Here is a 288,358-nt window from a genome sequence, read left to right as displayed (position 1 = left end):
TCCTGTAACCTAACATGTAAAGAACAAACAATCCTGTATCCTAACATGTAAATTCTACCACAACCATCCCAGCAAGCCCAGGATTCCCACGGAAAGAGACAAAGGAAGGCTGCCATTGATCACACCTGGGTCATTTTTTTGAAGGTACAATCCATTCTTCTTTAATCAAAAACTGTAATTTGGTTCAGAATTGCAAACAGTAACATATTTTCTCTACAGGATTAATATTTTAAGCTAATATACCATTTTGATTGAAAGAAAATTAACTTGAAATGATGTTAGCTTGTAGCCAATAACTCCAGCAGATGTGTATTTGGCATTTTAAAAGGTCTTCTTCACCCTGAAGCAATGTAATCTATGGAAAAACACACTGAAACTGGAGCCAGAAAACCTAGGTTTTAGGTTCTTATATGGGTTCAGACTTGTGTCAACTCTTTGGGTTCACACTTCTCATCTCTAGAATGAGAAAGTCTTTCTGCAAAACTGAATAATCCTTTAAGTCCTTTGGGTTCTAATGTGGAAATACTTACCAGTATGCCTGTAATTCATTTATTTAAAGTGTAATGGAAATTCTGTATACTGTATTCTTATTCATGTTCTAATCCCGAGTTACTTCTTCCTTTTCATACCCGGTGGCTAATTAGGTACAGCATGAAAGGCACTTTTATCTGGAAACTTCCTTTTTTTTTTTTTTCCCCCTTCAAAAGTTAACTTGCTTGTAATACCTGAAAAAAAACAAAAAACAAAAAAACAACCCTAACCTGTCTAACCACTTTCTAGGGATCAACTAGACACTTTTCAAGTCATTATACCTTTGAACCAAAGACATACCACCTAAACTATGTTAACCTGTGTTTGCAATGTAATATTTGAAATTCTCCAGCAATTTGGTTTCTAAGCATAATAAAATACCATGGGTGATATTATCAAATGACCCATATCTAAGTTGTGGGAAATCCCAAACTTCTATAACATGTATCTTCTTCATTGTTCAGATTTTATCAATTAATTTTTCAACATCAGTTATATGGAGATTCCCTAGGTAAGATATCCCATCATGGGTGAACCACACTAAAACCCCACAATCCTAAAGCAAGCTTAGAGCCACAGAGCTACAGGCAAGTTTAGTTTATGTAGAATAAGCAATTTACCAGTTTTGTGACTGTCCTAAAGGAAATACAAGGACTTTTCAGATCACAGACTCATATAACTTAATACTAGGGAGATTAATATATTCAAACTCTTAATTTTTTACAAGGAAAATGGGTTCCAGAGAAATCAAATGATTTGCCCAAGGAATTACTCAGATAATTAGTAGCAGACTTTGAGCTAGAAATCAGGTTTCTTCATTCCCAGTCCAAAGCTCCAAACTGTGCTCTATCTCATTAAAATGATGCAATAAAACGTTCAAGTAAATTGTTCTAATCAATTTTTCTTAATGCCAACAATCATGTTAGAAGTCTATCAGCACGAAAGCATTTGTACTATGTGAGTCACTTAATTTGGAGGATTCACCCCTGGGAATGCCATAGTTGATCACAGAGTTTAGAGACAGTGCTTTTCACAAAGGAAGTGCTCAATAACAACTTGGTAATTAAAAATTGGTGATATCTGATCAATCAATTCAGGAATCCATTCTGCTGACAAATGTCCTTTTGCCTCATGCTTAGCCTTCATGAGTCATCCTAGCAGGCTGGGGTGCTTCTGGTACAAATAGTCGTGCTTTCTATTGACATAGTTCCTCTAACGAAAATAATAAAATTACTGTGTGAAAATTTCTACTGTGAGGTATTCATACTATAATTTTTTAAAAGTACCTTAAAGCTGTACTGTGTTTTCATCTATATTGAAATTCGCAATGATGCTGGGAGGTCCTTTAAAGCAAAACAAGAAAATAACAGCAGCTCTTGAATAGAGCTTCGATGTGGAACCTGGTAATGGTTTTTGGCTATAGAGTTAATCTTTATTTTTCTATCAATTCTCTAACGGCTATCATAAATAAAATGGTTCTATTATTGCTAAGTGAACTTTTAAAATTCCTACTTGTTTTTGAAGATTCCATACTCTACTTATATACCGTTTCTTTGTGAAACATACTTATGCTCGTAAAACATATTTAAGAGCAACAGGGGTGTCAGCTGATGACTTATTATTTTGTTAAACAAGTTGTCATGTGTAAGATTTAAATTTTTGATGATAAGAATTCATAATATTATAATTTTGAAAGCCCACTCTGCTCCAGGCACTGATTTATTTAAATCATCTTCAATTCTCACAACGTCTCTTTTAGATGAGAAAACAGAGGCTTGGAGAGATAAAGTGACATGCCGAAAGCAAAAACGCTTGTAAAGTGACAGAGTTTGAATTCAAACGCTCTGTTTGACTCTTTACAACATGTTGACTAAAGACAAATAGACAAAACTTTACAGACAAAACCCACTGTCAGATGTTTTTGAAAGATACTAAATTGTTTTCTAGTCTTTTCACCTTTCTTCCTCAATGGAAACACTTTATTTTAATTTTCCTTAAAGGACAGAAAACACTGTTGCTTGTCTATATGAAAACTTTTTTTATTTTTAAGTACGTTTTATTTTTACAGAACCAATCCACGTTCATTGTTGAAAATTTAAAAATACAGACTGGTAAAAATAAAATCATTGTATTTCTACTACTCAGAGATTATCACTGTTGAACTGTTAGGGTTCATCTAACTGGATCTTTTTCTGGGCATATGTATGATCATAAGTAAATATATGTGCACACATATATACCTATACACATAGTATTTGTGCTTTTTAGTAAAAATGAGATATGGCACTTACTGGTGGTAACCTGCTTTTTATAGTCTGTAATCTCCATCTTTCCATTTTAGTAAAGTTTCATTTCAAACAATACCCAGTCCATATTTAAATTTCCCCAGTTGACCCCAAATGTTCTTTATAACTGGTTTGTTCCAAACCTGAATCTCACCCAAGATGTTGATATCCGTTTGGCTGTATGTCCCTTAAGTCTTTTAAAATCTAGTATAGCCATGCTCCCCCACCCCTGGCTTGCCTTAATTTTAAGGCCACTGACTAACTGAAAAGATCAGACCAGTTTATCACGTAGAATGTCTCACCCTGTGGATTTGTCTGACTGTTTTCTTGTAGGATCATTTAGCTTGCTTCTCTATCCCCATGTTTCCCACAAGCTGGATGTTATATCTAAGGGTGTGTGGATTCAGGTGAAACATTTTCTATTTTAATGTAACATAGGTGAGGTTCTATGCTTCCTATTCCATCACATCAGAGACATGGTATATGACTGACCGTTAGTGATGCTAAGATCAATTATTAATTTAGAATGATGATAATATTGTAGGGTTACTTTTTTCTCCTTGCACCTAGAAAGTAAGCTGTGTGCTGTTACTATGTAATTATAAGGATATTCAGTTTCACCAATCACTTACCTAAAGGTTATAACACACTTAATAATCTTTGCCTGAATCAATGCTTTGAGTTTATGAAAAGAAGTCTTTCTAATTCTATCACTCCTCCTACATTTATTAGCTGGCATTTTTCTATGAGGTAGAGCTTTTCATTGAGAACTAACGCAATGCGGATACCCTGAAATATAGTTCCTATTGCAAAGGAAGAATAAATGTTTAATTTGTTCTCTGTTATTAAAAAGGTAGATATCTTCAATACCAAAATTTCTTGGTTAGGCATACCTGTTTTTTCTGTTCACTGGATGCTCATATCATAAAATACTGACATATCTAAGTTTCTTTTCTTCAATTATTTTTAGAGAATTTTATTTTAGCTACACTTTTCTCTGTTATCTTTGGTCCTATGACAGTTACAACCAAGACATCCATCCCTTGGTTCTTCAGATCTCTAATCCTTTTTCTTTTTATTGCATATACAAAACCACTTATCAACCCCTAATAATATAACTAAGGCTTCAGTTTCACCTAACAATTTCCATTAATAGTGATTTTCAGTTTTTAGCAAGTGGTTGTTCCTAATGTATAGGGAATAAGTAGAATACAAAGTTAACTGGTTCCTCCATAGTTATGTTGTGTGTCAGCATAGCTTTAGGAAGGGAGTCTAAGATTCCTGACAGGTTTGTGGACTAATTAAACCACATTCCAACCACCTAGTTTGTTCTCTGCACTCCAAGGGTGGTTTTCTTCAGATACGCAAAGCTCTAGGAAGTAAGATGCTACGTTTTTTTTTGTTGTTTTTTTTTTGCGGTACGCGGGCCTCTCACTGCTGTGGCCACTCCCGTTGCGGAGCACAGGCTCTGGACACGCAGGCTCAGCGGCCATGGCTCACGGGCGCAGCCTTTCCGCGGCATGTGGGATCTTCCCGGACCGGGGCACGAACCCGTGTCCCCTGCATCGGCAGGCGGACTCTCAGCCACTGCGCCACCAGGGAAGCCCAGATGCTACGTTTTTATATTTACAAACATGAGCTCCACTTTAATAAACTTTTCTTTTTTAAACATTCAGAATCATCTTATTGAACACAGAGGGAAGGAGGGAAAGACTAAAATATGAAGACAGACAAGAAACCACTTTTTCAATTCTAAAATAAGTATGCCCTCCCCCAATCAAAATAAAACCGAGTCTTAACTCAGTCTTCCTTCTAATTATGTCTTTATTTATCTATTGCACACACTCAGATGAAGAGCACAAAATGCCTAAAGTCCTTCTGGGCAAGTTGACAAATATCTTACACACTGAAATGAGAAGTGGGAAGAAGGCCAGATTGCTTAATTGTTACTTGGGAATCCAAGGAGGTGGACAAGCCAAAATCCTTATGGGGATCCAAAGAGTACAACTTCTTCCTTAGGCAGCAGAAGGAAACAATGGGCCAGATTCTCATTCGCTGTAATTTAATAGGATGATTCCATTGTTTCTTTCATGTACTGCCTGAAGGGGATGTGTACTGCTATCTATGGGAGCGCTTCCATAAGAGAGTTATTACAGAGGATGAGGACATAGCCCCTGGGAGATTAATGAATGATAACCACATTCAGTCTCCTACAGAGCTTTCAGATAAGCATTTTGGGAATTGTGCACCCGAAAGACCTATGCATTGAGGTCAGGAAGTTTTAGTGATCAAGAATTACTGAGAGAAGCAATATGCCAAGCTGATTAAAGGAGCTTTGAAAAGATCATTTGGAAGGGGGGATAAATAGGGGATTGAGAAACCGTATGGTATTCATAGATAATAGAAATGTGAACATGAGATTGTCATTTCTGCAGGAAGTCTTAAAGAACATTTAACCTAAACCCTTTTCATTTATGGTGGGAGAAACCAAGGTACAGACAGGTTAAGTGACTTGCCCAAGGCCTTGCCCAAGATAACAGAGAGTTAGTGACAAAGTCAAAGCTAGAATCCCTGATATCCTAATCACTGAACCCTCTCTCTAATTCCACTAAACCAATATATTTTCAACTGGTCTCCTTACTCTGGGGAGGGATATCCATAGATGTATAGTCTTAAGAAGTCCTAGAAGAAAAGCTTTATAAAAGCTTTTTAAAAACAACTTTATTGAGGTATATTTTATATATCATAAAGTTCATTTCAAGTGTACAATTCAATAAATTTTAGTAAATTTACTGAGTTTTGCAACAATCACCATAAATCAGTTTTAGAACATTTTCATCACCTAATAAGATCTCTCATGCTGATTTACAATCAATCCCAGTTCCCACCTCCCCCAGGCAGCCACTAATCTACTTTATACCTTTACAGATTTGCTTTCATTGGGTATTTTGTATAAATGGAATCATACAATACATGATCTCTTCTGTCTGGATTTTTCACTTAGCATAATGTTTTTGATCCATTTGTAGCATGTATCTGTAGTAAGTTCCTTCTTATTGCTGAATAATCGAGGCCAGGCTGTGTATGAGTATACCATATTTTGTCTATCCATTCAGTTAATGGACATTTAAATTGTTTCAATTTTTTGATTAAAAGTTTTTAATCCTACATTTTCAATTTTTCTTTCATTTTAATGACAGAAAATTTGTAAAAATTCATATTTTAGATTATCTGGATGCTTTTTTTTTTAACTGAATACTTACTATCAGTTCAGTGCCACAGTTTGTATTTACGATTTCATTGGTTCCCAGTACTACTACTTTAGTTGTCCAGGATTAAGGACGGAAGGACAAAGGTAGACTTTTAATATGTAAGTGATTCACTGGAGTTAAGTGAAGGTCAAATGAGACCTATTAATACTGTAGGAAGGACTGTTTCACAGAAGAGTTCAACAAGAGAAAAGTAGAGGGAGAACTTAATCATATACACAGCATTGAGAAGCACAGGGTGTAGAACCCCCAAAAGCATGTGTTATAGCAGTCATTTCCATTTTGGACTGTTAATTTGAATGTTAAGGGGTTTGAAACATGTTATTTAATTTATTTCGGTTGCATATAAGAGCTATAGGCGTAAACAATTTATAATTAGTTTTGAGCAAATTTCAGTTACAAAAGCATGTGTTATAGCAGTCATTTCCATTTTGGACTGTTAATTTGAATGTTAAGGGGTTTTAAACATGTTATTTAATTTATTTCGGTTGCATATAAGAGCTATAGGCGTAAACAATTTATAATTAGTTTTGAGCAAATTTCAGTTACATTATAATAAAAATTATGTGAACACTGAGAATCATAAGAAATGTTTTTCCTTAAAAGAAGTCTGCGCTTTACTCAAGTAGTAATAAGATACAGCTATATAAAATAACTGAACCAAACTTTAAAGAGTTTCTAAGCCTCTCATTTTATAAATAAAGAAAAAAGAGGTGACAGGACTTACGCAAAATTATACAGCTAGTCAGTGACAGAGCTGGGTCTAAAATATAGGCTTTTCACTGCCATGGCTACAAAACATTTATTACAGGTTGTCTATTGTTAATCTCACTGAGCCTTTAGCCATTTTATAAATAAGACATCTACTGAGATTGAGACATGAAACAGATGCATTTTTTATATCATATTTTTCTACTGATGACTAATGATTACAATCCAAACCTTTAATTTAGGGTCTAAGATCTGGTACTCATACAGTTGGCATAAGGGAGAAGGAAAAGATGTTTAGCTAAATTCAAGAGTCAAGAGGCAGAACAGTGTGACTGGAAAAGAACGGAAGACCAGCGTCCAACCTTCAGTTCTGCCACTAACTCCATTTATGAACTTAGCAAGTCACAACGGCTCTGGTCTTAATTCCCCGTTTATAAAGCTGAGACAAGGAAAGGAGAGTAGATTAGATGACTTCTAATATTTTATGTTAACTCTTCCATTCAATGTATTTTAAGGGTTAAGAGCTCATCTATTGTAAACTCTTGTCCCTAATCAGAACCACGCCTAACCGATTATTAACAAGTTAATGGTATTATTGCTACCATCTGCCCATACACCCACCCACTCACTCACCTTATTGTTCACTATTTCCTAACACATATCTTAAGTTCTATTCAAAAGGATGTATCTACTCACTCCTATGTACCTGTGGTATACAGTAGGTGCTCCATAAATGTTGAGCGGCTTTATTAAAGTGCAAATGAATGTGTATATTCCTATTTTCTGTCATCCACCAGGACTTGTTTCTGGCTTCCTGATCTTATGTATGATACAACACTTAATGATATGTTTTTCTTGATAGGCGCAAAGTAAATGCTGTTTGAATGCCAATTCATTAGTTCTTACGCCTAATAACTCATTATACACAGAGTCAAGACCACATAACTTACAGCTAAGTTGTTTCACATGTTTGTTTTATTCCTCCAGGTATTCTGTTAAGTCCTTTGAAAACATTAAGAGGGTATGCCTTTTATTTCATTTATTGTTCTTAATATAGCATTAGAGGTTCAAGACTTGATTGACTGTTAATTCCGAACAGATAGTACACTGTCTTTTCAAAGGCCTTCAGGAAAGTTCCCTACCCCAAACTCATATGTCCCCGAGAAGCTCAGCCCCCTTGTTTTACTTTCAGAAGAGGTTCTAAGAAAGATGGTTATCATTCTTTGAATACTGCCCCTCTACAAACCTAAAGGCCATTCTTCAAACACAGCACTCCTCTTCCTTACTTTCTTTTCCCAGCTGAAGAATCAGTTTCTCGTAATTAGTTCTTTGGACCTGATTCTGTTTTGGAGGACTTAAAAGTTCTAGTATAATTAATTTCTCAAGTTGTACATAGAAAGAGTCTTGGACTATGAAGGAGCCCAGGGTTCTAATCAAGGCTCTACTACTTACCAATGTCTTTGGGCAAATCACTGAGCACTTCTGAGCTTCAATTTCCCCATATGTAAAAGAGGAAGTAATATCTGCCTTGCCTTACGGGGATATTATTAGGATTAAATATGTTACTATATAAAAGAACTTTACACGTTTTAAAGCTCTATGTAAATGTAAGATATTATTTTCCTATTGTTACCAGAATACTAAAAGCATTTTCCGTAAGGTTATAATTTAAGACCCTCATTGAATAAACATTTAAAAATATATATGTGTAAGAAAGTTGAAAGGAACTATGCTATAGTGTTAACATTAGTTACTTCAGGGTGACAGGATTATGAGTACTTATTTTTTGCTTTATATTTTTCTGCATCTTTTTCAATAGTAGCTATTACTCTTAGAATTTAAAAAGTTATTTTAAGTCAAATAATGACACTGTGCAACAATTGAGTATTAAAAAAATAGCTGTCAAATCCTGAGGATTCTTTAAAAGAGAATATCAAAAGCAAGCCTTTTATAGTTGATACAATTACTTTTCTAAGTAGATTATTAAGGTAAATGGCAGAAATGTTTAGCTAAGCTTTTCAAAGAAGATGAAAGTTATCAAGAATAATGTGTTTCTATTTTTCTAAAGAACTATTATCTTCCATCTATTTTTTCCTTTGAAGTCTTCCTACTAGCTACCAGTATCACTGCTCCTCAAAGAATGTCAAGAGATGAGAGACTCAACTTGGAAAACCTCAGACAGGAAGTCTAACGTTGTTGGTGTTGCATAAAAGATACCACAAGCTCCTGACCTGGTTCTTGTCCTCCGCCTTTCCACGCTCCCTAAGAGCAACCAGCATTAATCTGGTGGATCTTGTGATGTTCAGAATGTATTCACAAATCAATTCCTAGCTCAGCTTTCACCTTCTTTACTGAGCATGCTGATCAGCAACCTTTTGGTTTCAGCACTGCCTCAACCTGAAGATCACTGTCCCTTTAATTCGTCCTCATCATTCCCACTCCTTAGCCTTCCTGATTAGTGTCTCAGGGATTCAATAAAATGACCATATATTTAATTGCCCAACCTGGAGCACTTTGAAGAGTGAAACAGGGCAAAAGGCATAAACTGAGACTGTCACTACGACACTGTCACTAGGCCACTACGACATATAATCACTTTAAAATTAAGCAAAGTGAGGAGATTTAAAGAGAGGAGATAGGTTTCATGATGTCTTTGGTCCTGACAACTAAAACCTAGGTCGATGCTGCCATAGTTTTTTTTTTCACATTGTCTTCCACTTCCAATGGTTGCTAGCTCTTAAATGTAGGAATTATATTCACACTTTTATTGGAAATTTATAATTAAATGTGAAGTAAATTTTCTATGTTTCTTTATTCTTCTTTTTTTTCGTGTTAAAGGTTCACACAGGGCAGTTGTTTTGCAAAGGAGGGTGGGAATTGCAAAGGTTTTGCCCCAGGCTGTCTTGCATTAAGAATTGTTGCATCTGGCCACTTTTCAAGGAACCAGATGTGAAGTGAGTAATGCCCATTTGGATTACAAATCTCATTTTAATATCTTTCAACATAAATAACAATAACAGTAGTCAATATATTTATTTCAAGTTTTCCAAGAGATGGACAGACATTACCCACGTAGGAACCACACTCTAGAAAAGCTAGAGGAAACAATGATCCTATTAAAAAATTTTTAAATGCTCAGAAAAGCTTACTTCAATGAAGAGAGTAAAATAAAGTTTGGTTTGATGGCTACAATTAACCAAAGCACCAAAAGTAGCAAAGACCAGAATAACTCAATTCAGTAAATTCTTAGCACTTGGGAAATCTTAATCATAAGATTTAGCTATTGAAATTACTGTACTTGGAGGTTCTCACTAAGTTTGCCAAGGTTCCATAAACACGACCTAAGGCAACACAGGCTTGGATGGTACCAGTCCTAACATATATTTTGGAGAATATACAAAGTTCTAATATAGATTTAAAAAATCTCAATATCACGTTCCTAACAACAAATCCTTTATATCAATCTGAAACTGCAAGTGAATGGATTAAGCTACCTTGAAAGAAAATTAACGGTAATTTCTATTACTCCCAGTTTTTCAGTGTGAGGACCCATTAATCTGATGGACCTTGTGACCCATCAGATAAGGCAGTCTGAGGACAGTTCATTTACATCCACAGTCGTAAATAAGACTAAGATTTGGGAATACCCAAAATAAAGGAGAAAAAGTTTAGAACTACGCTTAGAGCAAATAAAGATGTTAAACTGTAAAGAGCAATATGGTAGGACAAGGGAGATAAAAGCAGATCAAGTGAACAGTTAAATGTTGGGACATGAAGGACCTATTGGAGGAATTCAGGATAGGGCGACTTTCCACCACAAAGTATAATAAATATATAAGGTTTGTATAGTCTTTTAAAGTGCCCAAAGCATTTTTCCATATATTATTTATTTAATCTTGAGAGGCAGGAATTATTTCCATTTTATTGAAAACTGAGGCTCAAGGAAGGTATGTGACTTGGCCAAGATCAGTTGACCAGGAAGTAAAATCTGAACTTAAAAAATTTCATACAAATCAACAAACATTTGTTGGGTGAACCCAGTCAAAAACTTTGCTATTTACAAGACACGGTGGGAAATACAGAGAAGTCTCAGCCTGCCCTTAAGGAATTCATATCTTGTTGGAGAAACAAGCTGCAAACAGGTGAAAAGTTAAGTAATGATTCATGATGTGAATAAGAATTCCAGCCAATGACAGACGAGGTGTCACAAGGTAGCACCTGGTGACTTGCCAAATACATGGGAAAATGACTCAATTTCACAGGGACTCAGAAGAGAGTATCAAGATGGGATGGTTCATGGAAGAAATGGGATTTCAGCTATGGTTTACACATGAGCAAGATGTAGATAAGACGAGACCATGCCTCCTGAAAAACAGCGACCACGTATCTATAGCCTATAAAGCTATGGATATATCTATTCATAGCTATGTCAGAGAACCACAATTATTGTATGGATAAACACGGTTTTTGTCTGACCCACTGATGAATGGAATAATGATGCATGAATGAACACCTGGACAGGAAGTGAGGAGCATTCTAGACAAGGGGAAAGAGCAGAAGTCTGTCTGGGAGAGAGTGAATGCAAACATTATCGTGCTGTACAGGAGTATGGTAAGTGGCTTATCCAAGGTTACATAGTTAGAGTATGTGGCAGGAGCTAGACTATGGGTCTCCTGACTTCCAGGGAGGAGTAGAGGTGTAAATGGAAAGAATACTCGCTTTAAAATGAGATAAACTTCAATTAGAATCGCAGTATCACCACGTACCGGGGTGTAACATTGGGCAAAGTACTTAACTTCTTTAAGTCTCAGTGGCCTCATTTGTAAAACAGAACTGTCGTGGGGATTGAAAGAAATAATGTATGCAAAGCACTTAGAACTGCTTGGCACAGAGTAACCACAGATATTAGTTTCCTTCTCCCCACACCACATTTTAAAGGGTATTTTAATTTATTAAAAGATTCACTTTGGTATTATTACCATTGGAAAGATCCCCTGGGCAGCTGCCTCATGACTTAGTTTACGCAAACCTGATATAGATGTAACTCTTCACATTGCTCTTTACTGCCCGCATATGCGTATCTGTAATGTCAGCAGAATGACTCTGAAATAGCTGCATTACATATGGGGCCAGTGATCAAAGAGTACACATGTTGATGAAATTAACAACGCTGAGGAATGTACTGATATACCTGGTTCTACTAGGTTAGAACTATATAATTAAACATCCACATAAAAATAAATGCAATATAATTTTCATCAACTATCAAAAGCTCTTGAGGTACTGAAAGTTGTTCCTACACCTTTAGAAAAAATGGACAAATGCTAAGAAAAAAAAAGACAGTTAAAAAGTGACTTGTTTTTAAAAGCAGCTTCCAGAGCATTTCTGGAGATAAGCTTCAATATTTTCTATATCTTCGGTAAAATATTATTTGCTATTCAAAATGAAACTAAGACATTAAGAGTTCCTGAATCATCAATTCAGAGTTACCTAAATTCTATTTAAATTTTATTTCATCCCACAATAATTACCAAGACAGAAAAACGGCTTACTGTGTTTAAGAAGGATTTTACATAACCAGAAATGAAAAGGGGTTTCTGGTTGACTGAGTTGACCAGAAACTCAATTTACCGAGAACAATGTACATCCCAGTTCATCAACATTTCACATGCCCACCTTCTGGAAAAAGAACTGGAAAAATGTTTAACTTGACAATTAGTAGCATAGAACTATCTCAGCACGTAAGGTAGGTAGATACTCTGTGGAACTAATCATTTGACTTTTCTATCAGAGAGCAGACCCCTGGGTCCTGGCCCTTCTTCCACTGTTTCTCTTCTTTTTGGCTCCTGAGATACCAAAGGTCCTACCAAGAAAACTGGTTCTCCCTCAAGGCTCTTCATTCTTCCAATTCTCTACGCTCTCCCCTCAGCAATCTCATTACAGAAGGCTTCAAAGATCAAGGATATACTGAGACCAAATCTCTATCTCTGTCCTTGTGGCCTCTTGTGTGCCTCAGGCCTATGTACAAATATCTATTTGATATGTCCATTGAAATATGTCACAGGCAACTCAAACTCAACAGGTCCAAGACTGCATCTATCACCTATCCCCAGAACTGGTCTTCTTCAGTGAGCCTTACCTTCATAAATGGCCCCACCAGTCTCCCAGCTGATCATGCCAAGTCACGAAAGGGAGTCATGACAGCCTGTTCTTACACCCACATCCGGTCGGTCACCACGTCCTTCTGATTCTACCTGGTAAGTACATTCAGCCACTTCTCTCAGCCCTCTCTGCTATCAATCCCAGTCCAAACTACTCTCACCTCTTTCACACGTTGCTTCCCACCTGGTCTCCCTAAATCAGCTCTCATCTCCTCTCCAATCAATTCTGCAACTTTAGCCAGAGTGACCTCTTAAAGTTCAAATCAGATTATGTCACTCCGCTGTTTAAAATCTGTATTGACTCCTGATTGTCTGAAATCCAAGCCGCTTTGAATAATCCCTGTTTACCTCTGAAGCCTCTTCCCAGTCCTTTTCTCGAGTTAAACTATGCTTTTCTCCACTCAGAGCCTTCACACATAATTTCCTCTGTAACATCGTTTTTTCTCTCAGCTGACTCCTTTCTTAAGCGGGCTCCTATTCTCTCTTTGATTATCAGCATAAAAATCACTTCCCCAAACCCTAAGATCAGGCGAAATCACCCTGGAATCATTCCAAACAACTCATTACCCTTTTCCTCCCTCGTAGCACTCATCGTTTTAGTTATTACTTGCTCATTGTCTGCCTTCCCCCTACATTATAAACCCAGTGAAGACATGATCCCTGCAGCATCCCCATATGAGCACAACGAACTGGACTAAAGACTCGAGTTTCGGTATTGGTTGGTCTTATTAACTTGCTGTGTTATTCTGGGAAGTCAGTTAACTTCTCTAGGCCTCCTTTGTAAAAGGCGAGGAGTTGAATTTGATCAGAGTTTCTTAAGCATCACTAATGTGTGGGTCCATTTTAAAGGCAGAAAAAAATTTTACAGACCTGCCAAGGTTGTGTCCTCAGACTCCCCAGAGGTCCTCTATCCCCAAGTTGAGAAAACTAATGTAAGAAACCAGGGAAATGTCCTTGAATTGTGAAATCTGGGCTTTTTTTTTATAAAGACCTTTTAGATTACTGTTGATATAACAATGCAATATTTCTTTTTTACTTTTTTTTTTTAAAGCAATGGGATGCTTTGTGTGTCTGTGTGTGTTTAATAAATTTACTTATTTTTGGCCGTGTTGGGTCTTCGTAGCTGTGTGCAGGCTTTCTCTAGTTGCAGCGAGTGGGGATTACTCTTCGTTGCAATGCGTGGGCTTCTCATTGCAGTGGCTTCTCTTGCTGCGGAGCACGGGCTCTAGGTGCGCGAGCTTCAGTAGTTGTGGCACACGGGCTCAGCAGTTGTGGCTCTTGGGCTCTAGAGTACAGGCTCAGTAGTTGTGGCGCATGGGCTTAGTTGCTCCGCGGCATGTGGGATATTCCTGGACCAGGGCTCGAACCCGTGTCCCCTGCATTGGCAGGCAGATTCATAACCACTGAGCCACCAGGGAAGCCCCCAATGCAATATTTTTAAATTCTGAAATTCTATAAGCCCAAGAATATATTTGTTGATCCCCAAAAATCTGTGGATCCCAGTTTGAGAAAGAGATGGTCTCTTCCAGGTCTAAAATTAAATCATTCTAGGAAAGTAGATGTTTATTTTCCTGAGTACTTCTTAGTGAATCATTCCCTACGTGTGGGCTCATTAAACTGCGATTTGGGAGAGAATACAAGGAATTCCGTAACATCAAATCATGTAGAAAAATTCTTTCATTTTAAGAGAGACAGATTCTCAGGTACTAATTCTGGCAGCAGGATGAGAAGCATTCAACCTTAATTCCACATATGTGGCAATGAAAGGCAGATATAAAGCATTTCTCTGAGCTCAAATGAAATGATCTTTTTGATTACATAAAGAAGTGTGTAAGAAAATAAAAAGTGAGAGAAGAACAATAAAAAGGCAAAAAGCTAACAGCTCAACTAAAAAATGGGCAAAGGACTTTAATAGACCTTTCTCCAAGGACATACCGATGTCCAGTAAGCACCTGAAAAGATGCTCGACATCATTAGTCATCTGGGAAACGCAAATCAAAACCACAATGAGCGATCACTTACACCTACTAGGATGGCGATAATAAAAAAAAAGATGGAATGTAACAAGTGTTAGGGAGGATGTGGAAACTGGGACCCTTGTACATTGCTGGTGAGAATGTAAAAAAGTACAGTAGCTGTGGAAACAGTATGGCAGTTCTTCAAAAGGTTAAATGCAAAATTACCATATATGCCAGCAATTCTACACCTAGGTATATATACCCCAAATAATTGAAAACAGAGATTCAAAAAGATACTTGAACGGTCACTGCAGCATTATTCACAATAGCCAAAAGGTGGAAACAACCCAAGTGTCCATTAACAGATTAATGGATAAACAAAATGTGTTATATACATGCAATGGAGTATTATTCAGCCATAAAACGGAGTTCTTGATACATGTTCTAACATGGATGAACTTTGAAAACACTGTGCTAAGTGAAAAAAGCCATATACCAAAGGATAAATATTGTATGACCCCACATAACTGGAATAGGCAAGTCCATAGGGACAGAAAGTAGAATAGAGAACCATGGGCTGAGGGATGGGTGATGAGGTGTTAATTGTTTAATGGGCAAAGAGTTTCTGTTTGAGGTGATGAAAATGTTTTGGATACAGATAGGGCTGTTGGTCGCACAGCACTGTGAATGTAATTAATGTCGCTGAATTGTATACTTAAAATTGGTTAAAATGTCAAAATCTTGTTACATAGATATTTACCATGATAAATAAAAAGTGAAAGAAGATGGGCAGCTTGTCATTTACTGGGCGGACATCTAAATTGCTAAACTGTTAATGACCTAATAGAGATATGAAATACATAAGATATTGTTTTAATAGGAAAACTTGTTCTACAGTCAAGGACCTCAAGAACTATGAGTAAGAAGTGTATGATTAATCCCCTATTCTACCTGCTTCTTTTGGAATTATGGAGGTCTCCGTAACTGGTTTATACCTATCAAGTAGTACAAACTTTAATTCTATGGCTCAAGTTAATTATTAATCATCCTTAGCAATGAATGTTAAAGGCTTCAAGGATAACTGAAAAACGTTGAACTATAAATCTAAATATTCTGATTTCCTATTACCCTTTTTATCCCCTTCTAGCAGAGGTGATAATAAATGATTAAGTGGCTATCAGAATCCAGGAGAGAAAGGTTAGAGCACAATTGTTCTCCCCTGTAGGTTCTAAGAGCAGAAAATAATACTATTTATTCCTATTTTTACCTTACAGTGTTTTGCAAGAAACAGCAGAGCTTTGCCAGGGCTATTTAGATGCTAAAGAATTATTTTTACTTGTTCAGTTTGTTTTGCTTTGTTTTTAAACTTGATGAGTGATTCTGACGGAAGCAAGTGCCATTCTTGGCTGAAAGACCCCGGGATTTTAACATCTCTTTTATGACATGAATATATGTTTCAAAGGACTTTGCCAAATGTAATTCAACTGTACTGTGAACAGTGACCTCTTACTACCTCTTCGGACTTCGGGTCTGAGACCTTTCTCGACAGAGCCAGAAAAGCATGCACGCCATCTTACGTGCTCTGCTGTGGTTCTTGTCCTTTGATTTGGGCTCCTCACTCTGTTAAAAAACTTGCCAAAAAAAAAAAAAAAAAAAAACTTGCCAAGTAAGTAGAAAGATAAGTATCTTTAGTTTTTCTCAGGCTGTTTGGAATCAAACCCCTGAGTGCAGAAAGGTGACATCTATTCATAATAAATATTCTGTTCTTCGTGGCTTCCCTTCCCTGACTTCTTACTGAATGCCCAGAGGCCAGGTTCTTGAATTGCCTAAATATAAACAAAATGCTTGTTTCCTGACGGAGACCTCATCTGCCAAGATTCCACTCAGTCTACCGATTTATAGGTGGTTCTAACTCTCTAAGTCCAGAAGATTGTAGCAGGAGTGGTGACACTGCCTATGTTCAGGCAAACAGAACGGCTAAAATAAAATCAACAGCAGTCCAAAGAGGAAGAAGCAAATTGGGTTAAAACATCCAGTTTCCTTCTCTTTTACCACTTGATTCTTTTCACTCTACCTCTCATATTTCAAATTACAAGATAACCTCTTTCAACACAACTTGTTCGTATACCACAGTAAATCGGTCACTCAAAATAATAGGGTGAGAGTGCATATTTTGAAAAAAATAAGCAAATACTTAAAGCTGAACAAACTTTTAAGGGGAAATAAAAATCAATCTTCCTTCATGTTCATGTTTTCATAGGATGGCTGATTCTATAATCTATGCTACTTACTATCTTGACTCAAAACCCAAGATAACTGTAAAGCTTCCACTGATCATTCAATTTTTGGATACTTGGTTATCTTGCCCAGTATTCCAGTTTCTATCCAAGAATCAAACAGCCATTTATTAAAGTCAGCATTTTCATGTATCCCATGTAAACAAATAGTCTTAATCTCTACCTCAGGGAAAGGGAAGAGCAACGACAATCTGCAGACTTGAAGCTTGGTAATGAAAGGGAGTCAGATATCTTCAGGTCACCAGATCGCTGAAGACAGAGTCGGCTAACAGTGAAATGTCAGCTCTGGTTTTAATTCCTACCAGAGAGATAAGAATCAGTAATTCCCAAAGTAGTACTAAGTAAAACTGATAATATTCTGGAAAGTAGTATAAAGTCTATAAAAGTATGCATTTGGAAAAAATATTGCTGCAGTCAATCTTCGCATTGAAGTACATTAGCCAGAGATATTTCTGTTGATTTTGTTACAGCTGCAACTTTTCCAATGTATGAAGCATTAAAGTTACAAACTGGCTTGCTGGTTGAGTGGTCTGGAAAAAGTATATTCTGTCTCACTGGACTGCTGTAAATTTAAATCCATTTCTTCTATTTCTCAGCTCATTTTGGCAGAATACTTCTAGCTAAAAGTGTAATAAACTATATTGTCATACTTCAGGGTTTTTACAACTCCATCTACCATATTTGGGAGTGTGTTGGGGGGAGCAAGAACTCATAAGGAAGTAAAGGGTATTATGGTGACATTTTGTAACCTTTAGCTAGCTAGGGACAACTGAAATCATGTGTTTAAGATGGGACGCATTACTAACTTGGGATGATTTCTTGTGGCTTTTTTTTTTTTTTTCTTACACCAGCATCACTACATTTGTTCAGGAATAGATTTCTGTTTTTCTTTAAATCATTTTCCCTCCATAATATAAAACACAATTCCTTTTAATAAAGGCAATATTCTTGGTAAAACTTAAACTGAAAAAAGATGGGAAACTAGATTACTAATTAATTTGGAAGTTTCTACAAAAGATAATTTTGAAAAACGCTAAGACTTCCATTAACTGTCAGTCAAATCACCTAGTTCCCTTTCTACAAAAAACCAACATAGCAACCAAATGAAAAAAACAATTAAAATGATATAGATACATTGAAAAGTGACTATCTTGACATAATTAACACACCCCTGAATTGTCATGGAGGAGAAGGGAGACCAAAGGGGAGAAAAAGCATGGGAAGCCTATATAGTGGCAACACTTTATCTTGTAATTCAACTTTCATTCATTTAATATGTATTTATTGAGTTGTTATTATGTATCAAGCATTATGCTCAATGCTGAGGACATATCAGAGAATAGGATAGAGGTCCTTGCCTTCAAGAGTTTACAGCTGGTAACACACTGACATTCTAATAACTTTTAATAAGGGGGAAAAGGGATACAGGCAGAAATTTTGAATTGAGGACTTAAAATTCCAAGCATTTCCTTTGTATCTCTAATTTTAATTATTCCTACAAGTTCCTTTGATATATAAAGCTATATGATTGCCCTCTCTGTGAACAGATCAAGGCTGTCGCATTCCAAAACGCTTAGAAAATTAAGTATTGGAAGGGTCCTTAGAGACCCATTTGTCTTCTCTATCCTAATCTGTCAACGTATGGGAAAACTGAGGCCAGAAGAGGGGAAGTGATTGATTAAGGTCTCGTATCCACCATGTCTATTTTTATGTGCTTTTTTCCAAGTACGTTATAACTTTGGAGGTATCATTACAACTAGTGCTTTTAAAAAATCTATGTTTTAGAAAACAAACTTAAGGTTACCAAAGAGGAAAGGCGAGGGTAGGAAGCGATAAATTAGGAGTTTGGGATTAACATATACACACTACTATATACAAAACAGATAACCAACAAGGACCCACTGTATAGCACAGGGAACTATACTCAGTATTTTGTAATAACCTATAAGGGAAAAGAATCTGAAAAGGAATATATATATGTATAACTGAATCACTTTGCTGTACACCTGAAACCAACACAACATTGTAAATCAACTACACTTCAATTAAAAATAAATAACTGGGTTTCCCTGGTGGCGCAGTAGTTAAGAATCCGCCTGCCAATGCAGGGGACACAGGTTCAAGCCCTGGTCCAGGAAGATCCCACGTGCCACGGAGCAACCAAGCCCGTGCACCACAACTACTGAGCCTGTGCTCTAGAGCCGGCGAGCCACAGCTACTGAAGCTCATGTGCTTAGAGCCCGTGCTCCGCAACAAGAGAAGCCACGGCAATGAGAAGCCCGTAGGCAGCAACAAAGACCCAACGCGGCCAAAAATAAATAGATAAATTTAATTAAAAAAATATTCTTTAATAAATAAGTAACTAAATAGGGGACTTCCCTGGTGGTCCAGTGGTTAAGACTCTGCACTCCCAACACAGGGGGCCTGGGTTCGATCCCTGATGGGAGAACTAAGATCCCACATGCCGTGTGGCACGGCCAAAAAATTAAATAAATAAATAGGAAAAAATAAGTAAATAAAAAAAAAAATCTTTGTCTGACACCTTTTTCCTTTACCCTTCTTCTGGTCTCCACTGTGACACTAACCTCCAAACTTGGTGGAAGCAGTCTTTTCTCACAGGGTCTGCCTCTTCTTAATGTCTTTTCTGAGGCCTCAGCCCTGTACTACCTCCTCCTTGATTTGCACTCTTCCCTCCCTTCCTTGATTCAGCTTTTCTAGGGCAGCTGTCCTATTGGCTGCCCCAGTCCTCAGTGGCCTAAAATCACTCCCTCCATTCATACACCACCTATTACCTTCTAACCTCCCCAAATACCCATTCCTCCCACTGTACTTAGCCTATAATCTTAAACAATGATCTCCTCCTTGCAGCTGTTAATGGAATTACTCCTTTTTTCATTCTTCTTGACAGTTCACTGTCATTTTACAATATTTCAGTAAAAAAAAATATGTGAGCTTGGGAGTCAGAAGGATCTCAGTTTAAATTATATTCCTCCTGGCACTGGCAGTATGCCCTTAGACACGTTATTTCACCTGCTAAACTTCACTTTATTCATCTGTAAAATGGGGGTAATCATAATTCTTATGCGACAGGGTGGCTCTGAGGAGGAAATAAGATTGTATACCTGAAGTTGCTCACCCAATGCCCGGTCCATAGGAGGCACTAAGGGTTGTGTTCTATTTCCCCTCCTTCAAGCTCTCCTTGCTTGGCAGTGATGACCCGATCTACTCTTGCCACTCTCTCATCTTCCCCTTTTAAACTTGACCTGTGTGCTGCTTCCTGAGACGTATTCTTCACTCTACGCTCATGACACCCAAAGCCACGTGTCTCGTTCTGGCCTCCGAAACGGGGGTCAGTCCCGAATCTTCACCTCTCTCTAGGGCTTACTGAGATATTCCACCTTCGCTTCAAATTTAGCAAGTCTGAAATCAACCTCATCTTTCTTCCCCCAAACAGAGTCCCTCTCCCATATTTCTTCCACCTCTCTATACATCAGCCTGGAGTTCATTTTTGACTCTTCTTTTTCTTTCATCCTCTTTATTTTTTTATTCACTCACCAAATCTTACATTATCAAAATATCTCTTTCACTTGTCCCATCCAAACGGAGCTTCTGTCACACCACTTCCCTCTCCCCAAATCTTCAAGTTCCCCAATGCCTCCTAGACGAAGTCCAAGTTCCTCGCTCTAGCCTTTGTATCCTGCCAAGCTCAGCCCTTTTCCCCTCTTACGTGAACCTCCCACTGACTCTAGAGTACAGTGTGCCCCCGACATCCTGAGATTCCTGCCCCATGATGCTCCTCGTGTTTAAAATTTCCAGCTCTTCCTTCTCATGTTTCCGCATCCACACTTCCGGGGTTCAGCTCAGGTGCAAGCACTTCGTGAAACAACCACTGACTATTCCAGCTCTGCAGATGTGCTTTCTTCTATGAACTTGCACTATATGTTTTCCCTCAAACACACGTCACCCCAGCTCTGTGATTTAATTCTTTCATGTGGTCTGTGTTGGTATTGCCCTTGAAACGAGACTGTGAGGGAGGAAGGGCCTAATTCCACTTTGTCCAGGACAGGGCTGGATATAGAAAAGCAGCTTGGAAATACTTGTTTAATAAACAACATATACAAATAGGAACCGCAACAACAGTAAAACCTCCGTACGAATAACGGTCGTAGCAGCCCCGCTTCAAATGCTATAGAAGATTGAAAGCCCATAACAAGTCTGTGAGCTGAATATTCCTCGTCCCTGAATTACACAGGCAAAAAGTAGCTGATAAGGTATCTATGTGCTTTTATGGACTCATTTTCTACATCTGCAAAAAAAATTAAAAAATGAAAGGCGGAGGAGGAGTTGAGGAAGAAGGAGGAGGAGGGGGAGGGGGGAGACGAGAGGAGAAGCAGCAGCGGCAGTCCCCACCTATGCAGAAGTTAAATCTACAGAATTGTAAAATACATATTATATCACAGAATTTTCTTACTTCAAGTTTCCATCATGTTTTGCATCTCTCATTGGTAAATTTAAAAATAACATTTAGGCAAGAATGCTAATAGCATTATGCTTAATTAGCAGACATAAAAGTACATCTGAATCATTTAATGTTCATTACATTATAATTGTAACACTTGCATAATCCTTGCTAGGGACACCCAGAAGATAGTCTCTGTCTTCAAGAAGCTCACTCCAGGGACTTCCCTGGTCGTGCAGTGGTTAGGAATCCGCCTGCCAATGCAGGGGACACGGGTTCGAGCCCTGGTCTGGGAAGATCCCACACGCCGCAGAGCAACTAAGCCCGTGCACCACAACTACTGAGCCTGCGAGCCACAACGACTGGAGCCCGTGTGCCACAATTAATGAAGCCCGCGTGCCTAGAGCCTGTGCTCCGCGACAAGAGAAGCCACCGCAATGAGAAGCCCATGCACCACAAAGAGCAGCCCCCGCTCACCAGAACTAGAGAAATGCCGCACGCAGCAACGAAGACCCAACACAGCCAAAAATAAATAAATAAAATAAATACGTTTATATAAAAAAAAACAAAATAAGACTAAATTAAGAGAAAGATTTAAAAAAAAAAAAAAGAAGCTCACTCCATAAAACTAACTACAAAACCAACAATAATCCAATACGATAATTGGTACATTCCAGGCATGAACCCAATGCTGTGAGAGGAACACTGATGAGCCATCTGGAGTGGCCGAGCCCTAATATCCATGATGCAAATGGAGGCAGTGAGACCGAGAGGGCAGGTCGAGGTAGACCACGAAGTCTGCAATGCTCCCAGGAAGGGGGGTGAAATGCAAACACAGTGTTTGAGAAAGAACTCTGTCTTCTTGGAGGATGAAACGGAAATGGTGCATTGAGTCGGACAGACAATTTGCAATAACTCAGGTGAGGAATAAGGAAAACCTGAACTAAGACAACATCGATGGAAACTAAAAAGTTGGAAAAACAAACTTATAATAGCAGCAATCAGTAGGTTCACACATAAAGATTTTTTCCCCAATACAGCAGGGAGCAGAAGTGTTCAAAGAATTTATTCTCCTTAGACTCTTACTTGCTGTTGCTATCACTATTATTCCAAAGTCTGATGGATGAAAGGATGAGAATAGTCACTCCACATACTGAGGACACAAGTTGGCAACATTGTTAACTTTCACTCATGACTTAGGGTGAAAGTCAAGTCACCTCATCACATTCCAGCCACCACTCATCCCAGTTCTTAAAAGGATGTGAACTTAAAGGAAGTTAGTCTCCTTTGTGGGACTGCTTCCAATAAGCACTTTTTCTGGTGAATGTGGGATAGGGTGCAGATCTGTTACATTTCACCCTTTTCATGTAGGTGCATAAAATAAAATTTTAAAAATGAATTAGCACAATGAAAGAGCTTAATGCCTTTCCTGAACAAAGATATTACAGAGATATTGAATAGTTGCAGAGATTCTTTGAACATATGCCATATCACACAGATAAGCATTTTATTTCCTCATTTGGAAAAGATGAACACTCAAGGCAATGATTATAGTAATATCTTAAAGATGTACAGTACTATAAAAATTTTCTAAGCACTGTATATATTTAATCTTACTTGGTCCTCACAATCAATATCTTAACAGGTAAGGAAATTGAGGTCCAGAATATTTAAGCGATTGCCAATTAACAGAAAAGGACAGACTACAACCCAGGTGTCCTGATGTTCAGGTGTCAACTTTCAGGTGTCCTGGAAGCAGCAACTCTCTCTAGAATTAGGGTTCTTCCAAAGTATAACGGGAGGTCAGGGCTGGTAAAATCACTTTCTCTGTTTGTATATAATTATTATAATACTTCCTAAATAATACTCCTTATAGTTTCAGTGAAAGTAACAAAAAGCATTTTGTGGTTTATTATTCATGCTAGATTTCTCTGGATATTCAAAATGGATTACTAAAAAAAATTAGGTCTTGTCAATTGTACTCATTCTTCAGTGGTTATTTCTGTACACAAAAGTGCTCTCAATTTTATGATGCTATCTGGAAGAAGTTCAGCAACACATTGTTAATACTCTACTGCTACAAAATAATTTTAAAGCTCCATGGGAATTTAGATTTGCACAAGTTATTAGGATGTGACCTTTCCCTTAGATTTCTTATTTTAGGATCAACTTAACATGGTATTTCCCCAGTGGGAACTGTTGTACTTCCTTCGCAGATAAGAAAAATAGCAATCACAAATTATAGTGAGTAAACTTAGGGAAACGTATATTTCTGTGATGCAGATGAAACTGGAATCATAAAAGGGGGCCACACGACGTATTCCTTGGGTTTGAGAGGAAAGCCAAGTGGCTTGCTAACAAAAGAAAACAAGTCATGCCATTATGGTATTTCCCTGAAATTTATACCTAATTGTTTGTCCCAGCTACCAAGTCTTATGACTTTTAAAGATTATTGAAGATGTTTACGTCACTAAATTTCCTATGTCCTGTCTACTGGGAGTATAAAAGGTTAAAAATATCAAGCTTTTAATAATTTAAATGATTTCAGATCACAGGATCTGGACTGAAGGACAAGGAGTTCATAAGTGTGAAGAAAAAAAAAATCAAAACAACAACTAGAATAACACAGAGATCACAGTTGCTTCACATTATGGTCCATGGAATAATAGTGGCCTCCAATGTTTGAGCTCTTACTATACGATACTGTGGCAGAATTTATGCACATTATTGGTAACATATGAGTTACTGGGAGTATCCAAAGAATCGAGCATACTACAGCTAGGACTGCAGAGCTCATTGTTGGCAATTTTTTTTAAAAAGGTAAACAAAATCATCGAAGGAGAGATTAGGAAGATGTACACTTTTCCTGCCAAAATCAATAATTTTACACACTGTTAGTTCATGAAAACATTAAAATTAAGAAATTACAAAAAGACTAAATTTTTTTTTTCTCTTATGAGAATGAAAGTGCGGTTATAAATGAAAATCAAGTAATCGCCAAAAGTAATTTTTTGTATCCTCTTCTATCAGACATTTGTACAGTAGGTTTTAATAAAATTACTACTTGAGAACAAACACTGCTTTATTGAAATGATTACTCAAGAGTCTCAAATAATCAAACCCCTCCCCCACCATGCATTCTTCAGTTTAACAAACTGTTAATATCACAGAAGTTCTTTTAAGCTTAATTTTTAGGAATTAACCCTCTACATTTTATAACAGTGACTCATGTTTTTAAGTAAAGATAGTACTCATTGTGATCGACTTACATGTTTTTCCAGAAGATATTTATTATACAGTTTAGACACAGCCAGGTTTTAAAATATTGCTTTTGAATGAAAAGATACTTTAGAAATCATTTATCACAATCCCTTAGTTTTATAGACAGTGAGGGTCAGGGATAGCTGTGTATTTACTTTCTCAAATACCACATACACATATTTAAAAATCTATGCATATGTATTAAGAACTGGAAGGCAACTTGTAGAAATTAAAATAGTTTCAATAAGGATGTTAAGATTATAGATAATTTTTTTGTTTAAAATGTTTACTGTTGTCATTACGTTGCTTATTTGATAGCAAAAAATACAATACACTGCATTGTAGTTAAAAGCTGTAATCTCTATTTCATGTCATTAACTGTAACACTTGACCCCCAAATGAAAGTTCAGAATAAAAAGGAAAAACAAACACCCATAATCTTTTTTCTATTCATTGTACATTTTAACCATATGATTTTGCATTTTAAAATTTTCTCTTATCATTGTATCTTTATTCTAAAATTACTATTCCCCTCAAATATTTAAACCACAAATTATAAATATTTGATTGAAATAAATCCTTTAACAAAATTGATTTGTATCCTTCTCTCTGGATGTGCTACTTTGTTAAACCTTCATTTTTGCAAGTAATCATTCCTTTATAACAACTAGCAACATGCAGACTTAAAGGCCATAGGGACCTGCAGCACAGGTTTTAAATTTGATTTAAATTTGCTATAGCCTCAAGAAATAATCTGCAATTTCATTGCAACCAAGTTGTTTTTTTCCTAACCCAAAACATAAACAACACCCCCATCACAATCCAAAAAACCAAAAACTACCCAAAACCCCATATTATGCTAATATCTAAACAACTGGTGAAAACTCCTCACTCTCCACCCTCATTCCGCTGCCAAACACACACAGCCAGAGCTAAATGCTAATAGATTTAAATGAACAGAAATCATTTAAACATACGCTTTGGAAGTATGTTTTCGTTCATTTTGCTACTAATATATCCTCAAAGCAATGTGAAATGCCATAAAAATGAATAATGCAGGAGTAATATAGTTGCTCAAACCCTTTAACATAGAAACTCCTCTTAAAGCAATTTATCTGAAGAAAATGATTTTTTAAAAAGTGAAATACGTGCATGAAGATGTTCACTATATGTAACTGTGTAAGAATAAACAGTAATTGTATAATAATAAAAAATTAGAAGCCACCTGAAAACTGGCTTAGTAAATTCTGTGATATCACTAATATGGACTACTGTGTTGCCAATATGACATCTGAAAGCCAGGTAAAAAGGAACAAAACATGTAATCTAACAGTGAAAGAAGCAGAAATGCTACATATACTGTAACTGTTAGTAACTAAAACATGTATACAGGTCAACCAGAACTGAAACTATACAGAAGTTTAGAATAGTAGTTTATGTGTGATTAAGTGTGGGCTTTTTATTTTAAAAGATATTTTCACAGCTTTTCAGTAACAAAAACGTCTTAAAAGAATTTAATGTAAAATGAAAGAAACCCAAGGGCCCAAATTCAAAGTCATTTAATCTGTCCTAGTTCCTAATCTTATTTCTGTTTGTACCACCTCCCCACCTTTAATATTTTAGAACCCTATCTATGTTCCAGTCCTGCAGCCCTGAATTCATACATAGCAGCATAGCTAAGCAGAGAGCTTATTTACAGAGGGCAGGCCTGAACTCTGCGTGTGAGCACATACAGAAAACGATAAAGATCGTCGTGTCCTATTAGTAATTTACAGAATTGTGATTTGCTCCACCCAGTACACCTATAATTGAATTCCTCAGCCATAAAATCATTGGGACCAAACAAGTTCAGATATCTTTTATCTAAGCCCTTTTTTTCTCCCTTACCATCAGTTAACATATTTCTTATGGGGCTTTTCTTCTTTTTATAGATTCATTTGTCTTAGTTATAAATTAACCCACAAGCGACTCTCCCAGCCACCCAGCTCTACTGTTTCCTGTGTACCAGGTTCCTTTCTACTTGCACTATTTACGATATAGGGGCCATTTAAACTGCCGGTTGGTAAATGATGTCCAGGAAATCATCTCTAGATTTTTAAAAAAGATTCCTCCTAAGGAGAAATGCCCCCAAGCAGAGATTCTCCTCAGAGCTGGGCACCCTGGAAAGAAATGGAATGGAACTGCTGAAGACTTCTATTTCTTTTTCACTTCTTAAAATTGTGGTAAAAGATACATTACATAAAAATTGACCATTTTAAGCATTTAAAAATGTACAGTTCTGTGGCATTAAGTACCTTCAGACTGCTGTGCATCCATCACTACCATCCAGAACTTTTTCATCTTCCCAAACTGAAACTACGTTCCCTTGAAACACTAACTCCCCATCCCCCACTCCTCCCAGCTCCTGGTCACCACCACCCTACTTGCTGTCTCTATGAATCTGACTATTTTAGATGCCACTTCTGTTTTTTCTTGTTTCGCCTAAAGTGTGTGAACTAGTGTAGTTTCCAAAATTGGTTGAACACATAAGAGAGTTGCCGGCAAAAACCCTTAAGACTTAGCATTTTGTTTCTCATGCCCAAACGCTTGAATTCAGACCAAACACTCATTTCCAGACGCCAGAGTACATACTTGCCCCTTACTTGGTCTTTCAAGAGTTTGGTCTTTTGATATATATATATATTTTAAATTTAAACTGATTTTTCAAAGCAAACTTAATACAGATATTGATTTCCTTTAAGAATCAAAGTTCCCTTAGTACTGCTTATATTCACAGAATTCCCAGACATTTTACCTAAAAACAGCATGACCTTCTCTCATCTTCACCATTCAAATACTAAGGCTACTAATTCTAAGTGCCTGTTCAAATGTTGTCCTGGGTAAAGAAGACTTGGTGGACCAAGAGATCATTAATGAAATCTAAAGACTTGCTCTGAACACTGAAATCACACCCTGACCGTCGCCAACTAAAAATTTTGCTCAGAGGTGCTCTGTGAGGACTCAGAGCCTAGTGGGTTTTTTTTTCCCCACTCACAGGTTTTCTGGGGGCTGCAAGTGAGTGGCTGCAGAACTAAGTGGAGAGCAAACCTGTGGAGGTGAGGATGGCTCTGTGTATGGACAGGATTAAGAAACAGCTCAAGGAGTATCCTTCACGAGAAGGATGTTCTAAGGTTGGCAAACAAACAGAAACTCACTCTAAAAATCAGTAAAAGTCTAACGAGAATGATTACTGAGTGACTCCAATGTAACTTTTAAAGAACTCTTCATCTTGAAGTAATTTGAGGTTTACAGAAAAGTTGCAAAGATACTCGAGACAATTCCCACGTCACTTTCACCGGGCTTCCTACTGTTAACATTTTACAACCACAGCCCAATGAGGAAAACTAATAAATGAAAATTGGCACACTACTATAAACGGCTTTATCTGGATTTCACCAGTTTTTCCACTCATGCCCTTTCTCAGTTCCAGGACCCAATCCAGGATCCCACATTGCATTTTGTTGCCATTGTTCCTTATCTCCTCCAGTTCCGCAGTCTTTTCTTTTCCTTTTGTTTTTGTTTTTTTTAAGTGGCTTTATTGAGGTATAGTTGACATACAGAAAAGTGCACGTATTTAATGTATAGTTCCCCAGATTTTTCTTGTCTTCCATGCCCTTGACGCTGTTGAAGAATGCTGGTGAGGTATTTTGTAGAATGTCTCTCTATTTAGATTGGCCTAACATTTTCTCATGATGCAACTGTCGTTATGAATGTTTGGGAAGAATACTGAAGACCTGATGTGCCCTTTTTGGGGGTATATAAGCTCAATATGTCTTAGTACTGTAGATATTAACCTATTAACCTGGATCACTTGGTTAAAGTGGTGTCTGCCAGGATTCTTCTGCTTAAACTTACTACTTTTCTCTTTGTAACTAATACATATTTAAAGGGAGATACTTGGAGGTTCTGTCCATATTCTGCTCCTCCTTTCACCTTCTAATCTGAGTATTCATCAGTGGGTCCTGCCTGTAGCAGTAACTGCTGCTGAGGTTCTCTGATGGCAATTTTCCATTTCCCTTATTCCTTTAACATTTACTAATTTAAATTCTTCTGTAAGGAAAAGTTCTCCTCCTTCAATTTATTCATTCAGTCATTTATTTATATCAGTATGGAATCATGTATATATATTTTTTATTTTGGGGGTTGTAATCCAGTGCTATAGTTTAAAAAAATTTTTTTTATATTTATCAAATATATTTGATATTATATATATTTATATTTATCAAATTATTTATATTTATCAAATTATTCCAGCTTTGGCCATTGGGAGCTGGAATAATTTGAACAATAAAATAAATAACTATAGTACTGGATTTTAATTCCCCAAATAAAGTATATAGGCATGGGCATTGGATAAATTAAGCTACTTTCTCCTTTGTGACCCGGGATCATAGTTGCATGGCCTACAGAGAATCAGGAAAGATATTTTAATTTTTCTCTCAATTCAATTACAAGTAACACATGAACCTAATATAATGTACTTGTACTGGGACTTATTTCTAAGGATTTGTGTTATTTCTCAACCCCTAGGTTTGGTTTGTTTTGTCTATCTTCGTTTTGTCTTAGACAAACACGTTACTGTGCTTTTCTTCCACTGACTGGTAAATTATACAGTAGAAAGTATTCTCATAGTCAAAGTAAAAGCTCTCTAAGAAATGTTACAATAAAATACTATGAAGCATTTGCATGTTCTTTAAAAAAGACCTTTCTAAATACAAATTTAGTACAATAAATTCTGAGTTTACCTACCGTTAAAGGGCAACTCTTGTTTAAGGAAATGGCCTTCTTGTATGTCTGTGGCTTAGAGTTGGCTTCTTTCAAATCTGAACAATTAAAAAGAAAAAAGATTTTTAATATACACACATATTCAAAATTCTCAGACAACCTAGGATACCAAAATGTACAAGCACAGATGAATGTATTTTCTCTGTTGGACTTCATCATGACTGTTTGCTTTCCCTGAGCTAGAATGCTTTGTATTCTCCAGAAGCAACCAACAGACTGACGTGTAAACCATTCAGGGCTGGAGAATCTTCCTAAAGAGACATGGATTAGATTCATTTTGCCTACTCTCCTGTTCTGTCACTGATCATGAGTCAGGGTCCTTTGTCTCACCCATCTTTTATGTCAAATTAATGAAGACACCTACGTTGGGCAGACTTAAGAAAAACTAGATTTTAAAAGGGTTAGTAACGTCAAGAGATAGAGGACTGATAAAATTTATACACAGCAAAGATTACATTTATGAAAATATAAGCTCATTCTAGAGGGCACATGGCTGTTAAGCCTAAGGTAAAAGCGTCACAACCATTTAGGGACAGTAGATACAGCACATTTCACGGGGACCAGATTTTTAAAGGAAGATGCAGAGAGCAGATTATCTGAGTAACTATGTCAAAGGTCTAGGGATGTGTATCCTTGGCTCTTACGAAGGGCTCAGGGATCCTAGAATAGCTGTACATTTCGTAAAGACAAAACAGTACCCAGGGCCAAAGGCTTATCATCAGGGCCTTCAAAGTCCCAACATCCAGACCCAACATTCTGCACAGTCTAACCTACCCAAAATTCTAATTTTTTTTCTTTTTTAATGCTGCACCTTTCCACTTGGAATTTGCAAAACCTATTCTATTACCCAATGCATGGGTAACGTAGTGGATCATGAACATAAAATGTTTTCCCCTTTTCTTATTTCTACTTTGAAAGAATGTAAACTACAGCCAATGTATTTTGTTTGATCCTTTGTTTCACTCACACTGTTTAGTACTGCTGTTTGGAAACTGAAAACCTCCTAATGAACTCAACAATACGGTAACAATTTTGTTTTCATAATGGGGCATATTCTTCTATAGAAAGAGCTAGCTTGTCAGGGTTTTAGACCTGTCTGCTTTGCTTTTTGACTGCTCATCTGTATCACAGCAGTTTACTCTCCATGTGAAACAAACACTCTTTCATTTGTTAGTCAAAAATGAAATGAGTACCCACATCAAACCTGTCCATTACATATAACATGCATAGCGCATGAGAAACAACTTTATAATGGATTACTATTTAGACTTTTTTCACCTTTAAGTCAACAAAAAAGTGCTTAAATATGTGAAAACAAAAGGAAAGAGTATTAATAAAGAAAAATGTGAGCAAAATCTCTATCTGAAAAATTAAATAATGTTGACTACAGGGTAAGATTAAGTCATACTAGCTTTTCTTGACACTCATTCCAATTTCTCTTTGAAATACACATGAATTCACTAAGAAATAGACAGCAAGAAAGAGACAAGATAAAGTTAAGATTTCTGGAAACTGCTATGTATTCCTAGCCTGTAGCCCTAAGAGTTGGATCAAACAGAAAACTGGACCAGTTTCTGTGATTTTCAAAGGCAGACAGAATCTATAACCTTTCCTAAAACCCCCTCCCCCAGTAACATCAGTAATCTTTCTGTACCCATTCAGAACTGCACTGTACCATAGAAGGTACAGTTTGCAGGCATAAAATATAATAAGTAGGGCAGAAACAAGATCCATTCTGGGGGCAGTATACATCAAGTATTACAGTTCTTTCATGTTCCCCATCTGGTCAGTTAAATATAGACTGGTTTATATTCATTAGTTTATAAATCCTTCTACTCATTAATATAAGCCAGAGAACCAGGCTGTGAAGAGAGCAGACAAGCCCCTCACATTTCAACAAAACCCACACTAGACAGGGTCTGTTCTACTCATCCAGCTTTTTAATATCTGAGATAGGCTTTTTACCAGAATCTAAGTAGATAATAATGCAAGCCAAAGGGAAACTTACTATATTTGTCTGAAACGGTATAAATGGTAAAAGCTGACTTAAGAAATAGGAAAATAATTAAAAATGAAAACGACTGAAAACTTATCAAAGACTTGCTTCCCCAAGAAGTTCTGGGGCTAGATAATTTTATAGATACATTTTTTTCAAATGTTCAAGGAAGAAATAAGTTTCTTGCCACATAAACTGTTTCTGAGTAGGAAAAAGAAAGAGTGACCAAATTAATTTTTCAAAACCTAACAAAATAGTTAACAAGGTAACCTAACAAGAAAGATACCTAACAAGAAACAAAAAACCTCACAAGAAAAATACCAACCTCACTTATTAATATTGACTTACAAGTAAAAATAAAATGCTAATGAACAAATGCAATAGTATACTAAAAGAATAAACCACCATAATAAAGTTGGATTTATCTCAGAAAGACAAAGAAGATTTAATATTGGAATATGTATTAAAATAATGTGTTCCAGCACTAGGTTGAATTTTAAAAGAAACCACATGACTATTTCAAAAAATACAAAAGAAAATACTCAATAAAATTCAACATTCATTCTTGAAAATATTTCCTTAAAAAACTAAGAAACTTTAATAACAAGAATATTAATCTCAAACTTACAACCAATATCATCTTAATTGTGAAATATTATAGCAGCATCTCCCCAAATATGTTCTATAGATAACTAGATTCTTTAAGATTTTCCAATGGAAAAGCTTCCACCACAAGATGAATTTGCACATGTTGTTCACATTTGGAGGTTAGTGACGTACATTAGCATTGTATATGCTCAGTAAGCCCCACAATTAGAAAAGAAACAGTATCAACAATAACAATCTGCTTAGCTGTCTAACTCATTAGTTCTCAAACTTATTTGAGCATTTCTTTTCTCACTTTCCGTTATTTCACTCCTTAACCCACTTCACGGTGGCTTTTGCCACCCACCTTTCTACTGAAACTCAAGCAAAAGTGACAAGTGGTCTCCTTCTTGCTAAATCCATTAGACTTTTCTTGATTTTCGTTCTATTTGCCCAGTTGTGTGCTGGTAAGTGTTTAACAACTGGCTCTCCTTGCAGGAAAAGTGCTCTGGTTTGTAGTGTTTGCTAATTTCTGAGGTGTAAATACTCCCACGGTGACTGACTTAGGGCCATCAACATGACAGCAGAGTCGGGCAGAGCCGGGGCAGCGGCAGCATATTACATGGTATCCCCACCTCACAGATGCAATCCACACCAACACCTCATCGATGTAAAATAATCAGGAAGCAATGCAGTTGGTGTGGTTACTACCTCTGTTTTTATCATAACTTGTTTCACTGCTCGTATATACAATCTAACTTTTAACAATGGCTGCGGATAACAGTCGGCTCACAAAAATCCTAAAAATTTAACAATTGACTTTCACAAGCCAGTCTGAGCTGGCTCCAGCACCGCGCCGTCTCTTCCTCAGCATCATTTGATATTCTGTGTATCCTCTACTCTTGAAACTGTCTCCTCCCTTTGCTGCCTAGTGACCAGTTACTTTGAATTCTTATCCCAACCCTATGACTAGTATGTTAGTCCTTTTCCTTGGTACCCCTTCCTCCTGAGTTTTTCGATCCTATGTGTTCTGCAAGTTCCTTCTTGGCCTCACTCTTACCCATAAACATATCTACTTGCTTACAGCTTCCAAATCTTCATCTCTAACCATGTCTTCTCTCAAGACTTCTAAATCTGTATTTCCAATTTTTTGGGAACACCTCTCCCTGAGTTTCTTCAGGAACCTCAAACTCAACAATTCCTAAGCTGGCTACCCATCTCCTCCCTCTGAAGAATTAAAGACACACAGTCCAACACATATTGGACCACTCCTCGCTCCCTGCTAGATGAAAAGGTGTTCGATCCTCTACTCCAGCCTTGCAAAGTACATTCAAGGAAGCTCAGTTCATAACCATAGGCAACACTTCTCACATCCCTTTCCCCCTTCCCTTCGACTTTTTCACACCCCACACTTTCCAAAGTGTCACCTTCAGCAAAAGCCCTCCCAACTCAACACTTTCTCCATTCTCAGCCCAGTAATGTCATAATCTCTCCTTCATCTCTTTCCCAGCACTTTATGACATAGGGCAACTTAAATCTCCTCCAGCTTTTCATGTCCAGACCCTTTCTTATCCTCCAATACTTCAGCACAAAAATCTAGGAACTGACCTTGTAAAATCAACTTTTCTAAGGGTAGGGGAAACGGGTTTTGTGCTGTCAAATGAAAATTCTCTTTGGTGCACTGGGGGAAGGTGAAAGTATATGAACACTCCCAAACGACTGATTTTTATCCCATTGAACTAAATACATGGGTCTCCCACTAACCCCGCAAATTGCTGATTGATTCCCTTAGAAGCCAGAGTCAAGATGAGCCAATCACATCCTTCCCTAGATTTTTACAACATGCATACAAAATTGGCTATTAAATTGACGTCTATATCCTGAGGTGGCAAAATAAAATGACTTTATTTGAATTAAGAGGAATTTAAGAGAAAGAGAAAAATGAAAATAAAGAATCTCCCAAGGGTGGTCGGTTTTAAGTGACAGCGGAGTTACTGAATTGAATATAAGGTAAAGATCTGGTGATCTAACTTACCTCGTCACAAGTAACAAGAATAAGTACTTGCAAGTTGCTTACCACTTACATGACACATAAACGGATTTGCAGTGCACCAGAACAACTAAAAGCTTGGATCTAATCCATGGTTACATCTGAATACGGTTACACTTGTGTAGATATAATTGTTAAGTGTGGAATGGTGCTGGTAGTATGGGGTAGAGTGGAATGGTGCTGGTAGTATGGGGTATAGTTATCTCATTCTCTGGCAAGTTACATACTGGAAAATTAGACTCTTGCTAAAGTGTGCAAGACAGGGTGGCTGGATTCAGGCTGCTTGAGTTCAAATCTTAGTTTTATCACCTGGCAGGTTATTTTTACCTCTCTGTGTTTGTTTCTTCATCTGCAAAACAGAGATAATAGTGTATACCTTTTACAGTTTGTTGGAAGAATAAAACGAGATAATGTACATAATGTGCTTAAAATAGAGCCTGATACAGAATAAGTGCTCAGTAAATATTAACTATGACTATCAATTGCTAGGCTACTTTTTTGGTGCTTAATTAAGAAAGAGTCATTTAGAAGGATGGGTAAATGACAGCTTAGCTGAGGATTTAAACTGTGCAGTAGACTGAAGTGTAAACTGAACTGGAATAAAGCATTCTCTAAGCATGAAATCCTATGGTTACATTTATAAATCAATCATAAACTAAGTTATCCTAATGAGTACTATTACTCCAAAAAGTCATGATACCTATTTAGGGTTAGGAAGTTGAATGAAACGGTAGATTTGAAATTAAAAAGAAACAATTATGGGGCTTCCCTGGTGGTGAAGTGGTTAAGAATCCGCCTGCCAATGCAGGGAACACGGGTTCGAGCCCTGGTCCAGAAAGATCCCACATGCCGCGGAGCAACTAAACCCGTGCACCACAACTACTAAGCCTGCGCTCTAGAGCCCGTGAGCCACAACTACTAAGCCCGCGTGCCACAGCTACTGAAGCCCGCATGCCTAGAGCCCGTGCTCCGCAATGAGAGAAGCCACCGCAATAAGAAGCCCGCTCACTGCAACGAAGTAGCCCCTGCTCGCCGCAATTAGAGAAAGCCTGTGTGCAGCAACGAAGATCCAACGAAGCCAAAAATAAATAAATCCCTGGTGGCGCAGTGGTTGAGGGTCTGCCTGCCGGTGCGGGGGACGCGGGTTCGTGCCCCGGTCCGGGAAGATCCCACATGCCGCGGAGCGGCTGGGCCCGTGAGCCATGGCCGCTGAGCCTGCGCGTCCAGAGCCTGTGCTCTGCAGCGGGAGAGGCCACGGCGGTGAGAGGCCCGCGTACCGCAAAAATAAATAAATAAAATAAATTTATTTTTTAAAAAAGGCAACAATTATTTGTTGAGCTTCTGATATTTGTTAGCAGTGTTCTAAGCACTGGGGATAATGAACAAAACAGACTAATATTCCAGCTCTTGTGTAACTGTGTAAATAAAGATGTAATAAAAAATATTAGATGGTGTTAAAGGATCCATATGCTATATCTGATATATCTACCATGTGGAAAAAAAGAGGAACTAAGGTTGTTAAAGACAATTAGGAATTATTTCAACAAGCTACTGTGCTTTACTAAAGTTTATGAATTAAGGTCTATTGATCCCCTTCTCCAAATCTGAGGATTAGTGATTCACTAATTTTTAAAAAAATCAGTTGAAATCCAGTTATAAGTGATAATCAATTTTATTTTGTCTCTGAAATAGCAGCACAAGCATTTTGCTCATGTTACATTCACAGTAAAAAATCGCTAATGTACAACATAGTGACTATAGTTGATAACACTGTATTGTATAATCAAAATTTGCTAAGGGAGCAGAACTTAAATGTTCTCACCAAAAAAAAAGAGGGAGACAGAGAGAGAGATTTGCAAGGTGATGAATGTTAATTAGCAAATGGAGGGAAGCCTTTCACATTGCATATGTATTTCAAGCCACCACAATGTATATTTTAAATACTTTACAATTTTACGTCAATTATACCTCAATAAAGAAAAAAATCCCTACTTCCGTATTTGATTAGTAGATTAAAATACATTTCATTTCCATACTATAGTTAGAGACCAAACCAAAAAAAGAGATATCAGGAATTGGGAAACTGGAAAAGGAAGAGGGCAATCTGAGGGAGAGAAACAGAGGCAAAAAAGGAAGGAAAACAAAGAGACAGAATATGGGAAACACCAAGAATGAAAAAGGGGAAAAAAAGGTGGGAACAAGAGGGAATAAAAACAGAGCTAGAGCAAGAATTGAGGGGCAGAGGGAGGCAGGAGGCAGCAAGGAGGAAGAAGACGGGAGAGGAGAGGCTCCGAAACCAGAGTCAGAGGAAATGACGTTTCCTGTTTTAGCTCAGCGGCTCACTGTGGATACAAGCGTCAGAAAGTCATCACTGGTGTTTTAAATACTGTGCAGAAATTAAGAAGCCACCATAATTATTGAGCCAAAAAGTGTTCACATCGGTAATTACATAAGGATGTTGCCTTCAGCAAACTGTTTTTCTCTAAACTCACATTTTCCCTACTTCTGTGCCTGTGCTAATAGTAGTTTCCCATGTGAAATGCTTTGTCCACCATCACCCCACGTTCGATGAACAATATTCAATAAATATTTATTGGGAGTTACCTGGTGGCGCAGTGGTTAAGAATCCGCCTGCCAACGCAGAGGATACGGGTTCGAGCCCTGGTCCGGGAAGATCCCACATGCAGCGGAGCAACTAAGCCTGTGCACCGCAACTACTGAGCCTGTGCTCTAGAGCCCGCGAGCCACAACTACTGAGCCCACGTGCCACAACTACTGAAGCCTGCGCTCCTAGAGCCTGTGCTCCACAACGAGAAGCCACCGCGGTGAGAAGCCCGCACACCACAACGAAGAGTAGCCCCCACTCACTGCAACTAGAGAAAGCCCGCATGCAGCAACGAAGACCCAATGCAGCCAAAAATTAAATTAATTAATTTAAAAATATATATTTATTGAGTACCTACTATATGCCAGAGGCACTGTTCTAGGAACAGTTTGAAATGTTACATAGATTATAATGAAAAATATCAGCTCTTTCAATAATACACAACGAAAATGAGCTATTTTAACAAAACTGTCTACTAGGCTTGAGGTGAAATGAATTTTTTCTTCTGCAGCTAACGTTTTTCTCCACCAGATACCACTGGCACTAAACCAATCCTTATGAAAATCATGTCCCTTACTGAAGTTAAAAGCATTCCAGCATTTCCCCCCAAATATGGTAAGGCTATCACTCCTATAGGAGTCTAGTTCTCTGGATCTTCCCAAGTACAATTAATCTGTGATGATTTTAGCTGCTAAAATGTTGAAGCCTGTAATAACTAAGTGAAATAAGTTGAATAATAAAAGTTATTTGAACTTTCACCCACATCAAAATGGAATCCCAAAGACATTCCCCAAATGGGTAGCCATGCCTGGTCTTGTTCAACCTTGGCGTTACATTGAACAAATGATTTAGAATCACGTCAGCAGCCTGTGATTTACGTAACTCACTTCTGCAGAAATTCACGTTGCTTGTGAAAAACATCATATGGAAGAGGAACTTACTCCAAATATGACAATTAGAAATAAATGAACGCTGAGAAGGCATTAGGGAACAGTACTTTCTTTAAAAAGAACTGTGGAACTAACTGCACAGATATGTTTAAAAATCAAATTTGCATTCAAATTTAGGGAAATGTAGTTACCCGTATGATGAAAATGGTAGTACACATTGGTGTTCCAATATGGTCAATTAAGAAAGAAATAGGAATGTAATCTGCAAAAATGCTGAATCACTGCTCTGTACACCTGAAACACACAATACTGTGAATCAACTACACTTTCATTTAAAAAAAGAGAAAGAAATATGTTCTCTAAGTTAATGTTGTAGAACAGGAAATCAGCTTAAAGTTGGAAGGGACTTTATAAGCTCCCTAATTCATTTCTTCTATCAAACAAGACTTCTTAACAGATGGCCGTTCAGATTCTGCATGAATCTCTACTGACAAAAGCACGCACTGCCTCACAAGGCAGCCTTCCCCACCGTTGGACAACTGTAGTCATTAGAATTCTCTCCTTATCCATTCACCTGTCGATAGACACTTAGGTTGCTTCCATGTCCTGGCTATTGTAAATAGCGCTGGAATGAACACTGTGGTACATGTCTCTTTTTTTCTTTACACTGAGCTCATGTACGCCTCCCTTTAATTTCTAGCAATCCTTCGACAACGGCCGTCGACCCTATGACCCTATGACGTCGACCCTATGACCCAGGAGCTCCATAAGGGAAGGGACCAGTCTGCCTTGTCACTGCTCTTGTCCGGAGCCAGCACGACACATGACACAGAGTAAAGTACCATAAAAATGAGCCATAAAAATGAGTAAACGGCTGATGACTGCCCTTACAGGACCCAGTCAGTAAGTCCAGTCCATTCGTCCTTTAGGGGAGTGGAGCTCTACTGGCATGAAGGCATTTGTTTTTTTCAATCTGTTGTGGATACTTTTATAAAATGTAAAACCATGTGCCTAAACGTCATGAGAATATAAACTTTTTTTTCCATTAATGATGTTTTTCATTTCTTTTTTTTTTTAATTGAAGTATAGTTGATTTACAGTGCTGTGTTAGTTTCAGGTGTGTACACCTGAAAAGTGATTCAGTTATACATAAATATATTCTTTTTCAGATCCTTTTCCATTATAGGTTATTACAAGATACTGAATATAGTTCCCTGTGCTATACAGTCGATCCTCGTTGGTTATCTATTTTATATACAGTAGTTTGTATCTAGTAATCCCAAAGTCCTAATTTATCCCCCCCTTTCCCCTTTGGTAACTGTAAGTTTGTTTTCTAATATAAACATTTATAACTGCTTATCCTCAAATCTGCACTTACCTCGTGCCAAGTCAGTAACTAGGAGTGTGTGTGGAGCACATCAGTGCCTAAACTGTCCTCAGGGGCCACTCACTGCTTCGCAACATCCCTCTCACTTTCTCTCTCTCTGTTCCGACAGGCCCTCTTCATGTCATGTCCAGATTTTGCGATAGCCTCCTAGCTGCTTGCCTTGCACACTACTGCCAAATTAATCTTCTGATTAAATCATCTCACTCTTCTCCTCAAGACCTGGAATCTCAACACTCCTTACAAGATAAAACCCACACTCCTTTGCCTACATTCCAGACCCATTCTCATCTGACCTAAAATCTACATCTCCAATCACGTTTCTCACTCCTCACACTGACATACTACCCACTTCCAATGGGACGATCTCTGCAAAATGACCCCCCAACACACGCTTATTCACTAGTCCAGGCTCCGTTTTCTTACACTGGAAATTCTTTCCCCCTCCTCTTAGGCCATCACAAGCCCTGAACTTTTTTTGCCTTTAGGTAAAATTCACATTCTTAAAATTAACTATTTTAAAGTGTGTGATTCAATGATATTTAGTACATTCTTAAAGCTGTGCAACCGTCAACTCTATCAAGTTCAAAAACATTTCTTCACCTCAAAAGGAAATCCTGTACCCATCAAGCAGTCACTCCCCCTGCCCCCTGTCCCCCACACCCTGGCAACCACCAATTTGCTTTCTATCTCTAAGGATCTGCCTAGTCTGGGTATTTCATATTAACAGAATCGTACTTGGATTCCTTTCTGTTTCTTTCCCTGTATATATATATATATATATATATATTTTTTTTTTTTTTTTTGCGGTATGCGGGCCTCTCACTGTTGTGGCCTCTCCCGTTGTGGAGCACAGGCTCCAGACACGCAGGCTCAGCGGCCATGGCTCACAGGCCTAGCCGCTCCGTGGCATGTGGGATCTTCCCGGACCGGGGCACGAACCCGTGTCCCCTGCATCAGCAGGCGGACTCTCAACCACTGCGCCACCAGGGAAGCCCTCCCTGTATATTTTTAAAGCCATTTTTCTTAAGGTTACCCTGTCAATCCCTCAGCTTTTGACGTCTAGTCCAACCCCCATATCCTCTACAGTCTTTCCCTGGATTTACCCTCCACTCCACACTGATCTCGCCATTTTCTGAATTTTCGTAGTGCTTGTTTTCTGCCTTCTTTAGTTTAGTCTTTAATCACATAGTGTTTTGAATTTTTGGTTAACTGCTTCAACGTTACCCCTTTTTGATTCATGTAGATTATAAACTCCTAGTTCTAGGAGCTGTGCTGTCTCCCTTTGTGCCCAGAACCTACTGAAACTGTATGCAACTCACTGTGTCTGGATGTTTATGAATGAGGAGCAAGTTAAGGAAAGTGAAGTCTTGACCATCAGTGAGAGAGAGCTTCAAACCCATGTCAGTTCTTATCCTTCCTTCTATCATGCTCTCCTCCCTGCCATTGTGCTTCTCAGTGTTGTACGTATGGGTACGGGTCACCTCTTTGCTCTGGTAGGAGATGAACAGGTGTGGCTGCAGGAAGATGATGGCAGGGTGCCCAAGGGTGGAGAGGGTGCAAATTCCCTGCGTTGATCTCTTGCTAAGAGACTCCTACCTTCGTTCTACAAGCACAGATGAAGGTCTACTGAGAAAAGTGGGCATGCAGAGATGTCACAAGGCCACATAAAAAAAGGTTCATCTATTTGCTTTGCTTTTATATGTACATCAGTTCCTTTGTCTGGTATTTTTGATTTGAAGTGGCTCATAAATGTGTATCTATCTTGTAAAAGGAGATTAACTGTGAAACAATTACGGTAATAATACTTGTGATTCATACATGAAATCGCTAAGCGTATAATTATTTTATATATTAAAAACAAATGAAAAGGTTAAAACTATGTAGTGTTTTATCTAACAATTGCCAAAATGTTTGAAAGGGAACTGGTTTTATTTTGTGCATGAGTAGTAAGTCTAAGTAACATCTTGTATCACACATCCTTATGAACTTTTCTCCAGCTGTAGTACTAAACAGAATTTGTTACAGTTGCCACTGGAAGCCTCCAAGCAAGAAAATAAAACAGTGCTCTGGCCCTTAGGCCATTTAAAACCTGTTCTTCTGACCAGAACAAGTAAAAGATCCAACCTAGAAGGCTGAAGGCTATAATTAACATTTTTTTCCCTTTCATATCCCATTTTGCCCGCTTTAGGAGAGCAAAATGGAAATTTCTTCTGGCATTAATTTCATATCATTATGTGTTACGAAAAATGTTAAATAAAATAGAAATAAACATTTTAGAGAGTAATTTAGGCAATTCCCTAAACATGTAGAAAACAGTAGCACTGAGAATCCCACATTGAAAAAGCACAAAGTTGTCCTCAATATCCAACCAAGTTTAAAGTACTTATAAAGTACTGATAATGTGCCCAAGTCCCCTGTACTGTAGGCTGTGAATTAGGGAAGGTATGCAGGGCATATATATGTAAGTGGAATAAGAAGAATTACAACATTCATTCCTACTCTCTAGGAATTCACAATTTTGTTTACACAGAACTTGCACATAAAACTTATAAGACCTGACAGCAAACAGGCAGCAAATACAACGTGTGATACAGAATCTGGAGCGCATAAAATTACATTTCAGAGTAGATCTGCCTTCTAATTATGTTTTACTTCAGCTAAGGTTAAAGTTAGTTTGCATTTTCTGAGTTCAAAAGCTGGTGGCCAGGGTAAATATTTCACACACATGTTGTATGACAAAGGAAATCAACCTGAAGTTTAAAGCTTAACATGCATAATAAGAACAAAATAATTGTGTATATGCGCTGTATTTTGTGAGGATTGGAGGTCGTTCTAGCAGGCATGGGCAAATACACATGAACTGGGACTTCCCTGGTGGTCCAGTGGTAAAGAATCTGCCTTCCAACGCAGGGGACGTGGGTTTGACCCCTGGTCAGGGAACTAAGATCCCACATGCCGCGGGGCAACTAAGCCCGTGTGCCACAAACTACAGAGCCCACGCGCCCTGGAGCCTGTGCGTCACAACTATAGAGAGAAAACCTGCACGCCACAACTAGAGAGAAGCCTGCGCACCACAGCAAAGAGCCTGCGCTGCCATGAAAGATCCCGCACACCTTAGCGAAGAGCTTGCGGACCGTAACTAAGACCTGACACAGCCGAAAAAGAAAAAGAAAAAGAAAAGAAATAAATATTTTTTAAAAAGGCATCACCATCTGTTGGGGATGGGCAGAATGGCTGCACTTTATTAAAAAACAAAAAACACAAATACACAGGAGTCGTGATATGGCCTAAAGACACAATGATGTCAATACGCTGTGTTCCCATCACTTAATTATTTTCTCAGCTTTCACTGTGTGGTTATTTGCCTGCCTAGTGCTAGCTGCTGGTCCTCCTACCCGGTCTGAAAGGCACCTGTCCCACCATCTATAAGGCCATGTCACCAGGTGGGCAGATTTTGTTTCCTATATAAGGATATTTGGTGCTGAAAAGCAAGCAGTCATTTGATAAATGTTTATGGATTTTGAATAAACCATGGTCAAATCTGTAAAATCTGAAGGTTTTGGTTACATCTGCATTGAGATGCACTTTAATATTCCATGTCTATATATGAAAAAATTAATTCTTTTTAACTTCATATAAATTCCTTCAAAATCTATTTTCCTTATCATTTTTTCCCAAAAGTTTCATGCTGTTCAGGATTTCTAAGTGGTCAGTAATATATTTTCTGCAAATTTAAAAACAACTGAAATGGTAGTCAGACAACTGGATTGTGAATATAGAAGTTGGAAATAGCTATAATGCTTAAATTGACCAAAGGATGGTCATTTGAAATAAGATCTGGGTCTCCCTTTACTCAAATATTATATTCCAAATATGTAAAAGTTCTAAATATGCTTTTAAAGGTAAGTAGCTAACTTTATTTCCCAGGGAAAAAAAGTTGTGTGTTTTTTCTTTTTCACTTTAATGGGATAGTCCCAGTGAAATTTGTTTTACATTTTTGTTAGGTGTAAATAACTTTTTTTTGTAAATAAAGTTAGGAACTATATTCACTTGGATAGTTAACCATTTAAATATATCCATTTTGAGAATATTATAAAATAAATAACCCTTCTGCAAAGTAAGTACCCTATCATTTGGATTTTCAAGAATAGTTAATAGCTTATTAACAAAAGATGCATTCCTACATCTTTTGCTAATAAACTTTACTACTGAGAGAGAAATAAAGTAATATAGTAAATGCATTATACATTATGTGTGATACATACTACATACATATAACCTAAAATACATAATAATAAGAGATTTAGGAAAAATATTCAAGGACACAGGTTTTTCCCTACTTCACACATAACTGAAAGACAGCCACCTGGCTCCACGCTGGCCTGGCAATGCTGCCGGGTCACAAGGCAGGGATTAGGCTATTGCCTACTCTTAGTCACCATCTCGCCCATTAACATCCTTGTTAAATCTGGATAACAATACTCATGAACGTCAGGAGGGATGTACTTGTCTGTCTTGTTCATTGCTTTATCCTCCTTCTCTGAAACAGCTCTCGGCACAAAGTAGGAGCTCAATAGATTTTTGTTGAAGAAGTTAAGTCTTCATTAAAAAGGAGCTTCTTCTCAGTAGATTTGCTCTGGGGGAGTATCATCGCCAAGTTTGTGTTACCCACAAATTCTGAGAGCCATAAACTGAGTTTTGTTAGCTGAGGTTTGCCTTGGGCTGTATTGAGAATTAAATCATCAGAAATGGTAGGGGCAGGGCGGGGTGGGGGGGAGGCGAAAGAAGAGAGAAATATTACTTAGTATCCCTGATATAAAGTTTCTAAAAAGCTTTTAAAACTTTGTTTTCATTTAGATAAAGACTATTTCAAAGACATCAGACTGATATAAATTTCTCAAAAGAAGTTCCAAAGAAAGTGACAAGAAAAATGTAACCTGTAATCTGGGTCAAAGGCAAAACTACTTAATATTCCCTTTGGGGTTTCTAGAACAATGCAACAGAAAAAAGGAAAAATTAATTAATTCAAAGGATATTGCTCTGTGTATGTGTATTGTATACACACACACACATATATATTGCTGTGTATGTGTGTGTTTGTGTATATATATATATACATACATACATATATATATCTTTTACAGTGTTCACTCAGAGGTCTGACAAGATTTTGGGAAACCTCTACTCATTTGCTATTTTAAAGCTCTTGTTATTTTAAAAATTATTATCACAAATTACATCAAGGTCTCATAATGACCATTTGTAGTAGAAGTTTACCTTCATGTGCTTCTCCATCAGCTATTTATGGTTATAAGTTCAGTATTCTGTCAAGAATTAGAAGACAAATAACTCTATCCTGAGGTTATTTAATTTTAGGGGAAAAAACCCATAATAGATATACATATTTTTTAAAAAAATACTTAAAAGGGGGGGGCTTGAAAATAAAATAGCTCTGGAAACCACTGTAAAAAAAAAGCTTGGTTGTTGGTGTATGCTAAAGATCAAAGAGTGCACAGGCCCAAAGAAATCAGCAAAATCAAACCTTATGTATGGCTGAGAAAATTAAGAGGCTGTGACAAAGATAGGATATTTTTTCCACCCAAATACAGGCTAGTCCAGCAGAGTACAGAGAAGTCCAATATATGAAGTAAAATTATGTATGAAATAAAACTGGGTATAACAGCAATGAATTCATGTAATGTCTCACATTATCGTCGATGGCTTTAAAGGAATAAAAAAGCTAGAGGCGTTCTCAATGTTTAATTTACTTTTTGCTTGATCTTTACTGATCAGCGTCATAGACATACTAAAAAAAAGCAATAAATGTAGGCTTTTAATTATAGACGTAATTTTATATTACTGGCTAAACTCTGGAAAAGAGAAAAATATAAAAACAAAAAGCCCTCCATACCTATTTTTTTTTTTTTTTTGCGGTACGCGGGCCTCTCACTGCTGTGGCCTCTCCCGTTGCGGAGCACAGGCTCCGGACGTGCAGGCTCCGCGGCATGTGGGATCTTCCCGGACCGGGGCACGAACCTGTGTCCCCTGCATCGGCAGGCGGACTCTCAACCACTGCGCCACCAGGGAAGCCCCAATGCCTCACTATTTTAATATAACTGTCATAATTTTTGTATAGTCCCTTCCAGGCTTTATATATACATGTTTATATAAGGTGGCAATCAATGGTGCACATACATTCTTTATGTTACTTTTTAAAAAATATTTTTCAGGTTTGCTCTAGTTTTCTAATTTGTCATTGATAATTACATAACATTCCACCTAGTGATTACAACATAATCTACTTAACCATTCCCCTGCTGTTGAATAGTTATTTCCAAATATTGGTTCCTATAACAATGTTCGCATGAAGGTCTTTGTGTATGTGGCTTGTCCTATGTCCTACATTTCTTTGGAAAAAAATCTCAGAAGTGAGGGTATAGCAGCAGAGGGTGTAATATATTGCCCAATTGCTTTTTTAGCAGGCAGAACTAAGTGACAGTGACATCAGCTACACATAAGAGTACAAGTTTCTTCAATTCCTGAATTATAAAATTTTAGGATTTAAAAAAAACTGTCAACAATCGCTAGGACTGACACATTTTCTACCGTTATTAAACTGGAACTGAAGTTTACAAATCCATATCTTGTAAGTCTGTTTAATGTGGGTCCTCTAGGGCCATATCATCCTCAGAGATTTTATAAAATCCAGTCTTTGAACTTGGAGACTCAGGATTCGTGGCAACCATTCTAAGGTAAGAGGAACCAGTGATGCTTGGACTAAGACGGGAGCCGGGGAGCCTCTACTGACGCAAGCTTATTGAAAACAAGACTGAGCTTCTCTAAGTAATAAAACGCCAAACCAACAGAGGTAATTTTACAGGATGACCTCAAGAGATTCTACCAATAGGATAATATGGCAAGGGACAACTATAGGCAAAAGTAAGGCGTACTAAAAATAATCCAAATTAACTGCGCAGAGCATTGGGCTCTAGGCTCTCAGATGGGATGCAGGGATCACCTGGAGTGAGAAGTTTCCAAACACTACACGTGAGAATCCCCTGAAGGGCTTGTTAAGGGACAGATTACCGGGCCCCATCCCCAGAGTCTCTGATTCAGTAGGTCTGGGGTGGGGCCCGAGAATTTGCATTTCTACCAAGTTCCCAGATGATGCTGATGCTGCTGGGCCAAGGACCACACTTTAGATTATTTCTTTATTCTTTTAAAATCATGTATTAAGTACCTAATAAGTACCATGCTATGTGCTGGAGATACAAAAAGGAATAAAACCAGTTAGTACTTGCTTCAAGAAATTAATACTCTATGTTTTTGTAGACATTGCACTGCTCTAGTCCTAAAAGTCAACAAACTTGGACCTTGTTGAAAACAAAGTTTAAAAATATATTATATTGCCTTTAAATAAAGCCAGGGTATTTCTAATTAGTTCCAAATGCTTTAGGAAAACATGTAGTAATCCTACAATGGCAAATGCCTGAGTGTTTTCTTCACTCTTCTGGATTTCACTCACATATGCAAATAATTTGTTACAGTATCTTCTTCATTTATATATATACCATTCATGTGTTGGTTCTCTTTCAAAACTCCATCCACCATATAAAAAAGAGAAAGATTTTCTATAAGTACTTGTCCGTACACAATCTAAACATTGTTTACAAAACCCAGGTAATTATCAACTGACAGAAAAGAACAACATTGAGTACAGTAAGACTTGGGGATTCTCTGATTTAGATTCAGACTTCAGTAACACCGTGGAAAAGTGAATGACAAGTAAGCAATATGCTTAGTCATACCCGTGAGGGTGGCCTATACTTGTTAAACACTGCCTATCAGCTGATTCACAGAATTAATGAACTTGCTTTTGAGGTGACTGCTAAGCTTCTATTTCTATCAGATACATGTTGGCTTCCCATAACTATTTTTGGCAAAAAAATAAAAGGCAAAATAAACTAGGTATAAAATTTTGCGATCTGTGGATCTGCCAAAGTATTAGGCATTATTTGTATGTCTCTGGCATATTGTTTATGACATGATTGAAAGACTCCTCTCATTTCAATCTATTAGAAAGCTACTTTAAAAGTCTGGAAGAACTCATGAAGAGATTACATAATTTGTTTAACGTCACAGAGAAAAGACATAGCGAGAGGTAATATTCAGATATCTAATTACATTAACCAACAACTAACTCCTGGCCTTAAATCTGATAAGATTTCTTGGATAAACTGACATTTAGGAATGACAATTTGTTTTTCTGAAGGAAAAAAATGGTTCAAGGAAGAATTACAATGCATGTTGATTCCCCCCCACACACACACACAGCTTGTGGGATTTTAGTTCCCCAGCCAGGGATCAAACCTGGGCCCACTGGCAGCGAGAGCACAGAGTGCTAGCCACTGGACCGCCAGGGAATTCTCGTGTGTTGATTTTTAAGAGAAAACCAAATGCATGTGTGGGAGAACATATCCCTTCCTATCACGGCTATTTCAAGTGGCTATTTTCATATTTGGTTTCATGAAGGTTGGTTTATGGAAAACTGGGGACATGAATCACTTTAATTTTATTTTTCCTTCTCCTGATCCCCTCTTTCAAATTCCAAGTGTGTTTACTATTCCTTAAAAGCCTTGTTTGCAGGTAGCAAGCAAACCAGGAGCTAACCTTTCAAATTTTTGCTGAGGATGTCTTAAAGAATTAACCCTGCTGGAAATATTGGCATTTTGCAAGTGGACTCCAAACTTTCAAAGGACACAGATGGTGTTGGCGGCAAAATGAAGGCCAGTGGGGTGGGGTCAAGGTTAAGGAGTTCTTTCCAGCATCTCATCGTTGCCCCTGGCAGCCTGATAGGTATGTTTCCCCATCGCCTTCACTGTAAAGGAATAGTTGTTACTCCTTAAACACACAGGATAAAAATATCCTCTTTGCATTCACTTTCCCAGATCCTCTCCTGAAGCAACTTATAGAGCCCAAGAGAGAAACAGTACTAAGTGGCAACTTTAGAATTTAAAGCTGTCCTAAAAGTCTATGATGTCACCGAGGGGCAGGGTAAATTCTTAGAAACCAACCCTTTCATCCAGGTGTCTGTACAGTTACTGTGCAACCCACACGCAGATCTCTTACACTCCCACTCAGGGTATTTCCCTACTTTTCTCCCTCCTATCTACCTTCTCCTTATCTGCGGTAAACTGTGCAGACTTCTCACCCCAGGTCTGCGCTAATCTGAACTCTTCCCAGAGGGTCAGGAAATCTGTCTCAGAGAGGCTTATCCACACATCACAATTCTCCTAGATAAGTCCACAAATTAACGTGCTCCTTAAAAAATCAGTTAAAACTGGCAATGAATTTATTTTCTAAAAACCAGTGAAGTGGAAGAAAAATGTTTCTTAAACAAGACACTGAAGCAAATTGAACTAAACTATTACAGGATTGAGTATAAATTCTCCCTGTAAGGTTTTAAATCTCTATTGCAAATGATTCATGGTACATGAATTGATGACTTCATTTCTTTCCTTTACATCTGAGAAATCACAGTAGAGCAAACAATCTCATTGTAGCCCGTCCCTCCAAAGATTTTCAAGTTGAGAATGGCCTGGTCGCTGGAATAGCTGAAGGTATAGCAATGGCTGTGAGAAAGCCAAACTAGAATGTGAAGAGAGTGGAAATGAGGGCTGCTCCCCACTCCCCACCCGCACAGGGGAAGCCACTGAAAACATGGAACACTCATCTACAAGCACTGGCCTAAGCCTTTCTTTGACCTCTGCTCCCCCATCCTTTGAGTTAGGTCCCCACTTGGGCTCTGTAGCTGCATACTCAGGGAACAGGGTGAGGGGTTCAGGCCTGGAACCAAGGCCCTTACTTGCTTGCAAAGGAGACAATAAAATGGATTATATAACAATCCATAAGGAGAATTTAAAATTTATTATTTGGATGATGCACAGTTAATTATATGCTTTTCCAGTGAGTCCCTACTAGTAAACTGTTGGGTTCCTAGGAGGCAGATTCACTTTTCAAGCCACTAAAAGTCTATTTTTTGGCTGCAGTTTCTTAGAGAGAGCCCCAAGTTTTATGACGAGCACAGCCACTATGTAGTCTTTAAGCTGTGATACTAAAATGTCTTTTGATCTGAAGGATCATAGGCCTCACTAAAAAACAAACACACATTAAGTATTTACAGGGTGCACCATAAAAATATGTAAAGAATAGAACTTTATCACATAAAAGCACAGCCTGCACCTTCTAAACGCATTAGACATAGAAACTGACACGAAAGGATATACACTGTGTCTACACAGGACTCACAGAGATATTATCAGTAAAACAAAAATGATTCCTAGGCTGATTTTTGTCTGAAGTCACCAGAGAATAGGAAATACAGTTTTAAGCTGAATAATGATGAAATTTCTCATTTCAGAAACGTTTTATAAATCGATCACCACATGGCAAGCATTACCTTCAGTTTATTCTTAACAATAATCTCACAATTAATACTAGGGTGAACTAAATAGTTGGAAAAGTATTAGCTCAATTAAATTCAGGGCCAAGGTCATATCATTTAAGATACACAGGTTTGCTGATAAAGTCTTAAAGTCATACAAAAAAAAGAGCACAGAACAATAATTGCAATACTTTTCCCATTTCATTGATTAGGAAATGGAGATTTAGAATGGATAAGTGACTTGCCTCACTATAATAATTAAAATGGTTAAAAATGTAAACATTCACATTCTGAATTAAATATGTTATTAAAACATAGGTGTGCATTGACTGTTGAAGAAAAATATGAAGAATACATAAACCTGTTTTTTAAAATAAAAAAATAATGTAAGTATATACTATTATCGGGGATAGCTGTTGTCTTAACATCTCCAAAAGTTTTCCCCAAAATACGGTCTATTTTATTTGAGCTGATTTCCTTTCAAGAACCTACTTAAGTACTGTAGGTAAATAAAAATTAAAACATGACATTTTTATTAAATAAGCTTCAAAAGATATGCCATATAACTCCCCCAAGCCTACCTCTGTATTGTGATACAATGCAAATAGTAAACGACAAAGCCGAGGAAGGTTACAAATAATCTTCAATTTGAAAATTGTTATCTAGAAGGCTATGAAGCTAACTGAATGTTGATATACTGGGGCTATCTATGCTAGCAAGGTGGTTATTTACAGATCTTACTGTACTTTTGTGGAGTCAAATTAGATCGGTTTCAAAGGACCTTTGGAATAAGCGTTTTAAATCGCTGCCCTTTTCGTTGCTTTTAGGCCTTAAGAGAGAAAGGGACAGGGCCTTAAGAGAGGTCAGCTACCCTCATGAGGAGATCTGTTAGGAAAAATAAGAAAAGCAAGTTAGAAATTCACTTTAACAATTTTGAAGGTGTCAGGGGGCATATGTTTACGCCTATAGACTGGTGACATAACAAGTTGTCTCGATTAGTGATTAAAAAAAAATCCTCTACAGCTGATATTTATTTAGTGGAATCCTACGAGACCAAAAAGTTCTTCCAGTGTATTTGCCACACCTTATGGCATTATTATGTTTCTAAGTTCGAGTGACAGTGAATTCAGCAGAGCACCCACAAGTTAGAATGACCAACATTTTCTGTCCTACCCATTGGACATATATAAATCCTATGAAAGAAGAGAAAGTAATAGACCAGGATATATAAAACATTTGTAAAGTATTATTTTAATATTGTTTTCATGAAAGTCTCCCGTTATTAAAAACCATTTCACAATTTGAAAACTAAATGAAATGTATTATTAATACCTGTGTATGCTTCCACAGCTGTGCCACTCACACAGCTTTCGAATACAAAATGATCTTGATAATTAGGGTTAGTGGCAAACATCCTTATTTTCAGAGAATCACAGAAGAGAAAAATAAGCATTTGTTTATAGTCATATAACTTACTAAGAGCAATTAGCTGTGATCAGTAATGTATTATTTCTAATGCATAATCCTAAAGTCATACATTTTTTCTCTGTATAAATTTTAATACACAGGAACAATACAACTTTAATGTTACAGGGATTTGGGAATTAATATTGTGATTTTTTTAAAAACTACAATTTAATGGTTTTTAAAATGCAGTTCTGAAAAATATACAAAGAAACGAACAGTAAGGAAACTAGTCCCTTCAAAGAAAATAGTGTGTTGAATTATTAAAAATGCCAATTGCAAAACTATTTTCAAGGTATTCTAAGTTTAATAAAGAATATGACGCTGGTGGATATTTTAGTTTTAATTAAAAAAAGAAATTATATCCTTTTAAATTTAAAAGAATGAAAAAAAAGTGCCCAAAAAACTTAGCCTGGAATTCTCCAAAACTTTATACTTCACTGATGCCATGTTTTCATAGCAGTTATCATAAAAGCAAGAAACAAACTTCTAAACATGAAAAAGTTCTGATTTAAAAATTAAATCACCAGGTTTCTCCCCCCTTCCACTGACTTGCAAAAGATTGAGCAGTCGGTCACTAATTGATTCTAAGATCATCGGCAAGTGAAGTGTCAAATATCATTATAATTTAAGTAAAGGAGAATGATGAGAAGTACACATTAAGACAAAAATGGATGCTTTTGTAACCAACCTCACTTTTTAGCTAACAGCATTCATTTTACAATTTTGTATATTAAAGAATACTATGGTGCCGTACTAACTTCAGAGTGAATCTGATTGAAAACAGACAACACAAAAATTGTTTTCAAACTTGAAAAAGATCTTTGGAAATATCACTGCAAAAGCTAACTGGTAGCATCTCTGAGTATTTTCTACAGAACTTCCATAGGAGTGGAAGGTATTTCTTTAGAAAGAAGCTGCAATGAGTGTCTATGTCAGTCTCTATTCCAAAAGGGTTTTCTAAATCATCTAGACCATCAGGAGGTCCTGTTTTCAGTCAGCGATTGATCACTTAGCTATGAACAAGAAGACTGCCTCCGAATACCTGGGATCTGTCCAAGAACTGCCCAGCTCCTTCTAAAGGGTGTCAGTCACTGCTCTCTCAATAACTCCAGTTACAATTTGTTTCATGAATGATAAAAAGTTAACATGAAAATAATGTACTTTAAAATCAAGTTTTTCATACAACTCAGCCATCTTGCCTGGTTTTGTTTTCAGACGATGATCTATACAAATTAATTTTACATTTTGACCCCAATTTTGAAAGGAAAAGAAGAAAACTTCAGCTTCTTCATGACAGACTAGTTTTTTTTTTTTACTTTATACTTCTTAAAATAATTGACACTATTTTCCCAACCATTATTCTCAGACCCAAGTGAATTAAATTCTCGCGGTAAAACAAGAACACAACAAAATAGTAACGATATAATATCATCACCACGATCATCATGATCATCATCTTGCAAATTTGGGACGCATCACCAACACATTTCAACAAAGTGCAGTTACAGAAGCCGACTCACCTAAGCAACGGGAGTTAAGAATTTAGAAACGCAGCCTTCTGATCACCAGCAGAGGTAAAGGCCCCTTCCTTACCTAACAAGTGACCTTATATAAAACCAGCAGATAGGTTACTCCCAGTCTCTGCCTCCTTACCTCAGGCTCCTCCCCAAATACCGAGACAGAAAGTACCACAAATACACACCCACTTTCCACCCCTTACACGGAGGGACCAGAGACTTCGGTTAAGCTGCCCTACCTCCACCTACCCCAGTCAGGCTCCGAAGAGCAGGAGTCGAGCCTGGCACGTGGAGGAACCAAGGCGCCGGCAGGCCATCTTCCCGACCACTGCGGGGCTGGGAGGGGGCCGCGCTCTCCATCCCCTGCCCTCCGGCAAGCCAGCCCCCATCCCCGGCCCTTCCACTCGGCTCACCGCCAGCAAAGTGCTTAAGGGCACCTAGGCTGGGTGACTCCCAAGTGCGCCCCTAACTTAACTGGCACCACGACCCCGCAATGGTCACTGTCTGGGTGCTGGAGCCGGACTCCGTCGCCGCGGGACGCACCCGCACGGGATCCCGTGCCCGGCCCCGAAGTACCCCGGGAGCAGCTCTCGGACCCTGCGCACTTTCGCCGGGGCTCGGAGACCCAGGTTCTCTCAGACCCCCGGTCAGGCGCGCGCCGAAGGGCCCGTCACGGCCGCGCGGAGCGCACGGGCTAGCGTCGCCGGTGCGGACCGCCGCTCTCCCCCGCGCGCCCCGCGCGCAGCCCGTGCCCTCCGCCGCCTGTGTATTAGCCCTGCGCCGGGACGTCTCCTCAGGGCGCGACCCTCGGCCGGGACCTGTCAGCCCCGGTGCCCTCGGACCACGACCCGTCCGCCCGGGGCCCCTCCGTCCGAGAGCCCGTCGGCCCCTGCTCCCCGGAGCGCGCCTCAGCGCGGGTCCCTCCGGGGCCCCGCGCCCCTCGGCGAACCCCTCCGTCCACGGGCCCTCGCCCGGCGCCGCTGCCCCGACCGCCCCTGGCAGCCCGACCCTGACCTGCGGCGGTGGCCTGGCGGTCCGCTGCGGTGTCCCGGTGGCCGACCCAGCGCCCTAGGCGGCGGCGGCGGCGGCGGCTCCGGCTCGGGCTCCGAGTGCGGTCGGCCCCGCCTGCAGCCGCTGAGCCAGGCCGGGCCGGGGGCGGGCGGGGGCGGGGGCGCGGGGCGGGCGGCGGGGGGGCGTTCGAGGGGGAGGGGAGCGGCCGGGGCGCCGCCGCCCCGCGCACAGTAGGACTCCTGCTCGCCGCGCCCACCTTCCCTGGAGCCCCTACTCTGCGCCCGGCCTTGCTTGTTCCTCACAGCCGCCGCTGGGAGGCGACCCAGAAATGGTCCCATTTTCCCTGAGGAGGGACCGGCCGGAGCCCAGGAAGATGCCCACGGTCACGTCGGGGAGAGCCGAGGTGTGGAGTTCCGGAGCTGCCCTCCCTCTCCAGGCCCGCGGGTCTCGCCTTCGCAGTGGTCTGCGGGTGTTTTGTTTTGTCTTGTTCTTTTCCTCAAGTTCTTTTCGATGACATTCTTAAAAAAAAAAAAAAAAAAAAAGGAAGAGCATATTTAGGAGCACCTGGTTTTTATCCCGTACGCAATGGCGCTGCACACTTTCTGCTCCCCCCGCTTTCGCATTTGTACTTCCCACTGGTATTCATTATTCACTTAGAGCGACAAAGTTTTAATTGCAAAAATTTGAAGTATTCATTAACCTCTGACAATTTTTAAACTTCTTCAGCAGTGTTTTTTACGCTGAGGGACCCGGACACATGGTGCGGGGCTGGGGCAGGACGCGGGGCATGGGAATCTTAAGTTTGCAGTTTGAGGAGCAGTTTGGGGTCGAGCTTCCTCGTGCATGGACCAGATGGACTCTGGGCAGCTTCGTTTCCTGCCGCTCCCTTTATCGTGACCCGTCCAAAGGGGGTTGATAGATGCCCAGCCAGAAAGCCCCCTAGTCTTCTGGACTTGAGGCCTGACTTTCCTTACCTTTTTCCAGTACCATTTACTGAACATCCTGTTCTGGGCCTGGCCGTCCTTGGGGAGCAAAGGTGCATAAAAGCTGTGATTTTAAGAAGCTTATCAATTACTTGCCCAGGATTACTTGCTCCAGTCCTTTAGCGTCTTAATTGGTTGGGGATGGCTTGTTCTTTTTCCTCTAGGGTCCTTGTTTGCAGTTTAAAGTAAAACATTATGAGGATGGTTATCACCTCGGAGAAGGTTCAGAGCTTAATTCAATAGATTCATGCCCTCCACCTGTCCCATAAAATAGGAAGTTAAGAGCCACAGCTGAATAGGGACTTCAAAGAGGACCATTTTATTTATCACTGAAAAACACCATTTCCTTGCCTGCCATTTAGGTAGTCAGATTGACACCGCTCAGCATTCTACACTCCAGCATAGAAGTGCTGCATGCATCCCACTTCTTCTTTTTTAAAAAAAAAATTATTTATTTATTTATTTGTTTATTTTTGGCCATGTTGGGTCTTCATTGCTGCGCGTGGGCTTTCTCTAGTTGCGGTGAGCAGGTGCCACTCTTTCTTGCAATGCGTGAGACTCTCATTGCGGTGGCTTCTCGTTGCGGAGCTCGCGCTCCAGGTGCGTGGGCTCAGTAGCTGTGGCTCGCGGGCTCTAGAGCGCAGGCTCAGTAGTTGTGGCGCACGGCTTTAGCTGCTCCACGGCATGTGGTATTTTCCCAGACCAGGGCTCAAACCCATGTCCCCTGCATTGGCAGCCAGGGAAGTCCCTAAATACCGTACACTTTAAATGTACAATCCAATGATTTTTAGTTTGACAGAGTTTTCTCCTCCACTTTTATTGAGAAATAATTGACATATATCACTGTATAAGTTTAAAGTGTACAGCATGATGGTTTGATTTACATAAATTGTGAAATGATTACCACAATACGTTTAGTTAACATTCATCATCTCTTATAGATACAATAAAAAGAAAAGAAAAACATTTTTTCTCCTTGTGATGAAAACTCTTAGGCTTTAATCCTTAACGCCTTTCCTATATATCATACAGCAGTGTTAACCATAGTTATCATGTTGTTTATTACATCTCTAGTACTAAGTTATTTTTCTTCCAGTTTTATTGAGATATAATTGACATACAGCACTGTATAACTTTAAGGTGTACCGTATAAATGATCTGACTTACATGCATCATGAAATGATTATCACAATAAGTTTAGTGAATATCTATCATCTCTAGTACTAAATTATTTTATAACTGGAAGTTTGTACCTTTTGACCACCCTCCTTTAATTCTCCCTCCTCCCACCTCTGGTGGCCACAAATTTATAGGTCTAGCTCTTACATTTAGGTCTATGATCTACTTTGAGTTAAATTTTGTGTATGGTGTGAGGTAGGGCCAATCTGCTTTTCGTGGAGAAATACTCATAATTCAACAATATTGACTAAGTGGAATCTCACCACAGTGAGCTTATAACTGGTACAACATTTTAGAGTTGATCTGAATAGTTTCTAAACTTTCTTCCAGATTAAAAAAAAAAGCGATTTTCTACTATATATAAAATAGGTAAACAACAAGGACCTACTATATAGCACAGGGAACTATACTCAATATCTTGTAATAACCTATAATGGAAAAGAATCTGAAAAAGAACATATAAATGTATAACCGAGTCACTTTGCTATCCACTTGAAACTAACACAACAGTGTAAACTAACTAACAATAAAAATTGTCATTTTAAAAAGTGATCTATAGTTAGTAAAGCCTAAAAATGTAAGAAGTTAAGCAGTAGAAATAGAAATAGCATAAATCTATTTTTTAAACTACTGGTCTTGATTTATTAGTGGATTATGAAATCAGTTTACTGGGTCATAACCAATTTTTTTTATAAGTCAAATAATACAGAACACAAGAGAACAGAAACTATCAGAATTCTTCCCTTAAAGTGTTGCTTCATAACTTTTGTGTTATGTGTGTGCGTGTGTATGTATTTGTATGTACCAGGAGTTGGTGTAAAACGTATTTCTTACTGTGGGGCCGCATTTTCAAAAGCTGGAGAAACACTGTATAAACTATAATGCAGAATTCTTTCATTCCACAAACATTTACTGAGTGCTTATTTTGTGCCAGGCCCTCTGCTAAGTCCTGGGGACAATATGATAAATAGCACATGGTCTCCACCCTGCAACAGTGCACACATGCAGTTCCATCCACATTTAGCTTCTAGAGATGAAAGATTGTGCCTTGGTTCACTTTTCCCCAACCACAAGGGCTTCTTCCAAATATTGAGGTTTGGTCCTGAGGCACTTATTTTTCTGCAGTTAATGCTCAGCTGTTAATCTCATTTGAGATTTGCAGACATATTTGCTTTTCTTCCAACTAGGGGAACTTTGTTCCCAGGTTCATAATTGCATACTCTGTTTATTATACTGGGAAGGAAGTACAGGTCTAGTAGTGGGAGTTGGCCTTAACTGAATTGATTCCCAGTTTACTCCAACTATACTTAAACTAGCCCTACTGATGGACCGCAGGTATTTTTAAACACTGGTATATTATTTTTAAAGGGAAACATTTTAAATCATGACAAAAATTTTATTTTCAAGGCATTCGGCAAAACAGCATTGGCATCAATAGTGAATGACATGTAACCATTTACCAGATTGAGTTTAGGAAAATTAATGTGCTGTATTTCCAGTCATCCAGTGGGGGCTGGGGGAGGGTCACTTATTTACAGCAGCTGTGCGCAGTCATGGCTCTGACATTTGCTCCTCTAACTGAGATACCATTTCTCAGTCTCTAGACACCATAAATTCTCAGGAGATTTAGATGCTCTTAATTTAAAATTAAAAAAAATATGATAGCCAGTTCAACATGTTGGACAGGTTAAGTGCGCGTGCGCACACACACACACACACACACACATCTACTTTGTGAATGACTCTGTTGTGTTCCCACATACGATTTTTAAGTCTAGTTATGAAATTTTACCTGCAATCTCCCAATTGTACTTTGAATTTTACTAAGGTCCTTTTCTCCTACTCTTGCTTTTCTGTCTTATCTTGCCCTTCACCAAATGACTTGCCCATTTTTATAAGGTCTTAAGTACCAAAGCCAGACTTGTAACCCATTTCTTCTGATTTCCAATTGCCTGATCCTTTCACTATACATCTCTGCTTAACTTACATTCTCTTTCTGTTTTGAGTGGCTGCCTATAAAAAAAAAAAATTTTGCTGGAATATTTTAATAAATACTTGATTATATACAAATCATTAGGTTATGATATGATACAGCTATGTATTGGTTCAAAATAAAAAACATGGAAGATATACGCCAATTCATATTTGATTTTCTCTTAATACCCCAATTTAGAGCTTTCTTTTAGATAATTTGAAAGAACTGAAAGAGACATAATTTTAAGGCCATTTCTTCAGTAATATGCTTTTCTTTAATATTGAATAAGATGACTCCTATTTTCAAAATATTTTATTTCTCATAATCTGTAAGCACCTATGAAATTAATAATAATATCTAATTCCAAGGAAATTCCATTTGGTAATTTCAATAGTTTTGAATTAGACTATTTAAAGTTTTAATGGTTTGAAAATATCTTTTAAAGGTTCAAAAATACTTTTGATATTCAGGAAATTTAAAAAAGAGGTTTTTGCCCTGCTTTATCAGTTTTTCTTCACTTTTTCCCTCAGAAATTTTGCATATCAGATTGGCTTGTAAGTATCAAGAGGTAGGAGGTAGCTATTAGGAAGAAGAGAATGCCTGCCAGAGTTTTCAGTTCAGGAAAATTGTCCTACCTTCTATCTGTCTTTTCTTTTCAAGAGTTTGGTTTTAATTAAGCACTGATAGAATGGAAAGAGCCCTGATTTTTATCTCTGCTTATTGTGACCTTGAGCAGGAGACTCACCCTCTCTTAGGCTTAGTTCTCTCATCTATAAAATGGAAATATATTCTCATAATCTCATCAGTGAGATAACATGAGAAAATGCCAAGTCAGGTTCCTAGTAGGAACTCAATAAATGTTGTTTATCAACTATGTGAAAGCAATGAGAATATTTTTTTTTCTGAAAGTTACTCACTAATGTATTAAAACACAGTTTGGATGCTATATTGAGGGGTTTTTTTCATATATGTGTCATATTTAGTCATCAATCTACATGGATATGCTATTCTCTTTCTTGTAAGTAAAAAGTCACTAGTCAAATAAGTAGATTTTGAAATAGCTATGAACCCCAGATATCTGTATGAGAATGGTTTTCTCATGGTATGCATGTGAACTTATGGGTCCTAGGCTTTGTCACATAAAACTAAAACAAAAACAAAAAACAAAACAAAACCTTTGTGTGATGGAAAACATTAGACAAATATAGAAGTAGAGAGAATAGTGTAATGAATACCCCCTGTACCCATAACCCGGTTTCAGCCTATGGCTATGGCTATGGCTTCAGTCTATGGCTAATACTGTTTCATCTATACCTTCACCTGCCTCCCTCTTCTGTATAATTCTGTAAATCCCCCAAATGAATTTCATCATAAAAAATTCAAACTGGTTTAAAATGTTGTCCTTAAGTCTTCTGTTTAAAAGTTGGTTCAAGCAATTTGCCCTAGATTTTGGATTTATCAGAAAAGTCTCTGCTGAAATTTTCTCAACTCTTAACGTCTATCGTGGGCGAGTTGTAAAACGCGTTCACTGCTCAGAGGACCGCCGTCTGCACACTCCGGAGTTTAGCGACCTAAGGACATAAATGCCGTGTCCAGGCTGAGTAATGAGCAAGGAGCTTGGACCCGGGGAAAGGCAGTTATGGTACTTCAGTTGCTAACAGCAACAAAACCTCCAAAACAAAAAACAAAAAACCCCAACGCTTGTGTGCCCATGTAGTGTCTATCTTCCCTTACTAAGATGTAAGCACCTTGACAGCAGAAGCCATGGCTTATTGATCTTTTTACACCCACGACCTGTTGCCCTACAAGGCCTGAAACCAAATAAGTGGACAATCAATGTTTGTTGAATGATTGATTGCCAAGTGTTTAACTTGCAACCCAAGCCTACTATTAAGTAAATAATTCAAATGTCAGTTCATCAAGAGGTCCTCCATCACTATTGTTCTTTATTCTCTTAACAGTTTTATTTTTCTTCCTACCACTTATCACTACCTGAAATTATATTTTTAAACTTTTATTTATTTACTGTTTCTCTCCCCACACTAGAATGTGAACTCCATGAAGGCAGCATTTTTTTTTAAAAGTCTTTATAATTTTAGAACAGCCTTAGGTTCACAGCAAAATTAAGAGGAAGGTACAGAGATTTCCCATACGGCCCGTAAGGCAGAGATTTTTTTACTTGCTGTTGTAGCCCTGGCTGATGGTATGCCTAACATATGGCGTACATTTTTATTATTGAAGAAATAGTAATGCCATAAATTCAGTCACCTTTAGAGGTTGTATTTTCATCCTTCATGATGTCTACAAAGTTGACGAATATCGTTTATGTAAATTCTCAGGCTCAGCTACTGACCTGAGCCTTACTTACATAGCCACAAGCCTTTCTGTTTTTATGAACATAATTTTATTTTGAATATTTGGACCCATGTGCCAACTTTGCTCTTGATACAAGGAACTGCTACTATTGATACACAATTTCTCTTTTGAGCAGACTGAGGACAGGGAAGTTTGAGCAGAAGACTGAGGAACTGGGCTTTCTATTAGAATGATTTCAGCTATTCTGTTTCCACGGTGATATTCCAGTAATATAATTTCCTTTATTGCTTTTTACAGAAGAGGTCTTCAGGAACGCAGGTGCCTACTTCTGAAATGCCTTAAGGTATAAGGATGCGAACTAAGATAGCAACAGACTTCTTGCTGCCCTGGCCATCCCCACAGCTCTCTCACCAGTCTCTAGCTGGCCAGCCCTGGCACTGACACCTAAAGGAGCATTTTTCTGGGGATGACACTTTGGGCCGGCGTAGACTTCTTCCTTCTGTTTTGCGTTTTTACTGCGTTTTAAATAAGTAACGGGTAGGTTGATCATGAATTGTATTTATATGTTTAGAAACTTTTGTACACTAGTGGGAGGAGGTACGGAGAGAGTTGGGAGATGTGTATGCTTTACCGAAGGGCTTTGCTTATTGACATTATGTCTGGCAGCCACTCTTCCTACCACTGTAACATGATACATGGATATTTTTTCCTCCCCAAAGTATTTTTCTGATTTTGATCTCCTATAATTATCCATTTATTCGCACAGTAAAATTTCAGTAGATCAATTCTTTTAGGTCAATTTCTGCATTCCTTCACCTAGGATGCAGAATTTTTAAAAAATTATTTTATTCCTGTGGTAGTAAGAAGTTGATTCTTCCATGTACAGGGCTTTAAAAAGATAAATTTAGTTGACGTCTTTAACTGTTTTCCTGCCAAACGGAATTGCAGTGACCTAGATGATTTGCATAATTTATTAATGACAGAAATCAAATTATTAGCATTTAGGGCAAAGTTTAGTCTGGTTCTACAGAACAAAAGTCTCACTATAATTTTTCAATTATTATATTTAATCCTAAAATATCACTAGACATTCCCCCCACCCCCAATTTTTAAATCTATGTATCATGTAGCATGTTTAAAGAGGCAATGTTGTATAAAACAAATAAAACATTTACAAACCACAAAATTAATAACAATTGTAATATAGGGGCAACAAAAGTCAGTACAACCAAATAATGGAAGGATACTTAAATTTAAGAGGAAAAACAAAATAGAAAATAAAAAGAAATCACAGGGACTTCCCTGGTGGCGCAGTGGTTGAGAGTCCGCCTGCTGATGCAGGGGACACGGGTTCGTGCCCCGGTCCGGGAAGATCCCACATGCCGCAGAGCCTCTGGTCCCGTGAGCCATGGCCGCTGAGCCTGCGCGTCCGGAGCCTGTGCTCCGCAACACAGTGAGAGGCCCGCATACAGCAAAAAAAAAAAAGAAATCACAGCCTTGGACTTTTATGTAAATTGTGACTTTTTTCTTTTTAATTATTTAAAAAGTTATAGAAGTGATATAAGCTTCTTGTAAAAAGTCAAGCCACTTGTGTACCAATGTTCGTAGGAGTACTGTTCATAGTAGCCAAAAGGTGGAAACCATCCAAACGTCTATCCATTGATGAATGCATAAACAGAATGTGGTCTGTCTATACAATGGAATATTATTAAGCCAGTAAAAGGAATGATGTGCTGATAATACTACAACAAGTATAAGCCTCAAAAGCATTACGCTAAGTGAAAAGTCAGTCACAGAAGACCTCATATTGTATGGTTCCATTTATATGAAACGTCCAGAATAGGCAAATCCATAGTGACAGAAAGATGATTAGAAGTTGCCAGGGGATTGGGGTTGTGGGGAGAAAATCGGGAATGATTATTAATGAGTACAGTTTCTTTGGGGGGTGATGAAATGTTCCTGTTAGACAGTGCTGACAGTTGCACAACTTTGTTAAATATACTAAAACCTACTGAATTGTACATTTAAAAGGGTGAATTTTTACAGTATGTGGATTATATCTCAACTAAAAAATGGAGAAAACGATAATTATTTATATCCTTCCCTTACCAAATAACAACCAGCATGTTTTTTTCTTTTCTCCAGCCACCTACCTCATTTTGTCATTCTCTCATTCCAGGGCTGAAGCAGACTGCTGTGCAGGTTATAACTCTGCCCCGAAGGGCTAGCCAAGTGGACAAAGAGGGTCTGAAGTCCTAGCCATGCACTCATTCTACCTGAAAGAAGAGGTGTCTTTCTTCTAATTCACACAAAGGTGACTTATAGACTAACAGTGGCCTTAACCATTTACCTGGGCTTTTGGAGTAGGGACAGTTGGTAAATATATGTGCTTAGTTTGCTATCTTGGGTTAAAAGTCAAGCACTTCATAAGTCAGAAAAAGAAAGACAAATACCATACGATATCACTTATATGTGGAATCTAAAATATGGCACAAATGAACCTATCTATGAAACAGAAACAGACTCTCAGACATAGAGAACAGACCTGTGGTTGCCAAGGGGGAGGGGGTTGGGGGAGGGTTGCAGTGGGAGGTTGGGATTAGCAGATGTAAGCTTTTATATATAAAATGGATAAACAACAATGTCCTACTGTATAGCACAGAAATCTATATTCAATATCCTATGATAAATCATAATGGAAAAGTATTTTTAAAAGAATGTATATATATGTGTGTAACCAAATCACTTTGCTGTACAGCAGAAATTAATACAACATTGTAAATCAACTATACTTCAATAAAAAAATTGATAAAATTAAAAAAAAAAAAGTCAAGCACTTCATTTTACTCTAATACTATAGTGGATTATTTTCCAGACGAGAACACTCTTTGGCCCTCTCTTTGCACATTGGGTTGAAACTTATCTGATTAAGCTTAAGAAGTACATTTCTAGTTTAAATGTTGTCATACAGTTCCTTTAAACTTGCCTTTTTTGTTTAAAAAGGAATTGGTGTATTGTTCAACTTTACATTATGGTCCTCCAATACAGTTTTTATGTTTGACACCACCACTACTAAGAGGATTTCCTGATACTTACTTGTTCTAACAATGCAACTTTTCTGACGGCATTCTTGTATAGATTTCAAAAGAGCTCAAATAATAGTATTTTCTACACTAAATTTAATCAGTGAGTCAACACACATTTATTGAATTATTATTATGTTCAAAATAACGTTCTATTCCAAACAGGAAGAACCCCCAAATCCTGGTACTTTACATGCAAAGTACTTATGTGCTTGGCATATAGTATGTACTCAATAAATATCAGTAAATGAATCAATGAATAAGAGCAATTTTGTTTATTTGTGATACCTAAAGATTAGACACTCTGACAAATAACCATAGAATTTAATAGGTCCTTAATTCTACCATTAGAGAAAGAAGAGAAGCTGATGTAAAAAATGTGATATAATTAGTGACTACTTCTAAAATAAATCCCACAACTCTGGCAAACTAACAATTATTTTAGTGCTAAGTATTTGTAGCTGCTAATTTTCGTCAGCAATTTTTTATCTACTTTGCCAGTTTGTTTGTTTATGAAAGAGTATTTACTGCTAACTTCCATGATTACTCAAAGTGTTTCCATATAGAAAATAGATAACCAGTGGTTCTCAAATCTGGCTGCGCATCAAACACTTAATGTTTCTGTTTTGTGCTTCTTTGTTTGTTTCCAATCCTAAAAAGGTGGAATCCAAGATTTCACCTGGTTGAGCTCGTGGATGATATTTTAAGTTTTATTTTTATCTACACAAATTGTATGTGAACAAAATTTTCTTAAAAAAAAGTGTAAAGATTTCAGGACTTGCCTGGTGGTGCAGTGGTTAAGAAGCTGCCTGACAATGCAGGGGACATGGGTTCAAGCCCTGGTCCGGGAAGATCCCATATGCGGCAGAGCAACTAAGCCTGTGCACCACAACTACTGAGCCTGCGCTCTAGAGCCCGCGAGCCACAACTACTGAGCCCACGTGCCACAACTACTGAAGCCCGCGCACCCAGAACTCGTGCTCCGCAACAAGAGAAGCCACTGCAATAAGAAGCCTGCACACCGCAACTAAGAGTAGCCCCTGCTCACTGCAAGTGGAGAAAGCCCACAGGCAGCAATGAAGACCCAACGCAGCCAAAAATAAATTAATTAATTAATTTTTTTAAAAGTGGAAAGATTTCAAATAATGCCAAATTCTCATCATCATTCCAGGTCTTGGTTCTTTCTCTCCTTCCCTGACACAGGTGTACTTCTTATGCACATTAAAATTTGGGAACCATTGCTATAATGAACAGGTCAGTAGTAATAAACTGAAAATTGTGTTAGAACTCAAATATGAGGCCAGATTTTTAATGTTTTCTCTGTCATGTGAATTACAGAGTCCAAGTCCCAATCAAGATAGAATTACCTCTTCAAGTATTTGAGGGCCATCATTTAAGATGATTTCTTACCGAAAGAATCTCTTCCATCTTACGAAAATAAAAAAAAAAAATTTCAATTACCCTCAGTAAGAAATGTAAGCAATGGAAATAGTAAACATATTCAGTATATGGGGAAAACAGTTGGTATTCAGTAAACACCAAGTAATTTATTGACTTGGCAAGGCTCCCTTGAACTTTAGTATATAGTTAACTCTTACTTATGTAGGAACAGATTTACTATTTTGTAAGCTGTAATGTCATCGAGCTTCTCCCCATCATTTTGCTAAATTCTAGGCTGTTTTACAGTGTGCCTGAGATAGCAGAAGAATTAACCAAGCTGAACGGGGGCAGGGGGAGGGGAGGCTGGTGTAGGTTCACTGTCAAATACACTGTGTTAGCTGAAAGACAAAAATTCTGCTTTTAGGGAGCTCACCCTCCTGTAGAGGAGGCAGACAAGCTAAAGAAAATTAGAACACAACGGGTAAGTGCAATAAAAGAGGTGTTATATAGTGCTGGGGGTTACATAGAGAGGGGAGGAATCTAACTCAGGTTGGAGAGGGGAGTAGTAAATGGGAAGGCTCCCCATAGATATAATACCTGACCTTAATCTTGAAGGATGAGTATGATGCAGCTGTACAAAAACATTTAGGAGGTAGAGTACAAGACCTTTTAAAAAAAAGATTTGCTCCAACTTGAGCAATTGATGGGGTGCGCTTGGGACATGCTGAGTTTTCGGTGTTTGTTGGTGGGGGCGGGTATCCAAGTGAAGATGTCCATGGACGATAGGCTCCCAACTCCTGTAACTTTGGAAGGGAATCTCAAATGGAAATACAATGTGGAGTTGTCATCGTACACTAGCCAATGAAGCCTTTGATGTGAAAGGACTGCCAGGGAGGACAAGAAGAAGAGGAGGCTGAGGAGAAATCTCTGCAGAACATGAGCTTGTAAGGGATAGAGGGAATCTGAGAAGGAGCAGCTGGTGAGGTGGAAAAAAGAAAAATGAGAACTGCCTGGTACAATGAAGATCAAAGGAAGGAGCAGACAGTACTCAGAGGGCACAGAGATGTCAGTTAAGATGGGCCTGGTGACTTGGGTGAAAGAGGAGAGGGAGGTAGAAGCCCGTGTCGGTCAGGAACATTTACTGAGCAACTACTATGTGCCTGGCATTGTAAGGTATCGTGCTGTTTAACCTTCACCACAGCTCTCTGAGGTATTAATGCATCATCCTCATATTACAGATGAGTAAATGGAGGCACTGAAAGGCCTTGACCAGAGTCATACAACTAGCCTGCAACAGATGAAAGATAGCTCTACCTAACTCCGGGGTCTAGCCTCTCAGCTACTGCTGGTTACCAGTGGTGGTGAAAAAGTGGATATAATGAATGTAGACAGCTCTTTTGAGATGTCTGTGAAGGGAAGAGGGTTGATTTTACAAAGGAGAAGCTGAGTCTAAACAAGGTGGTTTTTATTTCTGTTTTTTAAGATGACAGAGGTTTGCACATGATGAGAAGCTGAGGAGAAAGAGCTAGTGAAAAGAAAGACACGGAAGTCTCCAGAATGAAGGGGTTGATGCATTTCTAGCCAGACTTCTATTTCTGTGGCTAGATCAGAACAGATCTGGGGAAAACAAACAAACAAACAAACATATCTGGAAAGAGGCTCTCAGCTTGAATAACTGAAGCTATTTGGTACTATATCAGTATGTTTTATGAAAGAAATCACCTGCAGTAAGTGTCCATCCAGATTTTTCTCACTTTGGAATCCATTAATATAATTAATATAATTCATGATGAAGTAGACTGAATTTCTTATTTCACTACAATTCGCAACTGTAGTCACTATATCAAACTCGGCCCTATCTATCTAGGTTTAAGATCAATACTAACAGTCAGGGATAGGCCCCATTTACACCTTCCTTCCTATGTTCACACTATAAAATCTAGCATCTTATTTCCTGCCATCAGCTCCTGTGCTCCTGTGGAATGCCCAGAGTTCTTTCTTTCGTAACAGAAAAATTGGTGCCCGTTGTAGAGCTCCTAGGTGATCCTGCTGTGGTACTAGAATTCACTACTTTCATTTCTCCCAGATCTTATTTTCAAAAAAAATATGCCATGTGTGGTTAAACTTTATTTAAACTGAGCTTCTAGTAATTATACTAGAAAGGGCAATAAAATTCAATGTGTTCAGTTTACAAAGGACTTACAGTGAATTGCCTACCGAGACCCACCAGAGCTCTTGGTAGACTCCTCTCCAAAAGATCCTAGTTTTGCTGCGCTGGTGGCTTCTAAATCTTAGAGAATGAACTTATGGTTACCAGGCGGGAATGGTGGTGGGGGAAGGATAGATTGGGAGTTTGCGATTTACATGTACGCACTGCTGTATTTAAAATAGATAACCCACAAGGGCCTACTGCTTAGCACAGGGAACTCTGTTCAATACTCTGTAATCACCTAAACGGGAAAAGAATTTGAAAGAGAACAGATACATGTATATGTATAACTGAATCACTCTGCTGTACACCTGAAACTAACACAACATTTTTAATCAACTATACTCCAATATAAAATAAAAATTTTAAAAACCATAGTCTAGGTCATTATTTTATACATTCAAGACAGGCACACTAGGACTTCCTGTGCAAGGCGCTAGTGCCAGGGCTGTGGGGAAAATGCAAAGTACCATGCATGTATCTCCTCTAGGAGCTTTCAACTTTCTTAGGAGAGATTAGCTGGTTACGGAAGTGACTAGAATTCAGAGCACTGAAGGGCCAGTATAAATGGTGAAAGGATGTTAGGTCACTCTAATTTCTTCCATTTAAAAATAATTACAGCAGTAATGCAGGATTTTTGTTGAAGGGAATACAGAAATATCTAGAATAAACTGTAAAAGTTCCCTCTTACTTCCTCCCCACTTCCACTTCCCTTCCCAGATTGAGGCATTTTTTGCATTTTCATAAATATAGAAGTACATATGGACTTTAGCACACACACTTTTATAGTTGTTTAGCGAAAATTATTTGAAATGCATTGTTCTGTGAATTTTTTACTCAATAAGGCCTTTCGTGTCAGAACATACGGATCTATTCTGTTTAAATTCAATGTAAAATACATTTTAAAATGTATCTTAAGAGAGTGAAACAAAATGCCTAAGTTCTAAAACTTTTGATTGGCAAACATTAGTGATTATATTCAATTACTTCCATGTTTAATTTCATGTTTGAGAAAACTAAACCTCATAGGAATTTCCTCTTAACTTTTCCATCTTTTAAGAACATAGATTTAATGCATTATTTTGATATATAAGACCACACATAAGTATTTTGTTCAAAACAAAGTATTCTTGAAAGGAATACTTAAGTAGAATATACTAGAATACTACATAACAAGCCATAATAAGCTATAATTGAATGCTGTGGATCCCACGATGCAGAAACAGAATGAAATAAAAGAAAAAAATTCTTAAATATCTAATAATAATGGTAATTCTAATGGTACCTAAGGACAATGGGGGTTCTTTTTAAAATTTTCAGTTCTTTTCTCATCATTGTTAAACTGATAACTAAAATCTTTAAAATAAAAACCCAAAATGCTACATACATCTTGTTTAAAAAAATATTTACATACACATGTATAGAAAAATGCCTAGAGAAAAATAAGTGTATGTTTTAACAGTGGTTATGGCTGGGTAGTGGGATGCGTTCAAGGTGATTGTTATTCTTTATCTCTTTCTGAACTTTCCAATTAAAAAAATAATGAATACATATTCATTTCCTTAATTAGAAAAACTATTGAAGCAAAATAAAATGAATTAATAATAAATGAACTGAATGACTATATCTCTAAATTTAAGAAAAAGAACTGTGCCCTCCTTGTATTTCCCCACATTACTTTTACTCAAGTAGATGTTAAACTTTAAAAATTTATAAAGACAAAAGTAGCATTGGACCATTAAGTATAGTGTATAAAATTATAACCTCACGTCAAATAAACTCAGAAATAGACTTGTATAAATAAGCACAGCATCTAAAGTAGCTTATTCTAGTACTGTTAGGCCAGCTCACAAAATACATTTTTATTGACTAATATGTTAAATCTCTTTTGTTAAATAATTACTATTTTTAATTTATAATTTAGCAAAATTCAGTTTTTCAAAAAGCTTATTCTTGTCATTTCCAAAAAAAGACAAGGGGAAAGGAGAGAGGAAGCTGTGTTTACTGGGAAAGTTGCAACATTCAGTTCGTAAGTGCTTTTTGCTTTAGATATTTTTTTCAACTACTTCTCTTACATAAGAGTCCTGTAATATCTCCATAGGGAGAAATAACACTGGGCTACATTATGTCTTTTTAATTTTTCCTCCAGATAGTGTTTACAAATCAACATGTAGCAGTGACTCCATATTCAAAGTTAGCCAATTTGGGTGTCCATTTGCCATTAAGGACAATTGGTAATTTTAACAATCAATGAGAGTTTATTTTAGGAGAAAACTTACTGAAATTTGCAGGAAATAACCTTTTTGTTCCCAAACAGCTGTCATTGAACACCATTATATCTACAACAATTAAAATTATCTCTGGTGACTTTTAGCATTTGGCATTGCTCCATTATTGTTCAGTTAAATATTTTTCAAGTTTGCTAGGACTTTTGCCCACTGTGTGCTTACGGCCCTTTATTGTCAATATGTATCTTAGAATTCACCTTTGTGACATTATTTTTTTGCATTGTGGGAGAGAATGTAATTTCTGAAGCTAATTGCCTGAGAAATCAAGTAATATGTATTAGGAAATTGCAGTACAGATTTATAAGTTACTTATGAAAATATGATTACAATGTATCCCATCATATTTGGCAACAGATAGTCCCCTTGTCTGTGTTTCTGGATCTTTGCAAAAAATTTCCAGTTTAAAGGATTAGCTAATGTTTAGTGAACAAAAAGAGCAAGGGTGACACGTGCTGTCATTTTAATAACTCGAAGTTTGAAAATTGTGATGAAAAATTCTAAGACCAGACCATCAGTGCAGGGAATTGATTGTCAAAAACCAAACTAAACAAACCCCCAAACATTCTATTTTGCATGCCAATGGAAGTCATAAACAAGTTAGCTCAGCACCCACCCTAAATGTACTGTCTTAGAAAGAAATAACAAGCTTCAGGTCACCCAATTTAAATCTTAAACAAGACTTCATGTTTGTTCATTCAAGTTTGAAAGGAAGTAAATGTTTGTCTTCAGAAATGATTAGTTAAATATTGAAACATAATAAATAGCTTATGAACCTAAACACATCATAGGATAAAATATCTTGGACTTTGATCACTATTACTTGGTTACTATATTTTGAGGGAAAGAATTTATTTGCCATGATTTATTCAAACTAAAAAGTTATTTGGAAAATATTTAATAATTATCACTCATTATTTAAACCCAGGATACTGATACCAAAGAACATTTCTTATAACCTAATACTTTACTGAACACTTCCAAGCTCATAAGTAACTGTTCAGACAAAAACAAAAACAAACCCCAAACTGGAAAGGATTAGAAGGGCTCACAGAGTGAAATTTATTTAAGCAACTTCCATCTGCAGGGATTCAAAGCACTGTAAGCTCTGTGTTTATGTATTTAGGGCTCATCAATTTGCATATGTTGTCTTTAGGCTAACTCCCTTTGGTGGTCTTCCCTCTGTTAGGTCACAACAGATATTTTTATTTCTGAACCCTCCTCCCCATTTCACATAATTAAATCCAGGACTTTTATTTATTTATTTTTCTTTCGGTACGCGGGCCTCTCACTGTTGTGGCCTCTCCCGTTGCGGAGCACAGGCTCCGGACACGCAGGCTCAGCGGCCATGGCTCACGGGCCCAGCCGCTCCGCGGCATGTGGGAATCTTCCCGGACCGGGGCATGAACCCGTGTCCCCTGCATCGGCAGGCGGACTCTCAACCACTGCGCCACAAGGGAAGTCCTCCAGGACTTTTTTGAGGAGAAATAGTAGCTAATAAAACTGTTTTCCCATCTTAGAAAGTTGTAAATAAAGGGCATGCAATATATTATTTAAAAAGCAGATGCAAAACTTTCATAAAATTTAAAATCGACTAATAACCTGAAGACAAATACCCCAAATTGTTAAATGGTCTTATCTCTGGGGTATGGAATACTGGTGATTTTTCTTTTCCTGACATTTTCTGAACTTTTCAGAAATTCATGTATTACTTTTATATTTAGCCCAGTATGGAGAAAGAGGTGGAAGAGTATCCCATTGATCATGAAAATGTGAATAAAATATGTAAAACACTGAGTTTTCTAAAGTAAATCGCTTTTTACAAATTACAAAATTACTTTTGTAAAAATAATCCAGGCCCCCAAGCTCTTCCTCTCATTTGTGGAACATAAAGTATATTTTGGATCAAGACATGGAACATTCCAGACAATGTGAAATCTAGAAAGGAACTGCACCTGTATCCCCATGCAGCGCCAAAAAAATGTAGCTACTGAATAAATAGTCTTCCTAAATTAGAGAAAAGAATTAAAGCCCACTTTTCCACTTACTGCTATACACAAAAGTGAAAGTTTTATTCTTGGCATGAATATGATAGAATTTGTGGGATAGTAATTATTAGTAATAAGGTATTTGTTCAGAGTTTTATTATACTGAACAGTTTTTACATGGAAGAATAGATATTGCAGAATATAACTCAGTGCTTAACTGAAAACTTGATGATTTTGAATTAAACTATAGCTATTTACAAGTTTTAAAAGTTACTTGATTAATTATTTTCCTCAAAATTGCTAATTGTACCAAACAGAAAACATTGTGTATTTGAGGATTTGTTTACCTAAACAGATGCTCTTGGTGGGGGTGAACTTAGCTTCGGCAGAATTTTTTGTAAGAAAAATAACATTTATAGAATGGCAATTCTAAAAAAAATGATCTTTTTCATAGGAAAATGTGAAGCAATGTATGTGGAAAGCTGCAGACTGGAGTTACAGGCAGATTAAGCAAGGGACATTTGGTAGTAAAATAAAAAGAATTAAATGATGGCTAAAGGGTTTTCTTTGACAGAAGTAACTAATATATGGAACAAACTATTAATAAAACTTTGGGGGATGAACTATTAGTACAAATGTTTAAAAATAATCAGAAGTTGTAAAAGAATTCCAGTGCAGGAGAGGCATGAGATAAAGAGGGAAGTTGAGAAAGAAGAATAACTATGTGACTAGACATGTGACTTTGTCATATTTTTATTATCTTTGCAGAAAACCTCAGACTAATGAGGAAAGAGGATTGAGGAGAAGACAAGCTAAAACTGAGGTCTCTAGATGAGATCTTTTGCTTGGATTTTATATTCTTCCTTTTTTAAAAAACACATTTTTTGGAGTATATTTCATGGTAGAAAAATCTCTCAAATAGTCTGTAGTTTACAACAAAAATTGAAAAGCAAATGAAATATGTGGAATTCTTCTCAGATATAGATAGAGGAGAGACCCAAAATAAATCTTCACCTTTGCATTTCAAAGTTCAACAGAAGTGTTGTGGTTAGAGTCTGACGTTTCTGCTGCTCTTATTTTTGCAGTCCTTTTTGCCATAATCTTGGCAAATGTTTAAGGAACCTAAATTGCTAAAATCATTTCCAATCCAGTAAAATGATCTGTATTTCTTTCTTCATTGAACCTTTTTATTAATCTTCCATTTATCAGAATTTGAAGCTGCTCTTGAATTTGCACTCTTCCATTTGAAGGTTTGATCAGGCAATCCATTGTTTTATTATATATAAAATATATATACGTGTGTGTGTGTATATATATATATATATGCCAAGCATTGTGCTAGGCACTTGAGACAAAATGCTGAACAATTCAGAAAAGTTTCCCATTCTCACTGTACACCAAGTTCTTTCCCAAAAAAGCTTGTAAAGGTTCTAACCATCTCTACAATGGTATCAAAAATAATCTCTCTTTTCTAGTTTGGATAACCAGAACATTAGCTGTTATTTGTTTCTTAGTGGTTTTGCACATGCCAGTCATCCTATCTTGGAACTCCTCAATCTCAGACCAAACCCCTCTACTAGTGGATGTTTTCCCATGTGACCCTTTAAATAAATTCTAAGATATTTCCCATAATTAATTAATCTCAGAAATCAAAACGAAACATGTCACCAGGGTCTTATTTAAAGCCAAAAAATTTATTGGCTATTGTCCAGGCTTCTTTCTAAATTAAACAACCCCAAAGACTACTCTCACCATCCTTGCTTCTTGATATCAGGCATTTTCTCTTTAGAGAACTAGGGCACATATAAGAAAGAGTTTTGATATGTCTATGCTTTAACCAGGACCACATTTATTTCTGATTTCAGTGATACATAAGGAAATTTTCCTCTAAAATTTCCATATCTGTGTTTTCTTAAAAAGATTGGGCTTCCCTGGTGGCGCAGTGGTTGGGAGTCCGCCTGTCGGTGCAGGGGACACGGGTTCGTGCCCCGGTCCGGGAAGATCCCACGTGCCGCGGAGCGGCTGGGCCCGTGAGCCATGGCCACTGAGCCTGCGCGTCCGGAGCCTGTGCTCCGCAACGGGAGAGGCTACAACAGTGAGAGGCCCGCTTACAGCAAAAAAAAGATTTATGCACCCCATCCTTAGTAATAAAATGCTATTATACCATTTTTCATTCTTTGAATGACCCAAACTATAGCAAGTCAAACTCTTTTCTCAAAGTCTGAGTCTTTAGGCCTGGTAACAACTTAATGTACAGCTAAATCTTTAAGATTTATACATGGATTACTTGAATTATACTTTATCTTTGGTGACTCAGCTCTTTCTCACTTCTGCCACCTGAGCCAGGTTCAAGGATACTGAAAGGAAGCTGAACTGAGTCAGGGTCAAACAAGCAGAATGAAATTGTGAGATGTGTGTGCGTGTGTGTGTGTGTGTGCGTGTGTGTGTGTATCTGTGTGTATGAGACAGAGAGACACACAGAAAGACAGAGACAGATTTAATTCCCAAGTCAAACTCAAGATTGTCCATGTTTTAAAAAAAGGTCTCTCTTTTGCTGAGGTAGACAAAAAAAATTACATAGAGCTAGACGTACCATATGATATCACTTATATGTGGAATCTAAAATATGACACAAATGAACTTATCTATGAAACAGAAACAGACTCACAGACATAGAGAACAGACTTGTGGTTGCCAAGGGGGCTGGGTGGGGGAGGGATGGATTGGAAGTTTGAGATTAGCAGAGGCAAACTATTATAAAGAAAATGGATAAACAACAAGGTCCTACTGTATAACACAGGGAACTATATTCAATAGCCTGTGATAAACCACAGTGGAAAAGAGTATGAAAAAGAATTCATATATATGTATAACTGAATCACTTTGCTGTATAGGAGAAATTAACACGACATTATAAATCAACTATACTTCAATTTTTTAAAAAGTTAAAAAAAAAAAAAGAACTAAGGAGAAAGTTGGGTACCTTTTCTTTCTCCTTCCTTCCATTCCTCCCTCCCCAGGAAGAATTCTTCCTTTTTTCTCCCTTTTCTTCCCCCTCCCTCCCTCTCTCCCTCCCTCCCTCCCTCCTTCCTTCCTTTGCAAAAGTGTTATCTCAGTTGAAAGCACAGGATTCTTTGGCAGCAGGGTAGGGGATACCTACTCATCCAACCTTCAGCTTAATTGCATCTGGTCCTTAGGGAGATGTTGATCCAGCTGTTAGGACCACTGCACCCCAAACATGAAGACTGTGGCCTCTGAACAGTGCTGTGCCTCCACTAATGCACATCTCAGAGCCCACGTGCCTAGCTTCCTGTATTTCCTTCTCCCTCCCCCTTTTGTTCCCTCCTCTGTCTTCCACGTTTGTCTTTTTCTTTCTGTATCTCTCTGCGTGCCTCCCTCTGTCTCTATTCTGCTGTTCTGTTTCTCTTTCATTCACTAAGATTTTCTCTGTTTTTCTCGTAAAAACCTCTACATTATTATTTAAAACATTTTCTTTCTTGAATTTAGATGAGAAAGCCGGTGCCTTGACAAATATATACTTCTGCAAAGATATAGCTGTTGTAACTTCTAATTTTTGTTTCTATGAGTCAGTGATCTTTGACAGAAAGAAAGCATTCTCACTACAGCTTACAGTATTACCATTTAGGAAATGTATGATATATTCTAAGGGGCTCCTGTTAATTTCTTCTAAGTGTTTTAGGATAATTTTAGAAAGAAACTATCATAAACATTGAAAAGCATAATTATCCTTGGGTAGGGTTGCTGGATTTAGTAAATAAAAATACAGGACACTCAGTTAAATTTAAATTTCAGATAAACAGCAAATAATTATTTAGTATAAGTATGTCCCATGCAATTTTTGAGACATATGTATATTAAAAAATGATTTGGCATTTATCTGAAATTTAAATTTAACTGGGTATGTTTAACTGGGTATGTTATGATTGACCTTTTGTGTCTATATGCAATATTTGTAAGCTGGGTGTTTTTAATTTGGGGACTAATTGTATTTAGAGCTCCTTGCTGCTTCTATATTTAGAGTTCCCTGGTGCAGTTTCCCACTGAGATTTTACTACTCCTGTGGCTGGCCACCGGATAAAGATGAGTGATAGTGAAAAAAACTATAATTAAAATTAATTAAATTTTCCTATTTACTTCTAGCATGGGGCTCTGTGAAAGCAAACAGTAAATTTCTCAGTTGTTTGTCCCCCACTAATTCTGAATTCAAAAGAATGTCCTGCCTTTATGTTTTCCCCCTTGGATATATATTTTTTTAATTTCACTTCCTTTCTGTTCCATCTAACACATGCATGGTTTAAGGGAGAAAAATGTACCTACATATTCCATTCCAGATCACCTCCCGCTGAAACAGGCACGTATTTACTTAATGAACACTGGAAAAGGCAGCATTTCTGAACCTCTTATAAAAGTCAGCCTTATAAAATGCACTAGGTCCATTTTTTTTTCTTAATCTCTCTCTCTCATTTTAAAATAAAATATCTGAAAGAAAGCGTGAGTGACTATAGTAATCATAATAGCTAACATTTATCGATCACTTACTATTTGACAGGCACTGTTCAAGCATTGTATATAAAATGGCTTAAATCATTTAAATCCCCCAAACCAATAAGGTGGGTACTGTGATTATCCTCACTTTAGAGATCAGGAAACCGAGGCAAGGGGAAGTTAGGTAACGCCCAGTTTCCTCTGATATTAACATTTTACATTAGCAGGGTACTTTGTCACAAAATATATATTATTATTAAAGTCCATGCTTTATTCATATTCCCTTAGTTTTTCCTAACGTCCTTTTTCTGTTCCAGGATCCTATTACATGTAGTCGTCATGCCTCCTTTGGGTTCTCTTGGCTGTGACAGTTTCTCAGACTTTCCTGGTTTGCAATGACTGACAGTTTTGAGGAGTCCTGGTCAGGTATTCTGTAGAATGTCCCTCAGCTGGGAATTGTGTTTGATGTTTTTCTCCTGTTGAGACTAGGATTATGGATTTTGGGGAGGAAGACCATAGAGGTTTACCTGTTGCCATTCTCATCATATCATGTCAACCCTGATCTCTGGCTGGGTTAGTGTTTGTCAGGTTTCTCCACTGTGAAGTGATTCCTTTTTCCCTCTTTCTACACTGCCCTCTTTGGAAGGAAGTCACTATTCCCCACCCACACATAAGGGGTGGAGAGTTATAACTGAGCTATTATTCTAATAACAGTTTTATTGAGACATAACTCATATACTGTATGATCCATCTATTTAAAGTGTACAGTTCTGTAGGTCTCAGTATATTCACAGAGTTCTGAAAACATCACCACAATCAGTTTTAAAATATTTTCATCACCCCAAAAAGAAACACATACCCATCAACAGTCATTCCCCTTTTCCTCTTGTCCCCCTCCCCGAGTCCATGGCAACCTAATCTACTGTCTCTATGGATTTGCCTGTTCTGGGCATTTCATATATATGGAATCATGGCGTTTTGTGACTGTCTTCTTTCACTAAGCATAATGTTTTGGAGCACGTCTGTGTTGTAGTGTGTATCAGTATACTACGTTGCTCCTGATTGCTGAGTAGTAGTTCTACCGTATGGACACACCACACTTTGTTGCCCATCCATCAGTTGATGGACATTTGGACTGCTTTCCTTTTTAGGCTACTGTGAATAATGTTGGTATGAACATCGTACGCAAGTATTTATGTAGACATATGTTTTCATTTTTCTTGGCTAAACACCTGGGATTGCAGTTGCTGGGTATAACTGAGCTATTTTTACAATAAGAGAAACATGGCTGACTAGGCTGTGGGCTGTCCCTGCTTTCAGCCATCCAGAGGGCTAGGAAAACCTAGCCAAGTGCCCTATAAAGCCAAAACAAGGCCCCACCTCTAATCTGTTGGCAGGTACCCAAACTGCAAGCATGTTGACTAAGATGAACGAAAACAGCTTCATAAAAGCCTGCCTACACATCCTGTTCTATAAACCTATGGCAAATAACACAGTTTATATGCACTGGAAAAAAAACAAATCCCATTTATCACTCATTGCTGCTGAAAAGTTATGATGAGAAAGCTCTGTCTGTCCTAGGTCTAGATGTTCTTCAAGGTGCATAGAGTAAGTTGTTTGCCAAAATCCTCTTTTTGAAACTCTTCTAAGGCTGCCACTATCACTATTAGGACTAAGTATTTTTAAAAATCATTTATTTATTTATTTGGCTACAGCGGCTCTTAGTTGCAGCACATGGGATCTTTGTTGCCGCGGGAGGGATCTCTTTTAGTTTTGGCACGTGGGCTCTTAGTTGTGGCATGGGGGATCGAGTTCCCTGACCAGGGATCAAACCTCGGCCCCCTGCATTGGGAGCATTGGAGTCTTAACAGCTGGACCACCAGAGAAGTCTCAGGACTAAGTACTATTTGTAAAGAAGACAGGAACTAAGGAAGGGGCAGTAGCTAGTACTTTCCAGGGCAAGAGATGTACACATCATTTTAAGGAAGCATTTGGTAGAAGGCAAAAAAGACATGCTTATACAGATATTACATATAGACACTGCTACACAGAGACAGAAAAAAACAATGAATCTACAATCTAGAATACCACTCCCTATAACCACTCATGGTAGGAACTAGTTTAGTTATTGATTGGCATGTTTAAAAAGTCAAAAGATCATTCTTCTCCTCTTCTTGGTGGAAAGAAATTAAACCCAAGTTGTTTGTAGCGGATATCATTTAAATTATTCCCTTAAAAAATAAGCCGTCTGTCAGTGCTTCTATGTAATGCCTTTGACCATATCCATTGTTCCTTTGAAATATGATCAGCAAAATCAAGCAGGACACTTTCAGGCCTAGTCCTTTAGCAGTGAAAAGACTTATAGCAGAGAATAAGAAAAATGGAAATGTCTGTTTTTAATGAATAATAAAACACCAGAAAATAGTGGTCTACACAAATCCATCATGTCTTCTCTTGTTTTTGTTCTCTCCCCAAATCCCACACGCAACCCAAGAAAAATAGCTGTTGGCTGATTGCTAACTGATTTACTTCAGTATCTACTTGTAGAGTTTTGCTGACCCCTGATAGAAAAGATACTTATTAAGCAATCTGTGAAAGTACAAGTCAGAGCCTGGTCACTGAGTAAGGTATGCGTTATGGAGGGTGGTTTACAGAAGAAGAAAGTGTGATAGGAAATGGCTTCTTTAAAGAATGCACTCATGAGTATACACCTAAAATAAAGTCCCTAAATGATCATGGTGGCCTAGATTAGCATGGGGTTTGAAATAAGGGATTTCTGGCTGCTATTCAAACAGGGAAATCGGATAGCCAAAGGAAAAATTTACCTCTGAAAGAGGGGTAGAATGTCTTTTCCTGGGGACATTTCTAAACAAAATAGATGTACCTCTGGCTAAATGATGTAGATCAGAGCTGGTGTGCAGGGAATGTGTTTCGGGTGTGCAGAGATAGTGATAGTTTCAGCCCTAAGGGAAGCTGGGCAGGGCCTGTGGCCCACAGAGACCTAAGGTTGACCATCTTTCTCCACAAGTGTCCTCTTGGAGTTAGCCCTGTGTGCCATATAAATGCCATTTTCCATGTGCTCCACAATACGAAAAATTTTGGGAAGCTTGAATTTAGACAAAGCTTGCCAGAGGTTGAAGTAGATGATTATTCAGTAAGGATTCAGGATATACTAAATTCTCCATCATGCTTTCTCATGAAGATAAATGATGAAAACAATAATTGCAAGTCATTTTTTTTTTTTTTTTGCTGCACTGCACAGCTTTCAGGATCTTGGTTCCCTGACAAGGGATTGAACCCGGCCCTGGCAGTGAAAGCGCCAAATCCTAACCACTGGACCACCAGGGAATTCCCTAATTGCAAGTCATTTTTAAATTTAGCTTTAGAATTTGATTTTGTTTTTAGACAAAATATAGCCATCTCCCGTATCCTTAGGAGTGGGAATTGAAGGGTTTTAGCCCAGCAGCAGAGGACTCAGCATCAAGTAGCTCTAGTTACTAATTTAATGTGTTTCTTGGCATCCTGATTCTGATAACTGGGGTTCCTCCCTGTTCCCCTCTGCCTGAGTTCCTGTCTTAGTGTTTTGCCTGATACCCCAGACCCTCTCCACCTTAGGCCCTGTCTTGTTCTTACAAGTCTTTTCTCCAAAGGAATGAATGTCTCTGCTTCTGAAATCAAGCCCAGGGCATTCCAGGAAAAACAACAAAAAAATCCAGCATCTGTAGATAAACATGGCACGTTCAGGGAGATTTAGCAAGAGGTTTCAGCATGACTGAAATGAAGGGAAAGATCTGCGAAGAGTAAACAATAAAATTAGTAAAGTAAGTAGAGAACATATCATGAAAGCCCTTATATTACATTTTTAAGGATGTATATGTCCCTATCCTGCCAGGGACACATTGTGGATATATAGATATTATATACGGCATATATAAATATAATACATATTTTTAAATCTACTTCATTGTAAAATAATGTGTGCTCATTAAAGAACATTTGGAAAATATAATGAAATTTAAAGAAAAATAAATAAATATCGCCTATCATCCCATTACCCAGGTAGTTTCACTTAGGATATCCTTTTGTGTGTGTGTGTGCTTGAAATATTTATTTAAAAACTAAGTATCTAAAAAAAAACCCAAAAAACTAAGTATCTAAAATAATTTATATTTTGTTTGTTTTAAAAGCATGTTTGAATTATATTATTCTTAGAACACTGAGGATATTCTGATGTATTTTTTCCAGATTCATTTTTTGTGTATAATATATCATGATTTAACATAAGTAGAATAGTCTGCTTCTTTCGCTCAACAGTATACTTTGTACTTTTCCCGTGCTGCTGAAATTCTTCCAGAACACAATTTTAATGATTAAATATTATTATATCTAAAGTAGTAAAATTTACTCACGCACTTTCCTAGTACTTGACATTAGGTTGTGTTCAATTTTTTTCTTCTTATTAGTAACAGTGCAATAAATGTTCTTGTACATAAATACCTATATTCTCCTCAGGTCATTTCCTTGGGGTGGTTTCCTGGCAACAGAATGACTAGATCTAAGTGCAAAATCCTCAAATATTTCTTTCTAAGAATTTTCATATTACATTCCATCAAGATTGCATTCACTTTTATTTATATCAGAGTATCTCATTACACTCTTCTCAACAGTTAGAATAAAATCTTTATCTTTGTGAATTCGATGAGCAAATAATGGTATCTTCTTTTAATTTGAACGTATTTGATAAATACTGAGGTGAACATTTTTAACGGCTATATGTACTTTTTTCCCTTAGATGGCTTGTTAATGCCATTTTCTGATTTTCCTATTGAAATTTTAGTGTTAGACTATTAATATACATGCCCAACTGACCTTTTAATATGTGGCATAAGTTCGGTGTATCTAAGTAGAAGATATACTTGTTAAAAAATCTGACAGGGACTTCCCTGATGGCACAGTGGTTAAGAATCTGCCTGTCAGTGCAGCGGACACAGTTTCAAGCCCTGGTCCAGGAAGATCCCACATGCCGCGGAGCAACTAAGTCCGTGTGTCACAACTACTGAGCCTGCGCTTAAAGCCTGACAGCCACAACTACTGAGCCCGTGTGCCACAACTACTGAAGCCCGTGCACCTAGAGGCCATGCTCCACAACAAAGACAAGCCACCACAATTAGAAACCCGCGCACCACAACGAAGAGTAGCCCCTGCTCGCTGCAACTAGAGAAAGCCTGCGCACAACGAAGACCCAACGCAGCCATAAATAAATAAATAAAATTATTTTTAAAAAATCTGACAAAAGTCATTCTCTGAAGACCTAATTTATGAATATCTTGGAAGTTATTACATTTCTTCATGCTCTATGTATTTATATTAAAGGTAAACTAATAGTGGATAAAGAATCTTTAACATAATGCTACTCACTAACCTAAATAGAACTGTCTGCTCTAAGTATGCTGTTAGTGTAGTTACTCCTTTCCTCAAGACTTAAAAATAGTCTAATGTATTTTGCTTAAAAGATCCTTTCTTCCATCTTCTTCTGGGCTGTAGGTTGCTTGTAGGAATAAGTATGTAAAAATAGCAATAATGACCACAAAAGATTTTTTAAAGAAGACCAGGTGAAAGCACTCAAGTAAAATTTTGAAGACCTGATTTCCCATAGAAAATTTCAATGCAAATAATCTTCTATACTTAACTCAACCACATTCACAACAGGGAAGATGTATACAATATGAACTTGGAAAGAATTTTAGATGGTAGTTAAAATGCGACATCACAAAAGAATTCTCCTCTCCTAAGTTAAGCCAAATGTACAAGAGCAAGGAATATACAACTTATGGAGACCCCATGCAAGGGTCTCCATCTCATTCTACAAACTTCAAGAAACATCATCAGATAGAACACAAATTCTGCCAAGTTAAAAGGAGATACAGGGAATAGACGCTTGACTTTCTCTCTCAGGAGAGAAATGCAGTGGGATGATCAGTACTCAGAGAAAATTCTGGGAAACCTCAGTGAGGTTTGGTATAAAGACTGGGAATAAAGATAACAAAATGTAGAGAGCTTCTAACTAAAAGCTCCTCCTTCCGACCTTAGATAAATAGTTCATGAGCCTAATTTAGAAATACTCATAGGATTTGCCTCTTTTTCCCTTCGGCCACATAGAAAGTGAAACAGGTTTTTTGTTTTGTTTTGTTTTGTTTTAAGTAGCAAATAAAGTCTCTGGATGGTGGGTGGGAGGGAGGAATATTAGGCCACACCAAACTAAAAGTTAAAACACCCAATGCTTTCACCCTAAATACACTAGCTTGATGATCCTAAAACAGGGAAGCATACTGAAACTCAAGAGAACCTCACTGTCTCAACCCTTTGTCTACACGGACAGCCCATCTCCCCACAAACTCAATAAAATGACCTCTTTATACAGGACTCATTAGGAAGGGTGGTGATAAAGCTCCATGACTTCATCTGTTCCAAGTCCCAACCCTCTCAAGCCCCTTCCCACTCTCACAGGACAGAACATAACCACAACCCATTAATATGAGCCCTTAAACTCATGTTCTGAGGGGAGGATTCAAATATTACCCAGATAACAAGGTCTGGAGTCAAGGAAATCTTCCCTTCATTATTTTCCAGCAAAGAGGCCACGATGGAATTGCTGTGGCAAAGGTGATAGGCAAAGCAAGCTGAAATGGGAGCTGTGCAAAAATTTGTTAGTCTCCTCTCCATATTTTCCTCCCCTTGAACCCCTCGCAAAAAAAAGAAACGTAGCAAAGAATCCAAATTGGAAGAAAACTTACCCTGGAAAGAGAAGAAAGGTTTAGATATTATATTCTTCATACTCTTGAGGAAATGAAGAAGAAAATGAAATAACAAAATGACACAATAAGGTCCAAAAGAAGCTGGCCAAGAAAAGGAGCTGAGGAGAAAACAGCACAGTCCCAGAACAAAGAATTGTGTTAGAAATTAAAAGGCAAGGAATGAACATGTGGAAAACCATGTCAAAGATATATTCAGTGATGGTGAGAAATGTTTCTTAAATGATTAGTTCAATTTGCATATCAAAAGGTTTTAGGAAAAAAATAATAGAAAATAATTAACACCAAGAAGAATACAGGTGGGCTACTGAAGACCAAGAAAAATTGTTACAGGCCTCCTGAAAAAGGGGTTAAACCACCTACATAGGAAAAGGAATCAGGCTGCCTTGAGCCTTCTTCACAGGAACATCTGAAAACAGTGAAGCAACATCTGAATGTTTTGCGTCGTAAGGGATTTTTGACTGAAAAACTCTGTACCCAAGTGTCATCAGGCAACAGATAAACACAAGCAACATACAGGGAATAGATCACCTCTGATAGGCAAAGATTCTGGAGATAAACCATTTCTAGAAAGTCTACTTGATGATATAATTAAGTCAATCAAGAGTTGAAATAGGGCTTCCCTGGTGGTGCAGTGGTTGAGAGTCTGCCTGCCGATGCAGGGGACACGGGTTCGTGCCCTGGTCCGGGAAGATCCCACATGCCACGGAGCGGCTGGGCCCGTGGGCCCGTGGGCCCGTGGGCCATGGCCGCTGAGCCTGCGCGTCCGGAGCCTATGCTCCACAACAGGAGAGGCCACAACAGTGAGAGGCCCGCGTACTGCAAAAAAAAAAAAAGATGTGAAATAAAATAAAAAGCTGCAGTGTCTGAGTCACAGAGAATGACTATTTTCAACTTTATTAGCCACTGCCAAAATGCTCTTCAAAATGATCCTTTAGATTTACGCTGTATCTATCAAGCATACACAGTATCAACTTTCCCACCTGCTTGCCAACACTTAGTATGGCAAGATTTTAAAATGGTTTCCAATCTGCTGTGCACTGTTTTATTTTGCATTTTTCTGATGTGAAGCTCTACAATGCTTTGCAAAGGGTTGTACCAACTTTCACTCCCATTAGACGTGTATTAGCATTTATCTTGACCCATATGTTGCCCATGCTTGAAATGTGGGGAACAATGATGGTCACCAGTTGGCCTGACGTAGCCTGAAAATTTAATATAAACTCTTTTAACCATGTAAATACTTCTAGACCCTCTTTATAAATATATGAATATCGCCCCCATTTTAAACAGAGTGGATATGATGGTACATATCATGACCTCCTTTTTTTATTCAACTAGGCATTGTGGAGCGTTCCACAATCCCCCTATCATCTACCCCTCACCAACAAAAAATTATGTGAAGAAATTGTGCAGGAAAAATATTCCTTTCTTCCTTTATTACATAATTCAGCTAAAACTCAGTAAAGTTTTAATGCAGTATCAAGTTTAAAATCCTAAACAATATATGGATTTTCTTCCTGTTGATCTAGTAGACCATCCAATGGATCTTCTTTTGCCTACACTATATCACTGAGAAGATAAACTTTACCTGAAAACTGGCTGTGGTTTCACACACACACACACACACACACACACACACACGTACGAATATTTATAAATAAACTATTGATTCAGTCAAATTGCTTAATTTCCAGTTAGTCATGGGATTATAAAATATAGTTTCCTTAAATACCTAGGTAATATTTTACTGAATGAATCCTGCTGTGATAAGTCAAACTGCACCCTAGGCAGATTATATTTTATAGTCACTCTCCAGTTTTGTTTTGTTTTTTTTTTTACTATATAGAGTCAACCACAGTTTCCCTATTTCATCACTGTAACCTGGGTTTGTCTGCATTTCTGCCAAAAACTCATTTTCTCCTGATGAGGATGTTAATGATAATGTAGGAAGAAAATCTAGGAAGTAAGCATCTAATACTGTGCCTGGCACATAATAGGTGTTGAACATTAGTTTTGAACATGCAAAAGTTAAGTCTTGTTTTCTGATTTAATTTTATATTCAATCTATCCTTGTATTCCCTATTATATTTGAATTGTCATTTTAAATGGTGAAGTGTAGGTCATTTGTATCATATCCGTATGATAATCTCCATTACTGGGTCTTCTTAAAGTTGTTCCATTTTTCTAGATCCGTCCTGTGAAGGTATGTGGGTCAATGCATATGAAATACAATTTTACCTATTATGTAAAGAAATATGATGTAAATAGTTTTTCTTGATGCCCTTCCCTGAGTAGCTACATCACATTTCTCCCCTACACTAATCCTTTAGGATCATGTCTTTCCCCTTGATCACAGAACAAACTTACGTGCACAGAACTCATACCCAGAAGCCATTTCCACTTGAACTGGAAAGGATTAAGTGAACGTAGCTAGAATGTTGATTGTAATCTTGGACTTTGTTTCTCTTATCCTGATTCAAAATTTTGTTTGCATCAGTTAACAAGGTGGATCAAATCCATATCTTTAGTCTGTTCCCCTTTGAAGCATCTTCAAAATGACAGAATAGGAACTTGAAATGGCATAAATTCTACAGCACAAGGGAATGGGAGAGGAGACAACAATGGATAGAGGATTCCACAAATTTGTAAAAGATGGAAAGTAGAAGGACCTGTGATAATTGACTTAGTAGAGTGGAGAAAGCTAAAACCTAAATCTACAGATGGCAGACGGCAGTGAGAAGAAAGTTCATTCTATGGAACCGTAGAAAGTTCAGGAATTGGAGGCATCAGGTGAACTTGGGATGGGGAGGATTGAGGACTGGTTGAAAGTCTGTATCAAGAACATCTAGTTCCCCACATCTCCTCAATTACTCCACCCAGTTAAGTGACTACTCCTCTCTTACCCTGCACAAGAATGAAGATTTGTTCTTCGAAGAAATTGAAAGAGAGAGAAAGAGACACAGGGACTGTAGGCATAATGGAGGGTGTGGGTGAGCACTGAGCAAAAGCTCCTTCTTTGTTCTCCAGCATCTAAGCTTATATTGTCCTCTTCCCTCCAATCATCTCGCCAATCATCCCTCCAACTCCCCATCCTCCCCCCTTCCCCCAACACACTTTCCCCCAAGGTAAAGAGTGGATGATATGCCCCCGGAGAAACTACCTCAAGAGAAAAAGGAATCTATAGACACTGAGATTTAGGGGCATCTCAAGAAACAAATGTGCCCTACCAAATCACATCACAGTGAAGCTCACCAGGAAGCCAACCCTGCTCGTGTCTCATTCTTAAACATACTCTGTCAAAGATCACTAAACATGTGAGGAGCACCTCCAGCACGAAAGGCACACCAGTAATTTAAATAAAAAAAAAAAAACCCAAAACAAATAATCTGGAAAAAAAGAAGCTCAGGGAAAAGAAACAGAAACAACATAGGGGTTAGAAAACAGGTTCAATAATATTCCAAGAGGCAAAAGAGTATACATTGCATCTATGAAATAAGAACAATCAGAAGCAAGAAAAAGCTCTTGAAATGATAGCTAGAATTGAAAATATTCCACATAAGAATTAGGAGATAAAGTTAAGAAACTGTCCCAGAAGGTAGAATTAAAAGATCAAGAGGTGAAAAATAGGAGAAAAAAGATAAGAAAATTAGAAGATCATGGCAGAATTTGAAGAATAGGAATTCTAGAAAGAGAGTAGGGACAGTAATGAAGTATAAACCATGGAGGGGAGGGGAGAAAGCCATGAGTCAATCCATACCAAGGATAAAGAGAGGATACGATAGGTAACTGAGGATAGATAGATAGATAGATGATGGGTTGGTAGACAGAAGGATGGATGGATAGATGGGGAGAGAAGGGAGGGCTCTTGCTCTTGGTGGAATGCTGAGTGCTGGCTGCTAAATGCAGGAGTTAAATCATCATTTGCAACTATCAAAGTAAAGATCGTTTCAGGCAAGAGTCATCAATGGATGTGAAATCTAGGGGGAAATTTCAATGACGAAGAGGATATTCGCATGGCCTTAAAGTGTCTTCCTGCAGATTTCTTGTCACAAGCAAAAAAAAAAAAAAAAACTATCCAGTGGGGAAAAAACTGAATAGCACCTGGACCAGGTGACCAAAATTAACACTATCAATGAGAAGTGGACGGACATTGGGTGTCTCCAGATGTTACGACTTGGAAAGCACAGCATCGCTTTTGTTGTATTCTGACCAGGAATGCATAACTTGAATCTCACCACGAAGAAACACTGGGAAACCAAAATGTGGACCATTCTACTTAAAATAAAAGGGAGGGGGACTCTACTCTTTAAAAAACAAACAAAGCATCACAAATGATAAAGATTGGCTGTGGAAATGTTCCAGATTAAAGGAGACTAAAGAGACATGACTACTAAATGCAATGCCTGATCCTAGGCTGGATCCTGTACTGGAGGGAAAAAAATAATACAAAAAACATCTTTGGATCAACTGACACAATTGATCTATTGGAATATGAATGATAGATTAAAGTATTGTATCAATGTTAAATTCACCAAAGTTGATAATAAAACTATAAATATATAAGATAATATCTTTATTCTTATGAAATATATATTGAAGTATTTAGGGATAAGGGGCCATCATGTATAAAACTTAAGTTTTAAATGGTTCAGAAAAAATATTTTTATTATATGTATACACATCACACTTGTGTGTGTGTGTGTGCAAATGGGGCAAAATGTTACAAATAGGAGAATCTGGGGAAAATTAAAATAGATTCACATAATCTTGAAGTCATTTACAAATAAAAAGTTGTTAAACTTGCCTCGCACTCACCTTTTCTTAGGAAGTTAATAGATGATGTAACTCCAACAAAGAAATGGAGTGAAACAATTACAAAGAAGACAAAAAATCCAGAAGACTGGGAGCCACCTTGGGGGAAAGGAAGGGCAATTCCCGGGATAATGGTAAAGGCAAGGTTGGCAAGTTCACAGGAGACCAAAAGAACCACTAATCTTACCTGGAGCAGGAGGATGGAGAGATTCCAGAAAGATATCCCCCCAATCCCCCAAAATGATATCAATAGATTACCTGACTGCGTTGAAAGGAGTTTACAGTTCTTTTATAGAGTCTGGGAAGAATTAGTGGTAGTAAAAAAAAAAAAGGCAATTAGTAACTCTAGGGGAAAATAACTTTGTACAAGAAAAGGAATGTAATGATATACTACTTGGCTCACTTGTGAACAATATTTACCTGGAAACAATACATGGGGACACAGAATGTTCATTTGTCCAAAAATTGTGGTAAAACTGTACTGAGAAAAATGAAAAAAAAGGGAGTGAAGGAAAGGGATGGACGTGGGCAGACGGGGGTGTAAGAGCACTAAATTCACAGCCTCCACAGTTGCAAGTGAGCTAATGCCCAAGTTGACTGATAAAGAAAAGGCAGCGTAAGCAAATCATTTAGAAATATGGGGGGGAGGGCTTCCCTAGTGGCGCAGTGGTTGAGAGTCCGGCTGCCGATGCAGGGGACACGGGTTCGTGCCCCGGTCCGGGAAGATCCCACATGCCGCAGAGCGGCTGGGTCCGTGAGCCATGGCCGCTGAGCCTGCGCGTCCGGAGCCTGTGCTCCGCAACGGGAGAGGCCACAACAGCGAGAGGCCCGCGTACCGGAAAAAAAAAAAAGAAATATGGGGGGAAATATCAGAAGAAACAGAGGAATAGCAGAAGAAAGAGGTGAAAGACTGAGAAGTTCTGAGAAGCAGAACTCAGAGATGGTGGTGTGACAAGTGAACTGTAGTTTTTTGGGGTTTTCTGTTTGTTTATAATAAACTTTGTAATACTATTTGATTTATATACATGTATTGTTTAGATTAAAAAACATTTTAAAGCTCCAGATTTCTGCTCACTATGATGATTAACAATCTATTTTGCATTTCCTTTTTTGATAGTACTAGGATATAGGTAAAGCTTAGGATATAGGTAAAGCTAAGGGGAGCTGCCAACTAAAAAAGGTGATCGTTATACTCATGGTAAAACTTTGTTTCTTACGTTAGTTGTTTAAAGCTGTGAGTGTGGGGTGGTGTGTGTGTGTGTGTGTGTGTGTGTGTGTGTGTGTGTTGGTACTGAAAGGGAGAGAAAAAGAAAGGTTTGGGTTTTGAATAATTCAGGTATTCTCAAAACTCAAGAAGGAACCTCTAGTCATTTACATGCTTTATAATATGCTCGTGCTCGAGAGTAATTAGGACCCAGGTGGAGTTTGATGCCTAAGCATAAGAAAAGGAAGCACGAAGAGAGGGGTTCTGATCAAATAGGAGGTTGCTGTCTTTAATTTGGGGTACAGAACAGGATGGAAAGGGGGAAACATAGAAAAGATGTTTATTTGAATTTTACAGATTAGGCGCTTGACCTCATAATGTGGTACAGCTGGGGAATTATTTCACCTGCAGGACAGGTGTAACAGAGCAGGGCGCAAGAGGAGGCTCTACATGTTACATGGGTTTCAAGCTGATATTTCCCTAGGGAAGTGGGGACACCAAGGAGAAGAGTGTGGGCGGTACCAAGTCACTCATTCTGGTTGGTGGAAATTTCACAGCTAGGCAGAAATACGTCGAATTTTCTTTGCCAAAAAGACATGTGTAAGAACACCAGAGATTTCTTAATCCAATTTTGCAAGTACAAACAGTGACTGTGTATTATAAAAAGGGCTATTCAGATTTAGATTTCTTCATAGTTCCAATAAGGCAAAGATCAAATTTTAAATGTAAAAAAGAAAAGACAGGCAAGCAGACAAGGGGTGAGAATGCTCTAAAAACTTGAGAGGCATTTTAATTGCTTTATAGTTTATGGCAAATGGAAGCCAACATGCAAAACTGAGCTAAAATGTTATGGTTTGGGAGTTTTTTACTCTCTCGTGTCAATCTGAAGTAAAACGAAGCATATGCTTTTTCAAAGGCTGATGATGTCAATGTGATTGATTGGAAATGCTTCTTGGTTATAACGCCAAATATCCCATCAAAACGAAAGTTTTCGAGTCCATGATCTGGATGTTTCCAAATATCTAGATATTCAGTGCCATGTAGACAAAACATACAAATGACATAACCCCAAACACACAGACATTTCACAGAAACTTGCAGGTTGTGTCCAAATATTTAGATGGTATGACTAGATATGCCTTGCTCTTATCTCAGGCCTGAGGAAGTGGGCTGTGCAAAGCACATGACTTTATTTAAATCTGTCTTAAGTTAGCTTGGCTTTTTGCTGAAATGAGTTATGACTGCAACTCTTTAATAATCACATGCACAAGTTTGACTGTGTTGTTTAGCACATCAAGAAAAAAAAAAAAATTTGTACCCTGGGGTTTCTAAACCTGGGTCAGGAGTTTGTTACATTTATTTTAGTGATCAATTTGGTCTCAACTGGACAACCTGGTAGCTGAATTTTTAAACATTACAGAAATCAGGTGTGACCTGTTTGGTTTTTTTGGTTGAACTGAGGATAGCGCAAGAATGAGTACCCTCTCAGATGACAGTATTCCCCTAGGAGATTCGAGAATGAGGGGCACTCAGTCTACCAGAGGAACATTTTCCTAAACTCACCTACTACCCCAAATTTGCTATTTAAGAGAGGGGGGAGAATCTAACCAAATCAGTTAAAAAAAAAAAAAAAAAGAAACGCTTCCCTTACCAATAACTCCTAAAGTTTTTAATAGGTACATATACATACATAGGTATGGATCTAGAGACAACAACAAAAAATCTACCTCATATAGTTCTAACATCTAACTGAATAAAGTCCCAAATCAAATCCTCCTATGTGGTAAAGAAGTAACGGAGATGGAAGCAAACAAAAATACTTCCTGGTTTTCTGAGTTTCTGAGGTCTTTAGTGAAAGAGAGCATCTTTCTTGTCTCTGGACTATTACCTTTTCACGTGTGACCCTGTGGGAAGCTTACAATTCTTCCATAACAATATAGGATTCTCTTTCCACAGCTACCTATGGTTTGGTCCCCATTAAATATGAAATTGCAACACATGAGAGCAGGAAAGAACACCTCAGGAAATTCAGCTCAACCCTTTTGCCCTCTCCACGAGGGAAACAAGATGTTAAGTCTCTGATCCCGGGTCCCAGAGCTAATGGGAAGCAGAGCGCAGGTGTTCCATCGCCCAGTGCTGTGCTCTCTGCTGTGTTCCACTTGTCACACTATTTCTCATCCGTGAGAGGGATTGGCATCCCTCCCTCATTCCCACTTGACTCTTGTAACTTTTTCCCAGATATGCTCTTGGTTTGCCTCTGATCTTTTTCTGATTCTCCTCATAAACGAATCCTGTAGCGTCTAACCTTAAAATGTTTGAATTTTTGCTGAGATAGCATCTATAAACAACTTATGAATGCATTTTCAAAAACGTTATGGCAAAATAGTGCAATGAAGAGAATATTAAGTTTGGATTTACGAAACCTAGGTTGTAATCCTGAGTATGTCTTTAATTTTCTGTAGCTTTGGGTAAGTCGCTTTGCCTTTCCCCTACACAGTTTTCTGATCTATAAAATATTTTCTATTTCCATAGTTGTATGATTATTTTGCTTTTTAATAAATTTAATTATGGAAACAAAGAAAAAAAACCATTTTTCTTAATCTTCATAATTCCTTACCCACTGGAACAAATCTATATTCTTCATGTAGTGCCTTGGTCTCAGCTTCCCTTCCCACCCAGCAAAATGGGAATTGTCTCTAGGTAGTTCTCTTTATACACTGCATACCATGACACCATCCAGTCTCATTAGCTTAATAAGTATTTTTCAATGTGATGATGACAAGTATAACATATAGTGCAAACGTTGACATTTTAACGCCTGACATTTAAAAATCTTTCTGTTTTACTCCTCCTTTCAAAACACTGGTTTTGGCAAAAGAAAATTAATTAAATTGATTTAGGGTCTATCCCTAGCCAAACTGTTAAGTTAATTAGGTTTAGAGGGATCCTAGGAGAGGCATCTTTCTTTCCTGGCCCCTAATAGCCAGGCTTTGCTTAATCTTTTCAAAAAAAATTGGAATTCAAGTGGATAAGGAAATATTTGAAGGACTTCCCTGGCGGTCCAGTGGTTAAGACTTCACCTTCCAATGCAGTGGGTGCGGGTTCGCTCCCTGGTAGGGGAGCTAAGATCCCACATGACTTGCGGCCGGAAAAGCAAAACATAAAACGGAAGCAATATTGTCCCAAATTCAATAAAAACTTTAAAAAAATGGTCTACATAAAATATAAAATCTTTAAAAAGAAAAGACATATTTGAGATAGAGGCTAAATAAGATTTTGGCCTTTGGGAAGACTATGGTATTTCTTTCTTTTTAAAAGTGCGTTTAAAAGAAAAAGAAACACCTTTTTAGGAGACGAAAGGAGGTAACTGGTTTATAAATAAGACTTACTTAGGTTTACGGTCTCTAGGATTTGCCATAACATGTTCCCTGGAAAAGGAATTCCATGCTATTGGAAAGTGTGCAGTATGCCTCAAGTCTACAATGAATTTGAGTAGTCAAAGGTAACAGCCCAATAGCAAACATGACTCATCTTTCCAAATGATAAGCAAAGGACAAAAATTAAATGAGAGCAGGGAAAAAGCAGAGTTACTGGAAGCTTTATTGGATTATCTGGAGTGTTAGTGCATCTCCTCTGCTTACAGAACTGGATTTGCCTTTTGAAGACATTCTAGCTATTAGGCACCATGCTAGCTAGCATGGCAGTGTGGCTTCACTGGTTTATTGGCAATTACCACTTTTTTCTTGTCTGATGGTGCTAGGAACATGGGGGTGGCTTTAAGTATGCTGTGGGAGAGGTTCTTGCTTTATTTGGCATGACACTTCAAGGAACGAGCGATAAAAGGAAAAATGGCAGGAGGGAACTCTTAAGCCAAGTGCAATGAAAAACAGTGAACATTATCTGATCTCTCACCCTCCCAACTCACGGCGAGTGAGATCAGAAAGTCCACTCGTTAGGATGAAGCCTGACATGCAGATATCTGGGTCTCTCGCTAGAGAATAAAAGATGAGCTATCATCAAAAAGACAAACAGGGAGCCACAAATCTTCGTGTTACTGTGTTCAGAATGCCTAGGGAATCTCCTTGTCAACCGTAAGGCCAGCTATGAGTTGACCACAGTGCCTGAACGTCTTCTGGTAATTTAGAAGGATATATGTGGCACTCATCGAAATGCTTTTCAGAGGAGAATTTCTTTTCAGGGGTTCCCCTTCACAATCCATGTGTACCCCGTCATAATATAAACAGAGAGTTCAAAAAAAATCCCTTCTGCCAAGTTGGACTTCAGTGAAATAAAGAGCTGATCATTCCATAATGCTTGTAATCATTTCTCTTCTACCTTCCCTAGGAATTTTGTTTTCTTTTTTTTGCCATATATCCCTGCTCACTAGCTTCTCCAACAGAACAAAGACGAAATTTTAAAAGATGGTGTTCAAACAAGAATTTGAATCTATGCAAAAGCAGCAGGTTTGGGAAAAGGTTCTATGAGGAAGAGGCTGAAACTTTATTTACCAGGAATTTGAGAATTATGTTTTAACTATTTCAAAGTCTCCCAGTGAGAATTTTTCAGAACTGACCACTGGATCAAACAGGAATTTTGAGACAGGCAAATCAGTAAATACCTTAAAATCACATTCCCAAAGGCCTGTCTCTCATAGCTAAAGTTTCACCATTAAAGAGATGGCCATTTGAATTATAACCTACCATAAAGCAAATATTCCCTGAGACATGATCACATATTAATGCACTGTTATCTCTTCATACTGCCACAGGGTGACTTCTGTAGTCTGATTCTATTTCTGGAATAATCATTGCCTGACAGTAAATTTGAAGAGCGTGTAGGAGTGATGGGGACCCTAGTGGGGAGTGGGGTGGGGTAGAGATGGAGGGAAGGAGATGGTACACGAACCAAGTAGAGAAAGTGGTGCAAAGCAAGGGCACTGACCCAGGAATCTCTGGGTTGAGCCCAGTGAGCACGTCTTGTCTGCCTGGGAGCTGCATGGGCTGCTAAGCAGCCAAAGCAAGGAGAGGAAGGAGAGGAAGGGGACCCTGAAATAAATTTTATCTACACAGTTTGGTTTAGTTCTGACTCTTGGCCACCTAGAGAGTAGACAGGATGACAAAGATTTTAGCTTTGGTGACAGGTCAACTCTGGGGAGGAGAAGACTGCAGAACAGACTAGGGTTTTGGCCTGCCATGGTGTGTGTGTGCATGTGTGTGTGTGCGTGCGTGTGTGTGTGTGCGTGCACGTGTGTGTGCGTGTGTGCATGTGTGTGTATAGAAATCAGAATCAGGAGTTTGACAGCAGAGCAAGCACTTCTGGTTTGAACAGCAGAGTCATCTTGGTAAGCAAACAGAAACGCACAGTAAGTCGCACTAAGAATCAGAACAGAGGCTGGATTTGGGGGTTAGAGGATGGGTGGTGAGGAGTTCAGTGGCTGGGAAAAGCTCTACTGATCTTTGCTCTTTTTGGCATTGTGCCTTCTTTGTCTTTTTCTCTCTTGTCATTTTGTGCTTGTCTCATCTTTCCTTTTTATTTGTTTGTTTCTTTTAAATGTGGTAAAAAAAAGACACAAAATTTACCCTCTTAACCATTTCCAAGTGTCCAGTTCAGTAGCATTATGTATGTTCACACTGATGTGCCACCAACCTCCAGAACATCTTCGTCTGGCAAAACTGAAACTACGCCCATTGAAAAGAACTCCCCATTTCCCCCTCCCCTCAGTCCCTGGCAACCACCGTTCTATTTTCTGTTTCTATGAATCTGATGATTCTAGGGATTCTGTAAGTGGAGTCTTAACAGAATTTGTTGCTTTGCGACTGACTTATTTCACTTAACTTAATGTCCATGTTGCAGCAAATGTCAGAATCTCCTTCCTTTTTCAGGATGAATAATGTTCCATTGTGTGTATGGACCACATTTGGTTTCTCCGTTCTCTTGTCGATGGACACTCGAGGTGCTTCCACCTTTTGGCTGTTGGGCATGTTTTCTATTTCTAGCAGTTCCTTTCCCTCTTCCTTAATTGTATACATCAGGAAACTGAAGTATATATTTTACATTATTTATTTACTAAATAAATCATCAGGAGAAAGGCAGGAAGCATAACATATGGAAATCAGGTTAGTTTCCAGTTAACTGTATGACCTTGGACAAGTTAATTAATATCGCTAAGTCTCTGTACATCTGTAAATTGAGGGATTTGGTCTAGATGAATGTCCTCCTAAGGTCCATGATATTTTGTTCTCTCTTCTTATGTTTAAGGCAGGAGGGTTAAATTATTATCTCAAATCAAGTAGATAGTTCCTCACTTGTATGAGACTATTTTGGATTTTTTTCCCTTAGAGTAAACAATATCTTAAGAAAGAAGCCTCCACTTCTGAACTCTTTTTATGAGTCTGTTTATATTTTCCACTTGTACTGCCTTTGACTTGTAATGAGTTTCCTAAGTTTCCTATAGATAAACTCTAAATTTGTCTGTTTTAAACCTAGCCTCAATCAAGTTTTTTTATTGCACAAATATTCATTGAGCACTTATGTATGTCCGGAATTATGTTAGTCACCATGGAGACTTTAAAAAAAAAAGAGAGAAAAAGAGCAGTATAAGACAATGGTACTGCTCTTAAGAAGCTCAAAACCTAGTGAACTGCATCCCAGGTTTAGGGGATTATTAATTTTTTTTAATTTCCTTTCAAGTTATCCTAAGTTATACCTGGATTTTATCTTCACTACTGTTTCTAAAATTGATTAATCCTGGGATATTTCTCTGGTTTCCCTTCCCCATTCAGAACATTAGGTATTTTCTGATCTGGTGGACACTAACAGAAATGCAGTCCTTCATAAGCTAAAGTCCTTGCATGTATGGCATGGTATGGAGTGTTGTGTATTTCACCCACGAAGGCATGTCATAAAGAAGAATTGGAGAGACTTCCCTGGTGGTCTAGTGGTTAAGACTCTGCGCTTCCAATGCAGGGGGGCTGGGTTCGATCCCTGATCTGGGAACTAGATTCTGCATGCCACAACGAAGAGCCTGCATGCCGCAACTAAAGACCCCGCATGCTGCAACTAAGACCCAGTGTGGCCAAATAAATATTAAAAAAAAAAAAAAAGAAAATTGGAAACAAAATTTTAAAATTATTCAGAAGAAGTGTTGAGTGTATGCAAGCAGTCTTAAAGGATTAAGTCTCCTACTCTGGAGAGATGAAGGATTATGAGCACACCATCAAAGTTAATAAATATTGATAGATGTTAATGAAGGATCCTGGAACTAGGGAGATACAACAGAACTCAAAAATGGACTCTGGACCAATCAAATAAGCCAAATGACATTTAAGAAATGTGCTACTCTGAACAAATAGTATGGGCTTATTGAACACATTAATTCTTGAGGCGAGGCAGAGGCTGTAAGCACAGCTTTAAATAAGAGTTTGATAGATGAATACAACAGGCTTAAAGGAAAACATGTAGATAGAAGACCCGCCCTCCCACGTGGTTTGGCAGCTGCTGTTACATGTGGCTGCTTCAACTCCATGTGGTCCCTCTGGAGACGAGGAGCCCCTGTTGAAGCTGTTGTTTCTGTGGGCTGAATTGTGTGTCATCCCCTAGTTCATATATTGAAGTCCTAACTCCCAGCACTTCAGACTGTGACCATATTTGATGACAGCACCTCTACAGAGCTGATGAAGTTAAAACGAGGTCATAAGGATGGGCCTTAATCCAGTATCACGGATGTCCTTATAAGAAGGGTAAATTTGGACACAAACAGGCACAGAAGGAAGACGGTGTGAAGACATAGGGAGAAGATGGCCATTTACAAGCCAGGGAGAGAGGCCAGGAACAGATCTTTCCATCGTGACCCTCACAAGGAACCAGCCCTGAGGTCATCTTGATCTTGGACTTCCAGCCTCCAGAACTGGGAGACGATACATTTCTGTTAAGCTGCCCATTCTGTGCTATATTTATGGTGCCCTGAGCTGACTAACACAGTCGTCACACACATCTTTTTTCATCTATTTAACCAACACCCATCTAGAGCTTACTATGTGCCAGACACACTTTAAGCACTTTACAAATATTAATTTAAACCTCATAATGGCTCTGTGAGGTAGGGACTGCTCTGGTCCCCGTTTTGCAGATGGAGTAACCAAAGCACAAAGAGGTTAAGCAACTCGTCCGAAGTCTCCTACTTGGTAAGTAATGGAGCCAGGATGTGAACCTGACCAGCCTGACTCAAGTCCATGTGCTGAAACCCCACTCCATACTGTCTCTCTTCTTTTGTCTCCTGGGATTTAACCAGGGGTTCCAAGATACAGGTTAAAACCTGTCTCCCCAGAGAGAGAGACAGAGACAGAGACAGAGACAGAGAGAGTGTGTGTGTTTAAATCTAATATCATACCATCCCTCACTGCCAAGTAGATAGAAATCACATTTCATAATGTTTTTCTAGATTTTTAAGCCTCACATCAAGGAAAATAATCCAGGATTCCTGCAAAATATTTGCTCGTCCTTCCTGAGAGGCAGACCGTCGGACTCCCCGGGCTTTGAATGAATAATTCTTATTTCTTACCCAGCAACATTCCACGGAGGTATGAGAGGAGCGATGTTGTCTTCTCTGTTGGCCTGCAGATAACTCCTTCTAGCCATGAGGGACACGAAGAGCTGCAGGAAAGATCAGGCTCTGCGTGCAAGCAGAGGGCTTTTCTGACTGTGCTCTTGGCTGCCAACGGACCATCATCCAACATGTGTGCAGGTGCTTGACCTCAACGTGTGACAAAAATCTTCCTACAAAACCAACCAGAGAAGCCAAATTGAATTACTAAACGTTTTAGAACATGAGAAACTAGGGGAAAACATCAGTGCAGGCAAAGACAGAACTCTTTATCCCTGGCCAGCAAGCATAAGGCTTTTGAAGCTTGGCACTGTCCTGGTGGCATTTTCCACAAGGAGCATCAGAAGCTGCACTGCAGCGCAGCGGGGAGAGTTAATTCCTTTCTAATTATTAAAGGGAAGGAAAGTACACATGTCCAACCTGCTGAACATGCACTGGGCTGCACGCTTTCCCACACCCTACCCTTGAGAGTTTCAGGTTGAAAGACTTTGTTTGCAGTCCTTCATTGCTCACAGTCTTGAGTGGAGGAGCCAGAAACATACCTCTTTACTCCTTCCCATTTCAGCTGACTCACCTGTAGATTTTATGGAGGTGATCATGAGAAGCCAAGGTAGGGCAGTGGAGGTCAAGGTGGTGCCAGCAAAAGTTTGGACTTTAATGAATCAACATACTTAGTGATTGAAAAGATAGAGGGAAGGACTTCTTTTTCTACATGCATTCAGTGCTTTTTCCCTTTCCTCAAGTTGATACCGGAACCCAAGTTATGCAGTGAGCACGTCGGCAGGAGAGCAACAAAGCTTTTTCCAATTATGACCAAGGAAACAGGCCAAAGTACGCTCAGCGAGAAGGGGGCTCTTCTACACCATTTCCTCTTACGTCCAGTCAAAAGCTTGGCTTCTTCAAAACGATCTGTGTGGTTTTCTGTCTTGTTCTAATAGGAAGCACTGACACTTTTTCTTTCTCAGGTTATCTCTGGTATTTCCAAACAAGCCCCAGTCCTAAAATTTCCACTGCAGAGAAACCCTAAGCAAGCTTGTTGGCAAGTCTCTCCTGTTGATCTGGGAGCCAGCTCTGCCCCAGGTGTTCTAATGTTAACATGCACTGCAGCCAGCCGACTTAGAACATCTGAGAACAAAAGGAGAAAAGCATTATGAAATGTGATTGCTACCTGGGATATGTCATATAGGAAGGAAACAAGTCTTTTGTAAGGAAGCAGGTCTCAGCCTGAATCTCAGTGCCCCAGTAAAGAATGCCAGGAGGTTGGTGGTTTCATGGTGGTGGTGATGGTGGTGGTGGTGACGGTGGTGGTGGTGCAGAAGGAGAGTCAAGGATTTCTAAATGAGAACACCTGGCTCTAGAAAAGCAGCTTGAGGCACTGCCATCAGGTATCAGCACCTATCAAGCCTGTGGCAAGGACGTGGTTCATTCTGGTGTGGTCCATTCACTTCACACAAATATAAGAAGCAAGATCAGGGGCTTCCCTGGTGGCGCAGTGGTTAAGAATCCGCCTGCCATTGCAGGGGACACAGGTTCAAGCCCTGGTCGGGGAAGATCCCACATGCCACGGAGCAACTAAGCCCGTGCGCCACAACTACTGAGCCTGCGCTCTAGAGCCCGTGAGCCACAACTACTGAGCCTGTGCTCTAGAGCCTGTGCGCCACAACTACTGAAGTCCGTGTGCTACAACTACTGAAGCCCACGTGCCTAGAGCCTGTGCTCTGCAACAAGAGAAGCCACCGCAATGAGAAGCACGTGCACCTCAACAAAGAGTAGCCCCCACTCACCGCAACTAGAGAAAGCCCGCGCACAGCGATGGAGACCCAACGCAGCCAAAAATAAATTTAAAAAATAATAAATTAATTTTTTTAAAAAAAGAAGCAAGATCAGATCCACCCACACCAGTCTTGTGAGAAAACTTTACGAGAAGCCAGGGAACTGGGAAATATTTCTATAACTGAAAACTTTGTAGATCTGTGATATCTTTGGAGATGTTGCTAGAGGATGAAGTTATAGATAAGGTCAAGACTGGGTTCGGCTTCTTTACTGGGTAGGTTAACTCAAATTGAAGGCTCTGGAGAGTTCTAGTTCTTCGTGTCATGCTGAAGGCAAAAAAAAAAAAACAAAAAAAAAAAACCCCAAAAACGTTGCAAACCACCTCCCACCCAAAACTGAAGTTCTTTATCACTCTTTTAAAGAGATACCATGACAGCAGAGCAGGTAGCTTTATGCTCCTTCAGGTCCTTCTAACTCGAATAACAACATTGCTAGTTTATCATTTCCAGCTAAGTCAGGCAATACCTGCTATGCAGGATTTCTAAGCAAAATGATTTACTGCAAGAAACTATCAATTGCCTGTCTGTCTTGGTGACTCTACAGAGATTGACAAAGACCAGAGATACGAAAGGAAAATATTTGTGAAATTAAATCAGAGTCCCTGCTCCCTCCACTTGGCACCACTCTTATCTTTCTAGAGTAATTCTAAGACTCTTATTCAAGTTGAAAGCTCACCCTGCCTTTCCACAATGAATATTCGTATAATTGGTTGTTCGTTTCTTACTCATTTAGCTAACCAATTTATTTCAGGTGCAGCCTAAGTGTATGGGGTGTGAACCAATTTGCATGTACTTTTTGATCAGAATAAGAGTTTCATCCTACCACAAGTGAGGCTAAAATTCACACAAAGAAGCATAGTATGTAAGGCACTTTGTAAAAGGAACCTGATATTTTCTGATTATTTTAGTACACTGGGTTCAAGTAGAGCTTATAAAAAGGTCTTATAAGGTTATTCTTTTTTTTTTTTTGCGGTACGCGGGCCTCTCACTGTTGTGGCCTCTCCCGTTGCGGAGCACAGGCTCTGGACGCGTAGGCCCAGCGGCCATGGCTCACGGGCCCAGCCGCTCCGCGGCATGTGGGATCTTCCCGGACCGGGGCACGAACCCACGTCCCCTGCATCGGCAGGCGGACTCTCAGCCACTGCGCCACCAGGGAAGCCCTAAAGTTATTCTTTAAAAAAAAAAAAAAAAAGTGGGTGGATCTAGAGACTGTCATACAGAGTGAAGTCAGAAAGAGAAAAACAAATATCATATATTAACACATGTAGGTGGAACCTAGAAAAATGGTACAGATGAACCGGTTTGCAGGGCAGAAGTAGAGACACAGATGTAGAGAACAAACGTATGGGCACCAAGGGGGGAAAGCGGCAGAGGGGTGGTGGTGGTGGGATGAACTGGGAGATTGGGATTGACATGTATACACTAATATGTATAAAATAGATAACTAATAAGAACCTGCTGTATAAAAAAAATAAAATAAAATTCAAATATTCAAAAAAATTTAAAAGCCCTGATATTGATGAAAGTGCCAAATTACCCAAGTTCATTTGTGTTGGTTAAGTTATGCTGATGGATTGCATAACCGAATTAGGAAGCAGGAATGCCAGAAACCCGCTTGAGGTTGAAAGGGCAATGAAGTTAAAATAACTGTGGTCTCCAAAGTATTGACTCAAGAAAATGCTCTGGGTTCATGGAGGGAGTTGGAGAGAAAGTCAAAGGAATTCATTGGTTATGTGGTAGAGTAGTAAGATTTCGGAATCAATAGTCAAGGGATCTAACTTCAGATTTCAGTGTTTGTCGCCTCACCCTGGGGAATTCGTTTCTTCTCTCTGGGCTTTGTCCGTGGAATGAGGTGCTTGGATTAGATGATCTCTGAGGTCCCTTCTGTGTCTATTAGTCTGTAAATAGGTGACATCAGTTTAGAGGATGGTGGTTTTGATCAGTTACACATTTTTTGTTTATACATGATTTAATTAAATGAAAATTTGTACCATAGTAGCATGCTTAGGATTTTTTCAATGGCTTTTCCAATCCCTGCATTCAACTTGGTTAACCAGGCTATTTAAATAGTTTAAAACTAGAAACTTCCAGGTAGAATTAATGGTGTAGGACTGTCGATTATAGCTCAATTAAAAAAATTAATGGGGTGGGGAGATTATCAGAGCAAACTGTCAAAATAGCAGGATGGGGCTTCCTTGGTGGTGCAGTGGTTAAGAATCCACCTGCCAATGCAGGGGGCACGGTTCAAGCCCTGGTCTGGGAAGATCCCACATGCCGCGGAGCAACTAAGCCCGTGCGCCACAACTACTGAGCCTGCACTCTAGAGCCTGGGAGCCACAACTCCTGAAGCCCAGGCGCCTAGAGCCCATGCTCTGCAACAAGAGAAGCCACCGCAGTGAAAAGCCGGTGCACTGCAACAAAGAGTAACCCCAACCCCCTCTCACCGCAACTCAAGAAAGCCCACGCACAGCAACAAAGACCCAACGCAGCCAAAAAATAAAGAAATAATAGCAGGATGGAGACCTTAAATCAAGGAAAAGAATGAAGGTATATAATACTTGTCTAAATTTTAACAGCAGGAATATGAGAGCTAGGGAATTTGAAGAAGGCCACAGTAGGAAAATATGTGTTCATAAATATTCTTTTCTTTTGGACAATAAACTCTGGTTTAAAAGAATAAAGAAAACATGGAGGATGATCAAAATAAATATTTCTAACATCGAAGAAATAAAATAACATAAAAAAATCCTTGATACTTCATAGTCTGTAAGCAAAGGCATGAAGCCGCTTCAATAAAGGTGGTTAACTGAATAAATGTTAGCCTGTAATCTATCTTTGGAAGCCTAATTTTTATAACCTCAACTAGTCAACTTCAAAATCTCCACACAAGGAAGGAATTCTATAGAAAATATGGAAGTCAAGAAGTGGGAGCTGAAGGGAGGCAAGAGAGAGGTCCTATCCTGAGGCATACGTGCATGTCCCCTTACTGTGAAGGACACTGGCCAGGCTGCGGTCAGCCCAGATCACTACTGTCTGTCTTAGTGGGGGTTCCCTGGGACACAGACCCAGAGATGGAGATTTGCCTGCAGGAGTGTCAGTGGGAATTCTCTCAGGAACGACACCTGGAAGGGAGTGAGGGAAGCAGGACTGGGCAGGAGGAGAAGTCGAGCTGTGATGCAGTTACAACGAAGGCCTCAGCCAATCCCGCGGGAAATTTCTGGAGCTGGGATGGCCTTTCCAAGTTGGCTCAAGTCAAAGCAGGAAGGCTGGGCCTTTGTACAATCACCTGAACTGGTCACTGGATATAAGCTGCATCTGGGAAGAGAGCATAACCTTGGGTGAAGCAGCTCCCTGGGGCTGAGGGCAATGCCCAAAGAGAAACTCAGCTGTGAGTTTTAAGTAGCCAATACTGTCAGCTGCTGGGGGAAACAGTCCTGACCTGGGGGGAAAGGGATTTGGGGTCCTACACTAGATGTCAACAAGTCTATGCACCACAGATAATGAACTTTATTCACAGGAGTCTCTGCACAAGAAACTTGGCAATATGTGGTCTATGCCCATAGTCAATGAGAAATAACACATTAAAAGAAGAATTTAAAAAGTCTTAATAATGGGAAGTTGTGACCACTAACAATGTATCTGTGAGGGAGGAGCTAAAGAAAAATGACATGAGGGAGAAAAAAAAAAAAATCCAACTTAAAGGGCACAGGTGTCTGGAATCAGTGTCATAGTGAAAACTTGTCCTAGCATCTCACTATGCCTGACGGCCCATCACTGTGACTGATATTTATAATGATTAGCTCTTCAAGAAAATAGAATTCCTTATATTTTGTTTAAAAAGGAAAAACAGATTTCAGAGTAATTTCCTTCCAGAATAGTTAGTGGTTTAAAAACATGACTGCTTACAGCTATTCAGACTCCACCCCCTTCTCTGAAGGATGAGCGTAGCCAAGTTTTTACTATTTGCATGGACGTGGCGATTAAAGGTTAATAGGCATGGCTTCAACAAAGGCTTTAGTACGTAGATGTTCCTAGTGAAGATCTGTGGCAGCAGCTCTATATCCTATTTCTTTTCTTCCTTAATCAGGTCCCCTAGGGAGTACACTTGATAAGCAAGAGACCAGGTACAGATTCGTTTAGGTGAATTCTTTCTTTCCGGTCAATTGTTAAGTCTGGAGCATGCTCTTTGCCTCATCAGTCATCTTGCCCTTGCTAACCTGGCTTGGGAAAACTTTCTGCCAACAGGTAGAATTCTGCTCTAGCTCAGCCATTCAGCCAGCCTCTTTTCTAACATATAAAGAAGACATGGTAAAAGCAGATACCTAACCAGCTTTCAGAAGCTATGCCTGTAGCGGGGGGAGGGAGTGAGCGGTTGTTGCCTTTCAACTGACTCAGCCAAATGTGAGGAGAAAGTATTCCTGAAAATTAACCTAACTGGAAAGTCAATGGAAGTACATTTTTTTTTTTTTATGAAATGCTGAATCATTCTGATGCATGGAGCCAGAAGTTTATGCAATTTCTCTTTTATCACCGGAAGATCTTTAGTAATTGTGGGCACTCCTCTTATTTCAATAGCTTCAGAGAGGGACTGTTGACACCTTAGATTAAGCCAGTGGATACATGCCATCTTTTTCCATTCATAAACTCAAAGAACCAGGCATGTGCTAAAAACCTGAAAGTCGTTAAAGAACTGGACTTCAATTTTTTTTTAACCTTGAATTCTTTTTAACATTCCTGGGGACTTCCCTGGTCCAGTGGTTAAGACTTCGCCTTCCAATGCAGGGGGTGCTTGTTTGATCCCTGGTTGGGGAGCTAAGGTCCCACATGCCTTGCGCCAAAAAACCCCAGAAAACATGAAACAGAAGCAATATTGTAACAAATTCAATAAAGACTTTAAAAATGGTCCACATGAAAAAAAAAATCTTAAAAAAAAAATTTCTGTAGGACCTTTATACCATGAAAACAATTAGGAATCCTCTATTTAAAAAAAAAAAAATTGTCACCATAGTAAGAAAACTTAACATGAGATCTACCCGCTTAACAAAGTTTTCAGCATACAATATAGTATTGTTGACCCTAGGTATGAGGCTGTACAGATATCTAGAACTTATTCCTCTTGTTTAACCCATTGATTAGTAACTCCCCATTTCCTCCATCTCCCCGCCCCTTGCAACCACCATTGTACTCTTTGATTCTATGAATCTGACTATTTTAAATACTTCATATAAGTGGAATCATGCAGTATTCGTCTTTCTGTGACTGGCTTATTTCACTTAGCATGATGTCCTCAAGGACCATCCATGTTGCCTCATATTGCAGACTTTCCTTCTTTTGAGGGGCTGAATAATATTTCATTATATGCATACGCCATATTTTCTTTATCTACTCATCAGTCGAAGGACATTTATATTGTTTCTATATCTTGGCTATTGTGAAGGGTGCTGCAATGAACATGGACGGAAGTGCTGATATCTCTTAGAGATCCTACGAGTCTTCTAATCTTAAATGCATCAAAATCGTATCCATTCTCTGCCTCTCTCTTCCCCTCATCATTCTTTGTCCTCAGACAAGCCTTCTGGCTTATATGGCATTTCTAGCACACGCACTGATTGCTGTGTTTTCACAGTGTGAAAAGCATAACACATTGTACCCTGGCAACCTCTCTGCTAACTAAATCGAGGAAACTGGCCATAATCTCAAAAGCAGGATCTTACATTTTTGTATCTTACATCTTATAAAGAAAGACTTTATTTTCTCTATGAAATCATATACAAATATTAGTATACTTGACCTCAAAAATATCGTTGGATGACTTAATTACAATAACCTTGGAGCAAACTGGAGCTTATTATTTGCACCTCAGTGATTTACGACACATTTGGAATATACTCAAGTCTTCCTAATTGTATGTTGAAGGGAATCACAGAAGACAGCTAATGTCACTGGAGGTAGAATTCTATTGTTGTTAAAGATCAACTAAAGGCCCATTGTGAAGGGATAATTTCTACAATATGCCTGGGAGGAAGAATGGACCTTAAGTTAAACTGGCAATATAACTTAAAGTAGTCTTGTTTAAAGTGAGAAGTTAAAGTTTCTCCAGTCTACAGGAGATCTGATTACATGAATGGTGATTTATTTTACTATATTTCATTCATTCCTACTTAACCTTGGGCAGGAACACAGCTATAAGCTATCATTGTTCCATGAGACTAAAAAACAGATTATAGTTCTGCTTCCAGCCATGATGGAATAACTAGTACCAGACTTGCCCTCCCACTAAACAACTAGAAAACTGAGCAAAATTTATGAGATTGTTTTTCAGACATTAGACAACAGAGAGCACAGGACTGTGATCCTTGGCAGAAGACAAACAAAAGAGGTAACTCCTACGCTCACCCCAGGTTTCCGCCAATGTACTTTCTGGACTACAGTGTAGGGAGGGGGAATGTAGGCAGAACATGTATCGATAGGTCTTGCTAAGTGAGGAGACAGAGGTTGGAGTTCTAGGAGCCTGGGGAGGCTGAAGTTCATGGGGTAGAGTAATAGTGAGGTGGGAGCTACACTGAGAAAAAGCTCCAGAAGTTGTATGAGCCTGAATACTAAATTGAGCATGCACAGAACGAGACCACAAGGCAGGGCTAATAACAACTATAACAGTTACTGGGGAAAACATAACCAGCAGGGAACACAGTTCGTACAGGTCACACAATGCTAGGAGACATCCAAGTGTAGACCTCTTTAAGCACCTAGATCATTCAGTAGAGACCCCAGAAAGACCATGTCTTAGAAATAGGGCTAAACTAACTATAGATTAAGACTATTCTATACATACATAACAAAACTTAAAAACCAAGGCTTGAAAAGACCAAACTCATCTCCAAGTATTTTAACTCCCTGCCAGAAGCCCATAATACTCTTTGAAGGAAGATAACAAAATCCAAACAATCAACACAAAACATCCCAATGTCCAGTACCCAATAAAAATTTGTTCGACTTGTAAATAAACAGGAAACGTGATTTGTGGCCATAGTAAAACTTAGTCAATAAAGACAGTCCAAAAAATGACAGAGATGGTGGACAGACAAGAACTTTGAAAGCTAATGTAAATATACAAGGGTTTGAATAAAAACATGAACACAGTGAGGAGTGAAATTAAAGATACCTAAAAGGACTGCATAAACATTCTAGAGCTGAAAAATACAATATCTGAAATGAAAAACTCACCGGATGAAATTAACAGTACTTTAAAAATGTGAAGGAAGATCAGGGAACTTGAAGCCATAGCTATAGAAACTATGTAAACTAAATACAGAAGAAAAGAAGATCAGGAAAAAGATGAACAGAGCCTTTGTGACGTGTGTGACAATATTAAGTGGTCAAACATGAAGGTAATTAAAGTCCAAGAAGGAGGGGAGGCAGAAAACAAAATATGGAGAAATAAAAGCCAATTTTCCCTCAAATTAAAAACAAAACAAAACTAACCTATGAGTCCAAAAATCAAAGACATTCAATGAATCCCAAGTAAAATAAATACAAAGGAAACTACGTCAAGGCACATCATAATCAAATTGCTAAAAACAAGTTATAAAGAGAAAATCTTACAAGCAGACAGAGGAAAAAAGACACATTCTAATACAGAGGAAACAAAGATAATAATGACTTCTGACTTCTCTTCAGAAACCATGCAAACTAGATGATTATTAAATGCTGAAAGAAAAAAAAAACAAAAACAGAAAACACCCTTAAAAAGTATCCTTAAAAAATAAAGGTGAGGGCTTCCCTGGTGGCGCAGTGGTTGAGAGTCTGCCTGCCGATGCAGGGGATGTGGGTTCGTGCCCTGGTCTGGGAAGATCCCACATGCCGCGGAGTGGCTGGGCCCGTGAGCCATGGCCGCTGAGCCTGCGCATCTGGAGCCTGTGCTCCGCAACAGGAGAGGCCCGCGTACCACAAAAAAAAAAAAAAAAAAAAAAAAAAGGTGAAATAATGACATTATCAGGCAAACAAACCCTGGGAGAATTCAGCAGCAGCAGACCAGCACTGCAAAAAATTCTTTTTTTTTTTCAGCCTATCATCACAGTTCAGTGGCTTTTGTTTTTTCTTAAACATCTTTATTGGGGTATGATTGTTTTACAATGGTGTGTTAGTTTCTGCTTTATAACCAAGTGAATCAGCTATACATATACATATGTCCCCATATCTCCTCCCTCTTGTGTCTCCCTCCCATCCTCCCTATCCCACCCCTCTAGGTGGACACAAAGCACCGAGCTGATCTCCCTGCAGTGCTGCAAAAAATTATAAAGGAAGTTCTTCAGGATGAAAGGTAATGATATCAGAGGGAAATCTGGATCTAGATAAGGAATGATGAGTCTCAGACATAATAAATGTGTGGGTAAATATAAAAGATTTTTTTCTTTTTTATTTCTTTTAAAGATAATTTACTATTTGAAGGAAAACTAACAACAATGTATTGAGTGTTTATAATGCATAGAATTTTAAAAGTATACAAAAGCAGGAGGAGGAATGGAATATCATTTTTGAATTTTATTGTGCCTATAGAGATATATATATATATATTGTGTGTGTATATATATATAAAACAAATTTGTCTATTTCCAAAATATTTTCATCATCTAAAACAGAAACTCCATGCCCATGAAATAATAACTCCCTGGCATAACACTCCCAGACTTCACTCAATACTACACAGCTACAGTAATCAAAATAGCATGGTGCTGGCACAAAAACAGACATGTAGATCAACAGAACAGAATAGAGAGCCCAGAAATAAACCCACATACCTATGGTCAATCTACAACAAAGGAGGCAAGAAAATACAATGGAGTAAAGATGGTCTTTTTAGTAAGTGGTGTTGCGAAAGTTGGACAGCTACATGTAAACCAATGAAATTAGCCCAGTTCCTCACACCGTATACAAAAATAAACTCAAAATGGTTTAAAGACCTAAATACTAAGACACGACACCATAAAACTCCTAGAAGAGAACATAGGGAAAACATTCTCGGACATAAATCAGAGCAATATTTTCTTAGATCAGTCTCCCAGGGCAAAAGAAATAGAAGCAAAAATAAACAGATGGGACCTAATCAAACTTAAAAGCTTTTGCACAGCAAAAGAAACCATCAACAAAACAAAAAGACAACCTACAGAATCGGAGAAAATACTTGCAAATGATGCGACTGACAAGGGCTTAATTTCCAAAATATACAAACAGCTCGTACAACTCAATATAAAAAACAAACAAACACCCAATCAAAAAATGAGCAGAAGACCTAAACAGACAGCTCACCAAAGAAGACATACAGATGACCAACAGGCACATGATAAGATGTTCAACATCGCTAACCATTAGAGAATGCGAATCAAAACCACAATGAGGTATCACCTCACACCAGTCAGAATGGCCATCATCAAAAAGTCTACAAATAACAAATGTTGGTGAGGGTGTGGAGAAAAGGGAACCCTCCTACACTGTTGGTGGGAATGTAAGTTGGTGCAACCAATTTGGAAAACAGTATGGAGGGTCCTTAAAAAACTAAAAATAGAGCTACCATATGATCTAGCAATCCCACTCCTGGCCATATTATCCAGAAAAGACGAAAAATCTAATTTGAAAAGATACATGCACCCCAAGGTTCAAAGCAGAACTATAAGACATGGAAACAACCCAAGTACCCATCAACAGATGACTGGCTTAAGGAGATGTGGTATGTATTAATACAATGGATTATTACTCAGCCATAAAAAAGAATGAAATATTGCCAATTGCAGCAACATGGATGGACATAGAAAATATCATACTAAGTGAAGTAAGTCAGACAGAGAAATACAAATATTATATGATATCACTTACATGTGGAATCTAAAATATAATACAAATGAATCTATGTACAAAACAGAAATAGACTAACAGACATAGAAAACAAACTTATGGTTACCAAAAGGGAAAGGGATGGGGGAGGGATAAATTAGGAGTATGGGATTAACAAATACAAACTACTATACATAAAATAGATAAGCAAGAAGGATTTACTCTATAGTACAGAGAACTATATTCAATATCTTGTAATAACCTATAATGGAAAATAATCTGAAAAAAATATGGATAACTGAATCACTTTGCTATACACCTGAAACTAACAAAATATTGTAAATCAACAATACTTCAATACAAAAAAAAACCCTCCCCATCACCCACCCCTCAGCCAATGGTTGCCTCTATTCTACTTTTGATCTCTATGAATTTGCTTATTCCAGTTATTTCATATAAGGGGGATCATACAATATTTGTCCTTTTGTATATGGCTTTTTTCACAATGTTTTCAAGGTTCATCCATGTTGAAATGGATGAAATGGAATATCAGAACTCCATTTCTTTCTGTGGCTGAATAATATTCCATTATAGCTACAGGCAGACCTTGGAGATATTGTCGGTTTGGTTCCAGACCACCAAAAAGTGAATACTGCAATAAAACAGGTCACAAAAATTTTTTGGTTTCCCAGTGCATATAAAAGTTATGTTTAGGGACTTCCCTGGTGGTCCAGTGGGTAAGACTCCACACTCCTAATGCACAGGGCCTGGGTTCAATCCCTGGTCAGGGAGCTACATCCCGCATGCCGCAACTAAGAAGCCCACATGCCACAATTAAAAAAGATCTCACGTGCCGCAACTAAAAGATCCCGTGTGCTGCAACTAAGGTCCGGTGCAGCCAAAATAAACAAGTAAGTAAGTAAGTAAGTAAGTAAATAAATAAATAAAATAACAATGGTTCTTAAAAAAATAAAAATTTAAAAATTGAAGTTATGTTTATACCATGCTATAGTCTGTTAGGTGTATAATAGCATTATGTCTACAAAAAACAATGTACATATCTTATTTTTAAAATACTTCACTGCTAGAAAATGCTAACCATCATCTGAGCCTTCAGTGAGTTGTAATCTTTTTTTGCTGGTGGAGGTTTTTAAATATTTCAAGGATTACCACAATATGACACATACACGAAGTGAGCAAATACTATTGGAAAAATGGCTCCAATAGACTTGCTCGATGCAGGGCTGCCACAAACCTTCCATTTGTAAAAACAAACAAACAAACAGTGTCTGCAAAGCACAATAAAGCAAAGTGCAATAAAATATATATATGTATGTGTGTTCATAGATGTACATATATAATTTTCAACAAAAAATTTCAAGGTAATCCAATGGGGATAAAAATGTTTTTTTCAACCAATGGTGCTGGAACAACTGGATATCTCTGAGGAAAAAAATGAGCCACAACCTTCATCTCGCAAAGCTAGCTTGAAATGGATCATAGATCTATGTGTAAAATCAAAAATTGTAAAACTCTAGAAAAACATTCGGAGGAAAATCTTCATAACCTTAGGATAAGCAAAGATCTCTTATATAAGATGCAGAAAGAACTAGCCATAAGAGAAAAATAAACGTAAATTTGACTTCATCAAAATTGCAATCTGCTCTTAAAAGAATACCACCAAGGGCTTCCCTGGTGGCGCAGTGGTTGAGAGTCCGCCTGCCGATGCAGGGGACACGGGTTCGTGCCCCGATCCGGGAAGATCCCACATGCCGCGGAGCGGCTGGGCCCATAAGCCACGGCCGCTGAGCCTGCGCATCCGGAGCCTGTGCTCCGCAACGGGAGAGGCCACAACAGTGAGAGGCCTGCGTATCGCAAAAAAAAAAAAAAAAAAAAAGAATACCACCAAGAAAAGGAAAAAAGCCACAGAAAGAATAGAAGAAAATATTCATAATACGTATAACTGACAAGACTTGTATACAGAAAATATAAAGAAGTTATACGTATTATGAAGACAAAGAAACTAATTATTTTTAAATGGATAATAGACTTGAATAAAAACTTCACAAAAAAGGATATACAAATAACCAATCAGCACATGAAGAGATGCTTAATATCATGAGGCATTAGGGAAATGCAAGTTAAAACCACAATGAGATACCACTATACACTCTGGAACGGCTAAAATTAAAAAGACATACTATCAAGTTTTGGCAAGGATAGAACACCTTGGACTGCTATATATTACTGGCTGGAGTGTAATATAGTTCAACCACTTTGGAAAACTATTTGTCAGTCTTCTATAAAGTTAATGTATCCTTACCATCTGACCCAGAAATTTCATTCCTAGATACTCCTCAAGAAAAGTAAAAACAAACCACACAGACTTGCAAATGGATGCTTATGGCATTTTCATTTACAATACCCCCAAACTATAAACAGCTCAAATGTCCATCAACAGATAAATGGATAAACCAATTGTAGTATATAATGAACTACCACTCAGCAATACAAAGGAATGAACTACTGGCATATGCAACACAGATGATTTCAAAACCATTATGCTAAGCAAAGGAAGCCAGACACAAAAGAGTATCTGCTACGTGATTCCATTTAATGAAATTCTAGAACAGGTAAAACGAATCTTTAGTATTAGAAATCAGATCAGTGATTGCCTATAGCCCGGGGGTGGGCGGGTGTTGAAGTACCAGGAATTGACTGCAAAGGGCATGAGGGAGCTTTTGGGGTGACAGAAATGTTCTCTATCCTGACTGGGGGCAGGGTTACATGAGTGTATACATTTGCCAAACCTCATCAAACTGTATCTTTTTAAAATGAGTAGTTTTATACCTCCAGAAAGTTTATTTCTAAAAGTTTTTAAAAAGCCGATTATAATGCTAATATTCAGTTAACAGTCATAGTGACTTAAAGCAATACAACTTTTTACGATATGCCGAGGAAACACAAAGTTCAATTAGATGTGGCCTTGCCCTCATATACCTTTAAGACAGATAGGTATATAGATAATTATCGGACAAAACAAACTGTGATCACTTCCTTTTATGATTTCAAAGTCCTATAAAGGGACAAAACTTAGTTCTAGCCTTCCAAAATCTTACAGAAATAATGTGGATTCAGCTGGTGGGATCATGGATCAGGGCAGGACACTCACCATGAAACCTACATACAACTGTGTACGACAAAGCATTAAACATGTTAGCTCAGATCCTATTAATTATAAATTTGTAACAATATGTGAAGTATATTTATGAAAGTCTGACTGGATATATAACTTAGGAAGTTATATAACTTAGGACATTAGAGGTATAATTAATAGATAATGAACCAATGGGTACTATATATTTTTTTCTTTATCACATTCTTTTATGCAGATATTGGCATGATGGAGCAAGTGTGGGCTTTGGAGTAAGATCTAATAATAATGACAGTAATAAAAATGATAATAGCTAGCATTTATGAGGGTTTACCAGGTGCCTGGCAGTGTGCTAAGCTCTTTTCATGCTTTACTTTATTGAATCTTCATAATAAATTAATCTGTGAAGTCGGTATTGTTATTATTATTACCCATTTACAGATGAGGAAACTGAGGATTGTAAAGGTTAAGTAACTTTGCCCAAGTATGCACAGCTTATAATTGACAAAGCCAGGAATTGAACTCAAGTCTACTGATCCTGGAACCTAAACTCCCAACCACTTTACTGTCTTAAATTCCAATTTGGTACTTAATAGTTAAATGTCCTTTGGCAAGTAACATAAGGTCTTTGAGCCTCAATTTCTTGTTTACAGGGCAAGAATAATTTATGAAGGGCTGTTGTAAAAAATTAAATGAGATTATTTAAGATAAATCACTTAGCACAGTATTTGGAAGGAATACAATAAATATTAGTTTTTCTTTCCTATTTACTTTACACTTAATTCATAGCATGTATAACATAGGACTTTATGAGGATCAAATGACAGAATTACATAAAAGTCCTTTGCAAAATACATACAGGACACTATATAAATTCTGATTATTACTATAAAGGAACTGGGACTTCCCTGGTGGCGCAGTGGTTAAGAATCTGCCTGCCAGTGCTGGGGACACAGGTTCAGTCCCTGGTCCGGGAAGATCCCACATGCCGTGGAGCAACTAAGCCCGTGTGCCACAACTACTGAGCCCGTGCTCTAGAGCCCGCGAGCCATAAGTACTGAGCCCACATGCCACAACTGCTGAAGCCCACACACCTAGAGCCTGCGCTCTGCAACAAAAGAAGCCACAGCAATGAGAAGCATGTGCACTGCAATGAACAGTAGCCCCTGCTTGCCACAACTAGAGAGAGCCCACGTGCAAAAAACGAAGACCCAACATAGCCAAAAATAAATAAATTTAAAAATTAAAAAAATGAATAAAAAATTATTATAAAGGAACAGAGATATGAGTAGAAACTTAGTTGTGGGGTTTTAAAATTCAGTATGTAAAATTCAAACTCCTAAGACTTCCCTAACAGAGTAGTTTCCAAAGCTGGCTACCAGTAGAATCTTTAGAGGAGTGGTTGTGAAAACCAGATTCCTTGATCACATTCTATCTATACAGACCTACTGAATTTTAAATCTCTGTATCCCTGGAATCTAGATGATTCTAATGTACTATTAAGTTTCAGGATGACTGCCCTATTTTTATATGGTATGTTTATCATTCATTCAGCAAATACCTAATGTATTTCAATTATGTCAAAGCACTGTTTAGGCCCTATGCTAAATGATTTGCAGTTAGTAATGCCAATTATACATAATTGGATGCCCCTAAAGTGTATGATAGCGTTCGCTTTAGTGTCTTAAATGTTCTAAGATCTTCTTTATACTTTAAATTTATCTAGAAAAACCATTTCTTTTTTTACAAAATTTTATTGGAGTATAGTCGATTAACAATGTTGTATTAGCTTCAGGTGTACAGCAAAGTGAATCATTTATACATATACATATATCCACTCTTTTTTAGATTCCTTTCCCATATAGGTCATTACAGAGTATTGAGTAGAGTTCCCTGTGCTCTACAGTAGGTAGGTCCTTATTAGTTACCTATTTTACATATAGTAGAAAACCATTTCTTGATAAAACCCATTTTATTATTGACCTATATAGATTAAGATAGTGAAATAAATGTGAAACAAATCCATAAATTCCTCACACGCAAAATTTTATGTAATGACAGAAAGATATACATGTATAAAGAATAAATAGGAAGAAAAAAAAAACCCACTCACAGACCAGATTAGTGGCTTCCTAGGGCCGAGGAGATAGTGGGGAGTGACTGCTAATGATACAGGGTTTCTTCTGGGGATGACGAGAATGTTTCAAACTTAGACTGCAGTGATAGTTACACAAACCTGCGAATATACTAAATAATGTTTAGTTGGACATCTCAAGTAGGTGAATTGCATGGTATGGAATTACATCTCTTATAATAAAGCTGTTAACAAATGTGTATTATAATCTCTAAAGTAACAATGAAAAAAAAATTAAAAATTGAATAAATACAAACTAAGAGAAGGGATAAAATAAAATAATAAAAAATTTAATTAATCCAAAAGAAAACATGAAAGGAGGTTAAAAAACATGAAAGGAGGTTTTTTCCTATTCAACAAATAGGAAAAAAGAATTAGATGGTAGATTTGAACCCAAATATACTGCACTTACATGAACGTAAATAGACTAACAACTCCCTTTAAAAGAGAGACTGTCTAAGTAAATTAAAAATAATCTACTTATGTATTGCCTATACAATACCCACCTGCATTATAAGGACACAGAAAAGTTGCAAGTAAGCAGGAAAAGACAGGCTATGCTGTCACAGACTGAATTGTGTCCCCTCAAATTCGTACGGTAGAGTCCTACCCCCCACTACCTCAGAATGTGACTGTATTTGCAGACAGGGCTTTACAAGAGTTAAAATGAGGCCATAAGGGTTAGCCCTAATCCAATCTGCTGGTGTCCTTAAAACAGGGGTCCCCAACCCCTGGGGACTGATACTGGTCCAGGGGCTGTTAGGAACCGGACAGCACAGCAGAAGGTGAGCGGCTAGCGAGGTGAGCGAAGCTCCATCTGCCGCTCCCCATCGCTCCCCATTGCTTGCATTACCGCCTGAACCTTCTCCCCTCCCCCACCCCACCCGTGGAAAAACTGTCTTCCACGAAACTTGTCCCTGGTGCCAAAAAGGTTGGGGACCGCTGCCTTAAAAGAAGAGGAGACTGGGATTACAAGAGATACCAGGGATGCGCATTCACAGAGAAAAGGCCATGGGAGGGTACAGCAAGAAGGCAGTCATCTACAAGCCGAGGAGAGAGGCCTCAGGAGAAAACAAACCTGCCGACACCTTCCTCTTGGACTTCCTGCCTCCAGAACTGTGAGAAAGTTAAGTTTCCGTTGTTTAAGCCACCCAGTCTGTGGTATTCTGTTATGGTAGCCTTATCAAACTAATATACTAATGATAACAAAAAACAGTTGTTGTAGCTCTAATAATATTAGACAAAGTAGAATTATCAATATTTGGAAAGAAAAAAGGTACATAAATACATGGTACTGCAGATAAAACAATCATGAAAAACTTTATGCCAATAAGTTTGAAATTTTAAGTAAAATGGACAAACTCCTAGAAAAACACATACTACCAGTACTGACACAAAAAGATATAGAAAATATGACTTGTCCTATATCTACTAAAGAAACTAAATTATAATTTGAAACTTTCTCATAAAGAAAATTTCAGGCTCAGATGACTTCATCAGTGAATTTTCAAGTATTTAAGGAAGAAATAATATTACTCCAATGAAAAGCTTTTACAGAGAAAATAAAAAGAGATCATTTTCCAACTCATTTTATGAGGTCAGTATAATTATGACAACAAAACTTGGCAAGGACATCATGAATAAAGAAAATTCCAGATCAATCTCTCTCATAAATACAGAAAAAAGATCTACGCAAAATATTAGCAAAGCAAATCCATTGATATATAGAAAGGATAATCAATCCATTTTGAGCAAGTCTGGTTTATTCCAGGAATACAAGGTTGATTTAAAATTTGACAGTCAAATGATGTAATTCACACATTAACAGAATAAAGAAGAAAACTCATATGATCATCTTACTAGATGGAGAAAAAGCATTTGATAAAATTCAACATCCACTCTTCATTAAAAAAAAGAGGGCTTCCCTGGTGGCGCAGTGGTTGAGAGTCTGCCTGCCGATGCAGGGGACATGGGTTCGTGCCCCGGTCCGGGAGGATCCCACGTGCCGCAGAGCGGCTGGGCCTGTGAGCCATGGCTGCTGAGCCTGCACGTCCAGAGCCTGTGCTCCGCAACGGGAGAGGTTGCAACAGTGAGAGGCCCACGTACCACAAAAGAAAAAAAAAAGAAAAAAAAAGAAACTCTTAATAAACTAGGAATATAAGGGAACCCTGATAATCTGATAAAGAGTAAAAATTAACCAACCAAACAAATAAGAAAAGACACAGCAAATATATTTAATATATAAATATAAAATATATTTACTGGAGAAATATTGAAAGCTTTCCTCTTTAAATCAGGAACAAGACAAAAATATCTGCTATCACATCAGCCAACATTATACTGGAAGCCCTATAGCTGCATAATAAGGCCAGAACGAAAACAAAGATGCAAGGATTGGAATAAAAGAAATAAAACTATCATCATCCACAGATGACATGATTGCACATGCAGAATCCAAAAGAATCTACAGACAAACCATTAAATTGCCAGATATCAGATCAACATACCATACAAAAATATCCATTGTATTTTCATACCCTAGAAGTAAAAAATTAGAGAACACAAAATTTTAAATGATTACTTTAATATATATTTATAAGTATAATATATATATATTTATTTATAATATGAAAAAAAATCAAATATCCAGGAAAAAAAAAGCTAGCAAAATATGTGGAAGACTACACAGAAAAATACAAAACATTATTTAGAGGAATTAGAGAAGACCTAAATAAATAGAGGGATACACCATATTCATGGATCAGTAGGTCCAATGTTGTAAACACACCAATTCTTCCACAATTGATACAACTCTAATTAAAAAGAAGGCTTTTTGTGGGAATTGACAAGGTGAAGGATAGGAGAGATAATTCTGAAGAAGAATGTTGGAGGGCAAAGCTACTTGATAACAAGGTTCACTATAAAGCTACAATAATTCACACAATGTGGTATTTACAAAACGATATGCTGATAAAACATAATAGAGAGTTCAGAAACAGACCTCCAGAGATTTGTGATAAAATACCTAGGAAAAAAACCTACGAATAAACCTAGCTAAGGAGGTAAAAGAGGGGATGCACCTACATTCATAGCAGCACTACTTACAATAGCCAAGACATGGAAACAACCTAAATGTCCATCAACAGATGAATGGATAAAGAAGATGTGGTATATATGTTTGTGTGTATACATATATATGTAAATACACACGCACACACACACACACACACACACACACATTGGAATATTACTCAACCATCAAAAAGAATGAAATAACGCCTTTGGCAGCAACATGGATGGACCTAGAGATTATCAAACTAAGTGAAGTAAGTCAGAAAGAGAAAGACAAATACCATATGATATCACTTATATGTGGAATCTAAAATACAATACAAATCAATGTAACTAGGAAAAAACAGACTCACAGATATAGAGAACAGACTTGTGGTTGCCATGGGGGAGGTGGTAGGGGAGGGATGGAATGGGAGTTTGGGATTAGCCAAGGCAAACTATTATAGGATGCATAAACAACAAGGTCCTACTGTATAGCACAGGGATCTACATTCAATATCCTGTGACAAACCATAATGGAAAAAAATATGAAAAAGTATATATACATATAACTGAGTCACTTTGCTGTACAGAAGAAATTAACATGACATTGTAAAGCAACTATACGTTAATAAAATTAAAGAAAAAGAGGAGATGCAATTTAAAATAGGGTAGTCAGGGAAGGCCTTGCTCAGAGGGACAGTGTATGCTACACAGTGGGAAGTCTTATATCATAGAGATGTCAGTTCTCCCACAAATAAATATGCAAATTCAAGGCCTTCCCAACCACAACGTCAAAAGACATTTAATGGAACTTGACAATTTGGCCCTAAGTTTCATTCTGAACAGGAAAAAATGCAAGAGAAAATAATTGAGATGACTTTGAAAAGGAAGAAAATGTTGGGATTTTCCTAACACCATCAAAGCATATTGTAAAGTTATAGTAATTAAAATGGTGTGACACTGTTCTACAAATTAAAAAATAGACTAATGGAATAAAACAAAGAGTAAACAGAAATGTGGCATGTTAAATAAGTGGGGGGGGGAAAGACCTAATTTCCTGCTTCCTAACTAAATTCTCTAAATATTTGTAGCTTTCCATCAAGTCTCTTGGTTTCTCCCTAAAGAGATAATTTTATGCTTCTTTGCCAATTGTTATGCCTTTGGTTGGTTTCTCTTATCTAACAGCATTGACTAACACTTCCAATACCAGGTTAAATAATAATGGTGATTGTATTCACCCTGACTTTAGTGGGTGTGCCTTTGGTGTTTGCCATTAAATAAGATGGTAGCCTGGGGACTGGGATATCTCTAGTCTATATCTCTGTCTCTATCTTTATCTGTTTGTACTTTGCAAGCCTCATGCACTGCTCCACGCCAAGATTAGGTGCCCTCTGAAATTCCTTCCAATTTTAAGATTCAATTATTCTATATGTACATGTGAATTAGATTTAATTTTTTTTTTTTTTTTTTAGGGAATGTTTCTCTCTGAAAGATTTTACAGCTCTCAAACAGAAAGCAAATGTTCTCGTTCTGTGCCTCACATTCAGACTGACTGCCAGCAAGTAGAAAGCGTCTTGAATGAGGTGAGTTTAGAAAAAAGTGGAAGCAGCAGAAGTGCAGGAAATGGAACACAATTCTGACCGTTGCCAACCAGAGCCCCCCACTTTCAGGACCACCACCCAGTGTCACTTCATCCCACTCAAGACACTTCACGTTGTGTTCTGTTGGGGACAGAAATCGCACGTATGGTTTACCTCCAGCAAGTTCCTCCAGGAACTATGCAGCAAGGACCCAACTGACTCTTATTCATACAATGACAACCTGAAACCACCCATGCCAGCGCCTTGCTTCTACCATTCAATAACCAACCATCTGTATTTGGAAGAATGCCGCCACTAACAGCACAATTCAGAAGCAGCAAAGAGATTTTTTAAAATTTTTTAATTTATTTATTTTCGGCTGCGTTGGGTTTTCGTTGCTACACACAGGCTTTCTCTAGTCGTGGCGAGCAGGGGCTGCTCTTTGTTGTGGTGCGCGGTCTTCTCATTGTGGTCGCATCCCTTGCTGCGGAGCACGGGCTCTAGGTGTGCGAGCTTCAGCAGTTGTGGCGCACTGGCTTAGTTGCTCTGCAGCATGTGGGATCCTCCCCGACCAGGGCTCGAACCCACGTCTGCTGCATTGGCAGGCGGATTCTTAACCACTGCACCGCCAGGGAAACCCCGAAGCAAAGATATTGATGCTAGGTTTTGTGTTGTGTTTCAGGGTTCTGTTTGATCTCCTGAGTTCTATGCTCTGAGGGTTCACCAGGTGTTTTTCTCAGAAACACTGCTCTGTTTTGCACTCTTTGATAATTACGCCATCCAGCTGGCACCTTGCTAGCATTTTACTCTTGGGCTGGTATGTGTCTACCAAAATCCAACTTTGGTTGCTTTGTTTCTTCCCAGTTTGGTTTCTAGCAGCCACACCCTTCCTCACAGTAGAGTGTGGAATCCTATGCTAGATTTAATACCGTATTTAAATACGGTATATTTAAAATGAATCACTTCCTTTCATATAGAGTTATGCCTTTCTCTCCGCCCTTCTCTCTCACAAGCCTGGGCTTTGAGGGTTTGTCAGGTGTTTGCTAGACCATAACACCTAACTCAGGGGCAGAAGTGGGAACTCTGGCTTGGCCCTCCTGTGGGTACACCAAGAGGCTCTGAACAACCACCAGTAGGAAGTCAAGCTTCCCATTTGTGCTTATCCATGAATACTTGTCACACAGTACTTTTCCTCAGTTCATTTGGTTGTGGAACCTGGCATGAGGAATCCCTCTTGCCACACTGCCATCTCTAAATGCTTATTGGTTGTTAAGAAGCTCCCTTTTCCGGAAGGAAAAATACATGTACTTTGTGATCCTGGAAGGTCCCATCTATTGAAGCCTTGAACTTCGTAACAGAAGAGAGAGACCTGAGAGGGCGTTAGTGAAAAAACAATATGAAACACATTTTTAATCTTCTCTACGCTTAGTCTTTGCAACCTTTCATTAGATTGATCCTGTCACTTAGGGTGAATGTTTTACTTAAACTGATACTTCCAACAGCCAGTGGCCCCGAGGTTTAAAACAATTGTAAGGAATAAAATACTGCCAAAGAGCCCAACCCCATTTTCCAAGGTACCCTCTTGTGGGACTCCTCCTGCCTGCCTTCCCTGGGCTGGAGGCAGTTGGCTCTGACCCAGAGGTGGACATTGCAGCCACCCCTTGTCACTCTGAGTGCTTTGGCCCACATGCACCCTGACTGTTGGTTGACAGTTCCTGACCTGTGCATCCCAGGGGGATCTTGATTTAAGCAGCTTTTACTTCTTCTTCTTTTTTTTTGTGGTACGTGGGCCTCTCACTGTTGCAACCTCTCCCGTTATGGAGCACTGGCTCCGGACGCGCAGGCTCAGCGGCCATGGCTCACGGGCCCAGCCGCTCCGCGGCATGTGGGATCTTCCCGGATCGGGGCACGAACCCGTGTCCCCTGCATCGGCAGGCGGACTCTCAACCACTGCGCCACCAGGGAAGCCCTACTTCTTCATTTTGATGATGGTTATAATATGACCTTAGCTCAGATTCAGCTAAACAGGAAGTCTAAAATCTTATATTTGAAGACAGGCTGGGTGAACAATCATCAGAGATGTTGTAGACTAGAGAGCAGGGTTGGACTAGATCAGAGATAAACTGTTTTTTTTTAGACACTGGCCGTTCCATGCAAGGAATTCAGAGATGACCCTGGGGTAAAGGGACACTAATAAATAATAATGGGGAATGATAATACAAAGTACTCATGGTCCTCCCTGTTGACGACAACCATTCACTCAGCAAGTTTTTAGAGTTATCTACAAAAGCTCTACTTAAAAATATAAGATAAATTTCAAAAAAGAAACAAGAAAGCAAGTCCCTCCAGATATAATGATGTCCTTTGAAATGGCAGTTTTAGGGAAAAGGATCCTGTTGGGAATGTCCTCAGTTAATCCGTGAACTTAGCTTAGGGCCAAACTGGCTTCAGAAGTCTAAAGATGAGACACCAAGCCTTGATAAATCTCTGACCTACTCCCTTGTCTTGAGACCAATCATGGACCCATTTCTTTGCCTTAGAACAGTAAAATAGATCCCAACAGAACAAACATGGAAGAGAAACTGAAATCCATAAACCATTCAATAGGAGAGGAACTTCTAGAAATTTCCTAAGGAAAAGTCATGTTTCACTCACACATAGTCTACTAGGAAGTTACAACTCTAGAAATAGGTACCAAGTCCAGCTCAGGAGGCCACTCTGAAATCCTTATATCTGTAATTCTTTGATCCCACCCTATATGGGCCTTCCTGAGGGCCTAAGATTCCTTTGCCCGGGTTCATATGCTTCCTGCAGTCTGACCTGAGCATCTCTGCTGTAGCTCCCGAGAGGCCAATGTTTCTACTTCGTAGCTTTACTGAGTGGGCTCAGGCTGACATCTCCATGGTCCTGAGAGTCTTTTCTTCCACGGAGGCTTCACTTTCAACTGCCTATAGCATCTGATCTCTTCTGGAGGAACTTGTGAGGTGTTTCTTATTTTTAGAATAATTTTACACTATAGTCACTTATTCATATAGGAAAAAAAAGAGTACAGCATTATTATACGTGAAAACCTTTGGAAATCAGTAACAGTGAGGGTCTGAAGATCAGAACAGTAAGTAATGACTCCTCTCGGAATCCTTTTTCTAACCCACCACCTAGTTGGATCCCCGTATGCTTCATTAGCTAACCATTTGTAACAACCTGTTCAACACCTACCTTCCCCATGAAGCTGCAAGCTCCACGATGGCAAAGCCTTTATCTGTTTCTTTCATCACTATATTCCCTAGCACATTGTAGATGATCAGTATATGTCTGTTGATCAATTGACCAATGTTAGACTAATTGCTTAGTATCTTAGGGCTTTTAGTTTTTTCATCTATAAAATCAGTGGATAAATTAAATCATCCTCAAAGTCCTTACCAGATGGAACTAACTTGTATCATGATTTGTGAAGTGCACTGATGTCTGCTACTTACTGTGAAATGCACTAAAAACATAAGATTTTTTTGAATCTCATGCATTGTTGAATGCATAGAGGGATGGATAGATATGGGATAAAGCAAGCATAATACAATGTTAATTGTAGAATATAGGTAGTGAGTATATGGATGTTCACTGCCAGTTACTTCAACTTTCTGTGTAGTTATAAAGTTTTTCATAATAAAATGTTGGGGGAAAAAATGGGGGGTTCAGAATAGCCCAAAACATGGACTGCGGTAGGAAAAAAAGCTGAAGAAACTAATTCAATATAAAAGTCATCAACAAGAGTTCAGGATTAGAAAAAGAACAAAGACAAAATAGATGTACACATTTTAATAGAATTGTGTGAACTTGCAAAAACTTTATGTAAGAGTTTAGAGGAGAAAGAGAAATCATGGGGGACTACCAAGATGGGCAGAAAGTGCTTCAAGAACTAGGTGATATTTCAGCAGGGCCTTGAAGGTTATGCATAATTTGAATGGGTAATGAGTTTAAGGAGGAATTTTTAAGGGACTGAGGACAGCTGAAAATGATAAAGTGAGCATACGTGTGGAGCAAGAAAACAAGCAAAGACAGTGAATTTCACATTGGCTTACCTGCAACTAAATAGGGAAAGTTAAGGTTGGAAAGTAATGATGATAAACAAAATTTATTAGGATCTTCTGTATATATTTGAGGTACCTGCACACAGCACTTTCCATGCATTCTCTCATTTAATTCTCGCAACAAACATATGAAGAATTACAATAGTTGCTAGTAAGGAAACTAAGGTTTAGAGAAGTATATAGTCATTTGCCCAAGGTCACAGCTAACAAGCAGTAGAACCAGGTTTGTCTGACCCCAAAGCCCAAATACCTAACCATTAGACATACTGCCTCCCTGGTAAAGTGAGGCTAGGCTCTAGGGGGCCTTAAATACCAAGGTAAAAAGTTTGGGCTCTACTCCCTAAGCCTGGAGATCCACTGAAAGATTTTTGATGATCAGAGATTTTTAAAAAGAAAATTGGCAGAAATGGGCAAGAGATTGAAGCTAGGAAGCCCAATTAGGGAGCTGTCACAATAAGGTGTGAATAAAAGCCCTAATCCGGAATAATTGCTGTGGGGGCAGAATAAAGGAATAAGAAGTCTTTAAGAAGAAATAATCTACTGACCTCTTCCTAGTAATATTATATCGAGACATTCACTGTTTTGGTATCAAATATTCAAATTAAAAGTATCTTTAGATCCCAAATGTTGTATTGTATTAGCCCGGTGAGACTCCAAAGACAAATAAGCAGCCCAAATGTCATTCCCGTCCACTTGCCAAGCCACTCAGGCCTCTGGGATGGTTTGAGGGTCTTCAGAGTGTTGACAGGTCTGGCTTGTCTGAGCTGCCCACAGGGATCCTTGGGGCCTACTCTTGCAATTCTCTATCACTACTGACGGGCTCCAGAATGGATCCAAGAGGTCCAAACCTGGTTGTCCCATCAGTAATCTGATAGGGCTAATCTCTCTTCCCCAAGAACTGGATCTAGAGCAACTAGGGTTGGTTAGGCTGCCACTTAACCTGATCCACTGGGATGGCTGTGGCTTTCTGCTGTGAGCTGCCTAGAGGAGTTAGCTGAAGGGTGGGAATTCTTATCAAAAGAGATATGTGTGCATATAAAGGAGGATGAAAATGCCCAGGGAGTTGGTGTGCCCTGGGGAGCATTTGTTTACATGTGGGTTGGGGTCCCTGAAACAGCTCTCTGGTGTTCCCTCCTGCCCTGTCTCTCCAGTATTTCCCCGACAAAGTGACATGCTGGGGAGTACAGACCATGAAACAAGAGAAGAAGAGACTCCTGAAAATACAGACCAGTGGACAAGCACACATATGCGTGTGTGTGTGTGCGTGTTTGTGTGTGTGTGTGACTATATCAATAGCCAAGATGGAAAGCAAGTTCTCAGACAGTGAGAGGGTGTTGAATAAGAGGAGGGTCTACCAGAGGGAATGAAGAATTGCATTATTTTCCCACATGTTTACAACCAACAGTCTTTGAAGTCCAAGGAGATTTGTAGGAAGAAGAGTACTATTCAAGCATGAGCCCAAAGCTCAGACACTCAGAAGCCACTTATAATGAGGGTTAGTTAGGCTCAGGGGGCTATTGTCAGAGTCTGACTAATTGAGAGATGAATCAGTGCTTTATAAACTGTAAAGTGCCTTTAAATTATGAGGTGCTATATAAACTGTAAAATACTACACAAATGTAAGGGAGAATGATGACAATTATTTGAAGAGGAGAACATTATTCTGAGTGCAGTCTGTGACTTGAGAATTAGACAGTAAGAAAATTATTTTAAACAAACAACAGAATTTGCCTGTTGAAATGTATCTTCTCTCTTTCAGAATCAATAATCTTGATGGGGCTTGACATTTATTTCAAAGAGAAACTACTCAAAACATATGAGACTCCTTTTCTGGGATTAATTTCCTTCAGAACCAGCTTACAAGCCACAAAAAATTATCTCATTAATTTATAGTCACACTGTGTTTTGAACCTTACATATTATCTAGCTTAATCATTACAGCTGACTCCAAAAGAATTTTAAGTGTTTTTTAAAAATCAAAATTCACTCTCTAAAGCAATGATCCTTAATCTCTTGTGTGTGTGTGTGTGTTGAGGACCTGCCAAAATGCACAATGCACAGAACAGTTTGCATGGGAATTTCTAGATCCCAAGGTAAAGAACTCTTGATCTTCCAAGAGTTATAGAAATTCAAATTTGAGGGCTACAGGTCTGAGGGCAATTATTATCTGAACATAAGCAGCAGGTTTGTTGGAATAAATGTTTAGCCTCCCAAAGGAATTGGTTGAAGGAAACCACACCACTGTAGGAGTGATCATATGGTATGAGTGTTTAAAAATTAGTCCGTTAGAGTCATATGGGGTTTGTGTCGTCATTTCTGTAGCTGCAGTGGTTTTTGGCGTGCGTGTGCGTGCGTGTGTGTGTGTGTGTTTGTGTTCATTGCTAGTAGGATGTTTAGGCAGCAGCTATTGCCTCCCCAGGTGTCTACCCTCAACTCAATTTAACCAACTCAACCTGAAAGAGCCATAGCCCTAGGAAAAGGAATCAGATGGGCTGCAATTGCCCTTGAGGCCCACCTGGTTACAAGAGAGAAAGAAAGGCATGATTGGCATTTGTGTAGCCGCTTTCACTCTCGGAGGAGTCCCGGCCAAGGGGTTTGGAGCTTACACTGCTGTTGTCTTTTTGAGACAGAGGGGATATCTTGTGATCCTCTCGCATGCCAACCACTGTTAGAAACAGACTTTAGGTGAATTAGTTAATTTAACTCTTAACCTCCTCAGAAAGACAGTATTGTTCTCATTCTGTGTCTCGAGACACAGAAAAGCTAAAGAACTTATAATCAAAGTCAATTGGCTAACAATTAGCAAAGCAGGCATTTAAACTCAGAGCTCCTTCTGCTGCCCAACACTGACTCTCCCATTTCTTCCCAGCCTCTGGGAAATGTTCCCATGAGCTCCGCCCTCCCTGGGGGCCCCTGGAAATGAAAGCCATTCACTTATCTCACCAAGGACAGTGTCCCGAAAGGCCTGCCCATCAGACAACTGGGACTAAGCCTCATTTGCTTCTATTACTAACTTCCTTCCTGATCTTGGCAAGCTCCTTGAGTGATCTGGGTTTTCTCATCTGTAAAATGAAGAGGATAGAACTAGATGAAACTTCCAGCTGAAAAATTCAGTGACTGAATTCTGTGCACTCACCCCATTCCCTGAAGCTGGCAGGCCTCCCGATCCTGTGGGCTGCTCACCGCTCCCCACTGGATGCCACCTTCTCTGACCGTCCAGCTAGAAGGATGCTCCACTCCAACCACAGGTACGGCTGTTGTCCATTTTACACTTACTTGGTTTATCTCTTCCATTTTAACTTCCATATCTTATCTGAATTCCTCAAATGTTTTTGCTTATTTCTTTAACTCTTATGTAGTACTCCAATGTATGAATAAACCAATTTATGTTTTAATTCCTCCACGAGAGACAGTGGTTGTTTCCATGTTTCACTAACAATGCTGTGACTAACATTCTTTCAGTTGCCTCCTGGAGTGCTTGTACAAGAGATTCTCCAGAATGAACGTCTAGAAATGGAATTGCTGAGTCATAGGGTTTGTGTATTAGGTACTGCCAAATTGTCCACTGAAATGCCAGTACTGACAAACGTTCCCACTTGCAGTGTGTACGAGTTCTGTTTCTCACATCCTCACCAATCCTATCAAGCTTCACATCTTTCCAAACTAGCATTTTGACTGCATTTGCCTTATGACACTCAGCACTTTCTACTTTATATCTGTTTATATGCTACCTCCCCTACTGGCTGTGAACTTTGCGAGGTCAGAATCCTTGCTTAATTCATTTTTATATTCGTCCCCAAGAATTTACTGAGCTTAGTAAGTATAAAATAAAGAGTTATGAACAGATAAATGATAAGCAAACTGAATTCATTTTGACCCAAGGAGATGCGGATTCGATGATGGCAGGGACGAAGTGTCTCTCTCTATTCATCTGGGGTGAGGATGTGGGTGGGGAACCCCATCAGCTGCAGTGATGGTTGCACAGTGGTCAGAAGTGGCTGACAGACCAAAGGTTTCAAGATCTACAGAGGACTCTCTCCAACCTTTGGAGATCCCAGCTTTAGGGAATGTTTTATCGTGGTGTTCAGCAGCTATCTATTGACTGTTGGGAGCAGCAAATTTCCCAGGCTCTGGGGCCATCTTTTTATATACCAAGAGTGCTGTTTCTGAATGGAACTCCCCCACCTCTGGCTCCACCCCATTACCAAGGGTTGGATAGAATCCATGTGTCCTTTGGACTAGGAAGCTGCATGACCTATGGTAAATGCCTCCCCCTTTTGACACCCCAGCAGTTCCAGGCTGACTCATTTTCTAAATAAGCCACTTGTGGCTTTTGGTCTGACATCACATGTGGAAGAATGAGTAATTTTTCAAGAACCAGAGTTATATTGGATCAGAATAAGATACACTGTGTATGTTACTCATAGTTCTAGGACAAGGGGTCAACACTGGTAACAAGTACCCTAACGTTCTCCCACCCCTCATTTCCCTGGGGCCAAGGGATAGAGAAAAGGCGAAGGAAGGAGGTGCGTATGGATGTGAAGAATTTTTGTGTACATCTCTAATTTTGTTATCACATTATGTACAGTTTAATAAAATTGTCTTGTCGCCTCTGCTAGATTAAGTAAAAGTAATATAGCAAAGTAGGCAAGGCCATGGGGCTCCGCTGCTTGGGTTCAAATCCCAGCTCCACCACATACCAGCTGGGTGACCTTGGGCAAGTTACTGACTCTTGATTTGCTTCCATTTCCTAGTGCCTATAATGTAGGGCTGTTGCGAGGAATAAATGAACTCGTATATATGGATCACTTAGGATCGTGCCTGGAACTTAGTATGCACTATGGAAATATTAGTAAATATTTCCTTGAATCCATCACAATGTTTATGCTCATGTTAAATGCTCAATAAATGCTTTTAGATGAAATGAATTCATCTTATTAAAACATACTTGGAACTGGGGGATAGAAGTGACTACAAGTGGTAGACTCTTGGTTGGAAATGGAAGGAACCATAAAGATCAATTCCCTTGAGCACAGGTATTACCTGCCTGCCCCACTTTTGTTTTGTTAGTTGTTTGTTCCCTAGTTATGTGCACTGTGGTGGGATAAGGGCTGCCCCCACCAGGTGTCACTCAATGGAGGTTCTACTTGCTGTTTTTTAAGCGTAGGAAGAAGGCACAAGTCTACATCCTCAAACCCTGGAAGCATGGGCTGAGTTAGAAAGGAGACCCTGGCACCAGAGAACTTCATTCTCTGACTTCTCAGCACCTACTACTTGTGAGGCGTTAGCAAGACAGCGGCATTAGGATGGGCGTTATTTTGTCGAGTTGTTAGTAGGATGGGAACACGTGTAGGAAATTATTTAGATAAGATGTTAATATCAATGCAGATGTGGTATGCATTCTCACAGCATTTGTGGCTTTTTGGGAACATACTCCTGAGTCCCAAGAGTCACAAAGAAGCCATAGTGAAATCCCTCGAAACCCGCCCTCTATCACAGACTTCTTCAGGATGCCGGGAGATTGGCGGACCCCACTCATGAGAGCAGGCCCATCCTGCCTCACTGGCACCTCCGTGCGGGTTTTAGCTGAGGAGACGGGCCAGACAAGTAGCTCCAACTGGGCCACTACGGAAGCCAAGGTGCTATGCTTATTAGAAAGGCTCCACATTCAGTACAACTGGTAGAACTGCTGAGTTACTGGGGAGGTGTCAGGAAGCGCAGCCTGGGGGGCATCTAAAGGACAGCCGTATTCTCAACCGTTGCAAAGACAGTCACACACACGCCAACACAAACAGCTTCACCCTCCTGGGTTTTTCCCTTCCCTATACTCACGCGCACACACACGCGCGTGCCTCACGTACACTCTCTCAGTCAAAAGGGGGGCCTAGGGGAGACCTCATGGCTGAATCAAATGCTGGTTAATGCTGCTGCTTTTATTACACCAAAGGTCTTAACATTTATTTGGAGAGGAACACAAAACTTGGCATACTGGCATGCATTCTCTACAGCACAGTTTTGGAGGAGCTCAAGATCACTGCACCCCACACAGGAGAACAACGCCGGAGGTGGCAGGGGGACTGTAGGTTCTTGGTCTCTCTGGTCAGCAGACTACAGGTGCTTCACTACCATAGCAATCGAGGAATCTTGTGTGCTGGGCAGGTGTGTTTTCAACAGCTAAACAGGTGTGACAAGGGATCCAGGTGTGGGTGAGTCCCTAACACTTAGAGCCGAGAGTTATTCTGGGGTAAGTATATTCTCCCCAAACAGGTAGCACTGACTACAGGGGGGCATGCTTAGTACTGCATCTGAGCTTGGTTAAGCAACCAGGTGTCCTCAGTGAAGGGAATCCTGGTTTCAAAGAAAGAATAAGACATGATGGTGCTATCACAATAAGGCCACTAAAGTCACAGCGAACGAGGATCTCAGAGGAAGCTCTCACGACTACAGGGAAGCAGCTCTATCCTCTCTGACGTCAGGTGCCCCTTGCTGGGTAGGCGCCTGCTCTGAGACCTTCACCTGGTCCTTTCTGAGCTGCAGCACATCACTGAGCGCAACAGAGCAGAGGAGGGGGCCACACACGTTAAGGTCATGGGACATCACCACCAAGTGTGGCTGACTGTTGTTGGCAAATGTCTTGGATTCCTTTCTCGGTTGGGCTGGGTGCCCCTGTGTGTCTGGAGAGCTAATCTGAAAAGAGGCTGGCAAAGGACTTCCTCAAGCTCCGGATGGTCTCTGCCTTGGCTTCATCCTCATTGGCTGAAGACCGGAAGAAGGAGGACTCAGAGAAGCTGAAGGCATTTGTCAGGGACTGCGACTTGCTTGAAGATAAAAACCAGAGAGAATGTGAGAGGGTGGTGTTCCCAGTGAGGCAGGGAAGGACGGTGACACGAGGATACACGACCGGAATGCCCACTCCCACCCCAGGGAGACTGGGTGGCAGAGGAGAAAGCCAGCATGGGGCATGCTAGCAGGCCCCTGGGAGGTCCCTGTGCTCTTTTCTTTACCTGCAGTGCTGCTCAAACAGGAAAGGATGGAGGCAGCGTGGGAGAGAAGGAGAAGGGGGAAAGAGAGAAGAGAAGGAAGGAGAAGGGAAAGAGGAAGAAGGGGTGGCTCAAGGCTCTTCCTTTCACTTAATGCTAAAGGGCCCACAGGCTAAATTTCAGGGCCCCAACTTGGCAAGAACTAATCCAGGAATCTCACACCCTTCCCCTTGGATGAGACGTAGCAACCAGGGGCCAGTGGACTCTTGGGCTCTCTTTCTCATCAACTGTCCAGTAGTGGAGCCAGCATCAGAAGACCTGGGTCAAAGTCTTGGTCCCGCCTCTCACTCACGCTTGACCTTAGGAAGCCACGTGCCTCTCTGAGACTCGGTTTCTTGTTTGGTTTCTTAATTGTGTTATGTAGATGTCTGGTAAAATGATCGCTAGGCCTTTTCAGCTCTTTCTTTTTTGCTTTTTTCTCTGATTCCAAAAGAACCTTTTGACTTGGCACGAACTCTAACAACTCCATTTACCGTCCTTACAATGGGCATAATCGCCCTTGCAGCCTTCCTCAGAGGAGCCTAATATGAGGTGTGTGAGTTTCAGGGTGTCCAGGGGCAACAGAGATACACATCAGGCCTACACAAGGTTACTGGGTAGTTTTCTAATGAAAAAACCCAAACTGCACACATTTTAGGGACCAGTTTTTCCCTTGAGACACTCGTGAGTCAGAGAGAAAAACTGTGAAGGCAAGAAGGTGGAGGGGAGGCCAGGCCCAACACTGCAGGAGAGGACACGTGGTCTGGCGTCTCCATGGCCGTCTTCTCTCCTTCTTGACTTCTGCTTGTCTCCTTCCTGCTGGTTCCTGGCTCCAGAACTCCTCTCCCAGTATCTCAGCGCTCCCAGCCCTCCCCTGAACTCGGACACAGCCCCAGAAACTCCCTTCTGCAGGGGCATGAGCCTGTCTCTTCTCCCGCAGTGGCTGAACAGGTGCCCTGCCTTTCACTGGGCCTGCCTGGGATGAGCCCCAACATGCTGGCCTCTGGGAGCGGCGACTCCTCGGCATGCACAGGCCGGGGGCACAGGTACAAGCCTCCCGCTTGTCATCAGAGGCTGGCTCGATTCAACAGCTTCAGCCCAAAGGCGGTGACAGCCCACAAATCTGCCCTCAGACTGGGGCCAGAGTTGGCTCAAGAGAAGGCAGGCGAGATTGAAAAGTCAGCTGCAGAAAACGACGGGGTTGAGGGGAAGGTGTGAGGTAGGCGAGACATGAAATGTACCCTCGGCCAGAGCTGCGGAGCAAGGCCGGGGGATGGCCCTCCCATCATACAGGACTGGAAGACCCAACGGAAGTGGTCATCCGGACCACCCGAGCCCTCATCCTGGCTCTGCCGCTAACTAGCAGAAGGGTTTTGACAACATCAGATCTCTCTCAGCAGTGTTTTCTCATCTGTGCAGACTAGAGATGATCTCTGAGTGGCTCATCTGAGCCCCAAACTCGACAGCTCCCTGTTCTCCGTCCCTGAGAGTTTCATCTCTTTACTGAGATGCACTCACGGAACGCTTCCGATCCCCCGGGCTGTGGCTGTCTGTGCCGACAGTCGTGACAGAGGTCTGTGGTTGGGGACCTTGAAGAGAGTCGTCTCTGGTTCTGGGGGAGGGTGGAGCTGAGCACCCAGGTGCTGTCCCTACCAAATGCAGCTATACTGTTTTCTAGGGGCCCTCAGTTCTGTCCTCTGAAGCAGGATAGTGTGACAGGGGTTTCTAGGGTTACTGTTGGGAATGAGCGAACCCAAGAGGATGGAGTTCCTCAGGGTCTCTATATGGGCCTCTCCTCTGATGACCACGCCAGAAACCAACCTCCTTCTGACAAAGCTGAAGGTAAAAAGCTGAAATGGATTTAACTACTTCCCCCTTTTCCTTCTGGGCAGCCTTGCTGATTGGCACACCCTAAACTGTGAGTCAGAGGCAGAAAAGAGAATTAAATTTTTTTTTTTTAGAAAGAGAAAGACACATATACACACAGAGAAAAGGAATGGAAAAAAGAGTGGGAGGGAGGATTAAAAAAAAAAAAAAAAAACCCAAACCCAAAGCTCATATAAGAATGGGAGAGGGGGTAGTAACTGCTTTATTGCCACTCCCCAGGAAGAAAGGGGAGGGTTTGAGCTTCTAGCTAGACCTTAAGACTTTCACTTCCCTCTTTCTTGCCCTCCCCAATCAACCCAACCATGCCCCCCACAGAAAAACCCACCAAAACCCAAACCCCCGAAAAACCCCACAAAAATATCTTTAGGAGGAGGTCTGATTGAAGGTGCTTCCTAGCAGCTCTGGAGCCCAAGGCCTGAGAGGAGGGGCAGGAAGAGGGGAGGGAGGAGCTGCTGAGCCATCTCTTACTTGAGCTGTGGGTGAGGCTGGGGCTTCTGTGGTGGAGCAGCCGGGGGTGGCTGGACCTCTGCCAGGGAGCTGCCGCTGGAGGGTGCATCTCCGTGGGTGGTGGGGCCGCCCGAGGAGGAAGAAGAGGAGGAGGAGGAAGAAGAGGAAGGTGGCAGCGACGGTCCAGGGGGGAGCCGGCGTGGACGTAGCACCTTGCCTGGGGGTGGCATTCCTTGGGGTTGCCCAGGGCCCCCTAGGTTCAGTACAAGAAAAACTTCATAATTTACCCATATCAGAGGGTTTCCTTATTAGAATCTATGTCCCAAAGGGTGTGGCTATTTAATTACCAAAGGATAAGCTCTATGACAAGAAGCCATCCGAGGCTCTGAAGGGCTCCAGAGCAGGCCCCCAGTTACCCTCAGATGTCGCCGCTACACGCTCCTCCTCACACTCACAGCGGCTCAGTCACAACAGAAGTCGGAGCACAGGGAAGAAGCCACGGGATGAGCGGCCCCCATCAGAGGTGAGATCTCTTACGGAAGGCCCCCAGACCACAGGGACCACCCCTCTCCCCCAGAGCTTCCTCAGGTACAGGCCAACCTGGCCCACGGTGTACTAGGAGGTCTCAAGTTCCACATTGTTATTTTGGAGTCGGCCTTAGTCTGTCCTGCTCCATGCCTGCATGTCTGATTGCCATACCCCCAGCAGGGCTTCCTTTCAGCATTAAGTCATGCCCATGACTAGGACCTTTTGTGTCCAGTTGCCTCTTAGTACCATCCTCAGGGGCTCCAGTCCCTCCCAGGTGTATGTGGTGAAATTCTCCAGAAATCCAAGTCCCATTCTCTCCCTGGAGATGTTGTGAGCACCATTTGGCAAAGAAGAGGCCCCCCCCAAAAGGACCAGGATCCCCTTCTCCCAACATGAGACAGAAAACCATGTGGTGACCTGGAGATCTCATTTCTCAGTCTCAATCCCAGAGTCCACGTTCACGTGCCCACTGGAAGGAGCTGGCTTATAGAAACTCAACGACAGCTAAGAGTTGTACTGTAACTTAGTTTTCTAGAAACACCAGGACACCTGTACCCTCTGGAGAGGCAGAACTGTATGTCTATACCATAGTACATCCATGATTGTAAGCCAGTTTCCCCTCTACACGGCATGGACTTCACTTTATCATCAATGACCAATTAATACCAGGGTGAGTTACACATAAATAAGTAAATAAGTAAATGAATGAAATTTTGCATGTTGAAGAAGTTCTAAGTTCAAATCAGAAAACTAGTGAAGATGGTAGATTAGCAGAGCATTTCATATTAACCAGTTTCTGCCTCTTCCAAAGTTTGACATCATTTGTATCAGCATTTTCTTGTAAAGTACTGCAGGTTGATAGCTCAGCCTCTTGTACCAGAAACCTGAGTGCTTTCCCAACTGCACAGAGATGCTTGAATAGCCAGAAACTTTACAACTTAACACTGAAGACAGATATAACTTTTCCTTTATTGCACATTAAGCTGTACAGGAGTCACAAAAGAGAGGTACTTCAATCACACTTCCAGCATTGGCTGAGGGTCTCCCCGCTGGATTGGTACAAAAAAAGGCGACAACATCAGAAAAGAAATGGGTACAAAACACCTGAACGGCAATCCTATACTGTGACACGGATGCCCCAGGCCACAGAGTTGTCCTCAGCATGCTGCCTGAGGGCACAGGACAGTCAGGGTGTGCTGTCTGCTTGTGTTCGGCCCTGGGAGGGAGCCCTGGTCCCTTTCTCCCTCACCTGATAGACCGTGGCTGACACCACCACCCTGGAGCCTGACTAAATTCAAACGGCAACTTCGTATTTGTGGCTCACAAATGTCACATGAAAAGCACCTGAATGTTCACACTGATCACATGCAAAGAAGCAACACCACTGTCAGCTCACCACTTGGACAAAAATAAATTAAAAAAATAAAATGTATTCCTCCATTCTGGGAAATGTTTCTTTATTCCTTTCTATCATTTCATCAGATTGGGAGGTATTTAAGGACCTGATTCTTATGCAACCCACCTGGAAGTGCTTAACTGCATATATATGTATATATTTACAACAGATCGACTACCATCGGCATCTACATCGTCTAAGGGAGGAATCGCGGACAAGAACATTCACACTCAGTGCATTTACCTGTAGCTCAGAATTTGCCAGCAATCAAGACAGAAACCAGGGCACGTGCCCCTTGACACAGAAATCATGTTACACACCACCACCACCAGTTATTCCTCAAACCTGGCAATCCAGAAAGGTGACATGTCAGTACAGAAGTGAGAGGGAATGCAAAAGTAGAGCTAGAAGCACTTCTTCTAAAAGGCAAACTGCTGGCGTGAACTCCCACAGCCCATGGTGCTAGAGGACGCCACTTGATGCCCGATCCTGGTCTGGCCAGGACATGGCAAGATGAGGCACTGACCCGAGGCCTGGTCTAGTAACTGCCTCATCCCTGCCCAGGAGCTGCATGTCGGAGGAAGGAGGACAAACGGGTGAGGGCTCTTTAAGAGCCACCGCTGTGGAACCACGGCCCCAAACACACAAGCTAAAACCTGAGACAGTCCCTCTCAGGAAAGATAAAGCTCTTCATTCTCTGGACTCTGGAGGGCTCTTGGAACAGCTGACAGCGAAAGCAGGTGCCCACCTCAGAGCTCTGGAGGCAGTGTACCCACTCGAGGGAAACGGGACAGTTTCGATTCGCTCCCATGTCGTGATGCCTCAGGAGAGGCCAAGAGAAGAATGGTTGAATCCTTCCCAGACTTCTCAGTAGCTCCCTGCCTTCTACGTCCCAAATTGCTAAAGAATTATCTCTGTACACAGTAAGCTTTGGGGAAAACGAAGCAGCCTCAGTTCCACAGAAGCGCACAGATGGCCAATTCAGAAATGGCAAAGTAGAAACAACTTACAGGGACTAAGATGAACACAGGGAAAATACTCACAAGTTCACTTTGATATTGCACATCAGCGGCCCCATTTTTTTTTTTTTTTGTCTAATCTCATAGCTAATTAGTTAATAATAAAACGAAGGGTATACTGGGATGTCAAATACAGAACACGCTCCTGGAAATAGCTTATTCTTTATATTTCACGTCATCACTGAAAACACAAGAGCTCTACAGGCACGGCCAGCTTATTCACATAAACTCAAATGCACCAAACTTTAGCAAATGGAGAAAAAGATGGATGCCTTCAGATTCAACGGATGAAGCTACGGAAATAAGACCTCGAAAATCTCTTAAACTTCTATCTATTTACCCTAGTCATGCAGAAAGGAAGCAAAAAGCACAGTTCATTGAAGATCCCAAGCACACTCACGGAGGTAAGCAGGGGGTGGGGGGCAGTTTATCTGAGTCTGGGGGGAGAAGGAGGGGAGTTGGGTTTTATTTTTGTGGTCTTTGTTTCTCCCCTGTCCACCCCCCCACCCAGTCCTATTTCACCCCACATTATGTAATTAAAATATACTATCAAACCACCCAGAAACTAGTCACACTGAACTTGGGAGAGGCACAATTCTTTCGTACACTGTTGACAAACAGCCCTGGAATCACAAGGTATACAGAGAAACATAAGTGAGCATTACAAGCACGAACAGGAACAGGTAAACAACCAGACAGAGGCACTGACACTGCATAGGAAAAACACAGTCCAGTCAGCCTTGAAAAAACGCAGAAATGGCACCAATGGGAGGGTCTGTTGCTCCCCTCCCCACTTTCCTTTCTTTCCTTGTTTGTTTTTGGCTTAAAATTTCTGCTTTGAAAACTTAACTACCAATCGCTTTAAGAAGCTTGGACTTGTTTTGGCCCTACTGCAATGCCATTACAGTCGAGAATATACTGTAAACAACCTTGGGGGGCTGGCCGCTGAGGTGGGGTCTTGCTCGAGTCCGGATCCTTAAGTGTTCCACTCTGGAAGACAAAAATGCAAAAGAGATACAAACAAAACTCCAAGCAGATTCCAAAGAGAAACCCTGTGGCTCTGTGGCAAGGCTGCAGAGGGATCCGGTGGGATCCAGCGGGATCTGGCCCAGGGGCTTCTGCTGTTCCGGAAACGCCTCAAAGGGACTCTCAGCCTCTGGGTTATTGCCGGGGCCCAAGTGTACGCAGCCTGGGGCTTAGAACCACTCTGACAGGAGTGTCTGACACCTCCTTACCCTCTTTTCACTTCACTCCCTTGTAGACACTCTTTCTAGAAGCTTTGAGACTTCCAACAGCATCTGGTTTCTTCTCTGGGGGCTGCCCAAGGCCCAGCTCCCCTGGCACTCACAGGCCCAGCTTCCTGAGGAAGGATCAACACCAAACTCCCGAGAGTGGCTGGAGTGCCAGCGGGGGCTGCACCAGGTGGCTAGCCTAGACTTGGCTCACTTCTCCTGTGGAGTTAACTCTGGGTGGGATCAGCTCTGGGGCTGACTCAGGGGTCAGAGCCACTCTTTGGGCTGGGCTGGAACTCCCACAGGGAGGGACTTGAAGGAGGGGGCAGTCTTTTGTGTCCCAGGACCCTCCTTAACCAGAGGGAAGGAGTAAGATGTTAATGTTTGTAAAAGTGCTCAAGGCCAAGCTGTTTTTCCCTCTCTAACAGCATAATTGCATTTTACCCAACAACATGGCTCTCCTCCCAGGCTTCCTCTCCTCCCAGCTGTGATTCTGATTATGCCCCAACGGGATCAAAGATGCATGTGACTTCAGTTTGTCTAACATTTGTACCAAAGGCAGTGAGCATTTGGAGCTTGAATTTGGCAAGGGGGAAACGCTCCATGAAGCCTGGGGGCTGCCGAGTATGCAGATGGTGATGTCAAAGAGGGAGATTCGGGGGCTCCCCTGGTGGCGCAGTGGTTGAGAGTCTGCCTGCCGATGCAGGGGACACGGGTTTGTGCCCCAGTCCGGGAGGATCCCACATGCCATGGAGCGGCTGGGCCCGTGAGCCACGGCCGCTGAGCCTGCGCGTCCGGAGCCTGTGCTCCGCGACGGGAGAGGCCACAACACTGAGAGGCCTGCGTACCGCAAAAAAAAAAAAAAAAAAAAAAAGGAGGGAGATTCAGAGGCAAGGCTGTGAGAGGCTCAGCGTGTCTTCAGCACACCCCACTTCCTCTTTCACTGCTCCTCTCCCTTGTGACAGGCCCCCCAGCCCTACTCCCACATTAAAACTGTTCCCCATTCCCATGGGCCTCCGATCTGGCCTTCAGGCCCGTTTTCAGCTCCACTACTGGGAGAGCAGAAGCGCTACCCCTCCAGTATTATGGTCTGTTAATGACAGCACTGCTGTCACAGTTCTACCAACAGGATTTCAGATAGGAGGCAGGGGGCCTATGAAATGTCCTGGTGCCACTGCATCAGAGGGTGCCCATTCTATCTACAATCCCGACCTCTCACAGATCACAGCAAGAACACCCACACTTCCTTTCCTTTCTTCCAAGGACTTTCATGGGATCCACGAGGTGGGTCTGAACCCCGGCAATGAAACACCCACACCCAATAAGCCAGCTAGGGCCCACACCATCCAGTCAGCAATCAAAACCCATCAGTTTTTCCTTCTTGGCATCTAAGATTCACCATCTCCTCTTGACCAACTCTGGTCAGGCCTGTATCATTTCCTGTTTAGACTACTAGAATAGTCTCTCAAATCTTTAGTCTCTTCTCCAATCGATGTTCTGGATACCTATTATCCTCTTAAACCCCTTCTCTAATTGTATCAGTTTACTGCTCTAAATAATTTATAGCTGACACTACATAGTGCTGGGTAACATAATGGACAATTTTATGCAGTATTTCCCTTAAACCTCACAACAGCTCTATGAGGTATCAACATCCCTAATTTTTAGATAAGCAAACTGAGGGCCAACTAAGGCAGGTAATTTGCCCAGGGTCATACTGAGGCAACTGGCATGTGAGCCCAGGCAGTTTGACCTTCTCTTCCCATTGCCCACAGGATGACGACCACATTCTTCAGGCTGACACCAGAAACTTGCTTCAGCATGGCTGGACTGGCCCTTCTAGCCTCTCTCCCTCATGCTCTAAACTTACCTCCCTCATGTTCTAAACTTAGGCCACTCCAATGTTTATGCTAAATACCCTCCAGAAATACCTTTTCTCCTTTTCTACCAATCCAACCCAACATATCCTGGAGGTCTAAGTCAAATTCTACCTCATCCATGAAATCTCTCCTCTGATTGCCCCTTTCAATTCTGATCTCCTCTCTGAAATCCTACAATAGCACTTAATAGACTGTCTTGTTATCCTGAAGACTGGGATGCTGCTGCTAGGGAGGCTGCCAGATCCTTGAGGGCATGGGCTATGAGTCTTCATCTTCTCATGAATTCCTAACAATTACAGTGCCCATTTTTTTCCAAAGAAAAATTGGGATATATGGTCTGATATGGTAACTATTTATTAAAAATACTTAAAATTGGGAGTATTTTGGAAAATTTAAGACTATCGCCATTTTACCAATGTCATCAAGCACAGGACTGAGCACATAAGAGGTCCTTAATAAATGCTTATTAGATAAATGACCATGCAACAACAGTGAAGTCCAAAACGGAGTAGAGTAGAAGTCTTTTATGAGAAAAATGTTGTTAAACCATAGATGTTAAACCACACTGTATTTGATATCAACTCTGATTAGCAGCTCTGAAAATGCTCAGGTTAGCGAATTAAACATGAGGCCTGCTCCATGTGCCTGCATATTAGGTGCAGAAGGGAAAGTCAAAACAAGTCTCGAAGAAGCAGAAATTGTTTCCTTTTCTTACATCAAGCCTGAGTAATCCAGTCATGGTAGGGATACTTCAGTCCCAAGAGTTCTTTCCCATTGTGAGCTCTACTTTCTCTTGGCCTGGCTGCCAACTAGAAGTCTGCAGGATGGTGTTTGGTAATGGGCGCACAGGATACCAGGGCTGCCTTTTTACCCGAGCTGGGTGTCAACCCCACCCAACACACACACACACACACACACACACACACACACACACACACACACTGCTGTTGGGTCTCCAATAGTAAGTCTTTAAGATTGGGCAGCAGAGTAACTGAGGAATTTGGGCTTTGGGGTTAGGAAGACGGTGGGTTAAATCTAAATCTCCCACTTACTAGCTTTGTGTCATCGGGCAAGTCATTTTCCCTCCTGCACCTGCCTTTCTTCAAATGGTTTCTATGATATAAAGTGAGGTTACCTATTTATCTACCTACTTACCTACCTACCTATCTATCTATTGAGACATCTATCGAGAGCTATCTGTAAGTACCTGTTCCTGGCAGGTGCTACAAAAGATACGACAGATGATGGTAATGGTGATGCTGACGGGGCCTTTTCCTCTGAAGCTTTGTTGCTTCTTAGGTCTCACTCTCATAATGGAATACCCCCCATACAGTTTGTGCAGCCACTAGGGGCACTTCCCAGTCCCCTCCCCCAGGGCCTCACTTTGTACCATTGACAGCTGCCAATGATTCACCTCAGACACTGATCAAGAGCAGCTTAAGATGCTCTCCTCCCAGAGAACTGTTATCTTCAGAGACGGTTATGGAAGACCATAGGGCACAAGGGCAGAAGAAGGGCCAGTGGGCAAAAGCTCCAACAGGTAGACTTTCACTTACAGGAAGAACTTCCCACAGTAAAAACAGTGGAAGAGGCTGTCTTGGGAGATGGGTATGTTCGTGCAGAGGCTAGATAATTACCTGACAAAGATACAGTAGGGAATATACCTTTATTGAATATGAAATAGATTAGATGAACACTACAGTTTATCTTCCAACTCTGACAACCTATGAGTCCAGGAGAAAACTTTAAAAATCCCACAGATTAAGCTCTGATGGGGAAACTCACAGCATGAGCTGATAGGGGTAGTCATACCATGAAGCCTGGTCCTGGCTCTCCTCAGCCTCAGAAATATACAAGCAAGACACCCAAGGATGAACTGAGCCCAAAAGTTCCCTTCCAAAAGCTTCAGCGCAAGAGCTCCCAGAAACCTCCTTTGCACTGGAGCCTGGGAATGTGCCTTGGCCACCCCTGTCTGGCGCCTAGGGAGCTTCTCCTGCCCCCGCCCCCTGGAGCCTGTGGACTGAAGACTTCCCAGGGGTTATGGGAGCCAGAAGAGTCCCCCAGGACTGTCCCTTGCCAGGCTGAGACTCTCTGGCCCTGCCTACAAGCCTTCTGTCTGCTGGGGCTGGGGGCCTATTCCCTATGGGGTTTGGCTACCATGGAATCTGTCTCCAGTCACCAAGAGCCGCCTGGGATGCCGCATTCCACAGAAGTCTGGCCACTCTGGCGTCACTGCCAAAGTCTGGCCTGTAGCCAGCCCACAGCAGGAACTCAGGGCCAGATTGAGCTGCAGCATTTCCCTCAGGAAGCTGAGTTGACTCAAACAGGTAAGAATGTGAGGTCCAATGCTTGTGCCCAGCTGCACACAAAAAAGGAGAATAAATGGCCTTAGAGCAGCATAAGGAAAACCCCCAAACAACCCTGGGCTTAGAGAAAGATGACAGGCTCAGAGGGTGTCAGCTTGTAATGCTGCTGCCAAAACTGTGATGCAGCTGGAGGCGCATCGGTGTCCCAGCGAGGGGAGGTCACAGGTGCACTGCTCTTTGGGCTGATAAGCCTCGCAGGGGAGCACTGTAACCATCCATTCTGGGCACCTTGTTTAAGGTGGACACCAGTGGAGTAAAACGGGTACATGCAGCAGACAGGATGGTGAGAAGTGTGAAGTGACATCTTTCCTCATGGGACTTTGGGCAAGTTACTTAATCTCTGAGTCTCAGTTTCCCAAATGAGCCAAGTCTAAGGATTAAATGTGGTAAATGGGGAAGCCTCCAGGACTGAACAGATCAAAGTTAGTCAAATGTAAATCTGATCAAGGTCAAGGGCTGGTGTGGGTAGTAGTGAGCCTCCTGGTATTAGTGTTTAAGCAGGGCCTGGACGAACTGTCAGAGATGCTGTGGATGGGCTCGTGCAGTCGCAGGCAGGCGACTTCTACAGGCTCTTCTGGCTCTGGGCTTCCATGAAGCCCTGCATACACTTTTCGGGTCTTTAGGTGTCTGCGGTAAGAGACGAGCCCTCCTTAGCTGTGGAGTCCTGAGCCCAGCAAGAACGCAGGGAGGTGTCCTGCAGGCACAGGCTTTGAGGGGAGGCTGCTGCTGCTCCCCACCCAAGCCGACTGGGCTCGGGTCCCGCTGTGCTGAGGCCACTGGCCTTAGTGACCAGGGAAGCCAGGGAGAGGGGAGTAGGAGAGAGCTGGTGAAGCACGGGTGCCTCCAGATTGGGAGGTTCAGCACGGGGCTGTACGAGGAGGAGGGCGAGGGTTCCCCACACACAGCACAAGGGCCAGCTCTCTCCATTCTTACCATCTGTATGCTCTGGTGGCGCATCAAAAGGGCCCAGTGCAGGTTACTGCAGAGCATCCTTGGAACTGGGGACCAGAAGATCCAGCTCTCCTGCTTATAAGCTGTGTGACCTTGGACAAATCACTGGCATTCTCTTTGCTGATATGTAAAACAGAGTCAGAAATACTGGCTCAAGCCGTCTCACGTAAAGGTTGTGAGGCTTAAAATAATGGCTGTGCTTTGTAAGTCATAAAGTGCCAGGTAAAGTAATGGTATGAGCATCATTACTATTATTTGAATAATAATAAATATCAATCCAAAGGCATGACGCTTTAATGGTAGGATTTCATGCATCAGTGGAGAAGATATTGTTGGGTGGGCGGGGTAGGGTGTGGACTCTGGGCTAAGCTATGCCATGCCCTCTGACTTGTATCACTGACTTGTCCCAGCGAGGTCCCTGAAGATGCAGAAAAGTCACTTCAAAAGCAGTAAATGTCAGCTCTTGAGCTGACGGGAAAGGAAATCACGGGTCTGGGCGAGAAACCAAGTCCACGGTTGAGGGTTTGTGGGTTTCTGCCAAAGGCACCTTTAATTTGCCATCCTGTGGCTTTCAGCAGACAAGCTGGGAGAGAGGAGCTCCTATCTGAGGTCCCAGCAGGCTGGAAAGCTGAGGAAGGAAAGACATTGACTCAACTCTTGAGAGCTGCTGGCCTGAGTCCAGCTGCCCCACCATGGAGGAAAGCCTGTGCTTGCTCAGCATATCTGAGACAGGAAATTGAGAAAGGGTCTCAGGGTCTGGCCCCAGGAAAGAGGCCAGGCCAAGCACCTCGCCGGACACGCCACAGAGCTATTCTGATCAGCTCCCCAGGCCCCACTCCCCCGGTCCAGGACCCCAGGGGGAATGAGGCAGCGGGAAGGAATGTGGTTGGGAGGCTGTAGGTTCAGCCAGAGCAAAGGGGACAGCGTGTTTTCAGGCACCTTGGGACCTTTCTGGGATCACTCCTGCAGTCCCCAGTGCCCAACTGCCTTCTTCTGAAAGGGTATAAAAGGCACCCAAGGATGAGCTCCTCCTCCTTTTGTGAGGGGAATTGCTGCTCCAAGGGCAGAGCTCATCAGATTGGAGCCCTCCCATAATCAGTGATTTCCTAACGACACAAGAAATGTCCTGTGGCGCGGTCCATGAGACCTATGGGGACCCAGAGGGCCAGGTCACCCGAGGTCAGAATGTCAGCTACAAGTGATTAAAGATGTCCCTTAAAAGTTAAGACAGCCCCAAAATAGTCAGTTTCCCTGAATAGTCTGTTAAGGGACCTGGTCACTAGTGACTTTATCTGAACCTGCCTCAAATCTCACATTTTCAGCTTATCCTCACAGGGGAACAAATTCCCTAAAGCAGTCCAGCTGTGGGAAGCAGGAAGGCCTTTCCTTGAAATTTACTTCTTCTAAACTGAATGAAGCCCTCTTAGTCCCGTGTTTGGGATATGAGTTCTGTTTCCTCCTTAACTGCATGGCCCTTTACACTCCAATGAAACCCCTTCTCAATCTTGGTCTCCTTGTACTCAAGAGACTTCATCTTTATGAGCCCTTTGTAGCTTGAAAGACCTGGCTGGAAAGGTTTTTGAGTATCTCTTTAGACCAGAGAGCCAGTGAAAAAGGACTTGCATAATGCCCCGGCAGAGGCCAGAGGTTATCAGGCCTCAGTCCTTCAATTTGGAACACTCATCACTGCCTTTCCCAGGTCTGTGGCTAGCACACGGCCTGGATCACAGCATCTTAGATCTGGAAGGAGATTTTTAAAAGTTGCCTGTTCCAACAGCCCTAGCCCCCAGCCCAGCCTTTCACAATGTGCCTGACAAGTGGCTTGGACATCAGCAGTGACGTGGCAGCCACATACCGCTTTCCCGAGCAGCCATTTCCTCTCTTAGCATCAGAGACTTTACTCACGTTTTCCAGTAGGTTTGCCTTTGGCACCAGTTCTGACCCATGACAGCTGTTGGAGAGCTGAAGATACTAAGTCATGGGCTCCTTGAGACTACTGCTGCTTCACGACAGCCCCTTTAACTTTTATTCATAGAACAGATCTGCCAAATGCCCCAACCTCTAGGTCTCCCTCCTCTGAGCACCGTCCAGTTAGAGTTCGTCCTTGTTATACTGTGACCCTCAGACTGGAAGCAACATTGGAGGTGTGCTCTGATCAGCTCAAGATCGGGGAGGAGCCTCATCTTCCTCCTGGACACATTATGTGTATTAATGTTTCCAAAGGCTGAATCTTAGAATCACTCCTCATGGGTCTAACCCATAGCCAAATAGAAAGCCCATGGTGTCCGAAATCCCTTCATTAGCAATTCAGCCCTTTGGCTCTGGAAGATTTTACAGGAAAATAAAAAGGGAGCCATGTAATAGGAAATGAAAACAGACTAGCCGCATGAAGAAGAGCCCTAGGACACCACCTCTGCAGGCATGACCTGAAAGCTCTGTCCACCTGCAGTTCTCTCCCTGGTTCCCCCGAGTCTCAGGAGTAGCACCTCTCCAGAGCCCCAGGATGTAAGGTCCAGCTCAGATTCCAGACGACAGACCCCAGGATCGGTGAGTGTGACAGAGAGGGAAGAGCAGGCCTACAGGGAGGAGGTTCTGTAGGTAAATAGCCTAGAGGCTTTGGCCATCACTGGCCACCAGGTGTCACTGCCACCTTGAGAACAGTATCCCTAAGGCACTCCAGAGTAGAGGGTCCTTTGCCATGGCCAACTCTCAGGGCAGCCCTAAAGCCGGCAGGCCAGCCAGGCTGAGACCAAGCTGTCATCAGCCAGAGAAGGCTTTGCCACTCACCCACTCCCTGCTCTCAGAGACTTAGCGCCTTTTACACCCTCAGAACTGGGCACAGCAGGTGGCCTGGGCCCAGCCCCATAACTTTGCTCTCTGTTTCCTATAATTAACCCACTTTGGTCTAGGCAGTTGGCTGACAACAAGATAAGGGAGGCCCTCTGCTCACCTCCCCTGTCCCTAACCTCCTTTAGGCTCTCTTTTGAGTCAAAGAAATGAAAGCTTTAATAGGGGAGCTGTAGGCAAGGAGAGAGAAGGAGAAAGAGAGAAAGGTAGACAAATGGCTAGTCATAAGTCTGTCCTGGTCTTGACCTAGAATACTGGGCAAGAAGTAGCATCTAGGGCTTGTGACGCAGGCCAGAAGCTCTCGCAGCCTGAGCTACAGAAGGAAGAGGCCAGCAAGAAGGGCCTGACCGTGAGGAGTGAAACGTGAGTTAGTGGCAGCACCTGAGGGCTCAGCTTGCCATTCAAAGTCCTGGCGGGGACCTAGGTAACAGGCTTTGGTTTACATCTCTTCCATTTGCACTCTACTAAAATTGTTCATAGAATCCCAACACCAACTCCAACATGCTGCTAGGGCTGTTAAAGATACTTATTCCAACCGGGAACTCATCCAACAAATATGTATTGCAATGGCAGATCAAGGAAGGGGTAGGTGGGAGTGGTTTATCACTGTTGTTTATATAGAATTGCTGTCATGTGGTGATAATAAAAAGGAGACAGATTGGTTTTGTTATTGTTGTTCAACTTTTCTACCCACGATAGACTGTACCTGGGCAGACCATGCCCCCACCCCTCCTTAGTGTACCCAGGGTACATCCAGTGGCTGCCAGGGGCTGGCTACTCTGCCAGACCTGAGGGACACAGCAGTGAACAAGCCCTACCCTTGAGGCGCTGACATTCTAGTGCAAGAGACAAAGAGACACAGATGAGAATGATCATAGCTGATAGCAAGTGATGTGCAGAAAATTTAAAAAGGGAGGGGTGGTAGCCAGTGACTAGGTGGCAACTTTGGATTGGAGCGTTTAGGAAATATGTTATACAATCATGAAAGAGCCAGCCATGCAAAAATACGGGAAGAGCACTTCAGAGAGAAGACACAGCTAATGCAAAGGCCCTTACCAGCATGGCGAGGGCACCGCGAGCTAGGATGGTATGAGGGCACTGCATTTATCACTGTGGCCCTAAGTCTATTAACTAATTTTAAGCACATACTTTGGGGTAGGCCTGTGCTAGTCAGTGAAAACACAGACAAATAAGGCTCGAAAGTATTTGAGAGACATTTGCTAAATTAATTAAATTATGTATGTAGTAAAGAATTTGGCCTTGCCCAAAGACAGATCTGGCCTTTACTCACACCCCCCTCCCCCCTTGGAAAGTAGCCTCTAAACTCTTGGAATTTCCTGAGTGACAGGAGTGTCTCTGTTATTCAAGGTGGGGGGCCCTCAGCCCACCTGATGGTGCATGATAATGAAGTGACTCATGGTGGGCCCCTCAGGCCCCTTGGTATTAGACTGACCTCCAGGGAGGGGAAAGTTGGAGACTGAGTTCAAGGAGGTGATCAATCAAGCAAGGAAGCCTACAAAATGAAACCCCAACAAAAACTCTGAACACTGAAATTCAGGTGAGCTTCCCTGGCTGGCAACACTCCACATGCCTTATCACATACGGATGCCAAAGGATAATGCATCCTAAGGACAAAAGACTCTGCCTTATGCATCCTTCTTTCACTTATATTTGACCTGTATCCTTTCCAATAACACACCTGTGAGTATAACAGCTTTCAGGAAGTTCTGTGAGTCCTTCCAGAGAATTATTGAACCCGAGGGTGGTTTGGGGAAGTATCTGAACTTCCTGCTGCTGTCAGGAGTGAGGGTAGTCTTGTGGAGGACTTAAGGGCCTTTAGGCTTTGCAGCTGGGCTGACTCCAGGTTTCATGTGACCTTAGAATTGAAAGGGATCTAAAGATCATCTAATCCAATTCCATTTTATAGGTGAGGAAACAGGTCTAGAGATGGGAACTGACTTACCCACGGTCATGTAATGTCACAGCAGAGTGACACTAGCTCCTGAGTGTCTTGACTCCCAGCGTGGTGTGCTTTCCACAGTTTTACAGTTTCTGTTGTAACTTCAAATGTAAGGCTCAGCAGAGAAAAACTTACCCTGAAGCCAGACTGGCTTCGTTACAAGGAAGTTTTGCAGGTGTGCCTATATTTAGGGAAGCTCATTCCCTACCAGGTTTCCTGCCTTGACTCTGACATATTTCTCTTTAAAATATTTAAGCTGAAATATGTAATGTTTACAAAGTAAGGGACTTATATGAATTAAGAATCAATGCTTTCATTGGGTGAAAACACTTTTTCGGGTAAATTCTTTCTTTGTTATTGAACTTCTATCATTTTCATATAATCTAAATTTTATTGTTAGAAGAGACCTTAGCGATTTTTTTTTTGGTTCAACCCTTCATTATACATGCAAAGATGCTGGGGCAGAGAAATAGAAAGAAATCTACCAAGCTAACCTGGTGAGTCAGTGGCAAGGACAGGCTGAACTCAGGTCTCCTGACTCAGCATAGCCTTCATTCAAGTCAGGATGATTTCCCTTTAGGAGGCCAAGACAGTGTTGCACACATTTATAAAAGTACTTATGCAACCTTCACAGAATCCCAGAGCAGCCCATTTTTGTTTATCTTGCCTGGGCAGCATCAGGCTCTCTTACTCTGTCATAAATTCTTTAAGCAGCTACCAGATATTCTCTGTATTTCTCAGTGGGTAAGGGGGGAAGGGGGCTCTTGTCACTTTTCCTCTGGAGCAGGAAAGAACATCAATCTGCCAATCCCATCACTGAGACAGTGTGGACTGAAAGGCAAGACTAGGACTCAAACACCTTGATTCCATCAGATTTACAAAATCATAAAAGCTACTGCAGGCCTCATATTATTTTAACCGGGAAAATCTTTTTATCACCTCTAGTTAAGTACAATATTCAAATAATGGGCTTGTATCTCTAACAAGCAACTAAAGTGTGTTCTCCTAATTACCCTACCTAATTATCTAGTGACTACATTCCTGAAGCACAGGAACAGATTCTTGCACTTGGTCAGAGGCCCCCAGAGCGTGAGCCACCTATAGAAGGTGTGAAACAAACACAAGAGCTAATCTATGGTAACATCCCGCCACATGTGGCCACTCTCAACTTGGATACCCAAAGACAGCACAGATGTTTCTATGTTTCTATGCTATGATTCTGTGATGTTCAAATGATGAGACGATAAATGTGGGCTAATTTGCTTCTATACTAAATAATCCAGACTATTTTATCTTGGCCCTCTCCCCCTCCTTTTCTTCTTTCTTACTGAAAGATTTCAAGAATCCAATTACTTGGCTCCTGATTGCAGTATAATCCCAGCACTGATCTTTAGAAAAGGGAGTGATGATCTCAAAGCCTAAGGCTGTAGGGAACCCACACCCAGAGGCTGCTTACGTAACAACACAGGTAGCCTTTACTGAGCATTTACCATGTGCTGTGCCATGTGTTAGGTTCTTCACTTCATCTGATCCTTGTAACAGCCCTAGAAAATAAGGGTTGTTGTTTAGATCTCTCCTGAGCCACGGATACGGTCCTCGTGCAAGGTCACAAAGCCAGTAAATGGAGGGTCCAGGATTCAAATCTGGATAGTTCCTGCTTCAAAGCCCACATTCTGAATCACTGTTCTATTCCACCTCCCTAACTGAAGTAGGATCTCGAAAGCAAGATTGCTGAGAGATTTTCATTATAAGGGATAAAACCTGAGCCCTGGAAAGGGTAGTAACTTCCCCCCAGAGTCACAGAGCTGTTCAGGGGAAGAGCTAGTCTAGGACTCAGTTCTTGGATTCATTGTCCCAAGTTCTTACTACTCTATTATATGGTGGAGAGAAGAGTTTGGCGATACTTTTGAAAAATGAGCTACCTCCTAGATGACTGTCTTTAGCCCACTCTAGTGCCACGGGGCCTGAGGTTTCACAAAAACCTCAGCGTGGATTTCCCACTAGACCTGCAGCTGGAATACTGTCACTGTGAATGTGACTGCCCGGAGTCATACACCAGAGTCAACTGGAGAAAGCTGCCTCGTCTCCCTCAGGAAGGAAAGCAGAACTCGAATATGAGTTTTACCTTGTCACTCTCGCTCAGAATGAGGGACCTGACTCTCCCCTCTCTCCAGACCAAGAGATTTCTCAGAATCACCCTTCTTTCTCTACAATTGCGGCAGACCTCTCAGGCAGTGAACAGCTAATGAGAGATCTGATTGAGCCCTTCCTCAGATACCTCCCAGTTTAAAAGTCCCAGGGGAAACAGGTTCTGGTTCCCTGGAGTCTTCAAGTTCAGAGGGAAGGGAGCCAGTACTCCATCTCTGGAAAGTTCTAAAGCTGATCCGGCAGCTTGCTAATGAGAAGGTTTCTATAAGGGGTGGTAGAAGATAATCAGGTGTCCAAAGGGGAGGGAAGGGAAAGAGAGGGAGAAGGAAAAGACTACACAGAGCCCATGCAGGCCTCTAGGTATCTGACCTCTGCTCCATCCTAGAGCCACCAGTCCAGAGCAGTGGGCTTGGCAATGGTTCTTGGCTCTCCTCTGTCTCTTCCCTGCTTACCTGTGGCTGCTGAGTGGTTAAGGGTCTCTGAGGAGACAGGATAGGGGTCCTGGACAGCAGCTGGTTCATCTTGCTGATGACCAGTTCGGTGATGAGCTGTCTGTCCTCCACTTGGTGTTCCCCAATCAGCGGCATACTACAGTCCATGACCTGGTGGAGGAAGTGGCCCAGATTAGGAAAGGGCCTGGAAACATCCAAGGCCTGGTACAGTCTTTCAGAATGAGCAGGACTTAAGCCAGCAGAGAGAGGTTGGGGTGAAGTTGGTGCTTTTGTCTTCGGCTAGAAGCATGTTCCTTTGCATATATTGGCCTTTATCCCCTTCTCCTGCAAGCCTTTGCCTTGGGCCTCCCCCAGACTTCACCCATGCCAGGGCTCAGTGAGACTTCAGTCTGGTGGCTGAAGGTGGTGGGGAGAAAGAGAGAGCAAGGAGAGAGGATGCCTTCTCTTCTCACCACCAATCCAATTTTTCCTGTACCTCAAGGTCCAGATCAATACTCTCCTCCTTGAGGGAGTGTCTGCTTGCCCAGGATCATAGACTCTGTAGTCCAACTCTCTCATTCATGGATAAGAAAACTGAGGCCCACCGAGAGGCGGAAGGTATGACCATCCATAAGTTACATGCCAAGCAGGCCATGGAGTAGATGCCAAGCCCACTGTGGGCTCCTGACATGAATCCTCTGCAAATACCACCAATTCTTGGCAAGGAGCCTCTCCTGCTCCTGGGAAGACTGGATGGGAATGTGTGTGAAAGACCATATGGCCACTGACTCTCCCTTTAATACAGGAAAAGAGTCAGCAAAATTGTGCCGGAGGCTCAGGCCGAGTCAAGTGTCTCAAGGCTCAGAGAAGGGCTAAGAAGAATCTCCTGCACCCAGGAGACCTGAGTTCTAGTCCAGGCTGAGACACCGATTCACTATGTAGCCTTGGGCACATGTTCATGGCATTAGGCCTCAGTTGTCTCACTGGCAAAATGAGCAGACTGGACCAAATGATTCCCAAGACCAGCTTCCTGAGACCAAGAATGGCAAAACCACTAAAGTCTTCCCGGAGGAGTGGCAGGCTAGGACCCAGGAACCCAAGTCTGGCATCTCTTACCAATGGTGTGGGTCAGCCTAGCTGGATAGGAATAACATCTCCCACTGGCAGGTGTGTTTTTGCTATGCATACCCCCTGGCTGTGTCATCTGGAAACCTTCCCAGGGCTCAGGAGACTCTAACATAAATGCAGTCCGTGCTGCCCATGTAGGTCTCAAGCCGAAAGCCTGGCCTCCAGCCTAGGGGGGGTGTCTCTCACTGAGATACTGTGTGGGCCAGACTCACCTCAAAAATGTAGTCTTTCCCATCTTTGCCATGCACAGCTTTGACAGCACAGATGTCCAGGCCACCAAACATCTCAGAGCAGGTGTCCACCCACAGCTTGTACCTGGAGGGGAGGGGAAGGTGTCCCGAGGCTGGGGCATTAGTCCCATGCTCTCCTTGCTGTCTCTACCTCTCCCAGCCCCCACCCCATCCCTCCCGCCCTCCACCCCCATCAAATACACTGCCTTGTCTACAGGGCCCTCCTGCTTTGCTTTCCAGATCCTACCTGCCTTCCCAAGCTCAGGGCAGGTCTCACCTACTCCAGGTGGCCTTTCTTGGCCACGCCAGCCCACAGTAACTCCTCCTTTCCTGGACCTTCTATGGCATGTCCAGTCTTTATCTCCACAATTCAGCACATAACCCATTCCTGCCTGATCTTGTTAACTGGGTGCTTGGGCCTTTGTGTTCCATCTGTCTGGCCTGATCAGAGGCTCCCTTTGGGCAGGGCTCATTTCTTACACCTCCTCATCTACGGACGCCTCCCCTTACTTACCTGTCTGACATGGCGATCTGCTCCAGCATTGCAGAGCCAGTGTTTGTCTTCCAGTTCCCTGAGATCGACGTCCTCCTACAACAAGGTCCCGCCAGGACAGGACAGACAGTGAGCTGGGCCAGCAAGAGGAGGGTTCTCCGCCACTTTCCCCACCTGCTTCTCCCGCAAATAGCCGGGGGCCTGTCTGCTGAGCCTAGAGCCTGGCTGCCTCCGCCAACCCCAGCCTGCAATGCTCTCCTCCTTTCTACAAGAGTCCCACCCAGACTGCTCTGGCTCCATGGAGCCTTCCCTGATCCTTTCAACCAGATGAGCACTTGCTCTCTTTAGAACACCTAGAGGACTTTGCCTACACCTCACTTAAAATCCTGCGTCTACTTTTTACTTTAGTTATTTGAGTTAAGTATTCTGTCCACAAGTCTATTAATCACTTGAGGGTATATACTTTGTCTTGTATTCCCAGCAGCCTACCCACTTGGTACCTAGGCTGAGTTGGTATATACAAACTGAATTCTATTGATGCTGGAAATACCCTCAGGGTTCCCGTGAATATCTCCCCACGGCTTCCTTACTAGCTCACTTATTAATTCAGTAGTTAATTTTGAGGGCCTACAGTATCAGCAACATGACTCTGGACAAGTCAGTTAACCTCTTCAGGCTTAAGCTGCCTCATCCATCACATGCAGCTGATGGAGTCAGGTCCCCAACCCCTTCTCTTCCGTGCCCTCTGCACCCTCCCTCCAAGAGCATGTGTTAGAGTCAACTAGTCTTGGACTAAATAGGAGGCAGGTGACCTGGTTTCTGGTTCTGGATTTGCTCTTGACTGGCTCAATGGCCTTGGGTGAATCACTTCACCTCTCTGTGCCTCCCTTATCCCTTTGTAAACACAGGGTTGTCATGAGGACCAACTGATACAGTTTTAAATAAACTGTAAAATACCAAAAATATGGCTTTTAAATTATTAGTCTTCATTCAGACACAGTCAAGAGGAAGGGGATGGCCTAGGGGACAGAAGAGCCCTGCTCAACTACTGACAGAGCCCTTCACCTGCGGTCCTTATCACTCACTATGACTGAAGACAGGATGATGTGCTTCTCTGCTCAGCAGTTCTCAGGAGTATTCTCGCAGAGATCTGATTTCAGACACTGAGAAACCGAGACACACGGCTGGTACTTCAGAGCCCTGAGCCAGCCCAATGAGCCGACCGATGTGGCAGTAACAGCTCCTCACATTTGGACAGTACTGGCTACCTTCCAAGGTTCTTCCTTCCCAATCCCTCGCCAGAGCCTCACTGCAACCGCCCTGTTGTGAATAGGCTGCGATTCCTGCCCCCACTTTACAGACAAGGAGAGGAAGACGCAGAAAGGTTAGATGACTTGTCCAGCATTGTATATCTACTCAAAGTAGATACAAGATAAAAACTCAGGACTCTTCGTTCCTTCATTGTGCTGCGCTTTTCCCTACACCCCACTACCTAGTTCAGAAAAGGCAAACAACTGACAGCTGAGTGGCTTGCAAAATATGAATAGAAACACAAAGACAGATCATAGTAAAAATAATGCTGTCTTCCTAACACTGGTGGTTCACAGGTGTGTTCCTGTGGTGAGGCTGGACTCCTCAAGGACAGGGGCAGAGAGTCCCTCACTTCCATGCCCCCAGCACAAGGCCACGGTACACAATAGGGTCTCAGAAACTTTGAGTAATAATAATGTCCCTTATACTTTACACCTTTCTCTAACAACGGGATGCAGGGCACAGATCCATGCAGGCTACCTGGAGCACGTGGGAGCAGAAGGGAAACTGAGAAGCCATTTAGGGAGACTCACAGGTCATCCGACCTCCACAGAGGGACCCACATTACTGCCTACTGACAGTGGAGCAGGAGTTGCGCATTCTTTCCACCGACCGTGGCTGCCTCTAGGTCTCTAGGGTGAGGGCTGGGGGAGGAGGGAAGAATCTCAAACCTTATCCTGACTATTGCCAAGTCAGTTCCTTCTTCTGAGAGCAAAAGAATGGCCAAAAGTTTGGGGAAGAGGAACTGAGAGGGCCTAAACATTCCCCCAAATAACTGACAGTCCCTTGCAAATAAAAAAGTAAGTAAATGGTCATCATCAAAAAATCTACAAACAATAAATGCTGGAGAGGGTGTGGAGAAAAGGGAACCCTCTTGCACTGTTGGTGGGAATGTAAATTGATACAGCCACTAGGGAGAACAGTATGGAGGTTCCTTAAAACACTAAAAATAGAATTACCATACGACCCAGCAATCCCACCACTGGGCATATACCCAGAGAAAACCATAATTCCAAAAGAGTCATGTACCACAATGTTCATTGCAGCTCTATTTACAATAGCCAGGACATGGAAGCAACCTAAATGTCCATGGACAGATGAATGGATAAAGAAGATGTGGCACATATACATAATGGAATATTAGTCATAAAAAGAAACGAAACTGAGTTATTTGTAGTGAGGTGGATGGACCTACAGTCTGTCATACAGAGTGAAGTAAGTCAGAGAGAGAAAAGCAAATACTGTATGCTAACACATATATATGGAAACTAAAAAAAAAAAAAAGGTTCTGAAGAACCTAGGGGCAGGACAGGAATAAAGATGCAGACGTAGAGAATGGACTTGAGGATGTGGGGAGGGGGAAGGGTAAGCTGGGATGAAGTGAGAGAGTGGCATGGACATATATACACTACCAAATGTAAAACAGATAGCTAGTGGGAAGCAACCGCATAGTACAGGGAGATCAGCTCGGTGCTTTGTGACCACCTAGACGGGTGGGATAGGGAGGGTGGGAGGGAGACGCAAGAAGAGGAGGATATGGGGAAGTGTACGCATATGACTGGTTTGCTTTGTTGTGCAACAGAAACTAACACAGTACTCTGAAGCAATTATACTCCAATAAAGATTTACTAAAAAAAAAAAATTATAAACTTAAATAAAGTAGGAATCGGGTGAATAAAGGTAAAAAAGATTCTGTGCTTCAGTTCTTCACAAGGGCTTTACCCTGCATACTTATTGGGGGCCTACTGCACGCCTGCTACTGTACAAGGAAGCAGGGCCACAGAGATGACTCTGGTTCCGCCTAGAGAGCTCAGAGGAGCGTGGTACAAATACCCAACGTGTGAAAAGCGCTCAACTAGAGGTGTGCAAAGGGTTACAAGAAGGGAGTGCAGGGAAGGGACTCCTAACTAACTCCAGGGGTGGGGAGTGTACACACTAAAAGGAAAGATGAAGGAAGAAAAATGAAAATAGATGGTGAGAGAGGGAAGCTGCTCAACCCTGACATCTGCTCAAGTCCTGAGTGGCAAAGATCAAATTCATATATTGTAATGTTCTCTCTTTGTAAAGAAAAACACTACCTTAACATTTTTTACAGTGTGAAGTTAATATTTCCAAAACTGGACTCGTAAGCCATTTGCATTCTTATGTATTTTATGGAAGATCAGGTAGTCTTGAAATCTTTTCTTTTTCTAAATTGTACTGGAGGAAACGTTTACCTTTCCATTCTGGCAAATGGACACAGTTACATGGAGAAGTCATCTATTCTCATAACCACTAGGCTTTTAATGTTCTGTAGTGTTTGCAGGGCTATATCATTACGTCAGGAGTTTCTTAACTTTTTCTGTGCTCTGGCCGCCTAGTGAAGCCTATGGATTCCTTTCAATGTATAAAATATGTAAGACGTGTGAATGTAAAATAAACTACACAGGACAACAAAGGAACTCAATTATTTAAAAGAATTTACCAAAAGAGTTATCAAAAATAGTAAACAAATCTCAGACTAGTAAAAAATATGTCTCTTCGTAAATAACAAATGTATTTACAGTTGTGAATGCAGTGGCAAGTCTAACTATCATGATTCTTAAACAGTGATAAAAGTAACGGGTGTTCAGAGATATCTGTGACAAGTGTATGTGTACAAAAACCTCTGTGCTGCCCATTTAGTGACAAACCACGTGCGCTGCTGCTGATACTCCAGTCTTCTCATAACTGAGGAGAATGTCAGATTCCACTTAGAGGCTAAAATGAAAATAAATACTCATTTTATTTCTCATCTCAGTTCAGGAACCCCTCCTCTGCCTTGAAAGGAAGCCAGGCTAAGACTCCCTTGACTGGAATGGTGCCCGCTCTCTGTTCTCTGCCTTGTGGGCCAGAGGAGGCTAAACTGAGAGGTGGCTACCACCTGGAGGCCGAGAGTCTCCCCAAAGCTGAGGAGACAGTGAAGAGCATCTGTGGGGACCCCACCCCCACTCACATATAAGCCTTGTAGTTGTTGCCTATCTTCTGGACCCGGATGTCATACTTGGCGTCAATGAAAGGCTCTGCTGTGGCATAGGTCTGGGTGAGGGCCACCACGCTGGCAATGTCCTGGAAATCGTAGTGGTTTTCCACTCTGACCTAATGGAGAAAGGACACACACACACACACACACACACACACACACACACACACGAGAGTCACAAGAGCCCTAAGCCCCCAAACCCATCAAGATGTTTCCATCCAGATGCAGACCTGAGAGCCACATCTCCCTAGGAAGTCCCTACTCTTTTTTTTTTTTTTTTTTTTCCGGTACACGGGCCTCTCACTGTTGTGGTCTCTCCCGCTGTGGAGCACAGGCTCCGGACGCGCAGGCTCAGGCGGCCATGGCTCACGGGCCCAGCCGCTCTGCGGCATGTGGGATCCTCCCGGACCGGGGCACGAACCCGTGTCCCCTGCATCGGCAGGCGGACTCTCAACCACTGCGCCACCAGGGAAGCCCCGGAAGTCCCTACTCTTGAGCTTCCCTTCCCAGGGCTCAGGAGCCACATTTGCTGCAAAGAACACAGGGACCAGTCAGGTGGCCTGCACTCTGCCTGCTGCAAGAGGACCGTTTGGGTAACACTCATGCCTTCAGAGGGGCCAAACGGTCTTCTCCTTGAAAAGAAGTCATTAGCAACAGAGGCAGAAGAACGGTCCACAACCAGGCTCTCTGAAAAGTGCCCTTCTTGGCTTCAACCCCAGAGCACAGCAGCCCCAGCCTTACCTTGCCCATGCCCGAGTGAGCATGGCCGATCTTCACCACCACAGGGAACGTGGGCAGAGTCAGCTGAAAGCAGAGGAGAAAGGAATGAATTGGTCAGAGTGTACGTGTGGAATCTTACAAATATTTTTCTTGGGAACACCCTTGGAAGGGCTCTTTAAAGAACTAGTGCAACCTACTTGCCTCACAAATTAAAAAACTGAGGCCCATAGGGTGACAGTGACTTGCTTAAGGTCACAGCATATTAGTAGCAGAACCATAAGGACCCTGCTCTCCGACTTGGTACTCTCTACATCTTTAAAACTTATCGCTTCATCCTTCGTGTGTCCTGCTTTCCTGCACTGAACCTGGCTTTTCTCCCCTCTTTCACACTCTCTTCCTTGCTCACCAACACCCCAAACTCAGCACCAAACACAGCTTACTTAGTATGCGAAGGCCCATTTCTGCCCAGCTTGGGGTTTGGAAGAGAGCTGACATAAGAATTCAACACGTTTATCACTCAAAAGAGATCCTTAAGAGAGTAAACATTACCTTGAGGTAGCCGTATTTTAACAGAGGAACTATGAAAACTTAAAAGAAGAAGAACTACCCTTCAAAGGCAGGATTTCAAGCTGTTACAAAATGGCGATGGAAGAAATAACATGGTGGAGGGGAAAGAGCGCTGGACTAGACGTCAGGAGACTTGCATCCCAGTCTCTCTGCAAGTCCCTTTACCTCCCTGGGGCTCAGCCTTCACATCTGCCAAGCGAAGAGACTGGACGGGATGCTTTCGAGATCCCGTGCAATAACACATCAGACTCTATCTTGGTCGGGTGTTGCGTGAAGAACCAACCTGGACACCAAATCTCATCCTTCTCAGTCAGGCCTCAGCTCTCTTTCAGTTTCCTTCTTTTCAAACATCACCACCACATCAAGATGAAAACGTCTTTCAAAGGAAATAATGTTGACTCTGACGAAAAGTCAGATCCCCACGGGAATCCTGAGTGTGACCAGATACTGGGTGTACCTGACCTGAGGATTTCAGTATTCCTGGCTGAGGCCAGTTGAGACTGGGGCAAAATCACGTAGTTCAATCCTACTTTACGGAGAAGGAAGTGAGGCCCAGAGAGGCAAAGGTTGCCAAGCTACCTAGTGGCAGAATCAGTACCCAGCCTGCGACCTTCTGGTCGAACGCTGTGTGGAAACATCCTACGACAACAATCCCGTGGGTTTCTTTCTGTTTGGAGGGTCGGAGCACTATGCCCTCTGTCAAACAGTGGACAGGACTCCAGTCCGTAGCCTCAAGTGCCTTGCTTCTTTGTTTTCTAAGCTGCCCCACCCTCTATAACAAGATGTAGTCTCTCAGCTGAGTAGGGGCCTGAGATAGGAACCAGGGTGGCCTAGGGTCTGGAGAGAGCTTTGAGAACCCAGGTTTGCCCTAAGTGATGGGCTACCCCGTGCTTTGAGCCCCCAGTAAGAGCACTGTCCTCAGACATCTGCAGAGTCTGAGCTCTGGGCACGGGAAAGGGTTTCTAAAGCACTGGCTGCTTTCTCGGACATCTCTCCCCACCCCCCCAGCCGACAGAGCCAAGACACACACACACCCCAACTTTCTCTGTCCTATTCCATTACTGTTTGCTGTTGCTTTGGAGCCTCATAAATAGGGCATTGAAAACACTTCCTGCAGCTGAAAGAAGCCCTGAGTAGCTTGTCTCATTCCCAGCGTGCAGCTCAGCAAGAGATCCGTCCTTCTCTGTCACTGTCTCTTTTGCCTGTTGTAATTCCGTCTGCCTCTCTCTGGCTCCGCCTGTCTCTTTCTGTTTGTGCCTCTCTACACTCTTGTCCTTTCTGCCTGAATTACAGTCGCTTGGTCTCTGTGTCCCGGTGCATTTGTCTTTGTTGCCCTGTCTTTCAGTCCTTACACCATCCCCTTTCCCACCCCTCCCTCTACTTCCAGAAGGCACAGGCAAGGAAATAGAGGCTAGGAGACTCTCCTGGCTTCCCTCTTCATCTTGCTGAGCCTGCCACTGAGCCCGCCGGCCAGGAGGGCCGCTGGTCCCGCAGCCGCGGGTGGCCTACAGCCAAAGGAGGGCGGAGCCCATCGGGGCGGGACTGGCCCTAGGTCCACCTCATAAAACCAGGGGCGAGGGGCGCGACGAGTTCTGGAGAAGCCCTGGAGGAGCTGCTTGGTCCGACAGTCCCCAGAGGCTGAGTCAGGGCGCTGCCGTGACATGCCGCGGAGCCCCCGGACCGCGCCGAGCTGGGCACTGCTGCTGCGGTTGCTGGCGCTGCTTCGGCCGCCGGGGCTGGGCGAGGCGTGCAGCTGCGCCCCCGCGCACCCCCAGCAGCACGTCTGCCACTCGGCGCTAGGTGAGTCCGGGGGAGCCCTCGAGGTCCACGGCAGGGGGTGGCTGTGTGGGGTCGAGGCGGGGCCCAGCGGCAGACCTGGAGTCTGGAGGGAGGGGGAGGAGCTCCAATCCCGCACCAGTTGCCTCCTGCTGGGGCCCCGTGGGTCGGGCAGGGCCGGCGCCACAGCCACCTTGCAAGCGCCGCGACCCGGAGACTTGCGAGGGAACAGACTGCATAAAGGGCCTCCGCAGCGACCCCGTCTCCCCTGCCTACTGCAGTTACGGGGGTGGGGGGGTGGGGGCGTGGGGGTGTTGTCACCGAACAACAAGTCTCCGGAACTCTCCGGTGATTATTCTGATCTACTGGATGGGGGAAGGGAAGGCCAGGGGCCAGGGGTTGCGCTTTCATTATAAACATCCTTGGGTGTCCAAGCCTATAACTGAGGTTGTCACCACGTCCTCACTTCAACACACAGCTTTTGCCCTTTCTGTCCCTCTGCCTGGAATGCCCTTCCTTGAAACCCTTAAATTCCTGGCAAACTCCTATTCATCCTTCAAGATCTTACTCAGGTGTCTCCTCTTCTCTGAAGGCTTCCTGACTCCTTGGTGCTACCACAGCACCTCTGTGCTCCTACCATGCTGTGCTGTTGGTCTTTCTAAGGGTGTTCTCCACCACACCAAGAGTTCTGCAGGGTGCGGACCCTGTCTTAATCATGTTTGTGGGTCTAGTATCTAGCGTTAGGCCAGGCACAGAGGAGGAACTCATAAACAGGTTTTGATTAATACCCAAGTGGCAAGAGATGAACTACCTCTGTGCAGGGTCAGGACATTTATTAATTCATAAACATTTACCAACATCAACTCGGTCAGTCTCTCTCTGAGGCCTTGGACTACAGCAGTGGATGACCGCACACCAACTGCCCTCAGGTGGCTCCTGCTTCCTCCTCTACCTGCCGCACCTCCACCCCACTGCACCCTGGCTGTGGAGAACCAGACTCCCCAAACCAGCTGCTAAAGTGCAGGACCCAACAGGCCCGAGGGTTTTGGAACTTCCAGCAAGTGCAGAGGAGTTTCCCTCACATGCAGCATTCTCCCCATAACCCACCAAGACCTAAACCCAGAATTCCCCTGCACAATTCTCCAGGGTGATGCCACGTCATCTATATCCCAGATGGACCACTCCCACGTGTTGCTGAAAGTTCCCTCTTTCCTCTTCCTATGCAGCGATCCGGGCCAAAATCTCCAGTGAGAAGGTAGTTCCTGCCAGTGCAGACCCTGCTGACACTCAAAAAATGATCCGGTATGAAATCAAACAGATAAAGGTACATGGGGACAGGCCAGGGCGATCACCCCCTTGGGCTGTTAGGAGGAGTGGAGTCTGTGATCTGGGAGTGGTGGGGCCGATAGGTGAGGCGGCCTGGCTCAGCGGTGTTGGGGTACAGATGCTCAAGTGCAGGGGATGACATGTAGGCAACAGGCCCACCGGAGCCAAGGCACAGTGCGGGACAGGCCCTCAGCGCTTGTGCATAGGGCTGCTAGAGGCACCTCCCTTCTCACTGGAATCAACCAAGGTTTAGATTGTTTTAGAGAGGAAAGACCCAGTTGGGCCATCTGTGTGCAACAAATCCTGAACTAGACTTTCGCTTAATTTTTTTAGATTAAGAAAAAGTTTTTCCTGTGAAGATATAAAGTACACTCACTGACCCAGTACTGCTCTTTTGTAAATGCTTTCAGATGTTCAAAGGGTTTGAGAAAGTCAACAATATTCAGTATATCTATACACCTTTTGATTCTTCCCTCTGTGGGGTGAAACTAGAAGCTAACAGCCAGAAGCAGTATCTCCTGACTGGTAAGTGAAAGACCAGCAAGCGGCCCTGAGAGTCTCTGCCCTAAGGAAGGCAGTCAAGGAGGAGCCCGGGCTGACCCTGGGTAGTGAGCTGAGCCAGGTGGCATTTTCTTGGGCATAAAACAGAGCTGTGTTACGAAGAGGCAGCCTAGGTTGGGAGGAGCCTTGGTAACATCCGTTTCAGTGCAAAAGTCCTCATTGCCACTGGCTTGCTAGTTCACAGGTTGCTTTCCCAGCCTAGGATAACTGGTTCCATTTCCAAACAGCTTTAATTGGTATAAGATTTTTGGTATCTTGAGCCAAATTCTGCCATTCTGAAACTCTCCCTTATGGGTTCAGCTCTGCCCTCTATTCTACGATGACCCTTCAGAGGGCTGAGGACGATAGTACATGCACTCTAGCTCCAGGTCTACTGGCTGTGGTTCCCAGACCCCTTCCTGCCCTGGCCACCTTCAAAGGGATATAGCCTGTCCCTGTCCCTCCCCAGCACAGGACCCCGAACTGGACACCACACTGCAGGGGAGGTCTTAGTGACACAGAGCAAAGGAGGATTGTGCATTTTGCAAACTCCCCCTGCAATACACACATAATTGTCACTGTAGCCTACAAATGTATTAGCTTTAGACAGCCAGGACAGGTCACACTCTTGGCTCGTGGCTGACTCACATCCGAGGCCCTATTCTGGGGGTGCAGTAAAGCACAGGCCCTAACAGGAGCCTTGACTCTAACATGATTCTGTCTCCATGACCTTGGGCCCAGGCAGATCCCTCATACTGAACTGGTTGGGATAGAACAGTTAAAGAACCTCACAAGAATATAACCCATAAGTGAATGAATGCAGTACTGAATTATTTTGCAGTTCAGGGAAAGGTATTTGTGTGGTTGTAAACAGTTATGGAAGCTTCACTGTCTAAGAGAGATCTGAATCGGCCCTAAAGGATGAAAAATATTTAGAGAGAAGGCCAGGAAAAGAAAAACATAGCAGGTGGGGAGGACAGGAGGAGGAATTCCACTATCTGTCCATCCCCTTAGCAGTGAATGACCACCTACTCACTGCCTGGCCTGGGGCAAGAGAGTGGAGACTCAGTAACAAGTCACAGTCCTCAAAGAGCTCACAGTTCAAACTTCTGAGAAGTCATAGGCATTGGAGGCCACACTGGTAGGGGCCCCCAGCTCCGAGCATGTGCTGATCGGGGCGCCTCTGGAATGGGAGAGGCAGAGGCGGGGCATGCCCCTGAGCCCTCCAGGTCCCAGGACTAGCCAACGAGGCCACCTCCTTCCTGAGCACCTGCCCTCTGCCTGCCTAGCCCTCTCCTAGGTACGGTGGTGCATCAGGGGAAGCAGCAAACGTGCTGGCTGCCCTCACAGAGGTCAAGTCTAAACGAAGGTGGGGTTAGGTGACGAAGCACAAGCATACTGAAAAGTCATCAGTGGCACCTGCAGGAGAAGGCACAAGCTCTTCTGCCTAATACTGAATGCCCTCTGTGACCAGACCCTGCTGACCTCTCCAGCCTTGCCTCCTGCCACTTGTCAGTGACCGTTCCCAGCCCCTCGTTTCCCCTAGAGCTGAATGAAACTACTTGCGGTTGCAGTAGGTATACTGCTGGGCTGCGCCCCTCTGTCCCAACATCCAGAAGTTCTTCCCCACTTGTCTGGCAGGCGAACTCCTACCCATCCCTTCAAGGCCCAATGCAAGCACCATCTGCTCTTAGACCCCTTCTTGCCCCCAGCCCTTCCGCAGACAGAGACAATTGTTCTTTCCTTTGTTCTTATACTGCATGTTGTATATAATCACACAAAAGTGTCATTTTTGCCTACTTATCTGTCTTCCTTACTAGTGTTTAAGCTCCTTGGGGGCAGAGATCCTGTCATATTTATTTCTGGATTCCTGGTACCAGGGCATAGTAGTTGCTCAGTCAGTAAATGACTGAGCGACTGAAGTTCTGAGAGAGGTGTGTGCTAGCACGGTCAGGGATGGCTTTGCGGACGAGATAGTATGGAGACAGGAAAGAGTTTGATAAGTAAAGAAAGGGAAGGGGAAAGACTCACCAAGATAGGTATCACTGGGGCAGGAGACTGGCCTGTGTAGATATTGGGAAGGGTTGGAAGGGGTTGAAAAGGAAGAAAAACCTACTATCTATTGAACATCTTCTGTGGGCCCACAGCTGTGCTGGGAACTTCACAGACATTCTCTCATTTAATCCTGCCAATAACCTCATTATTCTCATCTTTCAGCTGAGAAGTTATGTGACTTTCTTAAGGTCACACACTAGTAAATGATAGAAAAGAAGGGGGTTCCACCAAGATTCTGACTTAAAGCCCACATCCCTCTGTCTACACCATGCTAACGTAAAGGCCTTCACCCCACAATTCTCCCTCATACAAACATCATCTGGTAACAGCTTCGATCTAAAGACAATAGAGGTATTTCTGGTTCCTTCACTGAGTCCCATGTCACACCACTGCCACCAAAAGATATTGAAGAGGCTGTGATTTGGGGCTCCTTCAAGAATCCGGACTCCTGGAGCTCCATGAGCAGATTCCTCATGCTAGGCTCTCCTCCATCTCCCCTTGAAGGTCAGATTCTCAATGACGGGAAAGTTTTCATCCATCTGTGCAACTACATCGAGCCCTGGGAGAACCTGTCCTTTTTGCAGAGAGAAAGTCTAAATCACCACTACCATCTGAACTGTGGCTGCCAAGTAAGCAATGTCCATTTCCAAGGTCTTTTGGGGGTGGGGGAAGGGTCTTGAGCCGTGCAGCCTCACCTTTCATGTATTCCTTCCTTCATGCATGCGTGATCTATTCACCTGCTATACTATACTTGAGATCTGCGATGGACCAGGCATCGTATGAAGCTGGGGATGGGAAAGCGAGATGGCCCATAGTCCCTGATCTCAGAGTACTTACATTTTAGCTGGGAAGGCAGCCATCATATTAGGCAGACTGGGATAACACACTACCGTTTAAAGAGAGTCTACTTTTTTTGCCAGGACCTGTAATGGTTAATTTATTTAAGATATTTAATTTAGTCTTTAAAACAAATTTTTGAAGACTTAAAATTTCCATCTTAAGGTGAAGAAATTAATGCTGTGGGAAGTGAAGTGACTTGCTTAAGGTCAGTGGTAGAGTAAGGACCTTCAGGTCTTTCTGACTCCAGAGATGCCATTAGGGAGGCAATACTATATATGCAGAGCACAGGGGGAAGGAGAACTTAGGGAGAAATTTGGAGACTAGGAAAGGCTTCATAAGGGAGGGGGCGTTTGAGTTAGGCTGTAGGAGAACATGTAGGAGTCTGAAAGGCAATAATGGAAAAAGGACACCCTACTCACTTTGATGTTGTGTGGCTATGGCTCTAGATCACCACCTGCTATACGGTGCCCTGTACCATCTCGGCTCCCAACGAGTGCCTCTGGACAGACTGGCTATTGGAACGGAAGCTCTACGGGTACCAGGCCCGGCACTATGTCTGCATGAAGCATGTTGATGGCACCTGCAGCTGGTACCAGGGACGCCTGCCCCTCAGGAAGGAGTTTGTTGATATCATCCAGCCCTAGGAGGGACCACCACATATCTTCAAGAATCTCGAAAACCAAGTCATTTTCCTTCCCTCAGAGCTCTGGCTGTCACTACCTGCCTCATCGCTGCCAGACAATGGGAAGTAACAAGTGGATGGTCTGGCCAGCATTAGGGCAGGGATGGGGCATATTACAGCTTGTGTCCAAGACCCCAGTCCAGAACCTGTCAAGGGCTAGGGAAAGTAGCATGACTTTTCTCTCCTGTCCTCAGCCCTTCATCCCTGCCTCCCAAACCCTTTTAGCTGAGCTGGTATTTGTTATTGATTCTGGCTTAGTTTCTTTTCCAAAGCTAGGACTATTCCTTTTTCTCCCCAGATAAATGTGCTTTCCTTTTGTCTTAACTGATCTGACAGGGGAGAGATGGTGACTATTATACATATGAGATGGTGTGGCGGCCTTGTGATGTACAAGACCAGAAGGTGGGTTGACAGTATCATAAACAGGCTGATTTGGAGAAATGAAAAGAACAACATCCTTTGGCTGTGTATCCTCTACTCCTCCTGTCTCAACTCATTCTGATCCTTCAATCCCAGCTTTGGGGGAGTGACCTGGGGGACACGGAATCATCCAATGTGAAGCCTACAATGGCCTAACCTCCCTCCATGTGCTGTAATCCCCTCTATACCATTCCTGGCAGAGGGCCTGGCCCAATTAGCAAGATAAGAACAGACTTGGGTTGTCTCTCTAGGTTAACTATACTTAATGCCCTGAACTGATGTCCAAAAGGCTTCTCCTCTGTCTCTTTTAGAAAGTCCTTCTCTACTAGATTACTAATGTTTTCATTCCTACTTCAAAACTTTTTTTAAGCTAAAAAAAGCCTTTCTCTTATAGAGTTGAAATTCCCACTTAGCTTTTGACACCTCAGAGAGATCTTAGGGGTCCTCTCTTGAAGGCAAATATCAGGATAGAGGACGGGAGAAAAGTAACACAAGGGCCCTTGGGGCAAAAGGATGGTAGATGAGGAATACACTTTGCACGTGTTGCGGTTTTTTTCAGTGGTCAGCCTGCTAGACGCTACAGCAGGAAAAAGCCAGCTTTGAGAGCCCCTTCAGTCTTCAGCTCAGTCCCCTCTTGGACTCCCTGAAATCGCCAAGCACAGATCCCTAGGGTTCCTCAGCCTCTACAGGGCTTCCTGACTTGTCCTAAAAGGGAAAGCCCTGATGACAGTCTCAAGAATTTATTAAACACAAGGGCTTAAGGTTCCAGGGCCTCTCCTGGGGATGCTCTGACAAAAATGAAGGAGGCAGTTCTTTTCGAGGCCCAGGGTTGTTATTCATCTTCCGTGCGTGGCTCACTGATGAGCTGGGCCACGCACAAAATGCCAGGAGCAGGCTCCTTATTCACAGAAATGGTGCAAATGGAGATTCCTTCTGGAGGTCTCTGTCCCCGAGTACCAGACTTGGAAAGCTATGGCAGAGAGAGTCTCCGCTGGTGGGTTAAGGAGGACCACCAACTGACCGTGCAGGCCTGAGGCAGAGTACGTGGGGCCAGAGAAGAAGAAGGGGGTTAAGCCCCAGGTCACCATGAGAGAAAAACATTAGTAATAGCCTCTGTACCAACCATCCATCCCATTTTTCTGCTCCTTCTGCCATCCTAGGATGGCCTCAGAGAAGGCACAGTGCAACCCTAGTCTTATCAAAATTTTGAGGAAGCCAAGGGAATGGCAGGGCCTGATGAATAACAACAGGAACAACACCTTACATCTGAAGAGCACTTCACACTCTTCACAGACTGTTACTTAAAGAATCTCACTTAAATTATGCAAGTACCATATTAAATGTCCTGGCCAGGAATAATTATGCCCACTTGCCTTTCGCACTGGGAAACTGACATGCAGTGAGGAAATGCAACCGTCCCTGACTTGTGGGGCTGGGCTTGGACCCGAAGCAGCTGGATCTCCTGATTGTTGATTCATGGATTTGTTGCTCGATAAAATGCCCTTGTTTCTGCTCTTTCCTATGCTGTCTCCAGGTTTTGGAGACAAGGGGCTGTCAGCTAAAACCCAGCCACCCTGGCTTCACAAAGCAGGTCTGCAGTTCAACCTCAACAGAGTCTCTGGGGTTGGGAGGCTGAGGCCCTCTTCAGAGCCCCATAGTCACTACGTGGCTGAGCTCAGAGTGCGGACAGCAGAGAGACTGAAGCCCGCACTCAGTCACCTACCATTTCTTTGTGGTTGGGGTAGTATGTCTGCTCAATGAGTGGGAACTTTTCTCCTCCCAGTGTCTTGTAGACGGCCACCAGCTGGGCAAACTGCAAAAGAGAAGCAAAGGTTTCGGTTTACCTAAACAGCTCTGGAACAGACAGACCAAGTGTCAATCCAACAAATATTTGTCAGTCAAACAATTATTTATTGGGTATTTGCTCACTGAGGGCTTTGTGCAAAGCGCTCTGAGGATATAAAAGAGGTGTCCCATTCCTATTCTCCAGGAACGTATGCTTTAGTTGGGGAAGGGAGAGAGTGAGCTAACATTCATTCAGTGCCTACTCAATTTTAATGATATTTCATTTAATCCTCATATCAAATTGATGAACTAGGTTCTTTATCATCTTCATTTTACATATGAAGCTCAGGGAGGGTAGGAAGCTCGCCTAAAGTCACGGAGCTGCAAAGAGCTTGTAAAGCTGGGATTGAAATTTGGGTCTCTAACTCTAAACACCTTCGTCTCTAGAGATGGCAAGTGATGAAGCTGGATAGGTAACATGGGGCCCAGTCATGGAAGTTCAAATGCCAAGCAAAGGAATGGTAGCTTTTTCCTGTAGGGAGAATGGAGTCATGGAATGCAGGAAAGACAGACCCAGTCTTCTAGGACTTACTACTCATCTACGAACTGAACTCACTGGACCTTCACCTATGAGAAGCCAGAACAGCTCCATGGAGAAGAGATGAAGTACACAGACTTAAGTGTCAGAGTTTGCCTTTGGCAAACATGTAGCACCCCTTGGTGCCCCCTGCCCCCCACACTTTATAAGTGAAGAAACTGAGGCCCAGAGAGGTCACTTGCCCAAGGTCACACAGTAGTTGAGCCAGATTCATAGCCAGGATCCTTTATTCCTAACCCGTAACTCTCCCTACTCATAGCAGCCTTTCAGGCTGTAAAGAGATCACGCTCTTCCCACAGGAAGCTTTCCAGTTCCGCCCACTCACACACAAGCTCCCCACATCCATCCCAGTGTGCTGGCAGCAAGGGTAATCCAGCTTCTTCTCTCTAGTGCTACTGGGTTCACGCTCTAAGCCACTGATATCTGGAACTGCTAGTAGGAAAAGTTGCCAGATCAAATCTACCTTCTATTTATTAGAGAAAGGAAAGCTAGAACATTTTTCAAAAGCTCGGGTTCTGTTTCTGATCAGGGATGTTAGCGCATGAGTCAGTTTGGGGAGACGATAAAAGCCAGAACTGGGTTGTTAGAAAACTGCAGTCTGCTGATTCTTCTTGTTCTGCTCGAACTTGCTAGGTGTCCTTAGGCAAATGATATCTCCTCTCCGGGCCTCCTTTTCTTCATATATAAAAAGCGAGAACTGAATTTGATCAGTGCCTCAAACTTTTTACCACAAAAGAACATCTTTTTATTACATTTCCTCCCAAACTCCATGAGCACACTGTTGTTTAAGTGATCATCTGCTGTGGTCCTTTCGTGAGCAGACATAGAATCTGTTATTCTTGAAATGCTGAAAAACAGTGGAATTTCCGGGTCACTTCCCTTAGTGACACGCAGTTGGTGACTCTAGATCTCTACGGCCTCCTCCGGGGCTGCAAGTATGATTGATGGACTCTCAAGGCCCAAAGATTTTATTATTGGAAGAGACTTGAGAGAGTCTCTAGGCCAGACATCTCATTTTACAAATGAGGAGACTGGGGCTATAGAAGCCAAGGAAAGCGCAGGCTCCCACATCATGCCTGGACTTGGGGCTGCACTGGGACAGCGCCCAGGTCTCCTCCTGCCCAGTGCATTCTCCACTGTACCCTGCTGTCCTCGCCATTCTCTGGTTCTTCAACCTTCTCTGACTGTCAAGACCACCCCTCAGACCTTTCCTGCCTTCTCTGATTCTCTCCACCACCTCATCTGACCTTTAAGTCCTGCCTGCCCACCTCGGCCTGGCTGGACTCCTGCTCTGTGTCTGGACACCTGCCTGAGCTCCCAAGGCTCTCCAGCCTCCCCGGAGAGCTGATACCAGCCCTGCCTCACAACCTCTGTCCTGCTGCAGCCCACGCCCTGGCATGGCACCAAGGCATGTGGGGCCCTATCTTCCCAGCATGTGGGATTGTTAAACAGACACCACACCGATGCCAAGAAGGCCCACGGCAGGTTCTCAGAGTCCCGGCACAGCCAAGACTAAAATGGCAGCCAGTTCCCAGGCACTAGCTGGGCCTCTGGGAGCTCATACTACCCTCCTCCACCCCCTGCAGTCCCTTCTGCTCAAAGTACTGGGCTTGGCATCTAACCCCTGCCTCCTTGGAAACTTAGATTCAGTCACAAGCACACAGTCACCAATTAAACAAAAGGAATATCTGATAAGGGTTATTTCCACCATGCCTAGACAAAAGAATGGATTTGGGAGCTGGGGGTGGTATTGGCAGTGAATAGGAAGATAACATTCAATATAACCACTTATCCAGTGTATCAGGAAAGACTTCTTGGATGAAATGGGATTTCAAGACCAGTCTGAATTTAATATGTTATCCTTATCCCTCCTGGAAATAAAATGCTTTAATTCAACTCATGTGCATCTGTCTCTAAAAAACACCCAGAGTGACAGGGTTTTCAGGTAAATTTGCAGCAGTATGTGATGGTGGCACCCTTGCACTCTCTGGAATGCTACTTTCATTGGTAGGTCTACTTCTGCTTTCAAAATCCCAGTGTGCCTGCCCTGACCAATTTATGAGATAGTGGATATGCTCAGAGACACTGTGATAGAGACAACGTAGAGCCTTTCCCAATCCAGCTGAGGCCTCTCCTCACACCAAGAGCAGCCACAATAAAGAAATTTAGAAAATACGCACCAAAGTCATCATCTCAGAGGGACCCTCCCCTCACAGTCACCAGATTTGTTCATTCCCATTAACAGACAGAGAACGATATATAAAATGCCATCAGTGTGGCAGCTCCTTAGTGAAAACGAAGGGAGAACTTGGTGTTTTGCCAGGGAGCCCCGCTGTTCTCAGGCGATGCCAACGGCAATGTGCTGGATTGTGAACGGGTGAGAATGTGAACCCTCACCAGATCCCAAATCCCAGGAGGGGCAAAGCCCCAGGCACAGGCTTTCTGATCTGCCCCTCCCTGGCCTCCAGCACAGTTTTGGAACATAAAGCAGGGAATTAGTTTCTTTCAGACCCCCAATACTAGGGGACCGTAACACCAGGCTGGCAAGCTGGTGGAAGGTACTATGATTATTCCTAGTTTACAGACAAACCAGAGCACAGAGAGGTTTAGTCAGAAGGCTGATTAGTGAGGGTGCCCAGAAAAAAGCTGATAATAGCAGAATCGCCCTGTGTGGCTATGAGGGAGCCAAATTCTAACAGGTATTGAAGGGGTGAGGGTGGAAAGGGCTAGGACATGAGTGCAGTAGGAAAGGTCATGTGACTAAGGGGAAACCTGGTGAAGGCCTCATATGTGCTCTCTGTGATTAGCAACTCATTCAAATCACACAATTCCTGTAGCCTGTTTCTGCACAACTTTAGGACTCCAGAACCTCAGGCCAGACAGAGGGAAAGGCTGAACAAGTGGCAACTACAGCAGCTCCCAGATCTTTCTACTCCTTGCTCATTGGTCTTTTCTCTCACACTGTCAGGTCTCCCTGGCTTCCAGTGGAACAGGAAAACTGATTTCAGGTGTAAAAGTAGAGGTAATGGATCCATTTAGTTAAAAAACACCCCCTTCAGCTCCCTGAGTCTGGGAGCTTGGGGTCTGGGAACTTCACAATCAGCCACCAGTGCCATGACCCTTGGCAAGCCAGTATGTGAGGCCTGAAATGATTTTTGAAAAACAAGAAGAGGAGGATGTGATTACGGGCAGCTGTTTCCTTCCAAGACGACCAGCCTGGAGCAGCAAAGTTATAGGAACTGGATCCCCCAGCTGTCAGAGGGGAGGCCAGAGAAGCCCAGGACCATCACAGGCCACTTTCCCTCCTGGCGCCACTCTTCTCTCTGCTCAAACGTTTCTACTGCCTCCAAGACTTCCAGACTAGCCAAGGAGGAGAACACCAGACCAGCTTCTTCCTCACGTGATAACCCAATTAATGCGAGAGAGACTGTCATCTAGAGAAATCCTTGCCCTGAAACTTTGGTAAGTTACTTAATCCTTTCTGGGTCTCATTTCTCTGTAATAAGTGACAATAACTTCCTTGTAAGGTTATTGTGAGGATGAAATGAAGTTAATGTAGGAAAATCTCAGATCATGGCATCACATAGTAAGTGGTTTTATACTCTTTACCTTCCTTCTTTAATTTTCACATCTCTACGTGAAGGGGTGAGAGCTGATGATCTCTAAGGGCACTTTCAGCACACATAAGTGTCTGATTGATATATGTGTGGATGAATCTCATTTTAAGGTTGTTGAAACTCTTGCTAGGACTCTGACACGGACATCCCTCTGAGATGGACCATCCCCTTGGTCCCCACTGGCCTCAGGCCTTTCCAATGGTTAGACCTTTCACAGACAAGAAACTGGCACTTTTACTGTTGTATCCTATGGCTAAGGGCAGAGCCTACAGACCTGTAAGGGCGTCTTCACAGAATCTTTGGTGTGACTTCGCTGTGAGGCCAAAGGTCCACTCTGCAGCAAAGGCGGCCCAGCCCGTGATGACACAGTCCTACTGTGAGAGCCTGCCCTACCCTGTGTCCCAGCTGAAGCTCCTCCCACATCTTCTCAGCTGGCACCTACTGCACCTGGATCACCAGTGGTCCTCCTAGGGACCAGGGTCCTACCCTTTTACCTGGCGGAAGGGTAACTCACTCACCACCCATGGCTTGTCACAGAAGTTGTAAATGGATTCCAGGGAGTTGATGCTGGGGAGGCCTGCATACTGCATGCCAATGATCAGGTGGCGGAAGTCCTCATTCTCTGCCATGCCAAACGCATGCTGCCGGATGAGCACAAAGTCTGGTCGGAAGGACCTGGGAAGAACGTAGAAGTCTGCCATCAACCAGAACCTCAGGTCATACATCCTCTTGTCTCCCATCTCCAAAGACCAAGACAGGGAAGGAGTCTTAGGGGTTACCCGAGCCAAGCCCTTCATTTTATCATTACTATTCTTTTATGGACTAGGAAATGAGGTATTATGTTTGGCACTTCTCAAAGGAGATTTGTACAGATTTCTGAAATTCTCTTATTCCTCTGGGTTAAGCACTGTCTTTTTCTAAGGTGCAAAAGCCCTCAGGAGGGAAGAAACACTTTAGACCCTCACACCTTAGGTCAACAAGAATTTTCCCTGTCCCTATGGGGCACGACAAGAGCTGAAGCTCCTGTGGCTCCAGAGTTGGTACCCCAAGGGGGTCCCAGCAGACTCTGAAGACAACACACTTGGCTGGCTTCACTGCCCTGCCGTGTAGATCCCTGATCTCAGCGTCCTGCTCTGACTCTTTAAAGCTGCTCCTTAAAATAGGCAGTGCCCTCATCAGGTCCCCGGGTGAGCAAGGGTCCAGGCTGGCTGAGAACAGATACCAGACGTCCCCATGTTATTCTTCCAAAGCGGATGCTAGGGAGGGGTGCAAATATTTTTTGCAGAACTGAGGTTGAGCAACTGGCTACAGGAAGCACTGAGAGTACAGAGTGTTCCCATGCATGGAAAGGCTCCTTGCATTTCACCTCTAGCCAGCAGAGCTCCCAGCCCCAGCTGCTCCACAGGACCAGGGCCCCCATCTTCATGCCCTGATTCCAGAGGAACCCCACCTTCCTGGAGAGTCAGTTCTGTGGCAGCATCTGCCCTCAAGGCTCTAGGCCTTGGCCATTTCACACATGTGTAACGACCTACCCGGTTCTCTTCCCAGGCACCCAACCAATCCCCACCCACAGCTCCAGCCCCACCTGGGCTCAGAGCTCAGTCTTTTAAAGTGGGGGTGGAAGGACCCCTCCTCAGTCACTCAGGGGAGCTAGCATCAAGTCAGGTGGCATGTGCTCTGACCTCCTTGTGCCCTAGTTCTGGGAAACTGGCCCCGGCTGTATGCCTGAGACCAAACCTTATATCCCAGTCACACGCGCTGAGCTCTAGGCTTGCGGTCAGCTCCTGAGTCCCCACACTGCAACTGGAAGGGCCTGCCTTATTTTTGCCAGATCCCTCCCAGCACCCTGATATGGGCCTTCCTGTCACCGCCCGCTTGTGTCATGCATCCCTGTGATTCATTCCATTTGCAGTTGGAGGAGCCCACCATTCTCTCTAGAAGGAGCTTCCTGAGCTCACCCCCATGTGGACAGACGTCTCTTTTTCTGTCCTCCTCAGTCTCCAGGATGGATGAGCTCACATTTCCTGACTTGAGGCTCCAGACACCTGAGTTCTGCCTTCCCTGTCACGGACCCAGGTCCTGTTGGACACTGGCAGCCTCAGTGTCAGGGTAGCATAGATTGAGGTAGGGAAAAGGGTGAAGTGAACACTCTTCCTGGAGCAATACCCTGATGTCTGAAAACCTGAAGCCACGCTGAGCCCCAGGGAAGAAGAACACTGTGGGAACCTTTCTCCCTCATCTGGAATCCCCATCGCTTCCCGCACAGAACTGTTGTGTTACAATTGATGATGTCTGTAAGTCACCCAGCACCCCTCCTGGCACGTAAGTGCTTTGTAATTGCAAATTTTCTTCCACCCACAATGTCCCTTCCCACCCCAGGCTTTCCTATCAGACTTATGAGTTCCCAGGAATTTGGAACATAGAAAGAACACAGGGCTGGGAGTTAAGAGAATTCACATAGAACACAGGGCTCTGCTACCAACTTACTGAGGGAATCTAAGCAAATCAATGTAAAAAAGGAGGCTGAACCACAGCAGAGGTTTCCAAACTTTTTTTAAAAAGCAATGGAACCCTGTTTTCCAGGGGAAATATATTCAGAGATAAAAGCCCAGAGCTGCACTGGCTGAGGTAGGGCGGGAGTCTTGGAACACCTCGCACAGGAATCCAGTTACCGCTCAGAGAGCTCTGAGCCCATGGAGCGTTCTCTACCAGTGGACTATGGCCTCCCTAAAGGCGGGAGCTGGCTTCCTCTGCCTTCCTCTGCCACCGCCGCACAGCACACATCATCAACTTCTGTACGCTATACATAGCAATGCTGTCCCACTGCAAGCCAGAGACGGTGACTGTGGTGACAGTGACAGCGACCCAGAGGACAGAAAGGACCTTACCGGACAACCTTTGTGCCATTCCGGAGCACCTGCATATCCACAGCATAGGTCCCATCTGCATGGGCCACCAGGTTGAGCTCTGAAAATTCTGCCTGGAAAATAACAGGAGGAGATTAAGAGCGTAGATTTCATGGTATGTGTTTTTTACTATGATAAAAAATGAATAAATAAAAATAACAGTAGGGGAGTAAGCCCACAGTCCTGATTCTGCAGGGCCCTCCGCATAGCAGCAACAGCATCCCTTCCACCAAACATTTATTTACCGTTTGCAAAGCATTTTCCCAAACTGATCTCATCTAACTCTCACAGCTACTCTATGAGGCAGGAGGGGCAGAGATAATTATCCTTATTTACCAAAGGAGCAGCTAAGTGACTTTTCTGGACAAACAAAACTTATTGTTGGCAGAGACAGGAGCAAAACTCAGGCCTTCTGACTCCCCACCCAGCATCCTTTGTGCTGCCTCTCTACAGAGCGGGAATGCAAACTGGGGCAAACATGCCCTTTATCAATTTCAACATAAATACACTAAGTTTTAGTTTAGGCAATTGGGTTTTTAGTTCTGCTCCGGCCCAACTAGCTGCATAAGATGTTCAGGCGAGTTACTTGTTCTCTCCGGGTGGACAGTTTCTCCCATCTATAAAATGGGAATAATTTTTTTTATCAACCTTGCCTATCTAATAAGTTATTTTAAGAACTGAATGCAACAATGGATAGGAAAAGTACTCTGTATCAATCACAGCACACCATGTAAGGAATGATGAGTAACTTCTATCATTACATATAAAATACATGCATTGTTTAAACTGGACATCCCCCTATGCACTCGAATGGACCTAATCTCTATTTATCATGAAGCAAACAGTACAGGAAGATAAAAAATGACCTTTCAGGACTTCTCTGCATTAAGACCAGGAGGTGTGCTTTTCTAAGTTCTCTTTGAAGTGTAGCCTCAGGCGTGCAGAGGAGGCGCCACTGGAGGCCACACAACTGAATGGCAGATGTGTGCCTACCCAGCAAGACCATGCCACCAGCAATATGTAGGTGTGGCCATGTCCTAGGTAGACATTCCTCTAAAGTGTTCCTCAGCCTGAGAACCCTGCACCCAGAGGGCCCCAAGAGCCACGCTGCTTGCCTCTCTATGGACACCAGAGCCATGAAGAGAAGTCAGCAAAGTTGAAAGATGCAGCCTTCAGAACCATGTCTCATAGAGAGAAAAGTCCTGGAAAGGGTTGGGGGAGGAGATGGAGAGCCTAGAAGCTAGTGACGGACACTGATCTCCACTTGGCAGAACTAAATGGTTCATTCTGGAATGTCAAGAGGGGCCAACAATGATGCAGATGCAACCCTGGGCTCCAGGCTGGTTACCTGTTCCACTTTGATATCATAATCTCCAAGGACTTTTTTGCCCCGAAAGCACTTGGCCCTGGAAAAAAGGGAAAAAAACCCACACAAATTAGTTCTGTACAGGTGTTTGTGGTCAGAAATTCACTCTCACAAAGACGAGGACCATGGCAGACAGAATCCCAGAATGAGAGTCAAGAGACCTGGGTCAGTCTGCTATTGGATCACCATGAGACAGCCTCAGTCAAACCACGGCCTCCCCTCTATAAAATAAACCAAGAGGCCTTTCACTCTCAGGCATTGTCATTTTATGATAACATCCTTGGTCTTTCCAAAAGGAGGCTAGAAGTAACAATTTCCCTAATGTTGCTCCTGGTAAAGACTAGGTCAATTTTATACATCCCTATCGTTTCCTTATATTCCCCCATCCTGCCTTTCACTCTGATTTTCTAGTTGGTTTCCACCCTTGGAATTTTAGTTTCTAAGGAAACTGTTATTATTTTACCTCTTCATACCCATACTTCCAAAAAGAATTTGAGACAATAATTTAAAAAGCAAATATATCCAACAAAACAAGGATTAAAGGACAATCAATGAATGAAGGAGAGTTAATTATACCAGAAAAAAAGCAGAGGGCAGGGGGAGAGGCTGAGGAAAGCTACTATAATTGAACACAAAACCTATCCTGTGTTTCTGGGCAGTCAAGAGAATGAGTCAAGCCTAGATACACTGTACTTATTATCTTCCCGTTTTGTCACGGAGCTGGAGGAACCTCACATTACAGCTGCTGGTAAGAGGACTGTTTATGCTTATATTTATAGCCATTGCTACTTTGCTCTTCACCTCCCCTTCCTCTCATAAGAGTTTCTTATCTGCCTTTATAGGCTGGTTCTCCACCTGTAAAAAGGGCCCTTCCACATGCTACCTAGGTTGGGCTTGCTTTCCCAGCGCTTCAAATTTCAAATTAGTATGTTTCACCGGAGGTTTTCTAAAAGTCCCTCTCCAAAACAAAGGGATAAACTAACATTTATTGGGCATCATGGTTCTAGGAATTATGTGCTAATTTCTTTCAAGAACATTTCATTTAGTCCTCATAACAACTTATGAGATAGGGAGAAAGGCATTCATTTTCGAGATGAGGAAACCAAGACTCAGGGGATAAAAATGGCACATTCAAGGTCATATGGCAAGTTAGTGACAGAACCAATATTCACACCCAAGTCTGAGTCCAGAGTCGTTGGTGCTGCACAGCACTGTCTCCCTCTGCTTATTCATTCTTGCCATCCTCATTCCCACCATTACAAAAACTGACTTGTCATGTATGCTGCATTGCATGTGTCTTTTCCCATTTTCTCTCTTCTGTGCAAAAGGGACTTGATGTTGTGAGCACTAGTTCCACTACAAATACTTCCTACACCGGTTCCTGTGAACTACCCAGGACGAGGCCAGGCTATTTCCTTTCCGATCTGGTTCTGGAACAGTCTGTTCTAGGAAGTTGTCATTTGTCCTATCCAAGTCCCTGGCTACCCTCAAATTGCTCCTCAGAGGCATTCAGCCATCCTGGAGCTGGATCACTGAAGTCCATCCCCCTACCTCTGCCCCAATTCCTTACTAAGCTTCATCAGCTTGCTTCCAGAACCCTGTTCAACGTTCACAGCTCAGCAAGCCCCTTGGGCAAGGGGCCTGTAGCACATCCCATTCCTTTTACGGTTCCATCTTATTTATGGGTTTAAATAACAGTCTATGCATGGCACTATCACTGCTCTGCAGATCCTGAGGACTCCGTAGGTCTTCGTCCACGACTATAAACAGAAGGAACTGGAGTAAATGATCTAAGAGGTTCCTTCCCTGTGTTGGTGAGGTGTGCCTACCCTGTTACCAGCAATGCTTTTCTGATGCTTCCTCCCATCTTCCTGTCTCAAAATAGCTCTCCTGTGAGGTAAGTCTCAGAGGCGTTAACAATAACCTCTCATTCTGTATGATGCCTTGCATTTTCAAAGCACATTCTTGCCTTATTTGTTCCTTACCACTCTGTGAAGCAGCCAGGACAGACAGTGCTGTCCATTTAACCAATGGGGAAAGAAACCCAGAGCAGCTAAATAATATGTTCAAATCACAGAGAAGTTCATAGGAGTTAAGCTTAGAACTAAGAGTTTATGTCTAGGTACTTAGGTGCTGCCAAGGTTTTTAATTCACTCATTTATTTTGTGGGTTGTGAACACTGATATTGAAGTATAAATATACATTCCGTCTGCATTTATCTGCCACTTTCTGCACCTGCCCATTGACCAAGTTGGCTAATGATACTGTTTTCAGGCCTTGTGCCCACCCCCAACTCTCCAATTATCTTAATGCCTTTTCCTTAAGGGAATCTGTCCTCTTGGAAATCTTAGTTTGTGTTATCTGGCTCTGGGTGATGGACCTCTCTTGGCTGAGCTACAGTCTTATAGAAAAGGAGCCAAGATGGCAGGCGATGGAGCACAGAGTCTTCTTCTGGAGAATGAGCACATTCTCCCAGGTATTTTCATGAAAAATTTTGTAACTTACAAGCAAGTGACAGAATGACTTCCTGATCCTAAGAGAGCACTGTTAGGAAGCAGTGTGCTAGAATTCAGAGGGGTTCTGGATCACAGGGCTCTGGAATCACAGTCTGCATGGGAATCCTAGCTGTACACTTTTTTGGTTGTGTGACCGCAAGCAAGTGGCTTAAAAAAAAAAAGTATGTCACATGGTTAAACCAATAAATCTATCTATCTTCAAAAGAATAAGATGGATAAGATGAAAAATACATTTTTCCTTTCCCATTTCTCTTTCATCACACATACTCCCCATTATCAGTTGCAAGCATATCCTTCCAGTGTGTGAAATTGTGTGCATATATCTGCATACATATATGTTTCAAACATATGGCATCATGCTATATAAACTCTTCTTTTTTGAACCTTAATTTTTTATTGCACTTAAAAATATACCAGTCCTTTGGGTAGTGTAGACATTTTAAAATATTAATTCTTCCCAATCCATGAACATGGGATATCTTTCCATTTACTACTTTATAATAACTTTGTATAGAATATAACCTATGAAAATATTGAATTACTATGTTGTATGCATGAAACTAATATTGTAAGTCAGCTCTACTTCAATTAAAAAAATACATCTTAGTGATGTGCTTTCAACACATACTGATAGACCCCTTCCTTTTTTTTTTTTTTTTTTTTTGTGGTACGTGGGCCTCTCACTATTGTGGCCTCTCCCGTTGCGGAGCACAGGCTCCAGACGCGCAGGCCCAGTGGCCATGGCTCATGGGCCCAGCTGCTCCACGGCACGTGGGATCTTCCGGGACCGGGGCACGAACCCGTGTACCCTGCATCGGCAGGCAGACTCTCAACCACTGCACCACCAGGGAAGCCCTAGACCTCTTTCTTTGTAATAGCTAGCTGCATGAAATTCCATTTGAAGGTCATACAGTAATTTAACCAATATTTACTGGTGATATGGAGGTTCCTTAAAAAACTAAAAATAGAACTACCATACGACCCAGCAATCCCACTACTGGGCATATACCCTGAGAAAACCATAATTCAAAAAAAGTCATGTATCACAATGTTCACGGCAGCTCTATTTACAATAGCCAGGACATGGAAGCAACCTAAGTGTCCATCAACAGATGAATGGATAAAGAAGATGTGGCACATATATACAATGGAATATTACTCAGCCATAAAAAGAAACGAAATTGAGTTATTTGTAGTGAGGTGGATGGACCCAGAGTCTGTCATACAGAGTGAAGTAAGTCAGAAAGAGAAAAACAAATACCATATGCTAACACATATATATGGAATCTAAAAAACAAACAAAAAAAGGTCATGAAGAACCTAGGGGCAAGACAGGAATAAAGACACAGACCTACTAGAGAATGGACTTGAGGATACGGGGAGGGGGAAGGGTAAGATGGGACAAAGTGAGAGAGTGGCAATGGACATATATACACTACCAAACGTAAAATAGATAGCTCGTGGGAAGCAGCTGCATAGCACAGGGAGATCAGCTCGGTGCTTTGTGACCATCTAGAGGGGTGGGATAGGGAGGGTGAGAGGGAGGGAGACGCAAGAGGGAAGAGATATGGGGATATACGTATATGTGTAACTGATTCACTTTGTTATAAAACATAAACTAACACACCATTGTAAAGCAGTTATACTCCAATAAAGATGTTAAAAAAAAAACAAACAAAAAAACCTCCCAAGTATAGGGACTTCCCCGGTGGTCCAGTGGTAAAGAATCCACCTTCCAATGCAGGGGACACGGGTTCGACCTCTGGCTGGGGAACTAAGATTCCACATGCCATGGGGCAACCGAGCCTGGGCACCTCAACTAGAGAGCCTGCGTGCCGCAAACTACAGAGCCCATGCCCCCCTGGAGCCTGCACGCCATAACTAGAGAGAAGCCCGAGCACCACAATGAAGAGCCCGCAGGCTGCAACAAAAGATCCTGCACGCCTCAACAAAGATCGCGCGTAGCGCAGCTAAGACCCAATGCAGCCGTAAATAAATAAATAATAAATAAATAAATCTTAAAAAAAAAAATTACTGGTGAGCGTTTAGATTTCCAGTGTTTGGATTGTTTTTGCTATTAGAAACAGAACTACAATGGCTTACATTTAAGAATATATTCATAAGATAAATTATTTTTTCCAGCTTTATTATGTTATAATTGACAAACAAAATTATATTTTAAGTGTACACCATGATGATTTCATACATGTATACTTTGTGAAATGGGATAAGCACAGATTAATTACCACACCTATCACCTCACATTACTACCTTTTGTGTGTGTGTGTGTGTTGTGTGCGTGTGTGTGGTGAGAACACTTTAGATCTACTCTCTTATAAGCAAATTTCAAGTATACAAAACAGTATCATCCACTACAGTCACCACATTGTACATCAGAAGGATAATTTATTGCAGAATTGCTGGTGTAAGGAATAGACAGAGTTTTTACTGATATCGGCACACTGCCCCCTACCCAAGAAAAAGATTATATCACTCTCCCCAGTGTTTGAAAGTTTGGGAAAGTTACTTCACCTCCCTTAGTTACCCCCCCACAGTCCCTTGCTTAAGCTGGGCACAGAGAAGGTGCTCAGTAAGGACTTTCCAACAGCCAGTCTTGTCAAATCAATCCAAATTCACCCCCTGGTGCTCAGTCTAAACAGAAGCCAAGATGTACATCCTTGAAGCACGGACTAAAAATATCTATGGTGCGTGTGTTGTCAATTTCCCCCTATTGTAACATTTTCTTAACAAGTCTACCAGCTGAGGATCTTTGTGAGTTTAATGGCTTGCCCAGGCAATGAACCACCTCCCCTTACTGCTAAAATGAGTAGAGGCTTCTAGGTTTAACTCTTCTTACTCAAGGCACAGAATACCCGCAGGAATTCCCATCCTCTTGCAAACTAGGGCTCATGAGGCTGAGGAGACATCATCAGAGACTTCTCTGCTAAGGCTGCCTCAAAACTTGGCCCAATCTTGCTACGCCCAGCTTAAATACTCCCTCTTTAAGCATGGGGAAATGGAGAAAGGTCTAGAATTAGGAGCCAGGGGAGCTGAGTTCAGGCCTAGTTCTACCACTTCTCAGCTGTGTGACTTTGGGCAAGTAACAGCCTCTCTGAGCCTCAGTTTCATCATGTATAAAATAGGGCTAATAATGATTTTAATAATAATAGCAAACATTCACTATGTACTAACCGCTATCTTAAGTATTCTATGTATCTTACCTCATTTAATAATACCTGACTCACAGGTTGCTGTGAAGACTTAAAGAAGCCAGGTAAGAATAAATGACATGAAAATATTTTGGAAACTCTGAAATATTATGCAAATATAAAGTACTATTAGCAAAATGCAACAAACATTCATGTACCAGGTATTATTGCTGTTTTACTCTGACCAGAGCCAACATGCCTTCTTCCTCTTCTGAACTTGCATTGCATTTATTGTCTACTCCCCACATCTGGCTTATAGCATCATCATCTGATACCACCTTTCAAACTCAGTTGTCTAATAATCTGTGCTACTCCTCCCCCACACCAGCCTCAGATCACTGGATTACACAACAATACTTCGGAGCAAGGACTACCCAAGTGAGCCCTGGACTCTCCATCATTTTGTATTTTAAATATTGATTATGTCCTGTTGTCATATTACATGCTCTGAGCTAAGGTTTGTACAAATATAATCAACATATCTATAAATTTCCAACGACTTCCCTAAACTGTGTACTTATTCACAATCAGGGCTTGCTTATTGACTGGAGATGTTAGGAGTGATGGTGCTGGCTGGACAGATGCAGAAAACCAGAAGAGGCCACCCTCAGGACTGAGTGGACTGTGTGTCTCTGCAGCCCCAGCCGTCTTCTCCTTTCTTCTTGCACGCGCACGTCCCAGGGTGTCATGTTCTTTCTTCTCTCTTCTTCCCCACGTGAAAATCTGTTCTCAATCTCCAACCACACCGGAACTAAAGGACCTAAAAACAGCCTAGAGTGTAAATCCTCCCTGGGTGCCTGAGGCTCGCACAGGGATCAAATCCTCAAGCTAGAAGATGAAAGCACTAACAATGCACCTAGTAAATGCCTAGCACTGGTTAGACATAAATGTCCAGGCAAGGCGCTTAGTTTCTGGGTCTTATTGTCTATAACTCAGGCCCTATTCTTTTGGTCAAGCATCTCAAGGCATCAAGAAATTAGAAAATAAACTAGAAATAGTAGAGGAATCTATTCCCCACCCTACACTCAAAGGGTAAATCAGGCCTGCCGGTCTTGGAGAGAGTTTGTGGGCGCCTGCCGCCACCCCCTGGCAGGATGTGTACTGCAGACACGCCGTAGTCCTAGCTCACTCACCCACTGAGCTGACTCCACTGGCTCAGTGATAGCCCTCCAGGTGCTTATTTGCTGCTCTGACAAACCATGCCTGAAAATTCACTATTTCTCCTAAAAAGTGTGTGTCCACATACTCCAAGCTAGATAGTTGGCTTTTTGCCATCTGTAGAAAGAAAGGATGTGATTTATCAATAAATTCAGCAACAATTTACTGAACACCCAGTGGTAGGTGCTGGAAATGTAAAAATGCATTAGTAGGTGCCAAGTAGAGAAAGCACAGTCTAGAAAGGGAGACCAATATGCATGTCGGTAATTGCTAAGGACCCTTTCAACTCTTAAGATTTATAGCTAATATTCACATCCCCACCTTTCAATCTTTTCCTTAAAAAAAAGAATTTAATGCACACGACTAAAACAACAGCAACAAAAGTTTCATCTAGCTCAGAAAGATGTACAGTGAAAAGTAAGTTTCCCCTACCTTCATGAAGCTCGCAGGTTAGTGGTGGGCAGAAGCATAAATAAAAGATCATAATACAGGGTATAGACTGTACCAGGGGTGTGGACAAGGCACTGTGGGGACCCAAAGGAGGGAGTTCTCTGCCTGGAGGAGCCTGGGAAGGCTCCAAGGACGCAGCTGAGTCTTAAAGAATGAGGAGGAATTTGCCACACAAGAAGCAGAGAGCAGAATTGAAAGGCACAGAGGCTGCCTGAGCACAGAGCGCTGCAGCGGCCCAGCTGACCGGGGGAAGGGCACGCAGGCTGAGGCTCCTGAGAAAGGGAAGGGATGGCCTGTCAAAGAACTTCAAATGTCAGGCTGAGTAGTTGGGATGTAATAGCCAGCTTCCAAAAGAATTTTTTTTAACTTTTTATTATGAAAAACTCCATCCTCAGTAATCAACATTTTGCCAGTCTTTTTCATTAATCACCCTCACTGTTGTTGTTAGGACTGTTGTTTGATTGCTTTAAAGCAAATCCCAGATATCATGTTATTTCTCGTGTAGAATTTTAAGTAATATCTCTAACTGGTAATGCCTTAAAATTTTTGTTTACTGTGGCAAAATATATATAACAAAAGTTGCCATTTTAACCATTTTCAAGTGTACAATTCAGTGGCATTTAGTGCATTCACAATGTTGTGCAACCAACATCGCTACTTCCAAAACTTTTTCATCATCCAGAACAGAAACTCTGTGGCCATTAGGCAGTAACTGCCCATCCCCCCCAAATTCACCCCCCAGTCCCTGATAACCTCTAACTTACTTTCTCTTTATCCCAGGGAAATGACTTTTTAATAACTATTATTATTTAATAATTAATAATAATTTAAAACATCTTTACTGAGTCTATATTCAAGTTTTCCCAACTGTCTCCCAAAACACTGTCAAAGATTTTAAGCAGAGAGGTGACATGATCAGATGTGCCTAAGCTCTGATAGGCCACACTGTCTGGGACACAGAAGAGATGGCAGGGAGCCAACCAGGGCTTGAGATCATTTGGGAAGCTGGTGCAGTAATTAGACTTCAGGGCTTGCTGTTTTCCTGATACATGGCAAACCAATAGCTACTGTACAACACTCATCAGGCAGCTCAATTGATCATTTGACTGATCAGGGCTAGGAATTTAGAAGCTAGCTGGGAAACGACAGTGATAGAAAGTGGTATAGGACAGACACCTCATATAGATGTTCTGGAACAAAGCCATAAATGAGACATAAAATAGGCGGGCCTTACATTGGTAAAGGGGTTCTTAACTCAAATTTGGATTTGCAATCTAATTCATAACCCATAAAACTTGCTTTCAGTACATGGAGAAATGCCTGTTATAGATAACTGGTTTAGGAATAAGATACAAAGAATAGGAAGAAGTGAACAGTTTTCTGGATAAAGGCAACGTTCTGTGGCTGCTCCTTGATATTATTAATTCAGTGATTAAGTAGTTAAATCAAACTCTCTGCTACTTCTTAGATAGAAAGCAAGCTGCATGGCGTCTTAGTTAACATTCATATAAATGATCTGGAAAAGAGTGCATGGGGAAATTGCCAAATTTGCAGATGGCATTCAGCACTTCCAGGGATTAAAATGCCAAGAAGATGTGGACGTGGGCAGAAAAGTGGCAGAGGAGTTTTAATGTGACTAAGTGTAAGAAAACATATTCTATTCAATGGAAAATGATTTTATCAGGGGATCATGAGTGTTCCACTACAATCCAAAAAAGAACCTGAAATAAAAGAAAATTATTTCCTTAAGACATTAGTCCTGTGAGATGTAACAGAAAAACACAAAAAGACTGAGAGTGAAAGGTGAAAAATAATATTGATTATCATCAGAAAGTTTATTGGAAACTCAACATAAAGGGTTTCTTACACTCTGAACTCATCTTGTACAAGTCATAGTACTTTCATATTTGTGATACAGCATATCACGTCCACTTGTCTAAACACAAATGACATGATCAAAGTAGAAATGGCCCAGAGAAAAACAGAACAATATAAAAAGGCTCTGATTTTAGGAGAGGCTGATATAATGAGTCTTCTTCAGTCTGTAAAGGTAAAGATCCAAAGGGCACAGAAAGGTGTAAAGGAGGGAAAGAGAACTTGAGAGACTACATACTACACACATTATTCATCCCAGATATCCAAATTAATCTCACAATATTTCATGCCTTACAGGAACGTCATTTCAATGCTACTGGTTTTATAGGAAAAGGAAGCTCGGATAAAATAAGTGACTTGCTTAAAAGTAGCAGTGAGTAGGTGGCAGAGCTAGTAAAATTAAATTTCAGCACTTCTGATGATCAAGTTTAGAAATCGTATATTTTAGATGGGAACTGGGCTCTACTCATTTTTGTAGCCTCAATGCCTGTCTTACTCTTCAACACACAGCAGATGCTCAGAAAATGTTTATGGAGTTATTAAAATGAATACAGCTAGACATTTGGAGGTTAATATCAGAGAGAGTAACCATGCTCAATCTGGTAGAGTCCTGTGGGCTTGTAGATCTCTGAGGACACCTACTTAGTCCTTCCCTGGAGTTCGTAAAATTCCCTCAAGTGACCTGCAGGAGGGCTTCAACAGACTTAGATGGCAGATGAGACCCCTTAAGAAAAACAGCAATCTCAAAGTTCTGAAAATGACTAATTTCTGAGTAAACACACCAGCTGTGACTTCAGTTGGTAACAGCAAATCACTTTTTCTGAGCAGATTTTCTGAAGATCTCTATTTTGGGGAATAATTAAATGAGGCAGTATCACAAGATAACAAGATTATCAAACACAGAAGAAATAAAAAAGAATCCTGTAACTCAGGAGAACACATGATGGGAAGATTAGCTGCATTTGTCTGTAATTACAGTGGAGCTACAGAACAGAATGCTTTGGAGTCATGGGACAGATTCACTTTCCATGACTGTCTTATAAAATTAAATCAGGCTGATTTGATATTCAAGTAGGTCAGTATTAAAGTTTGCTTTGGAGAAATATCAAGCAAGTATAATTTTTGAAAGATATGGGTTTCTTTTATACCAGAAAAACAGGGATCCTAGCACTGACAAATGTCCAGGTTCAATTCCAGTGTCAGGTCACAAATCATACCCACAATCACCACTACCATCAAAGCCATCCATCTCTAGATACAGAGAAATGTCCTCTATGATCTGACCCCATCCTTCTATTCTAATCTCCCACTGTTTCCCTCCTGCAAGACTGCTGCAGAGTCTGTGTGAATTAGAAAAAGGCATTCTTTCCTGCAGGTGGACACTCCTACACCAGGGTTCTTGGCTTGGCAAGCAGAGTGTGGGTCTGCATTTCACCCCGACTTGTCTCCTCAGTCAAATGCCCTTGTGTGGTGAACAACCTGAATAAGCATATGCAGGCGCCCTGTCCTGCTACCATTCAGACACTGAATGGTACTACTAGGTCAAACTGCCATTCAGACACTCTTTCCCAACTATCTCTTGTCAAACTACTGCTTCTGTGTATTGGCCCATTTAGAAATCACCCTTTTCTATGGAAACAACCTAAATGTCCATTGACAAACAAATGGATAAAGAAAATGTGATATATACATACGATGGAATATTGTTCAGCCATAAAAAAAAGGGAAATACTGCCATTTGTAGCAACACGGATCAACCTGGAGGACATTACGCTAAGTGAAATAAGTCAGACACAGAATGGTAAATGCTGCATGACCTCATATGTGGAATCTAAAATAGTCAAACTCAGAAGCAGAGAATAGAATGGTAGTTGTCAGGGGCTGGAGGAGGGGGAAATGAAGAGATGTTGATCAAAGAATCCAAAGTTTCAGTTATGCAAGATGAATGAGTTTTGGAGATCTGATGTATACGGCATGATAGCTAACAATACTGTATGGTAAACTTGAAATTTGCTGAGTTCTCACAGAAGGAGGAGAAGGAGAAGAAGAAGGAAAAGAAGAAGGAGGAGGAGAAAAAGGTAATCTCAAAGGCATTGTTTTTCTTACTAAATTTGCTTGTGTGGTAAATCACACTGATTGATATTCAAATGTTACATGAAACTTGAGTTCCTGGGATGAACTCCACTGGGCCATGATGCATGATCCTTTTTATATATCATGGGATCCAATTTGCTAAAATGCTGTTAAGAACTGTTGCAACTATGTTTATTGGGGATTTTGGTTTGTGGTTTTCTATTCTTATGGGGTCTTTGGTTTGGTGTCAAAAGTAATAATTTTGGCTTCACGGAAGGAGATGGGAAGTAAGAAATATTGTGGAACTTGTATTATCTCTACTATAAATGTTTGAGAGAGTTCATCTGTGAAGCGATCATAGATTTTCTACTTCGGGTCCAGGAATTAATCTTACTTTATCATATAATGTGCTTTTTAATACTTAATTGGATTCTATTAGTTAATATGTGACAAAGAATGAATGCATCTAGATTTTTAAGTGCACTGGGACAGATATTGTTTTCTTATTGCTCTTATCCAAATTATTGTCAAGGTTATTTTAGCCTCAAGAAAATTGGATGGAGAGTCTTCCATTTTCTTTTCTGGTACAAATTTTATGAATTATTTTAGCATGTATCCTCAAGCTTATTAAAGTAACATTTAAAAAAGAAATCACCTCTCTCCTCATTTTTAAAGGTCCCAAACAAGTTCTGCCTCCCTTTTGAAATCTTCCCTGTTCTCCCCTCTGTGGTGGTTTCTCCTTCCTCTGAAAGCTTAGTCTGAAACCTATTCACTTGTCATTTTAAACAGACTCAGCTTAGTATCGTCTGCTGATTTTCAAGCCTCTTCCTCCCTACCGTATCACCCTCTGAGGGTACACACTGTCTTATACTTCCTTCCGAGTCCCCCACTACTCACCGTCACGCTCACCACTGCCTTATACAGAGCACACCTGGGTTAGTTCATTTTATGTGTCAACCTGAAAGGGCCACAGGTGTCCAGATATTTGCCTAAACATTATCCTGGGTGTGTCTGTGAAGGTGTTTCTGGATGAGATTAACATTTGAATCAAGACTGAGTAAAGCAGACTGCCCTCCCCAATGTGAGCGGGCCTCATCCAATCCACCGAAGGCCTGACTACAACAAAAAGGTGGAGTAAGGGAGAATTTACTCTGTCTGACTGTCTTTGAACTAAGACATCAGTCTTCTGCCTTTAGTCTCAGACTGAAAGATATAGAATTCCTGGTCCTCAGGCCTTCCGAATTGGCCTGGAACTCTACCTTCGGTTCTCTTGGGTCTCCAGTTTGCCAACCTTAGGACTTCTCAGCCTCTATAAATGCGTGAGCCAATTCCTCATGATAAATCTCTCTCTCTCTCTTTCTATATATAACTATAATCTTATCTCTCTCTCTTGCTCTCCCTCTATATATCTATATAAATAGATATATAAAAATATATATAATCTATTATCTATGTTATCTATATTATCTATGTGTTATCTATATATAGATAATAGATGGATGGATATAGATATAGAGCTCCTCGACTGCTACAACAAAATACCACAGACTGGATGCTTAAACAGCAGACATTTATTCCTCACAGTTCTAGAGGCTGACCAGTCCAGATCAAGGTGCTGGCCTGGTAAGACTCTTCCTGGCTTGCGGACTGCCACCTTCTTGCTGTGTTCTCACATGGTCGAGAGGGAGAAAGAGCTCTGGTCTCTCCTCCTCTTATAAGGACACTAATTCCATCACTGCGACACTACCCTCATGACCTCAGCTAAACCTGATTACCTCCCAAAGGCCCCACCTCCAAATACCATCACACTGGGAGTTAGAGTTTCAACATATGAATTGGTAGGGGAGGCGGGGGGGTGGAGACACACAAACATTCACCCCATAACAGCACCATTAATAAAGACCTATTGCTTGATTCCTGGCAGAGAACACCCACTCAACCTGGGACTTGAGGGAATGAGGAACCACAATACATAAAAGAGTATCACAAGAATACACAATAGTACATGTTCTTCAAATGCCAAAAACAAATAGCCATTTACCTCCTTTCAGGTGGGATATACTCTCCCTGAATCAAAAGGAAGAAAGAGAACCTTCCCCACCATGTCACATAGAAACGAGTCAGTTATTCAAGCCAACTCAGAAACTTTGCATTTTAATCAATTGCTGAGTGGCATGGCACAGTGGAAAGAGCATGGATTTTAGGGTCAGACTAACCTGGGTTTAAATCTCAGGTGACCAACTTACTACCTAAACTTGGGCTCTTTACCTCTCTGTATTTTCACCTGTAAGATAAGAATAATACCCATTTCTAAAGTTTGTTAGATTCAAATGACGCTGCCTTTACCATACTCCTCAAACATGCTAAACTCACCACCTCTGCTGGGCTTTTGCACTTGCTGCCAGATACTTCCTTCCCCGGGATCTTTGCATGTCCCGCTGCTTCTCACTAATTGAGTCTCAGCTCAAACATTACTTCCTCAGTGATGTTTTTTTCTGACTACCTGAGCTAGGTAGTCCCCACCCCTCCCAATCATTCTCTTTATATAATCTTCATAGATATTATCTTTATTTCAAAATTACCTTGACTATTTATTATTCATTTCCCCAACCAAAATGTAAGTTCTCTGAGAGGAGAGACCTTGCTGTTGTGATAACTGCTGTGTCAATCCCGTGTCCAGCTCTATTATAATGCCTGGTACATATTAGGTGCCCAATAATATTTGTTGAAAGAATTAATGAGTATATAAATGTGTATCTGGTATATAAATGTGTATCTAGCACAGCACCCATTCACACATTTAGATTCTTTTCTTCCCCCTTTTTATGTAAAAATCACTGGGTTAAACAATGTGCCTGTGTGAGTCCTTTGAAATGGAGAGCACTTCAACAAAATGGATTCACTGAATGCTCATCAGGCATTTATAAATGTAGACAGAAGTATGGTCATTTACTTCCATGTGCAATGAGACTATCCTCCGCCTTAATGTTCTATTTTAGGTACAAATTAACATACCAGTTATTGAAGTGTTTATAGATTTTACTCTCATATGAGACGTTAATAACATAATATTCTCTCAGCCTTCTGAGAGGGAAGATTTTGCTTAGAGGTCTTTTATTTATAAGGAAACAGAGGCCCAGAGAGAGGAGACACTTGATAGTTCAAGGTCAAACACCTAGTCAGAGGCAGGTGCATTCTACCACGCTGCCTCCTTAGAGTAAGAACTGCAAGTCTTCCAAAAATCGAAGAACAGTGGAATTCAAAGACAGAGATCCCGAAATGATATTATAGGATGTGGAAACTGAGGATTTGATTTCCATTTGGAGTGCTTGTGAGATCAAGTATGATAAAGAAGATAAACAGCTAAGCATTACAGAAGCATAAGAAATTTTTTATTTTTATCACTTTGCTGATACATTGATTCTGTTTGTGATACTGCATCACCAGGGCACGGCTCATACAGCAAATTGCTGGAAGGAAATAAGAAAGGAGCTCTCCCCTCATTCTGCTCTCATTAGCAAAGGAGACTTGACCGTCTTTCCCCAGTCCAAGTGCAAACTGCCATGACTCGTATTGTCAGCCTACTCACCACCATGGCTGGGCAGAAACATCCTTGTACCTCAAGGCAACAACACTCTGGATTTCCAAATCCAAACCCAGGTGGCACATTCCATTCTACCATTTTCCAACTGGCACCAATTCAGGGGGAGATATTATTCACCAGAATAGGCACTAACAACTGAATTTTGGCAGGTTGGGAGACGAACACATGCCACAGGCTCCCAGATGCACCCAAGTTTAGCAACATGGTACCAAATGTGTTCTGAATGGAAAAATGGATCTTAGATGCTATACTCTCATTTTTATAGGTGAAAAAACGGAGGCTTAAGGGGAAAAATGGCCCAAGGTCATGAGGTGGTAACCCTCATTTCTTCTCAACAGTGCTCTTTTCGTTACACCAAGTTGAGCTCACAGTGGATCTGGATTGAAGCTCATGCCTTAGAATCGAAGCACAAAGATATATGGTACTGCTCTGGCTCTATTCTCCTCCGTGAATTTGTCTATCTTCTCGACCACCTCTAATGAGCCATTGAGGATACATGGTCCTCACATTCAACAAGCCCGAAGAATAATTTTGAAAACAACCCAAACTGATTTGCCTGAAAACCTGGTTAATTTTATCCTTAGTGTCTCCACACATTCCTTTGAAATAGAGTTTACTATCCAGTGTTTTTATAATGAAATATATTCTATCAACCTTTAAAAATATTCTCATCATTTATTCATTCAACAAAGATTCATTAGAGTAGGTACCTACTCTTTTTCCAGCAGTATGCAAAGCACTGGGTGGAGGGTAGGAGAAGGAAAGACTATAGACCTCAACCAGCTCTGCCACAAAGAATAAAAATAGTGTTAACAGAAGTACAGGAGATTATTTATCCCAGAGTTTAGGTATCAAAATTATATCAACTACAGTAAAATTGATAATAGCTAATATTTGTTAAGTACTTAGTAAGCACTAGTTACTGTGCTGACTTTAAACACCTTATTCAATTAATCCTCACATCAGTCATACAAGACAGCATTATCTCCTAATCTTACAGATAAGATAACTAAGGCACAGAGAGACTAATTAACTTGTTCAAGGCCATACAACTACCCAGTGGTGGATTCAGGATTTGAGACCATGCAAACTGACTCCAGAGCAGATCTTATTCATCACTTCACACTACTTCTGAAATTATTCAAAAAATTTTAAAAGGGGATTCATATTTTAATACTCACACAGGACAGTAAAGACAACCAATACCTTTAGATACACTTTGGTGGCTTTCTCACTAATAATCAACCACTATAAATATTAATCCTCTTCTTTTTTCCCATAGTGGCTTTCAGAAGAAAAATCTTTTCTTCATCAGGCTCCTAAATAACTCTTCAACTTTTGAAATTAAAGTTTTCAGTTTCTTTTTAGTTAAGACATACAGACTTCTTAAATTTCTTTATTTCTTTTATCACACCTTACATGATAAAACATCTCTTTACAATTCAATGGGGATTTGTTGCTTGATGGACACAGAGATTCAGTTTTGCAAGATGAAAACAGTTCTGGAGATTGGCTGCACAACAGTGTGAACGTACTTAACACTACTGAACATTAAAAATGGTTAATATGGTAAATTTTACTGTATGTGTGTTTTACCACAATTAAAAATAAAAAATTCCTTGTGCTCTTTTAGAGTTAGAATATGTAAACTTCAAAGATATCGTTAACTTAGAACAGATAAGGTCCCAGACATTCTACATATATGATTTTCTGTTTGTGTTACAGTACAGAGAAAGGAGTGATAAATTTTGATTATAGGGTAAATAATAGAGAGAAATTTTATGTAGCTTAGGAATTCATCTGAATTGCATTTTCTTCATATGCAATTGATAAAATTTAACCACATGGTTTCTTTCTTTTTTAAATTGAAGTATAGTTGATTTACAATGTTATATTAGTTTCAGGTGTACAATATAGTGATTCAATATTTTTATAGGTTACACTCTATTTAAAGTTATAAGATATTGGTTATATTCCCTGTGCTGTACATTACACCTTTGTATCTTATTTATTTTACACATAGTAATTTGTACCTTTTAATCCCCTTCCCCTACCTTGCCCCTCCCTTAACCACATGGTTTCTAAAGGCATTTTTAGGTTCTGACAGTCTGGGAGTTAAACAGTTAGTAGGATTTCAATATGTGATGTGGAAAGGACACTTCAAAAATAAAAGTGGCTTAAACAGAAGTATTGCAGCATGAAAGTATAATTCACAAAGCCCTGCTAAGTGGTGGTGCAGTTATGGTATAACATAGGATATGCATATGGCAGAGGGGGAGTGAGGATAAGGTTGAAAGGTAGGATGGAGCCAGTTCCTTGCTTCCTGGTTTGCCAATAACCAGGACAGGGTCCTCTGAAGACCTGTGAAGCTAATAATTTGGAATCTTGGGAATGATGAAACAGAAACCTTAACAAGTACTCTCTCGAAGACAGATTTCTACTTGAATGTTGTTTATTTCCCGGGTTCTTGATTTTGTACTTTGGGGATTATTTTCTAAGATAAAGCTGAACTCCTGAGGCCCAAAGTAGCTTCTCCCTTTGTGTCAACAATTCTGATATGTGGCCATCTTCATTTGAATGGCTTAGAGACTTAATAGGCTGTCTCTCTAACATTCACGTGTAGGAAACTTCAAACTAGGTCATCAAATCCCAACTTCCATCCCAATGCAAGAATCTACACTGTAATGTTCATAACAAGGGGTCACTGGAAAAATTACTATTTTTCAGGTTTCTCTGTTTTTTGTTTTTTTCATTTTCAGACAGCTGATGGGACAAAATTTGTTTGAGGGCTTTATTACACATTTTATTTCTATCCTTGGTGTGGTTACCATTAACTTTTTTTTAAACATGCACACTTTACTTATCAAGTATAAATTTAATCAGTAGCTCTACTGTCCTCCCAAGTTTTAGTATGTTTTAAGAGTGATCACTCCTCTTTTCCTTTACTCCCTTGCCATGTCACATATTACAGCCCAGTGTCTTAATTTCACCTTGTTTTTATACTCCCTAAATTATCATTATTTTTGTTGTTATTCTGTACAGTCAAGTTTTTTCTGTTTTTGTTTGTTTTAGATTTACTCACATGTTTACCAATTTCTCTAGTCTCTACTGCTTTTTTCATGTCACTACTTCCTTTTGGATTCAATATCCTGCTTCTTGAAGAATATGTTTTTAGCAGTCCTTTCAGAAATGATCTCTGAGATGTAAATTTGACGCCTCTATCTGTCTAAAATTGTCTCTATTTGACCTTCACTTTTTTTTTTTTTTTTTTTTTGCGGTACGCAGGCCTCTCACTGTTGTGGCCTCTCCCGTGGCGGCTCACAGGCTCCAGACACGCAGGCTCACGGGTCCAGCCGCTCCGCGGCATGTGGGATCCTCCCGGACCGGGGCATGAACCCGTGTCCACTGCATCGGCAGGCGGACTCTCAACCACTGGGCCACCAGGGAAGCCCTGACCCTCACTCTTGAATAAAGGTTTACCTAGGTGGAAAATTCTAGATTGGGTGCGACTTCTTTTTTTCTCTCAGCTTTTGAGGGCATTATTCTTTTGTTTATTTTGCCACTGTTCTTGGTTTAATTGTGATTTCTTGTAGGGTATCTCTTTTATCTTTGGATGCTCTTAAGACCTACTTTTTTTTTAATTGTGTAATTTTAATTAATTAATTAATTAATTCATGTAATTTCTTTATTGGAGTATAACTGCTTTACAATGTTGTGTTAGTTTCTGCTGTATAACAAAGTGAATCAGCCATATGTATACATATACCCCCATATCCCCCTCTCTTTTTTTTTTTTTTTTTTGCGGTACGCGGGCCTCTCACTGTTGTAGCCTCTCCCGCTGTGGAGCACAGGCTCCGGACGCGCAGGCTCAGCGGCCATGGCTCACGGGCCCAGCCGCTCCGCGGCATGTGGGATCTTCCCGGACCGGGGCACGAACCCATGTCTCCTGCATCGGCAGGCGGACCCCTGTGCCACCAGGGAAGCCCTATCCCCCTCTCTTGAGCCTCCCTCCCACCCCTCTAGGTTGTCACAAAGTGTCAAGCTGATCTCCCTGTGCTATGCAGCAGCTTCCCACTAGCCATCCATTTTACATTTGGTAGTGCATATATGTGAAGACCTACTTTGAATCTTTGCTGCTATGCAGTTTCACTACAGTATGTCTAGAAGTGGCCTTCTTTTAATTTATCCTTTGGAACTCAGTGTGCTTCCTAATTGAGGTCTTTCATCAATTTTGAAAAAATTTCAACCATTACCTCTGAGTATTGTCTTTTTTCCATTCTTTCTATTCTCCCCTTCTAGAACTATTATTAAACATGTATTGAGGATAGTATTCTCATTCTATCCTCCATGTCTCTTAATTTTGCTTTCATAGTTTTCTTTTGTCTCCTTGAGAGGCATCATGGATCATTTCTGCCTTATCTTCCAGTTTACCCGTTTTTCTCTTCAGCAGTGTCTGATCTCCTGTTTAAACAGCCCATTATGTTTTTTAATTTTGATGACTATGTTTTTTTATTTCTGAAAACTATACTTGTCATATCTACCATACATAAAACATATCTATGTTTTTATCTCTTTATTTGTTCTTAATCATTTAAATATATTAATTTTACAGATTTAAAAAATCACCTCATAGTTTTAGATCTTTTATCATCTTAAGAGGGTTTTGCGGTTTCTTCTGCGAGGCACCTCGGGTGGGTATCACTGGCTGGGTATACTTTTTATGTTAATTAATCAGCTTGCAGGACCTCAGACCACACAGGGAGTAGAAATCTAAACACCAGAACCCACCTGAAGATAGACCTATCATTCTGAATTCTGAGAGAGAGACTTTCTTCTTTCCAGAGACTAGGCTGAGAAAGACAACTTTCTTGTGTCCATGTATTAATGAAAAGATTTTTTTTTCTGACTACCATGTTACTGAAAGTCCCATCTCACTTGTGGGTTTCAGCTTTAATGCCTGTCTTGTGAAGACTCAAGTCTTCATTTTCTCTTCCTGTGTGGGTATTTAAATCCAAGTCCCAAGATTACCAAGACAGATATCTGAAGAGGCCTGATACAACATCATCTTACAGACTTACTACTCAAGTCTGTCTTTATTTTCAGCCTCTGGAGAGTCCCTTACTTTCTTGCAAGTTCAGTTATGCATTAGAATGTTGTTACTTTTTATTCAAAGCTGTTAGGAGTTTAGTGGTGGAAGATTTTTAGGTTATTGAGTCCAAATTACTGCTAGAAAAAGAAGTAAGATTGTTCTCTTTTTCTGAGCTTCAGATAAGAAGCTCAAAAGCATACTTCAATTCAGCAAACATTTACTGGTCACTTATTGTGATGATTAAATTTTTACGTGTCAACTTGGCTAGGCTATGGTGCCCTGCTGTTTGGTTAAACACTACTTTAGGAGTCAGGTACAAACAGATAAAATATAGCATGTAAGTACCCAGATACAGATAGGTGTATTCTATTATGTGACTAGCCTGACTTAGCTTGGAGGCGTCAGGGAAGTCATCTTGGAAGAAGTGATGCCTGAGCCCATCCTAAATTGAAATCGGACTTAGCTAGGCAAAGTGAAATAAAAATTAAAGCAGGGATTCTGGGCACCCGGACAGCATTAGCAAAGGTAAGGAAGTGAGAAATAACATGGTGCAAAGTTGCGGTATATAAAATATGAGGCAGGGAATGATGGGAGATGGGGCTAGGAAGTTATAACACTACAACAGAGGGAGAGAGAATAAGCGTGCAAGTTTATGAAAAAGGCATTTTGAAGTGGTGTTTAAGCTTAATCTGGAGAAATGAGTAATATTTTAATAGGCGAAGATGATGAGGAAGGGTAGAAAACATAGTACTCTGGGAGAAAACATAGGATGCGTGAAGGGGACTCTGGGAAATAAGAATACAGAGGTAGATTATGGCCAGACTACAGAAAGCTCTGAATGACTGATGACTCCCAGAGAAGACGCTTAGATGTATTCCCTCAGGTAGTGGCTAGAAGCCTGTGAAAAACAGAAGCTAATCAGAAAATTGCGGTTATAAACACCCACCACCTCCAAGGGCTTGGAAGACCCTGAAAGACACACCTGGCCATGGCATTCAGCTGCCTCTGAAAGACACAGCCAGACTAGCCAAGGGACAGGAAACATCTGTGCCACCCTGACCTGTCTGAATCTGCTCTCTCCCCTAACTTTGGCACTATAAAAACTGGGAACAGAACAAAGGCTAAGGCAAGCCCCAGCCTCGGTTCTAGAGAAAAACAATAACAAGAGGAGGGCCAACCTCATTTACTAGCAGAGAAGAAGAGGTGGACCCTGTCAGGTCTCATCAAGGAGAATATAATAAAAGACTCATTGTTACTGTTTTCTCCCCTGGTGAAATGAGTCTCTAAACAGTAAACTGTGGCTGAACGAGCACTGACCTGGCGAGGAAACCTGGGTTCTAGTCCAGATCCTGTCACTAGCTTGCTGTATGGATTAGGCAAGTTGTTTTACTTCTCTGGGTCTCTGTTTCTCCATTTGTATTGTGAGGGAGTTGAACTAGACTAGTGGAGTTCTGTGGACCCCAGACTATCTCTGGGAACCCTAACCCCATTTCAACTAAAGCAGCTGCATTTTAACCAGTTTTATATATAATGAGTTCTGCCTAAAGCTTTGTTTGAAAAAGAAAATTCAACTACTTAAAAAAATATAAGACCCTTGGATTTGAATCTTTAAGACCCTTTCTAACTTCAGTGGTCTATGAATTTGTGGTTTCATGATAAGCTGTTGTTAGGGAGCTCCCACCTTAACATCAATTGGGGCTGAGGTTGCATAAGAAACTCATGGTGAAGGGAAGGTCCAGACAGAGGGCACAAAGGCAGGTAAGAAGGCGAGAAGGAGAGGAAATGAACTGGGGAGCAACATCAGGAATCAAGAAGTAGGCAGGGGCTTCCCTGGTGGCGCAGTGGTTGGGAATCCACCTGCCAATGCAGGGGACACAGGTTCGAGCCCGGGACCGGGAAGATCCCACGTGCCGCAGAGCAATTAAGTCCGTGTGCCACAACTACTGAGCCTGCGCCCTGGAGCTCGCGAGCCACGGCTGCTGGGCCCGCATGCCACAGCTGCTGAGGCCTGCACGCCTGGAGCCCGTGCTCTGCAACAAAGAGAAGCCACCGCAGTGAGAACCCCGCGCACTGCAATGAAGAGTGGCACCTGCTCACCGCAACTACAGAAAGCCCGCACACAGCAGTGAAGACCCAACACAGCCATAAATAAATAAATAAAAAAAAAAAAAAAAAAAGAAGTAGGCAATTAAAGGGCCAAGGCTAATAGATAGCAAAGGCTTTCCTGGTAGGTAAAATCAGGTAACCTGAAAAGTGAATAAAGATAGGGCTTCTGGAAAGAACTGGAATATGGTCTAAAATTTAAAATTTGTTTTCCTGCAAATAATAAAAACTACAAACAACAAGCATTGCCTATAGGTGCCACAGCATATGGTTCTGTAACAAAAACTACTGTTAGAGACAAAACTCACTGTTGAGGGGGAAGAGAGAGCTGGTGAGGTATCCAGGAAAAGCTCATTTATTTGCCAAGTTATTTAAAATTTATCAAATTTCTGCTATGGGCCAGAACTGTGCTAGGTTACTGGGATTACAGAAATGAATAAAACACTATCTTTTTCCTCAAGGAGTACAAAATTTGAAAGAGACAGACAAACAAGTAAAGTGAGATGGGAAGCTTGGTTCAAAATAGCTGAAAGTTCACAGAATAAGAAAGGCACAGTTCAAGGAACACTAGCTGATTTCAAATAATAGCTAGAAGGGCACGTATTTTCTTACCTGAACAAAGAAAGATACCTGGCACTTAGAAAAGAAGATTGTTTCTTGAGGGACCAAGGAAGGGAAGAATACACAGATCCATTAAAAGGAAATAATGAGGACAGGAATGAAGGTGAGGCAGCCAGAACTGAATGCTGGGAAAAATGGGGACTGTGGAAGGCTGCACTGTCCAATAGAGCAGTTATCAGCCACATGCGGCTGCTGAGCACCTGAAATGTGGCTGGCTAGGGCAAACCGACATGTGCTGTGAGGCAAAATACACCTCCAGCTTTAAAGATTTAATATGAAAAAGAATGTTAATATCTCTTTAATGATTTGTTTTATATTGATCACATGTTGAAATGAGAATATTTTGGTCTTATTGTATTAAATAAAATACATTATTAATTTCAACTGTTTCCTTTTATTGATTTATTTTTACTGTGGTTGCTAGAAGATTTAAAATTTCACATAAGACTCACATTTGCCATTTGCATTGTATTTCTACCGGATAGTGCTGTGTTAAACCTCTGCCATGCCCAGCGAGTAAGGTGACAGCGTATCCCTTTGACCAATATCTTTAGGAGAAAATATGGACCCCTAAACTTCCTCACACTCTAACAAAACACACTTCATATGGTGCCAACAGCATACGGGCTACTTAAAAGTCTTGCAGTGGACAAGGTCTATGAAGGAGGGAGAAAAATGAAAAAAATTGTATTTTGTGCTTAAATAATGGAGGGCTGTTTCATAGCAAGCATGTGAGACTTTCAGCAAGGTTTTTCATGTCTACACCTGTCTCCTCTACTGTAAAATTAGATAAGATCACTTTCCACCTGTGTTTGTATTTTAATTTGTGTTTTCCAAAGTTTCTCATACAGTATCTCACTTGACCCTTACTACAACCTTGAGATTTAGACAGGGTAAAGATCATTCTCTCCACTTTATAGTTGAGTAAACTAAGGCACAAAGAGGTTCATTTGCTCATGCACATAAAACTGAGCCTTTGAACTTGGGTCTTCTAACTGTAAGGTCACGGCTCCCTCTACCACTTTATGCTACCTCTCACTGCACAAACTTCACTTGTCTGACACTTGCTGCTCTTGCTATCTACTTAGCTCTTCCTGTATATGTCCCATCTCCTTAACCAGATTAAGTTCTTTGAATGCAATATCCATGCCATATTCATCTCTGAAGCTACCACATCATCTAATACGCATCAGCAGTAGGAACTCAGAATTAAGACTGAGTAAAATGTGACACAAAGGGCCAAGACAGGAAGATCTGGGAATCCCTATTTTCCAACTCACTCCAGGGAGGCTGACTCCTGCCTCTGGGAAAGATGCCACTGACTTCTGGACAGGAAGTTCTATCATTTTACAGAAGGGCAAAAGGCAGAAAACATAGATAAATAGGAGAGGACTTAAAGCTGGACAACTCTAACTAGAACCTCAAGGCAGAATTTTTAGCAAGTTATATTACAGCTTCCGGCACTAGCCACTCATACCATCCAGAGTGCTGTTGATTCCAGTTCCCGGTGTTATTTGGGAGGGTGGGCTGGGATACAGTCTCCGTCTTCCAGGGCCTTTATAAACAATGAATGATGAGATCTTATAGGAGCCAGCACTGAATAGTACAAAATCCAGAGCAGTGTATCTTTAGAAATTTTCAGCAATTCTTTGTAGATTTTGAGACCAGATTTAAACAAAATAGGATATTCCTTTTCCTAAAGCTTGTACCTTGGTAAGACATAATTTAGAGACTAAATCCATCTTTCTCAACACTGAATCCAAAGCACCTAGCAAAATTGTCACTCAAAAAACATATGCTGAATGACTCAGTAGTCATTACTGAAAGAATCTGCTTTGTAGTTTTCTCTACAAATAAAAACTGGGTCCAGTGACGCTGTATTTGGAAGTTTGAGAGCAAGGAGAAATCACAGTGATGGTACATTTTAAGTGAGTCCTTTTACACATCCATGAAGGTGGGGAAAGGGGCATGTGGTTGTAACTAACTGCACTGATTTCATGTAACTCCCATGTGATATATTTATTCTATAGAAAATTCTTGGGTGACATTGAAACTGCAACGACTTTTGCATCCCCTTGAGGTTAAACTCCAATCAAGAATGCCCTAGACTCTGGAGTTTACAGTAACATTTCTAATCAACAAGAGGGAGCCCTTTCTAAAATGTCAGGAACTCCTCTGAGAATCTTTACTGCGGAAGACAGCTGTTATTTAATGCCTCCTTCCCTCTTTCTCCACAAAAGCTGTAAAGCTCACTCTGGATCGTAAGGTCCCACAAGATCTAGAAAAGGGTTAGAAGGATGGTAAGTACTAAAGTCAAACCTAAGGTAGTGGATATCCTGGCCATGAAGAGAACATGGCTCTCTAGCAACAATTCCTTTGCCACCAGATCACCAAACCAATCACCAAACCAGGGTCAGGCCACAGCCACTATTCTTTCAAGTCATCTTTCTCTCCCTCTGCTTTCCCAGATACCGTTTCCCTTTTTCCTCTCCTAACTGTGTCCCCACTCTCTTCCCCTCTTCTCCTAACCTTTCTCTGACCACACTCCCCCTTTCCATGCTGGCAATCGGAAACACAACATCCTCACAAAAATCCCTAGTTTCAAGCCCAGAAATCTGATTAAGGAGGAGTTTTTCATTTACTTTTCCTAGTAGTTCAGGAAGATCCACAATATTTGCTGTCTGGGGGCTACGGGTTCATTATTGCTGGTCTTTGATTTACACAGGCCACCTCTCCAAAAACTGATGGCATCATTTCTATCATTAACCCTCTGATTCCGACTCAATAACTCATTTAGGGTCATTTAGACACTCCTGTCTCAGAAATTTGTAGCTAAAAGGACAGGCAGTCCTCTCAAAGTGAAGTAACAATCTCAATTCAATCAATTCTCTAAACATATCTATTTTATGCTAGTAGATATTGTACTAGGAGATGAGCATATACAGATGAGCAAGTCCAGACCCTCCTCTGATGAAGCCAACAATTACTCAATTCATCAAAAGCTCACAGAATGCTTAGTATGTACTATTTACTATGTTATGTGCCAGGGAAAAAAGAGTGGTATCCTGGGGAGCAAAATAATATTCCCCAAACATAATCTCTCACCTTAATGTAAAATTAGGGAGGCAAACATCAAAGACTCTCAAGCCAGAAGCCCTCAGGATTAAAGCTCCCATGTAAACTGGAACTTCAGGCGCTTTTGCACATCTTTCCCCAGGAACTGGTTAAGAAGGATCATAGACCAGGTTATTAAAAATGCAGAATTAAAGAGGTCTTTAACACTGGGGATTCCTGAACCCTGGAAGGTTTCATCTGACATATGGCACAAAAATTCATATTTTTCATAGCTGATTTTCTTGGAGTGCTTTTTGTAGGTAAAGGAGAAAAAGTCTAAGGATATGAAGTTTGAGACTGTTCCTAGGCTGCCACTGAAAATTCACTATAGGCTTTCTTCCCTCACAAGTTGGTTTTACTTGGAGGGCTAGGTTCTAAAGGAGGTAGCTGTCCATACAGCAGGATTTAAAGGGTGAGATATGCCCTTGCTTTCTGAAACTTCACCACACATTCCTTCAGGTCCCAAAGAGCAGCGGTACAATAAACTGTAATCAGGCACTCCTGGATGCAAATTCTGGCTCTGCCATGTATCAGTTGTTTGACCTTGTGCCAGTTATTTACCTGAGTCTAATCTAGAACACAAGTCTTCTGCCTACTAATCGACAGTTCTTTCTGCAAAAACGACTTTGCTCGGATAAAAATTAGAAATTTCCTTGGAATGGTAAAGTGAGATCTTTTCAGGGCAATTAGACTTTCCTCCAACAGAAATAAATTCAATAATTAGGGATAAAATTGGAGACTGAAGGGCAAGTTTCTTTTTGTTTGTTTGTTTGTTTCACAGCTTTATTGTGTAGCTTACATTTTTTTAATAACTATATATTTTTTGAATTTTATTTATTTTTTATACAACAGGTTCTCATTAGTTATCCATTTTACACATATTAGTATATACATGTCAATCCCAATCTCCCAATTCATCCCACCCCTCCCCCGCCCCCTGCCACTTTCCCCCCTTGGTGCCCATACGTTTGTTCCCTACATCTGTGTCTCTATTTCTGCCCTGCAAACCAGTTGCTCCGTATCATTTTTCTGGTTTCACATATATGCGTTAATATACAATATTTGTTTTTCTCTTTCTGACTTACTTCACCCTGTATGACAGTCTCTAGATCCATCCACATTTCTACAAATGACCCAATTTCATTCCTTTTTATGGCTGAGTAATATTCCATTGCATATATGTACACCTCTCTTCTTTGTCCATTTGTCTGTTGATGGGCATTTAGGTTGCTTCCATGACCTGGTTGTTGTAAATAGTGCTGCAATGAACACTGGGGTGCATGTGTCTTTTTGAATTATGGTTTTCTCTGGGTATATGCCCAGTAGTGGGATTGCTGGGTCATATGGTAATTCTACTTTTAGTTTTTTAAGGAACCTCCATACTGTTCTCCATAGTGGCTGTATCAATTTACATTCCCACCAACAGTGCAAAAGGGTTCCCTTATCTCCACACCCTCTCCAGCATTTGTTGTTTGTAGATTTTCTGATGATGCCCATTCTAACTGGTGTGAGGCGTTACCTCATTGTAGTTTTGATTTGCATTTCTCTAATGATTAGTGATGTTGAGCAGCCTTTCATGTGCTTCTTGGCCATCTGTATGTCTTCTTTGGAGAAATGTCTATTTAGGTCTTCTGCCCATTTTTTGATCGGGTTGTTTGTGTTTTTAATACTGCGCTACATGACCTGTTTATATATTTTGGAGATTAATCCTTTGTCCGTTGATTCATTTGCAAATATTTTCTCCCATTCTGAGGGTTGTCTTTCTGTTTTGTTTGTAGTTTCCTTTGCTTTGCAAAAGCTTTTAAGTTTCAATAGCTCCCATTTGTTTATTTTTGTTTTTATTTCCTTTACTCTAGGAGATGGATCAAAAAAGATCTTGCTGTGATTTATGTCAAAGAGTGTTCTTCTTATGCTTTCTTCTAAGAGTTTTATAGTGTCTGGTCTTATATTTAGTTCTCGAATCCATTTTGAGTTTATTTTTGTGTATGGTGTTAGGGAGTGTTCTAATTTCATTCTTTTACATGGAGCTGTCCAGTTTTCCAGCACCACTTACTGAAGAGGCTGTCTTTTCTCCATTGTACATCCCTGCCTCCTTTGTCATAGATTAGCTGACCATAGGTGCGTGGGTTTATCTCTGGGCTCTCTATCTTGTTCCATTGATCTATACTTCTATTTTTGTGCCAGTACCATATTGTCTTCATTACTGTAGCTTTGTAGTATAGTCTGAAGTCAGGGAGTCTGATTCCTCCAGCTCCATTTTTTTCCCTCAAGACTGCTTTGGCTATTCGGGGTCTTTTGTGTCTCCATACAAATTTTAAGATTTTTTGTTCTAGTTCTGTAAAAAATGCCATGGGTAATTTGACTGGGATTGCATTGAATCTGCAGATTGCTTTGGGTAGTATAGTCATTTTCACAATTTGATTCTGCCAATGCAAGAACGTGGTATATCTCTCCATCTGTTTATGTCGTCTTTGATTTCTTTCATCAATGTCTTATAGTTTTCTGAGTACAGGTCTTTTACCTCCTTAGGTAGGTTTATTTCTAGGTATTTTATTCTTTTTGTTGCAATGGTGAATGGGATTGTTTCCTTAGTTTCTCTTTCTGATCTTTTGTTGTTAGTGTATAGGAATGCAAGAGATTTCTGTGCATTAATTCTGTATTCTGCAACTTTACCAAATCCATTGATTAGCTCTAGTAGTATTCTGGCGGCATCTTTAGGATTCTCTATGTATAGTATCATGTCATCTGCCAACAGTGACAGTTTTACTTCTTTTCCTATTTGTATTCCTTTAATTTCTTTTTCTTCTCTGATTGCCGTGGCTAGGACTTCCAAAACTATGTTGAATAATAGTGGCGAGAGTGGACATCCTTGTCTTATTCCTGACCTTGGAGGAAATATTTTCAGTTTTTCACCACAGAGAATGATGTTTGCTGTGGGTTTCTCATATATGGTCTTTATTATGTTGAGGTAGGTTCCTTCTATGCCCACCTTCTGGAGAATTTTTATCATAAATGGGTGTTGCAGTATGTCAAAACCATATGATCATCTACTGAGATGATCATATGGTTTTTATTCTTCAATTTGTTAATATGGTGTATCACATTGATTGATTTGCATATATTGAAGAATCCTTGCATCCCTGGGATAAGTCCCACTTGAATATGGTGTATGATACTTTTAATGTGTTGTTGGATTTTGTTTGCTCGTATTTTGTTGAGGATTTTTGCATCTATATTCATCAGTGATACTGGTCAGTAATTTTCTTTTTTTGTAGTATCTTTGTCTGCTTTTGGTGTCAGGGTGATAGCGGCCTCGTATAATGAGTTTGGGAGTGTTCCTTCCTCTGCAATTTGTTGGAAGAGTTTGAGAAGGATGGGTGTTAGCTCTTCTCTAAATGTTTGATAGAATTCACCTGTGAAAACATCTGGTCCTGGACTTTTGTTTGTTGGAAGATTTTTTTTTTTTTTTTGTGGTACGCAGGCCTCTCACTGTTGTGGCCTCTCCCATTGCAGAGCACAGACTCCGGACGCGCAGGCTCAGCGGCCATGGCTCACGGGCCCAGCCGCTCCGTGGCATGTGGGATCTTCCTGGACCGGGGCACGAACCCGTGTGTTCCCTGCATTGGCGGGCGGACTGTCAACCACTGCACCACCAGGGAAGCCCTGTTGGTAGAATTTTAATCACAGTTTCAATTTCATTACTTGTGATTGGTCTGTTCATATTTTCTATTTCTTCCTGGTTCAGTCTTGGAAGGTTGTACTTTTCTAAGAATTTGCCCATTTCTTCCAGGTTGTCCATTTTTTTGGCATACAGTTGCTTGTAGTAGTCTCTTATGATGCTTTGAATTTCTATGGTGTCCGTTGTAACTTCTCCTTTTTCAGTTCTAATTTTATTGCTATGAGTCCTCTCCCTCTTTTTCTTGATGAGTCTGGCTAAAGGTTTATCAATTTTGTTTATCTTCTCAAAGAACCAGCTTTTAGTTTTACTGATCTTTGCTATTGTTTTCTTTGTTTTTATTTCATTTATTTCTGCTCTGATCTTTATGATTTCTTTCCTTCTGCTAACTTTGGGTTTTGTTTATTCTTCTTTCTCTAGTTCCTTTAGGTGTAAGGTTAGATGGTTTATTTGAGGTTTTTCTTGTTTCTTAAGGTAGGCTTGTATTGCTATAAACTTCCTGCTTAGAACCGCTTCTGCTGCATCCCATAGGTTTTGGATCGTCGTGTTTTTCTTGTCTCTAGGTATTTTTTGATTTCCTCTTTGATTTCTTCAGTGATCTCTTGGTTATTTAATAGCATATTGTTTAGCTTCCATATGTTTGCGTTTTTTACATTTTTTTCCCTGTAATTGATTTCTAATCTCATAGAGTTGTAGTCGGAAAAGATGCTTGATATGATTTCAATTTTCTTAAATTTACTGAGGCTTGATTTGTGACCCAAGTTGTGATCTATCCTGGAGAATGTTCTGTGTGCACTGGAGAAGAAAGTGTAATCTGCTGTTTTTAGATGGAATGTCCTACAAATATCAATTATAACTATCTGGTCTAGGGCTTCCCTGGTGGCACAGTGGTTGAGAGTCCACCTGCCGATGCAGGGGACACAGGTTTGTGCCCCGGTCCGGGAAGATCCTACATGCAACGGAGCAGCTAGGCCCGTGAGCCTTGGCCGCTGAGCCTGCGCGTCCAGAGCCTGTGCTCTGCAATGGGACAGGCCACAACAGTGAGAGGCCCGCGTACCTCAAAAAACAAAAAAACTATCTACTCTATTGTGTCATTTAAAGCTTGTGTTTCCTTATTAATTTTCTGTCTGGATGTTCTATCCATTGGTGTAAGTGAGGTGTTAAAGTCCCCCAGTATTATTGTGTTACTGTCGATTTCCTCTTTTATAGCTGTTAGCAGCTGCCTTTGTATTGAGGTGCTCCTATGTTGGGTGCATATAATTTATAATTGTTATATCTTCTTCCTGGATTGATCCCTTGATCATTATGTAGTGTCTTTCCTTGTCTCTTGCAACATTCTTTATTTTCAAGTCTATTTTATCTGATATGAGTATTGCTACTCTGGCTTTCTTTTGATTTCCATTTGCACGGAATATCTTTTTCCATCCCCTCACTTTCAGTCTGTATGTGTCCCTAGGTCTGAAGCGGGTCACTTGTAAACAGCATATATATGGGTCTTGTTTTTGTGTCCATTCAGTGAGCCTGTATCTTTTGGTTGGAGCATTTAATCCATTCACATTGAAGGTAATTATCAATATGTATGTTCCTATTACCATTTTCTTAATTGTTATGGATTTGTTTTTGTAGGTTCTTTTCTTCTCTTGTGTTTCCCACTTAGAGAAGTTCCTTTAGTATTTGTTGTAGAGCTGGTTTGGTGGTGCTGAATTCTCTTAGCTTTTGCTTGTCTGTAAGGCTTTTGATTTCTCCGCCAAATCTGAATGAGATCCTTGCCAGGTAGAGTAATCTTGGTTGTAGGTTCTTCCCTTTCATCACTTTAAATATATCGTGCCACTGCCTTCTGGCTTGTACAGTTTCTGCTGAGAGATCAGCTGTTAACCTTATGGGAGTTCCCTTGTATGTTATTTGTTGTTTTTCCCTTGTTGCTTTCAATAATTTTTCTTTGTCTTTCAGTTTTGTCAATTTGATTGCTATGTGTTCGGCGTGTTTCTCCTTGGGTTTGTCCTGCCTGGGACTCTCTGTGCTTCCCGGACTTGGGTGGCTATTTCCTTTCCCATGTTAGGGAAGTTTTCAACTATAATCACTTCAAATATTTTCTCAGGTTCCTTTTCTCTCTCTTCTCCTTCTGGGACCCCTATAATGCGAATGTTGTTGTGTTTAATGTTGTCCCAGAGGTCTGTTAGGCTGTTTTCATTTCTTTTCATCTTTTTTTTTTATTCTGTTCCACGGCACTGAATTCCACCATTCTGTCTTCCAGGTCACTTATCCGTTCTTCTGCCTTAGTTATTCTGCTATTGATTCCTTCTACTGTATTTTTCATTTCAGTTATTGTATTGTTTATCTATGTTTGTTTGTTCTTTAATTGTTCTAGGTGCTTGTTATTTAATTCTTCTAGGTCTTTGTTAATCATTTCTTGCAACTTCTTGATCTTTGCCTCCATCTTTTTCTGAGGTCCTGGATCATCTCCACTATCACTATTCTGAATTCTTTTTCTGGAAGGTTGCCTATCTCCACTTCATTTAGTTGTTTTTCTGGGGTTTTATCTTGTTCCTTCATCTGGTACAAAGTCCTCTGCCTTTTCATTTTGTTTATCTTTTTGTGAATGTGGTTTTCCTTCCACAGGCTGCAGAATTGTAGTTCTTGCTTCTGCTGTCTGCCCTCCGGAAGGGCAAGTTTCTTGGGGGCATATGTAGAGGAGAGACTCTGGGTGACAACATAGAAGGAGTCACAGGCTGACACAGGAGTTAGGGTTAATAGAAAGTTGTTTTGCTAGCTTGGAGCCTGGTGAGTGAATTCCTGCTACATTCATCTTATCTTTCATTATCCTTTATCTCATTATGTCCATCTTATGAAGCTGAAGAGAAGGTGGGTAGGAAAGGGGGCTCAAAGAGGAACTAATAGATTTCCAAATGTGGTTTCCTTCCCTCCCTAAACTTTTTATTACGAAGAATTTCAAACATACAGCAAAATTGAGAGTTGAAAGAATTTTACAGAGAACTTACCACATAGACTCTACCATTAACATTATATAGTACTTGCTTTATGACATATCTTCCTAGCTGTCTATATCTCTGCCTATCCATTAACCCATTTTATTTTTTTGATCAGGGTCAAAGTAAATTCAAACATCTGTACACTTCCTCCTAAATACTTCAGCATGCATATCATTAACTAAGTTTAATACCTGATTCTTTTCTTTCTTTTGTTATAAAGTTTACACACAATGAAATGCCTAAGTATTAAGTGCATTTGCTGAGTTTTTATAAGAACACACGCTTCTGTATCCCAAACCCCTATAAACACATAGAATATTACTGTCACATCAGAAAACCTCTTCATACCCTCTTCCTGTCCCAACACTCCTGGAGGCTATCAGTGATATGATTTTTTCCATAATAGATTAGTTTTTCTCTTCTAGAACTTCATATAAATGAAATAAGATAGTAAGCCTTCTTTTTACTCAGCATAATCTTTTAAAGATTATTCGTGTTGCTCTATGCATCAATAATGTTTTCCTTTTTGTTGCTGAGTAATATTTCAGTATATGAATATAAGAGTTTGTTTGTTTAGTCTCCTTAAATGCGATGTTTCTAGTTTGGAGCTTTATGAATAAAGATGCTATGAACATTCTTGTATGAGTCTTTTTTGTGAACATACATTGGTTTCATTTTTTGTTTTACTGCATACTGACCCTAACCACAGAATTGTCAAGGTCATAAGAAAGGCCTCTCAAGTTCATAAGAAAACTACTGTGTCCCAAAAGTTCTAACGACTACAGGAAAAATATGAAGGAATTAGAGTTCAATCAAAAGAGTGTTGGATCTCTAGGGAGAAGACCTCAGCTCTAATTAAGTTTATGTGAGCCTTCAATAAACCATTAAACTTGCCAGAGAGCCTCAGTGTCCTTATCTGTAAAATGAGATATTATTTGAGCCACCTTATTATTAAAAGAATAATGAACTACCTTGTTATTAAAAGAAAAAGGAGCCACTTTGTTACTAAAAGAATAAAATTAGATGTAAAAGCACTTTGCAAATTTCTTTTGTAAAAACAAAAGAAATATGTTACACTGTTTCTCACACTGGGATAATGTATACTCCCAGTGAAGTGAAATCATATAATGCAGTGGGTAATATATCTTAAAAAGTAGGGAGGGAAGTAATTCACAGATGATATGATCTTATATTTAAGAAACTCTAAAGAATCCACCAAAAAATTAAACATAATAAATGAATTCAGCAAAATCAAATGATATAAGATAAACATGCAAGATCAGTTGTATTTCTATACACTAGCAATGAACAATCTGAAAAGGAAATTAAGGAAAGTCCATTTATAAAGCCATCAAGAAAAATAAAATACTTAGGAATAAACTTAACCAAGGAGGTGCATGACTTGTACCTCTGAAAACTACAAAACATTGCTAAAAGAAATTAAAGATGACCTAAATAAATGGAAAGACATAATATTAAGATGGCGATACTCTCCTAAGTGTTCTACAGATTCAACACAATCCCTACTGAAAACCTAACGGCCTTTTGTCAGAAATGCAAAAGCTGATCCAAATAGTCATATGGAATTTCAAGGTACCGCAAATAGCTAAAACAATATTGCAAAAGAAGAACAAAATTGGAGGACTCACACTCCAACTTACTACAAAGCCACAGTAATCAAGATAGTGTGGTACTGACATAAGGACAGACATACATATCATGCAGTAAAATGGATAGTCCAGAAATAAACCCAAATATTTATGGCTAATTGATTTTAGACAATGGTGCCAAGACTAGTCAATGGGGGAAAGAATAGCCTTTTCAATAAATGGTGCTGAGACAGCTGGATATCCACATGCAAAAGAGTAAAGTTGGACCCTTACCTCACACCGTATACAAAATTAACTCAAAATGGATCATAGCCTTAAGTGTAAGATACAAAACTATAAAACTGTTAAAAGAAAACATAGGGATAAATATTCATGACATTGGATTAGGCAAAATATTTTTAGATATGTACCAAAAGCACAAGTAACCAAAGAAAAAATAAATTTGACTTCATGAAGAACTTTTGTGCATCAAAGGACACCATCAAGGAAATGAAAAGACAACCCACGGAATGAAAGAGAATATTTGCAAACATATACCTGCTAAGGGTCTAGTACCAGATTATACAAAGAACTTTTACAACAAAACAACAGAAAGACAACCCATTCTTTTAAATGGGCAAAGGAATTGAATAGACATTTCTCCAAAGAACACGTATACATGGCCAACAAGCATATGAAAAGATGTTCGACGTCATTAGAGGAATGCAAATCAAAACCACAATGAGCTATTTCTTCCTACCCACTAGGATGGCTGTAATAAAAAAAGATAGACAATAACAAGTGTTGGCGAGCATGTAGAGAAATGGAAACTCTCATATATTGCTGACGGGAAGGTAAAATGGTGCTGCCACTTTGGAAAACAGTTTGGCAGTTCCTCGCAAAATTAAACATAGAGTTACCATATGACTCAGTAATTCCACTCCTTGGTATACACCCAAAAGAACTGAAAACAGGTGTTCAAACAAATCTTTTACATGAATGTTCATAGCAACACTACTTCCCATAGGAAGAAGATGGAAACAGTTCCAAAGTGCATCAACCAATGAATGAATAAACAAAATGTGGTATACCCATACAGTGGAATATTATTCAGCCATTAAAAGGAATGAAGTACTGATACATACTACAACACAAATGAACCTTGAAAACATGCTAAGTGAAAGAAATCAGACACAAAAGACCACACTGGAGGATTTCATTTATATTAAATATACAGAATAAGCAAACCCATAGAAACAGAAAGCAGATTAATGGTTGTCAGGGTGAGGAAATGGGGAAATGGAAAGCAAATGCTCAGTGGGTACAGGGTTTCCTTTTGGGGTGGTCAAAATGTTCTGGAGTTAGATGGTGGCGATGATTGCACAACATTGTGAATGTCATGGATTGTCCAATTCTTCAACAGGGAACAGTGGTCAATATCCTCAGAGATGAATGGCTCAATGCAGTGAACTGATGGGTGAAGAGTTCCAGATTTCCCTTCCTTAAAAAAAAAAAAAGCCCACTAAATAGGACCATTTGGTAGGCTGGTAGACTGGACAATATATTGACACCAAAAGCAAATTCAAAGCTTTTGAGTCAGAATTCCCATTTAAGATAAAGAAGAGGAAGATCTAAAAAGGAAGACGGCCTAAAAGATGAAAACCACTTTCTCTGAGCTATTCTACAGGACTGATTAGGAATTGCCAGTTCTTTAAAAGTTCATTTAGGGTTGTCTAAGGACCTGAAGGGGGTCTGTATGGGACGATGATAATAACAACAATGGCAACTAACATTGATTGAGCATCATCATAATGTACCAGGTACTATGCTAAGTATATACACACCACAACTTATTAGGTAAGTGTTATAAATATTGCCATTTTAAAAAGGAAAAAAACAGAAGTTTCATCAAATTAACTTGCCTTAGCTTACTCAGCTAGTAAATGATAGGAGCCAGGATACAAATTCATACCTGAATTTCTCCCAGGCTTGAGTCCTTAATCTATATACTCTGTGGCCTCTTACAGAAAGCCCAGATAGGCAGAGTTCCCTCCTCTCATCCTACATTTACCTCAAACCCTTGAGGGGAGTTATCTGTAGAGTTGGGTCTTATTCTCTTCCCTACAGAGAAAAGAGCTGGTATCAGGGAAAAAAATCAAGAAGTTTGGTAGTGGGGAAGGAAGGAAAGGAGAGATGAAAAGAGAACTAACTGACCACTTAGCAAATGTCAGGTACTTATGTATTTCCTTTTACCAATACAGTAAAGCAAAAATATCTTTACTGTTTTTCTGATACCACATAATTATCATAAAAAGTTCAAATAAAAAAGAGAAAGTAAAAAAAATTCTCAATCTCATTTCCCAAAGGCAAACTCGAATTGGTGTGATGAACATAATACAACATAACATAATAAACACTTGTACTTTGACTTATGTAATCTTCATAAGCCTGAAGATAGGTAGCACTGTCTTCATTTTAGAGATCAGATAAGAAGCCTAGAGAGATTAAATACCTTATCCAAGATGACACAGCTCAAAAACAGGAAGTGTGGTGACTTCAAAGTTCAGGTCCTTTTCACTGCTGTGCCTCTGACAGCTGTATCTTCTGTGCCTGTTTCCTGCCTTACACCTCTCCAAGTCCCCAGACCTCCAATCACGTTTCAATACTGCCTCCACTCTATTCCACTTCCTATAAAATACTCCCTTAATTTCTCATAATGAAACTTTCTGACAAGACAAAGCAAGGATGAAAAATCTTCAACATGTATAAGAAACAGGTATTTAGGGATGGAATTACAGGCTACAAGCAGGAGCAACCTGCAAACCTCATTGAGTGTTTATGGCTTTTTTCAATTGAACAGCCCAATATGAGGAATAGGTATTTGAGTTTTCTCCATATAATCTCTCTCTCCCCCACTTTCCATCTATTTCCTCCCTTTTTCTCTTTTAAGTAGATGGTCGGAAAAGCTCTGGGAGAATTGGCTCTTAAATGGATTGTATCTTAAAAAACACCCAATCAAACAAACAAAAAACTAAAAACAAAAAAAACCACTAATGTATGAAGAATGCAAGTCCCCTCTTGTAACATGCATTCCTATAGTGCAGACGTTAGAAAAGAAGATGGCTGGAGCCTGATAACTTAGTAAGAGTTTTTACTCCTGATGGGAGAAGGGAAGATAAGAAGCCTTTACTTAAAACAGGGACTCTGCACACAAGAAGAATGGAACTAGAGTTGAAAAGAGCTATTTTGTGACATTCTTTTTAAAAAAAAAAAAAACTCTAGTATATTCTTTAAGTCAAAGCGCTCTTCTCATTCCTATCCCCAAACTGAAGCCCAGTCAATGTTAAAGTTACGGTCATCTTTAGCAAAAAAGGTCTTATGGCTCACAGTTGCTAGGTGAGCCTATCAGTTTGCTAAGAACTGCATTATAGTAAGAGAAGCACAGAAGTGGGAGACAAGACATCTGAATAGTTTTCATCCAAGCTTTGCCACCAACTAACTGTCCTAGGTAAGTCTCTTCAACCCTCCAGAGCCTCAGATTCTCCAGCTTGGATGTGGTAGTTCAACCAAATGACGTCTAACGCTACTTGTAATGAAAATACTCTATAATGCTCTTTAGAGTTGGTCTTAGTTTCTTAGATTATAAAAAACCAGCCTTTCCCAAACTTTTTTCTATGAAATTTATTGGGTGTTCAGTGGCAGGACTTCTGTAGTCAAATGATTTTAGGAAATGTTGGGTTAACATCCATCCTGCACTGAAAAGTCAGAGAGGATGAATACGTCATATTGTTCCTCCTTACACGGTATTCTTTGAAATACAGTATTGTATTCCAGAAGCCTCCACATGAGTCATCTCAAATAGCAATGACCTCTCTGGATGACCATGAGCAACTGAGCTAAGCAGAAAATTACATTACCCAGTCTGATTACAGTGACATCATTACACAGACAAGCTCTCTGACGGGATAAGTATCCACTAATCTATTTTTTGAACAGATTATCAATAAGGGCCGAGCAAATGTCATTAAATTGCAACAATAATACCCATCACTCAAAACTACAGGTTAAAAAGCTACTCAAGCAGGAAGGAAAACATTAACATTAGATAGTCCCAGGGTAACAGACTTTCAATTCCAAAGATAAACTTGTCTTGGAACCTACTGTTGGCATCCGTCTGGATGCCAGGAGGAAATGGTTAATCCCTCTGATACCTAACTTCAAGTATTTCTTTCTTTACTTGGAATATTTCTGCTGGGTATCTGGAAACAAAATGTATAAAGCACAGGGCTTCCCTGGTGGCGCAGTGGTTAAGGATCTGACTGCCAGTGCAGCGGACACGGGTTCGAGCCCTGGTCCAGGAAGATCCCACATGCCGCGGAGCAACTAAGCCAGGGTGCCACAACTACTGAGCCTGCGCTCTAGAGCCCGTGAGCCACAACTACTGAACCCTGCGTGCTTAGAGCCCGTGCTCCGCAACAAGAGAAGCCACCACAATGAGAAGCCTGCTCACTGCAATGAAGAGTAGCCCCCGCTCGCCAAAACTAGAGAAAGCCTGCCTGCAGCAATGAAGACCCAAGGCAGCCAAAATAAATTAATTAATTAATTAAAAAAAAAGGATAAGGCACAGAGTTATGTGAAATAGTATGTTTGAAAAATATAGAAGATTATTTATGTGAAAAAGCAGTTTGCAAAATTCTGCTTTTAAAGCAGCAATTAAAAAATAACTAGGGGGGCTTCCCTGGTGGCGCAGTGGTTGAGAGCCCTCCTGCCGATGCAGGGGACACGGGTTCATGCCCCGGTCCGGGAAGATCCCACATGCCGCGGAGCGGCTGGGCCCGTGAGCCATGGCCGCTGAGCCTGCGCGTCCGGAGCCTGTGCTCCGCAACAGGAGAGGCCACAACAGTGAGAGGCCCGCGTACTGCAAAAAAAAAAAAACAAAACAAAAAACTAGGAGACTCTGTCTGTACTCTATCATTTTATTAAAACTACAAAAAAACTACAAACTGAACTACACATGATTTTAGAAAAATATACCATGCTACATAATAATCAGAATAGTGTTCACAGCCCTGAATTATAGTTATTCATTCTTTCATTAATTCATCTAAATATTTGCCAAAACTATAGTATAAATCATATGCTATGTCAGGCACTAGGTATTTAAATTAAACATGAATAAGATTATAAATCTCATACATAACCTCTAACATTAATTTTTAGTCACTGATGATGTAAATATCAGTATTTACTAATTGTTGTTATGTGCAAGGACTCCTAAGAGTCCTCAAGACTCTTAGGACCTAGTAAATGAGATAAAACATACATACAAATGCGGTAGGCATAATTCTAAGATGGTCCCATTCCCACCATAATCCCCAGGATTGTTGAATATGATGGATTTTATTCCCATGAACAGCTGACTTTAACACAGGGAGTTTATTTAGGTGGGACTAACCTGATCACACGAGCTCTTTAAAAGCACAGTTTTCTCCAGCTGGTGGGAGTAGAAGAAGTCAGAGGTTTGAAGCACAATTAAGATTTGATGTGCCACTGCTGGGTAGAAGACTGAGAAGGCCACATGTTAAGGAATTCAACTGGACACTAGGACTTGAGAGTGGCCCCTGGCTGACAGCTAGCAAGGAAACACGGATCTCTCAGTCCTATAACTGCAAGGAAATGAATTCTGCCAACAAGAGTGAGACTGGAAGCAGATTTCTCTAGACGAGAACTCAGCCCAGCCGACATCTTAATTTTGACTTTATAATACTCCATGCAGAGAATCTAGCTACCCTGTCAGACTACTGACCTACAGAACTGTGACCTAATAAATGGATGTTGTTATGCAGCAACAGAAAACTAACACAACAAACTATTACCATAGGAATTGTATGAGTTCAGCGTGTCTGCTAAGGTGGCAAGGTAGGTCTGAAATAACACATAGCTTCCCTTCAAGCCAGGCTAGAAAAGTTTCCCTGTACTATAATAGAGTCCATGTGTTCTCCAAAAATCTTGAGAGAAAATTTTCAAGTGTCGCTATATGAATTCTACAGCTAAAGGACTTTGAGAATATCATGGACTGTTTCATTCGAAGCTTCTGACGCTTTCCTTCTTCATGGAGCACCAGATTTGCCTTAGACAAGGCTCTTTTCTGATAAGTCAGGTTTTCTTTCCTCTCCTGGGCTACCTAGGACCAAACCCCCTGGAAAGTGTGGATCTTCTTTCTCCCTCTTTCCCTTCTATTTACTCATTCAAACTCTTGTTAGATGACCACTTCATGCCAAACATTGTCCATAGATAAAAGACTGCAGTGACTCAGAGGAGGCGGGGGTTACTTCTGGCTATAACGGGGTGGGGTATATTGGAAAGGCCAAAAATTACTTTACCAGGCTTTTGTATACGCAAAGCTGAAATTTAGGAGTCAAGAATGCTCAAAGAAGGGCTCTGCCCCAGAATTCCAAAATCTCTATTCCTCTCATTCTAGTGACTGGATGCAAAGCCCTTGCCTAACACTGCAGCTGCTGCATGAGTTGGCATTCTCCTAATTTAAACCTGATGAACAGATGAAATCAGATTGCTCATACAATTCAATTTTGTTGTCAAAGACACAAGCAGTTCCCTCTCAATTCATGGCAGGGCTTGAAAATTTAAAATATAGATGAATTTCACAGAGATGATCAAGGCTTCAGAAACAGTGATTACATGTATTGTGCTCACTTAGTGCTAGCAATGCTCAAAATAAATCAAAGATTTAGAAGGAAAATCTTTTGAAGCCAATCTTATCTATAATACACTTAACTGTACCACCAATCTCTTCCTTCTTAGTTATTTTAAGTTTTGTTTTGTTTTGAAAAGTGTTTCATACGTGCTTAAGAAGGATGTATAGTTGACCCTGGAAGCATGTGGGGGGTTACGGGCACCAATCCTTCCACTCCCCAGCTCAGTGGAAACTGCGAATAACACGGTCAGCCCTCCTAACCGAATCCGAGGTTCCACATCTGAGGATTCAACCATCCACGCTAGTATTTGTGTAGTAGTGTAGTAAGTATTTATCGAAAAAAATCTGTGCGTGTGTGGACCTGCACAGTTCAAACATCTGGCTGCCTTCTTTTCAGTCATCTTTGCTGGGTTATCCTCTACTTACCTTTAAATGTTGAAGTTGTTCAGAATTTAGGTCATCTAATTCTGTTCTCTCTCTTCCACCTAAGGGCTTCAGTTATCACATGTATGCTAGTAACTCCCAGATTCTATACTGTATCTTTGTCTCAGATCTCTCCTCTGAGCTCTAGAATTGCATATTCAATTGCCTATTCAAGATCTCATCATTAAACTCAATATTCCCCTTCCACAACTGTTTTTCTTCCAGTGTGCCAGATTCTCTGTAAATTATATCATTATCTTCTCAGTAGTTCAAGATAGATACCTGGGAGTCATGCTTCATTTTTTTCTCTCCCTGTGTACCACAACTAATCCAGTAGGAAGTCCTGTTCATTCTGCCTTCAAATATGTCTCCTTTCTAGACTGTCTACAGGCCGTACATCCAAAGGCTCTTTATCTACATTATCTTTCTCCTTAAAGTTCACAAATACCCAGTAGGGTAGGTATCACCCCCATCTTGAAACTGAAGCTCAGAAAGGTTAAGTAACTTACTATGATAACACAAAAAGTGAATGGCAGAGAATAGTGATTTAATACTAAATACTCTGACTCCACACTACCTCTGACTCCTACTACTCAACCTCTCTGAGGTCAAGTCTCTTCAGGAGTAAAATGGACCTAATATTTCCAATCTTTAGGCTAATATAAAAAATTTTAAATAAACTATAAGGTACATATACCTAGTACTGGGCATCAATTCAATAAATGTTAAGTTCCTTTACAGTGTTTTACTCCTTCCTCTATACTTTTCCCCCCCTGGGGCCAATTCAGCAATGTTAGGATTACAGAGATGAATAAAGATTGCTCCTGATTTCAAGAAGCAAATAATTTAAGGAGACAAAATGAACACGAATAAAACAATGAGATAATAATATAAGACAGTAGATAACAAATCATTACATGGCATTGCAGAGGCTTCCCATAAAATTTCAGAGAAAGGAGAAAGGGCAGTTGGGGGAAGGGAACGGGAGTGGGCTTTTGGAAAGGTCTATTAGAACAGTTAGGATATATAGTAAGGATATCAGCAACGAGGGGCAGGACACTCAGAAAAAAAAGATACTGATGTGGAAGTGAGAACAATATGCTCAGGGTCAATGATGAGAGCAAATGGATTTCAGCTAAAGGTACTTATTTTTCCCCACATCGAAGTATTTTTACTACTAAGTTTCTTTGAAACGATTTAAGTTCCCAATGGAACAAAGGAAAATTTGAGCCTATTATTAAGACCAAATGTCCTGGCAGGCAGAGCCATCATTAAACTATCTACCCGCCTTCCTAGGGAATAGGAACAAGCCCTAGACTCTAACCCACATGAGATAAAAATAACTCACACGCTACGGTATGCTTTGAGAATAAAATCACACTGTCAAAATGGGTCTAATGAAGTCAATCACCTTTTCATAGCTTTCATCTCTCAATTGACACCAACAAACATCACCATTCCTATGTCCAAAGTATCCTTGGATAAAACCCAACAAAGACCACCAATACTAATATACCCACTACATCTGGGGCTTGGATTAAGAAGTTTTAATTCTCCAGAGCCTGTTTAATAAACCAATTTGGCTTCTATGACAATGAAATGTGATACATAACTTGTTCCGCCATTCAGCAGAGCTTCTGGACAATGGCATCATAGAATATTAGAGCTGGAAAGAAACTTAAAGATTACTTTGGTCTTACTTTACTAATGAAGACACAGAGGCCCAAAGGGGATACATGAGAAGTTCAAGGTCAAAGGGACCCTGCAGGAGAGAAGGTCATCAGGATGGCCAACAGACCTTGGAGAAGGAGAGTCACGTAAGACCCCTGGTGAGAATACTAATGAAAATGGGGGAAAAGTAAAAATATTATAGAGCTACTCGCAGAGCTCCAGTGGTTCTTTGGAACTGATGAAGAAACGTAAAAGATTATTCTGAAGTCACCTCAGATTCTGGCCCAACAATCCCTTTCCCTAACTCCCCATAAGCTGCTGCCTTATATTTGACGGTCAAGCCCTCTATTCCAGTAATCAGCAAGCAGAGATGAGTCATGGGCAAAATATAGAGGCTAGACCACTGTTAAGTTCCCACTAAATCTTGATGTTTCATTATTTTGACAGAAGTAAATACATACCATAAATAATACCCATAATCCAATTTAAGTTTTTAAAAAATCCTCCCAAATTAAGTACAAAATAAGAGCCCTGTGACAAATCAAAAGGCATGGCTTCAAGTCCTAGTTCTTCTGCTTACATAGGAAGTGATCTCAGATAAGTCACCTTCCCTGTGTAGGGTCTTACTTATAAAATAAGGATGAGATCACTTGAGCTGTGAGGATCACAAAACAGACCTTGAATATGAAAGCTCTTTGAAAGGAATAAAGTATTTCCTCAGTAAGAAGAAAGAAGCAAGGAAAAAAACATTTAAGTATTTAAATGCCAAGCGCTAAGTGCTAAGTGCTATGCTGGGTACTTATACATATCTTACTTAATTTTCACAACAACCCTAAAGGGGGGTAAGGATCATCTCTGAATAAAGCCATGGAAGTTCACAGAAGTTAGCTATCTTGCCAAGACCTCATAACACATAAACAGAACTCAAGTTTTTTTGCTTTTCGTTTTTGCATATAGATTTCTTTTTTTAAATCCAAAACCCAGTCCTTGTCCTGTTACATCATGCTGCCTCTCAAAAATACTGTAACAATCATACTTCCTCTCCATACCCACCCAGTTGAAATAATCAAACTTGACCATACATATCACAGTAAACAGTCTGGGAAACATTAACGTTAAAAGTTATCACTCAGCCTAAACTGTCAAAATATTTCTGAAGGAAGATTAGGGCAAAGTTGTCATCTCCTTCCCCTAGTCTCATGCTCCTTAAATTGGAATAATGTGTCCAAAGTACATATCTCCACAGAATGTGCACAGAGATTCCTCCTGCAGTACCAATTTTACGCAATGATTTTTGGGCAGAAAGGTGGTTATTTTTTAAAATCCTAATTTTTTTGAGTATATACTGGTAATAAATTCAATATAAAAATGTAAACTTAAATGAAAGTCCTCGTCAATGTCTCCTCTGAAGATAAACTACTAAAGACAGTTTAATGTTTATCATTATTCCAAACTTAATCTATCTATCAAGATTATGAGGGGAAGAGACAGAGGAAGTAAGTTTTTAATTTTCTTTTCCCTAAATATAATTTAAAACACATGTTGATATTTAAAAAAAAAAGAAATATATTATGGAATATATTTTTAAAATTTTACTTGACCTTGCCTTAATATAACATTTAAAATATATATCTATCACTCAACTTGAAGTAAACTGTTTAGTGCTATACTGTTCCCCTCTCCCACAAAACCTTGAGGTTCATCTTCCTCTGTCATTTGGGATATCCGTGGAGGAAAAGTTAGAAAAGCACTACCTGGCCAGTCGGTCAGGGGTGCAATCAGATACAGCTCCTTGACTTCAACTAGGCCAAAGTACAATTGTAAGTAAAGCTCCATTTTCAGGCTCTTGGCCAGGAACATCCTGCTATCCCTGCTGTCATCCCACAAAACCTTCTGTCCAGGGGCTTCCAGCTCTAGTCCCTTATTTCTGAGTTGCTAAGTCACAGTTAACTTGAAAGATAGTCCCACTATCTTATTTTACAGCTGAAGATCCTGAGGCACAGAGAAGTAAACTCAGTAGTTCAAGGACTTATTGATAAGTATGTGGAAGAGCCAGGACTTAAACTTAAGTCCTCAGGCTCTCAATTCAATATTTGTTCTGCCCCATTGTGTCATCTTTCTTTTTGAGTCCTCTAACTCACGTGAACTCACTGTTTGTATTTAATGCTTCCATGGGACCTTAGGTATGTCCTGTTTCAGTTACGTGGTCATAAAGTCTACCCCAAACCTGGCAAGTGCTGCCTAGCTATTCAGAGACAAGCTAGAGTTTCCTCATGGTCCTTTATAAATAACAACACATTTGCAGTAAAACGGCTTAAGCTTTCTGAAGGCCACAGCCAGAGACTTCCTTTCTTCATCAGTTCTGGGTAAAGATCTCTTAAGGAGCTGTTGATTTTATAACCCACAATGACCAAGGGGCCCATCAAAAGGACAAAAGAAAGTTCCGGATTACATTCACTAGTGTCAAAGATATGTGTCCCCTGGAGGCCAAGTCTAGGCAGAAGTTTTCTTTAAATGCAGTTAGTCTATTTCCTGGTAATCACAGCCTATAGTGCTTTCAGGCTACCTAGTGCTTATTAAATTCTCTAATCTAACTACCTCACGCTATAGACAAGAAAACTAAGCACCAGAAGTGACTGCCCAGAATTACAGAACTTGTCAGGAACCAAGGCAAGATACAGGACTCTTGAATCCAGCCCAGGATTTCCTCCTGTCCCCCACTCATCTTCAGGTAACAAGAAACTGCTAGGACACCTTGTCTACCTTTCTACACCCTCTACCACTCTCCAACTATTTCCCCCTAATTCCTCTGGACACCTCATGCCCTTAGGCTTCCTATAGGCTGCAGTTGTGTTGTAACACAATTCACCCAGGATTGCTCTAAAATCTATGATCCCTTCTAGATTCTCATCTGATTCACTGTCCAGGAGGAAAGAATCTGATTAATTTGCATATGTATTTAATGGATTACACTTCCCAGAGGCATCTGCAGAGTACAAGAGAACAGCAATTAACAAAAAGAGAATAAAACTCTTTAAAATTTGGAAAGGCCCTTCACAAAATAATGGAGTAGTCTGAATGACATCAAGAGACATAATTAAGAAAATTAGAAATGAGAAGATATTATAGGGAAGCAGCATTCACCTTAACATTACAAATAATAGTCAAAGTGACCCAATGGGGAATTCAGTGGCGGTCCAGTGGTTAGGACTCTGCGCTTTCACTACCAAGGCACCGGGTTCAGTCCCTGGTGGGGGAACTAAGATCCCACAAGCCTCACAGCACGATCAAAAAAACAAAACAAAAACAAATAAACAAGACCCCCAAACAAACAAACTAAAAGCCAAGGTGACCCAACGGATTATCTCAAGGGGCAGAAATAAACTCCTGATCAAGGAATAGTTTTAATTAAAACCTGATGATTACCTAATAGGGATGCCGTAAATAGGATTTCTGAATTACATCAGCGAGGAGAGACATCTCTGGACAAAGGACGATCCCAGCGTTCTCCTCTGCCCCACTCCAACCCATGGAAAACATTACACAGCCTCTACGGATTTCTTGCTCCCTAGCTTTGGTCATTTTCTACTTGGTTGAATATTGACAACACATGGGGGTAAAATTCAGCTGTTGTGGTAATTCTGTTAAGTAGACGGAGGGGTTAGGTTTTCCTCACCCCCAATGGGCTCCTGTTTCCACACAGATTAAAACTAGCAGATGGCTGGGCTCTGCACCACCCTAACCAGAGACCACTGGTGGGACAGATGATGAAGGGACACCTTCACTGGGAGCAGCAGCCCACCTATAAGCTCTTCATTCACAGAAACAGAAGTTATAGGGACATAAGGAGTTCCAGAAAAATACAGCACTTCTAGTATTTTCTGAGTGTTTTCCTAAACCTGAAGACTTTCCAAATCTAAGGGGGAATTGTTGGGGGGAAAAATAAACATTTCTATTGTCCTTAGCTCTCCCCTTGAATTCTCCCATTCCTCAATGACCCAGTTCCACCAACCTGGGGTAAGATGCTAAACTCAAACTTCAGTCTGCAAGATTTGTTAGCACCAATGGCACAGGTGGTGAGACTCTTAGTCACAAGGATTCTAGGTGAAAAATGGAGATGTGTCCAAAAGACATTAATTAAGAACAGGAATGGTTAGACATTATACGTAAGTAGATATTTACCTCAGTATCATCAAGAACTTTGTAACCATCAAAGTAATCCAACAGACTCCCTCAAGGTGGCAGAGATATGAGAGCTAGGCAGAACCTTTGAGATCAAAAACTTCAAGTCCTTTCTAGACAGGTTAGAAAAATTAGGGAGACAAGTCAAGTGTAAGTCAAGCACTAAGTCAGTCAAAATTCAGGTCTTCTGATTTCTAATCCAGTGCCATTCTCCAGTGTAATAAGGGACTAACACATGGAACAAAGAACCTACAAAATAACATATATTATGGGACTATAAAAGTCCCAGAATTGTAGAGCAGCAATGCATATATCTCCTACAAAATGTCTCATGCAGGTTTCTATCCAATTTATTTGTAAATGCCTTTCATTAGCAAGTTAATATTTATCTCCTAAGTTAGCCTATTTCACCTTCTGACAGCACTTTTTAGAAGTCTTCCTAATATGATACAGAAAAGAGTTAACATAGCAGGTCAGGTCTGAGACTGCTATACTGAGAAATGCCTGCTTGCAAGGTTGGCCCTTGGCTGGCATCTAGGAACCGGGATTTCAGGAGGATATCAACATTCTCAGAATTCATAAGAATGGATCACTGTGCCTAAATTGTTAGTACAAACAATGTGGTTTACGCTGAACACCTACTTTCCTTCTAGGGGCCTAGGATTATGTATGTGCTAAGCAGAGGGTGCCCACGTGACCAGGCCCAGTAAAACCTTTGGGCACTGAGTCTCTAACGAGCTCTCTTGGAAGACAACATTTCACACTTGGTACAACGTGTGCTGTAGGAATTAAGTATATCCTGGGTGACTCCACCAAGGAGGACTCTGGGAAGCTTGCACATACTTTCCTCCAGTCTTCATCTGTGCACCTTCTCCCTTAGCTGATAACTGCTTTGTATCCTTTTGCTATAATAAATCTTTGCTGTGAGTATGACTATACGCTGAGGCCTGGGAATCTTCCCTCCTAGCAAATCACCAAACCTGGGGGTGCTCTTGGGGACCCCTGACACATAGATGGAGCGTAATTCTCCCTTCCTTAGTTTCTGCCCATTGGTTCTTCAGTTCTACACCTTAGAACAAATGCTAAAGTTAATGACAAACCAGGAAGCATATAAAGAAAGAACAGCATGAGCTATAGGAAAGCTCGCTAGAGGAAATAATACTTGTGTTGGGCCCTGAAGAAAGAGTGGCATACAGATAGGTGGAAAATAAATTACAAATCAATCCATTTAGACAGTCAGGCAAGCACTCTGACACAGTATAAGGCTGGGGATTGGTGGGGGAGGGGCATATTTGGTGGCAGAAGGATGGGTGAGATGGCTACTGAAAAAAATACATCTCAGATTCTCACCCTCTAATTTTTGAGCACAGTTAGAAATCATCAATTAAGTTGCAGAACATTTCCTAACCCAGAAATGTACAGAACATATTCTTTGGGTCTATCACGAAGGACGGATCACTACTAAATTTTCTTCTCAAGTATTCTTTCAGTACATTTGCGATTTGCATCAGTAACAAAAAAAGGTAAATTAAGGGAAGAAGCTAAAAGCTCAAATGTCTAAAATGAACAGTTTGATAATGTGCACTAAAGTAAGGAATGCTAAAAAAGCAAATCATCTTTCAGCTACGTTTTTATTGTAGAAATGCAAAATATCTGGAACAATAGCTCATTCCTTCAGAACCAACAGAAGGTTATATTACATATTCCATTTTCCTTTCAAGTAGTTCTTTTTGTGATTTGATATTATGGACATACTTATGGCATTGCATTAGAAAAGACAATTGTGTGTGCTTAAATAAAAGCCAGCTTTTCACTTGTTTATTCAATGAGCATTCATCAAGCATTTACATGCCAAGTACTACCAGGCTAACAGTACAGATTAACCTTTGACTAAACTTTGTTGTTTGTTGTCTAAAAATGCTCTAAAATCCAGATATGATAAATCCTCTCATCAGTGAAAATACACTAACAGGTGATGCTATTTACTTTCTTCATACTATTTACAATTTAATTCTTTCCTCTAAACTATCGGTCTTCAAATTCTTATGGATGAACAATTTTCTTCCACCACAATTAGGGCAGCAAAAACCCTAAAACACCTTATTCCAATTTTGTTTGAAATCTGTAGCCAGGTTTGGAGGTTATTCTTACATGAATTCATCTCTCCCTGGGCTATAAGGATGATGCCAGTTTGTTTCCAGAGCAGTGTAAAGGGAGGTTCGAGGACTTTATAATGACACAGATATAGGTTCAAAATACAGCTCTACTACTAAGGAAGCATGTGATACTAGACAAGTTACTAAACCTTTCTCAGCCTTGGCAGGAAATGATACTTACCCAATAGGGTTGTTGTGAGGATTAATCACTACAGGTAAAACACTTGGCATAGTGTCTGGCAACCAGTAATCACTATTAGCAATATTCCCTTGAAATTATTTTTTTCTTCAGTCTCACTCCTCATGGTGATCATGTTATCATACTAAAAAATTGGTACACGTGGTCTGATTAAAAAAAAAAATTACCTCTAGGTTCAAAAAGCAACCTGAGAAATGTGTTTTACATGCCCAAACACTTTCATGGCTCATGGGATAAGGAGACTATTTGAAATCAGTACTGAGAAAATTAAAGAGCTATGGTAACACAGGCACTTATCAACTCAGACTGGGATTACTTCATTTGCCTCCTTACGAGCCTGCTTTTTCTCACCCTGGAAGGCAGCATAGCATAATGAGAAAAGCATGAACTTTGGAATGTCAGGCACGTATTCTAGTCCTGGCTCCACCTAGTTATGTGACTTGAGCTTCTTACTACTTTAGTGGCTTTCTATAGCTGAGAAGGTGAGGGGTGACGGGATGGCTGCTAATGGGTACAGAGTTTCTTTTAGGGGTAATGAAAATATTCTAAAATTGATTATGGTGATGGCTGCACAACTCTGTGGACATACTAGAAACCACTGAAATGTAGTTTAGGGAGGTTTTTTAAAGAGAAAAAAAAATAGTATCATTGAAAAAAAATAGGAAGGTTAGAAGAGAAGTTGAGGAAATCTTCCTAAAAATACATTTAAACAACCTCAGAGATGGAAACGAGAAGAGAAAAAAATGAAGAAATTAGCTGATTGGTTCAGAAGGTTCAACATCCAAATAACAGTAGCTCCAGAAAGAGAGACCAGAAAAATATGGGTTGGAAATGAACAATGAAATAATTCAAGAAAATGTCACAGAATCAAAGGACTTGTTTTCCACATTGAAAGGGCTCCAAAGAGCCCAGCACAACGAACGAAGATAGATTCTCACATGAAGGTTCATCATGACAAATTTCAGAAGAGCAAGCCGAAGAGAAAATTCTTAAAACTTTCCGGGAAGAAGGTGGGAACAGATCGCATACAAAAGATCAGGAATCAAAGTGACTTTGAACTTTCCAGGAACAATACTGGAATCCAGAAAATAACTGAGCAATGCCTTCAACATTCTAAGGGAAAGTGACTTCCAATCTAAAATTCTAAAGCCAGCTAACTATCAATTAAGTACAAGGGTAGTATAAAGATATTTTCAGACATGAAAAGTGGAAATTTAAATGTTTCTATAAAGAGAGAGAGAGATCAAGTACATGCCAAAAAAGCTCATTACACTTGAGTTCATTCAAACTTTAATTTAAAAAATTTAGGGGAGACCTTCAAGATGGCAGAGGAGTACGATGTGGGGATCACCTTCCTCCCCATAAATACATCAAAAATACATCTACATGTGGAACAACTCCTACAGAACACCTACTGAATGCTGGCAGAAGACCTCAGACTTCCCAAAAGGCAAGAAAATCCCCATTGACCTGGGTAGGGCAAAAGAAAAAAGAAAAAACAGAGACGAAAGAATAGGGACGGGACCCGCACCTCTGGGAGGGAGCTGTGAAGGGGGAAAAGTTTCCACACACTAGGGAGACCCTTCACTGGCAGAGACAGGAGGTGGGTTGGGGGAAGCCTCGGAGCCACGGAGGAGAGCGCAGCAACAGGGGTGCAGAGGGCAAAGCAGAGAGATTTCCACACAGAGAAGCAGTGCAGACCAGCACTCACCAACCTGAGACACTTGTCTGCTTACCTGCCAGGGCGGGTGGAGGCTGGGCACCGAGGCTCGGGCTTTGGAGGTCAGGCCCCAGGGAGAGAACTGGGGTTGGCTGTGTGAAGACAGTCTGAAGGGGGCTAGTGCGCCACAGCTAGCCGGGAGGGAGTCCAGGAAAAAGTCTGGGCCTGCCAGAGAGGCAAGAGACCTTTGTTTCGGGATGCACGAGGAGAGGGGATTCCTTCCCAGTGTGCCCAGAGAAGGCAGAGCACTGCCTAAACGAGCTTCAGAGACGGGTGCAAGCCATAGCTATCGGCTCAGACCCCAGAGACAGGCATGAACCGCTAACTCTGCGGTCGTTGCCACCAAGAATCCTGTGTGCAAGCACAGGTCACTATCCACACCCCCCGGGGGAGCCTGTGCAGCCTGCCACTGCCAGCGTCCTGTGATCCACGGACAACTTCCCTGGGAAAACACACGGCACGCCTCAGGCTGTTGCAACATCATGCCATCCTCTGCCACCACAGGCTCCCCGCACATTCCAGTTATGACTACCGTCCCCCTTCCTCTCCCCAGCCTGGGTGGGCAGCAGAGCCCTAGTCAGCTGCTGCTTTACCCCTCCTGTCTGGGTGGGTAACAGACTCCTGAGGGCGGCGACACGCAGAGGCGGGGCCAAACCCCAGGCGCTGTGCGAACAAAGAGGAGGAAGGGAAATTTCTCTGTGCAGCCTCAGGAGCAGCAGATTAAACCCCTAAAATCAACTTGATAAACTCTTGCGTCCAAAGAATACCTGAACAGACAACGAATATCCCCAAAATTGAGCCGGTGGACTTTGGAAGCAACTGTGGACTTGGGGTTTGCTTTCTGCGTCTAATTTGTTTCCGGTTTTATGTTTATCTTAGTTTTGTATTTAGTGTTTATTATCATTGGTGGATTTGTTTATTGGTTTGGTTGCTCTCTTCCTTTTTATATATATGTATTTTTTCTCCTTTTCCTCTTTTTGTGAGTGTGTATGTGTATGCTTCTTTGTGTGATTTTGTCTGTATAGGTTTGCTTTTACCATTTGTGCTAGGGTTCTGTCTGTTCATTTTTTTGTTTTTGTTTTCTCTTTCTTCCTTTTCTTCTGAGCTGTGTGGCTGACAGGGTCTTGGTGCTCTGGCTGGGTGTTGGGTCTGAGCCTCCAAGGTGGGAGGGCTGAGTCCAGGACATTGGACCACCAGAAACCTCCTGGCCCCAGGTAATATCAATCAGTGAGAGCTCTCCCGGAGATCTTCGTCTCAACACTGAGATCCAGCTCCACCCAATGGCCAGCAAGCTCCAGTGCTGGACGCCCCATGCCAAACAACTAGCAAGACAGGAACACAACACCACCAATTAGCAGAGAGGCTGCCTAAAGTCATACTAACTTCACAGACACTCCAAAACACACCACCGGACACGGCCCTGCCCACCAGAAGGACAAGATACAGCCCCACCCAGCAGAACACAGGCACCAGTCCCCTCCACCAGGAAGCCTACACAAGCTACTGAACCAACCTCACCCACTGGGGGAAGACACCAAAAATAATGGGAAATACGAACTTGCAGCCTGAGAAAAGGAGACCTCAAACACAGTAAGTTAAATAAAATGAGAAAACAGGGAAATATGCAGCAGATGAAAGAGCAAAGTAAAAACCCACCAGACCAAACAAATGAAGAGGAAACAGGCAGTCTACCTGAAAAAGAATTCAGAGTAATGATAGTAAAGACGACCCAAAATGTTGGAAATAGAATGGAGAAAATACAAGAAACATTTAACAATGACCTAGAAGAACTAAAGAGCAAACAAACAATGATGAACAACACAATAAATGAAATTAAAAATATGCTAGAAGGAATCAATAGCAGAATAACTGAGGCAGAAGAACGGATAAGTGACCTGGAAGATAAAATAGTGGAAATAACTACTGCAGAGCAGAATAAAGAGAAAAGAATGAAAAGAACTGAGGACAGTCTCAGAGACCTCTGGGACAACATTAAACACACCAACATTCAAATTACAGGGGTCCCAGAAGAAAAAGAGAAAAAGAAAGGGTCTGAGAAAATATTTGAAGAGATTATAGTTGAAAACCTCCCTAACGTGGGAAAGTAAGGATCATACAAAATGGATACAAAAGGATCATACACCATGAATGAGTCAGGTTTATCCCAGGAATGCAAGGATCCTTCAGTATACGCAAATCAATGTGATACACCATATTAACAAACTGAAGGATAAAAACCGTATGATAATCTCAATAGATGCAGAAAAAGCTTTTGACAAAATTCAACACCCATTTATGATAAAAACTCTCCAGAAAGTGGGCATAGAGGGAACCTACCTCAACATAACAAAGGCCATATATGACAAACCCACAGCCAACATTGTTCTCAATGGTGAAAAACTGAAACCATTTCCACTAAGATCAGGAACAAGACAAGGTTGTCCACTCTCACCACTATTATTCAACATAGTCCTGGAAGTTTTAGTCACAGCAATCAGACGAAAAAGAAATAAAAGGAATCCAAATCGTAAAAGAAGAAGTAAAGCTGTCACTGTTTGCAGATGACATGATACTACACATAGAGAATCCTAAAGATGCTACCAGAAAACTACTAGAGCTAATCAATGAATTTGGTAAAGTAGCAGGATACAAAAATGAATGCACAGAAATCTCTTGCATTGCTATACGCTAATGATGAAGAATCTGAAAGAGAAATTAAGGAAACACTCCCATTTACCACTGCAACAAAAAGAATAAAATACCTAGGAATAAAACTACCTAAGGAGACAAAAGACCTGTATGCAGAAAACTGTAAGACACTGATGAAAGAAATTAAAGATGATACAAACAGATGGAGAGATATACCATGTTCTTGGAGTGGTAGAACAACACTGTGAAAATGACTATACTACCCAAAGCAGTCTACAGATTCAATGCAATCCCTACCATCAAACTACCAATGGCATTTTTCACAGAACTAGAACAAAAAATGTCAAAATTTGTATGGAAACACAAAAGACCCCAAATAGCCAAGGCAATCTTGAGAAAGAAAAACAGAGCTGGAGGAATCAGGCTCCCTGACTTCAGACTATACTACAAAGCTACAGTAATCAAGACAGTATGGTACTGGCACAAAAACAGAAATATAGATCAATGGAACACGATAGAAAGCCCAGAGATAAACCCATGCACATATGGTCACCTTATCTTTGATAAAGTAGGCAAGAATATACAGTGGAGAAAAGCCAGCCTCTTCAATAAGTGGTGCTGGGAAAGCTGGACAGCTCCATGTAAAAGAATGAAATTAGAACACTCCCTAACACCATACACAAAAATAAACTCAAAATGGATTAAACACCTAAACATAAGGCCAGACACTATAAAACTCTTAGAGGAAAACATAGGCAGAACACTCTATAAATAAATCACAGCAAGATCCTTTTTGACCCCCCTCCTAGAGAAATAGAAAGAAAAACAAAAATAAACAAATGGGACCTAATGAAACTTCAAAGCTTTTGCACAGCAAAGGAAACCATAAACAAGATGAAAAGACACCCCTCAGAATGGGAGAAAATATTTGCAAATGAAGCAACTGACAAAGGATTAATCTCCAAAATATACAAGCAGCTCAATATCAAACAAACAAACAACCCAATCCAAAAATGGGCTGAAGGCCTAAACAGACATTTCTCCAAAGAAGATATACAGATTGCCAACAAACACATGAAAGGATGCTCAACATCACGAATCATTAGAGAAATGTAAATCAAAACCACAAGGAGGTATCACCTCACACCGGTCAGAATGGCCATCATCAAAAATCTACAAACAATAAATGCTGGAGAGGGTGTGGAGAAAAGGGAACCCTTTTGCACTGTTGGTGGGAATGTAAATTAATATAGCCACGATGGAGAACAGTATGGAGGTTCCTTAAAAAACTAAAAATAGAACTACCATATGACCCAGCAATCCCACTACTGGGCATATACCCAGAGAAAACCATAATTCAAAAAGAGTCATGTACCACAGTGTTCACTGCAGCTCTATTTACGATAGCCAGGACATGGAAGCAACCTAAGTGTCCATCGACAGATGAATGGATAAAGAAGATGTGGCACATATGTACAATGGAATATTACTCAGCCATAAAAAGAAACGAAATTGAGTTATTTGTAGTGAGGTGGATGGACCTAGAGTCTGTCATACAGGGTGAAGTAAGTCAGAAAGAGAAAAACAAATACCGTATGCTAACAAATATATATGGAATCTAAAAAAAAAAAAAAAAAAAGGTTCTTATGAACCTAGGGGCAGGACATGAATAAAGATGCAGACATAGAGAATGGACTTGAGGACATGGGGACGGGGAAGGGTAAGCTGGGGTGAAGTGAGAGAGTAGCACAGACATATATACACTACCAAATGTAAAACAGATAGCTAGTGGGAGGCAGCTGCACAGCACACGGAGATCAGCTCGGTGCTTTGTGACCACCTAGAGAGGTGGGATAGGGAGGGTGGGAGGGAGGCGCAAGAGGGAGGGGATACGGGGCTATATGTACACATATAGCTGATTCACTTTGTTATACAGCAGAAACTAACACAACATTATAAAGCAATTATACTCCAATAAAGATGTTAAAAATATTTTTTAATAAAATAAAATCGTGATATTGTTAAATTATAAAAAAATATATTTATAGAATGCTTGAAAGGTGAAGACATGAAGACAGAATTAGTTCAAGGATTTTCTTCTAGGAAAGGAACAAAGAAATTGGAGTATGGGAGGCAAGGAAATTTTTGTTTGTTTAAGATGAGTCTAGAGCTTTTATATACTGATGGAAATGATTCAGTAGAGAGGAAGAAACTGATGCTACTTGGAATGCCCCTTCCATCAGCTCTGTGAGGTCTCTTTTATAGCAGCATAAAGCTTCCAAAGGAGCTAAATAGATACCCTCTAAATCTTTAACAATCCTCTGAATATAACAGCACCAACTGCAATCAGATCCTTAGGCTGGACCTGTGTGACCTGATATAAACCTTCCTGTGTACAGACGCAAAGGCCCTGAAGTGAGTCTATCTGGGAGGTAATACTGCTCATAGTGCCTAAAGCACTAGAGGCAATCATTACAAATTATCTGGGAGAAAATCTTGATTCTCTCAGTGCTCTGGGTTCAAGCTATGAATGTGACTGTGATTCTTGAAACTTTTATCACCCATCAGGAGCTCCAAGCAAAGCCTATCATCTTCAACCAAATACTTAAGCCATACAAGCCCTGGAATGTTAGCTCTGGAAAGGACTGCAAGAATCATCTTGTCCAGCTCCTCAGTGTGAAGATGAAGAATCTAAAGACCTGAGAGGTATAGTGATTTTCCTAAGGTTAAAAGAAGGTAAAAAAAAAATTCTGTGTAAAATGATTTGGGACCAATAATGTTGGGATTAGATTTAAAAAACAACTTTATTGTTTCAAAAATAAAAATCAGAGGCAGAGCCAGAACCAGAACTTAGAAATCTTAAGTTCGATTCTCTTACATGTCCTCCTATCTGCCTTTGATCAATGATAACACCTTCGTATACTTGCTATCTCCTCCCTGAATGCCTGACAATCCCATATTACAACATCAATGTATACTACAGAGGTTACAGTAACTCAGCTGATAAATGGGCCAAACAGAACATCAATGATATTGGCACAAGTGCAGCCACTTACTTGCCAAGGCCCTACAGAAGGCCCCAGGATATGTGTAAACAGTTTACAATGTCTGCAGCATAGAAAAGTCTGCACTGTTTAGTGTTACGTGAAATAAATGTACCTTCTCATCTTTTACTAAGAATGAGTGTGATATCAACTTGAAACTATAAATAACAATGACTCCACACACAGAAAAAGTGCCTGGAAAAATGTTTAATTAAAAAAAATTATTAATATCCTAACAGGTATTCAGCTCTGTGCAAAATGCTCTGCAAGATATAAGAGACGAAAGACAATTTCTGCCGTCAGAGACTTTAACATAGTGGGACGAGACTGACATACATGCTTATTTTATATCAGGAAATGACCTTAGAAATCGTATAAGACAGTTCTTTCACATTGCAAGTGGGGAAATGGAAGCTAGGAAATGCAAATGACTAGTTAATGTCCCAGATCACATGAGAACCCAAGTCTACTGACTTTCTAATTACTATTCTTATCATACCAGCTATAACTACACACCCACAAGTAATTTTAATGTTTAAATCCTTTTACAAAGGATTTAAGAGTGCCTCCTAACATACATACAATAGAGAAGAATAAAAAATAAATTATTGATGGTGTTAAGCAAGGAAAATTGCAGCAGCAGAAAATAATGAAGCCAGGAGGAAGAACAATTCAGATGCATGCCCTAAGATCCTACATACAGTTGCTAGTGATGGACAATAAACTTGGCACTCTGTTTCTGTAAAATAAAGCAACGAGCGAAAACCAATGACTTGTAGCATCATTAAATGAAAACAAATCTGTTAGTTGGGAGTAGCCTCACTACACCTCACGATAAGAACTAAAAGGAACTTCTCCCACAGATTCTCAGAAAAAGGAAACATGTCATATATACATGTGATATCCCAAATAATCAATAATTATAATATATATTCTGACAGACTCTTATTTAAGGACCAAAGTAGTGATGTCAATTATAGTTAGAGCAACTCAACAAAGAGACATAATACAGACTAGAGAGAAACAGAGGTTTCATAGAAGACATGGTCTTGGAGGATGGAAAGAATTTCACAAGGAAAGGTAAGATCAGACAGAGTCAAAACAACAGAGGAACAACATTCCCTTTTTTATCACTGAACGTGACTTGAGTTAAATCTTGACATAGGTTTGTTCTGTTTCTCTTCCCTTGCTAAAATTTGCATCCATCCTTTTTCCCTGGGGAGACATGAAACAGAATTTCACAAAACTGGTGAAGAGGTTCTGGAACAGAATGTAGTGCTTCTGAACGTAACTATCATGTTACTCTGTGATGTCAGGGCTCCAGCTTATTTATTTCCGCATCCTACATGCTGTAAACATTCTGATATAAGTATACAAATGTCGTTAGGGAGGAGAGAGGGAAATATTTGTGCTGGAAAACTCAGTAGTTACGCAAATAAGATACCCAGTTTGCATAAGAATCAGCCAGATTTTCTACCAATGCCTCCAAAGGTTTTGGTGAACATATTCAATCCATCCTTTGCAGTGTGATTAGATTTTTCTTTCTGAATTTTTTTTTTTTTTTTGTAAAACAACTGACTCCAACTATTCCTGTTTTCATAAGTGAGAATTTGTTTTCACTTCTGATGTTGAAACAGCTGTTTTCCTTTTTTAAAACTAACTATTTTTAGGACAATTTTAGATTGAGAGTTCTCACAACCCCCAATCCCAGTTTCCCCTATTAACATCTTACATTAGTATGATACACTTGTTATAATTAATAAATCACTTTTATTCATTATTATTAACTAAAGTACAAACTTTATTCAGATTTCTCTAGTTTTTTCCTTATTGAGATATAATTCACATACCATAAAATTCACCCTTTTAAAATGTACAATTCAGAGTTCCAGTGTACTCAAAGGTTGTGCAAACATCACCAACTACCTAAGTCTAGACAGTTGACTGTAATCCAGTTATTACATCAGAGCCCTGTTAATGTGGTGGTTAAGATGTGGGGAGAAGGAAGCATTCTATAGTCTTATGACTGTATCTCAGTCTTTTAGTGGGCTTGTGTCTCTGGGCTGTGACCTTCACAAGTATTTCTCAGTTTCTTTCCCCTCTCCTCACTTAGGTGAGACAGTAAGACTCGAGGGGCTGGAGGCAGAGAAATGTCCTTTCCCAAGTGGAATGAGGCTCTGGTAAAGTCTTTTCTCCCAGAGAGCAGACCTTTGTTATGGAGAAGGCTCTAGGTATATTTCATAATGGTTACTCTTCTCCTCTTCCTGCTAGAATCAAGATGGGGTCTTTCTTGGCGCTTCAAACTTTAATGTATGCTTTTAAAGCATCTTTCTTGGCACTTGGGTTCTCACTGGCGCACAGTGAGAACCTGGTGAGGTTCCTGGATGTAAAACCCATGAAAATGTGGGAAATGTCTAAGACTCTGGCCCCCGAAGTTTCTCAGTGTTGAGCTAGCCCACACTCAAGCCTCCAGCAATTACCATCGAAGTGTTCCTACCAGTTCATGACTCCAGCAGCTCCTGCTCCGGGTAAGCGGATCTCAGCTGTGACTTTCTGGATCCACCTGTCTCTCCTTATTTTGGGGCAGCGATTTCAGTTCTCTGATAAGAAAACTTACTTATTACTGACTTCTTACTGTCCAAAAAAAGTTACCAATTTCTATTTTGCTCAGCTGTTTCTTGTGTAAGGATGGGAATGTTGACTTCTAAGCGCTTTGTATGCATGAACCAACACCTTACTGCTTGCATTTTCATCCATACGGTTTAATCAATTGCTTTCTTGAGGAATCACCTGGGCAACATAATACTTGAGATGCATGTAACCAGGTAGGTAGATTTATATAATATATGCCTTAGCGGTGAGACCCAGCTCTTGGCCAAATACTAAGGCTCCCTCATCCAAATTGATGGCGATGTGGGGCTCAAGTGCTACCATTAGAGGATTGTTTCATAAGATGAGAAAGTACTTGGAACCAGCGTGGAACTGAAATGAGAAGGGCCTCTCGGGACAAGGGGGGGCGGTGGGCGAGGATAAATGTGAGTGCTCTTTTCAGAAGCCATTCTCAGCACCTTATGACACTCCAACAGAACCTTTTAAATAGGTCAGGGAAAGTAAAATTATCAGATAGATTTCCAGCACCCATGCTCCTTTCTGGGTTTTTCTCTGCCCATGCCTCTCTTCCTACTTCAGCACTGTCCTTGTATTTCCTTCCCCAATACTTTTATCTTCACTTATTCACTGTGTCCACTTTTATAGGCTAGAGCTTAATTGTTATCAGAAGGGCTGATACTAGAATAAGTGGAAATAATAGAGGCAAATTGTCCATCATTGCAAGGAACAGTTTGCTTCAGGAGAGAGTTTCCTGCCACTGGCATATTTAAACAGAAAGGGAACAACTGCTTGTCAGGAAAAGAAGTAAATTAGATTATCTTAAGCCACACAAACATACAAAGGTTAATAATGACTGGAATAACTGACACTCATTCTGGGAAAAGAAATTCTGAGTCTTGATTCCTTTTTTAGTCTATATATACACACAGCATAACAATATTTTAATTTAATGTCTTTGATAATGCAGCTGGGAATCCTTCAGAAATCATATACTATCATTAAAGAGATCATTAATTTGTTGGAAAGAAAATGTATTTATGCTGTCAACATCTCCAACTTATGTCACAAATCTATTGTTTCAAAAACATGCAAATGGTCTACTAAATCAACCTCCAGATGGTCTTTTGATATCTACGTCATTAAAGACATTATGGATAAGAAATAAATGCAGAAACTGAAAAAAGGATGAGGATCAAATTCTAGACATGTGCGCTTGTTTAAAAATGCAGAGATTCTGATTCAGAAGGGCTGGAGTGGGACCTATGGAGTATGCTTTCAAAGTAATAAGCATCCTAGATTTTTTTTAAAATTTTGGCTGCATTGGGTCTTTGTTGCTGTGCACGGGCTTTCTCTAGTTGCGGCGAGCAGGGCTACTCTCTGTTGTGGTGTGCGGGCTTCTCATTGCGGTGGCTTCTCTTGTGGAGCACGGGCTCTCGGCACACTGGCTTCAGTAGCTGTAGCACGTGGGCTCAGTAGTTGTGGCACACGGGCTCTAGAGCACAGTTTCAGTAGTTGTGGTGCACGGGCTTAGTTGCTCTGCAGCATGTGGGCTCTTCCCAGGCCAGGGCTTGAACCCGTGTCCCCTGCATTGGCAGGTGGATTCTTAACCACTGCGCCACCAGGGAAGCCCACCTTAGGTGTTTTTGATGTAGGTAGTCAGACTAACACACTTTGAGAAATCATGCTCTGAAATGATCAAAACTAACAATATATTTATATAATTATTTTTAGGTTTTTAGTTTTAACACGCTTTTAAAATTTAAAAACCAACTCAATTTACATGCTTATTTTAAGTATTTTCATAAAATCTTACCTGATTGTCTTATAGTAACAATAAAGGCATGCCAAGGGAATGGAAAAGCAGAACAAAAGAGAGAGTAGAAGAGATCAGTTCCCTGTAAACTAAGAGTACAAATAAAGTTATAAACAGATAAAATGCTAAGAGAAATAAATCTACGTCAAAATTAAATATAAATTAAATATAAAACAAAATTTCTAAAATCAAGCTGCAGCCAGAAAAATAACAGTTTGAATCCTGGTCAATCTACAGGCAAGTCTAATCCAAGTTTATACAGTGTGCAGGGCTAAAATCAACACAAAATATTAAAAATAAAATCTCTCCTGATACATATATTTCTATATGTTTAAGACTGTTCTGGTACTGTTCAGCTACTGGTCTAAATTTGAAACTCATTCCAAATTTCAAATATCTTTTTTTCATGTTTCACTAGAAAATTCCCCTACAAACAGGAGATTTAAAGGTATCACTGTATGATACTTATGATACTTATGTTATCTTCTTAGAACTATCTTTTTTTTTCCGTTAGAATGAATAATATAACTGGTCTTTCTATATAATAGATCAGTTGGAGAAAGAGAATTTAACATACATGTTTCCATAAAATTTTTCATATACATGAAACACACAACTTTTCAGAAGGGTGACTAATTTAAGGATAGATACTGCAGACACTGCATTTAGAGAGAAATCAGTGTACCACCCACACTTCTGCTTGCCAACATCAGTCAACGAGAAAAGTAGAAGTAATATGTACTTTGGAACCAGGTCAAGTTTGGGCTTTAACTACTACTCTGCTACTCACTACCATGAGTAAGTTATTTAACCTCTATAACACTCAGTAAAACAGGGATAGTTGGTTTTGAATATTAATATAGTATCTGTGAAACGCCCTAGCACAGAGCTCAGCATAGAGTAGTAAAAAAAAAAAATTTTTTTTTATAAAGCTCCCTTCTTTTCTCCTCTGTGCCCACTAATCCTCTTGTTCATTAGTTCAGACCACAGAAAACATTCTTGTCTTTAAACTGTATATTGTAAAATAAAACAAAGGCACAGAAAGTCACACCAAAAAATGTATTGCTTAATGAGTTGTTATAAGGTAAACACTCATGTATTCACCATCCAGGTTAAGAAACAGAATTTTGCCTGCTATCCCAGCAGCTCCCACAGTCCTCTGTCCCAAATTTAGACTCCTCCCTTCCCCTAAAAGTAATCTCTATCCTGACTTTTATAATGATCGCTCCATTATGTTTGCACCCAAGTATACATTCTTAGACACTATAGTTTACAGTTGCCCATTAAAAAAAACAAAAACATTACGTGTCTTCTAAATCCCTTTTAATCCACAGATTTCCTCCTTCATCTGTTTTTTTTCTCCCTTGTGGCTGCTATGTTGAAGAACCTGGAGCACTGGACATACAGGCAGAATTTTCCGAGAGGAAGATAAACATGTTCCTTGGGCCTCTGTGTTCCCTGCAAATTGGCAGCTGGATCCAGAGGCTTCATCAGACTCATGTTAGGTCCCTTTATGTTCTTTTATCAGGAGCTCATAATGTCTGCAGTCTCTCTTTTTGTGATGTTAACAGCTGTTGGTGGTCAATGCCTAGATACATGAATTCACTAGGAGTTGCAAAATGGAAATATTCTAATTGTCTTTTTATTTTTTTGAAAAACCTTACTTGTTTCTAGGTGCCAGCAACCAATAAATAAAAAATGAAATTCAAAGAATAATGCCATTTACAATAGCATCAAAAGAACCACCAAACACCAAGGGATAAAGGCAATGAGATATGTGAAAGGCATCCACACTGAAAAACCACATAATGAAATTTAGAGAAGTTAGAGAAAAAACAAATAAATGGTGGGATACATCATGTTTATGAACTAGAAGATTCATAACTGCAAAGATGTCATTTCTCCAAAATTGGTCCACAGAGCCAACACAATCACAAAATCCCAGAAGGTCTTTTCTGTGTGTATGGGAATCCATGCTTTTTTCTGTATTTCTTTTTTCCTTTCAGTTTATTCTTTTCATTTCCTAACTTCATAAAATGGACACTTAGTGCATTCACTTTAAAGTTTTCTTACCTAATTTACGTATTTAAAATTTTAATTTTCTTCAAAACTCTACCTTTGCTTTATCCCTCAAATATTGCTATGTAATGTTTTTATTGTCATTCAGTTCTAGGTATTTTAAATTTGTGTTACTTATTTAGCAGTATGCTTTTTAAAAAATTTTTATTTTATATTGGAGTATAGTTGATTAACAATGTTGTATTAGTTTCAGGTGTACAGCAAAGTGATTCAGCTATAGATATACATGTATCTATTCTTTTTCTTTTTTTAATTTTTAAATTATTTTTAAATTTTAAATTTTATATTGGAGTATAGCTGATTAACAATGTTGTGTTAGTTTCAGGTATACAGCAAAGTGATTCGGTTATACGTATACATGTATCTATTTTTTTTCAAATTCTTTTCCCATTTAGGTTATTAAAGAATACTGAGCAGAGTACCCTGTGCTCTACAGTAGGCTAACAGTATGCTTTTAAATTTTCAAAATACATGGGGAATTTTAAAAATTTATCATTTTGTATTAACTTCTAATTTCATTATGTTGTAGTCAAAGATCATTCTTTATAATTTCTATTTTTGAAATCTGTTAATGTGTTCTCTAGAACTTGTTCATATTAATTTTTATAAATGTTCCATGTAAATATATCCTTAAATTGTTTGATATAAAAATATATATAACCTAAAGTTCAAGCATCAAGCTTTTTATTCTTTAATTCTGCCTTCTTAACCTATCAATATTACACTTCTCAAAGTAATATGAGATGGCAGAAAACAGAGCAATAATTTTCTAAATTTTGGGGAAAAATTACTATTTTCAATCTAGAATTCTGTATTCTAGAAAACTGTAAACCAAATGTATGAGTAGAATAACAACATTTTTGAACATGCAATTCTCAGAAGATTCATCTCTTAGGCACTCTTTCTTAAAAACCTCCTGGAAGATGTGTTCCTGTAGAATAAGGGAATAAAAGTAAAGCAAAAAAGAAAAAAGTGGGATCCATGAAACAGTAGCTACTCCCCAGGAGAGCAGTTAAAAAAAAAAAAAAAATCCCAAGATGCAATAGGCCTAGGTAGCAAATAGTACAGATTGAAACAGAATAGAGGGTTCTGGGAGGGAGATCTCCAGACAGGGGATGGGAGAGGAGAGTGTCAGTAGATTTTGCAGATATTGTTAGCAACTGATTGTATTAGACACATATTTGAGGCCAACTAGCTACACTCCCTGAGTCTCTGACTCCTCCCACAACTTCCAGATTCAGACAAGGTGTCACACTACAGAAGGTAGGATCTTGCTTCCCTCCAAATTGCCAAAGACACATCTGATGATGCAACCAGGAAAGGGGAGGTTATTCTTCATGTGGAAAATTATACACAATGGGAAACAAAACAGACGAAAGCCAATAGACAAAATCTCTTTCCCTCTTTCGAAAGGACTATTCTAACAATTTTCAGTACAGTTCATATGGAAATGTCCTGAGTGGGTGAGTAGGTGAACCTGCCAAACGACCATTTGTTATCTCTTCACGGCTTGTTGTTAAGCAGTAGCCAGTGCAGTAATGCATCACCTTGCATTTGTTTCCCATTCTTGCTGCCTCATTTCCCCTTACCCTCACTCTTGCTGCCCTGGGATTGTACCTCTCAGTCAGCATTTAATGCTCGCCTCAAGCTCTGTTTACTAGGGAACATGGACCAAGTTACAGATGTATGATGAATTCTGATGAAACAGTATGAAAATTTTAAATTTAGATTTATAAAATTTATTCAAGGAAAAAACATCAGAATACTGTTAACTCTAGAAAAAAAGGTGTACGGTAAGCATTACAATCAGAGTACAATATATCATCTAGCTCTGCAGAAGACAATATTTATGTAATTATAATAATATAAACACTGATCACTGATATAAGTACAAATTGTGGAATAATTAAATTTGATGGATGGAGAGTAGACGGGGAATGTGAGAGCTAAGTTTACCTCTACCAGGTAATGAGAAAAAACTATCACTCATCAGAATCCTATTCCCAGCTCTAAGGTACTCTAATGTGTGATCTTGTACAAATTGTTTAATTTACGTTGGTCTCGGTCTCTTCATTTATCAAATGGGAATAACATCTGCCAAGCCTTTTGCAGCACAACTACTGTAAAAGTAAAATGAAACAATGTGTATGGAAGATGTTGAGAAACAGAAAGGTCATCTTTCAGAAGAGGCATGGGAACCAGCAGCAAGTTCAAAGCAGCATTTTGGGGTCAAAGGAAGAGAAGAGGGATATGTGTCCAAATTCCCTAACCTACCACTTCTTTGAAGGCTAAACTGCACGGGCAAAGCTAAGAATTTCAAGAATGCTATGATCCTTTGCATTAAAAAAAAATTCTCTTTTCCCTTAGAAGTAGAAAGACATGACCAGGCCTGGCTCCTATGGGTAATCTAGATTAAAACAATCTCCTAGCTTGTTTTCTGGCCTCTAATCTCTCTTCCCACTAATCTCTCTAGCTAGCTTCACATTCCTAACCTAACTCTTTATCATCTTATCCATGGATCAGGGACCTATAATGGCTCCAGATCCCTCAATTTAGGTTCTATCTTCTCTTCATAAAATTGTATTCGTTTCTTTGGTCCACTCTGATTTTTCTTGCCCTCTTCTAACAGTTCAACTTAATTTTTTTTCTTGGATGTATAACCAACAATTAACTCTTAACACTTGATTAAGTTCTACACTATCTTTATAAATCTTGACTCCCTCGGACACTCCCACATGAGTTCTGGAGAACAGCAAACATGTCTTTTACTTCTCCTAAGTGCTAAGGACAGTTCTATTCGGTGGTAGGTATAAAAAAACAAAAATGAATGGAATAGAAGTTACTTAATCTCTTTAAGATTCTATTTCTCTTCTCTAAAATGCGGATAACACTTTACAGAGATGTTTAAAAATGATATATGTGAAAGACTAGCACAATGTCTAGCATGTATCTAGCATTCACAAATGTTTGCTAAATCTAAATGCTAAAATGTGTATAATATCTATCTTATATGATTGGTGGGAGGATTAAATAAGGATGTGTCAACAATTTTAAAACCGAAACACCTGTGAAAGGCAAAGAATTATCGTCATTAAAAAGAACAACATAAAGAAACAGAATGGAAGAGGAAACTAGCAGAAAGCCAGCCCAGCAGCAGGAACCCACATGGGAAATATATAGTGGATTTAATAAGATTTCTGGCCTCCAAAAACCTTCTTTCTTGGAGAAGCTGAATGAATACCTGAGAAAGTTTTTGCCTGAAGAAGTGAGATCCTAACACATAAGGCCAGATGCTCTTCCAGAGTGTGCTTCAAAGGATGTTCTCTGCAATTGACCCATTTAAGGTAGATTTCCTCTGGTCCAGAGAAGATCTCTGGTAAAGCATTTCCAAGTGGGCTAATGCAAGAACAAGCCTCAATGTACAGTTTCAGAGCTCTGAGACATACTTAATGTTGAAGAATAGCTCAGAACTAAAAGTAATCCGTAAAATAAAGGAGGCAGACCAAAGGTAAGACCCGTCAGCTCTGCCATTTGGGTATTTATCTGTACTAAGAAAACTTACTGGGGCTGCAGCAGTGTGAAGAACAGACCACCACCACCCAAAACTAGAAGCCCAGCAGCAGCTCTGGAGAAGAAATTATCAGAGCTTGTGCCTCTTGCAGAGATGTAGAGCAATGTAGCAACTCATCTCTCAGCACAATACCCTCTGCTTATGTTCCAATTAAAAAAAAAATTATCCACTGAAAGCCACCAAGAGAATGTAAAGAAACTGACACTATATATCCCTTTGCCTCAGTCCTATGAGGCCATCTTAAATCCCTGTTCATCCAGAAAACTGTAATTTTTTGCTAAAAATATTGTGTAGGATTTATTACTTCTTTTATTCTTATAATCTGAACTGCTTTTATTAAGAAGACACTTAAAGACAGGTAGATCCATCATCACACATGAAGCACTGGCCTGTCACTCAAAAAACTTGGATTCTTGTCCAGTCTTTTCTAAAGACTTGCTGTGCTCTCTTTGACAAGGCACTTGTCCTTTTGCTATTCTCGTTCTGGGTCTCTGTTTTCCCTATATTTAAAATGAAGAAGTTAGATGAGGTGACCCCAAAGATCTTTCCAAGTCTACAAACCTAAAAAATCAGTCCAAACTGGAGCCATCATTGTCAAGGAATCTACACTAAATGAAGGGAATAACTTCAGGATCTGCTAACATTCTAAGATTCCTGCAGAGAATTATAATCATTGACAGCCTAAGGATTGATTTGTTGCTTGGATCTCCTGCCCGCTTGGAGCTCTCCAGGGTACTGATTCCATCTCTGGCTGGCATCTGCTCTCCCAATCCTCTGGACACAAGCATGTTTCCAAATCCATCAACCACCCAGGCAGAGGTGTGGCACAAACATATGCGCTGCCCAGTGGACATATAAATAAACAAAAGAGAAGAATTTCGTAACAGAAAACATCACAGGACGCAAAAAAAAATTAGTTCCAAACCATGGTTTTCATTCAACACCTTCTAGCCACTTTACAGGAAGTACTGTACCATTTCCTATACATCACCCAAGCCGTCTATAGCATTCTGGTACTAGACTTGAACCCAGATCTCTCAAGCTTCAATCTAATGTTCTTCTCACAATTCCTCTCTGCTTCTCTTTTGAGCCCCAATGTGAAATTTCCCAAAGTTATGCTAAACCAGTAAGAATTCAGACTGTCTTACGTACCATACACCTAGCACAATGTCCTGACATACCCTAAGTCTTCAATAAGTTTTTGTAAAATGAATGATAAAGATGGGGCCATGAACATTTCTAAACTTCAAGTGCCTCCAGTCTCATCTGCATATTCATAAACGCTGACAATCCCTTCTTATACAGAACTCAAAAAGATGGACACACAAGCTCCCAGAGCTTAAGTCTGCACGTAATTGCAAAATTAGTAAACCAGCTGACTTAATGACCAAAAGCAGACACTACTATGTTGATTGCTGCAATTCTAGTATAGTGATTATGAACAGGGGTATGGAATTGGACAACCTTGGATTTGAACCCCAGCTATCACTTAGAAGCTGCATGACTTGGGCATATCATTTACCTAAGCCTTACTTATTTGTAAAATAGAGGAAATATAATTTATACCCTCATAAGACTGCTGAAAGGATTCAACGAAATACTGTATTAAAATACTAAGTAGGCACTTCCTTAGACTGTCCTATTTACTGTGTAACTGGCACAATGCCTGGCACACAATTAATGCTCAATAAATGTTAGCTATCATTATCATCTTTATAATAAATCACCAGATTCTATAACTAAAATGAAGACTTTTCATTATATGTGAAAAACAGTCTCAAAAGAATGCAAAAAAACTGTAGTTAAAAAATAATGAAAAAAAATAATGAAATCTCATACTATCCTCATGGGAAAGTAAAAACAATGCAAATATTGATTGCCTCATTTAAAAAAGGCACACAGAGGCTAAATCTTTCACTTGGGATCACAGAAAATGCTCAATCCACTAGAGACAAATAATGGGCATTTTGCCTGTAAGTCAGAAGCAAAAGGCTGGAATACACAAGTGTGTAAACTGTATGTAATCAGGTACCTAGGAAACTAAAGTATTCTTATACCAAGAGTTACTTGCTAATTTATTGAACCTCCTTAAATCTGAATGCCTTACCGCAAAAAGCATGTTAATAGCTCTCTTCTAATTAAAGAACATTCACATGCTGCCTCCTTAATATCCTACAACAATCAAATGAGAAAGGCATCAGAACTTACCCTCCTATTTTACAAATGAAAGCAATCTATGTCTTAACAAATCCTCCAAATGATTCTGATGCACACTAAAGTTTGAGAACCACTACCTCAGTCCATTGCTCCTTTCCTATCTTCTTCTGCCTCTCGATTCCATGACCTAGTATTTCAATAACCTATACTTCCTTTGCCTTTCATCCTTTCTACCTGGTAAAACCTCAAAAACCCCTGATAAGCTCAATTACACACCTTCTCCAAATATGTCCCCAAGTTGCTGAGGAATGCCAAAACACACAACACTGCAGAAAGGCACCTCAACAAGGCCTTTGTCGATAAATCATGTGTTTGGTCAAAAGACAACGGTGATTTCAAATCTTATTCATTCCCTTCAAATAGCACCCCTTCCTTCTTCCTTCTCAGTAGATGACCTAGCCTCCTACTTAACAAAGAAAATAGAATCCACCAGATGGATACATCCTCAACTTCCCACCATTCGATCTACACAACTTTCTGTATCTTCCATCCCTCTGTACATTCTCCTCTATCCCTTCTGTTCAAATAATAAGTCAGGTGGCCCTCCGCTAATCTAAGACCAAAACCACCTGTTAGCTGGACCTCATTTCCCCTTTCTCTTAAAGGAAACTCACGTTTATAAATTACTCTTCTCTCCCATCCAAGTACTAACCAGGCCCAACCCTGCTGAGCTTCCAAGATCAGACAAGACCGGGCGGGGTGCCTTCATGGTGGGACTATATTCAATATCTTGTTTTACCCTATATTGGAAAATAATCTGAAAGAGAATATATATATGTATAATAATCACTTTGCTGTACACCTAAAACTAACACAACATTGTATATCAACTATACTTCAATTTAAAAAAAAGGTCTGGGCAAAAAAAAAAAAATTACTCTGCTCTCTCCATATTATTTACCTTTTCCTTAGGTTAATTATGCCACATAATTGGTACCTTAGTATTTACACATGCAGTCATGAAAAAAAGAATAAGGCAGTTCTTTCTGTCCTCGTAGTCACAGAATACAATACACTTTCCTGAAGTTCAAACCCATATACCTAACTGCCCAAAGTCATCCTCTACTTGGATGTCTCATAGGCACTTGAAACACATGTCAAAAACATGTCTAAAACAACACTCATCCTCTCACTCTAAAATCTGTTTCTTCAGGCTCCTCCAGTGCTCCTCATCACAGTAAATGGTTCCCGGATCTACTCAGGTGCCCAATCAGAAACCTATCAGACATACTTTGCTACCTCCCTCTTCTTCATCTCACATCCAATTAATCATCGAGACCTGATAATCTTATCTAGCAAGTATTTCTTATATTATTCCACCTCCTTCCATCTCCACTGCCACTATCTTTGTCCAAGCCACCATCATCTCTCACCTGGGCTTCTCAAAGCATTTTAATGGTTTCCCAGCATCCACATTTCCCCTCCTCCAATCCAGTCCCCACTAGACAGCAGTGAGGACAGTCATTTCAAAAGTAACATCTATCATGGCTCTCCTCTATGAAAACTCTTATAGCATCCCATTTCTATTAGAATCAAGTGCAAAAGCCTTAACAAAGCCTATAAGCCTCTGCATGATCTAGCCTCTGTTTACTCCAGTTTCATTTCATGCCACCCTCCCCCTCCCTGCATTCCAGTCACACAGGGATGTGTTTCTTCAAACTAACTAGGCTCTTTCCCTTTCCCAGATGTTTTTTCCCCTCAGAACGTTTTCCTCATTATTTCCCTAGCCAATTCCCATTCACCCTTCAAGTCTCAATTTAAATGTAACATCCTCAGTGAAAAATTTTCCAACTCCTCAGATTCAGTCAAGCCAATTTTAAGCCCCCTTGTCCCAATTTACCAGATTTATTCATTCAATAAATATTTATTAAGCACCTAAACTGTACCAGTTGCTGTGCTAGGTGCAGAGACTATAATTGTGACGAATACTGATAGTCTCTCTCCTGATTAAATTTGTATACTAGTGGAAAATATAATCAATAAACAAATAATTATTTAATTACAACTGCAATAAATACTACTGAGGAGAAGTACAAGAGTGCTTTGAGAATGAATGTCTGGTAAATAGGGGAAGGAATTCAAATCCAGATCTTTTGAGTCCAAATTCTATGCTTTTTTCCTGCTACGCTATGCTATAAATAGAAGCTTCACTTTTATTTCTAAGCAAACTGATTTTAACTTTTTTCTCAACTCCAACAGATTCAAAGTTTATATCGTTCTGGGAGGCCGCTCTGAGCTCCCCTCCAGTCAACATGGCAGTACTAACTCCACAGGGCCCACAAATCAGTTCCCTAGGAACACTGTTCTGGAGACTATAGTTGGGTGGGGAGTAAATAACACACAAAAAATGTTACAATACAGTGCAGGGCTCTGTGCAGAGGACTATGGGAACACAAAAGATGGAAAGACTAATGTTGTTTGGGCAATAACATAAGTGAAAGTACTCTGTAAAATGTAAAACATTACTCAAATGATTGTTATTAGTGGTGGTGGTCTCCCTAAGTAATGTAAGCCTCCAAGGACAAAAAAAACACGAACATACCCACTCAAATAGAAAAATAGCATAGCCACTTAGCCCAGGAAAAAAACGTGAAATACATTTCTCCTCATTCATTCTTAGCATCTCATTTTAAATCACTTTAAATACAAAACTCTTATTTGCAATAAAGGGAAAATTAATTTATGCATTTTGCTTTTTATTTACTCTTTTATTGCATCAGAAAAATCTTAAAATGCTGAAAGTCCTAATTTATTATAATCATATCTCAGTCATTAAGCAGTCACTGAAGTTAAAATTAAAAAAAAACAAAACCACTAAAATATACTAAATGTAGTAAACTCCCTCTAGATTTCATGTTTAGCACAGATTTTGTTACACCACAAGTACCGCCCCCTGGTAGTGGTACAGTGGAATGACACTGGGTGGAAAGGGGGCTGTGACTCTAGATTACAAGGAGCCCAGGCTGGGAACCCCCAGACCACATAACCTTTAAGGCACACAATTACAGATTTTTAATTACTCTGTCTCTGCCACTTCTTAGCTGCATGACCTGGGGGTACATTTCTTAACCTGTCAATCTTCAATCTCCTCACTCATAAAATAGGAATGATATATACACCTGAAACATTGTAAATCAACTATACTTCAATTTTAACAAATAGGAATGATAATTGTACCTATTTTATAGGGTAACTGTGAGAATTAGTCACAGATGGTCCCCAAATTATGATGTTTTGACAATTTTTTGATTTTACGATGGTGCAAGAACAATACACATTCAGTAGAAACCATACATCGAATTCTGAATTTTGATCTTTTCCCAGACTAGCGACAGGTAGGATGCTCTCCCACGATGCTGGGCAGCAGTAATGAGCCACAGCTCCCAAAACCAGTCAGCGACAGGAACACGAGAGTAAACAAATGATGCACTTACAACCATTCTGTACCTAGAGACCATTCTGTTTTTCACTTTCAGTATAGTATTCAATTACATGAGATATTCAACACTTTATTATAAAATAGACTTTGTGTGAGATGATTTTGCCCAAGTGTAGGCTAATGTAAGTGTTCTAAGGACATTTACGGCAGGCTAGGCTGTGATGTTTAGTAGGTTAAATGCATTTTCAGCTTACAATATTTTCAACTTACCATAAGTTTATCGAGATGTAACCCCATCATAAGTCGAGGAAGATCTTTAATATATGTAAAGAAATTAGCACAGTGGATAGCACACAACTAGTACTCAATAAACATTTGCTCTATTATTCTTACTCTCTCTTTCAGCTCTAAAGTCCCATGAATTCCATACACCTAATGCCATAAAGTACAATAAAATATAGAAAACCTGTTTATAGGTATTGTTCTTATTCCCCAATAGCAGAAATATCTGTAGTTCATGACAAGAACCACAACCAGGTAGACTTATAGTTAAATGGGATGCCAAACGCTCATCTAGAAACCTCAGTGCCTCCACATATTTCCATAAAACTAGATGATCATGACTCAAGATAAAGAGAGCCCTCCTATTTTAAGGGGCTCTAATGTTTAACCAAATGTCTTCATTAGACTCCAAATATCTCATACCAATTCGCCTAGTTCTCTCCTCTGAAAGAATGGAAAACCATTGCTCAGAATTTTTTCGACAGAGCAAGATAATTATAGACAGTTACTAAGTTTTCAGTCATATTTCTGGAACCCTTTACTTTCCCACAAAGATCTTATTTCAAATCTTTCAGTACCCTAATTATTCATGCAGTGGGAAAGACAGAATGAAATACAATATTCCACCAGGAATGTGAACAAGTTTGACTTACAGAAGAATTCTCATTCTTTTTTGCCTTTGCTCACGTCATTCATGTTCATGCCTTACCTCTCTTCTCATCTGAATCCTACCTATCCTCTATAGTCAAAATTATACTTCTCTTCTGACCCTCTGATTTCATTCCACCATTTGATTTTGTGAGTTGAACAAGATAGCTATCAGCATCAGCACCCTAAAAGAGGAAACTAAAACTCAAGAGGCTAAAATATGTGGTCCAGTTTACAGACATGATAAGTGACAATGCTATCATTTTATAAATCCACGGAAATATCAGTAGTCAGATTTAACAACAGGGAAACACAACTTAGTAGCACCAAGAACATCCAGACCACCAACCTGGGTTATTCCAATGGAAAAAAATCTAGTTTATTTCAAACAGGTATCAACATAGAAGTAAATCTACCTCTTAATGAGCCCAGTGTGCTCATTTTAAAGATACTAAAATAAAGGCTCAGAAAACCTTGTTTGTTTTTTAATAAATTTATTTATTTATTTATTTTTGGCTGTGTTGGGTCTTTGTTGTTGCATGTGGGCTTTCTCTAGTTGCGGCGAGCGGCGGCTACTCTTCGTTGTGGTGCACGGGCTTCTCACTGCAGTGGCTTCTCCTATTGTGGAGCGCAGGCTCTAGGCACGTGGGCTTCAGTAGTTGTGTCATGCAGGCTTCAGTAGTTGTGGCTCGTGGGCTCTAGAGCACAGGCTCAGTAGTTGTGGTGCACGGGCGTAGTTGCTCCGTGGCATATGGGATCTTCCCGGACCAGGGCTCGAACCCGTGTCCCCTGCATTGGCAGGTGGATTCTTAACCACTGCGCCACCAGGAAAGTCCTGAAAGGCTTGTTTAAAGTCACCTTTTCAGGTGACTTGCAAAAGTAAACTAGGCAAAAACAAAATTACTAATTCACATATATGAAAAGTCCAGGTTTTGAGTCCAAGAGATTTTAGGAGTTCAGAGGATCTGGTTGCTTTTCATCTCTGTTTTGGCTTCATTCCCAGGCAGAACTTCTCCTGAGGACCCCAGTCTTACATCTTCCCAGGTTCATATCCAACATAAAAAGAATACATACCTTCTCTAAAAAAAATTGATCAAAATAGATCCAAACTGAGATTGCTGCCCATTCCTAAATCAATCTCCATGATCAGAAAAATATAATACTCTAATTAGCAAGGCATGAATCACATGTCCATCCTTGAAGCCAGGGGTGAAGTGGGCTCTGCCCAAAGCACAAGACCTGAGTTCTAGGGAGAAGATGGCTCTCCAGAGGAAAATCTGGACGATGGTATTAAAAGAAGGGGAAATGGACACTGGAAGGCAAAAACAACAGAAGTCCACTATAATCATATAAATAATTACACTCATGTTTGGGACCAGAACTTGCACTGTGAACCCCACGTCAGTGTTCTTTCTCTCATGCTACGCTACTCCTCTAGAGGAAGAAACTATAAAAGAGGATCTCAACCACCTCTAAGCCTTGAATTATCTGAAGCTTAAAATGTTGTGCTTTGCTTCTTAAAAGCTATTTTCATGAAAAGATAGCTTCACAAAACTCTCCTGGAAATAAGTCTGCTCCATATGGAGAGTTTCAGCATCACTTTTCAAGATTATCTTGGCCTTATGATCTACTTCGCATCTATACCTGGCAGGACCAGCCATCTAAAATAGAGGGTAACCTATAAGGTTGAATATTAGGGGAATCAAAAGGCTCCCAACCCAGACCTCTACCTCAATACTTGTTAATATTTTAAAAAATTCTACCACCAAATTCAATTGGATTTGGAAGGCCTATCAGGGGCTACCAGTTTTCCTAGAAAAATACAGACATCCTAGGAAGTAAAACACCATTAATTTACTCACTCAACCAACATTTAATGAATGTGAAGCAAAAAACTAGGCATTTTGGGTATTAGAATGGGCAAGAAAAACGCTTCTTTTAGAGAAATTTGTAGTTTGGGAGGCAGGCATCTAACATGATTATAACATTGTGAAAATGCTATGATAGACCTCTTAAAAACGTATTTAGAATACAGCATAGCAACACTTCAGAACAGAATTAAATGAGAGTCAGCGGACAACAAGGCCCAGTGAGGGTATGAGGTACACAAGGATAATAACGTCACTGAAAAGGAAGACAGGAAGAAACCAAAGATGAACTCTGCCTTCCAAAAGTTGGCACTGGAACCTGAAAACTGGAGAAGAGGGAGAAGAGGAAAATAGAAATCCAACTAACAGTTAATTTCAGATGTTATGAGTAAGGATTCCCAGTACGTAACATGGAAGATATAAAAATCAACAAGACAAGATCCTCATCCTCAAGAAGCTGACAATGTACCTGGGAGAGTAAGACATAGACAGAAATCACATAATAAAATATAGACTATGATAAGCATAATAAAATTCAGTAGATAAACTGTTATGGAGTTTCAGATGAAAGAGAGAAAGAAAGAGAGAGAGAGAGAGAAAATTATTAGGTAAAGAGGAATCTCGGGAAGTTTCATGAAGGCTGAGTGAATATGTAGGTAAAGATGTTGGGGGAGAGAGGCTAAAACTCAGGCCCAGAAGAAAGGTCATATGAGATTTCCGGCCCTCTTTTGACTGATCCACCAATCACATCTTTAACCAATCTAGTACGGATAGACCATCACAATTCAGTGCCCAATCACTGTGAGGACCGCAAAGTAAGTTCCTCAGGCAACCAACAGAAGAAGAAAGTATTGATTTATAGCTGAAAACAGAATGATAGAATATTTTTGAAACATGAGTTTTCTATTTTATCTTTCTGAATCTTATTTTTCTGATAATAAAATATGGATAAATAATCCCCACCTACATAAAGCTGTTGAGAGATAAAGTAAAATAACATATTATAGTACCTAGAATAAGCCTGGTATATAAGAGACTTTTGGTAATCATTTTTTCTTCCCTTCTGTATTAGTTTCCTAAGGCTGCTGTAACAAATCAGCACAAACATCATTGCTTAAAACAGTCAAAATTTATTCTCTCACAGTTTTGGAGCCTAGAAATCTGAAATCAAGGTGTTGGCAGGGCTATGTTCCCTCTGAAAGCTGCAGGGGACCATCGGTTCCTTGCTTCTTCCAGCTTCTAGTGGCTATCAGCAATCCTTGCTGGTCCCTGGCATGTAGCTACCTAGCTCCAATCTCTGCCTCTAACTTCACATGGCCTTTTCGTCCCTGTTTCTCTCTGTGTCCTCTCTTCTCCTTATAAGGACACCAGTCATTGAATTTAGAGCCCACCCTAAATCTAGGATGATTTCATCTCAAAATCCTTAACTAATCACTTCTGCAAAGACCTTATTTCCAAAAAAGGTCACATTCTAAGGTGATGGGTAGATATGAGGGACACTATTCAACCCACTACACCTTCCTTCTTCAGATCCATTTGAGTCTGAAACATTCATAACATCTTTTATAACTGTCTAGTTCACAGGAAGACAGCGCTTTTTCATTGCACTCCCAGCATATTTCCATGGTATTGAATAACAATGTCTACAAATCCCTTAAAGAAAACTGGGATTTTAAGAAAACCTGAGGTAAGTTGGCATTTTCAACAGAACTAAAAACTTGGACTCCAGTTCTGTCTACCAGTTAGCAACTGTGAGACCTTGGGCAAATTATATCAACTCTTTTTTGTTTTTTTAGCAGTAAGTTATTTTTATTCCTTTTAGTTCACCTTTTTACCCTCTAAAAGTAATACATAATTAAAGAATTTATGAAAATAAAAAAGCTGAAAATAAATCACCTGTAATCCCTAAACAAAGCTTATTTTAACATTCTTTTAATGTATTTTTCTTATTTTTTTCTAAGTATGATTGTATTTTTACCAATGCAATAATACTAAATGTGTGATTTTATTTTTTTTTTGTTTTTTCGGAGTATAATTGCTTTACAGTGCTGTGTTACTTTCTGCTGTACAATGAAGTGAATCAGCTATATGTATACATATCTCCCCTCCCTCCTGGACCTCCCTCCCCGCCCCCATCCCACCCATCTAGGTTGTCACAGAGCACTGAGCTGAGCTTCATCTCTTTAAGAGTCAATTTCTTCATCTTTAAATGGGAATATCACAAAGTTTCTGGAAGAATTAAGTGAGATAATAAATGTAAAAGCATTTGTAAACTCTAAAATAATATACAAATACTAGTTATTACTTACAAAACTTTCAGTGTTTAATAATTTAACAAAATGTACTGACATGTGCCCAGCGCCACCTTAAATACCATGGGGAAGAGGAGGAAACATGGTCCATAACTTCAAAGGGCTCAGAGTCCAACACTAACATACAAATAACCATTATGAAACAATTTACCACTACATTATTTAGAAATTACTATATATGGTTGATAGAGCACAGAAGACGGTGATCGATGCTAGCTTGAAGGAGGAAGAAATTGAGCTAAGACTTATAGGACTTACAGGTAGGTGGGTTTTAGCTAGAGAAGCAGGCCAGATATAACACATTTCAAAGCTAGACAGCATGCCTAGACTTGATGCAGAGCGGCAGCTACTAGAGCTACCTGAATGGAGAGTGCCATGATGAAAGTAGGCTTTCAGGGAAAAAAGCCTGGCAGCATTTGTAGTCTAAATTGGCAGGGGAGAGACTAAAGGCAAGGACACCAACTAAAAGGCTGTGGCCCTAATCCAGCACATGTTCATCTTCACTGGGTGCTAAAATCGTGACTGGCAGCAAGATCTGTCATTTTCGGAAAGCTGTTTACATCTTAGGCAATAATTCTAAGTCTCTCCCAGGGTTTTTTCCTATGCTGACCTCACTAAACCAATCATGGACTATATAGAAGCTTTCAATTCACATTTCTCATAATCTCCAGGCAGAACAGAAGCTTGGAGAACACACAGGCAATCCAATTCAATGTAAAAATCCTCCCTAAAGCAACATGGATTGGGGGAGTCATCCACCGGGAGTTAACAGCCTCTGTTTAAACACTTCAGTCTAAGAAACGTCCATTCCACCAAAGCCACTGTCCCTGCAAACAATAGAGGTCAGATATCAATACTCAGCTCCTTGCCCAAACACTTGGTCTGCCTGAGTCCTGGGCAGCTCTTCGTCCAGGAAGGTTAGAGTTTGCCACTGCTAGAGTAGAAGGAGAAATAACATGATCCTGCAGCTTTTGACAGAGATTCAAGCCATCCCCAATAGTGGCTGCCTGCAGGGAGGCAGGTCTGAGTCAGTCAGTCAGGCTGTGAAATCCTCACTCCATCTGCTCTGAGGGAGCTGTCTGCCAAGTTTGGTGCCTGGACACATGAGCTCCCACTCCAACACCTACCACTTTCTCCCCTGAGAAACAGAAACAAAATCTGTTTCAAAGCTTCATTTTCTTCTCCTCTTCCCAAAGCTTAGCTCTAGGAAATTACCTTTTAGTTTTAAGTCATGGAAGCAAAGAGAGAAACATATATTCTCCTAATAACTCTAAATGGGCAAGATCACTGTAACACGACATATATTAAGCAAAGGCTGCCTGGCATTAGTTCCTTGCTGGGACTTGATTCTCTTCCTTTATTCTTCCACCTGTTTTTCTTTCATCTCCCCCTTTTGTGAAGAAATATTGGATATATTTTAAAATGTGATGTACAGAGAAGTTATAAAGCCTACTAATAAAAAGAACACTCATGGATCTACCACTCATTTTAAGAAACAGAACCTACCAATACCATTAAAGCTCTCTACCATACCCTCCTGCCTCACCTTGGCTTCCACTGGAAGTAATCACTATGCAGAATTTTGTGTTAACCATTTTTCTCTCATATTCATCAGAACTAGATTAATTTGCTAATCCGAAGACCTCCTACCTCCAACTTTTCCACTCTAAAGTCTACTTTCACTGCCTTTTCTGTCTGCAGCTACACACTTGCCAGGCAATCTCTCATCAAATTCCAATCATCTTTGGAAGCTGAATCCCCATGAAATACTAATACTTGGTAATCCAGCTGTTGAACACCCAGGGAATCTGTGTTCCCCAAACACGGGCACAAATCTCCCAAATCAGCAACTGGTGTCCCAAATCGGCATACTTTATAGTTAATCATTCCATACTTATTATTATTAACTAAGTATACAATAAGGATTCCAGGCTCCCCCAACACCAATGGCCACCTGGTTAATGTGGGCATTGCTAAAGGCCCAGAACGTCACTGTACAGCTTACATGTCATCCACACTACAACACTAACTACTTACGGGCAGGAAAAGTGTCTTCTTTAACCCTGAGGCTTAAAGACGGTTTTCATTTAAGGGTTAGGGCCTGATCCTATCTGCTATCAAAAAAGGGTGGCCATACAACCAAGAAAATCTTGTATTTCTTTCTATGCCCAGCCCTTCACCTTATATAAGATCTCTAGCCTATGATTATACCCACGACGGGTCCAGTTCTGTTATTACACACATAAAACTAGCTTTATAACTTATAACACACCTTCAAAAAACCCGCTGCTTTATCTGGCTATTTGGCTCTGCCTTACTTCTTTTCCTTGCAGTATCAATCCCTACTTAAGAGAAGATAAGTGCTAAACCAAAACAAATTTTTTTTTTGCCTCTTTGTTTTCTCATCTGCAAGACAGGGACACCACTACCTAGAAGTTTAAATAAGAGAGCATACATAAGGCCTTTAGCATGGTAGCAGCACACAGCAGTTGGTAAAATGTGAGGCACCTTCTATTTCTCTCTGTATAATGTCAGATCTACTAAAAACACTTTGCAAAAAGCTCCAGCTACAAACAGTATACTAACAAACCAAATCTAGCAATATATAAAAAGAATTATATATAGCCAATATTTTATAATAATTATAAATGGAATACAGCTTTAAAAATTGTGAATCACTCTGTTGTATATCTGAAACTTACATAATATTGTACATCAACTAGATCTCAATTTAAAAAAAAAAACACCTCAGGGGGAAAAAAGGATTATATATGATGACTAAGTGAGATTTATCCCAGCAGTGCAAGGTTGGTTCAACACATAAATATCAATATAATACACAATATTAATAAAGGACAAAACCCACATGACCATAGACACAAAGCATTTAACAAAACCCAATACATTTTCATCATAAAAAACTCTCAGCAACCTAGGAATCAAAAGGAAATTCCTCAACTTGATAAAAGGCATCTATGAAAAAAACCACAGTTAACATTATACTAATGGTGAAAGACTGAAAGTTTTCCCCCAAAGACCAGGAATAAGACAAAGATGTCTGCTCTCTCCACTTTTACTTAGCATCGTACTAGAGATTCTAGCCAGGACAATTAGGTAAGAAAAAGAAATAAAAGGCTTCCAGATTGGAAAGGAAGAGGTAAAACTACTGCTATCTGTAGATGACATGATCTTGTATATAAAAAATTTCAAGGAACACACATATACACACACATTCTATTAGAGCTAATAAACGAGTTCGGCAAGGTTGCACGATACACAGTCAACATAAAATATCAGTTGTATTTCCATATACTAGTAATGATGAATTAAAAAATTAAGAAAACAACTCCATTTATAACAGCATCAAAAAGAATATAATTATTGGTAACAAATGTTTAAAAGGAAGACTACTGAAAACTACAAAACATTATTGAAAGAAATTAAAGAAGATCAAAACAAATGGAAAGACAGCAGTGTTCATGGACTGGAAGACTTGATAGATGCCAATATTCTTCAAATTAATCTGCAGATTCAATGCAATCCTTATCAAAATCCCCATTGCCTTTTCAAAAGAAATTAACAGGGAATTCCCTGGTGGTGCAGTGGTTAGAACTCAGTGCTTTCACTGCCGGGGCCCAGGTTCAATCCCTGGTCAGGGAACTAATATCCTACAAGCCACATGGCACAGCCAAAATAAATAGAAATAAAAATAAATAAAAGAAATTGACAAACTGACCCTAAAATCCATAAGAAAATTCAATGAACCAAGAATAGGCAAAAATCTTAGAAAAGAACAAAAATAACAAAGTTGGAGAACTCACGTTTTCCAATTTCGAAGCTTACTACAAAGCTACAGTAATGAAGACTGTGGTAGTGGTATAAGGATAGACGGTAGATCACTGGAATCCATCTCATCAACAGAATAGAACTGAAAATCCAAATATGAATCCATAATTCTATAATGAGCTGATTTTTCAACAAGGGTGCCAAAACAATTCAATGGGGAGAGAAGAGTCTTTTCAATGAATGTGCTGGGAAATATAGATATCCACACATGTATAAGAATGAAGTGGGACTCCTACCTTATACCATAAAATTTATACTTATAAAAATTAATGCAGAATGAATCAAAGACCTAACTGTAAGAGATAAAACTATAAAACTCTTAGAAGAAAACAGGTGACTTTGAATTAGGCAATGATTTCCTAGACATATACCAAAAGCACAAGCAACAACAGAAAAAATAGATAAACTGGACTTTATCAAAATTTTAAAATGTTGCTTGTGCTTCAAAAATCACTATCAAAAGTAAAAAGATAACCCATTAAGTAGGAGAAAATATTTGCAAATCATATTCTGGTAAGGTACTTATAACTAGAACATATAAAGAAAACTCTTACAACTCACCAACAAAAAGACTCAAACCAACCCAGTTAACCCAATTAAAAATAAGAAAGAATTTCAATAGGCATTTCTCCATATAAGATATACAAACAGTCAATAATCACATGAAAAGATGCTCAGCATCATTAACCATTAGGGAAATGCAAATAAATAACACAATGAGATACCACTTTATATACACTAAGATGGCTAGAATAATAATTTTTTAAAGTACAATAACAATGTTGTCAAGGACGTGGAAAAAAAATGGAACCATCACGGGACGTCCCTGGTAGCGCAGTGGTTAAGAATCTGCCTGCCAATGCAGGGGACACGGGTTTGAGCCCTGGCCCAGGAAGATCCCACATGCCGCGGAGCAACTAACCCGTGCGCCGCAGCTACTGAGCCTGAGCTCTAGAGCCCGCGAGCCACAACTACTGAAGCCCACACGCCTAGAGCCCATGCTGCAACAAGAGAAGCCACGGCAATGAGATGCCAGCGCACTGCAATGAGACGCCTGCACACCGCAATGAAGAGTAGCCCCCCCTCTCACCGCAACTAGAGAAAGCCTATGTGCAGCAACAAAGACCCAACGCAGCCATAAATAAATAAATTTATTTATTTTTTAAAAAATGGAACCATCATACATTACTGGCGGGAATGTAAAATGGCACAGCAAAAAATAAATAAAAATAAAAAATAAAATGGCACAGCAGCTTTGGAAAACAGTTTGGCAGTCCCTCAAAGAGTTAAACATAGAGTTACTCCTATTCCACTCCTGGGTATATATGTAAGAAAACTGAAAACACGTTCACATAACAACTTGTACACAAATGTTCATAGCAGCATTATTCATAATAGCACAGAAGTGGAAAAAACCCAAATATCCATCAACTGATGAATGGATAAATAAAATATGGTACATCCATACAATGGAATATTACAAAAAGGAATAGAGGAATAAACTTCCATTAAAAAGAACTAAGTACTACTAAGTGCTCTTTATGTAGTTCTTTCTTATGTCCATGCTACAATGCGGATAAACCTTGAAAACATTATGTTAAGAGAAAGAAACTGGACGCAAAAGAAGAAAAAGTCACATGTTATATAATTCCATTTATATCCAATGTCTAGAATAGGCAAATCCATAGAGACACAAAGTAGATAAGCAGTTGCCTGGGCCTGCGGGAAGGGGGTTTGGGGAATGACTGCTAATGGGTATAGGGTTTCTTTTTGGAGTGATGAAGACATGGAATTAGATAGTGGTGATGGTTACACAATCTCATAAGTATACTAAAACCAATGAATTTTACACTTCAGAAAGGTGAATTTTATGGCATGCAAATTATATCTCAGTGTTTAAAAAGAGCCCCAGCTACATATCATATCACTCTCTTGCTTCCTACTCTGCCTCACACCTGGATATTATCTAAACTTACCACTGGCCACAGAATAATGTGTTTCATTCCCAAAGTGAGGAAAGTACTAGAATTGCTTTAACTCTTTACACTCTATACTTTATAAGGCTACTCTTCTGATTAGCCTTTAGTGTTGATTCTCCAAAGCCTCTTTTCTGGCTCTAATGCCTAAAGGCCCCCCACCTATAATTTTTCCATCGAGCTACAAAATTGCTATGACTGTATACGCACAATTATTCTGCTTTCAGAGTCATGAAATGGACAAAACATGAGTTTTGAATTCAGACAAAGATTCAAATCCTCACTTACCACTTTCCAGCTATATGCAACTTTGGGGAAGTTACTTAACTATCTTTTCATATGTAAAATGGTGATAACACCTCTTTTAAGGTGCAAGGAGTCAATGAGGTAATTTATGTGAAGTGCCTGCTCATAGTAACTTTTCAGTCAATGTCAGCTCACTCCTTCTCACTATTTTGTAAAATGAATGAAGGTGACATTGGCCCCAACTGGGCAGATACTGTGCCCCAATCTGAAACCTGTCCTCAACCAGGATAGGACTCATGGGATATAGGGACATCTCAAGGGCACAAACGAAAAAAGAGGGCAAATGGGTGAGACACCCTTCATACATGTTTAACTGGGAACCTAATTCCTGACCTAATGCAATTCATAGGCTCATTATTATCAGGCTCTGAGGCTCTCTAGGCAGGGAGACGAGTGTTTGACAGGAGAATGAAAAGCCACGCTGCTCCAATTACCACGAATGTAATACATTACAAATAAACATACGCTTCCAGGGACAGAATGAGAAGATCCATTATGGAGAAGAGCTGGTAAGTCGGAGCCATAAGCCTGACTCTAATTTTTCACACAGGAGGTAAAATTACAATCTTCCACTTCCACCCGTGATGATGAGTTTAAATGGAAAGGACACCACTGAGTTTATCACAGTGTGGAAAGTCACTGCCCAGCAGCAGAGCCTCCCCCACCCCTCTACCCTTTCGTTTTACACAAGTATTACACATATATATCCAGCACTCTGAGCCAATTAAGAAGAAGAAGTTAATGTAGACCCAGGCCACCAAGGTTCCCTCTATTCAGAGTCACTTCTGAGTATGTGAGCATCACCACTGCCATAGCTCCTGTGCAGAAACACTGCTGTGTGGATCAGGGATCCTGAGTCTAAAGGAGCCCCAAATGAATGAAGCAGGGCTAATTCAAATGATACGTACACTTCTTCATTAGCCCTCAAATGTTCAAGTCCCTTTACAAAGAGGCCTCATCGCCTAGCTTTCCTCCTTCTTCCCCTTTCCATCATATACAATATCTATACCAAGAACACAATATTTCCAAAATAGCAATGTTTTTTCATGCCTTCCTGCCTTATTTCTCTACCTGAAATGCCTTATCTCCCCAATCTCCTAATCCACCTAGTGAAACTCTACTCTTCTCTTAAGTCCAGCTCAGATGCCTCCTCTTTGGTGAATCCTTCCCCAACCTCCTACCCTAGGCAAAATTCATTATACCCCCTCCATTCCCTCACAGTGGTCAGAGGAAAGCATGACCACAGAGGAAAGATGAAGCCTTGTATACATATTTTTTTTTAAATGTAAAGGGTGAAAATTTTGCTCATTTCAGTTTTGTCACTCATAATCTTTCATAAGGTTTTCACAAAGTGATACACTGACTTAGTAGATATCACCTAGTCTAGTGTATTTCAAGCATGTACTTGTCATATAATCTTTCACTTTAAAATCTCAGGAGGAAGCTCAATACATACACAACAAATAAAACCAGAGCTGCTCTGTTTATAATAATATACAGAGGATTCAAAGTATCTTCTGCTTGAGTCTTCCCACAGTAAACCTTAAGGACGGCCCATGTAACCACTAACCCCAGTCCAATGAACGCCCTCTTTCTACAAATTAGAAAACCCGTGGCTTCCCTGGTGGCACAGTGGTTAAGAATCCACCTGCCAATGCAGGGGACATGGGTTCGAGCCCTGGTCCAGGAAGATCCCATGTGCCGAGGAGTAAGTAAGCCCGTGTGCCACAACTGCTAAGCCTGCGCTCTAGAGCCCACAAGCCACAACTACTGAAGCCCGCACGCCTAGAGCCCGTGCTCCGCAACAAGAGAAGCCACTGCAATGAGAAGCCCCCCCGCCCCACAGCAATGTAGACCCAATGCAGCCAAACAAATAAAATAAAATTTAAAAATAAATAAATAATAGAGAAAAAAAAAAACCTTTACAAATTGACAAATTAAAAAAAGAAAAAAAAAAAAAAAAAAAAAAACCCGGGTCAAGAGCAGGTAGATGTGATATTCAAAAGCATACAATTTAGTGTTAGGGTCAGGACCTAGGTCTCCTGCCTTCTAGCTCTTTCTATGATATGTCATTCCTGTCTTCCTAGTCTTGAGAGGGACAAAAGCTACAGGAAGAAAGCTGGTAAGAGAGAGAAATAAGAGGCTTGGCTAGGGTTAAAAATTCCATGGGAGCTTCTTCCGTCATCCTGCCAGCTGGAGCAGAGGATGTGCCAGTATAATATCTACCTTGAGACAGTCTTAATGACCAGCTGCTGAGTGATTCAGTGGGGAAGCAGAGAGGGCGCAAGGCGGGGGAGGTGCCTGGTTGGGAGGCTGCTGTTTACAGCGTCAGCTAAGTACTAAGTCTCAGAAGGGGGCTACCTATATGATGGGACTTCAGGGTCCCCAAGAAGAGCCTCCTCTAACCACCAAAAAACCGAAAACACCGCACTGACAAACTGCAGTTTTATGTGATGTCATTGTTTGGATTCAAGCAGATTTAGATTGGATTCTAGACAGCAAATATGAGCTGCCGAACCTGTGAGTCTCAGTTCTGTGGCCTGTAAAATCAATGTGATAACACTGATCACACAGTTTACAGGAGTATTATCTTCATTAAATGAGACAATGTAAGTAAAAGCACCTAGGCAGTATCTGGTATGTGGCAGGCCTTCAATAACCAGTACAGTCAGCCTGCTGTATCTGAGATTCTGCATCTGCAGATTCAACCAACTGGGGGTCAAAAATATTTGGGAAAAAAATTCCAGAAATTTCCAAAAAGCAAAACTTGAATTTGCCATGCAGCAGCTATTTACATAGCATTTATATTGTGCTAGGTATTATATGTAATCTAGAGACGATTTAAGGTATACAGAAGGATGTGCATAGGTTATATGTAAATACTTCACCATTTTACACAAGGGAGTTGAGCATCCATGGACTTTGCTGGGGGGGAGGGGGGGCTGGAACCAATCCCCTGTGGATACAGAGGGAAGAATGTAGCTCCTTTCTTCCTTTATGCTAGATATAGCCCTCTCTGTTCAAGTTTCTTATAACATAAAAGCCTTTGAAATTTAAAATACTATAATACTGAGTTATTATGGACTGAATCTTTTTGTCCCTTGCCAAAATCCATATGTTGAAGCCCTAATCCTTAATGTGATGGTATTTGGAGATGGGGAGTTTGGGAGGTAATCAGATTTAGATAAGCTTGTAAGGATGGAGCCCCTATGATGGAATTGGTGCCCTCATAAGGAGTTGAAGAGACCAGAGCTCTCTCTCTCTCTGCCATGTGGGGATAAAGACAGACGGCATCTACAAGCGAGGGAGAGGACTTTCAACAGAACTTGATCATGCTGGCACCCTGATCTGGGAGTTTTAGCCTCCAGAACTGTTAGAAATAAGTAACTGTTCATTAAGCCACCCAGCCTATGGTATTTATTATAGCAGCCCAACCTAACTAAGACACAAGTATTGGTGAGGAACTCTTAAACTCTGCTAACAGCAGTGGAAACTGGTAAACTCTGTAAAACTCTATAAAGTACTTGGTAGTATCTACTAAAGCTGAACTTGCATATGCCCTATAACCCAGCAGATTCTACTCCTGGGTAGGAAATATAAATATAAAAAAGAGCTTATATTCACCAGAAGACATGTAAAGGAACTGTTCATAGCAGTATTATTCATAGTTGTTCCCAAACTGGGAACAACTTAAGCATCCATCAACAGCAGAATGCATAAATAAATTGTGATATATTCATACAACGAAATACAAATGAGCACTGAAAAAGAATGAACTAATTCTCCATACCAGAAAACAGAAAAATCGCATAAACATGATGTCAAACAAACGAAGCCAGACATAAAAGAGTTTGTACTGATTCTATTTATAGAAAGCTCAAAACCAGGCAAAATTAACATATATTGAAGGAAGCCAAAATAGCGGTTACCTGTTGGGGAAGGAGAAGTAATGACTGAAGGGGGATATAAGCTTAGCAGGTGCTGGATATGTTGTATATCTCGACTTGGGTCATACTTTATACTTTGTAAAAACTCATTGAACTATTAGTATTTGTGCACTTTTATACTTCAACTTTTAAAAAGTTTACAGGGAAAACAAACCTCTGGGAGATATAACAGACTGAAGGTCATAAGGTCCCAGAGCTCCTTCAGCCTGGGACTATACTCTCTGACATCCTTGTACCCACTCCTTCTTTTCCACGGCCACGGTCCTATTAGAAGCCTCCAGTCTCTCATAGATGGAAAACGAAAACATGCCTCTACATTGGTCTCCAGCCCTGCACAAGTTCTTCCTCCTCCCCATTTTCTACAGTGTCCCCAGATAAACCTTACTAAGCACGGCATTGATCAAATCACTCCCCTGTTCCAAAACCCTCACTATTCCCCACTGACTACCTCTGAGTTTTGCATTCAAGGTTGTCCTTATTGGATCCTAATCTACTATTCCAGGATCAGCTCATGATTCCTCCATATCTTAACCCACTGCCTCAATCAAATCACTTACTGCCTCTGAACACAGCCCATGCTTTTGCCATGTTCATGTTGTTTTTATTCTTCTTTTTGCTGTGCTTCATTCTCTAGGAAAAGGACTTGGGCAGAAAGAAACTAATCATTTGGTAAAGTGATAAAAAGCTTAACAAAGTCTATTCAGTCCCTAAAGCTACCCAACCACATCCTCCATCCTTCCTCACTATTTCCTTGGCGGGAAAATAATACTTTAGAAACTTCTATTTCATCTTCAAATGATAAAGATTGACTGCAAAATATGAAGACTAAATCTAGCTCCTGGCAAAAAATAAAAGTAACTTTATCCCTCTGCTCCTTGGTTACCTACATGATGGTGATGATAACAATGATTTTTTTATCCACATAGCACTTTAGAGTTTACAAAGCACTTTTATAACCTACTTTATTTAAATAAAGTCTCACAACAACCCTGGAAAGTATGCATTCTCATCCACATTTACACATAAGGACACCAAAGCTCAGGTGACCGCTAAGATTACATTCCTGTTCTCATATTCCTGGGATTCTCTGCAATAGATGAGGTTTATTCTTGACAACTTCCTACTACTCTTCTGAGCATCTCTCTCACCCCCTCTCCACTCCTCCATCACCAGGTATCTATTTTTTATTCCACCCCTATAGAGTATTGCTCTCGTACTGTGGTTATAATCTCCGATATGTTGCCTGAGACCACCACGGCATTGATGGTATTTATAAATCCTAGAAGTATTTATAAATTCCAGGAGGTATCCTTTACGGGTATTTATAAATTCCTAGAGGCCTCCAAGATTAGAAAGTCATTGAGAACCAAAGAATGAATTTTAAATGGTGAAGATGTGAGAATGATATTTAGAGAAGGAGACTGTCCCAAGAAAGTCATATTCCTTCAACAATTTTTTGAGGCCTATCATTGGCCAGGCTGCTAAATGCTGAGTCAAAGAGTAAAACATGGCCCTTGCCCTGAAGGAACTCACAGCCCAGTGCAGACCCCACAGGTGTCAGTCCTACACAGAGTACTGACTCTAGCTCAAAGAATCTGACCCTTAACGTCACAATCACAGAAGTTTTTTGTCAAATTAGAGCAAATATCCCCAAGAAGACATTCTACGCAGTTACCCATTCCTCTTCATTGACAGTGAATATCCCATTCAAAATCAAACTGTCAAGTTAGCAAATCAACCAGTAAAATGCCAAAAAAACAGAGTAATCATTTCACATAATATATTTATAAACAAACATTAGGGAAAACATTCAACTCATGTGTACTCGTAGAAATACATGGTAAAATAGCCAAATACTGCTTTCATACCTATCATATCAACACTTAAAAAGATAATACTGCATGCTGAAAAGTGAAGTGAATATAGTTGATGGACTGCAAACTGGAAAAACCTTTTATAGGAAGCAATATAGCAGTATCTATCAAAAGCTACATATATCATAATTTTTTTTTAAGCAACCCTCAGAAAGCCATAGCCCCAGTGTCCCAAAGGCATTCGAAGTGTCAGTGATCAATGTGTCCTGCAATTCTCATTAATTCTGGCAACTAATTGTGTTCTTCATTGAGGTTTGAGCCAAGAGATCCAACGCTAAGAGTCATATTATCATAATCTTTGATCAAATAGTTCATTTCCTGAAAACTGAGAATGCCTATGGTATTACTACGTAATAATGTTGAAAAATTGGAAGTCAACAGTTCTCTAATAGAAACATAATTGAATAAATCATGGTACAACAGTTATTAAAATACATAATAATTATTAAGACTATATGACAATATGTAAACATTATTTACAAGTAGAAAAACAAAATATGAAATTATAGCTAGACAATAATCACAACTATGTAAAAATATGTCTGCATTTGGACAAATATTAGAAGAGAATGTAAAAATGTGACAGCAGCTGCTCTATTGCTATGGTGAAATTATGAGACAAACATGTTCTATTTAAGACTTCGTTTAATCATGTTGATATAATAATAAATCATACTTCATTACACTGCTTGTTTAATTGACTTTCTTCCCAAATAAACCATAAGCTTTGTGAAGACAGGACAACGTCTCTTGTGTTCAGCACTATAGCACTAGTTCCCATGGAATACTTCATGAAGGAATTAATGAGATAAATGGGAAACCTCAAAATAATCCCCAAGAAGGAGAAAGGAAGTAGACCAGTAAAAACAAAGGTGGGAACTCCCTGGCAGTCCAGTGGTTAGGACTTTGCGCTCTCACTGCCGAGGGCCCAGGGTTCATCTCTGGTCGGGGAACTAAGATCCCACATGCGTGAGGCCAAAAAACCCAAAACAAAACAAAAGGCTGATCTCTATGCCTGTTTTTAAGCTCTAACTATGGGAAAAACCAAATCAACTCATTGAAGAATCTCTGGGAAGTCTTTCTTCCCTCAAGGCCACCACCCAGACCTTTGCTCTTGAAGGGTCTGGAGAAAGGCACAGGTTCTGCCAAGTGGACACAGCAGCAGGGTGCTTCCATGATATTCAGGGAACATGAGCAGTCAGAAGGGACAGGAGCTTCACATGCTTTCTCTACCCCAAACTCACTGCCCTTTGACTCCCAGAATCTTGCAAATAACTATAGTTGGAATTAAGGGGAAGAGGGAGGGGGCTGTAGCGAGAGGGACCGGCTATGTGGAAAAAAAAAAAAAAGCCAGAAAAAAATTGATCGGCAGGGAACAGTCTTTTTAGTAGGAACTTAAGTCTGATGCCACCCTGAGCTCTGGCTAAGAAATAGGTTTCCAGGTACAAAAGGATAATAAGAAGCTTTAAAGGAATTGAGCTCTGGAGTGAAAATCCCCTCTCCTGACAACTTAAAATCAGTTTGAAATACACCAGAGGCACCAGAAGGACTCTAAGTCGTCAGAGTATTATAAGCATTAACAAAAAACACATAGGGAAAGGAGACAATCTTTAAGTTATTTTTCAACCAACCTACGCAGCACCTGTCACAGACCATACAGGCACTTTCCAGCTTAAGCAATTTCTTATCTGTTCTTGGTGCTTTGAGGCAAAAGGATCATAATTGATTAGCGCAGAGCTCAGAAAGTTTAGCTGCACAGAGAAAAGGGGCACTGAGTAAGGAGAAAAGGGTACAGAGAAAGAAGAATCTCGATTTTACATACAGCTCTACCTATTTCATGTAGTAACTCTAAGCAAACCACACTCTCTCTGAGCCTTGGTTTCCTAATCAAAACAGGCAACTATACCAACTTACCTCGCAAGGTTAAGGTGACAATTAAATTAGATGATACATGCAAGTCGAAGTATATAATAAATTATAAAGTTTTACTTAAACATGTGACCTAATTACAGAATCACACATGCTACAGTTTCCTTCCAGGATGAAAGTTCAGTTCAGTGCATTTTTCAACCTGATCTGAGTGTGTAAGTAACTCATCTGGTGGCTACAGGAAAACCAATCTCATCCCTCTTTGCCAAGTTTTTTCTTTTAAAGAGTAGACTTTTCATGTGGGTGCGGGGCAATAAAGAATGATTCTCTTTTTCCCCCAATCTTAATGCTAAAACTGTACTATTCATTACTTAGGGTCAGAGAAGATTTTCTATTTTCCAGCTTCTTCTATGAAAATGCAAAAACCTGTGAAAAGGGATTGCCAACAGCCATTAACAACTCACACTGAGCAAAGATTAACTCAGCCTGCTGAAAATAAAAAGCTAGGAAATAAGGATGCCAACAACAATCTGGCCAATTCCCAGGAACCTCTGGATTTCAAGAAGGTTCCAACCACCAACCACTAAAATTTCCCCCCAATTCCCATATTGCAGCATCTAAAAATCTCTCAGACTATTTCTTACACTGAAAAACAAGACCTCATGTCCCAATTTTGTTTTAGAAAATATGTTCACCTCTGGAATGGGTCCCAGGTCACAGGAGTCCATGGACACAGAGTGAAAGGCATCAGTGGGGGGAGAAGACACAGAAAAGTGAAAAAACAAAATTCACCATTTCCACAGTTCTGACTAGAATCAGCAGCCCTGATACTAGGGAAAAACCTATTTTCTCCCCCAAATTTCTACTCCTAATTAACTAGAAAAACTGCCCATGATAATACTTAAGAGGAAATTAAGTGGGGAATTCTTCCTCATATCTCCTCTCAGTCCCACCTGTTGCTACAGTTTCAGTCCATACATATTTAAATCTGTTGTGTATGTTAGAGTTTGCAATCTGACCTCACAACAATCCTATGAAGAAAGCAGGGCAGCTTTTATTACTCCAACTTTAAGGATGAGGAAACTGAGATTCAGGGAAGAATAGAAGCTTGCTATGGCTGAATTAAACCCAGACCTTCTGACTCCAAATCTCCTGTGCTGTCCAAAACACCACGATGTTTCTTGAGGTCTTCTGGTTCCAGTTTTGCCAGAGAAGATAAATACCAGTCCCATCCTTCCTGTGACCACCTTCCATGGCTCTATTCACTGGCTTTTTGTGTCAAATCTAGCAGTTTCTGCAAGAGAATCCCAGGGTAGCACTAAAGGGAAATCATTAAACTAAATACCCATGGAAAACAAAGTTTAATAAATGGCTGGAAGAACTAACATTATTGTTCACTTAATACAAGCTTCCGACTAAATTAGCTCACCATCTAGCTCTATGGCACCTGCAACTCAGTCTAGGAAGCCCACAGCAAAATACAGAAGATCCAAAGGCAGAGACCTGGGTGGGAGTCCTAACTCTGTCACTTCCTGAGTATGTGACCTTGGGTAACCTCCCCATCTTAATTCCTTCATATGTAAATGAAAATAACATTAATTACTGCCCCACAAATACTGTCGTATGGAGGATTAAATGAGACAATGGATGTGACAGTGCTCAAAGTATAAAGTTTCTACAAATAAGCCATCTCAAAAACATCTTCCCCCAAGACTGTTTCAAAACATTAGTAATCATTGTTTTCTAAACTATGTGCAACAAACTACTCCAAAACCAAAATGAAGGAATATTCATTTAGGCTTGCCCTATTTTTCAAAATTACTTTTAGTGTCACAGAAACCTGTCTACAAATGACTTTACTTGACTTGAAGGCTCCTATAAAGACTCATATGGTAAGCTGTTGCCTCAAAGTTGCTATGAAAATCTGCTTGTCATGGTGGAACTTTTATTGAACATTTCCCAGGTCCCAGTCACATTAGGCATTTTGAGAGTTTATGTCAATTGATTCTCATAAGAATGAGAAATACTTTAACTCTTCTTTATAGAGGAAGAAACAAGTTCACAAAAAACAAGAAACTCCTCGAGGTAAAACAGGTGTCCGTGTCACTGAGGAAAAGAAACCAAGGTGTTAAGAGGCAAGGAGAAATTTGGAACACTGTTACCTAGTGATTACAGAGCATAGTGGATAAAAGCGTGGTCTCAGAGCTGCACTACCTGGATTCAAATCCTGAATTCGCTATGCGTTTCTTCATTTGCAAAATTTGGTTAATAACAGTAATCTATTTCATAACTTAGTAAATCAGTTAATACATCTACTTAGAACACCTACCTAGCACATTGTATACTCGACACATTAGATATTATTGCCATCATTTCTCCCACCCCGCTTATCCAAACCTCTCTCCCTCTTTTTCCTGCCCTGAAACCTGTGTGCTAACTAGCCTAAAGCTCCCTTGCACACATTTTACTCACTGTTGTTTATGATTTTGCTCTTTCTCTTCCTTTTAACTGAAATGCCTCTCTCCTTCCTCACCAATCTAAATCTCACTCAGCCTTGAAAGCCTAACTCAGACCTAGCCCCTTCTGTGAAATATTTTCTGACTTCACCAGCCCACAGTGATTTCTTCCTTCTCTGAACAAGTCTTTATACCGTCAAATGATCTAACCTTTAGAAATCACTTGACTTCTAAAGTGGTTTCTACAGGACTCTGAAGATAAATGATTTAGCTCAAATCCCTAATTTTTGAAAGAGAAAAAGAGGCTTAAAGTGTTAAACTGCCTATAGTGACACAAAGTTACACGGCAGAGTAGACGCTTGACCCAGATATTTTAAATGTTTGCGATGCTCTTTCCACTAGATAATGCTAATTTTGTCTTCCTTGAGATTCCCTACAAGTTCTCAAAAGTGAAAGCATGTATTATATAATTGTCTGATTCCAAGTATTTCACTTACTTTGTAGCCTTCATGGAAACTAACACACTGGAGTTATTAGCTCTTTGCTAACTGATGAGCAGATCAATCTTTCACTGCTACCCTTTTGTCCCACAGTTAAAATGTTAGTAAACATAGGACTCTCTAGAAGTTAAATTCTCATCATCAGCTATTCCTCAGGGGGTGACAGGGACTGCAGAGGGAATTATATCCATATGTGTCCCTGAGTCACATCACAGGGTCCAACAAGAACAATAAAAAACTCATTCTATATCACTGAAACCTGGAAGTGTAAAAGAAAACAGACTTCAGCTGTGCTATTTTAATATTAGGGCCCTCTAAGGATTCAAGTCCACAATAGAGAAAGGGGATTTCAATCCCCCCCCCCACAAAGCCCAAGCCTCTTTTTGTAGGATTAAATCGGGCTAAAGATACCGCATAAAGTTGTTAGACCCCTTGAGCAGAGAAATAGATGAGAGGTATATATCCTGGAAAGGGATTTAAAGCTGTGCTTGGGAGGAATGGAATGGAAGAATGGTCCTAGACAGAAAGAAAAAAGAAAGAACAGACTCTAAAATCTGAGAAAGGCTCCAGTAAACAAAGACATCTTAGCGCCGAGGCTGAGAGAGGGGAAGAAGCAGAGAGCACAATAGCTGTTCTCCAGAAAGGAAGGAAGAGCAAGCGTGGGGTGTTCATGCACATCAGAAAAGCGCAAGCTGGAGAGCTTAATAGCTATTTAATATTTGGAAAGCGACTACTTTTATGAGTCTGTTCATCATTATGAAGATAAAATGAGACATTGGGTATGAATATGTTGTGCAAACTGTACAACACAGTGCACACGGCAGGGATCAGGAAATAAATGCTGTTAGCCAACACTTCAACATATGTATACAAAAGTTCTTAGAGCTATCAGGGAGACAGGAATTCAACCACAAGTCCACAATTCCCATTACTGAGTAGGAAACATACACAGTGGGCATTACAGGATTAGGCCCTTTTTTTCAGGATACCACATGGTAGCAACGCTGTAAGAAAGGGGTACTGAATGGAGAGTACTCGAAGATGAGCTTTTCATCCAAGGACATGTTTAGCCATGTACTGACCTATGCCTCCCCTTCCAAAGACTTACAAGCATTACCACGTAGAATAAATCATAGAGCTAAAGCTTTTGAAAGAAAATGGCACAAAAACTGTAACATGGAAATAATGTGGTGCTGTAAAGGATCTGAGAGAATGTTTCAATCCTCTCATTTGACAGAGTTTAGAAAATCAAACTCCAAAGAGGCAAAATGGTTTATCAAAGAATACACAGTGGCACATTTTTAATGGTACAAACATTTCTAACCACAACATCTTCATTCCTCTCTGCTCCCACAGCATCCTATGCATACTAATTACCATAGTGTACTAAAATCCTATTTAAACGTCTGTCGTTTCCCCTACTCGACTGGAAGATCCCAGGGGACAAGGCCTATGCCCAACTTAACCTTATATCCCCAGCACCTGGCTTGTGTTTAGATGCTCCACTGCACTGAACATATCCCAGTTAAAACTGTTTTGTAAATTTGAGGGAAAGTAGGCAATTCTGGAAAACTTGCTAATTAGGCCTCCATTACATTTTGCTTAGCAAGATATTGAAAAGGCTAATGTTACCATAGACCTCAACTTGGGTAGAGAAAGACAGCAAACAATCTTAGGCAGACAAGGATACTAAGGTAAAAATGGGTCCCTGAAAGCAAGGTCATCATAGTAGCGCAGTCCTACTAACTTTATTATATTGTTGGAGTTTGATGACTAGGTCTCTAATTAAGAGCCTCCTTCAACCATTTTACAATGACCTTTGCTGAAACAACAATAACACAAATAAGACAGTGAAACTGCTAGTGGAGATATAGTGCAATATGCTCATGTGGTTCTTTTTTAAGCACTTACAACTCCACAGTGACTCTTTAAAAGCAGCAGACACGGGCTTCCCTGGTGGCACAGTGGTTGAGAGTCCGCCTGCCGATACAGGGGACACGGGTTCGTGCCCCGGTCCGGGAAGATCCCACATGCCGCGGAGCGGCTGGGCCCGTGAGCCATGGCCGCTGAACCTGTGCGTCCGGAGCCTGTGCTCCGCAAGGGGAGAGGCCACAACAGTGGGAGGCCCGCGTACAGCAAAAAAAGAAAAAAAAAAAGCAGCAGACAAAAACAGAATTTTCAAGGAGAAAAAAGGTTAAATTTAAAGAATCTACTCATAGAGTAACTTAAGAGTCAGAAGATGCGAATTCTGGTTTCCATTCTCTCACTAACTTCTTATTTGACCTTGGGCAAATTGTTCCATTTCTCTGGGCTTAGAAGAAAGACTGAAGTTCTAGATCCTAGTTCTGAGTAAATTTGAAGAAGCCACTTTGCTTCTTCAGAAAAAGATTTCCCCCATTCATGGGACTTCCCTGCTGGCACAGTCGTTAAGAATCCACCTGCCAATGTAGGGGACATGGGTTCGAGCCCTGGTCCTGGAAGATCCCACATGCCACGGAGCAACTAAGCCCCTGCACCACAACTACTGAGCCTGTGTGCCACAACTACTGAAGCCCGCACACCTACAGCCTGTGCTCCACAACTTGAGAAGCCACCGCAATGAGAAGTCCGTGCACCAAAACGAAGAGTAGCCCCTGCTCACCGCAACTAGAGAAAGCCCACGCGCAGCAACGAACACCCAACGCAGCCAAAAAAATAAATAAATTTATTTTTAAAATTTCCCCCATTTATAAAGTAACCCGGATTATCTTCCAGCTCTAATAACCTAGAATTCTAAGCTATAAGCTAATGTTGCTATGAACAATGAAATTCAATGTAATCAGTATGTCTGTGTTAGAAACAGGACATGTAGATAAAATATTTGGCAGAGAGAAGCCTCAAACCACTGGAGCTTTCCCCCCAAGTTTCAATTCAAATATTTTTCTAGAACTACACACAAGCACTGGTCCAGACTTGTGCGCTTCCCCTATTCTTAATGAAATGCCCAAAGACTGACCAGAAAAGAATGGGAACCGGCGCTTCCCAGATAATGCAACAATCGAGTCTCTTGGTTGTCTCCCTCTTTTCTACCAGTGCACTTTCCTTATACCATCCACTGTCTGGACTGAGCCAACCTATCTCTTTTGATTTAAATTCTTCAAGGCTCAGTTCAAATCTCACTATTTCCATGAAGCATTCCCTTCCCATTCTAGCCCACATCCATCACTCCCTCTTTTAAACGTCTACAGTACAATACATTGTTGTGGTAGGGATTAAATGATATTTCTAAAGAACTCGGTATCACATGTGACATATAGCAGTTGCTCAAAAAGTGATAGTACTTGGTGTTGTTGCCACATCTTTAGCACTAATCACATACCCTTTAGTTCAGTGCGTCTTAAATTTAATGTGCATGTGAATCACCTGGAGATCTTATTCAAATGCAAAGTGTGACTCAGTAGGCGTCAGGTGGGACCAGATAATCTGCAGTTCAAAAAGCTCCCGGTTGATGCCTATTCTGCTGATCCAAGGACCATAGTTCAAATACAAGAGGAAGTTTTTAGTAAACTTTTTTTTAAAATGTATTTATCTTGTCTATCCAGCCAGATGGAAAGATCTTAGAAGAGAGATACTATGTCTCATTTTTCTTAGCATATATACTCTATACAGAGGTGTGCAATAAACAACTGTGGACTTGTCAAATCTGCAATCTCTCTAGATAATCTCTAGAATGCCTGTAATACTGATTTTCAAATTCAAACATTGAGACATTCGAGGTTGAAAAAGCTCACTTGGTCACTGGAATTGGAATCACTGCAACAGAGGCAGGGGAGAATCTGAGAGAAAACTTACCTCATAACCAGTGAGAAGGTAAAACAGAAAAAACAACATATACAAATGGACGCTTGTTCCTTGTTTAAGCACAAACATCATTAAAATGCAATATTAACTGCACTTCTAATTTAGGTAGGAACCTTGAAAGAAGACATGCATTTTCAGGCATATATATATATATATATATATACACTAGTAATAATTAACTAAAAAGGTATATAATGAGCTTGATATCACGTTTTAGTGGAACAGAAATATTTTTCAGTGATCCGTTAATGTGCAATTAACCTAAATATCTCAGGCAACCAATGAAAACACATTTCAAGCAAAAGAAAGAGAGAAACACCCTCCGATTTTCCCATCAACCTGGTCAGTGATAAGATCCCCAGATTCCATTGCCCACAATTACACTACAGAAATTCAAAACAATCTGCTGTGTATCAAGGCTGCTCTAAGACGCTGCCTATTTTAAGCCCTCCTTTAAATCTCCAATCATTTAAATACTTGTTAAACCCTCCGTATTTTAGCATTCCATAATTCAAATGGGACCAATATTCTTAAATTTTACTCGGAGGCTATACTCTGACTTCCTATGCAAGCACCAGGAAAATAATATCAGGCATGTATGACACCTGCTCACAGAATACTATCTAGGTAGCTAAAACTGTGAGACAAATTTATTAAAATCAGTCTTTAGAGCAAAAAGCACCTTTTTAAGTCACTGAGCTTGTCATAAACAGGCATCTGAGCCTTAACTCATAGAGACCTTTCAATAAAGCCACTCACCAATACTTAACTGCAATGTTTTTAACAAATACAGACACCTTAAAAGAAGACAGACTGCAAAATTCTGAGAACTGCCATTAAGCACAGAAACACAGAAGCACAGAACTGCTGTCAAGCACTAGACTCAAACTGGGTTTATGAGTTTTAATAAATCAATGTTATTACTTTAGAGAAAATCAGAAAACAGTTGGGAGTCAGCCTACAGTAAAGTGGCTTCTATTTCTTCGATCCGAAGTCTAGTCTCCTGGGCAAGGCAAGTTCTGTGGTTCGTGCCAGGCAGGCAGTCTTCCTAGAGAATAATACTATCCAAGGAGAGTTTCAAATCCCAAGCCACAGATGCAGTTATAAACGCATACCCATACAAATGAGTGTCTTCCTACCTGCGGGTACCTAACTAGTAATTACACCCAAAACAAATGCCTTCAACAGGAAAGGAGATCAGGACCAGGTATAGGAGGGTCAAGATTCTTGCATAAAAAAATGAAGCACCAATTTCATTCTCATTTCTCCCCTCCTTTTCCCGGTCTTTCTTCAAGACTCATCCTTTGTGAAGCTTTCTCCAATAACTCTGACCCTTACTCTCAATAACTCTAATCACTCCATTTATTGAAAGCCTGAAACACCAGTCTCAACTTATTATTCTAGATTCCTTTTTGTTAACTGTTTCATGTTTTCATTTTGTCTCCCAAATTTGAGTGAGTTCTCTGTAAGGCCCATACACTGCCTAGCCCCTAGAGGGGGCCAATTATTAATATTGCTAATAATATAATAATAATAATGAGGCAATATAACATAATGGAGTGGCAAAAGTGGAGTCAAGTAGGCCTAAGTTCAAATTCTGGTTCTACCATTTGACTGTGAACACATTACTTACTTTCTCTAAGCCTCAGTTTGGTGGTGAAAATTTAATAAGATATATATTAGTGCACCTAGTACAGGGTTCGGCATATAACAGATGCTCAATAAAGCTTAGCTACCTTCCCTTCCCACTTAATAAGCACTTGTTGATTTGAACTGAGTTAGAGTAATTCTCCTAGGGGACTGCCAATGGCACCATCATATACTCTCTTACCTTCCCCATTACACTCTTGCGTGTGCCTGTGTCATTTCCTTACAAAGGTCCCTTCAGGTTTTCTACTCTGCTGTCCTAAGAAAAAGCCAACTACACAAGTCAGCAGGAGGGCATCTCCACATCTACATTTCACTTTTATCACAGCCATGCCAGCACTCTCTCCGTCCGGGTCTCCCAGTGAGAAAATGATAGAGAAAACCAGGGAAGCAGCCAGAAGAGGAAATGGAGATAAAAAGCTCTGTGGTCCCTCTGTGCCTCCCTCTTGGGAGGAAAGACTTAGGTCTAGTCTCCAACCCCAACTCTTGTGAGGAAAGGAGAAAAAAAACCAAAAAACAAAAAAACCCTTGCCATGTTCCAGAAGAAAAAGCAACCCCTTTTCCTCACCTCTTCACCTCTTCAAGCCCTTCACCAGTCAATTCCACTATCACCTCCCACCCTAACCATCCCCTGGGTCAACTACCTCCTCCATAAAACACAGCCTCTTTTAACTAATTTGTCTTAAATAGACCTCATTCATGCTTTTATCAACTAGAGGTCACAAATTCCCTCAGCCTTCCAAGTTGGAATATCCCTTAAAAAAAAAAAAAGAATTTTTTAAGTTTCCCATCTTCTGCATTAAGGCACATCTTTTTTTATTTGTGTCCCTTTAATGATCCAGAATATTTAATGATACAGAATACCTCGGTCATCATCCTTCCAGCTGGAAAAAGCACCATCACTTCCACCCCAAAACACATACCCACCCCCCCCAAAAATTTTTTAATCCACAAATTGGAGATTTGGGAAAATACAAGAATATTTGGGGCTGCAGAAAATACAAGAATTGTATTATTCTTAAACGAGTTCACCATGCTGCACGGGAACAAGTCCATGTACACCTGGCTCCCACCAGCCTTACTCGGACCAGGTGAAAAAATACCCCCTCGCCCTCTCGCTTTCCAGCCCCCGAATACCCATTTCCATTCCTGATTCGCCCCGGGGCCCATAAAGCAGAACCTTTCTTGTTGGCCTTAATGTCCCTCGGGGGATGTGGGACCCTTTTCACGTCAGCTTTGATGTATCGAGGCAGAAAAGTCTGTTCCCTCCACCCCTCCCTCAGAAAAAAAAAAAAAGACTATTTCTTAAGACTCTTCCCTGTTGGATAAAGTAGCTCCAGCATTTACGTGTTGGGGGGATTTGAGCCAACTGAGGGACTATTTCACCGCAGGCTTCACCTTTCCAGGCTGACCAGTGCCTCCCCCCGCCCTCGACACACACACGCTCGCTGGACCCCCTCTCCTCGCGGCGGGACCCCAGACCCTCCTTTTCGTTGCTCTGACACCTCCCTGGGAGCCGGAGCATCCTCGGAGCGGCCCCGAGCCCCGGGCGGCGCCGGCCGGGCACCTACCAGTCGGTGTGCGGCTCGTCGACGACCAGCAGCACCTTGGCCTTCCTGGCGGCGGCGGGCGCGGGCGCGTCCACCAGCCCGGCCGAGGCTGCCGTTTGCTTCACCGCCTGGGAGAGCGAGCTGAAGAAGCTGCTGCCCACCGACGGCGCCGGGGCCGGCTGCGGCACGGGCTGCGGCGCGGGCGCCGGCCTCCGCTCGGGGCCCGGGGAGGCGACCGGGGGCGCAGACGAGGCCGAGGCCGCGCCCGGGCCGGGGGGCGGCGGCGGCGGCGGCTGCTGGGGCTCCGGCCGCTGCAGGTCAGTCATGTAGCCATTGGGCAGGTTGGCGATGAAGCTGCTGTCGGACAGCCGGCGCCGCAGGAAGTTCATCATCTGGCTTGAAGGGCTGAGGGCGCGCGGGGCGGCGGAGCCGGGAGGCGCGGAGGGCCAGACGGAAGCGGCGGCGGGGGCTGAGGCGGCTGAGGCGGCTGAGGCGGCTGAGGCGGCTGAGGCGGCTGAGGCGGCAGAGGCTAGGTCCGCGGCGCGCAAGCCAAGCACACAGCCGCGGCCAACTGGGCCGGGCGGGCGGGGAGGTGCGAGGCTCAGCGCCAGGGAAAGGGCGGAGCCGGGGGCGGGGGCACAGGTTGCCCCGCCCCGCGCCGCAGAGCCGGCGCCGCCCCAGACTCGCAGCCTGTGCAGCCGGCTGTGAGCAGCGGGCCTTCGGGGGCTGGGGGCACGCGGTCTGGGGAGGACCAGGCCTCCTGCGACCTGAGCGTGGCTCTCTGGGGAGGGCATGGAAGCTAGTCCTGCTCCCCAAGAATAGGGACAAGAGAGCCCAGAGCCCCTACCACCTTTTTGACTGGGGGAGAAAAGAACCGTGTCCGGGAAACTGTCCCCACTCCCTTTGAAGGAAAGAAAGGTGTCAACCTCCCCACCCTGAGGTGTGAACAAAGCCATTCCCCTCGCGCGCGCGGACATGCGCGCGCGCACACACACACACACACACACACACACACACACCCTATGGTGAGATGAAAAAGAACTATCCCTTCCTCAATGCTGGGAGAGAAAGACATCGCCCCCTACCCTAAAGTGACAAGACAAGACCTAGTGGGGAAGCGAAGGGTCATCTCCTCTACTTTGGGGAGAAAGGGGGTGGGACACAGACCCTCTCCACCTGTCTTGGAAGGATGTGTGGGATGCGCTTTCAGCACCTGAACCTTAGGAATGGCTCACCTCAGAGCACCTACTCCTCTCCCCCATCTCTTGCACAAGAGAGAGGAAACATGTGTAAGTCTGGAGATCCCCCCATGCAGGACCCCTGAGTGGGATATCTAAGGCTCCGCCACCCCTTCTGCGTCCTTGCTTACAGGCATTGGTGCATCCTATGTAGTATCAAGAAGGTCACCTCTTCAAGATCTTTCTGTTTGTTTTTTCCAGTTCATTCATTGGCCAGATCTGACTCGACCTCCATGAAGGCTTTCTGATTACCACCTTCTCATGGGCACTCCCTGAATCTTGTATGCCCCCTGAACCTTTGTTTTCACCTCTCAGGAGATATACTTCTAATCCCTATGTTGAATTGGAGCAGGACTCAGCAGATATACTTTACATTCAGACCACTCTGCGTGATACGTGACCTTGGGCAAATCAGCCCTCTGAGCCTCTTTTCCTGAGCTAGTAAAAGGAGATAACACTTTTCAAAGTTGTTACACAGAGTAAGTGAGAGCATGTATGTAAAGCACCTGGCAAACAGTAGGCATTCTAGTAGTGGTGGCAAGATTCTTATACTTTTTTTGTGTGTGTGTGTGGTACACGGGCCTCTCACTGTTGCGGCCTCTCCCGTTGTGGAGCACGGGCTCCAGACGCGCAGGCCCAGCGGCCATGGCCCAGCCACTCCGTGGCATGTGGGATCTTCCCGGACCGGGGCACGAACCCATGTCCCCTGCATCGGCAGGCAGACTCTCAACCACTGCACCACCAGGGAAGCCCAAGATTCTTATTCTTATTGGAACTAGTTCTCAGTAAGTATTTATTGGGCTGAATGGAATCACTGAGCAGCTTGTCACTAATATTGGCAGGCAGTTCTTGCTTCCTACATCCCAGCTGGCACTCAGCTTGGGAGCTGGAGATGCACAATCCAGCCCTGAGCCAGAGACCCAGTGATGTCCAAGAGGTCTTCGGTCAACTATAGTTATACAGTGGTCCTCCCATCTCCCATGTGCCAGGCTGGGTTAGAGCTGGATAGACTGACATGAATGGAAAGTGTCCCCTGTTTGCTAGTTCACCGTCTATGTGGACTAGAGGGGGAGAGTAGGGAGGACAGACAAAGAAACAATCACCACAATAAGATGGGCGAGGTGTTTTAGGAGCACCAGAGAGCGAGGGATTCATTCTGCCTGTGAGGCTTAGGGATACATTCTCAGAAGATGTGATATTTGAGATGGGTCTTGAGGCATCTGAAACGGTTTATAATCAGAGAAGAGGGAAAGCAGTCAGACAGAGAAGGCCTGCAGGAGTGTTCCTTGATGACTCTTCCAGGAAGCCTCCCCTCAATCCTCCAGGGTGGGCTGTTTCAATGCCTGTGCTTGGTTTCGTCATAGCCCCTGAAGAAATGATAATAAAATATTCTGGTGACTAGAATATAAGCTTTTCAATGATGGGATTGTGTCTCAGTCATCTTTGGACCCCAACACCAAGCACAGTGCCTGATACATAGCAAGGACTCTGCTGTTTAAGAATCCAGCTCTACTCTTACCCAACTCAGTTCTTGTGTTTATTGGAGAATAAAACTGATGTCACTAATAACTTAAGTAAATAAACTCAGTTTAATGTATTAAACTGAGTATTTTTTAGAAAATGAGAGGAATATTTTCCAAAGGCATGAATCTCTACTGATGGGATTTCAGACACTGTATCACTTTAAGTTTTTTAAATGAGTGGGTTGTCTTTTTTGATATATATTTCACTAATTCACCCCTAACCATTAAGCTTGTAGTGCACGTATAATATTTAAAAACCAACCAATTAACAAACATGTTTTGAGTACCTAATACACATGAGGCATCATGCTAGGCACTGGAGGGTAAAGGAGATTCAAGATGAAGAAAATCCAAGTTCTGCCCATAAGAAGACAACTCAGAAACACGTGAACACATAATTAGCAATAGCAGAGCGTCTGTGTGTGACCAGAAAGTGGAGTAGGCAGTGAGGATTAAAGGAGGCAGAGGAAGAAGAGGTCTCTGGGGTAGGAGGAGAGTTCACAGGAGCGGTAGAGCCCAGGCCATGTAAAATGGGTGGAATTCAGAAAACCAGGACAGCATAGAGGAGACAGTCAAGACAGAGGAAATGGCAAGAGCAAAGTCAGGGAAGTTGAATTGGTTAAGTCATAAGAATGTATAGATCTATTCCTTGAAGGCAAAGACCCTCCCTGTATTATCACTATACTCCTTAGGCCTTAGAATAGCACCTGGCATGTAGAATGCACTCAAATATTTGTAAGAGGGGTTCCGAGAGGCTGTACTTGTCTGTGTGTTTATTTTGTTGGTGGCTGTCCAGCTATAGTTTTAGATGGCAAGCACCTCACAGTGAGGAATTCTGTCTGCTGCTTCTCTCACAATGATCTGCAAAGCCTGATGTAACATTCAACACACAGGAAGTATCCCAGTCTTGGGTGGTAGATCAGAACGTTCCCAGAGAACTGCTTACCTATAGATTTCTTCACTGATACAATGGAGGCCCACAAGACCATTAAAAATATTTATCAAATATTCCACTAATTTATAAGTATTTTCTGGTAGGTTTTAATAAGAATATTACTCTTATGGAAGAACAGAATATTTTCTTATGATTGGGCATGGGTGGTTATCAATCAGCTCAATATACTCAGAAGATTTTCGTTAGTTGGCACAAATGTAAATCACAGCCGATTAAAACAATATCCTCCGTGTTCCACTGAGTCCTTGCCAGGAAGTGTCTTTAGCGTGCAAAGACACTGTATTATAAATGGGCTTGGGTTTTCAATGATCTGTAATGAAAATCTTTCCCGTATCCTTACCTGTGGATCTAGGTTCCAGATGCAAGGAGAATATAGCCCTCTTCATCTATCTTATATCCTGCCTTTTCTCTGGAATTGAAGAGGGAGCAGGATTGGGAAATGCTATAAAATATAAAATTCTGGTGCAGTTAGGGCCTTTTCTACCTATCTCCCTCTGAGACCAACCAGCCATTCCCCATCTCCAGGTAGAAGGCATTTCTCCCAGAACAATCAGTGAAGAAGTGGGGACGGGGGATCTCTCCCATCTTTCTTTCTTTTTTTTTTTAACATCTTTATTGGAGTATAATTGCTTTACAATTGTGTCTTAGTTTCTGCTGTATAACAAAATGAATCAGCTGTACATATATATATATCCCCATATCCCCTCCCTCTCACATCTCCCTCCCACCCTCCCTATCCCCCCTGTCTAGGTGGTCACAAAGCGCCGAGCAGATCTCCCTGTGCTAATCATTCAGTGACTGACTAAGCCCTGACGGACTATTCTGATTCTGACTATCAGAATCTCGGAAGTCTCTTCCAGTTCTGGAAGCCTGGGACTCTTTGAGGTCCTTCCTTGTGTAATCTTTATCTTCCCACTGAATTGTAAACACAAGTAAACACCTGGCGACTGCAGATGAAAGAATCCTGCTAAACTCACGAACCAATTTAAATGCTTTACCACGCCCCTCTGATTTCTCTCTTCCCCTTGAGCAACAGTGCAGCAGAGAAGGCTCACAGGGAGCCAGGCTGGGTACAGGTTGGAGGAACAATTGAAGTGCCTTCTGCAGGCAGAGCTCAAACACAGAGCTTAAAGGGAAACCTCGGCACACTGTCTTGGTTCCTCCCAAACAAGGAAGTTTGCTGGAACATGCCACCCTTGGCCCTTGCTCATGCCTCAGGATCAGGGTCCCCCTTCAGACCCAGCTGCCCTAAAAAGAAGTAGAAAGAGTTTGGGATTGAGGAACTGTGGGTTCTTGTCCTGGCTCCATCACTCGTTGGCTTTGCAGATTTTCAACAAGTTGCTCGGCTCCCTGGGCCTCTTATGTAAACCGGGGGTATTAGGTCTTCCTCGGGCCTCTCATGAGATAATATGAGAACACTTTGAAGGCGACAAAGCTTTCCTGGAAGAGGCATCATTATTGCTCCCATACTATCTTGTTACCTGCCGTTTGGAGAACCCGGTTGAATTGAGGGTTTGCCATCTCTATTCAGGTGGGCCTTGGTGACCGTCAGCCCTGGGGATGCCCTCCTCCTCCACTCTGCACAGAAGACGACTATGTCCCGAACTCTGAATTCTCCGAATATGGCACATCAGCTGGGCCACTTTGCTATACTTACGAATCACACAAATGTAAGTTCAACTCCTAAATCTGCCTAGTGGTAACTGTGTCACTCTGAACACGTCACGTTCAGCCTCAGTTTCCTGACCTGTAAAAGAATGGCGATAATTATCATGAACGACCTGGAAGGACTATTTCAAGGGCCAAATAAGATCAAGTATATGAGTGTATTTTATCAGCCATAAAGCACTGTGCAAACGTTAGCTATTAATATTTCTGATGCCAGGGGAATCACAGAACTTGCCAGTAGCACAACTAAATAAAAAAAGGACTCTCCTCATACATGTGTACCCCCACGTTACACACCCAAGAGAATTCATAGAGGGCACGAGGTCAACCTCTGCCGCTACTCCCAGGCTTAGTCATACCTGCCCAAAATAAATGCAACAACCACTTCAACTATTGGCTTCTACCTTTCTGGATGACCTTGAAAAGACACTTCACTTCTGTCTCCAGGCTTCCATTTCCTGGCCTGGAAGATGAGGGAGAGGGAGCTAAGCTGGGCGATCCTCAAGGTCTGGTGTTGTGGGATTCTCTGGGTGGGGCCCCGCCGGGAGAAATAAGAACCTGATGTCACCAGGCTGAGCCAAGGAACACAGGGGCAAACACTGAACGCTGAGATGGCTTTAGGAAGAGAGAGAAGCCGGGGCGCCCAGAAGAAACACAGGTGGCATGAATTCTAATTCCAATACCCCTGACTTAAGGGAGTCAGAGACGGTCCCCTTGCCAAGTCTCCATTTCTCTGACAGTATTGGGGACATCATAATAACTACAACTGATGAGATGCTGACCAGATGCCAGAAACTGTCCATGTGTCATCTCATTTAATCTCCCACAAGGGAGGTGTTAAATATCCCCCTTTTACCAATGAAGCAATTAGACTTCAGAGAGGGTACACCAAATAACATGAGATCTTTGAACTAAAAAGTTACAGAGCTAGAAGTCAGGTCTCGTTGTCTGCAAAGCCCATGAAATTCTGCATTAGGGTATACTGACAGCCCCCTTAGAAAGGTGCCATCCATCAGCAGCTTGCCTAATAAACACATTTATTGGAAGCCATGGAAAATGTAATATGCCCCCTGGGCCCTCCTCAGCTTTCCTGCCATCTCCCTTTGCCCAGATTCCTTCAGACACAGGAGGCTTGGAATCCTGTATAAACATTCCTGCCCCAGCAACAAGCTAGCCTCAAGCAAGAAGAATCCAGCTGATGAGACGCCCCTCCCCCACGCACCCCACTCCTACTCCCACCAAGCTTGGACCACAGCTCCCCGCAGAGCAGCTCTGGCCTCTTGTGGGATGCTGGTGTATTGGCTGTTGCCATGGTGATAGAGGAACATTTCTGTCATGCACGCAGGAGCAGCACAGAGTGGGTTTCCCTGCCTGGGAAGCTCAGAGGATTCATCAGAGGTTGCTTTTTAGCAGCATCTGCACACCACTTCACGGATAAATAAAAGAGCATCCCTTCCGCTTAGCATTGAATCCCACTGCAGGGAAGGAGCTGAGCTCTCTGTACAAGTCGGTGCAGAAGGCAACCCCTTCCTTTTACCTCTGGTACAGTTCCTCTTCAGGGAGGTGTCTTCCAGGTGGTAGGAAGAGATATTTACAAGATGCCAGTAAATTAGCTGTTTACAGAAAGTGAGCAGCCCTTGACTCCCCATCCTGCTGACCACTCCCAGACTGTGGATCAATTAGATCTTTAGTGTCAGACCCATGCAGGTTTATCCTCTGCTTCAGCCACCTATTAGCAAGGCAGCCTCAGGCAATTTCTTTAGTGAGACTCAGTTTATTTATCTGTAAAGTGGGGTTAATCATTCTTTGCAGAGTTATTGAAGAATATCGAGATCATGTAAAAATACTGCCCAGTACAGTGTCTGGCACATGGTAAGTGCGTATCCATGATAGCAATTATTTTTTAAAAAGAAATGTAATGAAACTTATGTTCTGATTTGGAGACAGACTAATATTTGAATCCCTGGCTCACCACTTAATAGCTCAAGAGCTATGTAATATTCTGCAGTCAATTTTTTTTGAGTCTCCCATTTTCTGAAGAGGTCAGGATGAGATTCATAGACTCAGACTCTATGTGAAGATTTTATTTAGAAGGTATGGTTATAATATCTCTGCTGAGAACCTGAGGATTTGGGCTAAAAAGAAAAAGACATCTTCTCTTTTGGTGAAATGGCATGAGGCATTGATGGCATTACTCCTTAACGTAAATATCCGTACATTGAGAAGAACATTTCCCACCTCCAACACATTGTATGAGTTCCTGCGTGGCTGTCCCCCAGGGAAAGGTTCCTCGGTGCCAGGGCCAGCTCTGAGCAGATGGCCCCATTTCTTCTTCTCTTGAAAACAGCCAGCTCCAGGGATTGGAGAAAAATAGAGTCATAGTCCAAGGTCAAACACTTGACTGTCGTTTTAATGAGTGTGATTCAGCCTGAAAGTCCATCAGTACTCTCTCTCCAACCCCTCCCCTTCACTCTGCACATCTTCAGGACTCTGCCAGCACTAGAGGCCCTCTTGAGGGCTGAAGAGACCTGGCTGGCTTGCCTGTCTTCTGTTCCTGATCAGGAGTGGGTCAGTACTACTATTTCTTGGTTTTTATCTTCTCCCTGCACTGCCACTGTCTTTTCTCATCTCCAAAATAGCTTCTGGTCCATTTGAAGCAGACTAGCAGTAGGCTGTCTGCCAGCACCCTCATTTCTTGGAAAATGGAAGGCATCCCCCATCCAATTATCTAAAAGTCCCTTTGCCTGGTGATTCAGCCAACCCCTCCAACAAAAGCCAGCCCTGGGTGTCCTAAAGGCACCTTGAACAGATTGATTGTAATTCAACGCTTCACACGTTGCCTTGAATTCTTATAACAGCTCTACAAGGTAGGAATCACATGCTCATTTAAACAAATGAGGAAACAGAGGCTCAGAGAGGGGAAGGGACTTTCGCAAGATCATACAGCCTGTCATAGAAGAGCTGAGATGCAAACTGTAATTTCCAGCTCTAGGAGGAAGTGTTGAACGCTCACTTGCCACTTGCTTTTCTCACAAGCCATAGTGAGTGCTTTGGAAAGTGCTAGAGTTTAGAGAGCGTGGCAGCTGAGGATTCCAGAAAATCAGCCCCGTGTCATCCCTAGTGTGCCCCCAAGCCTTTGCTCAAGCTGTTCTGTCTGCTTGGGATACCCTTCCCCACGCCTTCTAGCGGGGCATGGTGGAACAACCATAGGCCTTGCAATAGACAGAGCTCTTTTGGAATCCTGTCTGTACCACTTGCAGCTTTATGATCTCAGACAATTTATCCAATCTCTCTGAGGTTTTCTTCCTCCATAAAGTAGGGCTGTCTCCGTCATAGTATTGTCACGAGGATTCTCGCAGAAAGGGCCTGCCTAGCATGGTGCTAGTGACTATAACCAGCCCTTCCCAATGAGCTCAGGCACCACCATCTCTGTGAAGCCCTCCCTGACTGCAACTCCTGTCTCCATGCCCTAACATTCATTCATTTTTTCTTTCTTTCTTCATTCAACAAGTATTTGAAATAAATAAATAACTCAATCATAGTGCTCAGCACACCATACTGTAATTATTGGGTCATCGTGCTCTGTTTCCCTCTTTAGACTGGGATCTTTCTGAGGACAATAATTTCAACTGAGTCATTTCTGAATCCTGAATGCCTAGTCCAGGGCCTGGCAGAAGAAAGGAAGGGAAAAAGAAAGAAAAAGGAAAGAATAAAAGGAAAGACAGAAGGAAAAGAAAACAAGGCACAGGACTGCTTATGACAATCTGCTCCCCCAAAACGCCTCGTCTCTGTATCCAGGCAGACAGGAAAGGCACCTGGTCCCCCACAGCCTCCTCTGAGAACGCATCCCGATTCCTCCATTGACAGGAGCCAACTACTGGATGAGAATATCAAGGACCGCCGGAGTAGGAGGCCTCGGATGAGCCCCGCATTGAGAGTGGAGCCGGTGGGAAGGCGCAGCTGCGGAAAGGAAAATTCCGTCTGTGCCGCCGCTGGGGACAGACTGCCATCCCAGGCCTGGTAATGGCGCGTGCGGGCTGCGGGCGCGCCCCGCGCCCCGCCCACCTCTGGCCCCGGCACCTGCAGCCCTGGCGACCGCTCAGCCCGGCGGGCGGGGGAGCCATCTACCGTCTCAGCCAGAAGGCTGGAGGCTCGCCGGTGTTGGCTGGCGAGAGTGGAGCGTGCTGAGCCCCAGAGCGGGAGCTGGGAGCCCCAACCCTCGGGCAAAAGCATCAGGGAGGGGAGCGGAGAGGAGGGTCTTCTTCCTCCCTGCTCCCCAGACAGTTCCCCTGCCCACCACCAGATGGGCAGGGGGGACTTCTAAAAAAATTCCATTCTAATCCCACCCCCCTTTCTCCACAAAGGGGGAAGCCACTTGATATCCGTGATGCTCCACACCACCGGACTAGCTCATCTCCCGGTCTTCCTTGAATGGCTCTGCAGCCATATTCAACTTCTTTCTGGTCCCCAAACAAGACACGCTCTGTCATACCTCTGGGCCTTTCTCATGCTGTTTCCTCTTCCAGGAAAGCACTCTGCCCATGCTTCGCTGTGTGGGGTCAGTTTCCCAGAGGCAGATCCTGAGACTAGGATTTGAGCACAAATAGTTTGCTTTAGAGGTGACCTAGGAAGCACAAGTGGGAACATGGACAAGCGGGACCCAGGAAGGGAAGGAAGCCAGGAAAATGTGCATTAGGAAGCAAGTTATCCCTTTGAGCAGCTGGGGCCCAATCCCACTGAGCAACCCTGGTAGATATTGTAGAACACATCTCAGAGCTGTCCCACTCAGTGGGTGAGAAACTAGGGCATTTATCCACCAAATTCCATTCCAGATTGGTTGAGGACTGCTCCTGGGAGCATTAACTACCACCACCACCCCTCCCTGACGCCCTGGCATCCTGCCCTGTGCAAGAGCCAGGCCCATCCCACCAACAGAGCTAGCTCTCAGGTAGAGCCTTACAGGGCACTAGTACCATCTGCTACTCTTGCCAAACTAGCTAACTACTCCTTATCTTTTAAGGCCTAGCTCAAAAGCCAATACCTCTAATCCCAAATAAATTCCACAGCCTCCTCCTCTGCACTCCCATGGCATGTTGAACACAAGTCTATTGAATATTTGTCCTTATTCATTATAGTGATTTTCTGCCTATCTTCCCCACTGGATGGCTCCTCTAGGGCAGGATTTGTGACTTTATTCATTTCTGTGTACTCAACGCCCAGCACAAGATGGCACATAGATAATAGGTGCTCATTAAATATTAGTGATGGTCAAGAATGCTAACAAATATTGACGAGTTCCAATACCAGCCCAAGATTCAGTTTCTCTGGGAGCACGCCTGACACCCTATCGCCTTTTGTGATTTGAGAAAAAATGGAGTCTCATCTTAAAAAGTATAATACTAGGGCTTCCCTGGTGGCGCAGTGGTTGAGAGTCCGCCTGCCGATGCAGGGGACACGGGTCCGTGCCCTGGTCCGGGAGGAGCCCACATGCCGCGGAGCGGCTGGGCCCGTGAGCCATGGCCGCTGAGCCTGCGTGTCCGGAACCTGTGCTCCGCAATGGGAGAGGCCACAACAGTGAGAGGCCCGCATACTGCAAAAAAAAAAAAAGAAAGAAAAGTATAATACTGAATGATGCCTCAGTTTCCTCAAGTTGATCAACTGTCAGGGCACCAAAGATAAGTCTATCCAAAGAGTCTCAGACTGAAGCAACATAAGCTTTACTTTGCCATCTTCTGCCCTGGTGTAGACGGACACCTCACAGAGGATAAAAAGGCATTGGATTCATACAGATTTGTAGTTGTTTATGACATGCATAACATCATCAACCTATTTTAGTGTACATGGCACCCATCCTAGAGGTGCTTAGCTGTATGGATAGAGCATTCCTCCTGCTAGAACCCTCAGACTCCATCTTTATCCCAAGGGGTCTGGGTCTTGCCTGCAGGCTGATGGCAGGAACTGGAACCCAAGTCAAGTCAGATGTGAAGTTTCCCAAGACAACTTGAGGCAATACTGCCAGAGTGGAGTATTGTTGTCAGTTATTCCAACAATGTTGGAATATTGTTGGAAGTATTTTTGTTACAATTGTTGCCCAAACAATATCCAGTTAGGAAATATGAGGGAAGGGAAAAAATATTTATAATAGCAATAAAAAAGATACATTATCCATCAGTAAACCTAACAAGATGTATGCAAATTCTATTTGAAAAAAAATTAACATTACTGAGGGACATCAAAGAACACTTAAAAAAAGAAAGCTGTATCTTTTTCTTGGGTAGGAAGACTCAACTCCTAAAGATGTCATTTCTCCTTAAATTAATCTGTAAATTTAATGCAATTCCAATAGAAAAAATACCAACAGATTTTGGGGTGGCAGGGGTGGGGAGGGAACTAGACAAATGGATTCTGAAATTCACATGGAAAAATAAACAATCAGGAATAGCTAGGTGAATTCTGAAAAGGAAGAGCAGAAAGAGAGGGACTGACTCTCCCAGATATTAAAACATGGTATTAAGCTGCAGTAATTTAAACATGGGCATGGAAAGACAAATAGATCAATAACATAAAGCTCAGAAATAAACCTAAATATGTCAAGAGATCTAATATAGAATAAATGCGGCATTTCAAATCAGCGAGGAACAAGATTATCCAATAAGTATTGTTGGAATGACTGGTTTGCTATTATGGGAAAAACTTAAATTGGAGCCATATCTCACTCATTACAGCAAAAAATTTACAGCAAAAACCCATAACATTAATAGAAGAAAAAGTAGGGAACTTTGTTTTATAAACTTGGGGTAATTAATAGCTGTCTAATAATGACATATCCCACTCATAAAATATAAAAATTGACAAATTCAACTGCCATAATGTTTCTCCATGGAAAAAACCTTTGCATTTTCAAAAGGCAAAAGACAAACTGGGAAAATATTGACAATTCATACCACAGGCATAGGACTAATTCCCTTAATATATTAAAAGCTTCTATGTATCAATAAGGAAAAACATCCAATAATTCTATAGCAAAATAGGTAACAGACATGAAAGAAAGAAAATACAAATGACTTCTAAACTTCATCATAATAAGAGACTGGGTAACAGGGAAATACCTGGATGCTCTTTCGTACCTCTAAATTTTGTACCATTTGGCTATATTACCCAGTTTTGCTTTTTTTTAAAGCACCCAAGCTCAAAAAAAAAAAAAAGAAAAGAGCAAACAAAAATTATTTTAAAATAATAATAAGATTCTCGGTACTAGCTGAAAGGACCACTGTGGACATCAAAGGCATACGTGGGAAAACAAGTAACAAAGTTGATAACTGAGGACTTTAAAATTAGAAGCAAGGGTGGGGGAGTATAGTGGGGTGATCTATC

General features: G+C 40.9%; 3 protein-coding genes and 1 pseudogene across 5 annotated transcripts in view; 1 reads left to right on the top strand and 3 right to left on the bottom strand.

Annotated features, from left to right (window-relative positions):
- PPARG (peroxisome proliferator activated receptor gamma) overlaps nt 1-98,166 on the bottom strand; it is a 174,710-nt gene extending 76,544 nt beyond the window's left edge. Inside the window, exons 1-4 of one of the 3 annotated variants that reach the window (XM_089919740.1) lie at nt 97,620-98,166; nt 97,004-97,218; nt 53,712-54,226; nt 29,721-29,794 (exon numbers count right to left, since the gene is read on the bottom strand). The gene's annotated coding sequence lies outside the window, so the exon portion shown is untranslated. Of the gene's footprint in view, nt 1-29,720; nt 29,795-52,700; nt 53,434-53,711; nt 54,227-97,003; nt 97,542-97,619 lie in introns of those variants that run through there. The other 2 variants (XM_022562768.2, XM_022562767.3) reach the window with 2 other exon arrangements.
- An 18,413-nt stretch (nt 98,167-116,579) lies between these two features.
- SYN2 (synapsin II) lies at nt 116,580-276,171 on the bottom strand. The gene is made up of 13 exons (XM_022562772.3): nt 275,622-276,171; nt 174,167-174,224; nt 172,801-172,892; nt 170,431-170,587; nt 165,636-165,725; nt 155,728-155,790; nt 154,960-155,102; nt 150,696-150,770; nt 150,164-150,266; nt 148,845-148,994; nt 135,938-135,998; nt 132,087-132,318; nt 116,580-129,530 (listed from the first exon to the last, which is right to left on the bottom strand). Exons 1-13 carry the CDS (start codon nt 275,990-275,992, stop codon nt 129,395-129,397), a joined length of 1,731 nt encoding a protein of 576 aa, XP_022418480.1. The 5' UTR covers nt 275,993-276,171; the 3' UTR covers nt 116,580-129,394.
- Nucleotides 157,472-168,191, top strand: TIMP4 (TIMP metallopeptidase inhibitor 4). The gene is made up of 5 exons (XM_022562771.3): nt 157,472-158,073; nt 159,276-159,373; nt 159,786-159,900; nt 162,475-162,599; nt 163,257-168,191. Exons 1-5 carry the CDS (start codon nt 157,935-157,937, stop codon nt 163,452-163,454), a joined length of 675 nt encoding a protein of 224 aa, XP_022418479.1. The 5' UTR covers nt 157,472-157,934; the 3' UTR covers nt 163,455-168,191.
- On the bottom strand, nt 263,880-264,021 carry LOC149748317 (5.8S ribosomal RNA; annotated as a pseudogene).
- Nucleotides 276,172-288,358: the final 12,187 nt, after the last annotated feature.

Source organism: Delphinapterus leucas, chromosome 10 (assembly GCF_059928025.1).
Source record: "Delphinapterus leucas isolate spDelLeu-1000000601 "Yukka" chromosome 10, BTC_Dleu_Yukka2, whole genome shotgun sequence".
Lineage (NCBI taxonomy): Eukaryota > Metazoa > Chordata > Mammalia > Artiodactyla > Monodontidae > Delphinapterus > Delphinapterus leucas.
Note: the sequence above shows the minus strand (reverse complement) of the source record. Positions and strands in the feature narration are given on the sequence as shown.

Bases quoted from the DNA above. Each gene is read 5' to 3' on its own strand.
- TIMP4 (XM_022562771.3), top strand. From the start codon at position 157,935: ATGCCGCGGAGCCCCCGGACCGCGCCGAGCTGGGCACTGCTGCTGCGG. The intron at 158,074-159,275 runs GTGAGTCCGGGG...CTTCCTATGCAG, and splicing joins CGTCTGCCACTCGGCGCTAG to CGATCCGGGCCAAAATCTCC. The intron at 162,600-163,256 runs GTAAGCAATGTC...CTATGGCTCTAG, and splicing joins ATCTGAACTGTGGCTGCCAA to ATCACCACCTGCTATACGGT.
- SYN2 (XM_022562772.3), bottom strand. From the start codon at position 275,992: ATGATGAACTTCCTGCGGCGCCGGCTGTCCGACAGCAGCTTCATCGCC. The intron at 172,893-174,166 runs GTAACCAGCCTG...GTTATTTTCCAG, and splicing joins ATGATATCAAAGTGGAACAG to GCAGAATTTTCAGAGCTCAA. The intron at 170,588-172,800 runs GTAAGGTCCTTT...CGTTCTTCCCAG, and splicing joins AATGGCACAAAGGTTGTCCG to GTCCTTCCGACCAGACTTTG.